Source organism: Narcine bancroftii, chromosome 6 (assembly GCF_036971445.1).
Source record: "Narcine bancroftii isolate sNarBan1 chromosome 6, sNarBan1.hap1, whole genome shotgun sequence".
Classification (NCBI taxonomy): domain Eukaryota; kingdom Metazoa; phylum Chordata; class Chondrichthyes; order Torpediniformes; family Narcinidae; genus Narcine; species Narcine bancroftii.
The window spans coordinates 124,892,920-125,136,712 of record NC_091474.1 but is presented as its reverse complement, the minus strand read 5'-3'; the positions used below and the strand labels follow the sequence as shown (position 1 = coordinate 125,136,712).

Sequence of the window (243,793 nt, the reverse complement as noted above, 5' to 3'; positions counted from 1 at the left end):
GAGTCAATCCGAAGAGCGCACCTCGCTCTAAATGGCAGACCCAACTTGGCTTTGAGTGAACTCACCCGTCCATCGTGGGGGGGGGGGGGGGGGGGGGGGAACCGTGCAACTTAACAAGCATAATTACTTCTGGATAAATCGATACATTTTTGTAAAAACTCGGCCAAAGCCTGGCTGGAGGAAGTTATTGTGGACGGCGAGGGCTTGCACCCACGGAGAGGCGGGAGGGATGGGATTGGGGGGGGGGGGGGGGGGGGGTAGGAAGATTTGGCGGGACTTGCGCCAGCTAGAGGCTTTAGTGCGGAGGGTGCAGTTGAAAGAGAGAGAGAGAGAGGATCAAGCAAGCAGGCATTCAGTGACCAATGAACTCTGCACTGCCGCCCCACTTCAATTCAACTCCGGTCAGACAAGACACCAATTTCCTGGGATTTTGAAACAAACCAAGTTGAGAGCCGCCGGTGCATTCTGTAGAAGTTACACGGCTAACACTCCAAAAGGAGGAGTGGAACTTCCAGGCGGCGAGATGAACGCACTGCCTGCTGACAGTTAACTCCGGGAGTTGACCGGGTCTTCAAGACAGAGGAGAGTCTCAGCCAACGTGATAAACCGAGGGGTAACAACGACCAGAGCAGTCGCGTTGATCCACCAAAAAGACATTACTGCAATGAACAAACTAGGTTTCCGTAAGACCACCGTGGGACTGTTGATTATCTGCATATTCCTGGGAAGCGCCGAGGGGAATTTTGCGGATCACCACGTCCATTCCAGCTTCATTTACAGGCGTTTGCGGAACCACGAGAGGAGAGAGATCCAGAGGGAGATCCTGTCCATCCTGGGGCTTCCTCATCGTCCCAGGCCGTTCTCGGTGGGGAAACACGGCTCGTCGGCACCGCTCTTCATGCTGGATCTTTACAACGCGATATCCAACGAGCAAGAGACCGAACGGGGAGCGGCCAGGGCAGCGGTGCCGTACCGCACCGCACTCGCCACTCGGAGCCCATCTCTCGCCAGCCCGCACGACACCAACTTCCTCAACGACGCCGACATGGTCATGAGCTTCGTTAACCTAGGTAACCAGCTCCCTCCCGGTCTTGGCATAACCTTTAGAAGGGTTAGTGTGCGTTCCCACACCCGCGTTACACCTCACCTTTATAGTAACTTGAGTAGCGTTCGAAACATTGGCAATCGCCTCATAACTTCATAAACATCGTTAATTTTGTTGCTTGCCAGATATTTGGTCAAGTGTGTCAGCTGCAGTTCTAACCCTATCTTTCACAAAGCATGCTGTGCATTCAGCGATCCATTGCAAACCATTTGCCCATCAGAGGGAGAGAGAGGAACAATTAGATGCTGGAAGCCATAAGCAAACAAAGGGAAGGTGGAGAGCAGGTCAGACAGCATTCATGGAGAAAAAAAACAAGGTTCTGGATCGCTCACTTGGCCAGTCTGGCTCATATATTTGACGGCCAACCTGAGGACTCGCGCGAGTTAAATCTCTATTTCACCTCTCACTTTCTCCGGTCGTTTCCGACACGGTTTTAGTCAGGGTGTCCGGAATCGCTACTGATAGCATTACCAAGGCCTTCTGTCCGAGATTTTGAACAGGCGGGATCATCCCTGAAGATAGATGCAAAGGGTGTCAGGCCGGCACCTGCGCCAAAAGATTGGGATACAGAAGGCTGGTTACCAAGGAAAAGAGCGGTCTGGGGCATTATTTAAACTTTCTTTGCAACGACGCTTTTTGTTCTAGCTCACACAAAAAAGGGGTGAGCGACAAATGCAGTGTTCGTTTTGTTTCTGAAGTGCCATCTCTTGATAAAATCACACAATGGTCGTTATTAGTTTTAGAAAAGAATCGCGGTTACCCACGGTGCTAAATCTTCCAAGGCGAACGGCGAGATCCGGCGTAAAAGTTGAGAAGAAAATCCTGCTGGAGGTTGTCAGACTGAAGGAGAATCCTGCCCTATGGCAGGAAGTCTCTGCAAGTTGGTGTTTAATCACCAGTCGTAAATAGAGTCATTGTGTATATACTTAAGCAGGAACGTTTTGCCATAAAACCAAGTGGATCTGGTAGAAGCTGTGTTTCTTGTCAAAGCAGAACAGTGGTCAAAGTTCCTGAGCAGATGTCAATGGTTGAGAAAGGATGCATTACATATAAATAGAGGGTCACTGCTTACTTCAGGGTAAGTTGTGTGACTCAAGCAGCGTCAAATGTTCATTCCCGCATTTTTTTTTAATCAAAGATCGCCGCGTACTCGTTCAGCAGAAGGCGAAACGCCGACCGGATTATCGGAGAGAACGGTGCAGGACATCCAGAAACCCCGACCTAAAGTGGGTCTGGGAAACCGTTCGCGGTGCAGTTGCAGAATAACCCTCAGTGGAAATCCAGATAAATGCTCTACAGCCATTTAGATGTGTTTCAAGGGGCTCATTCACAGCCTTTCTTGCTGGAGTTTGGGAGGCAGAAGGCAGCAGAATCCTGCAGAAATGACTTGGGCGAGAAATGAACCGTGGGAACGTCGGAAGGGGCGTCTTGTCCAAACAACCCCCCTTAATTAGCGACTTCAGTCTCATTAACTTACTCCCATTTAACCGTAAGCGGCGAGCGCTACAGATACAGGGTGGTTCGGGGTCCGCAGGCACGACCAGTCGTTTCTTTATACCCACCCAGCTTAGTTCTTTTCGAAAACATAGTCTGGACTAAAGCGTGTTACGTAGGTTTAAGTGAAAACAGTTTGCAAGGTGTGGAATAAAGGCTCCCCTGGAGAATTCAAGGCCAGTTGCCTGCTTCAAGCGCTTCTAATTATTTCCCATGAATTGAGCTGTCAGCTAAGGCGGAGGCGATCTGAAGTGGTTTAATTTTGTTGGCGATTCCGTTCTCCCCTCCCCCGCAAGCTAAAAGTGACATTCTTTAGTGTCACTTCAGAGTTAACCTGATTCAACAAAGATAAATAGAGAGACAGCAGTGGCTTGTAAGATTTGATAATAACCCTTAGATATCAAAGCTTCTGCGCGATCTCACTGAGATCGCTGACAAGCCTATAGTTTCCTTGAGAGTTTTGAAATAGAACAACTTGCCCGGGTGACTTGAAAACTAAGCTTCCAAGTAACCAGGCAAACGGGATTGACTTCCAGTGTCTTGATAGCAGGGTTCAGAAATCTCATTCTCAGTGCGGTTAAACGGACCTTTGGGTGGCGTGTGGACATTCTTTGAAAATGTATCGAGTTGCATTGACTGCAGGCATAGTCAGGAAACACACCAATGTTTCTTTCAGTACATGCTAAAAAGGTAACTTGCAACAATTTCCAAACAGGTTCTGGAAATAGGTGTTGCCAAGTGACTTGGCAAAACCATTATTTGCGTGATTAAACTCAGTTTAAAGTCATTACTAACGCAGTGGGAAATGCATGCGGATTTTTACCTGGTGAAACAAGTCCTTTAGAGGAATGCATAGTCTGAACATTGGTTCTAAACCTCAGTGGTACTGAAAACTATTAACTGTAGTGGATTTCTCCTTAATTACCAGGAACAGACCTTGAAGTAAAGAGTTCTCTCTTATTTATTAACAGTTATTTTCAAAGTGTTTCTTGCAGTCGTTCTCAACCCTTTTCTTTCCACTCACATACCACTTTAAGTAATCCCTATGCCATCTGTACGTTGGGATGAGTAAGGGATTGCTTAAGGTGGTATATGAGTGGGAATCACTGCTCGAGACCCAATTGTTACTGAAATATTTTGCTTGAGAAAAATTGTCATTGGCCCATTTCCTTTGGAGTTATGAAACCCTGCACATAACGAGTCAATTAGGTACGATTAAAACAGTGGGTTTCAAACTTTTTCTTTCCACCCACATACCACCTGAAGCAATCCCTTACTCATCCCATAGGAATTACTTAAAGTGAGACGTGAGTAGAAAGAAAGAGGTCGAGAACCACTGAGTAGAGAATGTTATTCCACCAGGAATAACTTACTTGCTTACAACTAACTGGGTTTGAAAAGATCTGTGTGATTATGAAATGTATAACCTGGTGGTTGTGTGCTTGTGTTCCTAGGAGGTGCTGTTTTTCTTTTAAAGTGCAACTAAATGGGAAGATTTTTACTCATGTTTGAAGCCCATGCTGATTTTTATATGATTGGACTGATGGCAGGGTGATATCAGGGTAAGTGAAAGCTTGGGATAGGTAAAACAAAACATGGGATGGTCTCAATGCACCACGGTGAGTAGTTAACAGTCCTTTTTCCATTGGCATCCCATTTAATTGGCTGTGTCATGTCTCGGGATGGGAAACCATTTGTACAGTTTCCATTGGCCTCCTTTAACCGGGACACTGACTGCTTTTCCACTGAACACAACTCATCCCCAGGGATAGGAGAGACTACCTTCAACCAGAAACGGGTGACCGTCTGCTGTCCTTTTTCCACTGGTTTAATCAGCACACCGGCATTAGCTGATGCCGGGATATGAGGGGGTTGAGGCCATCAATCCCCGATGTGATTTGATGCCAGTGTGCTGACAGTTTTCTTTTTCCACTGGACCCGGTCCCAGTTAATTCCTGGGACAATGTCCCAGTGGAAAAAGGGCTAGCCATATTGATATTGGTTGGTGTGGTGAGACACTTCATTTCAGTATTTGAATCAGGCCCTCACTAAGCAATTGGGATGCTGCTTTAAATTTAGTTGCTGTTGGTTTTCCAAGCTCAAGAAACTTGGCACTGGATTGGAAGGCAACAGAGCTGAGTGCCTCATCTAGTGCCCATATGGAACAGAATTGTTTCTCCTGGGCCCATCATTTAAGAGTTTCACATAATTTTTTGACCTTGTGGGTCCAATATCCCATCACTCCCACAGGCCCCACAAGGAATTCCTTCCTTTCAGTCATGTTCCACAGGCTACCATCAGTGACCTGCCTCCCAAAGCCCTTATCTCAGCCTGGGTGATATCCTGGTCCTGTCAGTTCCTTTCCCAAGCCCTGCTCTGGAGTGAGTGGTAGGGAATACACTTAATGATCCCTGGCAATAGCTTTGTAAGACTAATTTCCTGTCCAGGCCACACCAAGCTGATGATTCTGACAGGGTATTGAATGGGTCTTGGAAGAAAGGACCTTAATGAGGCTCTTTTGGTTAAATTTGGCCAGATGAATGGGTTGGTGGGCTTAATGGCCACTGCAAATTGTTTTGAGTATGCAGGTGAGTAATGGAATAAGGGTGGAGAAAAGGTAAAGTGTGATTAATGTGGGACTGGTGTAAATGAATGGCTGGTGCTCAGTATGGAATCATTGGGCTGAAGGGCCTGTTTCCGGGCTGTATGATTTCCATGCCTCATCTTGTTGGATTTCCCCCTTGCTCGATCTCCTTCACGCAGTCTCTGACTCCCCCCTAAATATCGAGGCAGATGAAATCAAACTATTTTGGGTTTTACCAATTAATACACAAAGAGAAATTCAATATATGTTTCAGGAATTGTTTTCTCCCCTCATTGCTTAATACTGCTGCAGGCATTCAGAGATTCAGACCCCCAACAAACCTCACTCTTTTCTAATTAGAAGCCTTGCAACTGGGATAAATTATGTGATTGCCATAACACATTCCATTGGCAACCCACCATCCAGAGAACTAACATACCACATGTAAGACTTGAATACTTTATGAATCGATCACTTTAGTTGGGAAAAAGGGTATAAAAATTAGGAAGGTTGTGGGTGAGTTGGAGAATCTGGAAGTGCTGGTGAGAAGGTGAGGAAAATAAAAATGGGTTGAATATAAGGTTCATGGACTTGGTGGGCTCTTACCACACGGCATGTCTCAATATCAACATCCACAGTTGCTGGCCTGAGTTTAATGAAAGTCCTGGTCAAGTTTTGAGGGTACCTTGGCTGTAACTGGTGTGGGGAAAGGGTTTCCTCTGGGCAGCACACACTGTCCAATTTCCTCCCTGTCATTTCTAGATATTATTAATGATACAAACCATGAAGTCAGACGAGGATACCTGTGAGGGACACCCAACGGCACATTCTTCTGTCCATTGTTCTGGATGGAGCCCAATGCTTTTAATTTTAAACAGATTGTTTCCTCTGTAAAATTGACAGAGGAATTTAAGAAAAATACCCCTATTGGTATTCAGTCAATACCATAACATTGAGGCTATTGAATAAATATGTGAAAACTATCTGTTTAAAAATGTATGCTTTATGCAATATAGTTAGTCTTTTTACTGTGCTGGTTTGAATTTGGATCAATGTCAGTAGGAATAGAAATGAAAGACATGAATTAAGACATCCAAGAGTCTTTTTTTTTCCCAACTGACGTAGTACAGGCGGTCCCTGACTTATGACTGTAATGGGGACTGAAGAATCGGTCATATATCAAAATGGACACGTCGGAATTTTGCCCATGCATGTGGAGTACCGAAGTCTTAAAGCAAACTTTTTCATCAAATCTTTCTTTCCTCATTGATTTGACAAAAGCAACCTTAAGTTTCCTGAATTTATCGATCAACCTTGCCGAATCTTTCCACATTCCGGCCCATGCTTACGTTGTTAGTTGGTGGTGTTGGACTGGTTGCGGCCATCTTGATTCCTGTGTGAATGCGCGAGTCTTCATTTGGCGCCTGTGTGAATCTTCGGTGGGTTCATGCTTTGGAGTTCCGTTGGCGCACGTGTGAGATTTAAGTGCCCTGGACGATACTGAATTTGCACTCTTAACTCTCTGCATGTTCCAACCGAACTCCAGTGTATGAACCAACTGCACATGTGCCAACCAAAGACTCGAACACAAAGACTTAGCCCAAGCATCAAGATGGGCATGCCCATCCCTGGGATCCCGGAATGCTGACTAACAAGGTGCAACACACACACTTTACAGCAGCTGTGGAAAAGTAACAATGGACAATTAATAACGAACATGGGGAAAATAGCATGGGATCAAAATGCCCACACAAAATGAACTGGTACATATAATGATCAAGGAAAAATCACTATGATGCCCCACCACCCCTTGACTCAATGCAGACACGGCTCTATGCTACAAGGGACACTAATTAAATGCTCCCAACCCTTTTAACAGTGCACATCTTACCAACAGTTTCTCCAGCACCCTTCCACATTTCTAGGCCTGGAGTGAAGCAGGGTGGTTCCAAGCTGGCAAAGAGCAAAGAGAGAGAACAAAGAACACATGGCACCTTCATAGTGCTGGAGGGTCCAGCCCAGGTCATTAGCAGGATAAAATGGCGTGGTACCAGGAGGATTAATCCAGTGACAACATCCAATGCCCCAAGACCAGTCCAGGTAATTTACATGAGGCCAACAGCAAGGTTTGCACTAATTGGTGGGGTGGAACCAAACCTTGATTGGCAGCTGGTGTGTCCTCCGACTAGGTAGGGGGCAGCACTGTCACAGGACAGCCACACCCTTCCCAATACAAGCATCAAGACAAATTATTGTAAGAGTCATATAATACACAGCAAGAAGACAGGGCATGTCCTCCACTCGCAGAGAAAACAAGGGAAGAGAACACCAACAAAGATCCTGACCCATTATCCAGTTGATTGAAATTGTAGGATTCAATATTAAGTTCAGGAGGCTGCAATGCGCCCAGACCAGAGATGAGGCACTATTCTTCGAGCTTGAGCTAATGCCTCAGGTCAGAGTGGGAGAGAGAATTAAAGTAACAGGAAGCTTGAGGTCATCCCTGAAGACCGAAGCTTGGTGTTCTGCAGTGTGATCTCTGCGTTCGGCTTCTCCAGTTCACAGGACATGGCATTAAGAACACTGAACGCATCACCCCAGTGCAAGTAAATCATTGGGTCAGCTTTTAGATGGTGGCAGAGGAGAAGGTGAAAGAGCAAGCATTGCATCAGCTGTGATTGAAAGGGGTAGTGCTGTTATGGTTGACCAGGAGTTCTGAGGGGTCGACCCCTGGGAAATGCTGAAAGGGGAGGAGATGCACGAGATGGCAGGATCTCTTTGAGGCTGGAGGGAATTGTGGGGAATCTATGGAACGTGAAGCTACTGGCATTAAAAGGCAAGGACCAGGGGATCTTTATCCTTGTTCCAACCCAGAATTAGGCATGAGAGCAGAGTCATGGAAAATAAATGTGATACGGTAAGGGGTTTTTAAACGACAGTCGACATTTCAGAAGCAGGAAAACATTTCACAGACACCTGAATAGAAAGTCACATAATCGGAGAAAATAGGACCGAGATGGATTGCATAGTATAATGACTCTGTGACTAGGCTAGATGCTCTGGTCTCTGCATACCCCCAGCAGGCTCGCACAGTGCCTTGAGTCTGGTTCGAAATGTCGCAGAGCCCCAGCCGAGGGAAATATGCTGCCTTTTAGTGACCTGGTTCCTTGGAAGTTTCCACCGGGCTGGGTCAATCCCAGGCATTCAACAGGTGACAAGAACCTTCCCTCTACCCCTGCTGTAGGGCTGGAGGTTTCCTGTAAGTTAGCAGGTGCTGAATATTTGGAAGTCTCCTATTCTCTTGTGAATCTCAAATGGTGCATTGTCAGCCCCACCCCTGGAGACTTCTCCTGCAGTGTTCCACTCTTCAATGAGGTTGCTCCTCATTTGTTCCCTCCTCCTTCAATGTTCCACAAAGGAGGGGAGGGTCTCCTCCTAACAGATGACCAAAGGTTGGAGAATGGCCATTGGATTTCACCAGTGTATGAGAGTGACTGTTGAAACACAAGCTCCCTCCCAAACCCATCAAGCTACATGGACACAAGGGGCCATCATACCTCAGAGAATTGAGAGTCTTTGAAAGTGGAAAGCAGTACTAGCATGCAGGGATCTGTGATACAGTACAGTGAGATATCCCACTGAGGAATGAGAATTGGTGAAGCTCTGACATTTGGTCAAGAAGCTGAGGCTATTGCTGATAACTCCACTTGCTGTTCCACACTCCACAGGTGCATCCAGGTGATCTTCTACACCACTAGCTCTGGTGAATGGTCCTCGACCTGAATTGTAGACTGTTCCTTTCTCCACAGGTGCTGCCTGACCTGCTGAGAATTCCCAGCATTTTGTTTCAGATTAGTGGGACTTTTGGTTTTTCTCCTTGACAGCACCTGTGGAGGACTGAGGAGCTGCGTCGGTAAAATCTCAAGTGAGACCACACTTAGAATATTTTGTTCAGTTCTATTCACCTCATGACAGGAATGATGTCGAAGCCATGGAGAGAGTGCAGAGGAGATTCATCAGGATGTTGCCTGGATTGGAAAATAAATCTTGAGGCAAGTTGAGAGGCATCTTAAAAACTGAGGCTTTTCTCTTTGGGTCAAAGAAGGAGGAGTTGTTACTTAATAGAAGTCTACAAGATTCTGAGAGGTATAGACAGCCGGCATCTTTTCCCCAGGGTGGGAGTAGCGAACACCAGAAGACATGTACAAAATAAAGGGAGGGAAGTTTAGGGAGTATTTCAAGCCATACACAACGAGCAACAATCGGCAATGAACCAGAGTTTCATTTCAAAACACAAATTTATTTCGTACTCTCAAACTGTAGTCTTAACTTTTAAACTATCCGTAAAACTAAATCTATCTCCAATATGTGCAGGTGTGTGTGTGTGTGTGTGTGTGTGTGTGTGTGTGTGTGTGTGTGTGTGTGTGTGTGTGTGTGTGTGTGTGTGTGTGTGTGTGTGTGTGTGTGTGTGTGTGTGTGTGTGTGTCCCAAACCGTTACAGTCCAGGCTAAAATCTAAAAAGTTACTTCAAAGTTCAGTCTTTTGAATTCAGGGTTGAAGTGTAGGCCTTTGAAATTTGATGCCCAGAATTAATGATGAACTGATGGAAGACTGGAGTTATGGCTGCTACAAGCCCCTTTCAGACTTGCATCCCAGTAAATCAGTGTCCCAGGATAGGAATGGGAGTTTGGCCTTTCGCACTAGACCACTCCTAACTGGGGCACTGAACACTTTCATACTTGCAAGGCTTTATCCCCAGCATTTGGTCTGTTCTACCTTTAATAGGAAGTGCCTGCAATTGCCAGTTTCACACTTGCCTGATCTCAATGCCGATGTCTGCATATGGTGGGGATTTTACTAAGGGTCGAGTCCAGCAATCTCTGACGTGAGATGACATCATCTGATGCTGGCGTTGAGCAGATTTTGCTTTCACACTTGGCACTTTAAAGGCTGATTGGCGTTCGATTCCTGGGATCACTGGCAAGTGTGAAAGGGGCTACAGACTCACAAATTCTCCTTGCGTTGCCTTTGAAGAAATGTCCATCCACATGAGCTGTGGTCATAACATTCCTGGTCCTTTTGTGGGCAAGACTTGAACTGGATGGTCTCCACGAACCTTCCAAGACTCTGGCACCAGTTTCTCCAGTGACCTTCACTGTTAGTCAGTCAAAATGAAGTACTTTGCTTCCCAAAAGACTCTCCTGGCACAGGTCAATCCACCAAAAAGGCCCAGTCATTCACAGAGCATGCTTTGCTCTGAATTACACAAAAATGGCTGCCCATAAGAGCTGGTTCAAAAAGCTGTTTTCTCTTCATCAGTCAGACTAGTTCTCCCCTGCAATATCACAATGTCTTGCAAATGTATCAAATTCTGGAACAGGCTGTGACAAACCTTCCCTCAGTTCTTCCAATGTATAGAATTATTGCTGGGCTGTGACTTGTGTTGTGCTTGTTTGAAATGTTAAATGTTAACTGTGACCATTCAGTCCCTCCTGTCTACACTATCCCTTACAGTGATAATCCTATTTTACTACAATGGGAGCTTGTAATAAGAGATAAGAGTTAAGTTCTTTACATAGAAAGTTGTAGGTGTCTGGAATGCTTTCTTAGGGGTGGTAGTGAAAGCTGAAACATTAGGGGCATTTAAGAGACTCTTGGACAGGCCCATGGATGACAGAAAGATAGAGGGTAACGGGGTAGGAAGGGTTTAATTTTTTTTGGTAGGAATATATAAGTTGACACAACATAGAAGGCCGAAGGACCTGTACTGTGCTGTAATGTTCAATGTGCTATGCTCAATTTTCTAACTAGATGGATCATGGGGTATATTTTCGGAGAGGAGTTTTGCAGTGTTCTGCATCATTGCAACTTTCCCAGGACAGGAAGCACAGAGACTCAGGAGACTGGAATCCAGATCTAAACCAACCCACTGGAGGAACGCGATGGGTCAAGTGGCATCAGTGGGGGGGGGGGGGGGGGGGGGGGCGAAGAGAACATTTGAGGTTTCAAACCAAAGCCCTTTATTGAGTCTGGACAAATATAGTAGAGAAGGCATTGTGGAGGACTGGGTGGAACAGGGACCCCATGAATCGGGTGACGGGGCTTGACTTATAATGGTGCAGGTGAACATACTGGTCTGAAAATGGCAGAGCAACATTGTGCAGTACCATGGGGGTTGAGTATGTAAGATTCTGGTGGGGGTTAAGGAAGGCAGCTTGTGCTATCCTGGTCTGTACTGCAACATTCACCACCAGAATGGAGGGAGACAAATCCCTGCAATTTTTTTTTTAAAAGTACCTCATTTGTAAAGTATTGCAGATTGCAAGAACAAAATTCGGAATATAACTTTAAACCTGCGGAAAAGATAGAACAAGCAGTACTTTGACTAAAAATTAATTTGCAAATAATATTTACATGTATAATTTATGAGGGAGTATGGATTTATAACTGGGTTAGGTGAAGGGAGTTGAAAGAAGCTTGTCTGCAGCCCACACATCATCAGAACAGTTGTTCGGAATCACCTGTATTCTACATACGATGTAACTATATCAAGGTCCTTCAATTTGCAATTGACCCTCCTCCATATTTTATTATTTTTTTTCTATTCTTTGGCTTGGCTTCGCGGACGAAGATTTATGGAGGGGGTAAAAAGTCCACGTCAGCTGCAGGCTCGTTTGTGGCTGACAAGTCCGATGCGGGACAGGCAGACACGATTGCAGCGGTTGCAGGGGAAAATTGGTTGGTTGGGGTTGGGTGTTGGGTTTTTCCTCCTTTGTCTTTTGTCAGTGAGGTGGGCTCTGCGGTCTTCTTCAAAGGAGGTTGCTGCCCGCCAAACTGTGAGGCGCCAAGATGCACGGTTTGAGGCGTTATCAGCCCACTGGCGGTGGTCAATGTGGCAGGCACCAAGAGATTTCTTTAGGCAGTCCTTGTACCTTTTCTTTGGTGCACCTCTGTCACGGTGGCCAGTGGAGAGCTCGCCATATAACACGATCTTGGGAAGGCGATGGTCCTCCATTCTGGAGACGTGGCCCATCCAGCGCAGCTGGATCTTCAGCAGCGTGGACTCGATGCTGTCGACCTCTGCCATCTCGAGTACTTCGACGTTAGGGATGTAAGCGCTCCAATGGATGTTGAGGATGGAGCGGAGACAACGCTGGTGGAAGCGTTCTAGGAGCCGTAGGTGGTGCCGGTAGAGGACCCATGATTCGGAGCCGAACAGGAGTGTGGGTATGACAACGGCTCTGTATACGCTTATCTTTGTGAGGTTTTTCAGTTGGTTGTTTTTCCAGACTCTTTTGTGTAGTCTTCCAAAGGCGCTATTTGCCTTGGCGAGTCTGTTGTCTATCTCATTGTCGATCCTTGCATCTGATGAAATGGTGCAGCCGAGATAGGTAAACTGGTTGACCGTTTTGAGTTTTGTGTGCCCGATGGAGATGTGGGGGGGCTGGTAGTCATGGTGGGGAGCTGGCTGATGGAGGACCTCAGTTTTCTTCAGGCTGACTTCCAGGCCAAACATTTTGGCAGTTTCCGCAAAGCAGGACGTCAAGCGCTGAAGAGCTGGCTCTGAATGGGCAACTAAAGCGGCATCGTCTGCAAAGAGCAGTTCACGGACAAGTTTCTCTTGTGTCTTGGTGTGAGCTTGCAGGCGCCTCAGATTGAAGAGACTGCCATCCGTGCGGTACCGGATGTAAACAGCGTCTTCATTGTTGGGGTCTTTCATGGCTTGGTTCAGCATCATGCTGAAGAAGATTGAAAAGAGGGTTGGTGCGAGAACACAGCCTTGCTTCACGCCATTGTTAATGGAGAAGGGTTCAGAGAGCTCATTGCTGTATCTGACCCGACCTTGTTGGTTTTCGTGCAGTTGGATAATCATGTTGAGGAACCTTGGGGGACATCCGATGCGCTCTAGTATTTGCCAAAGCCCTTTCCTGCTCACGGTGTCGAAGGCTTTGGTGAGGTCAACAAAGGTGATGTAGAGTCCTTTTATTAACAATACCATTAAAGTCAGATGTTAAACTTTGTTTAGGCATTTGAAGAAAATATTTAAAAAATACACGTTAAACATTCAAACCAGTGCCTACCATTTTCAACTTTGTAAGTACAGTCCAGATATTGCCAGCGTTTTAAAATCAAACTATTACAGTACTTCTCAACTAATGCTACAAAATAAAAGAGAAGCACAAGAACTATAAATGCTGGTATCTTGAGTGAACAAAGAGAAGGTGGAGGGACTCAACAGTTCAAGTGGCATCCATGGAAGGAAATGGTCAGTCAACCTTTTATTTCCAGGTGGTTTCGAGAAAATAAAGATTGTCAAAAGGATAAGACTGGTGTCCAAAAGGTTGATGAATGGCATGAAACTTTTGAAGGAGGATGCAGAGATGGGGAGGAAAATAAGTATGCAGTGGAATCTTTGGAGCACAAATCCCAGGCAACTAAGTCAGAAGTACTACCATATTTTCACTCATATAACACACACACACACACATGCATATACCGCGTGGGTATATTCTAAATTCCGACTGACAAAAACAATTTGCATTTAATTGGGACATCAGACACATTCCCTTAGTCCCAGTGTTTGTCACAGTTCATCTCCCGCAATTAACACCAAATCAACTTCCCCCAGAGGTGTTAATCGGCCATTATATAGATGATTATGCTCCTGCAACACATTAACAAGCTTTGGAGAGGAATCAATTACATAGATCAAAGAGAGGCTTCAGAGTTAAGCAGGATTTTAATTCTGCCTTTCTTTAAAAAACACTTTATCTTGTTAATCTCCTCCCTTAGGGGACCGGTCTGGGCAATTAACATTATAAGGTGCTGTGCCCCAGAATATCCTGTTTCTCAGAATGCCATGGCACTCAGGCCAAAGAGATATTTCCAAATCAAAATTTAGATTTTTGGCATTATGTATGTACCCAGTTCCCATGCTCACTTTAAATTGTGCACGTTCTTTCATGCACAGAAGATATTATCACCCTATATAGCTATCACCTGCATTCAAACTAGCCTAATCAGTATAAAAGGCCCTTGCATTTAGTGCTACCTATGAGATCTAGAGTGCCAGTTGTTTTCACAGAGTGAGGAGTCAAATGCAAATCTTACACCACTAATTTCAAACTGAAAGTTGTTACCAGAGCAGAAGAAACTGGGAACAGAGCGACAGCAAGAGAGTTGAAGGCTGGTGAATCATCCATTCGCAAATGGAGGGAATAGAAAGATGCGATTGAGAGGACGAATCCACAAAAATGCACATGTTGTGGTCTAAAAGCTACATGGCCCCAGTAAGAGACTGACTTGAAGGAGAGGGTTTAGTGATAGAGAACAAAATCATACTGTATTTACAGTCATCACTCAGATTATTAGCACATGGAAGGAGCATCCTGGATTTCAAGGTGTGGTTTCCTTGTATATTAAAATTTATGAAGCAAAATGGATTGTCAGTAATAACTAGAATAACTGTACGTCAGTGGCTTCCAGAAGATTGGGTACAATAAACCATTGATTTTCACAATTGAATAGGCAACCATACACAGTGGCATTGAAAGAGAGAGAGAGCGGTGCAGATGAAACACTTAGGGCAAAATAGCAGACACCTTCTCCTACATTCCAAATGTTGTGTTCCAGCAATACCATAATTTTACGCATATAAAGCGCACATTATATCAGTTTTTTTTTACAAACCAAATTACCCACTGCATGTTATATGCATGTGCAGATGATGAAGACTAACACAGACAAATGTGTGGTTATCGTTACTGTCTGTCAATAATTGTTGCTGTCTCAGGAGTTTGTGTATTCTCCCTGTGTCTGAGTGGGTTTCCTCCAGGTGCTCTGGTTTCCTCCAACCCTCCCAAGAATGTAGGTTAATTGGTGTATTTTTAGTTGCTATATGTTGTTTTTTTTATTTTAACACATTGTCCAGTGAAATATATGAACTTAAAATCACACCTGCGCATGTCATTAAATGGATGAAGTCCCAATGGCCTTTGAACTGTGGCTGCATCTGGAACAAAAACTGTGGCCATAACCATGACTGGGCATGAAAGGTTATGCTTTACTATAGTCCGTTGGCTGACCTGCAAATGGTGCTAAATTGAAGCCAATTATTATATTTAAGGCCTCTTACTTGTGCACTTTATTGATATTCTTTGCTCTCTCTATATTGTACCGTCAGTTTGTATGCATTTGTTATCTGCTTACAGTTCTTTTGATTACATGTTCACGCTGTGTGCAATTAATTTTTGCACTACCATTTAGTGGTAATTCTGCTGTGCCCGCAGGACAAAGGAATCTCAAAGTTGTATGTGATATCATGTATATTCTCTGACAATACATCTGAAATCTAAAGGAGTAGCATTGCCGCAAGGAAAAAATGCCCAATACTGTGATTGTGCCCTGTAACAAGAAAGATTGGATGGACTCCAATGTTATGGAACTGTGGGTGGAAATGTGTTACAGGCCTAGGCCAGGCATTTTTTTTTCTGCAAATAAATTGTTACTCATATTCAGCACAAAGAATCGTAAATTCTGTTAGCGCCCACATTGCAGTAATTCCAGGTGGGTTGACGTGCAAGCTGCAGCTGCTCGATATTTCCATGAATCATCTATTCAAGACATGAATCAGATCAGAAAGGGAGGAATGGATGCAGAACGGCGCTTGTGAATTCAACCCAGCCAGACGGCTGAAAAGAGCAACCTATATTGAAGTTTGAGATTGGGTTACCAGAGCGTGAGATAACCCTACACCAAAAACTATCCTCTGTGCATTCAGTAAAGCCAGCGTAGTATGCATTGATGATGGTAACTCCACCACTGATGACGAAAGCTGTGACAACAATGACGTGTACAGTAACAGAAGAACGTTTGCAGGCTGTCCTAAAGTATTTTAACCAAGAGAGTGAACCATCTGACTTTGAAGGATTCGAAGGGGTTATGGATGATGAAGACTAACGCAGACAAATGTGTGGTTATCGTTACTGTCTGTCAATAATTGTTGCTGTCTCAGGAGTTTGTGTATTCTCCCTGTGTCTGAGTGGGTTTCCTCCAACCCTCCCAAGAATGTAGGTTAATTGGTGTATTTTTAGTTGCTATATGTTGTTTTTTTTTAAATTTTAACACATTGTCCAGCTTTTTAACTTGTCATTTAAGATGTTATATGGTCATTTTAAATTAAAGCGATTATATGAAAGAAAAATGAATTTAGAACCAGTGGCTGGTCAATTAAGTTCACTTTTTATTGCAAACTAATTCTTGCATAGTCTGTGGGTACCCATGCAGTGGGTAATTTGGTTTGTAAAAAAAAACCTGATATAATGTGCACTTTATATGCATAAAATTATGGTATTGCTGGAACACAACATTTGGAATGTAGGCGAAGGTGTCTGCTATTTTGCCCTAAGTGTTTCATCTGCACTGCTCTCTCTCTTTCAATCCCACTGTGTATGGTTGCCTATTCAATCATCTTTGTTGGTTGTAAAGGTAGCACAAGGCAAGAGCTGGATTTCTGAGAGGTGAGAAGCTGAACTGGAAGGGGCAAGAGTGTGAGGTATTGGAATTCTAGTTCTGCATTGATCAGTGAGGGCAGTGAATGGTGAGTGTTGTACAGATAGGAGAACTGGTTAGCCACCAGGGAGAGGCTGACCCTGGATGAATTGCTTGGATCTCTGTTGTGGGAAGACGGACATCACTATTGGCAGGTAGAAGTAGGTGGTGTGAAATATGTAATTTAATTTGGAAGTTTTTACAAATATGCTGGTTTGCACTGAGGCTGTGTCCACCCAGAAATTCTGGGATTCATGGCAGAGACCAAAGGCAGTGGCTCCAAGGGTTGGAAGAAGTTTCTGGTTCTCCACTTCTGGCCGTGTGATTTATTGCTGGTGTTTTGATTTCACTCTGAGATCTCCAACTCCAGCCAGGACCCTGATCCAACTGCTGGTCATGCCCTTCCCTTTCCCAAAAGCTGAGGAACTGAAGCTGAAACCTTCCCTTACCTTGACGACGATTGTGAGGGGGGGGGGGGGTTGAATTGTCATAATCATCTCCTTACTCTGTACATAATGGACAACCAAATGTAGTTGCCACTGTGCTGTTGCTTGGCAACTTTGCAGACTGAGAGAGCGAAGCAAAGACCTCCATCATGGTCTTCACAGGAGAGAAATGTAGGGGACGAAGACTGCCCAGAACCCTTCAATATTCCCACCGGAGGTATCACCTCCTGCCTGGAGTTTTGTCAGGCTGTGGTTTCTCATCAATTGGGACAGTGCCTGCTTGGGGTAGTTTCACTTTTTTTGAAGGCCATGGATTGGTTGAGTTGATGTGAAACTGGTGAAAGGACAAAAAGCAGAGGGTGGAGGAGTTGACAGAGGTCATTAGAAGGAATCCAAGTGCTGAAGGAAATAGCCCAGGAAATAGTGGATGCGTTGGTGATAATGTTTCAAACCTCTTTAGATACTGGATTAGTTCCTGAGGATTTTTGAGGATGTAACCACGAGAGTGATGGGGGGATTCAGTGGATGTGGGGTATTTGATAAGGTTCCTCACAGAAGACTAGTGTACAAACTTAAAGAGCACGGTTTAGGAGGTATGGCATTAAGGTGGAGAGAGAATTGGTTGAGGGACAGGAAGCAAAGAATAAGAATAAATGGGTTCTTTTCAGAATGGCAGCCAGTGACTAGTGGGGCACTGCAGGGCTCAGTGCTGGGGTCACAGTTGTTTACGATATATATCAACGACTTAGATGTGGGAATAGATAGCAATATCTCAAAATGTACAGACGATATGAAGTTGGGTGGTACGGTTGGCTGTGTTGAGGACACTAGGAGGGTGGAGAGTGATTTGGACAAGTTAGTTGAGTGGGCCAAGGTTATCCACTTTGGAGGTAAGAACAGGAAAGAGAACTATTATCTAAATGGTATCTGTTTAGGAAAAGGGGTGATGCAGCGAGACTTGGGTGTTGCTGTGCATCAGTCGTTGAAAGTGGGTGTGCAGGTGCAGCAGGCAGTGAGGAGGGCGAATGGTATGTTGGCGTTCATTGCAAGAGGATTTGAGTACAGGAGTAGGGAGATCCTGCTGTAGCTGTACAGGGCCTTGGTGAGACCACACCTGGAGTACTGCATGCAGTTCTGGTCGCCTTATCTGAGGAAGGACATCCTCACCATGAGGGGGTGCAGAGAAGATTCACTAGAATGATACCAGGGATGGAAGGACTTGCATATGAAGAAAGGTTGGATAGACTAGGCTTGTATTCTCTGGAATTTAGAAGATTGAGGGGGGGGGGGGGGGGTGGAAAGTTATAGAAACATATAAAATTCTTAAAGGATTAGACAGACTAGACACAGGAAGGTTTTTTCCAATGCTAGGAATAACCAAAACCAGGGGCCATAGTTTTTTTTTAGGAAACACAGCAATATAAACAGAGATGAATGGTGGAAATCACAGAAAAATGGGAAGTTCACTCAGGTAGGGCAGGGAGGATGTGTAGAAACCAAATGCTCCAATTGGTGTAAGATTGAAGAAGACCATACCAGGATTCTGTATGATATGAAAGCATAACTAGTAGTGTGTGGTGTGCATGGTTTGATGGGTGCTGTAGTCTGTCATGGGGAATCTCTGAAACTCACTCTCTCAAAGGGTTGTGAAGGTTGGATCATTGAGGGTATTTAAAGAGGAGGTAGACATTTTTTTGAAAAATTAGGGGATTGAGGGTTATGAGCAGCAGGTATAGAAGAGGAGTTGAGGCCTGCAGCAGATCGGCCATGATCGTAGTGAATGAAGGGGTAAGTTAGAGGGGCCCTCGCTTCCTCCCGCTCCAATCTTCTTCTCTACTTGTGCTCCATATGTCGACAATGTGTTCTCCAGAATCAACAGCTTCAAAATGTATAAAGGGTTAAATGAAGACAGCCGCACATACTGGGTGACCTCAATGTCTAGCCTAGGAATGCAGTTCCCGACAACCTGAGGTTCCACCCAGGATCCGCCCTGTGCAGTCCGTGACCTGCCCCTGTGGCGAGGTTGGATCCCAGGGTGGGGCTGCAGCACAAGGAATGGCTCCAGTGGGGGTGGGGGGGGGGGGCGGGTTTACAAGAACCAGCCACTCGGATCACACAGGCAGGGTGAAATTGACCATACTCGCTGATTATGGTCAATCCTTCCCTTTAACAGATTTAATGCTCAATGGCACAGTTCTTGTATGTATTTGAAATCAGCAAACTCACCAATCATAGTTCTAAATAGGAGAAGGAAAGACAGCAATTGGTGTTTAATTTCTAACATATTTTCATCAATTGGCAGGTCTCCTTTATTTCGACAGCAGGTGACTGAGTCAGTGAAATGGGGAGGCATCAACTGCTGAGATTAGATGCATGGATGGCTGGGCTGAGCCAAATGCTTTCAGTATGGGCCTTCAGAACTCAATGGGCCCCCATTTTTTGTGTAAATCCTGCACAGCAGATCAGATAAAACAATCCTGGGCTTGGCTGCTGTTCCACTCTAACCTCACTGACATTAGCTAGGGGAGCAGAAAGGACTGTCCTTGTGGTCTCAAGCACCTTAAGGGAGGAGGAGTACATGTACAGCAGCCCCTGGTCCCCGTCGTTCTCCAGAAAATCCTGTACCTGCATGCTTGTCAATACCTTCTAGATGGGAGGATAGAAAACAATCAACATATGATGCTACACAGTTCGTGCAGCTCTATTACAGCACCAGTGGCTTGAAATCCAAAGCTGTTTGCACGCTCTCCCTGTGTCTATGTGGAATTCCTCCGGTCACTCTGGTTTCATCCCACCTTTCAAAAATGTATGGCAGTTGTAGATTGATTAGGGTGCTTGGGGATATGGGTTTATTGGCTAGAAGGGCCTGTTATGCTGAGTGTCCAAATTCTCAATTTCATCTAAAGAAAGTAAAGCTACATTTAAAATAAAAATCTCCAGTTAATGCTCTGACTGAAGAATTCCAATATTTGGAAGTTTTGTTAAAAATATTTTTATGGTATTAATTTAAGCCACAGAATTATCTTACTTTTTCATTTATCGTTGGCGACCATTTTAGAAGGCGCATTGGTCATTCCAATGTGGCAGTCGGCTTATTTACTGCATTGTAATTTGCCCTGCTTTTGCACCGATTATTGCAAGTCCTTGTACGTTTTTAAAAAAAATGGTTCTGATCTTTTTGTGCAGGCATCATGCATTGAAACCCTCAGTACTTAGTTGTCAAAGTATGAATGAAATAAGACTTCCACAAGCAGATAAGACAGGTAAAGGAGAATAATAGTGAATCGGGGAGTATGTTTAATGCTGAAATATAAGCTAAGATAAAGAGGAAGGTAATAATCCATTCAAGCCTTGTCATCGAAATTTAGGATACCATCTATACTGCTTGGTTAGATTAAGACCGCAGAGCCCACCTCACTGACATAAGACAAAGGAGGAAAAACCCAACACTCAACCCCAACCCACCAATTTTCCCTTGCAACCGTGCCTGCCTGTCCCGCATCGGACTTGTCAGCCACCAACGAGCCTGCAGCTGACGTGGACATTACCCCTCCATAAATCTTCGTCCGCGAAGCCAAGCCAAAGAAAAAACTGACTCTTGTGAACTCCATTTTCTATTTATTAAACCAACATCCATCAGGGTATCTTTCGTGTCGATCTGTTCGGAAAAATAATATTGAAGTTTAAAAAAAATTCACCATGAGTAAACGTTTATTGCGGTTACATTTACTTTTGGTTAACATCACAGAAACTAAGCAATGGTGACCTTCCCTGACTGCTTGATCTGGGTTATTCTTATCAGATGACCATCTGACCTGCTGGTAATTGCACTTAATTATTTCCTGTTGTAAATTAAAGAGAATGGAGCATGGGGGTTGGGGCTGCAGCAACAGAAGAGGTGTGTTTTTTTTCAAGAGTTTATGTTATCAAATCCCACAGGTGGTAGTTCTTGACAATGTCAGTATCAAATTTCTCAAACAGCAACAAATACTTTGCAGTCCTTGCAAAGAGCTCATAGCAATTCCACGGCAAACATTTTTTTCTTTGTGGTATTCAAGAAAAAAAACCTGACTAAATAGTAACAGATGTGGTGGTAATTTAGTAATGATGGGAAATATATGCACTGGTCTAATCATCAATCCTAACAAAAGGCTAAGTTGAGCTCTATTCATTCTTAGTAATATTTGATAGGGGCAATCATCATATTCTGTATGTAATCTAGGGGAGAAGGGAGGGGGGAGTAAAGAAGGTGAACTATACACGAGACCAAGAGGCTAAAATGGGATCAGCAATGTGAATGCCTTGTTTAGATGAACTATAACCTGAAGTGGTGAGCTGTGCGCGCATATCCAGTCATTCCTAATGTCAGTAGAAGCAGCTACCTGTGGAGAAGGAATACTAGCTGAGGACAAGGCATCTGAAGAGCTTCTCAGTACCTTTGGTCCAACCTTGGTAAGGACCTGGTGATACTTTCGCAGGTTGCCCAAGGTCTCAAGGGCAATTTAGAAATTCTAAAGTGTGCTGAATAAGCTCAAAGGAATGCTTGTACAAATCTTCAAAAGAACAAGGATTGTTTGCTTGCATGCGTCCAGAGGTGATTTGTACAAAGAGTGGAGTGCATAGTTTTCTCCTTATTAATGAATCCTGAAATGAGAGACGGGAATCAGTAGTGAGCCATCACTAAGAGATTTTAAGCTGCAGATCAAATCAAGTCTTCCTTTGCTTTGTGTTATGAAAGGGTGTTTGTTCGCTCTAAGTGTGGCAGTGAGACGTGCAGATTACGAAGATTCCAGGTTCAGTTCTGGTCTGTGCTGAAGTTTCTGATCCAGCTGAGACTCTCCTTTGCACCATTTCCAGTGCTCCCGGAAACACTAACATTCCTGTCACAGCTCCTCAGGGACCTGAACTCTGGAATTCCCTCTCCAAACTTCTCCACCTTCTGCATTTCACTTTTAATGAAATGTATCACTTTTACCAAGCACTGGGGCTCTTTGTGTGGCTCAGTGTTCATTTCTATTTGATATTGCTCCCATGAAGGGCCTTGGGTCATTTTCCAGCTTTTAAAGGAACTGTATAAATACACAGTGTAATTTTTGTTGTTATTGCTGGTGGTGGAAATTTGTTTCCAGTGTAAGATTTGAATAAGCTTTGATGCTCCATCATAGCATGGGGTTAAGTTATTCAACCAGCAATCCAGTTTAAGGCTGGTGATCTGGCGGCAGTTCAAATCCCACCTGGGGAGATGGAGAATTTAAATCCAATTAATTGAAAAACAAAGCTTGTCACCAAAGTGGTAAGAACAAAACTACGAAACATCTCTCTGTTTCTACACATGCTTCCTCTATGCTCCAAAATCCAGCATCTGCAGTCTTCCTGTGTTTCTATAATCCTTGGAAATCTTCTGAATTTGGACTCCCTTAGGATTTTTAGGCTGCAGGCATTCAATGAAATTTGCCGTTACACGGGACAGTCTAAAAAGGAAAGTGCAGGAATATGTAGTCCATTCCTGCACTGCAATTTATCCTCAAGGACCCCTATTACTTTTCGGGGGAAGCCTGCAGTCTAAATCTCACCACAAAACTCACCTCATGAATTCAACGACCAGCTGATGGCTCAGGCCATGTTGCTTCACGTAAAAGCACCGGGACTAACGCGCACAGGAACTTAAGGGGCACAGTGTAAACGAACTCAAAGGTGAGTAACTATGTTAATTTATGTTAAATTTTTCACAGATTTTTTCCATCATTGCTGTCTAAAAAATACTCCTGATAAACTGCACGATGAGTCTCATGTATGGGTTTTAGACGGCAATGTCGGGAAAATTGCAGAAAAAAATTAACATAATTACTGCCTGTGTGGCTGCTCACACTGGGCACCTTTTTAGACTACAAGTACCTAAGTGCAACAGTCCTGGTGGTTGGACGAGCAGTCGAGTGGATGACCGTCTCAATTAATTTTTTTCCGGTACAACTTACAGTGCAAGCTTTCTCCAAAAAAGTTGTAGGAGTCCTGCAGGATAAATTGCAGTGCAGGAATTGACTCAAAATTTCCACACATTCCTCTTCAGACTGCCCGTTTGATAGGCTCTATCAATAACCACAGACTCATAGGCTGCAGGGACAATAGGCTTTTAATGCACACAAGACTTTGGCTGGCCCAGATCCAGGTAGAGGACTGCCGGACAGGGGAATGTAACGCGACCTTTATGGCCAGAGCAAAAGGGGGGGAGACTTAAAGGATGAGTCATTAGTGGGCAGGCCAGCCTCATAAGTACAGTAACTGGTAGGGGCTATACAATGGAGAAAACATATCAGTACACCCATGTAGTGGCAAAATTCCTTGATTGATCCATTACATGCCTGCATTCTAAAGACCATAATGGGCTCATGGAGTTGTTCCATTAGGCACTTTTACACAGCCACTGAACAGCAGAAAATTTCAGGAAATTTCCTGCTCCCGTGGAAGTGTTGAGACAGAATTTTTAATGTAAATTCCATCCCATCATTTTTCCACCAAGACCTCTGCACATTTTTTTACGGAGAGGCTGCAGTGCAAATTGATCACAGGCACTCCGTAAGAAACCAGACTAATGAATACGATGTTCACCCTCCAACAAAATCCGCAACCCAAGAGGGCTGTGTAAAAGTGTCCCTTTGTAAACGAACACATCGGAACTCCCCGGAGCTAAGTCTGCTAATTTTTAAAATGGAATAATTCCACTGTTTCAGTGTAAAAATGGCAATTGTTGATGAGATGAGGTTCAATCCATAAACAGAGGTTGTCATTTTTGTTCAAAGTCCTCGTTTGTACAGTTCAGTTGGTAAAAGTAATAGCTGATAGTTTCCCACAGAATGTTAAAGGAGAGGAGCTCCCCATGGTTTGATCACAGAACCCCTTGCATTAGCAAGGATAAAAATGATAAAGAAGGTCATCATCTAACACAGTGGGTCTCAACCTTTTTTTTCCACTCACATCCCACTTTAAGTAATCCCTACACCATAGGTGCTCTATGATTAGTAAGGGATTGCTTAAGGTGGTATGTGGGTGGGAAGAAAAAGTATGAAAACCTCTGTTTTAATCATACATAATTGACTCGTTATGTGCACGATTTCAGAACTCGAAAGGAAATGGGCCAATGACAATTTTTCTCAAGCAAAATATTTCAGTAACAATTGGGTCTAGGGCAGTGATTCTCAACCTTCTCTTCCCACTCACATATCCCCTTAAGCAATCTCTTATTAATCACAGAGCACCGAAGGCAGAGGGATTACTTAAAGTGGGATGTGAGTGGAAAGAAAAAGGTTGAGAACCGCAAATGTGTATGTTGATGTTTTAACGATACTTTATCCTCTTATAGTTGCAATCTGAATACTAATCTTCCATTGAAGCTTAAGAAGAATGAAATGTGTTACCCAAAACATGGGGATTCCAGGAATAGAGCATTTATTGTACCATGATTAAGTCACTTTGGGTGACAAGGATAATTAATAATGGGTCTGTTATATATATTGTACACAAAACTAAAATAGTAAACAATTTAATTAAAAAATACATTACATACATAAAATGGATAGATCATAGATCTTCAGACTAATCCCAGTGCAAAAATTGACTGTCAATAATGAAGACAGATAGATCATAGCAAATAAATACAAGACAAGGCCATTCAGCCCTTCAATCTACCCCAGCATTCAATCGCATCATGGCTGATCATGTGACTCCAGTAACGTATTCCTGTTTTCTCTCCAGATACCTTGATCTCTTTATCAATGTCTAACAGATGTACACCAATCATTTCAGATAGGTGTCCTCAGATGGAAAATGGCCCTAAGGTATCTATTCCAGTCCTGTATCATTCACTGGATGTGAAACTGCACATTTGTTCTGGAAGTACGGTCATCAAAATTGAATCTAGGTTAAATATAACATAAGAAGAAAACTAATGGGACCACACTGTGCCCTAGTGTCCACACTAACGTTAAACTAGACTCTGGGAGCAAAAGTAGAATGATAGTGAGATCCAGGGTGACTGAGGGTTAAAGTTATGACAGAGATGACAAGAAAATTCTTCATGTGGAGGATAGTGAATTTTTGGAATCCTCTCCTCCAGAGGGATCTGGAGATTTGATCAAAGAGTAAATTCGAGTCAGACATCAATAAGTCTCTGGCTTCTATGGCAGTCGGGGTCTAACGAGTTGGTGGAGAAAAATTGTGGCAAAAATAGAAGATTAACCATGGTCAAAGGACCCATACAGGCTGCAGGCTGCTGGATTGGCTCAGTTGAATCAAGTATCGGAACCAGGATTCAAAAGGTTGCTGAGGGTGAAAGGTTCCTGAGAAGATTCGGGAATGGAAGGCTTCCTGATCGCATGACAGGTTTGGATCTGGAGCTTGTGTTGAAGAAGGCTTTAACTGGAGTTTGTGTGGCTGCAGACATTGCGGTAGGACTGGAGGTGAATCCACGGACACTTGGTGTCTCTGAAGGAACTTTCTTTTGCTTCTGAAGCAAGCAAGGCTACTGGCCACCATTATCTCAACCTTCTACAGGATCACCATCGAGAGTGTCCTGGCTGGCTGCATTACAAGTTGTTATGGTTGCTGTAAAGGTCAATCCACAGGACCATAAGAGTTCTCCCCGATCAATGTCATTGTCTGGAGGGCACTCAAAATCACTGAGGACCCCTTCAATCCTGCACACAGCATCTTTCAGCTGCTCCCATCGGGGAAGAGATACAGGAGGATCAGAGCCAGCACCACCAGGCTGAGGAACAGCTTCTTCCCACAGGCAGTGAGAATGTTGAATGACCAAAGGAACTGCTCACACCGGCCATCCAAGACTCTCACATTTACGAAACAACATTTATTTGTTTGAATATCTGAATACTTGTCCTGCATATGTATTTTTGTCTGATTGTGAGTCTGCGTGTTTTGCACCAACGATTGGAGGACGCTGTTTCATCGGGTTGTACTTTTGCAATCGGATGACAATAAACTCGACTTCTCTTTCTGGTATTTTTTGGGGTGGCGGACAATGTTCGTGGTAACACTTTGTGTATGGCAGAGAAAAGTTGAAGTTTTTCATGTATATTCCATTTTAATCTATTATTACATGACAAAAAAAAGGAACTTTGAACCTTGATATTGTTCAAGAAAGTTTCGGGCATGAGGGGTCAACTCTTCTACAAATCTAAACAGTGGACCGACGTACTTTGGGCTTGCTGCCAACCTGCAGTTCATGCCCCAAGTAAGTTGTGTTTGCATTAAGGGCCAGTCCAATTTCTAAACTTTAACTTTTGCGAATACAATAGCCGAGGACTTTGTAAACTCAATTGCGACTAACCTTGTCTTTAAGCACAAATTGTCAGCCTGAAAATTTACGCATAATGCTTGGAGCATCCACTTAGGTGAATGCTTGCCACGAAAAACAAGATTCTTATCCCGAACAGTTATTATGTTTTTGCCCTTGTATAAAGAAAGACCATGAATCAAACTTTTAAAAAATTTTGGTACTTTCCAGAATAATTTAGTGATTTCTGTGTGCTTAAAGAGGATAATTGATTTGGTAAAAAAAAAACATGATCTATGTTTTATATTTAGCCCAGGAGTTCACAACAATGTGGTGTGCAGTTTTGGTCACTGACCCTACAGGAAAGATATCAATAAGTTTGAAAGGATGCAGAGAAGATGTACTAGGATGTTGCCAGGACTTGAGGAACTGAGTTACAGTGAAAGCCTAAACAAGCGAGGACTTTATTCCCTGGAACGTAGAAGAAAGAAGGAAGATTTGATATAGGTATACAAAATTAAGAGGGGCATAGACAGAATAAATGCAAGTAGACTTTTTGCACTGAGGGTAGGCGAGAACATTGGTTAAGGGTGAAAAGCGAAAAGTTTAAGGGGAATATTAGATAGAACTTGATGCAGAGAGTAGTGGAAGTGTGGAACTGGTGAATGTGTACTCAATTTCAAAATTTGGCGAGCTACATGGATGAGAGGGCTATGGAGGGCTATAAACTAGGTGCAGGTCAGTGGGACGAGGCAGAATAAGTTTGGCACAGACTAGAAGGGCCTGTTTCTTTGCTGTGGTGTTCTATGTTCCAAGGGTCAGTACACAGGGTGACACAGTGCAACAACTGGCAGGGACGCTGCCTCACAGCACCCGGTTCAATCCTGACTTTGGGGAGGGAGGCGGTGATTGCACCTTCACCCTTGTATCATGTTGGTTTTCCCCTGAATACTAATCTTCAGTTTCCTGCCCCATTCCCAAACATGTGCAGGTTGGTCAGTGAATTGGCCACTTAGTGTGAGGGTGAGTGATGGAGTCCAGAGATTTGAGAAGGTGTGAAGAAATGGATGAATGTAGGGTTATTGCATAGGGCAGTTGCTGGTGAGCATGGACTTGGTGGCCTGAAGGCTTGTTATTGGGCTGCATCTCTATGACTATAATGTGAGCTTTAGAAATTGGAGTCCCATCGTGTGACCTTGACGTAATTAAGCAAAAATTGTAGAGAGCACATGAGCACCTTTTCAATGTATGCTGTTGAGTGATGAATCCCTGTGGTCGGGCCATAGATTCTGAAAATGACTTTTATAGATGAATGCTTTCATATGTTGGAATGTACTACAGTGCAGATCATCAGCCAGTGTGGTGTTCTCTACCTGGTATCTGCTTCTGATTGCTGGAGGTTGTTAAAGTCAGAAGGATGAAGGGAACATGAGGGGGAAACTTCTTCACACAGAGTGGTGTGAGTGTGGAATGAGCTGCCAGCTGAGGTGCTGAATGCGGGCTCAATTTTAACATTTAGGAAGAATTTGGATCGGTTCATGGATGGGAGAGGTATGGAGGGCTATGGTCTGGGTACAGGTCAGTGGGACTAGGCAGAAAAATGGTCTGTGCTGTAGTATCTTTTGGTTCTATGATGTCGGCTGGTTTTAAATTGCCTCTTGCTGTCCGTTCATCATGTTGAAAAAGTAGGGCTTTAAAGTGTGTTCAAGAGCTTTCTTTTGACTGTTGAAACTTTTATCCAGCCAAAAAACTAAAGTAAGATGGCCTCCAGGGAGAGTTGAAAAGGTGAGGAGAATAAACTCAGCAACTCAGGAAGGGGGAAACAGTGGAATTTATTGATAAATGTGACCCTAGCTGCCCAGGACAGGCCACTGTAAAATCTTTACTTCTCTACCCATCTCCTCCTCTCTAGTGCCTATCCCAATTAAGAATTTGTCATTTCATGAAATTCTCCTTCTGTGACTGAATGCTTTTTTTCATAACTCTCCAGCAAATTGTTTTGAGGTGCCACACGCCATTCTGGGCTGGAAACGCTAGTGGAAATGGATTTTATAATAACATTTTATAATGCTCATCTGCATTATGGAAAAAAGTACAACATTTAAAAATAATTTGATCCAAATAAACCATACCTGAAAGGCTTTGCATTGTATAAAATGAAGAATTTTCTTGGGACTGTAGCATGTGCACTACTGCAAAGAGTGGAAAGAACGACACACACCCAAGAAGTCGAAGACTGATTTATTTCACTGGCAGCTTTGTTTATATTCTCTTCCCACTGCTGACGACAGGAGTGATGTCACAGCAGTACAGATCTCGGATTGGTCAGCGTTCTTGCCGTTGCTCATTGCTTTCAGCTGTGCGGATGGCATCTGGGACGAAGGCCCCCGCAGGGCCTGTGCAGTCGGTGCATTCATTAGCCATCTTGTGTACCGGGTCATATCCCGGGTAGCGGGCAGCTACAGAATCAACCTCATGGATCAAGCTAAAAGTATTTGGATTGTGCTTGCTTCTTGATGCCTGGGCAATATCTGGACAATGAATTTATGAGCACTGAAATAATTTTGCAGGAATTCATAGTAACATGTCCCTGCAGTAATTACCCATTTAGCTTCTGTCATTTGACTGCAAAATTGAAATTTTGGTGTTGATTTTGGAACTGTATGATTGACAACATTAACTTGTCAAAAAAGATGATCATGATTATCTTGGAGGTTTCAGAAATAGCAGCTTTAAACTTGCAGTTTAATCTTATGACAGGTGCATCAGTGCTGGTTTGCACACTTTAACTTGCTCTAAGAGTAGTGTAGCATCTGGAATCTCAACAAATAATCCGATTCACAGTGATCCTTAATGAAATGGAGTTGGAGATCAAAAAAATAGCTGATTGTTCTCACTCACAGAAGGGAAGAATTATTCATTTTGAGATGAGAGAAAATAAAGGACAAAAAGAAAATAATTACATTTGATATTTTTGAAGTCTCAAGTTGATGATCACATCAGGAATAAAGCTAATTTAGATTATCCCTTTTCTTAGGGCAAGAGGTTAAACATGTTGGTAACTATCATGGCCAAATGGATTCATGACCTGACTTTGTATGTTGAGTGTGAAAAATGTAATATGCTCAGGTGTTGTGAGACTAAGATGATGCCATCTACAAGGGGATGTAAATTGACTGGAAGGTTCCAGAGCTTCTGACCTACCTATGCTGAATTGCTCTTCAACAGGTCTGCATTAGGTACCAAGGAGGTGATTAGTGGGAAGGGATGAGTGGGCGAGGGAGTCAGGAAGGCAGCGGTACCTGTAGAAGGTGGAGAGGGGATCATGTTGTAGGTGTCCATGTCCATTTATGGCCTGTTGGTGTTGGTCTACTCTCCTCCTTTCCCACCTTTGTATTCAGGTGGTCTGCCTGCTCTTTACTCATACCTTGACAAAGGGCTCAGGGCTGAAACATAGGTAACATATCTTCGCCTCCAATGAATGCTCTGTAACCTGCTGAGTTTCTCCAGCACTTCTGTGTATTTAACAGGATGCTGTCTGGATTGGAGAACATGTCATATGCAGCAAAGTTGACAAATCTAGGAGCAATTAAGGATGAGAGGTGACTTAATAGAGGCACATAATGCTCTTTTTACACTGAAAAGCCGCGTTATTACCGGATACACGACCCATCCCTGGAAGCTGGTTTGACTGTTCACACAGAACTGTAAAAAGCCAGCTCCATGATTCTAATAAGCTCCACCACTGGGACTACCTACCTTGGCGGATCAAAGCCGGGTAAGTCTAGACCCCACCTCCAAACACCTTCGATGCTTTCACACAGCGCTTGAAAGGGAAGTAAAACCCAGCTTTCAAGTGCTGTGTTAAAAGGTGCTTATGAGCGGCTTAGATGACGTGGTCAGCCAGCGTCTTTTTTTACCGGGGTGACAGCAGCAAATACCAGAGGTCACCTGCTTAAGATGAGTGGAGGAAAGTTAAGGGGAGATGTCAGAGTAAATTTTTTACAGAGTAGTGTGTGCCTGGAATACATGGCCAGGAGGGGTGGTGAAGGCATGTACAATAGGGACAGTTTAAAAATACTCTCAGTCAGCAGACGGATGTAAGAAAAATTGAGGGTTCTGGATGGGAGGTACGGTTGGTTTAGATTGTTGAGCAGGTTTATATAGGTTAGCACAATATTGTGGGCCGAGGTTCTATTTTATACAGGTATGGATAAAAGTCACAACCAAGTCATTGCAAAGTTGGAGACTCTGCCAGCTTCAATTCCAAAGAAACTTTCATGACTAACATTGATTGTGAGTGCTCTGTTGTTGAGTTTGGGATTTATGCATCAGATGAATGGGGCAGCTCATTATTTTCAAGGATGTGAATGTATGTTGTTCACTTACAAATTAGGCTCGTCGTTTAAAGCAATCCATTCAATGGGCTGTTGACAATTGTCACAATTGTCGTAAAATGTAAAGCTTGCTCTCAAAAGCCATGGAATGCATGAACGTGCTGGAGAAACTCAGCAGCTCACGCAGCATCCATAGGGAGTAAAGGGTAACTAACGTTTCAGGCCTGGGCCCTTCAGCTGGGCCTTTTCTGTGAATGCTACATGGCCTGCTGAGTTTCTCCAGCTTGTTAGTGTATTGCTCACCACCTCAGCATCTGCGGACTTTCTTCATAAATCCCATTATAGAGAAAGAAACCAACTTGCCCATTTGTCCTGGGAGTGCACCTCATGAACAATGTATCAGGCTTGAGGTTTCTCTGTGCGTCAGGAGTATTTTTGATGATTGTAAGTGCCAATATGAAATTGGTCATCAGCCAGGTAATGTCCGGTGTGGTGTGGCTTGACATTCCCTCCTTGTATAGGCCTTGGGCAATGATTAAACACTTGACAACAATTCTATTTTCTAGAGTCCTTGTGTTTCTAGAGTCCAGTGTTCTCTGCCCCAGTAAACAGGATTGATTCCTTTCAGCACTGAAGACCACTTCTTCAGTGTTAGAAAGTGAGAAATTTAATGGCTTCAAACTGGCGTTACATCGCTGAAGCAGAAATTCCATGTTTGGGGATAAGATCGTAGGTGGGCTCTGCCAATTTCAATGGCATTTCCACTGCTATCACTGGCAAGCTGTTTCCTCATTGGTACCAGGGACTGATACAAAATTGGCAATGACTTCTTGCCATCATACCCTGAAAAGGCTTGTATACCTCAAGCATGAATGGCTGTCTGGCCAACAATCTGACCATTTCCCCTTTAGTTTGCTGCAAACACATGAGTTATTAAATCTGAAATTTGAGGTTGGTCTGTGGTGTGAGCATTTGTCCTTTTGTATGCTATCATGAGAATAACATTTTATTTAGAAAGAACAAAACTACTAGTGGTACACCGACAGAATTCGTAATTTTCAGATAATAGAATATTATCATTAAGAAATTGCACTAATTTCAGATTCGTGCAAAACAAAGATCCATTCCATCTAAAAGGGTCTCTGGACGGGGTGGGGGGGGTGCAGGATGGGGGGTGGAGGTTGCAGTGGACCGGCAATGGCTGTTGGGAGATGTCGGGAACTGGTGGCTGTCCACATCGAAGAAGTCAACTCAGGCTCCCGGGACAGGAGTAGGGACCTTGGGCTCCCTACAGGAGCGGGGACCTTGGGCTCCAGGCACGCCTGACTGATAGGAGCACTGAGACACGGCACTGGACAGGGGTGATTTGCGATGGGTCACGTTTGGCACCAGGCGCGAGCTTTGGTGTGGAGACGACATCCAGGGGAAAAAATGTTTTGTTTTGGGAGGTCTTGGTTTCCAGAATTTCAGATAAAAGATTATGTATCTGTATCTCAATCAGTTCGAATATTTTAAAACAAGTGTTAGTCCATGGAGTAGCTGGTGCAGTTGACAACATGCTGTGATACTCAGCTACCAAAACAAAGGCATACAATCTTATAAATTTTCATCTGCTGAAGGCATTTTCCACAGTGCTGGCTGGGTGGGTTTCACAACTTCAGTGAAAAGTGTGCAGGCTTTTCTCTGACATGCTCAGGGACTTGTAAGCATTTTCCCCCTTTTTTTTGCTACTTGAAACACTATTCACAGGAAAACACTTATTTCAAAGTCATACAACAGCCGGTGTGGTGTGGCTTTGACTGTTTCTGTGCATGCTCTTCATAGAGGGGAGCGATTGAGTATGTTTCAAGCTTCCGGTGGGAAAAATGAATGCAGAAAAAAGGCGATTTTCAATTAAAGGATACCATGATAATTGGGATCATGTTAACTCGAGTGAGCTGAGGTTGATTTTCTGATAATGTACAGCTTCCATTTACAGATTTATAGACCCCAGCTGAAAGGAAATTATGGAATCTATTGAGATCTGTCATGTGGTAATGCTACAACTATTTCCACAATGTCTGCAATACTATTCTGTACCACATCTGGGAATACTGTGGTGCTTTGTGGATGTTGATTAAAGTCAGTTATCCTACATGTCGGTTACTATAATTGACCCTGTTGGTCGTTTACAGTAGTCCTGATGAGGCACTCCAAGGAATTATATTTGATCTGCTTTGCAGTGCACTGTTTCCTAGTATAATACCAATCTTCTTTGAGTGCAGAGGGAATGGTGACAACACAGGAAATAGCTTTCCGTTGCCGATGCCAGAATAAACAATGTTTATTCCTTTAAAACAACTGCAATATTAGAGTAAGGAGAGCAATTAGAAAGGTAATGTGCCACATTCCCTGGCAAACAGCAGGAGAGGGGGAATAAAGTAACAGGAATCAAGCACCACATTTTAAAAGGTGAACTTCCCCCTTGTATGTTGGAAGGATACCTGTCCCTGCAATCACTTGAAATCTGAAAAAAAAACTTACCACGTGACTCCTTTCCTGCTCTGTGTTGAATGAACACTCACTGACCTAACCCAAAGCAGAAATCAAAGATATTGTGTGGTCATTCTCTTGTTCTTCCCAAGCAGGCCCTAAGGGCCAAAGTCAAATCATTGTGTCGAGAAAAACATAGAAATAGCATCAGTATTTGAAGTGGTTGATGGGAGAGCAGGAGGGGTGTTGTCCAGAGCTGGCATTGGTAAGCCAGAAATTTGTGGTTTCTGTTCAAGAATACACTGAGGTGCGAGATAATAGTCTGGTAACTCTTCAATAATGGTGTCCAAAGGCAGTACCACAGCTCTTATGACAGCTATTGCAGAAGCTATTATAGCTATTACAAGCTATAATCATCAATGGAGAAACACTACCTCAGTGTGATCCTATCACTGGCCACATTTTCCCCTCCCCACTCCTTTCTGCAGGGATCAGTCTCTCAGAGACTCCCTGATCTGCTCAACCCAGCCCAGCAATTCATCCACCTCCTTAGGTACATCCCGATGTAACTACAGCAAGTGCAAACCTAGTCCCTCCATCTCCTCCCTCACCTCTATCAGGGCCACAAAAGAGACCTTGCAGGTGAGGCACAGGTTCACATGCACCACCATGCAGCTTCTGCATTCAGTGTGGCCTTTTCCACATTGGTGAGACCAAATGCAAAGCAGGTGACCCCTTTCACCAGACAACTGTGTTGTACTCAGCTTGAACTCCCTGCAGCCAACCATTTCAATTTCCTTCACCATTCCCACACAGGTATGTCTGTCCTTGACTTCATCCCTTGTCAGGGTGAGGCTAAACATAAACAAGGCACAACACATGATGTTCCTCCTGGACAGCCTTAAACCTTATGGCATGAACGTCAATTATATTTTTCAATGTTAGGTAGCCCACCCACCTTCCCCCATCTTGTTCTCCTTTCCACCTCTTCTTTACCTATTGTTGTTCTTACTTTTCTGTCTATTTTCCCCTTGCCAATGGTCTCTCTCACTTTCTACCTCTCCACCTCTCACACCTTTTGACCAATACCCTCTCACGTCTTAGCCCCTCCCCAACTCCGTTTCCCCTTTGTCTAAGTAATAGCAGCTCCTTTTTACCTGCACCTCAATAAAAGGTTCCAACCTGAAACATTGACCGAGTGTTTCTACCCATGGATTTTGCCTGACCCACTGAGTCCCTCCAGCAACTTAGCACGTATATCATGTTTGTTACTTTAGCTTGCTGATTGATCCTATCACCGTTGGATCTAACAGTCCCCAAGATTCATGCCACACCTTGGGTCCTTGTGCATCTGGAGTCTGTTATGTCCCATTCCATTTTGCTTGATCCCCCTGATATTTCTGATGTAACCAAATAGCAGGCAGTCATTCTGAATGCAAGTGTAGGGGAAATCTCCTGTTGACATAATAGTTGAAGAAGGACGTTAAAATTTTCATTTCCTACATGAAGAATCTTATAACCATATAACCACTTACAGCACAGAACAGGCCAGTTCGGCCCTACTAGTCCATGCCTTAACAAATCCCCACCCTCCTAGTCCCACTGACCAGCGCCCGGTCCATACCCCTCCAGTCCTCTCCTATCCATGTAACTATCTAGTCTTTCCTTAAATGTAACCAATGATCCCGCCTCGACCACGTCTGTCGGAAGCTCATTCCACATCCCCACCACCCTTTGCGTAAAGAAATTTCCCCTCATGTTCCCCTTATAATTTTCCCCCTTCAATCTTAAACCATGCCCTCTAGTTTGAATCTCCCCCACTCTTAATTGAAAAAGCCTATCCACGTTTACTCTGTCCCTTTTAAAATCTTAAACACCTCTATCAAGTCCCCTCTCAATCTTCTACGCTCCAGAGAAAAAAGCCCCAGTCTGCACAACCTTTCCCTTTAACTCTTGTTGCTACTCCTACCACCTGAATATTTATGCCTGAGAAAATAACTTCCCCGTGGAAGAAATTCATTATCTATTGTCTGTGCTAAACTGATAGAAGAGGGCAGGCTGTTGGCTCTGGTGACATTTCAACATTCAGTCCCATTGTCTTCAAGGAGCTGACTTGGCTAAAATATTTGATGCATGATCAGGAAAGAAATTTAAAAATAGAATTAAAAACAATAAAAGGGAAAAAACAAACATGCGAGAAAATTGAAATATTACACAATAAAAAATTGGCCATGTGGCTGCCCCTTAAGGAATTCTGTGGTATTTATCCTTTTACCACACAAGATCCCGCAGCATGATCTCGTCTCAGATTAAAGACAAACCATTCTGTTGGCCATCTGTATTCATTCAAAATAATATCAATGTTTTTGTGCAAAGACAAAAGGAACCCTGACACTACCCCATTCAGATGAGAATTATTCATATAGTCATAAAATCTGCCTTCTTCTTAAAATTGTACTTTGCAGATAAAGGCAGAAGTGTTCAGAGACAAAGAAAATATGCAAACACTCACATGTACATTTTTGGAAAGCTTGAAAATGTACAGAGGATGTGCTTTATCTTAATTAATAGTCCATTCATAAGAAAGTGATAAAGGATGTTCCATTGCTAACTCTCCAATCTTCTGATATGTTTACAATTCCAATTGCAACGCTATGCCTTGTTACTTATATTTGTTGATCAATGTGGTTATTAGACAGGGTAATGCAAAATGTATCAGTAAAAACTATGTTGCCTCCCAGGTGCCGGGGTCAGGGACATCTCTGATCAAGTTCACAGCATTCTGGAAGGGGAGGGTGAGCAGCCAGATGTCGTGGTCCACGTTGGTACCAATGACAGAGATAAGGTAGGGATGAGGTCCTGAAGAGGGAATATAAAGAGTTAGGAAGGAAGATTAAAAGAAAAAGGACTTCAAATATGGTAATCTCAGATGGCTGCCTGAGCCACGTGCCAGAGAGCGTAGGAATAGGAAGCTATAGTTGATGAATGCGTGGCCAGGCATTCAGATTTGTGGATCATTGGGATCACTTCTGAGGAAAGTCTTACCTGTACAAAAGGGATGGGCTGAACCTGAGCTGGAGGGGAACCAATATCCTGGTGGGCAGGTTTGCTTGAGATATTGAGGAGGGTTTAAACTAGTTTGGTAGGGGAGTGGGAACCAGAATATGAGGGTAGAGAATAGGGCAGAAAGTGGAAAGGATGATGCAGTGTGTTGTGAGTTTCTGATGAAGGACAGGCAGGGGAGGAAGCATAAATGGAGTCAGTTGGAGGGCTTGAAATGTGTCTATTTCAATGCAAGGAGTATTAGGAATAAAGGAGATGAACTTAGGGCATGGATCAGTACGTGGAATTACAATGTGGTGGCTGTTACAGAGACTTCATTGTTGGAAGAACAGATTTGGATGATCCAGGAACTGGGGTTTAGGTGTTTTAAAAGGAATAAAATGGGAGGTAAGTGGGGGTTGGGGGTGGTATAGTATCACTGGCCAGGAATAGCATCATAGCTGTAGAAAGGGAGGACTCTGTAGTGGGGGTGTCTATTGAGTCAGTGTGGGTCGAAGTCAGAAATTGGAAAGGAGCAATCACTGTATTGGGAGTAGTCCATGGCCCCCAAATAGCCTTCAGTACAATGAGGAACAGATAAGTAGGCAGAAATTATAATGTGGTTGTTATGGGAGTCTTCAACTTACAAATATTGACTGGCTGCAAGAGGGATAAATGGGGCAGGTGTGTCCAAGAAGGATTCTTGACACAATATATAGACCAGCCGATGAAAGGAGAGGCCATACTGGATCTAGTACTGGGTAATGAACCTGATCAGGTGGTGGACCTCTTGGTGGGGAAGCATTTCAGTGAGAGTAGCCACAGCTCCCTGCGCTTGAGCAGGATACAAGCAGACAAAATGCTAAAGTGTTTAATTGGGGTGGGGCTAATTATGATGGGATGAAGTGGGAACTAGGGAGAGTAAATTGGGAACTGATGTTCACAGGAGAAAGGACATATTAAGGTAACGGATGCTTTGGGACTACTTGTGCTGGGTTCTGGATAGGTTTGTCCCACTGAGACAGGGAAAAGATGGTAGGAAAAGGGAACAGGGGGTGACCAAACAGGTGAGGTAGCTAGTTAAGAGGAAGAAGGAGCATACATTAGATTTAGGAAGCAAAAAAAACAGGAAGGGCTCATGAGAATAATATGGCAGCCAGGAAGAAACTTAAAAAAAGACCGACGAGATCTCAAAGGGGGCATGAGTTGGACATGGCAAGTGGGAATAAGGAGAACCCCAAGGCATTCTATGCATATGTGAAGAACAGAAGGATGATGACCGTGAAGGTAGGGCCACTTAAGGATAAAGGAGACAACATGTGGCTGGTGGCAGAGGTGGGGGAATCCTAAATGAATACTTTGCTTCAGTATTCTCCAGAGAAAAGGATCTTGGTCAATGTGAGGAAAGAATAGAACAAGCTTATGTGCTGGATCATGTTGAGATTAGGAAAGATGTACTGGATCTTCTTAAAAACATTAGGATTGAGGTGGAACAGTTGGCATAGTGGTTAGCACAACGCCTTTACAGTGCCAGCGATCGGGACTGGGGTTCGAATACCGCACTGTCTGTAAGGAGTTTGTACCTTCTCCCCGTGCCTACGGTGTTTTGCCCTGGGGTTCCAGTTTCCTCCCACCATTCAAAAGCGTATCAGGACTGTAGGTCACTCATGTGTAATTAGGTGGCATGGGCTCGTGTACTGAAATGGCTGTTACTTGCTGTATGTCTAAACATTTAAATTTACAATTTATATCTTCTTTCTTTGGCTTGGCTTCGCGGACGAAGATTTATGGAGGGGGTAAAAAGTCCACGTCAGCTGCAGGCTTGTTTGTGGCTGACCAGTCCGATGCGGGACAGGCAGACACGATTGCAGCGGTTGCAAGGGAAAATTGGTTGGTTGGGGTTGGGTGTTGGGTTTTTCCTCCTTTGCCTTTTGTCAGTGAGGTGGGCTCTGCGGTCTTCTTCAAAGGAGGCTGCTGCCCGCCAAACTGTGAGGCGCCAAGATGCACGGTTTGAGGCGTTATCAGCCCACTGGCGGTGGTCAATGTGGCAGGCACCAAGAGATTTCTTTAGGCAGTCCTTGTACCTTTTCTTTGGTGCACCTCTGTCACGGTGGCCAGTGGAGAGCTCGCCATATAATACGATCTTGGGAAGGCGATGGTCCTCCATTCTGGAGACGTGACCCATCCAGCGCAGCTGGATCTTCAGCAGCGTGGACTCGATGCTGTCGACCTCTGCCATCTCGAGTACCTCGACGTTAGGGGTGTGAGCGCTCCAATGGATGTTGAGGATGGAGCGGAGACAACGCTGGTGGAAGCGTTCTAGGAGCCGTAGGTGGTGCCGGTAGAGGACCCATGATTCGGAGCCGAACAGGAGTGTGGGTATGACAACGGCTCTGTATACGCTTATCTTTGTGAGGTTTTTCAGTTGGTTGTTTTTCCAGACTCTTTTGTGTAGTCTTCCAAAGGCGCTATTTGCCTTGGCGAGTCTGTTGTCTATCTCATTGTCGATCCTTGCATCTGATGAAATGGTGCAGCCGAGATAGGTAAACTGGTTGACCGTTTTGAGTTTTGTGTGCCCGATGGAGATGTGGGGGGGCTGGTAGTCATGGTGGGGAGCTGGCTGATGGAGGACCTCAGTTTTCTTCAGGCTGACTTCCAGGCCAAACATTTTGGCAGTTTCCGCAAAGCAGGACGTCAAGCGCTGAAGAGCTGGCTCTGAATGGGCAACTAAAGCGGCATCATCTGCAAAGAGTAGTTCACGGACAAGTTTCTCTTGTGTCTTGGTGTGAGCTTGCAGGCGCCTCAGATTGAAGAGACTGCCATCCGTGCGGTACCGGATGTAAACAGCGTCTTCATTGTTGGGGTCTTTCATGGCTTGGTTCAGCATCATGCTGAAGAAGATTGAAAAGAGGGTTGGTGCGAGAACACAGCCTTGCTTCACGCCATTGTTAATGGAGAAGGGTTCAGAGAGCTCATTGCTGTATCTGACCCGACCTTGTTGGTTTTCGTGCAGTTGGATAATCATGTTGAGGAACTTTGGGGGACATCCGATGCGCTCTAGTATTTGCCAAAGCCCTTTCCTGCTCACGGTGTCGAAGGCTTTGGTGAGGTCAACAAAGGTGATGTAGAGTCCTTTGTTTTGTTCTCTACACTTTTCTTGGAGCTGTCTGAGGGCAAAGACCATGTCAGTGGTTCCTCTGTTAGCGCGAAAGCCGCACTGTGATTCTGGGAGAATATTCTCAGCGACACTAGGTATTATTCTATTTAGTAGAATCCTAGCGAAGATTTTGCCTGCAATGGAGAGCAACGTGATTCCCCTGTAGTTTGAGCAGTCTGATTTCTCGCCTTTGTTTTTGTACAGGGTGATGATGGTGGCATCACGAAGATCCTGCAGAATGCTATGGGATGGGAGGAAGAGTTAGCTGGGGCATTGAATATGATCTTTGCATCCTCCTTGGCCACAGGGGAGCTGCTGGAGGATTGGAGAATGGCAAATGTGGTCCCTTTGTTTAACAAAGGTTATAGGGAGAATTCTGGGAATTCTGAACCAGTGATCTTACATCAATGGTGTGCAACCTATTGGAGGGGATTCTTAAGGACAGGATTTAAGATCATTTGGAGAAATACAGTCTTCTCACGATAGTCATCATGGTTTTGTGAGGGGAAGGTCATGCCTCATGAGCCTAATTGAGTTTTTTGAGCATTTAACAAAAGAACTTGATGAAGGTGGGGCAGTAGATAGGGTCTATATGGATTTTTGTAAGGCATTTGACAAGGTTCCCCATGAGAGACTCGTTCAGAATGTCATCAGGCATGGGAACTGCAGAGCCTTGGCTGTGAGAATTAAAAACAGGCTTGGCTACAGAAAGCGGAGAGTAGCAGTGGAAGGAAAGTATTCTGCCTGGAGGTCAGTGACTAGTGGAGTTCTGCTGGGACCTCACCCTTTGTGATTTTTATAAATGACCGAGATGAAGAAGCAGATGGGTGGGTCAGTAAGTTTGTGGATGATACAAAGATTGGAGGAGTTGTGGATGGAGCTGAAGGTTGTCGTAGGATGCCAAAGTATATAGACAGGATGCAGAGTTGGAAGGAAAAGTGGCAGATGCAGTTTAATCCGGATAATTGTGAGTTGATGCATTTTGAAAGGTCAAATCTGAAGGCTGAGTACAGAGTTAATTGTCAGGTATGTAACAGTGTGGATTAACAGAGGAACCTTGGGGTCCAAATCCATATATCTCTGCCCAGATTGATAGGATATTAAGACGGTCTGTGGGATGTTGGGCTTCATTAATATGGGGATTGAGTTCAAGAGTCGAGAGGTCATGTTGCAACTCTACAAATATCTGGTGAGACCAGACTTGCAATATTGTGCTCAGTTCTGGTCACCTCATTACACGGAGGATGTGGAAGGTATGGAGAGGGTGCAGAGGTGATTTACCAGGCTGTTGCCTGGATTGGAAAATACATCTTATCAGGCATGGTTAACAGAGTTAGGATGTTTCTCTGGAGCAAAGAAGGATGAGACGTGACTTTAGAGAGGTGTACAAGATTCTGAGAGGTCAGGTAGATAACCAGGGACCTTTTTCCCAAAGCAGGAGTATCAAACATCAGAGGACATCTGTACAAAGTGAAGGGAGGAAATTTTAGGCAAGACATCAGGGTAATTTTCTTTTATACAGAAAATTGTGGGTTCCTGGAATGCCTTGTGGTAGTGGATGCTGAAACATTAGGAGCATTTAATAGACTTGTAGACAGTTCGGCAGGCAGTAACCTCCTTTGAAGAAGACCGCAGAGCCCACCTCACTGACAAAAGACAAAGGAGGAAAAACCCAACACCCAACCCCAACCCACCAATTTTCCCTTGCAACCGCTGCAACCGTGTCTGCTTGTCCCGCATCGGACTTGTCAGCCACAAACGAGCCTGCAGCTGACGTGGACATTACCCCTCCATAAATCTTCATCTGCGAAGCCAAGCCAGAGAGAGAGAGAGAGAGAGAGAGAGAGAGAGAGACAGGCACGTAGTTCAAAGGAAAATAGAGGATATGAAGGGTTTAGTATTTTTTTGTGTAGGAATATGTAGGTCGGCACAACATCGAGGGCCTGCACTCTGCACTATACTGTAATGTTCTAATTTTGTTGATTAAACCAGGGTAGGACTTACAGGAATAGGAAGAGCCTAGGGTAGGTTGTAGAAGAAGACTCTTAGAGGTACAGAGGTGTAGTTTCATGAAATGGAAGTACCACAGGTGGATGGGGTGGTGAAGAAGGGGTTTGGCACCATTGCTTTTGCCATGAGTACAGGAGCAGAGATGCCAAGGTACAACTGCACAAGATGTTGGGGAGACTGCACTTCAAGTGTCATGTGCAGATTTGGTTACCCAGCTTCAGGGAAGGTATCATTAAAGTGCAAAAAAACAGAGAAAAGATTCAAAATAATATTACTGGGATTGAAGGGCTTGAATGATGAGGAGAGGCTGGACAGGTTGGCACTTTTCTCCTTGGTACTTAAGTTGAAGGTTTACAAAATGATAAGGGACATTGGTTCGATGATTAGTCATGGCCCTTTTTTCCAGGGTGGGGGAATCTAAAATGAAAAAGCATACATTTAAAGTTAAATGGGAGAGAGTCAGTTCCTCACAACATTGGGAGTGTGCATGCAGCAGAATAGAAGCACAAAGTTGGAACGGACTGCATTGAAAGTATGATAAACAGGGTTAATCCCACTCCTCAATCATTGCACCTGTTCTTAGGAGTTAGTGAATTTAGCTGCTAATGTGTTTTAAAATTGGGGGATTGCAAATGCCGGGGAATATCATTACACCGCTCACAAACAAGTCATTGAGATGAGCACTGCACCAGAACGAAGGTTTATTGCAGCAAGGATTTTCCTATGCCATTGTATGAACTGTGCATTGAGAGCTGAAGCTTGTGTAGTCTGGCAGTAGCAAGAATAAAAATCAAATTTTCAAAGATGCCATATCATCAGCCCACGTACTGACATGACTGGGAATCCAGCCAGTAATCCAAGTGGTGTCACGATATTATCTGTGAGAGCCATAGTCTGGTGAACGTATAACAGAATACATTTTGTCAGTATATTCTTTTTATTCAGGCACCTGTCTGCTTTTTACTTATACCTTGAAGAATGAAGGGCTCAGGCCCAAAATGTTGGTTATATAGCTTTACCTCCGATGGATGCTGTGGGACCTGCTGACTTCCTCTGGTAATTCTGTGTATTTACTAGAATCACAGACTCTGCAGACTTTCTTGTTTCACTCTGTCAGTGTATTTAGATGTTTTAAATTCTAGTTTGCCTCATTTGTCACATTTCCGCTCCTTTTCTGGCTTTGTCTCCAAAGTATTTCAACCTTTTTTTGTGCTTTAATTTTCCATCATTACAAGTCAGCACCCTTTCATCAAATACGAACACAACATCCTGTTTTTCTTTATTCCGGTTTCAATTGCTCCTTTCCAAAGGAAAGGGCATCTTGAATTGAGTTGCATTGTTTATCTTCACATGTACTGAAATGCAGTGAAAACCTTTGTTCTGCTTACCATCAAACTGTAATTAAGTGCAGCAGCTAGCAATAAAATAAAACAAAAGTGCTGGGTATAGTGTTACATTATCATTAAGAGATTTACCAGGATATCTTACACCTCAAAAGATGCACAAAAATAAACCAGAATTTTCGGAAAGGTATTTTAGGTGTAGGTGTTGGTACCTTTTTACATTCCACCTGGTTATGCATGAAATTAAGACCATTTTGGATAGAATTAGGGGCAGTGCTGACAAAAATTGTGCGGGTGAACTTCCCTCTAGACCCAGAATTGTTTCTTCTGGGGAATTTGGCAGTTATAAAAGTTAACTTCTCCAGAAGTAAATCTAAATTTATTAAAATTGCATTGTCAATAGCCAGGATTCTCTACTTCACATTGATCATCGGAACATGGAAGTGTAAAGTTGTATTCCCCTTGAGAAGATACTTTTAGTCTTAGGAATATGTACAGTATGTTCGTCGACATTTGGCAACCTTATTTAATGGCTTAAATGTCCAGATACTATAGTTTATTTTGATATTTGTCAATTAGTATACTCTTTATTAGAAATTTAATACTTTTAAAATGATGTAAAACCTTGCTCCTGTTGCTTTTTCTTTTCTTTCTTTTTATCTCTCTCCATTCCCTTCTGTCTGTCCACTTTTCTTTTCAATCTGGGGAGAGGGCACTGGGACAAGAGGGACTCTCCTTTTAATTTTTTTTCAGACCTTATGAATGTTTTTCTATGTTATTATATTAATTGAGTCCTATATTCTGTATTTTATCTTAAAACAAATAAAATTTTAAAAAGAGATTTACCAGGATGCTGTCCAGATTGGACAGTATGAGCTGTAGGGTTGCACAGTCAAGCCATCAGAGCCTGAGGGGAGATCAGATGGAAGTTTATAAAGTTATGAGAGCTATAGATAAGGTAGACAATAAGATTTTTTTAACTGAGGATACATGTATATAAAGTGAGGGGAGGAAGATTCAACGGAGATGTGTGGGGCAAGCTTATTAAGACAGGTGCTTGAATGGGCTGTTGGGAGACCAGATACAACCGTGTTTACAAGGCTTTCCCAGATAGATATGTGAATATGCATTTAAAAAAAGGGATATGTGTCATGGGCTGCACGGTTAGCGTAACAGTTAGTGCAATGCTGTACAGAGCCAGTGACCGGGATTTGAATCCTGTGCTGTCTGCAAGGTGTTTGCAGGTTCTCCCAGTGTCTGTGTGGGGTTTCCCTGGGTGCTCCAGTTTCCTCTCTCCTTTCAAAATGTACCAGGGGTTGTAGGTCAATTGGGTGTAATTGGGCAGCACAGACTCAAGGGTCGAAATATATGTCTAAATGTAATTTTTTTTTAATTTAAATTTTAAAATAAAAAAAATAACATTTAAGGAGCAGAGTTTTAGTATAATTTGGTATCATGTTTGGCATAGATCATAGCGTCTGTTCCTGAGCTGTTCTATGTTCTCTTTTCACATCCAAGACAAAGATGGTGTCAAAGATCCAGACAAAGGGGGTTACATTGATGCAAGAGGGGCCATCTCTGCCCCTGTGCCCAGGTCATTAAGCCCCAGATGCATTAGCCACCATTCACTCCAGGAGTACATTCTCAGCAGCTTTTAGCTGAAATGGGACAAGAGACAGTATGCAGTATGTCTTCTTTCTTTGGCTTGTCTTCGCGGACGAAGATCTATGGAGGGGTAATGTCCACGTCAGCTGCAGGCTCGTTTGTGGCTGACAAGTCCGATGCGGGACAGGCAGACACGGTTGCAGCGGTTGCAAGGGAAAATTGGTTGGTTGGGGTTGGGTGTTGGGTTTTTCCTCCTTTGTCTTTTGTCAGTGAGGTGGGCTCTGTGGTCTTCTTCAAAGGAGGTTGCTGCCCGCTGAACTGTGAGGTGCCAAGATGCACGGTTTGAGGCGATATCAGCCCACTGGCGGTGATCAATGTGGCAGGCACCAAGAGATTTCTTTAGGCAGTCCTTGTACCTCTTCTTTGGTGCACCTCTGTCTCGGTGGCCAGTGGAGAGCTCGCCATAGAACACGATCTTGGGAAGGCGATGGTCCTCCATTCTGGAGACGTGACCTACCCAGCGCAGTTTGATCTTCAGCAGCATGGATTCGATGCTGTCAGCCTCTGCCATCTCGAGTACTTCGATGTTGGAGATGAAGTCGCTCCAATGAATGTTGAGGATGGAGAGGAGACAACGCTGGTGGAACCAACTTAAAAACCTCACAAAGATTAGCATATACAGAGCCGTTGTCATACCCACACTCCTGTTCGGTTCCAAAATCATGTAGTATGTAGCTACCTAGCTACATACTTCTTCTAGCATCCTGTAGTTCTCTGCAGAATGGGCTGCATGTGAACTGAAGGCCAAAGACACAAGGATGATATTCAGGATCAGGCACTTATGCAGCCACTGACACATCAGGGTTGGTCGTGATGGCTGAGTTGCGGCTCTATGGCTCAATGCAAGAGGAGGGGCTTCACAGGGTGGTTCAGGATCAAGAGGGCATGGCTGTGCCCTCACTTAAGCCTTTCAAAAAGCAGCCATACAAAGCCATTCCATGCTATGTCCATTTCAGCCAAACAGTGTAACTTCCGTTCGCTGACTTCAATACGCATCACCCACCCACATGCCTGTGTTACACTCTAAGTCAGTCGTCATGCCACACTTTTTTTGGTCAAATATCATTCATCTCATTTCACTGGTTCCTGGTGCATCCACCAATGGGCCTTCATTTATGTTTCCTGGTTTACCTTTCGATTCAGGTATCCTCTTGCTACTTTCCTCCACAGAGAATAACCTTGGATTTTCCAACTTTGGCTCAGGATCCGAGACCTTGGAGTGAACTCTCTTTTGCATCCACTCCAAGACGTTAATGACACAAGATATGGAAGGGTCATCAATGACAGTTCACCCTCTAGCCTATCCCTATCCCCTTGATGTCTCTCTGTGTTACACGTCCACCCTCTAGCCCATCCCTATCCCCTTGATGTCTCTCTGTGTCATATGTCCACCCTCTAGCCCGTCACTGTCCCCTTGATGTCTCTCTGTGTCACACATCCACCCTCTAGCCCGACCCTGTCCTCTTGATGTCTCTCTGTGTCACACGTCCACCCTCTAGCCTGTCCCTATCGCCTTGATGTCTCTCTGTGTCACACGTCCACCTTCTAGCCCATCCCTATCCCTTTGATGTCTCTCTGTCTCATATGACCATCCTCTAGTCCATCTCTGTCCCCTTGATGTCTCTCTGTGTCACATGTCCACCCTCTTTTCTTCTTTGGCTTGGCTTCGCGGACGAAGATTTATGGAGGGGGTAAAAAGTCCACGTCAGCTGCAGGCTCGTTTGTGGCTGACAAGTCCGATGCGGGACAGGCAGACACGATTGCAGCGGTTGCAAGGGAAAATTGGTTGGTTGGGGTTGGGTGTTGGGTTTTTCCTCCTTTGTCTTTTGTCAGTGAGGTGGGCTCTGCGGTCTTCTTCAAAGGAGGTTGCTGCCCGCCAAACTGTGAGGCGCCAAGATGCACGGTTTGAGGCGATATCAGCCCACTGGCGGTGGTCAATGTGGCAGGCACCAAGAGATTTCTTTAGGCAGTCCTTGTACCTTTTCTTTGGTGCACCTCTGTCACGGTGGCCAGTGGAGAGCTCGCCATATAACACGATCTTGGGAAGGCGATGGTCCTCCATTCTGGAGACGTGACTCATCCAGCGCAGCTGGATCTTCAGCAGCGTGGACTCGATGCTGTCGACCTCTGCCATCTCGAGTACTTCGACGTTAGGGGTGTAAGCGCTCCAATGGATGTTGAGGATGGAGCGGAGACAACGCTGGTGGAAGCGTTCTAGGAGCCGTAGGTGGTGCCGGTAGAGGACCCATGATTCGGAGCCGAACAGGAGTGTGGGTATGACAACGGCTCTGTATACGCTTATCTTTGTGAGGTTTTTCAGTTGGTTGTTTTTGCAGACTCTTTTGTGTAGTCTTCCAAAGGCGCTATTTGCCTTGGCGAGTCTGTTGTCTATCTCATTGTCGATCCTTGCATCTGATGAAATGGTGCAGCCGAGATAGGTAAACTGGTTGACCGTTTTGAGTTTTGTGTGCCCGATGGAGACGTGTGGGGGCTGGTAGTCATGGTGGGGAGCTGGCTGATGGAGGACCTCAGTTTTCTTCAGGCTGACTTCCAGGCCAAACATTTTGGCAGTTTCCGCAAAGCAGGACATCAAGCGCTGAAGAGCTGGCTCTGTATGGGCAACTAAAGCGGCATCATCTGCAAAGAGTAGTTCACGGACAAGTTTCTCTTGTGTCTTGGTGTGAGCTTGCAGGCGCCTCAGATTGAAGAGACTGCCATCCGTGCGGTACCGGATGTAAACAGCGTCTTCATTGTTGGGGTCTTTCATGGCTTGGTTCAGCATCATGCTGAAGAAGATTGAAAAGAGGGTTGGTGCGAGAACACAGCCTTGCTTCACGCCATTGTTAATGGAGAAGGGTTCAGAGAGCTCATTGCTGTATCTGACCCGACCTTGTTGGTTTTCGTGCAGTTGGATAATCATGTTGAGGAACTTTGGGGGACATCCGATGCGCTCTAGTATTTGCCAAAGCCCTTTCCTGCTCACGGTGTCGAAGGCTTTGGTGAGGTCAACAAAGGTGATGTAGAGTCCTTTGTTTTGTTCTCTGCACTTTTCTTGGAGCTGTCTGAGGGCAAAGACCATGTCAGTGGTTCCTCTGTTTGCGCGAAAGCCGCACTGTGATTCTGGGAGAATATTCTCGGCGACACTAGGTATTATTCTATTTAGTAGAATCCTAGCGAAGATTTTGCCTGCAATGGAGAGCAACGTGTCCCCTTGATGTCTCTCTGTGTCACACGTCCACCCTCTAGCCTGTCCTTATCGCCTTGATGTCTCTCTGTACTTGTCACTGTTCACCGTGGTTCTGTGCATGGAGTTATCTACACATATGAAAATTGTACGCAGCGCCCCCAGGTCTATGTGAGTCATGAGCGGGATCTCGTACAGACCTCCGTGGAACATTCAACTGTCTCCAATGGCAATCAGCATGAAAAGTCCTGTTTCCAACTATCCTTTTAAATTCTTCAGGACATGTAACTGTGCTTCCTTTAAATTCTGTTTACACACTGACTTAAAACTCACTGGGTTTTCTATAACAAACTTGCATTAAACTTACCTGGTGAATTGAAAAAAAATCTATATGTTGAAGTGTAAAATCTAAAAGCACTAACAGTAATAAAGCCTGTTGGGATACTGATCCAATATCAGCAAACTCCGACACACATTGAATTATCCGATTTTACTGGAGGTGAGGATGGATCTATATGGGGTGATGAAGATGTGGCAAATCTGGGCTCTTTTGCTTGCAGCCAGTATTCCAACAGGATAAGCACAAGTGAGGATCAACCTAGTTTTCTCTGCTGCAGTTGCTGCTAAAAAGAATTTTTTGCTTGCAGATTCCACTGACAGGTGAGACTAGAACTAAGGGGCGTAGCCTCGGGATTTGAGGGAGTAGATGTAACATGGAGATGAGGATGAGCTGCTCCTCCCAGAATCTGTGGAGTTCTCTGCCCAAGGAGACTGCTTCTGTAAATGTACTTAAGACACAGGTGGATCTTTGCAAAGTGGAGCAATTACGAGTTATGGGAAAAAGGCAGTAGGTGGAGCTGAGTCCACAGCCCGATTTGCCATGATCTTATTGAATGGCAGAGCAGGTTGGATGGGCTGAATGGCCTACTCATTTGCCTATTTCTTATGATCTGGAACGTTTTTGCTTTCTCCTTTTCTCCTTGATTTATCTGCTTGAGCTTGGGTCAATGGAATTGAAATTGAATTCAGAATTGTTGGAATTCCAATGAGATTGCTTTTCCATTACTTCAGTGCTATTGACATGGAACATTTGACAAAATCGCCAGCAGAAGGAAAACAGAATAATCCAATGCAGTCTTGACTTCAGAAAGGGTCACCATGAATGTGACCTATTTTCCCCTCCTTCTCCACCAGAGCCACAAAGCGAATAAGCCAAAAATAACTTGCATAGCCTAGATAACTATTACGCAAAACCCTCGCTGACCTTCTGCAACCAGCAAAGTCCCAGTTCTCTTTGACATTATAATCTTGTGCAAACCACCCTTTCTGCCTTGTTGCTGAAACCGTTCCATACCCAAAAGGGATACATTCCAAGGAGAGGACCATCCTTCACAAAAAAACTAAGGATACTCTAGTATCAAACCTGAAGAGAAAGCTTACAATTGTGAAAGGCAAGTCAATCAAAAGATCAGACACAATTTAAAACAACAACCAATGATTAAGAGATTAATAAGGTGTGAAATATCAGAGAACAATGTAATGCAGATGATAACAGTTTGGATATGATTTAAAATGACAAAATGGTACAGAGCAAGCTAGAAGTAGAAAGTGGTGGAAAAATTCAGCAGGTCAGGCTATATCTGCAAAGGGGAAACAGATAAAACTTCAGGTCTGGGGTCAGAGCTGAGATGGAAAGAAACAAGGTAGCCTTGGAGACAGAGAAGATAGGAGAGGGTGGTAGGAGGATTAAAAATAATATCTATAGTTCTTTTTACACTTGCATCCCAGTTAATCGGCCATTCAGTGTTCTGGTTAGGAATGGCATTTGTGCTGTTCGCCCATGGCCACTCTTAACCGGGACACTGCACACTTTCATACTCACCACGAGCCACCCCCGGAAATAGGAAGGGTCTGATTTGCATAATTTCCGTCCCAGAAATGAAATACTCACTTTCACGCGAGGCTAATTGGCATGCCACTGTCTGCAGATGCCGGGGGCATTCAGATGACTTTGCTTTCACTCTTGGCCCTTATCCAGCCAATTGGCTGTTAATTCCTGGGAAAAGAGGCAAGTGTGAAAGGGACTTTTGAAAGATAGAGTGGCAGTTAATGGGCAGAAACAATCAGAATATGCTTCTGGCCTGACTGGACTAGAATAAACAACATTCCAAAATCTATACAACATTAGCAACACATTACACAGATCAAAAAGCTTAAACTGAATGTAACTTCTCCCTATCTAACATCTTGTTTCACCTTCTCGCCCCTTTCACAGAACCTCCCATGGTTCTACCTATTGCCCTCCCTCATCTTCTCTGCTACCCAATGTAATATTGCCTTTTGACCATTTTGCTGAAGGGTCTTGGATCTCCAACATTAACTCTTTTTCTCTTTCACTTGATGCTGACTGAAGTGCTGAGATTTATGCCCCCTCCCCAAGCAGATTTCCAGCAGTTGCAGTTCTTTTTGATTTTTATTGGGAGTGTTAGTCTTATAAGAATGAGTCCCAGGATTTACTAATGGGAATCAAGACAGATGAATAATCTGTGCAACTAGAGGATGTTGTAACTTCCTGGAAATATCTGCAAACCATGAAGTGAAGGTGAGGGAAGATCTCAAGTGGAATTGAGCAAAGAGAGCTGTGGACTGTCGAGTTTGGATCCTTATGAATTTCATCTGGGTTCTAGAAGGAAGTGGCCTTTGAGATTGTTGATTCATTGATTTCAATTTTCCCAAACTCCCTTCATTCAGGGAAGCTTCCATTAGGTTGGTTAATAGCAAGAGTATTACCTTCGTTCAAACAGGGATGCAGACAGAAATCAGAAAACTACAACTAGTTATCTTGTTATTTGGAACATTTTAAAAGTTATTTGTAAAAAAAAAAGTTATAGAAGTAAAGTTCAAAAGAAAGAGGCAAAGTCAACATAGTGACACATAGGAGAGGGGAGATGCTGGAAACTAGAGCTATAAACAAACTGCTTGACAACCTTGACAGGTTGAGTAGCATCAATGGGAGACAAAGAGATAGTCGACATTTCTGGTCACAGCCACTCATCAACTCTCCATGAAGGGTTCCAACCCGAAATATTGACATATTTCTCCCTCCTGGTTGTTTCGAGTCAACATGGTTTTGTGAAAGTTGGATTGTCTGATCAATTTAATGAAGTTCTTGGAGGAACTACTGATATGATTATATATCCAGAAGAAATCTGACAGGACGCTTCAAAGGTTATTGGGGAAAATAAAATCAAACAACTCAGGAGGGGATACATTGCTATGGTAGGAAGATTGGCTATCTCTCAGGCAACAGAGGAGACATACTGTAATTGGATCTTTTTCTGTTTAGGAAGAGTTAAAGAGTTGTATGCTGTTGGGATTTATGCCAGTCACACACAACTTTCAATTACATGATTTGGATGATCGGACTGAAGATGTGGGCACAGATATGGATAGGTTAAGTAAGTGGGCAGAAACCTGGTAAATGGTGTATAATGCAGGAAATTGACCATTTTGGGCAGAAATGTTCTAAAAAAAAGCCTATTGACTAAATGGTGACAAGTTGAAAAGGATTGAGATGCAGAAGGATTCTAATTCCCAGTGGATAATTTCCAAAGGCTAGTGCTAAGATATAGCTAGTAATTAGGAATGGTAACAATTGATTATTGCCAAAGGAAATCAATGCAAAATCAATTGTAGCAAAAGTTTTAGCAAATAAATTGGCTAATTTTTTTACCAAAATTGGTGCATGTAGACCAGGCAGGATTTATTAAAAATAGATATTCAGCTGATAATATTACTAAATTACTTACAATAATTAATGCTTCAAGACAGCAACTTAATCAACCAATGATATCAGCATTAGATGCTGAGAAAGCTTTTGATTGGGTTGAGTGGAAATTTTTGTTTAAAGTGTTGGAGAGATTTAAATTTGGACCATCTTTTATTGGCTGGATTAAGGCATTATATATGAATCCTTCTGTGCGGGTGGTGACAAATGGTCACATTTCTCAAGTATTTACTTTGTACAGGTCAACTAGACAGGGTTGTTCATTGTCAATAGCCTTATTTGGGTTGGTTATAGAACCTTTAGCCCAGGCCATTAGACAAAATATAAATATTCAGGGTATTATGGTTGAGCAACGAGAGTACAAAATTAATCTATTCGCAAATGTTGTGTTGATATATTCATCTAAAGCTAAGAATTCTTTACAACCTTTACAGGATTTGTTAAAATTTTATGGATCAATGTCAGGGTATAAGGTAAATTAGGATAAAAGTGAGATATTACCTATATCTGATGAGAATTATTCAGATTATATGCAAATTACTAAATTGAAATGGTCAGATAAGATTAAGTATTTAGGTGTAATTATTGATAAGGAGTTTAAAGAATTTATATGGTTTAAATTATTTACCTTTGTTAAGTAAGATTAAGTCTGACTTAAATCGATGGAAGGATTTACCATTGACATTAATTGGTCAGGTAAATTGTATCAAAATGAATATATCCACGTATTCAGTATTTGTTTCAATCAATTCCGTGTCCTGTACCGGGGAAATTTTTTAAAGAATTAAATAAAATGATACATTTTTTTTATGGAAAGGTAAATTATCTCAAGTATCGATGCAAAAATTGACATGGACATATGATTTGGGAGGTCTTCAGTTACCACATTTTCAAAATTACTATCAAGCTATGCAGTTGAAATTTATTAGTAGATTGTTTGATATTGATCAGCCACCGATGTGGGCTTATGTGGAAATGGATCAGATACAGGAAAGATCAATACATCATTTTATATATAAATGGAATTTATTACTTTTACAAGCATATAAGTTACCCGTTTTGAGTCATTTGTTTAAAGTATGGAGTAACTGGAACCAATTTATAGGTTCGAAGGATGTATGTTCAATTAAGACTACGTTATATCAAAATCAGTTGATTCCTTTTTCTATGCATAGTCCTTATTTGAAGGAATGGGATTCAAAGGGTTTGATATTAATTGAAGATTGTTTTGAGGCAGGTTTATTTATTTCATTTGATAGGCTTAGAGAGAAGTTTGGGATATCACAAAATACATTATTTGCTTATTATCAAGTACGTGATTTTTTTAATGAACAGTTTTGGTCGAGAAATTATATTACCAACACAATCCAAGTTTGAAATATTACTTATAAATAGGGGAAAGAAAGGGTTTGTTTCTGAAATGTATTCGGTGTTTTAGATAAAAATGAAGAAGGTAGGCATATTGAGAATAAGGGATAAATGGGAACAGGAGTTATCTACTTCTATTTCTGAGGAAGAATGATCAGATTTATGTTTGCATAGTGGTACAAAATTAGTTATTGTGTGTTATAGTCTAGTTAATTATAATTTTCTGCATCAGTTATATTTAACTCCTGAAAAGTTAAAGAGGTATGACTTTACTGATTCTGATTTGTGTTTTCGGTGCGGAGATCAGATAGGTACTTTTGTTCATTCTGTGTGGAGTTGTGTAAAGATTAAACCTTTTTGGGAAAAGATTATAAAATTTTTGTGAGATTTTTTCTAAATAGATTTGTATGTGGATCCATGGTTGTGTTTATTAGGATCTATGAATCCATTAACAGCGTGTTTGGATAAATCTTGGTTGCATTTATCCATTGAGTTTGGCAGTGGCTAGGAAATGTATAGCGGTAACTTGGAAAAATGATGAGGTGTTGAGTATACAGAAATGGCAAAATGAAATTCAATCGTGCTTATGCTTAGAAAAAATTACATATAATTTGGGAAATAATTATTCTTTTTTCGAAAAATTGTGGACTCCATATTTGAAATTTAGATGTTAAGTAATGAAACAAAAATGTTTGTTTGGATTGTTGAATTGAAACCTAACCCACTCTGTTTGTCTGTTTAGAAATACTTGTAGCTCCGAGGGGGGGTGGGATATTGGGATGGAGGATGGGGGTATAGGGGGTAGACCTAGAGGGGTTCCTTTTTGTATTTTTGTGTTTGTATCTTGTAAAATTTCAAATAAACTTTAAAAAAAAAACGAAGCTGGGTCTCTGGTACTGAGCGGTAGTGGCTCTACCAGCTATAGTTTAGAGAAGAAAATAGGTACTTGATTTAGATGCCGAGGAGCCTTGAAAAAGTGGATGAGGAGAAGACAAGAGGACTGATAAGTCCAAAGTACTGGACGAGATATACCACAGATTGCTATGGGAAGGGAAGGACGAGATGGCAGGAGCGTTGCCAATGATCTTTGCATCCTCCTTGGCTGCTGGAGGATTGGAGAATGGCAAATATGATCCCCTTGCTTACAAAAAAGGTAATATAGAACATTCAGGGAATTATAGGCCAGTGAGCAAACTAATGGAGAGAATTCTTAAGGACAGACGAGCATTTAGAGAAGTACTCTCTTCTCGGGGATACATGGCTTTGTGAGGGAAAGGCTGTGCCTCATAAGCCTAATTCAGTATTTTGAGGAGGTAACAAAATAAATTGATGAAGGAGGGCAGTAGATATGGTGTATATGGATTTTAGTAAGGCATTTGAAAAGATCCCCATGGGGGACTCATTGAGAAAGTCATGAGGCATGGGATCCATGGAACGTTGACTGTGTGGATTCAGAATTGGCTTGCCTGTGGAAAGCTGAAAGATGGGAAGCATTCTGCCTAGAGTTCAGTGACTAGTGGAGTTCTGTAGGGTTCTGTTCTGGGACCCCTGCTCTTCGTGATTTTTATTAATGACTTGGATGAAAAAATAGAGGGATGGGTCAGTAACTTTGTGGATCATACATAGGTTAAAGGAGTTGTGGATGGAGCAGAAGGGTATCAAATGTTACAAGAGGATATAAGCAGGATGCAGAGTTGGCCAGAAAAGTGGCAGATGGAGTTCAATCTGGATAAGTGTGAGATGATGCAGTTTGAAAGGCAAACCAGAAGGCTGACTACAGGGTTCATGGTTGGTAACTTATGAGTGTGGATGAACAGAAGAACCTTGGGGTCCAAATTGATACAGGCCTCAAGGCTGCCACACAGGTTGATAGTATAGTTAAGATGGCCAAAGAGATGCTGGGATTCATTAATAGGGGGACTGAGAGCTATGGAGAGGGTGCAGAGGAGATTTACCAGGATGCTACCTAGATTGGAAAACAAGTGTTAGGAGACAAGATTAGCAGAGCTGATACTTTTCTCTTTGGAGCATAGAAGAATGAGAGGAGACTTAATACCGGTCTACAAGATTATGAGAGGCATAGGGTGGACCGATAGCATTTGTTTCCCAGGGCAGGAATAGCAAACACCAGAGGACATGAGTACAAAGTGAAGTCATGGAAGTTTAGGGGAGACATCAGGGGTAAGTATTTTTACACAGAGAGCTGTGGGTGCCTGAAATGCCTTGCCAGGGATGGTGGTGGAGGGTGAAACATTAGGGTCATTTAAGAGACTCATAGACAGGCACATGGATGGAAGAAAAATAGAAGGTTCTGGGGTAGGGAGGGTTTAGCACTTTTTTTTAGGAGGGGATATATGGGTTGGCACAACATCGAGGCCCAAGGGGTCTGTTCTGGGCTGCTCTATGTTCTAATGTCGTTATGGCTGTATATTGTACTTGAAAACATGATAATAAATTCTCATGGTCATGAGAAAGCAGTGTTGACTTCACAATCTGATCAGCCGTGATCTTATTAAATAACAGCAGTGACTGGGGACAAGTTGCACATTCCTGGTCCTAATTCATGCATTTCAGCAAGTTGCTAAGAAATCCCCATCTTATGAGAATTATGACAAAATTTTTGCAATTGCTTTTTACAGAACTTCTTTCTGAAGTGTATCTGACTGGGGAATAATAACAAATTTACAACATATCGGCTATTTCAAAATTTATATCTTGCACACTAACCTCGTCTTATATTGATAGGTGAAAAAAATATTTTTGGCATCTGAGCATGTATTGCAAAGACAAAGCAAAGCAGAATCACTCATTGTTTTACTTGGGCTAAGATGTATGGCAGATAAGGAGTGACCCCCCATGAATTACATTTACGGACGTGAGGAAACGCTTTCTCAGAATTTCAAGCCTTTCATTAATAGAATTTGCACGGAAACGGAAAGTGCTGCTTTCTTTCATTTCTATTTCAGCTGTCGGCATCTGCTGTTTATTTTTTGGCTCTGTATAAAGCTAACATCCTAGCAGATGTTAGCTTTAGGTTTAAAATTCTAGTCTTGTTCCAAGAAAATGCAGCCTCCTCAGTTTGTGGTGCTTCACTTGGGGTATTGTGTTGACAGGAATCTAAACTCCCAGAAAGCGAGGACCTCCACGAGACTTAGGATGCTTGTAATTAATAATAATCAAAGGAATTGTAGCCAAATTGATATAGACTGCTTCCTGAAGAAGCTACACCATAAGAAAACAGTGCAAATGTTTATTCCGCAGGTTATTTGAATAAAAAAAAAACTGTTTGGTTCACCGCATCATTTTGGGAATTATGATTGCTTTCTCCAACCCTTCTCAATTGGGAGTTGTGAGCTGGAGGTGAACAAAGAAGCAGGATAGCTGGCTTAAGGAGTTTAGAGTCAATTTAAAGAAAAGAATGCAATCAACTCAAAGTTTGATTTATGAATGTTATGGAATCTTTCTGGCAATGATGGAAAGCTCAGCACAGCACTGACTAAAGTGAACAATGCGGAAGGATTTTTCTCTTGTTTCTCTCAGATTGGAATTGACTCAGCAGAACTATGGTTTCACATTACACAGTGAGATCTGCATGGATGATTGGTATGGGAAGGACACTACTTCCAAGGGCTGATTAAATTTACTGAGGATATGAAATTAAATCAAATACTCACCAAGTCAGGCAGCATCTGTGGCAGGAGAAACTATGTTTCAGGTCGAGGACCTTAAATCAGAACTGAGAAAAGTTAGAAATCAAACATGATTAATGTTGATGAAGCAGGGGCATGGAGTTAAATTCTTCAATGTGGGGGAGAGGCTGAATGGCACCTAATGATGGCTGAGAGGGAATATCAAAGGTTTGCTACTTGCAGCTCATGTCTGAAGGAGAGCTACGAGTAGAGAGAAGGCAATCTGAGATTTTAAACAATTCTGCAGATTCTGGGGATAAATGTGCTGGAGAAACTCAGCAGGTCACACAACATCCATAGGAAGCAAAAGGTAACAAATGCTTCAGGCCTGGGCTTTTCGTACATACCCGACAAAGTCCCAGGCCTTAATTGCTGGTTCCCCTTTACTTTCTGCTGAGTTTCTCCAGCATGTTTATGTATTGCATGTCCAAAAAAAAGGATCAGGTCAGGCAGCGAGGAACATTGAGAGAGTGTTACAAGTTGTTGATCTTGCATCAGAACTGGTTGACAAAAGGCTCAAACCTGAAACATTTTTGGTTATACGTCTTTGCCTCCTGCAGGACTTGCTGAGTTTCTTCAGCACTTTTGTGTATTAACTAGGGATGGCTTCAGAATTGGTTTTTAATCCATTTAAAAGTTGGGACCTCAGTTTCCTTGGACACCTCTCACAGCCTGTTTCAACCCACTCCCAGGCCACAAGCACACAGAAGTGGGAGGTAATACTGCAGCGATGGCCACCCTGCCTGTCATCAACAAGATGGAAACCATCCCAACTACTACATTGCTTGCAGCAAGAAGTGTGGCTGACATCATTTCATGAGGTCATTAAGAAAGAGCGTTGGTGACAAGCTGGAAAATCTTCGTTTAAAACCAGTCACCGAATATTTAGAGGAGATTGAAAGAGCTGGTAGAGAATATTGGAAGCCTAGCATGTTTGAGTGAAGTTTACGTATTCAATGAATGTCTTAAAAGGTACAAAGTCATAAAAAAAAGGCTATGGATACTGTGCATAATACTTGAGCTGCAACCTTTCTTTATATGGAATCAACTCTGTCAGGATCAGGAACAAAATGAGTTGTGGCTCAAAGAGGTAAGTGGGATTCGTGCGCTCCTGCCCTCAGCTCTCTGACTGGCTGTGCATTGTCCTCTGCCTCGTCCCTCTTGTATGAAGGCTCCAGAAGGGGAAAAAACATACTGGGTCCATCACAAGCTCTGACCTCCCATCCATTGAATGCATACTGCATCACGAGGGCAGCTAATATCATAAAGGATCCCCATCACCCTGGTCACAACCTTTTCTTACTGCTACCTTTGGACAGAGGGGTCAGAAGCCTGAAGACCAGAGCCTTTAGGATCAAGAACAGCTTATTTCGAACAGCTATCAGGCACTTGAACTTCCTGTTGTTATACCAATCATGGACTGTTCCAACACCACACTATTGCAAAGACACTTTTTATTCATTCAGATATCTGTGACTTTTAACATTTTTATTTTTAAAAGAAAATTTAGATTGACAACACTGTAACAGGCTATTTCAGTCCATGAGCCCATGCTGCCCCAATTACATCCAATTCACCTGCAACCCCGGTACATTTTGAACAGTGGGAGTAAACCGGAGCCCCTGGGGAAACCCCACGCAGACACAGGGAGAACATACAAACTCCTTACAGACAGCTTGGGATTCAAACCCCATTCCCGTTCGCTGATGCTGTAACAGTGTTGTGCTAACTGCTACACCAACCATGTATTTATTATCTTTTAAGTTTACTATTGTAGTTCTTCTTTAGTTGTTTCTTGTGGTTGTTTTGTTTTACAAAGCACCTGTTCAGCTGCAGTGAGTAAGAATTTTGGTACATGTCTACAATGTACAATATATATGGCAATAAACTCATTTTCATTATCATCTGTGGAGGGAGAAATGAAGCTAATACTTCAGCTCGATGAGCTCCATTGAGAACATTTCAGGTTCCAAAATGTTAAATTTGTTTCTTTCTCCACAGATTGTGCCTAACCTGTTGACTATTTGTAGCACTTCCTACCTACGTACTTTTCAAAGACCTACCATCTGCAATTTATTTTAATCTTATAGTGGAAAAAAATGAAATTTCTTTGCGGTTGTAAAATTTAACCTTTTTTTAAAAATCCTGGCATCATGCCAAGGTTTTTAACTTGAGTGTCGAGCAGGGCTGCCAATGTTTTACACATCCAGTAGCTAGTCAAGTAAACTTCACATCATTTTTGATGGTTATCCATTTCACTCACTGTATGTTCTACTAAAGAAGCTTGATTACCTGACAGGCCTATTTCCTGTCAGTGCAGTTTCATGAATGAGTTCATGTTTCCTGAACTTAATCATGAAAAGATTGTGCCCTCTGGCTATTTAATTAGCACTGTTTACATCCTCTCAGACAGAGAGGCAAAGTTCCTGTGCAATGGAGTGTCCTGATAACTAAGTGATTGGTTTGGTCTTTAAAGGGAGAATGGTTCAACCCAGTACTGAACTGCAAAGGGCATCACAACCAGCCTCTTTGTAGTGCGACTGTTGCAGCCAAAAGTGTGAGAGTAGTGTTGGCATCATTTAGACACTCATCTAAAGCTATTGCAATATATTGGTACAGCCAAACTCTGGATTCTTCATTCTGATGACTTAGTCTGCCATTTGCGGGTCCTCTTTATCTCACAAAAGGATCGCAAATGTTGCAGTCTGCATCAATCGACTTTAATTTTCACCAACGATAAAATAAGAGTATATTTTAGGCCATTTATAAAGAAATATGAAAAAATGCACAAGGTTGGGTTGAGAATTATCTGATTCAATACTTACAAACTAAAAGGTGTTGGCATCTTCTTTTAAGAATGTCAGGTAAAAGTACAACACAGTCAAAAATTCTTCAATGGTAATCAGCTCCAACAATTTGTTATTAATATTAACAGTGAAATAGCCAAATCAGCCAGACATCAGAATCAGAATAGAACTTATCGCCATGAACCATTTATTGTTTTGTGGCAGCATCACATTCACATGAACCACCTTTCAACAATAAATAAAAATAGTACACTGAAAGTCAACGTGAGGCAGTACTCTGACAAGAAATCTGAGGAAATCCATGCTTTTCACAGTAAGATTCTTTGGATTTAAGAGGTGTCCGTCTTCCTAAAAAGTTTGCTTTTCAGGTAATTTTTGATTAAAGAGAGGAAGCCATATCCAGGAGATGGTCTTTTTATTGCTAATAACGTTCATTGCATGGAATTCCATGAAGTATTAAAACGTAATCTGATTTGACTATTTTACTGTTAATATTAATACCAAATTGTTGGAGCCGATTACTGTTGAAGAATTTTTGTCTGTGTTGTACTTTTACCTGACATTCTTAAAAGAAGATGCCAACAGCTTTTAGTTTGTAGGTATTGAATCAGATAATTCTCAATCCAACCTTGTGTCTACCTCCCTTGGGATCCCCATCCAGTTCCTAACATCCTCTGGGCATCACTGCTGTGGCTGTTCCACAAGTGACTGGCGAGTGAGCCATGGGCAGAGCAAACAAGGCCTCACTTAAGTCCGTTGTCACATATACGGAGGTGCGGTGATAAGATTTGTTTTGCGACAAATCCAACTCACTATCCCACGCACAGCACAGCAAGTAAAGACAGTAGAGAGTTACAGAGACAGATCAGTTAGTACAGATTGTCATTTTAGGAGACTGAGGTTCACTCGCCTCTCAGAGAACCCTGACAGTGTCAGAGACAAAAGCACACAGTTAAAGCATATTTGAATATTTGTTCGAAAACTGTGACTAAGAAATAAATTATTCACTTCACATTTTTTCCTGTAAATTATTTAAAAATGTTAATGCAGCATATGAATGATGTTTATTTTCATAATCATTGTACAATGTACATAACAACCGAATATCACATATAACGACCATATTCTACAAACCACCTGCTTAATGGTAATTCAGTGATAGGAATGATTTGTTGTGGAAAAAAGAGAAACCTCAAGATGGTCCCCTACTATCAAATTTTTGTAATATTTTAATTTAAAAAATTTAATGTAGAGATACAAGTACACGATCCTTTATCCGAAAGGCTTGGGGGACAGTGTGTTCCGAATTTCAGATTTTTCCAGATTTCGGAAAGCCCACCTGAATTGTGCTGCCGTATCTGCCTCCCCCAAGCGCTGGCCGCCCGGCCGCCTCTCTCCCCACTTACTGGATTTTGGAGCTTTCTGGATTTTAAATGTCTGGATAAAGGATCGTGTACCTGTACAGGACAGTGAAAGGCCCTTCAGGTCCACAAGTCCGTGCTGCTCAAATGTGACCAACTAACACTGTACATCTTTGGAACATGGGAGGAAACTAGAGCACACAAAGAAAACTTATGCAGTCACAGGGAGAACATACAAATGTATTGCAGACAGATTTGAACCCAACACTGTAAAAGGGTTCCACTAACCGCTACATTACGCAGGCCTCTCTTTATCCTGGTTCTGCATCTTCCAACCTCAGAAAGCTCTTCCCAAATGGCCAAGCACGGCTTCTCTTTTACACACATTCATGCTATACCTTTGTAAAGCATTGATTGGGCCGCGTTGGTTTGGAGTATTGTCTGCAGTTCTGCTCACCACACTATAGGATGGAGATGACTGAACTGAAGAGGGTGCAGAGGGGATTCTCCGGGATTGGACCATTTCGATGATGAATAGAGGTTGGTGAGAGGCTGGGTTTGTTTTCCCTCACAACAAATTTATGAGGTGCGGGAAATAGATAAGGCTCAAGATGGGGCGCAGGTTTAAAAGGAGAGAAAGAAAGTTTAGAAGGGATCAGAGGGGGAACTTTTAGCTGAAGTCTAGATGCATTGTCTGAAGAGGTGGTAGAGGCAGATACTCTCACAATATTTAAGCACGAATTACCAAGGCATAGAAGGCATGGAGCTCATGTGGGAAAATGTGGATAAGGGGGGGGCACATAGAGCGTAATGGTTAGTGAACATTTGTACGTTCTATCCATGTCTGCATGAATTAATCCCACCTTCCAAAAAAATATGGGGTTTTTAGGTTAATTGGTGTATTTGTGTGGCATGGGCTCATGGGATTGAAGGGCCTGTTACTGTGCTGTATCTCAAAAGAAAATGGGACCAGTATGATTGGGTACCACACTGGCATGGGGAGCAGGGCCTGTTTCTGTGCTGTACAACTCGATGAAATCTGTGCTGAATCTAACCTCTCTTATTATTTTCGAAGTGCCTTGTTGTCGCTTTAACAATGGCCTGTGGCAATTGCCCTGGTACTGCATGTCTGCCGCGATTACCCCAAGTTCTGGACCAGAGCTCACTGCTGTGTGTCTGAATAGGGAATCTAGTGCTGCTTGTTTGTATTGGAGCAACTCATTACACTGAAGCTTCAAACATTCCTATCCCTTCGGTGATAGTTTTCTCTGGGACAATCTCTAACTCATTTTGGAAGCGGCCAGATTATTTATTTTAAGGAATTAAAAGTCCCCCCCCTCTAAATAAATGAAATGCCGAGGTGGAGTGGTGAGATTGAGTGCTGGAGTGAGCTGAGAAGAATCAAAAAACCTCTGTCTGTAGAGACACTGGGGGAGAACTTAATTTTTCTGGATGACATCTGGTTTAAGCAACCTCATTTCTAAAAACAGGAATAAATCAGTCTGTGTTATTGAGAAACAGCAGTACAGCATATTCTGCCAGTGGGCGGGATGCTAATAAGTTCTGAGGTTGTTGGCAGTGTGTTTAGTTGGTTTCATTCAAGTTAGAAAACAAATGTGACCAACTAACACACTCTGCTCTGGCAAACATCTTCTCGACGCTGACGCGGATAACTTGCTGATCTGTGCGTGAGGCACTACAGACATTCAGGCTCTTCCCGAACTTGGTCATGCACCTCCAAATAAATCCCAACTCTTGGCATCTGAATGAAAACTTGGATTCCTGGATCCTCGCTTATTACACAAAACTTAGAAGAAGCGCGAAGTGGGAGTGAGCGCCACTGATCATCGAGCCTGCTAGTTGTAGTTGATATTTGGCTCTTTCTGAGTCCTTCTGATGTTCTATGCTTGTCTGAGAATGAGATTGATCTTTACCTCGAATGTACTTCATAGTTAACCATTCATAACCTTGTGTAGAGTATTCCAAAAACTCACAACCACCCCAGCCCCACCGAATTAAGCAATTTAAAACATTTTTGTTAGAGATTCAGCATGGTAACAGGCCCTTCTGGTCCACCAGCCCAGTTTCCCATTTACATCCATGTGACCACTTAACCTACTAACCCATTCGTGTTTGGAACGTGGGAGGAAAGTGGATCACCCAGAAGAAACCCGCCCAGGCAACAGAAAAACGCCTTGGAGACAGTGGCAGATTTGACCTGGGTTGTTGGTGCTGCAATAGCATCTCACTGACCACTGACCATCCCTCTTTTCATCCTGGTTCTAACTGACCATTCCATTCCTACACAAATCTCTCCAGCGAGAAGAAACACTCTCTCTCAGAAGCATATTTTCAGTCCAATAGCCTCTTATTCTCCTAAAACTCAGTTTGCTGCCTGTTTCTTTCTCAGTTACAACTTCAAAATGCATTGCAAAATCCCAGCAACATCATCCTGAAACATGCATTGAATTTTATTTTATTTCACAGGGGTAAGGATGAGGCTAGCAAGACAGGCATTTATTGTTCATTCCCAATATCTATGAATTGGGGAATTAGTTAAAAAATGAATCACATTCACACGTCTGGTGTCAAGTCAAGACCAATCTGCGGAAGGATAGCAGTGCTTCCTTTCTGAAAGACATTAGTGAACCAGATGTGCTGGTTCAAGTTCATCATTACTGATGCTAACATTGTATTCCAGGCTTATTTAATCTCTTCAATTTAGTATTGTGAGGTTCCATAGTGGGATTTAAACTCCAGTTGAATAATCCCAAGTTCAGTAACTTAACTTGTGCCAGGTCATAAATTAGTTGAATCCAACAAAATTTTTCTTTACAATTGTAAGAAAGCAGATTTCAACGTGGTGTGGTCTGAATTAGAAGATGGCTTTACAAATTTATGATTTGTACCCAAAAACCTATCAAGTTTCTTAGGACATCTTTTCCCGTTCTTCCGAATCCCTCTTCCACACATTGAAGGGGTAGACAGGCACCTTGTTCCATGGCCTTTCCGACTATGGCTTCAAAATTGAGTGCTTACTCAGCCTCCCTCCACTGCCTCTCAACTGAAATACATATCACTACATTGGAAAGATTGGTTTTATGTACTGCTTTTTGGGTTATTTATAATCCATCCCAAAATTGCACGACTTGAGTTGGGCGAAGTGTTGCTCATTGGGAGTGTTGAACCAAAAAAGTAAAACATTGTCTGTGGTATTATAGGGACCCAAAACTCTCTTATTTGCTCACAGATTCTCTAAATTGAGCTGTTTATTATCACCTGTGCAGAGATGCAATGAAACGGCATGTTTGGTGCAGTAGTTGAAGGCCTTCTCTTGGTCTAGGTTGACCAGGCAGGCATCCATCCCCCTGTCCTGCATGTAGGTGATGGTGTCCCTGAGCAGTGTGAGTCTGTTAGAGATCTTCCTGCCTGGAACCACGCAGGTCTGGTCAAGGTGGCTCACCTGTCCCAACTAGCTCCATGCTGTAACAGCACCAGTGATTGGGACTGGGGTTCAAATCCTGCGCTGCCTGTAAGGAGTTTGTGTGTGCTTTCTGTGTCTGCTTGAGTTTTCCCCGGGGTCTCCAGTTCCCTCCCACTGTTCAAAAAATGTACTGGAGGCTTGTAGGTCAATTGGGTATAATTGGTCAGGATGGATTTGTGGGCCTAAAGGGCCTGTTACCGTGCTACACGTCTAAATATTCTTTTAAAAAAGCATAGCCTCGACAGGCAGCTTGCAAAGACTCCACGGTCCATTTTGCATCCAGAAAAATAAAATCACAGGAAATATAAACAAGGTTAAACATGACATTTGCAGCATTTAACTCTAGCAGATTTCAGGTTTATTGTCAGAGCACATACATGATATTACTTGCAACCCTGATATGCTTTCTCCTGCGAGCAATGCTATTATGGCATATGTGACCCGGTTTGATTCCTGCGCTGCTTTGAAGGAGTTTCTACACTCTCCCCATGTCTGCGTGGGCCTGCTCTGGGCACTCTGGCTTCCTATCACCCCTCAAAAATGTATGGGGATTATGGGTACTTGGGCAGCATGGAAAGGACTGTTACTGTGCTGTATGTCTAAATTAAATTAAAAATGCCTTCAAATAAGATGTGGACGAGTATCAATCGAAGGGCAAAGTCTACATGGGAAAGCATGAACTGCTCCTGGTACAACGCAATGGGACCAAGGGAGTTTTGAGGAGTGTCATCGTTGGAGGTGTGAATGTAAGTGATAGTGAGGTGATTGACTTGACCACTGCAGGAGATCATGAGCCAGCTTTTATTTTCTCTTAAATGCATGTTTATGACAAGCAGAATTAATAATTTCTTCCCTGTAATTTATAAATTAGGCTTTGGTGATAAATATTTTTATGAATAAAGTGACGCAAAAAAAGTACACTGGAAAAGGATGAAAGGTGGAAATTTGGAAAACTTGCCAACACAAATATATTTGGAAATGTTAGTACAACACACAGGACATCTTATAAACACTGAAATGCTTAATTGCATGCATTTCGTGCAATTACATAAAGCCATTACCAAATGTAATTGGATGAATTGGTACAGTTAAATCGAGTTAAGTCTGCTTTGGGACAGGTGAGCCACCTTGACCAGACCTGCGTGGTTCCAGGCAGGAAGATCTCTAACAGACTCACACTGCTCAGGGACACCATCACCTACATGCAGGACAGGGGGATGGATGCCTGCCTGGTCAACCTAGACCAAGAGAAGGCCTTCAACCTGATTTTGCATATGTACATGATGGACGTACTCTTCAAAATGAGCTTTAGGGAGGTAATTCAGAATTAGATTAAACTTCTCTACACAGACATTTATAGTGCAGTCCAAATCAACAGGTGGAAGACATAGCTTCCTCATTAAGTCTGGAGTTAGGCAAGACTGCCCTCTGTCTCCACTATTATTTGTTGTATCGAGCCTTTTGCCGAAGCCATCAGGAAGGATGAGGGCATAAGAGGAGTGGCGTTGCCAGGCAGTGGAGGCACCCAGGTCAAGGCCTCCCTGTACGTGGGCAAGATAGCAGTCTTCTGTACAGATATAGAGACTGACCAGCATATGTGGGCAGTTTGAGTCTGCATTGGACGCCAGGGTCAACCAAAAGAAGAGCGAGGCAAGCTCTTCAGTAACTGACCTGACCAGTCCACCATCCCCTTTACAGACACATCGGACTACCTGAAGATACTGGGGATTTGGTTTGGAGGGGCTGAGGCGTGCAGTAAAAATTGGACAGTGGGCGTGGCGATCGCTCTCGATAACAGGGAAGAACTTGATCATTACGTGTGAGGTTCTCTTGGTGTTGCCGTACGTGGTGCAGGGTGGCCTATCCCCTGCACCTACACCCTGACAGTCACCAGAGCAGTGTTCTGATTAATTTGCAGCCCCAAAATGGACAAGATCAGAACGATTGCCATGTACAAGTCACCAAAAAACAGGCTAAGGGCATACCCAACGTAGCGCTCATCCTGATAACTACCTTCATGTGTGGCTGCATTAAGCTGTGCGTGGAACCAAAGAATAAAGGCACCAAGTGCTGCTACGTGCTGAGATTCCACCTGTCCCAGGTGTTGCGAAGGATAGGCCTGGCCCCGCTGCCCTGCAACGACCCAGCTAGCTGGACTATGCTGCACTAGCTATCCTTTGTGGAAAAAGTTCTTCCACAACAACACCTTCAACCACAAGTCTATTAGACAGAGGTCAGCGTGGAATGTCCTGCAGAAATTGAGAGGAGAATTCGATGGATCTGGTGGGATGGTTCCCGGAGCAGACTGTCCAGGTCATCTGGCAGAATGCCTCATCACCAAGGATCACTAACAAGCACCAGGACTTGGCCTGGCTGGCAGTGACAGGGGCCCTCCCAGTGAGATCCTTCCTGTATGACCAGAACCTCACCCTCAAAGCTCGCAGTCCTCAGGACGGCTGCGGTGGGGTGGAGACCATTGCCCACCTCTGCCGAATGCAGATTCACAAGGAGGGTGTGGAGAGGGATGCAGGGTGCTCTGTTACGGTTCATCCCTAGCGACAGCGTGACAGAGGACTCCCTGATTTACAGACTGTTCCTGTGCACCCACTCTTAGTCCCACATCTAGAACTGCTGGAAGACCATCAAATCAGTGAAGGGTGCCCTTTGATCAGCCTGAAACCTGGTGGTCTTTCAGCACTCTGAGATGTTGGTTTGGGAATGCTGCTGCCTGGCACATTCCAGACTGCAGGACGATGTGCTGAGGGATGCTCTGAGGCTTGGCGCAGCCAACATGAGAGCACCTTGGGGAAGGAGTACAGTTTAGAGATTCCCCCCCCATTACTGGGCTCTGAGAGGCTGACATTAAGGGGAAGCTCCTTAAACCAACAGAGAGGAGGGAGTAACAACAATGTACCACAGGGTTGGTGACTGAATAGTAAGGCAACAATGTTATACATGAAATGTACATCGATGAGACGACTGACAAAATGTAAAACGTTTCTGAATAGCCTTTCCTGTACTGTAAATAACTTACTCGATATGAGATAACTGATGCTATGTAAAAGTTTTTAAATATATTGCCCAATAAGATTGAAACTATGATTGTAAAGTCTTGAACAGTTTTTTTGTCCTGTATTATGAATTGTTTATTTTTTTGGGATGTGACCTGCAGCCTTGCCCACATCAGTCTTCTCTGGAGGTGCAGTGAGGAAATGTTGTGTGTACAGGATAGGTCACTAGTTAAGTGTTAAGTGGAGTCCGAGGAACTTGATGCTCTCTACTCTCTCCATTACTGAGCTTTTAACATGTACTGGAGGTTGGTTGTCTCTGGTCCTTCTGAAGTCCACGTTCACGTCCTGAAACTTGTCCCTGTTGAGATTCAGGTTATTATTCTCATGCCATATCAGGAGATTTTCTACCTCTTCTCTGCAGTGCAACTCATCGTTGTTGCTGATGAGGCTGACTACTGTCATGTCATCTGCAAACTTGATGTCTCTGTTAGAGCTGGAGCTGGCGAAGCAGATGTAGGCCACACAGTCCTGAGGTGCGGTAGTGCTCAGCGTGACAGTTCTCGACGATCTTCTGCCAACCCAGATAGACTGTGGTCTTTCCGATAGGAAATCCAGGATCCAGTTACAGAGAGGAGTGTTGAGACCCAGCAAGAACAACTTCTCCACCAGCATCTGTGGAATGATCATATTGAACATTGAGCTGAAGTTAATGAACAACAGCCTGGCATATGACCGTTATTCTCCAGGTGGGTCAAGACGGCGTGGAGGGACAAGGCTATAGCATCATTAGTGGTATTGTCTGTAGGCGAATTGAAATGGGTCCAGTATCTCTGGGAGGTGTACTTTGATGCATTCCATCACCAGACTCGAAGCAATTCATTATGGTAGAGGTCAGTGCCATAGGGCGGTAATTATTGAGGCCTGTTACTGTCACCATCTTTGGTACTGGGATGATGGTGGCTGTCTTGGAACCTGCAGGAATAATGGAAACTGCAGTGACGTGTTGAATATATCCATAAGAAACTCCGCCAGTTGGTCTCACAGACCTTCAGTAGCTGACGGTATGTTGTCTGGGTTCACCTGAATTGGGTCTCCTTACCTTGGCCACAGTTATGCAGTGGGTCTGTACATCAGGGGAACATGGAGCTTTCTTCAACATTAGTCTGCTCTTCTCATCAAACTGTGCGTAGAAGATGTTCAGTCTGTCTGGAAGGGACGCATTATTGTTGTAGAATGTGGGGTGAATTGATGGGAAATATTTAATTTTTAAAATTTAGACGTACAGCACAGTAACAGGCCCATCGGCCCATGTCGCCCAATTACACCCAATTGACTTACATTTTTGAAGTTTGGGAGGAAACCGGCACACCAGAAGGAAACCCATGCAGACACAGGGAGAACTCCTTACAGATAGTGCCAGAATCGAACCCTGGTTGCTGGCACGCACTGTAATAGCATTGCGCTAATCAGCACATGAACCATGCCACCCCAAATGCTGGGAGTAGTGTCGGGTTAGTGTAAATATGGTTGATTGGATTATTGGTGTGGGCATTACTGAAGGGTTTATTTCCATCCTCTATCTTTCTATGACACTTTGACTTTCGTAGCCAAGTGTGGCTGTCTGGTAGCTGGTTTGGCCTGGGAGTGTTGGCGTTGTCTGATTCTTTCTCTGTTGAACATGAAAGTCTGCAGATGCTGTGCTTGTAGAAAAAACACAAATGTTAGAGGACGTCAGCAGGTCTTACAGCGTCTGTGGGAGGTAAAGATATATAAATAATGTTTCAAGCCTTTCACTGGTTAAACTATTGAGAAAACGTGAGCTATACAGGGGTCAGAGCCAGCCTTTGTTAGGAAAATCCCTGCTGCCAGTTTATCTCAAAGCATTGTGGCCATGCAGAACAGGCTGCTTTGAATCAATGGATGGCTGACCAAAGTTTCCAATCCACAAACTACCTAGCAAGACATGAGCTCAGGCCTGTGAGAGCGGAGGCCTTTAGGTGTTAAACACCTCCTTTTTATTAGCTATTAACTATTTAAAACAAGTATTTGTCCATGGAGTTCCTGACAATACAAGATCAGACTGGTTCACTTGAAATTTAACTTTTCCCCAAAACTCATTATCCTTTGAAATGGGTGGCATTCACCCACTTACCATATCGCCGACTGGTCAATTCAGAAGAATTTTCGAGAAAGCCACAGCAGATTTCAGATTAACTGTCAAGAGTACATACATGGTATAATATACCATCTTGAGATTCTTTTCCTGTGGGTGAGGCAGGATTGCTACTTATTGGCAGTGCAAAAAAAACCGTACACAGCTCATACATGTAAATAAATAAAGAACTGTAATGAATGCAAACAAACCGACTGTGCAATCCAGAGAGAATTAAAAAATCAATAAAGTGCACAAGTAAGAATCCTTAAATGAGTCCCTGATTGAGGAGTCACATGATGGAGTAGTGGCCGGTAGGGGAATACCAGCCCTCACCAGAAAAGAAGAAAAAAAGTGAAGACAAAGTTCAATAAATAAGAAATAAAAAAATAAAGTTGTAGAGAAAAGAAAGAAAATGGCACCCAAAAAGGAAAAAGTAAAAACAACGGGAAAAAAAGAAGAAAAGACGCAGGAAAAGAAAGGAGAAGGCCTTACCTGCACGAAGAAACAGGGAACCGTGGTGGAGAATAGCACCTGATCTCCAAGGTTGGTGCCGACCGCTGGACAACAAAAATGGCTCTCTGAGCCAAACAAAAGTGCACAAACTAAGGAGAAGGAAAACACCAACGGGAGGGGGGCTCAGCTGAGGAGCGGGCAACCACAGCGCGACCAGCTGAGGGATGCCCGACACCAGTGCTCTCAGTTGGAAGGAGAGGAAAGCAGCAGGAGAAGGAGTGAAAGGAAAGAAGAGCAGCAGCAGGAGGCTCAGATGAGCAGCTCAGAAGAAGAGGACCAACAGCAAGAGGCCAAGCAAGAAGCCTGACAAAGTGAGACAAGCAACTTATCAGGAAAGTCAGAAGAGATACAGATACAAAGAAGAGAAGAAGACACAAACACAGGTGCAGACACAGAAGAAGAGGAAGAAGACCAAGATCTTCACAGAGAAATAGAAGGTAAAAGAGATGGACAGAATATAGATAAAGCTTTTTTTCAAGAACAAATTAGAGCATTAAAAGAATGGTTGTCATTAGAATTTAGTGCAATTAAAAGAAAAATGAAAAGAACAGAAGATAAAGTGCAAAGATGAGAGCAGGTCATGACAGAAATAGGGAAAAGAGTAGAAAATATGGAAGAATGATAAACGGCCATAGAAATGGAATACATAACCAAATTAAGAAGAAAATTGGAAGAAAGTGATAAAAAAAATTTAAAGAGACACAAAAGTTGTTAGCTCAGAAAATTGATATGTTGGAAAATTATAGTAAGCGAAACAATATAAAAATAGTGGGCCTAAAGGAAGATGAAGAATGCACAGACATGAAGGAATTTATAAAAGAATGGATCCTGAAGGACCTGGGAATGACAGAAATGCAGGAAGGAATGGAAATAGAAAAGGCACACAGAGCACTAGCTCTGAAACCACAGGCACATCAAAAACCAAGATCCATTTTAGTAACATTTTTGAGATTTACTGAAAAAAGAAAACAAAATAGATATAGTATTTGTGCAGGAAACGCATCTAACTGAAGTGGAACATAATAAATTAAAGAGAGACTGGGTAGGGCACATAGCGGCAGCATCATATAATTAAAAAACTAGAGGTGTAGCTATATTAATTATTAAAAATGTACCAATCAAAATAGAGGAGGAAATAATAGATCCAGCAAGGAGGTACGTAATGATAAAGTGTCAGATATATTCAGAATTTTGGAATTTGGTCAATATATATTCACCTAATGAAGAGGATCAACAGTTTATGCAAGATATTTTTTTGAAGATTGTAGATACACAAGGAAATATATTGATAGGAGGGGATTTTAACCTTAATTTGGATCCAATGTTGGATAAAACTGGACAAAAGACAAGCAAAAAGAATAAAGTGGCCAAATTTATGGTTAAATCAATGCAAGAAATGAAACTTATGGATATATGGAGGAGGCAGCACCCAAGAGAGAAGGAATACTCATATTATTCGAGTAGGCATAAAACATACTCAAGGATTGATATGTTTTTGTTGTCGGCCCATATTCAAGGAAGAGTTAGAAAAACTGAATATAAAGCTAGATTACTATCTGATCATTCACTCCTGTTATTAGCAATTGAACTGGAGGATATCCCATCATCAACATATTCTTTATTTTCTTTGGCTTGGCTTCGCGGACGAAGATTTATGGAGGGGTAAATGTCCACATCAGCTGCAGGCTCGTTTGTGGCTGACAAGTCTGATGCGGGACAGGCAGACACGGTTGCAGCGGTTGCAGGGGAAAACTGGCCGGTTGGGGCTGGGCGTTGGGTTTCTCCTCCTCTATCCCCCGTCAGCGAGGCGGGCCCCGTGGTCTTCTTCAAACTCCATGCTACTTAAAAGGCAGGAATTTAGAGAGTTTATTGAATGCCAAATTACAACATATTTTGAAATAAATACAGAATCAGTGAAAGACAAATTTATATTATGGGATGCAATGAAAGCCTTCATTAGAGGGCAGATAATGTTATGTAACTAAGATGAAAGAGGACTACAATAGAGAAATATAGCAGTTGGAAAGGGAGGTAGTAAGTACAGAATAAGAACTAGTAAAAAGGGATGATATAACAAAAAGAAGAGAATTGGCAGATAAAAAAAAATAAATTACGAAACATTGCAAACATATAAGGTGGAGAAGAACATAATGAAAACAAAGCAAAAGTATTATGAAGTAGGAGAAAAAACACAAAATATTAGCCTGGCAACTTAAAACAGAATAAGCTAAAAGAACTGTATTGGCATCAAGGAAAAAGGACAAATAAATTACATATAATCGAATAGAGATTAATGAGAACTTTAAGGAATTTTATGAACAATTATACCAAACTGAGAACGAGGGGAAAGATGATAAAATAGAAGAGTTTTTAGCTAAAATTGAACTGCCAAAATTGCAAGAAGAGGAACAAAACAAGCTGATAAAACCATTTGAAATAGAGGAAGTACAGGATATATTAAAAAAGCTGCCGAACAATAAAACGACTAGAGAGGATGGATTCCCAATAGAATTCTATAACACATTTAAAGAGTTATTAATTCCTTCTCTCCTGGAAGTAATGAACCAGATAGAAGAAACACAAAACTTGCAGGATTCATGTAAGACAGCAGTAATTACAGTAATACTAAAGATGGGGAAGGATCCACTAACACCAGCATCAAATAGACCAATATCTCTACTTAATTCAGATTATAAGGTAATAGCAAAATTATTACCAAACAGATTGGCCGATTGTGTACCAAAAATAGTAAAACAAGATCAAACTGGATTTATTAAGAAAAGGCGAACAGCGGATAATGTCTGTAAATTTATTAATCTAATTCATGCAGTTCAAGGAAATAAGAAGACAACAGTGGCTGTTGCTTTAGATGCAGAAAAAACCTTTGACAGGGTAGAATGGAATTATTTATTCAAAGTATTACAGATGTTCAATCTACCAGAAAAATATATTAATTGGATTAAAGCATTATATAATGGACCACTGGGGAAGATAACAGTAAATGGATATGTATCGAACCAATTTAAATTAAGTAGGTCAACTAGGCAGGGATGTCGATTATCTCCCTCACTGTTTGCTTTAGCAATACAACCATTGGCAGAACTGATTAAAAACAGAAAATAAAATAAAAAGGATAAAAATAAAGGAGAAGGAGTATAAAATCATTTTATTTGCAGAACATCATCGTATACTTAACAGAACCAGAAATATTAATAAAAGAATTACATAAGAAATTGAAGGAGTATGGATAAATATTGGGGTACAATATCAATGCAAATAAAAGTGAAGTGATTCTAATGAGTAATGCGGATTATACAGAATTTAAAAAAGAATCACCATTTGAATGGCAAACACAAGCAATCTGATCCCTAGGGATCAGGTTAGATAATAACTTAAGCCACTTGTACAAATTAAATTATCAGCCACTAATAAAGAAATTGCAAGAAGACTTAGAACATTGGAAAGAATTATCGCTAAGATTGATAGGGAGGGTAAATTGCATTAAAATGAATGTCTTCCCAAGGATACGACATTTATTTCAATCGTTACCAATTCCCTTGACAGAGAAATTCTTCAATGAACTAAAGAGAATAATACGGAAATACTTGTGGAAAGGGGGGAAACCGAGGATAGCATTAGATAAATTAACAGAGAGCTACAAACAAGGTGGTTTTCAGTTACCAAACTTAAAAATTTTTTAGAGTAGCACAGTTAAGGTATTTATCAGATTTTTACCAGACAAGGGAAAAACCAGACTGGACTAAGATAGAACTAGATAAAATAGGGGAGAAGGTACCAGAACATATACTTTATAAGTGGGATGAAAAGCTGGTACAATATAAAACTCACCAGTACTGCATCATCTACTTAATACATGGAAGAAGAATCACTTAGAAAGGAAATAAACGAATTACCAAATACCAAAATTACTATTGACGCAAAATCCGCTAATCCCTTTTACAATAGATAATCTTTCCTTTAGAGAATGGGAGAGAAAAGGAATCAAAAGAATAGAAAATTGTTTTTTGGGAAATAATTTATTAACATTTGAACAGTTGAAATACAAATATGGAATAACTCATGGTACACTGTTTGCATATCATCAACTGAAAGCTTATTTAAAGGATAAATTGGGAAACAGACAGAGATTACCAGAAGGAAGCAGCTTTGAATATGTGATTACAGATACAATGACAATTAAAAGATTTATAACGAACATGTACATTAAGCTGTAAGATAAGGAAAAGGATGAAACAACTATAAACCCAAACATAAGTGAGAAAAGGATTTAAAGATAAAGATAAAAAATGAAACATGGGAAAAGTTATGTTCTGGAACTATGGAAAAGTTATGTTCTGGAACTATGAAGAATATAATAAACACAAGGTTACACATGATACAGTATAATTGGTTACACAGATGATATATCACGCCCCAAATGTTAAAAAAAAATGGAATCCAAATTTATCAGATAGATGTTTTCGCTGTAAGAAGGAAATGGGAACAACAGTACATGCAACTTGGGCATGTGAGAAAGTGAAAATGTTTTGGGAAGATCTAAATCAGGTATTAAATAAAATAACAAAAAGCAACATACCAAAAAATCCAGAGATCTTTCTTCTAAGTAATAAGAAGTAAGGAATTAGGCCTCAAACTGGATGAAGTGCAAAAAAGATTTATTATGTTAGCCTTAGCAATGGCAAAAAAATGTATAATGTCAACTTGGAAAATGGAAGAGAGCATGAGAATACAGCAATGGTACTTGGAAATGAATAAATGTATTCCATTGGAAAAAATAACATATAATTTAAAAAATAAAGTCACATTATTTGAACAAATTTGGGAACCATACATGGAATATAACAGAGAGGGCTTACCTCAGACCTGAATCCCCCTAAAATGATAAGAAGACAAAACGACTTGATCCAGTGTGTAAAAGTAGATGACGCATTTATCTTGTTTATTTTTCATTGTGTGATGACATTGTATATGTTGAATATTTATTGGTTTTGGAGGCGGGGAGGGAAGGTAGGGGCGGAGAAAGGGAAAAAGGGAGAAAATGCCACTGTGAATATTTAATGAGAAACGTTTGTATATATTTTGGTTGATATGGTTCACAGTATGAAAAATAAAAAATTATAAAATAAATAAAAAAATGAGTCCCTGATTGAGTTGGTTGTTGAGGAGTTTGATGGTGGAGGGGTAGCAGCTGTTCCTGAATCTTGTGAGTCTTGTGGCACCGATACCTCTTTCCTGATGGGGCAGCGAGAACAGAGTGTGTGCTAGGTGGTGCTCTCCAATGGCAGAGTTCCCTTTAGATGTTCTTGATGGTAGGGAGGGTTTTGCCTGTATTATCCTGTGCTGTGTCCACTACCTTTTGGAGGTCTTTATGTTCAGAGGTATTGGTGTCCCCATATCAGACCATGATGCAGCCAGTCAGCACACTTTTTACCACACCTCTAGAAATTTGCCAGGATCTCTGGTGTCATATCAAACCTCCAAAAACTCCTCTTGGAGTATCCTTACTTCAAAAACTCGAGTATCAAGTTCCTTGGGGTGCACCTGGGGGAGAACCTCATCTTGTCCCTTAACACCATCTCCAGAGCCAAGAAAGCCCAGCAATGCCTCTCCTTCCTGCAAAGGTTGCGGAAAGTCCTTCCCCCATCTTCCATCCTCATTACATTCTACAGAGGATGTACTGAGATCATCCTGTGCAATTGCATCACCGTCTGATTTGGAAGCTGTACCACTCGGACTGCAAGACCCTACAGAGGATAGTGAAGTCAGCTGAAAAGATGATTGGGGAACCTCTTCCTAGCATCTACTACACTCGATGCAGACGGAAAGCAATAAATATTGTGAAAGGCTCCATACATCCCTTCTGCCATCTGGCAGGAGGTGCTGTAGCACTCGAGCCCTTACATCCAGAGTGGGAAACAGCTTTCTCGCACAAGTCATCGGGCTCCTGAACTCCCAGTACAGTGTACCGTGGACTTTTAGTGTATACATCTTAATACCTTAATATTTTAATGTGTTAACTGTTTCCCTAACTTATATTTATGTAAATATGCTCTGTGGTCCTGGAGAAATACTATCTCATCCTACTGTGCGAGCATGGTATGAACGATAGATAAACTTGACTTGAGGAAGTAGAGGCACTTTCTTCATGATGCCATTAGTGTGTTTGGTTCAGGAAAGATTCTCTGAGATAGTGACTCCCAAGAAGTTAAATTTGCTCACCCTCTCCACCTCTGATCCCCCAATGATCACTGGATCGGACACTTCTGGTTTTCCCTTCCTGAAGTCAACAACCTGCTCCTTGGTTTTGGTGACATTGAATGCGAGGTTGTTGTTTGTGCACCATTCAGCCAAGTTTTCAATCTTCCTCCTGTATGCTGATTCGTCACCTTCCTTTATACAACCCACAGTGGTACCTTGGAAAATTTGTAGATAGTGTTGTTGTCGAGCCGAGTCACACAATCATAGGTGTAAAGTGAGTAGAGCGTGGGCTAAGAACACAGCCCTGTGGTGCTCTGGTACTAATGGAGAATGTGGGGATGTTCTGATCAATCCTTGCTGATTGTGGCCTGGAGGGAGCAGTTTAACTGAGCCTCCATCAACATCAGAAGTATGATAACTCCAGCTTAGTGGTCAGCAATGAAGATGTAGGGAACGATAAATTTGCCCTGGTGGTCAGTGAAGATGAAGGGGTGATAACCTCACCCTGGTGGTTAGGATGTCACCATCCCTGGTGATCAGTGAAGGCAGAGGGAATTGTAGCTCTATCCTGTTGGGCAGTGAAGGAGGAATGAGAAGCCAACTGTGGTGGAGTATGATAACTCCCCACCTGTTAGTTAGTGAACACAGTTGAAGTAATAACTCATCCTTGGGGATGATGGAGGGAGGGATATCTCTGCTCAGATGGTCCATGACAACAGAAGAAGTGACAACCCTACCCTGGTGTTCAGTTAAAACAGAAAGAGTGATAAATCAACCCTATTGGTTGGTGAAGAATCAGGGAGTAATAACCACACTCTGGAAGTCAGTGAAGAAAGAGGGAGTGATAACTGTGTTGGTATTCACCAGTGAAGAGAGAGGATATGATATTTACAGCTTGCGATCAATGATGACAGAGGGAGTGATAACTTTGGCCTGGTGGACCGTAGAGACAGAGCAAGAGATAACACCACGCTGAGGTGGCCAGTCAATTAGAATCAGAATTTATTGTCATGAACACACGGGTGGCACGGTTGACGTAGTGGTCAATGCAACCCCATTAAAGTGTCATCGATCAGGAGTGGAGTACGAATCCTGCGATGTCTGTAAGAAGTTTGTTCATTCTCTCTGTGTCTGCGTGGGTTTTCCCTGGGGACTCCAGTTTCTTCCCTCCCTTCAAGATGTACCAGGGGTTGTAGGTCAATTGGCGGCAGGGGCTCATGGGTAAAAATGGCCTGTTACTGTGCTGTATGAATTTTAATTTAAATAAAGTCACAAAATTTGTTGTTTTGAGCCAGCATCACAGTGCAAACATTTATATAAACCACCTTACAAAATAATAAAAATAGTGCACGAAAAGTCAAAGTCAGGCAGTGTCTTTGGTTCATTGATCATTCAGGAATCTGATGGCAGTGGGGAAGAAGCTGTCCTTGTGCTGCTGAGTGCTCGTCTTCAGGCTCCTGTACCTTTTTTCTGATGGTAGCAGAGTGAAGAGGGCATGGCCTGGGTGGCGGGGTCCTTGAGGATGGAGGTTGCTTTCTCAATGGAGTAAAGATTGGCACCCGTGATGTGGCAGACCAAGTTAACAACCATCTGGATATTTTTCTTGGTCTGAGCATTGGCACCTCTGTACCAGACATAAAACACTGCATCACAGTAGAGGCCCTTTGACCCTCGATGTTGTGCTGATCCATATATCCCTTCCTAAAAAAAATTACTAAACCATCCCTACCCATAATCCTCTATTTTTCTTTATCCATTTGTCTGTCCAAGAGTCTCTTAAATGTCCCCAATATTTCAGCCTCCACCACCATCCCTAGCAATGAATTCCAGGCACCCACAAATCTCTGTGTAAAAAAAAAAAAAATACCCCTGATGTTTCCCCTAAACCTCCCTCCCTTAACCTTGTACCATATGTCTTCTGGTGTTTGCTGATCCTGCCCTGGGAAACAGGTGCTGGCTGTCCACCCTCTCATAATCTTGTGGACCTCTATCAAGTCTCCTCTCATCCTTCTACCCTCCAAAGAGAAAAGTCCCAGCTCTGCTAACTTTGCCTCATAAGACTAGTTTCCTAATCCAGGCAACATCCTGGTAAATCTCCTCTGCCCCCTCTCCATAGCTTCCACATCCTTCCTATAATGAGGTGAACGGAACTGAACACAATATTCTGTGTGGGCTTACCAAAGATTTGTAGAGTTGTAACATGACCTCTCCTGAATTCAACCCCCTTATTAATGAATCCCAGCATCCCACAGGCCTTCTTAACTATCCTGTCAACCCATGCGGTGACCTTAAGGGATGTATGGTCAGTGGAGAGAGAAGCAGAGATACTTCCACTATGGTGGTCAGTGAGGAGAGTGGGAATGATTAAACACACCCTACTGGAAAGTGAACACAGAGTGGGGATAGCAACCCCCTGGCTGTAACCAAAAACAGATGGAGTGTGAACTCTGCCCTGGTGGTCAGTGAAGAATAAAGAAGTGATAACCCAACCTTGATGGTTGATTAACACAGAGGGATGGAGAACTCCTCCCTGGAGGTCACTAAAGATGGAAGGATTGATAACTCCCTACTGGTGATCAATGAAAACTGAGGGAGAGATACCTCTGCCATGGTGGTGAATGAAAATTAAGGTTGTGATAATTCTGTTCTGGTTGTCAGTGAAGATGGATGCACCAATAATTCTTCCCTAGTTGATAATGAAGATAGATTGAGGGACAATTCCATCCTGGTGGTCAGTGGTATGAAAGCTTGGCCATGGTGGTCAGTAATGACAGAGGGAGTGAGAACTGTCCTGGTGGTTAATGAAGAGAAGAGGAGTGATAACCATACCCTTGTGGGTAGTGAAAACAGAGAGTGTGATAACTGCACTCTGTAGTGATCAGTGAATTAAAAGGGAGTGATAAACACACTCCGGTGGTCAGTGAAGACAGATGGAGTAATAACTCTGCCCTAGTCATCAGTGAAGCCACTGGGAATGATGTCCACCCAGGTAGTTGGCGAAGACAGGAGAGTGATAACCCTACCCCGATGGTCTAAGAAGGAAGAGATTGATAAACCCATCCTGGTGCTTAGTGAACAAGTGTAGATGGTATGAAAACTCTCGCCTGGTGGTCTGTGAAAACAGAAGGATCAATAAGTCCACCCTGATTGCCAGTGAAGACAAGGGAGTGATAACTCAGCTCTGATTATCAGTAAAGATACAGGGGAGGGTTAACTCCATCCCAGTTGTCAGTGAAGACAGAGGGAAGGATAACTCTGTCCCAGTGGACAGTGAAGACTAAGGGAGTGATAACTCCACACCCATGGTCAGTGAAGACTGAGGGAGTGACAACTCTATCCCAGTGGTCATTGAAGACTGATGGAATGATAACTCTGCCCTGGTGGTTGTTGGAAAGTGGAGCTCCTGGGTAAAACACACACAGACATGGGGAGAGCGTACAAACTCCTTACAGGTAGCACGGGATGTGAACCACCGTTCTGATTGCTGGCACCGTAAAGGCGTTGAGCTAACCGCTACACCAACCGTGTCGCCAACAAATATTTTGCTATGCATGGATGCAGCATGACCTGTTGAATTTCTCCAGTGTTTTTGCGAACTGCACTGAAAGAAATATAGGTTGGTGCTCAGTAAGAGTAGAAGCAAAAATATTATGGTCTCAGCAGGCTGGTGAGTGGCAAGTCTGGATGGAATGTGACACTGAGTCATTCTGTTCAATAACCATTGTGATATCTGACTCATATTGGTGAGCATTTTCTATCTCAAACTCAGTATATTCCCAATAATTGTTGCCTGTGATTGTTCAGAGATCTGGCAGTCTGGCATCTGGCTGACTCACGAGTCTGGATTGTGAGCTGGTGGTGGCCCACAGTCCCAGTGAGGTCAACAATGTGGGTTGTGGTTGTGGCCCGAGCCAGGGGTCTGGAATGCTTCTCATTAAAGTACTGTGAACATGCAAAATAAAAGTTCTGGCGTGAATGGTCCAGAAACTACTCGTCAAGCATCACTCAGGGCACCGGACCATCAAATGTCTATTAACCCGTGGTTTTTGTGCTTCAGGGAACAGAATACAAAGTGATTCAAGCCACTTGCCCAATTTATTTTGGCCAAGAATTCTTCACTGGGCAGTATATTGAGATAAAATATTTTACAGTTGAATGAAACCAGGAGTGCATTCCATTGACTGCTTCCAACTAAGTTATATCTGCAACCCTGCTTCATTTTCTGCTTTCTCTGTTTGGTTTTACTCAAGTCCCAAGTGCTGATGGTTTTATTTGGATTCTTGGTTGATGGGATTGCAGAGGCACATGTAACAAATTAAAACATTTTGAGAACTTGATGGATTTAAAAAGATACTCTTCTTCAATTACCTCTTGGTGATGATTTTAAAGGGCTTCTTGGAAGCAAAATATGTAAATAGTCAAGTACATATTGTGAAATGAGTCCAGAACTTTGGAAACATTGCATATTAGTCTGCAGGGATGACAGCTAGTGCAAGGCTTGCATTTAAATTGGAGTGCAATGAGCCAAAATTGCCGCAGGCACCAAATTGGGGCTCAAGTTTTGTTCCAACGTTGCTGCCCTTGCGGAACTGTAAACATCTGAAAACACACATAATACACGGAAGAGACAGCAAGTTGTACTCTGCCCTGGAATTTGTTCCAAAATTTCAGAGGTGATGTACAACACGCCGAGGCTACTATACTTTGCATTAGGTGCTATTAACTGGGGAATAACTGAGGCAACAGTTTCCTGCTTTACAAAAAACTAATATCACATTCATTCCTTGATGACGGGCTCAGGCCCGAAATGCTGGCAACATATCTTTGCCTCCTCTGGACACTGTGGGACTTGCTGAGTTTCTCCAGAAATGTTGTGTTTTTAATATCAAGTTCATTTTTAACTCACATTCTATGTTAAATTCAATGCCGGATGCGGTTGTAAAAAATTAATTTCAAAGTATTTCATGATTCCCACAGGCCATTTTGGCCCACATTACTCATTTACATCTAGTGGACCTAAAGGACCTAGAGGTGGGAGGGGACAGGAGTCCCAGGAGAAAACCACGCAGACACGGGGAGAATGTACAAACTCCTTACAGGCAGCGTGGGATTCAAACTCTGGTCCTGATCAATGGTGCTTTAAAGGTATTGCACTAACTGCTATGTCAACCGTGCCATCTGATTCTCTTTCCTGGTGAAGGGTCTTGGCCCAGGGCACCTACTAATGATTGCCTTCCAAAGATGCTGCTTGACCCATTGAGTTTTTCCAGCATTTTGTGTGTTGTTTTGGTTTTTCACCATCTGCAGTCTCCCATGTTTACTTCTGTTAATTCTTATTGGTTCTATTTAGACAGACACTAAAATGTAATGCACAGAAGGATATGGTCCTAACATTGGTAAATGGGATTAGTGTAGAGAGCCAAAGAAGCCAGCATGGATATGGCTGCTCTTGGTGATTTTTTATAAATGACCTGAATGAAGAGGTGTAAGAATGGGTCTGTAAGTTTGCGGATGATACAAAGTTTGGAGGAGTTGTGGATGGAGCTGAAGGTTGTTGAAGGGTACAAGAAAATATAGACAGGATGCAGAGTTGGGCAGATAGTGTCTGGAATAAGTTGCCAGGGATGGTGGTGGAGGCTGAAACATTAGGGGCATTTAAGAGACTGTTAGACAAGCACCTGGATGAAAGAAAAATAGAGGGTTATGAGGTAGGGAGGGTTTAGTACTTTTTCTTTGGGATATATGGGCCGGCATAACATCGAGGGCCAAAGGGCCTTATACTGTGCTGTAGTGTTCTATGTTATATGGTGGGCCAAAGGGTCTGTCTCTAAGCTGCATAACTCCTTGCATGATGTTTGCCTGTCTATTGGACAGCAGAACGCAACTAAACATTGGGAAGGAGGAACCATGATGTGTCTAGGCTCAGTGAGTTCCTAGTCTCTCATGTCTGCTGGATGTACAGACATACATGGAATGCAAAGAGCTCAAGAAATCAATGAGTGTGGCTTTAGTCAAGCCTTGAGAAATCAACAATGTGGGTTGCGGTTGTGGCCCAAGCCAGGGGTCTGGAATGCTTCTCATTATATTTTTTCAATCTACCAGGTAATTGAGTCATATGACTCAAGTTTTAAAGGGATGGGATAATTAAAGCAGCATTTGTTGGGTGCAATCACTATGGAAACCGTCGATTTTGACTTTCATTTTTTTATATTTTGCCACTGGCTCCACCCCCTTCCCAGGTTACTGGATAGAGTTATAAAGTGTTTGTTGGCTTGACAGATATGAATGTCTGCCTCATGGAATCATTGAGAGAGTGTGTGTGTGTGTGTGTGTGTGTGTGTGTGTGTGTGTGTGTGTATAAGAAGGCCTGCCTACTTCATGTCTGTAACATCTCTCACTCCAACCTACTTAGAAAAAGGCATGATGGTGGAAACATTACCAGAATGGTAACCAAGATCTAGGTATGTGAAATGAAATCCCACTGCAGCCCTAGGGGAATTGACATTCAGTTCACGAAATAAGGTTTGGGATGAAACTCACCACAGTAGGTGTGAAATACTGTGGTGGATTATTGTGAAAGCACCTTTGCTCTGCTAATAACCTTCAGGAAAACAAAACTACTGTCGCACCTAGTCTGTTCAAGCATGTCTCCAGATCTACAGCAATGTGGTTGATTCTTCAGCATTGTCTGAAATGCCTAATCTGTTAGGAATTGGCAGTAAACTCCCACAATCATGATGAATTAAACAATGACTGCTGCCTATATACTTGTTGTAAGTCCAAAGCTGACTGCACCTCATCAGCTTCCCATCTTCCTTTTAAACATAAACTCAAAAATCTGCTTCCTGCACCAAACCCTTTTCCTTAAAACACTTCCACTCAGCTGAGCACTTTTAATGCAGCAGATTCCTACAGGTATACAATAACACAAAAATTAACTTCTTTCTTTCACTGTTGCTTCCCCACTTCATTTAGGATGACATGGTTTGCATAGCAGTTAATACAACACTATTACAGAGCCTACAACATGAGTTTGAATCTGGTGCTGTCTGTATGAAATTGATAGGGTTGAGGACATTTTGGCGTCCGCAGTCCGGCGCTGGACATTTTGGTGCCTGCATTTTGGCACCTGCAGTTCGGCGCCGGACATTTTGGCGCCCGCAGTTTGGCGCCGGACATTTTGGTGCTGGACATTTTGGTGCTAACAGTTTAGTGGATTTCACTACAATTTATTCATTTAGTATACAAATCACATTTAGGTTCATGTGATTTATCAAGTGATCATCACGAATTAAGTGGTTATAGAATGGTATATAAACCCTCGTGCACACAGTTGATGGACTTATTTGTGTTTGAGTCGTCTCACAGTACACGACGGTAACTTAGTGTCTTGGATCATCACCATTTATTTTATATTTAGTCTGCTATTTCACCCTGCAATGGCTGGCATTTTAAATATAAAGGCAAAGAGAAATTCACTCATAATGGTTATCTTTATATTTTTGACAAGTGCAGTAAGACAGATGATTTGATTGTATTTTGGCAGTGTGTAAATGAGAATACTTGTAAAGGACGAATCCATACGAAAAATATTGAAGTGATTTGTGAACTCAATCAGTACAACCACTGAATTAGTCAAAGTAGCATCATGAAGCACTGTGCTCAAGAAATTTTAGAAGCTACTTCCACGATTCTTAATCAGTGTTTGGCAGATGTGTCGCAGGCAGTCCCAGGAGTTGTTCCTTGTCCTGATACCTTGAAAAGAAGGGAGCACAATAAAATGTATCAGGCACTTCCCAGTCCAACAAATTTGCTCAACCTAGAAATTTTGGATAGTTTTAAGATCGACTTGTCACAGAAGTGAACCATTTCTACTCAGAGATAGTGAGCCGTCTGAAAGCAGGATTTTGATTTTTGGTCGGAAAAAGTGGTGTGAAGAAATCCGTGCAAATTCTGATGTCTGGTATGCTGATGGAACTTTAAATCTGGCGCCACCATTGCTTTCAATAAAATTAATTAATTTGATTAAATTAATAATTTTATATTCATTGTTTTGGTTGGTGCCAAAATGTCCTAGGGCTACAAAAGTCTTGGGTTTTTTTTTGCAAATATGTCTGGCAGCCCAATGTCCATTGCCAAGCACCAAAATATCCGGCGCCAAACTGTGGACACCAAAATATCTGATCCAGAATTTGTACGTTCTCCCTGTCATTGTGTGGGGTTCTTCCAGGTGCTCTGGTTTCCTCCCATCCTCCAAAAACATTCAAGGTTGGTAGGTTAATTGGGCAAGCACAGGCTCATGGGCTGGAAGTGCCTGTAACCCTGCTATTAATAAAAAAGCTTTCTTTTTGCATCATGGTTTAGGAAGAATGTGGAGGAGATTAACAGGGATCTTGGCATGGACACTGTTCCAGAGAAGATGCGACAATTCTCCAAGCAGAGAGGATTAAGGGAATATCTAACAGATAATATCATTAAATGAGAAAACATTTGTATCAGTGGCAGAAGTCCTGGTAACAAGAGGACACAGAATTACGATAAATGGCAAAAGAAGGAGAGCGGGAGTAAGTGCTGTTCATGCCGTGTTATGATCTGGAACGGACTGCAGTAATAGTGCTCAGAAGAGAATCCAGCCGCAGAGTTGAAAGAGGAAGTGGGGTAGGCTGGGTAGTCAGAGAGAAAAAGGGCGATTAATTGGGATCCTTGTTAAAGAGCCATCAGATCTGATGGACAAATGGGTTCTTGCTGTGTTGTATCAGTCCACAATGTGATAAAAATAGTTAACTCAATGCAGTTTAAACAATTTATATTGAAACTTCAGTATATTAAAGTTTACAACTGTGTTGTGCTGAAGCATAGACTGTGGGTGTATTTTCTATGAGTCAGTGTTCATTTATGTTTTGTTTCTCTGTTCTTGGAAAATAGATATTTAAGCGTCTTGTTTTTTTCAGTTTGTAGTAAATATTTATTACAGTGGAAAATTTGGATCAAAAAAATGATACCCATCCAACACGTCCAAAGTGTTCTTTTTGTGGGGGTTTGGGTGTTGCTGGCAAGGCTAGCACTTAATGTCCATTTGTAATGATTCTCGATCAAATGCTGGTGAGCTTTCTCAACCCCTGCAGTCCTTCTGGTGAAGCTGCTGACTTGGTCTTGTTGGGGAGGCAATCTGAGGATTTGAATGGAATGGTGATGAATGAGTTCCAGGTCAGCTTGGTGTGTGACGTTTAGGTGATGAGGTTCCATTGCACCTTCCTGATGGGCCAAGGACATTGATTGGAAGGTGCTGCTGGAGCCCATCGCTCTTCTGGGGTGGTGCCCCAACACCCTAACTATGCTCTCTTCTCACTGTTACCTTCAAGCAGAACGTAGCAGCGAGTCTTGAAGTCTGGCACCTTGAAGTTCAAGAACAGTTTCTTTCCAACAGCTATCAGGGTCTTGAAGTTCTCTGTCCTAACCTCATCATCTCCCTACACCAAAGATCAGCCTTGATGGGGCAAATGATATAATTCTCCTCCTATCTCTTAAGATCAGTCACTGGTCCTCCCTCTCCTCTCTCAGTCCTGAAGCAGGGCTTTGACCTGACTCTTCATTTTTTCCCATTGTGTTCCTCCAGCAGTTTGTTTTTACACACGTGTACAAGGACAGGTTCAGCACTGAAGTCAGCTAGTTCATTGAGGCAGACAAGAGCTTGGGCCAAACACTTAACATTTACATATCCTTTATCTGGTCTAAGACATTGCCCTTTGACAGTAGAGGACCATGATGAGATTCTGGAAAATTGAGTCACTCTCAATGGAAGCTTCAGTGGTAAAATTCATCATTACCTCCAGGGAACCCATCTAAAGAAAAGGATGTTTGAAAATTATGACCTCACTGGCACAACGCTCATGGTGTACTGGGTATTAGAGATCCCTCCCTTTAATAAGCCTTTGAGACTTGGATTACCTACATGTACTGGAGGGATGGCGTGGCTGCAACTCATCCAAGCCTGCTAATCCTTTGGCAGGAAAAGCAAACCAATAGTAATGTCCTTTCATGCGTCAATATTCCAAGGATTAAGGCCATAATAACACTCAGTTGTCGCTTGTTGGACAGGCCCCACACTAGACTCCCGAACTAGATGTTTATTTTGAAGCTTTGAATAGATGGAGATTGTCAAGAGGAAACTCTTTTAAAAAGCACTTCTCTACTGACTAATGCAAGATTCATGGTACCCTTACTGTCATGTACACAAGTATAGTAAGTGTTTACTTTTGAATGCCCCTGAAGGTATATACAGAGATGGGCACCACTAGTCCCGTGCCCCAGCCATGAGAAAAAGAAAAGCAAAAGTGAGTCCATTCAGAGACATCGAGTGCGTGTGAATCCCGTCACTTCCTCTGATGCCACCGCTTCCTGCACTCCTGTAGCCTCTGTAGCCACACGGCCTCCCACCTGGTCCTGTGGTGAACCCAAGCTCCAGATGTCTAAGTCATGCTCCTCAGTCCCTAGTTCCAAACCCTGATATGATCAGGAAGCTGCCAGCTCCTAAGGCCTATCGGGTACATTCCTTGCCATGATCGCGGTCCTGATACCTGGTTCCCATGAGCCGGTCTCCAGCAGCCCGAGGCCTGTGTGAGTTCTGCAGCCTCAAAGCTCCTTGCTGGTCCGCTGCTGTGGCCTCCCACCCTGTCGGCTCCTCTCTCTAGAGCCCTGTGCTGATCCACTGCTGCCCCCTGCCTGGCCCCCACACCACTCAGACTGGATATGGTGCATCCTGAATGGCCCTGTTAAACTGGGGGCACATATAAAACTTGAATAAATGGTGGAAAGAGAGCAACATCTCACAAATCACTACACCAGCACCTTCTGCTCCATCTGTGGGAGAACTTTCAAGTTTTACTTTGGCTTCATCATTTACCTCAGAATTCATCAAATCAGAATGAAAAAAGAAATCATCCTTGACACCCTGGGATTGCAGGAGGAATAACTTCGCAAGATGCTAACTTCACAGCACTAATGCTAAAGTCTTAGAACATTGAACATTACAGCACAGTACAGGTGCTTCAGCCATGATATTGTGCTGATGAATGGAAACCTATACCACAACAATCCAAATATTTTCACCCAGACTCGCTTCCATAACCACATGTCCTTTCTAGCAACTAAAACAACTCCATTGCAAAATCTCTTCAAGGGGATGCCTACCCCGAAGAAGTTCTCCTCTCTTCGAAGGGAGATGGGTGAGTGTCTCTCTCGCTGCTCCCCATCTGCACTCCCTGCTGCTGCCAAGCTCTATGACCTTGTACTCTCTCAGACTCGCTTCCTTCCTGGAAACTAAAAATAAATTCCCTGTCCCATGTTGACATGTCTGTCCATGGTGTCATGAGACCACCTACAAACTGGAGGAACAATACCTCATATTCCATGAGGGGACCCTCTAACGAGACAACATTAACATGAACTTCTCCTATTTCTCTCCTCTCCTCCACCCCAGTCTCTCTCATGATCTATCTCTATATTTTCTTTCCTCCAGTTCTGCATTCACAGAGCTATCCTCTCCTCCAATCAATTCTCAGCTTTTTTCTCCTGTCTTTCTATTCATGTCCACCTGTGGCCTCTTGTCCCTTCTTCCCCTCTCTCCCTACCTTTTTATGCAGACACCTGCCTAGTTTTTGCTCATACCTTAATGAAGGGTTCAGGCCTGAAACGTTGGTTGTATATCTTTGCCTCCTCAGGACACTGTGGGACCTGCTGAGTTTCTCCAGCAACTTTGTACATTTACTACGATCACAGCATCTGCAGAGTTTTTTTTGTTTCAAATTAATTTTTCCATAACCCATAACCCTCAATTTTTCTGACATCCATGGTTTCTCCCTGAGTGAACAGTGAAGGTAGGAAAGTTCCATGTTAAAGCTTCAATTTCTGTTGGCAATGAAGGAAAATGGAGAAAGGATTCTGTACACGTGGGTTCATTTTCAGGCTTGCAGTTGGAATCACTAACCCTATTTTTCAACCATCATTTCCAGTTCCTTGTGGCAGAATCCTTAACTTTGATATTTTTACTGGCCTTAGATAAATTTGCACAGACCTCTTTTGTCTCAGTGCAAAGTAGCTTACAAGCACATAATGTATTTTAACAGGAGTGGGGCAACTAAGGTTAATATTGCTCTCTATATTTAAAAGAATTGAAGAATTAAATTCTTCTCAAACACACTGAAAGAGTATTGACTTTATTTTGTTTTGACATCTCAGTAATAACCAAAATTGGGATTCAAGTAATGGAGCATAGAGTAAAGGAAGTAAATCCAAATGATCTTTCTAATTTCTAAGACAAAATTCTGCTTGGTTCATCTGAGCATGTAACTATTGCTTCATTTATCCATTGAGAATTCTGAAGTTGCTACAGTTGCAGTCATTTGGTAATCAGAACCAGATCGAACCCAGCTGGCTTGATCTGTGCGGCAGCAGCTATACTTACTTCACCACTGTGTTGCCCCAGTTATGGAGCACCTAACATTGTTGGAATACCTTTGACTGGGGGCCATGATGAGGATGGCTGGAGCTTATGTTCACCGTTGGACCAGGAAGGAGGCCTTGTGGATACGGAAGAGGTCACGGGAGTGCAGGAAGTGACAGCGTCGGAGGAGGTGGCGGGATCCATAGATGTTCGATCTTTCTGAGGGTCTCTCTTTTGCTTCTTGTCTCAATCGTGGCTCTGAACGAGTGGCACCTCTTTATGTGGTTTTAGAGGGTGAACAGAGGGAAAAAAAACTTCTTTGTATTTCTTGTGCATGTAACAATTTAGTAAATCTTGATATTGAACCATGAAATGCAATGGTTCAAGAGACCAAATACTAATGCGAGCAACCCGCATTCCATGTAGTAACTAAAAAAGGTACCAGTGGTTTTCTTTCCACTCACATCCCATTTCTCCCAGAAATTCTCCCAGAATCACAGTGCGGCTTTCGCGCAAACAGAGGAACCACTGACATGGTCTTTGCCCTCAGACAGCTCCAAGAAAAGTGCAGAGAACAAAACAAAGGACTCTACATCACCTTTGTTGACCTCACCAAAGCCTTCGACACCGTGAGCAGGAAAGGGCTTTGGCAAATACTAGAGCGCATCGGATGTCCCCCAAAGTTCCTCAACATGATTATCCAACTGCACGAAAACCAACAAGGTCGGGTCAGATACAGCAATGAGCTCTCTGAACCCTTCTCCATTAACAATGGCGTGAAGCGAGGCTGTGTTCTGGCACCAACCCTCTTTTCAATCTTCTTCAGCATGATGCTGAACCAAGCCATGAAAGACCCCAACAATGAAGACGCTGTTTACATCCGGTACCGCACGGATGGCAGTCTCTTCAATCTGAGGCGCCTGCAAGCTCACACCAAGACACAAGAGAAACTTGTCCGTGAACTACTCTTTGCAGATGATGCCGCTTTAGTTGCCCATTCAGAGCCAGCTCTTCAGCGCTTGACGTCCTGCTTTGCGGAAACTGCCAAAATGTTTGGCCTGGAAGTCAGCCTGAAGAAAACTGAGGTCCTCCATCAGCCAGCTCCCCACCATGACTACCAGCCCCCCCACATCTCCATCGGGCACACAAAACTCAAAACGGTCAACCAGTTTACCTATCTCGGCTGCACCATTTCATCAGATGCAAGGATCGACAATGAGATAGACAACAGACTCGCCAAGGCAAATAGCGCCTTTGGAAGACTACACAAAAGAGTCTGGAAAAACAATCAACTGAAAAACCTCACAAAGATAAGCCTATACAGAGCCGTTGTCATACCCACACTCCTGTTCGGCTCCGAATCATGGGTCCTCTACCGGCACCACCTACGGCTCCTAGAACGCTTCCACCAGCGTTGTCTCCGCTCCATCCTCAACATCCATTGGAGCGCTTACACCCCTAACGTCGAAGTACTCGAGATGGCAGAGGTCGACAGCATCGAGTCCACGCTTATGAAGATCCAGCTGCGCTGGATGGGTCACGTCTCCAGAATGGAGGACCATCGCCTTCCCAAGATCGTATTATATGGCGAGCTCTCCACTGGCCACCGTGACAGAGGTGCACCAAAGAAAAGGTACAAGGACTGCCTAAAGAAATCTCTTGGTGCCTGCCACATTGACCACCGCCAGTGGGCTGATAACGCCTCAAACCGTGCATCTTGGCGCCTCACAGTTTGGCGGGCAGCAACCTCCTTTGAAGAAGACCGCAGAGCCCACCTCACTGACAAAAGGCAAAGGAGGAAAAACCCAACACCCAACCCCAACCAACCAATTTTCCCTTGCAACCGCTGCAATCGTGTCTGCCTGTCCCGCATCGGACTTGTCAGCCACAAACGAGCCTGCAGCTGACGTGGACTTTTTACCCTCTCCATAAATCTTCGTCCGCGAAGCCAAGCCAAAGAAGAACATCCCATTTTAAGTAATCCCTATGCCATTGGTGCTGTGTGATTAGTAAGGGATTGCTTAAGGTGGTATGTTTGAAAGTTTGAAAGACACTGTTTTAATTGTCCCTAATTGACTCGTTATGTGCACGGTTTCATAACTCCAAAGGAAATGGGCCAATGACAATTTTTCTCAAGCAAAATATTTCAGTAACAATTGGGTCTAGAGCAGTGATTCTCAACCTTCCCTTCCCACTCACATCCCACTTTAAGCAATCCCTTACTAATCACAGAGCACCGATGCCATAGGGATTACTTGAAGAGGTATGTGAGTGGAAAGAAAAAGGTTGAGAACCGCTGAGGTAGACTGGTGAAAGGTTTGTGAGTACTTTCGTAGTGAAACAATTTACTATATTTGTGGACAACTTTTTTTCTCTTTGATAGAAAGTTGAAATTTGTATACCTTTGAAAGCAGAGATCTTTAGCTAATTGGCAGGATTTTATTCTCATCAGGTAATGGCGAGTTGTGTTCTTTCATGGTCACTGATTCTTTTGACCTATGGTCTGTACTTACTGTGGTCTGCAGCTCATGTGTCGCACAGCATGTTTCATATTTTGGCTTTCCCGTTCTAATTAACAGAATTAGTGGAACTGTAGTAACTCCAGAATACTCGAGTGAACATTGACCCCGGTTTTGGAAAGAGAATGACATTTACTTTGTGGATGGATTGGAATGCTGTAAGGGTGAATTTTGTGAGGGAAGGATTCTCCACTTGCATTGTGTCACAGATTGCTGTTTGCTATTAAGACTGTGACAGATCTCAATATTCCTTAATCAAGACCGGATCAAATTAATCTTGGAATCATATATGGAAACAGAGCCTCCAGTCCCCTGAGTCTACATTGACCATCACATCAATTCCATTTTATTCCCATCGACTCTTCCCTGGATTCAAACAACACCTATACATTTGGAGCAATTCACAGCGAACAATTAACCTACCAGCCTGCGCAATTTATTTGGGACATGTGAGGAAACCGGAGCACCCAGAGGAAACCCACGCGATCCCAGCTAAAACATGCAAACTCCACACAGACAGCACCTGAGATCTGAATTGAACCTCGGTCGATCGAGTTGTGGGGCAGCAGCTTTTCCACTGCATTGTCCAAGTAGTGGAACTCCCTGTCTAACACTGTTAGAACACCTTTAACCATGTTGTTCAAGAAGGTAGCTCATACCATCTCATCAAGAGTGATTAGCAATGCCAATAACGCCCAATCCCACGAGGGAAAAAGAAGGTAGACCATGCCCATTGACCTGTAGCTATTAAAAGATAATGATGAAATAGATATAGTAAGAAGAAGCAATATTTTACAATCTTGCACTAATTCTTTTATGAAATCTCTTAAATAAATGATATGCAATTTATTAGCTAGTTAATTTAGGGGATTGTTGAATCCCAGCATTTCAATTTTAATGACATCACAATGATTAAGTTACAATGAAAATTTAATAGATCGGAAAGAAAAAGATTTAATTTAAACGAGTCATGAAATGTTTCCAAAGGATTTAGCAGTTTTCGCTGGTCATTTTATGCCGAAGCTGAAGGTACGAGAATGCAACGTTGAGACAGTAATATTTGTGATACACTCAACCTTGAGGTTCAGGATGCATCTTGTGTCTAATGGTCCCTTTGTGAGATTTTTCAGCCCAATGTACATGTGTTTGTCTTTAAGCTGAAGGTTGATTTAGAAAATATTCACCAGGAACGTTTATTTGCAGTCTCATAAACTTCAGTTTGAGATAAAGCTAGAGCCTTGTTTAAGGGTTGGCAACAAATCAGGAAAATACAAATTCTGATTTAATTGCTCGAAAGAATAGTGTACAGGACAAGTTATTTTATCTTGCGCAATGGGAAAGTGTGCACACACAACATCATCAGAATTTTCCCGGGTGTGCAGATTATTTATCTGCATTCTATCCTAAATTGTCAGTTTTGCATGTTTCGAATATATAAGTTGAATCATGTGCGCCAAACCTGTTTATGTTGAAGGAAACAAATACACATGAATATAATAAATGTTTATTCACAGTGGCTAAGCAACCGTTGAGTCAGTTTACAATCTATTGAAGCGATGATAATTTTTACCCATCTCCTGCAGTGTGATCTTCTTCAGGTCATCTCTAATATCTGCCTTTCACCATATTCAGCACACATTAATTTTGATGTTTCTGCACCATTACCTGCAAACCAAAGGCAAGCCATTTACAGAATTTATTATAGCCCTTGCTTATGTGCAAAACTTAAAGAACAATGGCTTTGAAATTATGCCACAGTACACCAACAGGTAAACAAGCACTTAATCTCCACATTCCTGACCGGGCCCTATAATATCCTCCCCCCATGCCTGGCAGTGGCCTGTAAACCTCCCTCCCCCATACTCAGCCGGGCCCTATATCCACCCCATACATGGCCGGACCCTGTAACCCCACCCGCCCCATACCTGGCTGGGCCTTGTAACACCACCCCATACCTGCCGTACCCTGTAGCCCCACCCCCATACCTGGCTGGGGCCTATAACAGCCCCCTCCAATGCTTGGCAGGGCCCTGTAAAACCCCCTCCATACTTGGCTGGGCCCTGTAACACTGAAATCTCTTTCTAAACACAATCCGCTGGAGGACCTCTGTGGGTCCAGCAGCACCAGTAGGCCAAAGCCTGGGGATGTCGAGAAGGCAGTGTAAAGAAGACAGAGAAGGAGAGCAGGGACAGGGATCCCATGTGGGATTGGTGAACCAGGTGGAGGTGAAACATGATGGTCATAGGTGGTAGATTGGTAGATGCCAGACAAAGGCGGGCGGGGGGTGTGGGGGGTGGAAGAGAGAGAGTGACAGTAGCAAATAGCAGAGGACATCTGTTTAAGGTGAGTGGAGGAAAGTTTAGGAGTGCTGAGGGGAAGTGAGAGGTACATTTTTTGAAAAATGTTTCCCCAAAATCTTCCTAATTTGGGACATTCCCAAAACATGTGGATTAGTGAGGCCTCTACAGTTTTACACCTTTCACACAATGGATCTACATAAAAATGAGATCATTTAAGTTTCAACATATGTACTCTGTGTCCCACTTTAAATTGTAATAAATCGTGTCTTGCACAAAATGATGAATCATTAATAAGAGTAGAATGCTAGCCCTCATCTGAAAAAAGTTATATTACGATCCTGTACCCAGTCATTTTTATCTTAAACATTGAGGTTAGTCTTAAATCCAATAAATTATTATAGACACATGATATTAACCAACTGTGAACAAACTGCAAATCAAAAAATATAACAAGAAAATTTGAGTCTGCGATTCGAGGAACATCTTGTAGCTTAGATTGGACAAAATGTCTAACTTGAAAATATCTAAAAAAATGTCACTGGAAAGCTTAAATTTAACTGACAATTGTTCAAAAGAAGCAAAATTCTTATGGATAAATAAATCTTTGTAACTTTTAATACCCGATCTGTATCATTCCTTAAAATCTGCATCTAGAACAGGAGGAAGACAAATAGTGGCTATCTACAATGGGACTGATTTTTCGCCAGGGAAAAACTATTATAACCAAAAAATTTCCTCAGTTGATACCATTTTCTTAGTCTTCCTCATTATCTGATTGTGAATCAGTTTAGAAAAATTAACAAGGAGCCTAAAAGTTCCAACAATGATGTTTTCCTAGAAAAATTAATTTCCATTTTTATGCAAGTCGGGCGACTAGTTAGTTGATCAAATCCTAATAGTAGAAGTAAGGTATGCATATTAATTGTCCAATAATAAAATCAAAAGTTTGGCAGTTTTTAAGACTAAAATAGGCCCATGGCCCTTGAATTGCCTTGTTTGGCTTTATTTGCGATCCAACTCGATCTTTGCATCTTGAGAGAAGGTTTTAGCTTCTAGTACGCTGAGAGCCAGATGAGGGATTTTAATGAAGTGCAAAATCATGGGCAGTGGCTACATGATGTAATGGCATATTTAAGTTCGGAAAAAATTAGGTATCATATCAAAGGTGAAAAGTTCCAGTTTGAAAAGATATGGGGTCCATTCATAGACGGGTTGGCAGTTTCAGGCAGTTGGGCTGTTCTAGCACTGCTCTGTCTGGCGTCTGGAGGTAGGGATCTGATCCAGTTTCATTGTTTTCTTTTATCTCTTTATTTTTTTTAATATATTTGTAACCTTGATTGGAAGGAGGGGTTAGATTAGTGTTAGTTTAGTTTTTAGGTTTTTCCTTGGTTTCGTAATATAAGTTGATTAATTAGAGTTGATCTATGATCGTCCTGGATGATAATATTAATATTAATAGATATTTTACCAAGTTATGAGCAGATTTTTTATAAAGTGATTCATGTGATTTTCATTTTTAATCTTAATAATATTAATTAACCATTAATAACAAAACAGGAAACTTAATTTCACCAGTTATATATTATGTATATATTTTGATATTTTGTTATGTCAATGCAACATGCATATGAGATTATTAAATTGAACTCAATAGAAATATTTTAAAAAGAAAGGTACTTTTTTTGTACAGAGTGGTGGGTGTCTGGAATATATTGCTGGGGTGGTGTTGGAGGCTGGTACAATAAAAACATTTAAAGTTCTCTTAAAAAGGCACATGGATCTAAAAGCAATAGGAGGTTATGGGTGTTAGGTATGGAAGGACTAAATTTTAACATTTAGACATACAGCATCGTAACAGGCCGTTTTGACCCATGAGGCTGTGCTGCCCAATTACACCTAATTGTCGTACCACACTATTATGTTTTGAAGGATGGGAGGAAACTGGAGGAAACCCACACAGACATTTAGATTATTGTGGAGTTGGTTTATGTAGGCTGGCACAATATTGTGGGCCGAGGGGCCTGCCCTGTGTAAAACAAAGCGATCCAGTGGAAGGAGCCATGCAGGATGGAGTGGGTGATGAGAAGGCAAAGGCTGCCAGAGCTGGAATCTGATAGGAAGAGCAAAATCTCTGTATATTTTATACAGGCTTCAGCAATCCTTGCTCAATGCTGTTTGCTTTCTGTCAAGTGGTGTGGATTCGTGTATGATTCACTTTATGGCAGGTCTGGACATTTTGAACTCTTCCCTCTCCCTGTGCACGGAAGGGGGACTGAGTTGTACACATAAATCAGAGTTGTCTTGCATATGACCATCTTTTTTGCAGATGTTGCCACTTCTGCAGGGATGTTCCAAGATCTTCAAATGAATTCCCAGTACTTCTCAGAATGTGTATTTGGAGAAGCAGACCAATGGAGAAATGCAAATCTTGACAAAATTGCCCAACCTCTATGATGAGAGGGAAATGTGGAGACCGTCACTATTTAATCAGCAGTTGTGGCTTCCCCCAAATAAGAAGTGAACACCTTTACCAGAGAAAGAAAAGGGAGAAAATTAGCAAGATCTTCAAGTTATCCTGATGAAGGGTGACTCTGAAAGGCCCAAAAGTAAATCTTTCAGATTAAGCTTAGAGATATAATTGTAGTTTTCTTGAGGGCACATTCCCACTGTGGAATCCTTGTGGGCAAGTCCCTCCTTCTCTCGGTGGGCTATCCAATCCAGCTTCAAACAAAAAAATGCTGTGCTAAGCTTTTAGCTCAGGGCTAGGAGCAAAACCTGCACACCTGCATGGACTCTGAGGCACCTTTGTAGTAAAGGAAAACAGTTTAATAATGAATGCTTTGAAGCCAGCTTGGTCTTGTAAGGGACTGCAATTTTCTTGACTGATGCAAGGTATCTTCATCAACAAAGTAGCCTTGTCATTTTCAGTTGAATGGCAGGGTTCCTTGGTGTAGCTTCAGAGTCTGTAATCAGCTTTATATGCCTTAATCATAAGAAAGTAAAATGGAAATGCATACATTGTTACCTGTGGTAGTGACCACATGAGAACAGCTGGTAAGAAATAACTCCCTTGGCTGTAAGTGTTGCAGAGAATTCTTTCTTAGTATGAAAATATTTATTTTAATCACTTTAGACAAAGATCTATAAACATCAAAAATACAAAAGCTCAAATGCTTTGTGTTTGATGTGAGTCAGGGCTTCTTTTCTATAGCTTCAGGTTTAATTGGAAAGAGCTGTAGTAAATTTTAAATTAACTTAAGGCATACAGCATGGTAACAGGCCCTTTCAGCCCGTGAGTCCATGCTGCCCAATTACACCCAATTAACCTATAGCACAGTACGTTTCGAATGGTGGGAGGAAACTGGAGCCCCCAGGGAAAAACCACGCAGACACGGGGAGAACGTACCAAATCCTTACAGACAATGTGCAATTTGAACCCAGGACCTGATCGCTGGCACTCTAACAGCGTTGCACTAACCATTATGCTCAATGTGCCACCCATGTAATAATATAAATGGTCAGATTTCTTTCAACAGCAATCGGCTTTATTATCATGCATTTGCAGACAGGAGTCTCTTTGTGGGCATATGACCCTTCCTTGAACAGCCTATTTTTTCAATATTTAGGGTCTGTGTTTGGTTAGAATATCTGATGTGACTAGATTCCATAACCACAAACTAGCTTGGATTTTGGAACCTTCAATTTTCTCTGGTCTCTCTCTCCTTCATCTCTATTGTGGGCAGTTCTGATCATTTGGGTATAGAATGGATGCCATTAAGTTGGAAAGGGTGCAGAAAGAACTCACAAGGATATTCTAAAGGCTGAAGGTCTTGAGTTCCAAGGAAAGTCTGGATAGGCTGGGAAGTAATAGTTGCAGAAGCAGGTACAATTATGATATTTCTGGTTGCTTCATTAAAGGAATGATGTAGATACTTTGGAGAGGGTTCAGAGGAAATTTAACAGGATGTGGCCTAGATTGGAGAGCATGTCATGTGAAGGAAGTTTGACAGAGTCAGGGCTTTACTCTTTGTAGTAAAGAGGATAAGATTTATTTAATAGAGTTGTAAAATATTATGAGGGACTTATATAATGTAGACAGTCCTGAGGCAGCAATAGCAAATTCAAGGGGATAACTGTTTAAGGTGAGTGGAGGAAAGTTTTTAGGGCAAAGTCAGATGAAAGGTCTTAACACTGAAAGTGGTGGGTGCCAGAAGTGGTGGTGGAGGCTGGTACAAAGGGACATTAAGAAGACAATTTAATGTAAAAAAAAATAGAGGATTATGGATGTGAGGTGGGGAAAAATTAGTTTGGAGCAGGTTCACCGGCTGGCACAACATCATGGGCTGAAGGGCATGTACTGCACTCCAATGGTTCTATTTTCATTCTGTGTTTAAAAGACATTTGAACAGATGTATGGATGGGAAAGGTTTAGAGGGATACAGGCCGAATGCAGGTAATCAGGACTAGCTCAGTTAGATGGCTTGGTTGGATGGGTGAGTTGGGCTGGTGGACCTGTTTATGTCCTGCACAACTCTATGCCTCCATATGAAGCCATAAATTCATTCTGACCTCAATTTTCTTATTAGTCAGTCCTACTTATTTAATTAACACATTTACTTCCCCTTAAATAATCACTGAACAAACCTGATCTTTGACATTTTTTGACATAAAACACAGTAACAGGCCATTTCGACCCACAAGTCCGTGCCGCCCAATTTATGCCCAATTAACCTACAACCCCTGGTACGTTTCGAATGAAGGGAGGAAACTGGAGCCCCCAGGGAAAACCCATGCAGACACAGGAAGAATGTACAAACTTCTTACAGACAGCATGGGATTCGAACCCTGGTCTTGATTGCTGGTGTTGTATTAGCATTGCACTAATCGCTTTTCCATCCGTGCCGCCCTATTGTGCCGATTTATTCTGGACGCAGAGAGAAGTGCCAAAATATTCAGCTTTTGGAGCTGAGAAAGTTAACCAGGCTGGCAATTTATGCAGAGTTGTGGAAGGAGAAAGCCTTTGCAGTGGATTTGAGCTTGAAAATGGGTAGTTGTAGATTAGTTATCCATTTGGACTTTAATTATTGCTTCCATTTGGATTTACTGAAACTAAAATTAGGTTGCATGCTCAGATATAAATGCACTAGCATGCCCATTTTCTGCCAATGCACTCCAAGGACTAAACTTTAACCTGTGCGACCCACTGCTTGGATTGTCCAACACATATATGTGCCACTCTCTGGTCATTATTCATGTTAATACATTGGTGTAGCAAACAAGGAAATTGTTTGTTAAAAAGTCTCACTTGAATGTGAGTTCAACTCAACATTTTTCCCAAGATACGAAACCTTCACCAACAGTGAGACTAATGCAGAGCTGAGTGTATAATCTACATCTACTAAGCTTTGGTTTTTATTATCTTCTTGATGATGCAGCCCCCTGAGTTTATTTGAATAAATGCAACATCCCCACGGACTCCATTTTGCTTCTCAATGGAGATGCTAATGCGCAGGGCAGGAGAAGACTGCAGAAAGTTGTGAACCAAGCCAGTGCCATCACGGGCACCAGTCGTCACTCTATCGAGGACATGTCTCATTTGAGGGGCTGTGTCAAGAAAGCAGCCTCTATCCTCATGGACCATCACCAGCGAGGCCATGCATTCTTCTCATTGCTATCATCAGGAAAGATGCACAGGACCTTGAAGACGAACACACTTGGAACAGAAACATCTTCTTCCCCTCTGCCATCAGATTTCTGAATGGACAAAAGAGCCACAGTCACGACCTCACCATCCTCTTCTTTTAAATTAATTCATTAAAAAAAAATTATTTGTAATTTATGGCAATTTCTGCACCTGTAATGCTGCCGCAAAACAATGAATTTCGTGACACATGTTCATGACGCTAAATTCTGGGACATGGTGCAATGCTAATGGCGACTCTTTGTCTGCCTTTACGACAGGCAACACTTGATGAATTTCATGAATATTACATTTTTTATATTATGATATGACAATAAAGGGAATCTTGAATCTTAATTGCTCTACTATAACAGCTCACCATGAAGTAGGAGCGTTGGGGCTATCAGGAGCCCAATTACCTCTTTAAGATGAAGAATAAGTGCGCCATCTCACAAAGTACCCACCCACCTCATTAGTCCCTTCCTGTCCCGTTTATGGAAGGGCCTGTGGTTCCGAATTCATCGGGTTTTACAGTACAGAAAGAGCCCTTTCAGCTCAATTCATCCAACTTTCCTGAGTTAGTCCCATTTGCCTGTTTGGCCTATATCCCTCTCAAAGTTCCCTCTTCTCTCTCTTCAGAGCACACTCAGTGGCAGAGTGGAAGTAAATCATCTTAAGATGTAGTTTTGAAAGTCCATTGCCTATCTAACATGCTGTCTGCACTAAAACAAAGCAGTTAATAAAGCAAATGTGATCTTGAAATTTTTAACAACAAAGGTTCACAGCCTAAAATATTTAATCAAGCTCTAACACTGTTTTCAACCTTAGAGAATTGTTTCCAATTTTCTGCAACTTATATTTGGGAAGATGTGAAGTTTCTGGAGAAAACACAGAAAGAATGAACTAAAATGTTTCCAGAAATAAGGGATTTGAATGACTGGAAGAACTAGAACTGTTTCTTCTGAGGACAAAGAAGGAACAGGTGGGGAAACATTAGAAAGTGTAAATAAGTACCAGATTCTCCTCTGCTGCCCTGCCAACTTTGCTCAAAGGCCAGTCTTCAGCAGAGGATAACTTTAGTGACATGAGGTTCTCAACCTTTTTCTTTCCACTCACATCCCATTTTAAGTAATCCCTATGCCATCAGTGCTCTGTGACTAGTAAGGGATTATTTAAGGTGGGATGTGAGTGGGAAAAGGAGCTTGAGAACCACTGTTCGAGACCCAATTGTTACTGAAATATTTTGTTTGAGAAAAATTGTCATTGGCCCATTCCCTTTGGAGTTATGAAACTGTACACATAACGAGTCAATTAGGGACGATTAAAACAATGGTTTCCAAACTTTTTCTTTCCACCCACAAACCACCTTAAGCAATCCCTTACTAATCACAGAGCAACTATGGCATAGGGATTACTTAAAGTGGGATGTGAGTGGAAAGAAAAAGATTGAGAACCACTGATTTAAGATGTGAAATGTTGGCAAAGTAGGGTCCGGAGTTACAGGGCATCAATAGAGTGCTTTGATTGATATTCCATGGAACAAACAGCTCTTCACACAAAGGTAACCCTTGGCTCTGACAGTCACATTCAGAGGTCATGAAAATGAAAATTACTTTCTATTTAAAAACAAATAAATCCTTTTGAAGATTACATTAAAATAATTGCATTCATAAGCAATTAATCACATGAATGAAATCTGTGTTACTGGCCTATCAAAAGATTAATTGGTGCAGATCCAGCAGGAAGGAGGATGGTGTTTATTGTTGAAAGTGGGTCTCTGTTGAGGTAACTGATGCTTGGTTGATGTTTGACACAACCTTGATACAGTGGGGTAGTGCATGGGCTGTGGAGCACAAAGTAAAAACTACCATTTGTAAGGACAGCAATAGATGAAATGGTGCAATCAGCTGAACTTGATAAGCTATCTGGTATATGGGGAGTATGGGCCTGATGATCTAGACGGTGCAGGAGGAGTATGGGCCTGTTGATGTAGAAGGTGCAGGGGGAGTATGGGCCTGATGATGTAGATGGTGCAGGGGGAGTATGGGCTTGATGATGTAGAAGGTGCAGGGGGAGTATGGGCCTGATGATGTAGATGGTGCAGGGGGAGTATGGGCCTGATGATGTAGATGGTGCAATGGGAGTATGAGCCTGATGATGTAGATGGTGCAGGGGGAGTATGGACCTGATGATGTATAAGGTGCAGGAGGAGTATGGGCCTGTTGATGTAGAAGGTGCAGGGGGAGTATGGGCCTGATGATGTAGATGGTGCAGGGGAGTATGGGCCTGATGATGTAGATGGTGCAGGGGGAGTATGGGCATACCTGGTATTGGACAGAGTGGTAACTCCTGCCAGAGAGCGTGAGCTTTTAGAGGTAGCAACTGGTCCATGGAGAATTGAATATAAATAGTTTTTGGTGCATGGAAATAGTAAATGGGAAAGTATTGTGAATTGTGTTGTGCTGACTGGACTGCAAATTGATAAAACAATTATTGCATTTTATGTGGAGAGATTAAACTGACTGTAAATCCACGTTGGCTTTCTCTAAGAGTCCACGTTTTCACTCAGGGCTCAGTTCCTCTGGCCTTTGATTTACTGACTTCAATAGATGATGGACAAAAATCATCGAATATTGAACAGTAGAGCACACAAGTAGACCCGCTGACCCACGTGGCTGTGCCAATCTTTTTTTTTAGATTTTTTATTTTTCACACCATAAATCACATTAGCCATGATATACACTTTTTCTTTTTCACACATATACAGTGACTTTTTCTCCTCCCCCCTCCCTCCTCCCAAGCCACCCCCCCACCCCCCCTCTCATCCATTTTAGGTATAGCTGTGCCAATCCTGATGTCCAAATTAAACTGAAACTCTGCTGCTTACACCTGATAGATATTTCTCCATCCCACTCCTATTCATGCATCTATCTAGAAGTGTGTTGGCTGCTATTACTGTATCTGCTCCCACCACCACTCCTGGCAGCCCTTTCTAGGCACCCACCACTCTGTGTGTCTGTAATTTCGGAATCTCTAATTTTTCTGAAAAAATGAAGCAAAATACCACCCTTTCCAATCTAGCCATCCGATTTCTGATTCCAAAGGGCTTGGAAAATTTATGTGCAATCCTTTCAGCTCCTTCCTTAAAGCTTTGGGATGGGGACTAGTTGTGATCTTTCAAGATTTGCTAGATTCGGGAGGATTGGAAAATTGCAAATGCCACACCACTCGAAGAAAGGAGGGACACAAAAGACAGGAGATGATAGGTCAGTCAGCCTGTTTTTGGTGATTGGCCAGATGTTAGAACCTAATATGAAGAATGAGATATCATGAAGTACTTGGAGGGATATGGTAAAATGGGTCAATGTCAGCATGGTTTCATGAAGGGGGAAATCTTGCTCAACAAACTGGTTGGAATTCTTTGAGGAAGTAACAGGAAGGACAAATAAAGGAGAGAGTGTGGATGTAGTTTTTTTGGATTTTCATAAGGCCTTTGGAATGAGGCTGTTAAGCAAGATGAGAGCTCATGGAACGTAGAGAAGATTGGCTGACTGGCAGGAGATGGAGAGTTGGGATAAAAGAGGCCTTTTCTAGTTGGCTGGCTGTGACTCACAGCGTTCTGCAGGGCTTGGTGCTGGGGCCGCTTATTTCCCGTTATCTATCAATGATTTGCATGATGGATGGATAGCTGTGGCCAAGTTTGCAGATCAGAGGAGGGGCAGGTTGTGTTGAAGAAGCACTGAGTTTGCAGAAGGACAGGTTAGGAGATTAGGCAAGGAAATGGCAGATGGAGTGCGGTGAAGAGAAGTGCACAGTCATGCACTTTGGTGAAAGGTATAAGGGCATAGACTATTTTCAAAATGGGCAACAAATTCAGAAATTGGAGGCTCACTTGAATGCAGCAGCAATCGTCAAGGATCCACACTGCCCAGCACGCACACAGCTGCTATCAGGAAAGAGGTGCCACAATTCTCCCACCACCAAGATCAGGAATGGTTGCTACCACTCCACCATCAGACTCCTCAACAACAAACTCAATCAGAAACTCATTTAAGGACTCTTACTTTTCTTTTCCCCTTTGTATTGCACAGTCAGTTCTTTAAGTTCTTTACGTGTTTTCCTGTGTGCGCTGAATAATTTTTTTGCACTCCCAATAAGTGGTAAATCTGCCTCGCCTGCAGAAAAAAGAATCTTAGGGTTGTATGTGATGTCATGTATGTCCTCTGACAAGAAATCTGAATCAGAGGTTCTTGGGAGTCTTTGTGCAAGGTTCCCTAAATATTAACTTGCATATAGAGTGAATAATAAGGAAGGCAAATGGAATGCTTGCAAGAGAGGGAGAAAATATAAAAGAGCAGGGATATGATGTTTTAAAAAAAATTATATATTTTTCACACTATGAACCATATTAATCAAAATACACACAAACATTTCCCTCTTGACTATACACAGTGACATTTTCTCCCGTTTTTTCCCCCTCCCTCCTTCCCACCCCCTCCAAACCCATTAAACATTCAACATATACAATACAATAAACCCATTAAACAATGTCATCACACAATGAAAATAAACAAGAAAATTGTGTCTTCTACTGTTACACACTGGGTCAGTTCATTTCGTCTTCTTCTCATTCTATCATTTTAGTGGGTGGAGGTCCATGGTAGCCCTTCTCTGTTGTGTTCCATGTACGGTTCCCAAATTTGTTTGAATACTGTGACGTTATTTTTTAAATTATATGTTATTTTTCCAATGGAATACGTTTATTCATTTCCATGTACCATTGCTGTATTCTCATGCTCTCTTCCATTTTCCAAGTTGACATTATACATTTTTTTTCCATTGCTAAGGCTATCATAATAAATCTTTTTTGCACTTCATCCAGTTTAAGGCCTAATTCTTTACTTCTTATATTACTTAGAAGAAAGATCTCTGGATTTTTTGGTATGTTGCTTTTTGTGATTTTATTTAATATCTAATTTAGATCTTCCCAAAATGTTTTCACTTTCTCACATGCCCAAATTGCATGTACTGTTGTTCCTGTTTCCTTCTTACAGCGAAAACATCTATCTGATAATGTTGGATCCCATTTATTTAACTTTTGGGGCGTGATAGCCTGTGTAACCAATTATATTGTATCATGCGTAACCTCGTATTTATTATATTTCTCATAGTTCCAGAGCATAGCTTTTCCCATATTTCATTTTTTAATCTTTATATTTAGATCTTGTTCCCAATTTTGTTTGGGTTTATAGCTTATTTAATCATTTTTTTTCTCTTGCAGCTTGATGTACATGTTTGTTATAAATCTTTTAATTATCATTGTGTCTGTAATCACATATTCAAAGCTGCTTCCTTCTGGTAATCTCAGTCTGCTTCCCAGTTTGACCTTTAAGTAGGTTTTCAGTTGTGGTATGCAAACATTGAGTTATTCCATATTTGTACTTCATTTGTTCAAATGATAATAAATTATTTCCCAAAAATCAATTTTATATTCTTTTAATTCCTTTTCTCTCCCATTCTCTAAAGGAAAGGTTATCAATTGTGAAAGGGATTAGTTGATTTTGCGTCAATAATAATTTTGGTAGTTGGTAATTTGTTTTTTTCCTTTCTACGTGAATCTTCTTCCAAATGTTGAATAAATGGTGCAGTACTGGTGAGCTTCTATATTGCACCAGTTTTTCATCCCACTTATATAGTATATGTTCTGGTACCTTCTCCCCTATTTTATTTAGCTCTTTCTTGGTCCAATCTGGTTTTTCCAGAATCTGATAGATATCTTAATTGTGCTGCTCTATAATCATTTTTAAAGTTTGGTAGCTGCAAACCACCTTGTTTGTACCATTCTGTTAATTTATCTAGCGCTATCCTTGGTTTCCCCCCTTTCCATAAGAATTTCCTTATTATTCTCTTTAGTTCATTGAAGAATTTCTCTGTTAAGGGAATTGGTAACGATGGAAATAGGTACTGATCCTTGGGAAGATATTCATTTTAATGCAATTTACCCTGTCTATCCGTGTTAGTGGTAAATCTTTCCAATGTTCTAAGTCATCTTGTAATTTCTTCATTAATGGCTAATAATTTGATTTGTATAGATGGCCTAAATTATTATCTCATCTAATACCTAGGTATTGGATTGCTTGTGTTTGCCATTTAAATGGTGATTCTTTTCTAAACTCTGTGTAATCCGCATTATTCATTGGCATCGCTTCACTTTTATTTGCGTTGATCTTGTACCCCGATATTTCTCCATATTCCTTCAATTTCTTATGTAATTCTTTTATTGATAATTCTGGTTCTGTTAAGTATACTATGATGTCATCTGCAAATAAACTGATTTTATATTCCTTCTCTTTTATTTTATTTTCTGTTTTTATCAGTTCTGCCAATGGTTATATTGCTAAAGTGAACAGTGAGGGAGATAGTGGACATCCCTGCCTAGTTGACCTGCTTAATTTAATTTGGATCGATATATATCCATTTACTGTCACCTTCGCCATTGGTCCCTTATAATATATTTCTCTGGTAGGTTGATCCTCTGTAATACTTTGAATAAATAATTCCATTCTACCCTGCCAAAGGCTTTTTCTGCATCTAAAGCAACAGCCACTGTTGGCATCTTATTTCCTTGTACTGCATGGATTAAGTTAATGAACTTACAGACATTGTCCGTTGTTTGTCTTTTCTTAATAAATCCAGTTTGATCTAGTTTTACTATTTTTGGTACACAGTCGGCCAATCTGCTTGCTAATAGTTTTGCTATTATCTTATAATCTGAGTTAGGTAGAGATATTGGTCTATATGATGCTGGTGTTAGTGGATCTTTCCCCGTCTTTGGTATTATTGAAATTATTGCTGTTTTACATGAATCTAGCAAGTTTTGTGTTTCTTCTATCTGGTTCATTTACTTCCAGGAGAGGAGGAATTAATAAGTCTTTAAATGTTTTATAGAATTCTATTGGGAGTCCGTCCTCTCCAGGCATTTTATTGTTCGGTAGCTTTTTTAATATATCCTTTACTTCCTCTATTTCAAATGGTTTTATCAATTTGTTTTGCTCCTCTTCTTGCAATTTTGGTAGTTCAATTTTATCTAAAAACTCATCTATTTTGTCTTCTTTCCCTTCATTCTCAGTTCGGTATAATTGCTCATAGAATTCTTTGAAGTTTTCATTGTTCTCTGTTGGATTATATGTAATTTATTTGTCCTTTTCCCTTGATGCCAATACCGTTTTTTTTTCTCCTAGCTCATAATACTTCTGCTTTATTTTCATTATGTTCTTCTCCACCTTATACGTTTGTAGTGCTTCGTATTTTATTTTTTTGTCCCCCCCTTTCTCTTCTTTTTGTTGTATCTTCCCTTGTTGCTAGTTCTTTTTCTGTACTTACTATTTCCCTTTCCAGCTGTTCTATTTTCCAATTGTAGTCCTTTTTCATCTTAGTTACATAACTTATTATCTGCCCTCTGATGAAGGCTTTCATTGTATCCCATAATATAAATTTGTCTTTCGCTGATTCCGTATTTATTTCAAAGTACATTTTAATTTGGCGCTCAATAAATTCTCTAAATTCCTGTCTTTTAAGTAGTATGGAGTTTAATCTCCATTTATATGTTCTTGATGGGATGTCCTCCAGTTCTATTGCTAATAACAGGGGTGAGTGATCAGATAACAATCTAGCTTTATATTCCATTTTCCTAACTACAACAGGAACAGGTCAATCTTTGAGTATGTTTTATGTCTACTTGAATAATATGAGTATTCCTTCTCCTTTGGGTGTTGACTCCTCCATATATCCAAAAGTTGCATTTCCTGCATTGATTTAACCATAAATTTGGCTACTTTGTTCTTTGTGCTAGTCATTTGTCCAGTTTTATCCATCTTTGAATCCACATTAAGGTTAAAATCCCCTCCTATCAATATATTCCCCTGCGTATCTACAATCTTCAAAAAAATATCTTGCATAAACTTTTGATCCTCTTTATTAGGTGCATATATATTGACCAAATTCCAGAGTTCTGAATATATCTGACACTTTATCATTACATATCTCCTGCTGGATCTATTATTTCCTCCTCTATTTTGATTGGTACATTTTTATTGATTAATATAGCTATACCTCTGGCTTTTGAATTATATGATACTGCCATTACGTGCCCTACCCAGTCTCTTCTTAATTTATTGTGTTCCACTTCAGTTAGATGCGTTTCCTGCACGAATGCTATATCTATTTTTCCTTTTTTCAGCCTCTTCCTTTTGATTTAGTTATGTATTCCGTTAATATTTATAGTCATATAGTTCAACATGGCCATCTCATACTCTGTTTACATCTAATTTCCGCTTCCTCACCACCACCTTTCCCCTTTTCCCCATTTTAATTTCTCAGTTTTCCTTTTTTGAACTCAATGTATGACAACACTTATAAAACATAAAATACTTCAACCACTCCCACATCTAAAATTCCCTTAACCCCAAGTATCCTCCCCCCCTCTGAGTTGCCCCTTGTCCCTTGCCAGGCAAACACATCTCCCCTCTCCTTTAGGACTATGAACCCATTCACAAGTGTCAACTGATTTTGCAGTGACTGTTATTCTCTCCCACCCAACCCCCTCCAGAAAAGACTTTTATCTTCACATTAAAACAAAGCTCCCCCTCTTTTCTTCTCTTTTTCTTTTTTTTAACCCCCTTTTCTTTTTTCCCCCCTTCTCCCTTACTTCCCTTTTCTTCCCTCCTTTAGTTCTTACTTATTTACATGTAGTTTGTCATCATTCTTTGTTCTTGTTACATCTCTCTTTCTGACATGCAGGCATTCTGCAAATTCTCGTGCTTTCTCTAGATCCGAGAACAGTCTGTTTTGCTGCCCCGGGATAACTATTTTAAGCACCGCTGGATATCTTAACATAAATTTATAGCCTTTTTTCCATAGGATCGATTTTGCTGTGTTAAACTCTGTCCTCTTCTTTAGGAGCTCAAAACTTATGTCTAGGTAGAAAAAAAATTTTTGACCTTTGCAATCCAGTGGTTTTTTGTCTTCTCTAATTTTATTCATTGCCTTCTCCAATATATTTTCTCTTGTAGTTTATCTCAGAAATTTTACTAAAACAGATCTTGGTTTTTGTTGTGACTATGGTTTTGGGGCTAATGTTCTGTGTGCCCTTTCTATTTCCATTCCTTGATGCATTTTTGGCATTCCCAGGACTTTTGGGATCCATTCTTTTATAAATTCTTTCATATCTTTGCCTTCTTCATCTTCCTTTAGGCCCACTATTTTTATATTGTTTCGCTTAATATAGTTTTCCATTAAATCCATCTTCTGAGCTAACAGCTCCTGTTTCTTTAACTTTTTTGTCACTTTCTTCCAATTTTCTTTTTAAGTCGTTCACTTCCATTTCTACCCCTATTACATGTTCTTCCACATTTTCTAATCCTTTCCCTATATTTGTTATGACCAGCTCTATTCTACTCAATTTTTCTTCTGTACTTTTCATTTTTCTTTTCAGTTCACTAAATTCTAGTGTCAACCATTCTTTTAATGCTTTCATTTGTTCTTGAAATTTTTTAAAATCCATGTAATGTCCATTTACTTTACCTTCTTTTCCTCTGTGCAGAGCTTGGTGTTCTTCTTCTTCTTCTTCTTCTGTGTCTGCTCTTGGGTTTGTGATTTCTACTTCTCTTCCTTGTATCTGTGTCTCTTCTGACTTTCTTGTTGAGCTGCTTGACTCAGTTTGTTGGGTTTTTTTTTCATGGCTTGTTGATGTTGGTCCTCTTTTTCTGGGCTGGTTATCTGTTGGGCCTCCTGCTTCTGTTTTTCTTTCTCATCCCTCCCTTTCCCGTTGCTTTCCTTTTCTTCCAGCTGGGAGCCCTGATGTCGGCCTCGTCTCAGCCTCGTCTCAGCTGTTTGTGCTGTGTAGGTTCACTCCACAGCTGGTCCCCCTCCCATCAGTGTTCTCCTTTTCCTTGTTGTGCACATTGCGCACCTCTGTTTGGCTCAGTGAGCCGTTTTTGCAGTCCTACGGTTGGGAAGTCGCGACCCTGCGGGGTCTCCACTAACCTTAGGGAGTGAGCTCCTTTGTCCACGACGGATCCCTGCTTCTTCATGCAGGTAAGTCCTTCTCCTTTCTCTTGCGACATCTTTCCTTCTTTTTTTCCCGTTGTTTTGGGTTTTTCTTTCTGAGGTGCCATTTTCTTTCTTTTTTACACACCTTTATCTTTTATTTGTTGTATTTTGTGTATCTGGGGCTTTGCTTTTCCTTCACTTTTTTTCTTCTTTTCTGGAGAGAGCTGGTATTTTCCTACTGGCCATTACTCCACTACTCCATTACGTGACTCCTCCGGATGTGATGTTGAGGTGTTATAAAACATGGTCAGATCACACTTGGAATATTGTGAGCAGTTTGGGGCTCCTTATCTAAGGAAAGATGTGTTGGCATTGGATAGGGCCCAGAAGAGATTTACACGGATGATTTCCCCGGACTGAAATGGTTTTCGTATGAGGAGCATTTGAAGGCTGTGGGATTGTACTCGTTGGAGTTTAGATGAAAGGGGATCTCATTGAAACATACTGAATTCCGAAAGACCTGGAGAGAGTGTATGTGGGAGAGAATGTTTCCTATGGTAGAGGAGTCTGGGACCAGAGGGCAAAGCCTCATAATACAAAAAAATGTCCCTTTAGACAAGGAGGAATTGCTTTACCCAGAGGGTGGGGGATTTTTGGAATTCATTGCCTGGATGGCTGTGGAGGTCATCAGTGGGGATATGTAAGATAGAGGCAGCTACATTTTTGATCAGTAAGGGAATCAAAGGTTATGGGAGAAGGCAGGAGAATGGAGATGAAGAACCATGATGGAAAGGGGGGACAGACTCTAATGGTGGGGGAGACTTTTATGGTCTAAGTCCTGGGAATATGTCACATTTTGGCACCACTGTTTATTTTTCTGCTATTCTTTACTTGCTGACATTAACCACAAAACATGTGGGGGGATATGGGCTCAAATACAGGCATCCTGGATGTATTGGATCATAGGGGGCCAGTTCTCTGACTCCATGAGAATTGTACAGTCCTGATTCATTATTCATTTTCCAGCAGTGTGATAATGGACATATGTTTCGTGTGATCACATCAGGTTTGATGGATTCACAGAGAAACGAGTCCAGACCCAGGTTAACCAAACAAAGGATGATCTTTATTGTACACATCGGGAAATAGTAATGGGGGATGACACACAATTATACTTGGTACTTTAAATAATGTAAAAGCAGTCACATCAGATAAAGGAATGTCCTATACCAGTGACTGCTTACTCTCTCTCTCTTCCCCCCCCCCCTCTCTCTCTCTCTCTCTCTCTCTCTCTCTCTCTCTCTCTCTCTCTCTCTCTCTCTCACATGTGCAGTAATATTCAGTAACTAGCACACTCTTACTAAACAGGGACTTCAACACGTCCTCCTGGTTCCCTGTTTCAAGGAGATATGTCTCAATGCTAAGTATTCCAACGGCCCCTCTCCCAGTGTAGTGCACACCTTACCAACATCTCCTTCAGCGATGTCTACAGATGGCGACCTGTCTTAGAACAGTGTTTGTAGTCAGTACCAAGGGGCAAAGAGGATGAGCAGCTGCACATGGTGGGCTTTTCAACTGCTGTAAACTGGGGAGTCCAGCCCAAGTTACCAGGAAGTGATTTAAAGGGGCCAATAGTCAGGTCTGCACTAATAGGTGGGCAGAGTCCAACCTTGATTGGAAGATGATGCGACATCCGACTAGGTTCCAGACGGAGAGGCCACATGACCCACCACAATCCACATTCCCACCAGGTCCAGACGGAGAGGCCACATGACCCACCACAATCCACATTCCCACCAGGCCCGGACGGAGAGGCTACATGTCCCACCACAATCCACATTCCCACCAGGGCCAGATGGAGAGGCCAGATGACCCACCACAATCACCTTCCCACCAGGTCCAGACAGAGAGGCCACAGGACCCACCACAATCCACGTTCCCACCAGGTCCAGACGGAGAGGCCACATGACCCACCACAATCCACATTCCCACCAGGACCAGACAGAGAGGCCACATGACCCACCACAATCCACATTCCCACCAGCTCCAGACAGAGATGTCAAGTAATCAACCACAATTCACATTATATCCAACACTTGGAAGTCACTCGACTCGCCCATCATATCCCTCCCAAACTTACCCCATCATGTCCCTCCTTCCCACGCACCCCATCATGTCCCTCCCTCCCTCACTTACCCCATCATGTCCCTCCCTCCCTCACTTACCCCATTATTCCCTTCCTCCCTCACTTGCCCCATTATGTCCCTCCCTCCCAAACCTACCCCCTCATGTCCCACCCTCACTTACCCCATCATGTCCCTCCCTCCCAAATTTACCCCATCAAGTCCCTGCCTTACTTACCCCATCATATCCCTCCCTCCCTCACTTACCCCATCATGTCCCTTCCACACCTACTCCTTCGTTTCTCTTTGGAGGAAAGCATTACTGAGAAAATTTTAATTACTGTGCTTAATTTTATCTCTTGACGGAAGAAATCGCACTTAATCCTTGATATGGCCTGCTGCAGGAAAAAATGCTGCGAAGGCTTGGAACTGTGAGGTTGATATATCTTTGAAAATACTGCTGTTGCTCATGCTTCACTGCGGTGCTTGTGGTGACATTGTAAGAACCGTGCCTTTAATCCGGAAAGTTTTATGCAGGTGACATTCAAGGAGTTTTAGGTAATATCATGGAATAGTCTAAAAGGATCTAGGTGGATCCCCTTGCATAAACCATGTTAGATTCAACATTGTTTTAAATTTTGGATCTTTTCAATTACTGAAAGTGTTCTCCTCCTTTCATTCTCATGTTGCTTACGCAGTCAGCCTCATTGAAACTGTGGGCAGCCCATATGTCTGTAACCACAGTCCTTCACATCTCACCATCTCAGCAATGCACTTCCAAGACATTGGGCATACATCTCAAGGCCACCATTCTCATCACCCTCTTTTCCTTTCAGAAATGAGAAGACTTGAAAGCACAAAAGGGTGTAGGTTTTAACCACTTTTTAAAGACAGATCACTGGTGTTTTCATTGAACAATGAGTAGCTACATCCTCTGAGTGTAACTGGATGATAGTGTGACAAACAGCACTGTAGTAGGCCAATTCGGCCCATGAGCCCGTGCTGCTCAATTTACGCCCACTTAACCTACACCTCTGATACATTTTGTGCTCATGGACTTATTTTACTCGATATTTCTCTCTCCTTTTTTTCAAGGGGAAGCATTAAACTGTTTCTTTTTAATGCCATAATATAAAGAAGGGAGTATTATTTTCCAATGGATAAGAGTGCCATTCACATTCAGATCCCGATCTTTCTTTCAAAAGTAGTTTGTGAAGTGTAATGGAGGTCAGTAAGAAAATCTGCAGGTCCAGGGTTCGGGTGCAGTACACAAAAGTCATGGAGAAACTCAGCAGGTTAGGAAGTATCCATATAATGCAGAAGCCAGACATTTTGGGCTTGAACCCTTCTTTTCTAGGCCTGAATCATCAACTGACTTTTGCTTCTGGATGCTGATGGCCTGCTGAGTTTCTCCAGCACTTTTGTATTGTGAAGCATGATGTGAAGGTGTTGGTCAGGAGATGAGCACCTTTGCCAGAGTGTGATTAGGTGATTAATTATATATGCCAATGAAATCAGTTTTATTCCATAGTGCATTCGTTTAGCAGTAAAGCTGATTAGACACAACCCAATGCTGGAATCTAAACTTCAAAAAACAACCACTCTGTGCAGTTAGCAATGTCACTGCTGGAGTAAATGATATTGTGGAAAAAAATGATCTGGCACGCTCACAAATCGTTTGGTCGGGAAGGATCCAGAAAAGATAGAGGCCAAAGTCATTATCACAAACTGATGCTACGACCTGTATTTGTTACAACCGTGAGGTACATCAGCTGTAAGTGAGCTTGGACCATTCAGGCCTTGAGGGTGCAATAGAAGTGCAAATTGTTTTACTTGCAGTGACTTGTGCCATGCCAAACACCCTTTTCCACAGAGGTTGCTCTTTTTGAAGGGTTATGTTGAAACTGTCTGGAAGATACTTGCACTGATCACAAACCACTAGAACATCGAACATAGCACATTGTGGCACAGTACAGGCCCTTCAGCCAACCTACGCCAAGCTCAAGTTTATCAGTACAGCTGGACGAAACAGTATTCTTTGGTCTTCGGTGAAAAACATGCAAACACCTATATAGATATTTACAAGCAATTTATATGCAGCACATATATAAAAGGAAAAAAAAATTATTAAATAAATAGTAGAATCTCAGAGGGATTGTATGAACAGTTCGTCAGCCATTCAGTGTTCTCACTGCCCATGGGAAGAATCTGTTCCTCAGCCTGGTGGTGCTGGCTCTGATCCTCCTGGATCTCTTTCCTGACGGGAGTAGCTGAAAGACGCTGAGTGCGGGATCATAGGGATCCTTAATGTTAATTGGGGTGGAGGAGGCTGGTGGGGGAGGGGGGTAAAAGGAGACCCCAGTGATGCTCTCTGCTGCTCTTAACGTCCTGTGGATTGACCTCTGATCCATTTCTCTGCAACAACTCTGCCACACTGTGATGTAGCCAGCCAGGACGCTCTCGATAGAGTTCCTATAGTAGGCTGACATAATGGCGGCCGATAGCCTTGCCTTCAGGAAGTGCAGTCACTAGTTAAGGAACGTGGTGCTCTCCATTCTCTCCACACAGAGTTGTTGATGTGTAGTGGAGGGTGGTCTCGTCGTCCACCTGAAGTCCGTATTCATCTCCTTTGTCTTGTCCATATTAAGTCTCAGGTTGTAAGTTTTGCAACATAACACGAGATTTTCTTCCACTTCTCTGTTGTGCGACTCATTGTTGATACTAATGTGCCCAACCACTGTTGTGTCATATGCAAAATTGATGACTCTGTTGGAGCTGGATCTGTCAATACAGTCGTGGGCCAGTAGCATGAACAGGAGAAGGCCAAGCATATAGCCCTGAGGTGTGCCAGTGCTCAGCGTGACAGTGCTCCACCTTCTGCTACCAACCCCGACAGACTGGGTCTCAGCAAGGACAGCTTCTCAACCAGCCTCTGGGGATTGATCATATTAAATGCCAAGCTGAAGTCAATGTACAGCAGCCTGGCGTATAATGTGTCATTCTCCAGATGGATCAGGATAGAGTGGAGGAACCACACCATAGCATCATCAGTGGAACAGTTCTGTCTGTAGGTGAATAGAAATAGGCTCAGCATTTCTGGAAGGTGTGCTTTGATGCCTGCTATCACCAGACACTCGAACCATTTCACTGAGTTGGAGGTCAGTACCACGTGGCAGTAGCTATTGAGGCCTGTCATTGTTACCCACGTGGGTATTGGGATGATGGTGACTATCTTGAAATCTGTGGGAATGACGGACTGCTGCAGTGAGGTGTTGAAGATGTCTGTAAGAACCTTCGTCAGTTGATCTACACAGTCCTTCAGTACCCGACCAGGTATGTTTTCTGGTCCGGCTGCCTTGTATGGGCCCACCTCAGATAGGGTTCTCCTCTCCTCGGCCACTCATCAGGGGACACGGAGCTTTCTTTGGCATCATCCTGTTCTTCTCATCAAACCCTCCATAGTAGATGGTTGGTCTGTTCTTAATTCGCAAGGTTGACTTCTGATCCATTATAGTCTTGATCCCTTGCCACATCTGCCTCATGTCACCAGTGTCGCACAGGTGTCTGTGAATTTTCTGTGTGTACCCTCCCATTACCTTCTGGATTGCACGGGTGAGTTCATTCCTGACTGATCTTAATGCCATCCTATCCCCTGTCCTGAAGGCAGCATCACAAGCTCTTTTTACATTTTAAAAAAATGTAGACACACACCATGGTAACAGGCCATTCCAGCCCATGAGTCCATGCTGCCCAATTAAACCCCCCGGTACATTTCGAATGGTGGGAGGAAACCGGAACACCCAGGGAAAACCCACGCAGACATGCAGAGAACATAGTAAGTGACCGCCTCCCTGAAACATCTCCAGTCTGTGGTCTCAAAGCAGTCTTGCAGTGCTGTTATGTTCCCCACCCACCCCCCCCACCCCGATGCCCCGCCAGGCATGACCTGATTTCTTTGCAAACTGATCTAGCTTGCTTTGCCAGTGGTCTGCACACCGGAGTTAGCAGGACAGATATGTGATCCGAATAAGCAAGGTTGGGGTGAGGGCCATCCTTGTTCGTATCAGGGACATTGGTGTGCACCCGATCCACGGTGTTCTCTTCTCTCGTGTCGAGGTTGATATGCTGTTGAAACCGTTTTCAGGCTAGCGTGATTGAAGTCACCAGCAACAATTATAGCAGCAACAAGGTGGGACATCTGGGCTTCACAGATAGCACCTTATAACTCCTTCATGGCTTTACCCTCATTTGCTGAAGGCAGAACCTAAACTGCAGCAATCACTGTGCCCAAAAATTCCCTGGGCAGGTTGAAGAGCCTTACAATAGAAACATTTGTGCACCAGTTCTCACTATAAATGCACGCTGTATGTAAACAAACCCACAATGATCTATCCTTCCCTACTTCATGCCCATAACCCTATATTTTTGTTACATTCAAGTGCTGATCTAAGAGTCTTTTGAAGGTCCCATCTCTGGCAGCGCATTCCAGAAACCCACCATTCCCTGTTTACAAAAAAAAACACTTCTAAAATCTCCCCAAAACTTCCCTTCCCTCACCTTAAACAGAAGGCTAGTGTCGCCACAGTAACAAGGTGCCGCTATCCACTGGACAAAACCCCTCATAACCTAATATAATCCTATTTATAATACTGCAGAATATTATTGTTTTCATGTTAGCTTTCTACGTTGGCATGCAAATTGCCCTCGTGTCTATCTAGTTTCTTTGCGAAGAATCTTACTGATTATCATTACAAGGTGTAACTTCTTGATCATTACCTCATTCTGTTTTAAAAAGGTATTTTCCTCAAATCTCCCTGCTACCTGTTGCTCCTTAACCTTTGAGAGTGCATTCCTGCACCATCTTCTAAGAGGAGTAGAACATTGAACATAGAACACTACACCACAGTACAGACCCTTCAGCCCACAAGGTTGTGCCAACCCATATATTCCTTTAAAGAATTACTAAACCTTCCCTACCTTGTAACCCTCTATTTTTCTTCCATTCATGTGCCTATCTACGAGTCTCTTAAATTCTCCCAAGGTTTCAGCCTCTATCACCATTCCTGGCCACCCACAACTCTCTGTGTAAAAATGACTTACCCCTGATGCCTCCCTTAAACTTCCTTCCCTTCACTTTGTACTCATCTCCTCTGATGTTTGCCATTCCTGCCCTGGGAAACAGGTGCTGACTGTCCACCCTATCTACCTCTCATAATCTTGTAGACCCCTATTAAGTCTTCTCTCATCCTTCTATGCTCCAAAATAAAGTCCCAGCTTTGCTAACCTTGCCTCATGAGACTTATTTTGAAATCCAGGTAACATCCTGGTAAATCTCCTCTGCTCCCTCTCCATAGCTTCCACAACCTTCCTGTAACGAGGTGATCAGAACAGAAATTGTTCACTTGCTGAACAAGGTTGAAGTTCCATTGCCATCAATGACACAAAAAGATATTGTTGAACTTAAGGAATGATGTTTTACAATTGGAAGTTGGTGTCAGAGGGAATAAGTGGCTGAGTTGAGACATCCATAGACTGAATGTACATTTCTAAAGGATGTGCCGGGAAGGACAAATATTCCATTGTTTCCAGTCTAAGCTTACAGTTGAAATCTCTCATCACGCAACCCATTCAAGTAAATATTTTCTCCAGGTTTGACATCTTCCTTTGAAAGTGACACAACCTTCACTGGATGCAATATTTCAGGAATTATTCATCTAAAATGCTAGAAATGTTCAAAATGACCTCGAGTTTTTGCACACTATTTATGAAGCTCTGGATTCAAATGCTTTACTGGTCCCTATGTCTATATGTCATGCCATTTTTGAGAATTTATACACGTATGCCATCTGTTCGACCTGTCCTTTGGACCTATATTCCTCAGTCTACACTTCCTTGATATTAAAGAATCAAAGGTACAGGTTTGTGCAGGTACCGAAATCACCTATAATGGTTTTATACTTTGTTTATAACTTTGCAAATAGTTGAATTCTGGGGATTTACTTTAAACGCCCCCCAGCACTGTGTCCTCAGCAGACTGAAAGGAACATAGAAGAGTATAAAAGAGGAAATGGTTAGAAAATAATGGAGAGAGAGATATCACGGAAACATGATAATATCGAGTCTGTGATGACCATCAATCAAACATTTGCATTTACTCCAGTTTGTATGCTCTTGCCAGTGACCTGGGTTCGAATCCTGCGCTGTCTGTAAATAATTTGTGTTTTCTCCCCATGACCTTTGTGGGTTCTCTCTGGGTGCTCCAGTTTCCTCCAAACCATACGGGGTTGCTAGATTAATTGGGTGGCATGGGTTTCTACCATGCTGTATCTTTAATTTTAAAATTCTCTCCAGCTTTAATCTAAGCACTAAGGTAAACTCAGAGGCCATGACCTTGGGATGTGAGAGAAAATGTGAGCACAGCATGGTCACAGGGATGACATTCAAACTCCACACAGACTACTCTCAGGATTGAACCTGCATCTTAGTGGTGTGAAACAGTGGCTCTACCCTCTGCACTGCCGTGCTGTCCATATTGGTATTGGGTTCGAAGGCACACACAGATTCTGGAAACTGAAGCTAGACACAACCTGCTGGGGATGCTCAGCAGGCCAAGCGGCATCAGTGGGAGAGCAAGAATAGTTGATATTTCAAGCCAGAGTTCTTCATCCAGAATCCCATGTTGTCTGTTTGAACATTCTCCCCCATGTCTGCATGGGTTTCTTCCCACTGTTTAAAATGTACCGGGGTTTATAGGTCAATTGGATGGAGTTGGGTAGCATAGGCTCAAGGGGCAAAAGGCCTGTAATTATGCTGTATATTTAAATATATAAATTAAAATCAGACTCCTGATGAAGGGTTCTGGCCCAAAATATCGACTATTCTTTCTCTCCCACTGATGCTGCTCGACCAGCTGAGATCCCCCAGTAGAGCAGTTAGCTTGGTGGTGGGCCTGACTGCACCTGTCGACATTGTTGATAAATGTCACGCACTCATTCAGTGCTGCCCACTGGACTAATTAAATGCACTTATTTCAAAATACATCACGCAAAGACCAATGTTTCCGTACACACGCAATTACCTTTAATTTTAAACAAATGGAATGGAAAGGGGACGGCATATTCTTAGCTTATGGCACAGCAAGTTTCTTCACAGTTTGGAGTAGTGCACTGAATTTATTTTTACTGTAAGATCTTCTGTGGATATTTGAAAGCAAAAAGAAAATATATAATTTTACAGCTTGGAGGTGATCATTCGCTCTGTTTATTGATGTGTGCTACCAAGGAACAGTGTTGGTCCTGCACAATTGCTCATCAAAAGGAGGTGTAAGGCACACCTTCCATCTGATACCCTGCAGGTCACCCTTGGGCAAGGTGCGATACCTGTTTAGCCTCCCAATCAGGGTCACGTGAAGCCAGGGATTGCAGATGGTAGATGGTTTTTAAAAGCAGATGCTGCAAATTGGAATTTATGGTTGTAAAACTAAAAACGTTGGGCAGATGAATCTGCCGATCAATGGCCATGGTGAACCATCTGGTATGGCCACTGCAACTGAAGAAGGCAACGGGAAACCACTTCAGTACTTTTTCCCTTGTATAATCATGAGCTCAACATTGACTACGGTCTCAGCTCAAAGATGGAGCCTTCAATGAAGGAGAAGAGGCAACAATTACAATTCGGAGGGTCAGAGATTATGACGGATGGAGTGACATGCTCGCCCACGCCGCACAGCAAGGCACCTGAACGATGATGAGGACTAATGAACACCATCCCACCCCCTTTCCCCACTCTTGCACTGCTACAAATTTTGATTGTACTTTAAAAAGTGGTGAAAAACAAGAAAAGCCTGGAATCTGTTTCTTTTCATTGTTGGGCTATCTGTCTTCCAATGAGAAATGTGGTGAGGATTCAGGATATTACTCTTCAAAGATCATTTTTTTTTGTAATGGGAGCAAAAGTAATGGGAGAAAGAGAAAGCTTTACTTCGAGCAAAATAGCAATATAAATTAGAACTGATATCAACTGTCCTTATTTTTTTTTTCTTATTCCTTATCTTAGTTGAAAGGGACAAGTATTTTTCTCACCAGCGAAGGCACTACAAGGAATTCCGATTTGATCTCACACAGATTCCTGAAGGAGAGGCGGTAACGGCAGCAGAATTCCGCATTTACAAAGACCGAAGCAACAGTAGATATGAAAATGACACCTTCAGGATTACTATATATCAAGTTATTAAAGAATATACTAAAAGGTAGTGTATTTAAATAAGTACAGACATACCATGAAAGTCACATCACCTACGTATTTTGTTACACTGTTGGAAAAGTCTGCACAGAGATAATGCTGGAGAGTGGGGCTTAATTCATAAAAGGGGAGAAATCGTGTGTAAAGGATGGATTGTACCGCACAGAAACCTGTCCCTTCATCCCACCTTGCCCTTGACATTTGTGATGGCTATTTACACAAATCCCATTTGGCCTATATCTCTTATATATTGGAGACTGTATGAAAATGTTCAATATTTAATGTTGTACATGATAAATTCCTTTACATGCTCAAAAATTAAGGATGCATAACATCATATGTTGAAGATTTTTTAATTTATTTTTTTTATCCAATAATGGTTTGAAACAAGGAGAATAATTTCCTTTCCAGGTACCTGTCCAAACACCTCTTAATCCTTGTAATTGCATCAGCCTCCACCATCTTCTCTGGCAGCTTTTTCCAGATATTCACTATGCTCTGAGTGAAAAGATGTCCCCCTCAGATCTCTTAAATTTCTTTCCTTTCACCTTAAACTCATATCCTCATGCTACCTATACCCCTGAGTATTTTATGAAGTTCAATAAAGTCACCCCTCAACCTCCTGCATTCCAGTGAGAACAAACCCAGCCTATCCATTTTTTCCCAGTGGTTCGAGCTCTGGCCTCATAAACCAGGGGTCACGAGCTTGTTCCTAATTGGGGCCTTATTTCTGTGAGGGGTGCTTGACAAAGTGGTGTCTCTCTTTTTTACAGTAAACAAGGAATTTCATGTATGTTACATTCTAAATGTCATATTATGTGACAATAATGGAACCTTTACTGCCACAGCCCTCCATTTCAAGCAATATCTTAATGAATCACTTCAGCAATCTTTTTGGCCGCCACATCCTTTCCATAGCGCAATGAGCACAATTGCACACAATTCCCTGAGTGCTTTGATGCTACGCACAGTATCGTCTTTAGAAAATGAGAAAGACTTCTGATTTACATATGTTTCACATTCTTTAACTATAAATGCAAGTTTAGCTCATTCAATTAAATAATTTATTAATAATAGTTTGAGAAGGATCATATCTTTAATCAAAATTTGAGTTTAAGAATGGGCTTCTGAATAATTATTATTTACAGATGAAAGGTTAGTGGGGATTGTTGAAAAATATCTTGCGCTTTGTAAAATGGTAAAGCGTTTTTTGGCAATTGAGGTAAACACTATGCCTTGAAATGCTGAAAATATGGCACTGTAGAAAAACATCTCTTATAATTTAGTAACTGCAAGCTAAAGAAAACAGAAGAGAATCAAACAAAATGTAGGTTACTTGAAGCTTGAAGATGTATAACAATTGTTGATCTTACAATTTATTTTTTATCTTAAATAGTTTGATATAATTTGATATTTACAAACAGATTAAAAAACACCTAAGTATTATTGGGCAAATTGAATATATATGAATGGAGATTGCAGTGTTTTTCCAGACAGTTCACCAAAGTTAGGTATTAAATTCTTATACTGAATGGAGCTTATTAGTTCAGGTTAACTTTGCAAAGTGATGGATAAGCGAGGAATAGAATATAAGAGCAGGGCTGTGATGTTGAGGCTTTATGAGGCATTGGTGAGGCCTCACTTGGAGCATTGTGATCAGTTTTGGGCTCCTCATTTAAGAAAAGATGTGCTGAAGTTGGGGAGGGTTCAAAGGAGGTTCACTGGGATGATTCCAGGAATGAACGGGTTATCATATGAGGAATGTTCAATAGCTCTTGGTCTGTATTCATTGGAGTTTAGAAGAATGAGGGGAGATTTCATTGAAATTTGAAAGGCACAAACAGAATAGATGTAGAAAGGTTGTTTCTCATTTTCCCATGGTGGGAGAGTCTAGGACAAGAGGGCACAACTTCGGGATTGAAGTGCATCTGCTTAGAGCAGAAATGCATAGGAATTTCTTCAGCCAGAGGGTGGTCAAACTGTGGAATTTGTGGCATAGGTGCTTGTGGAGGTCAGGTCATTGAGTGTACTTAAGGCAGAAACTGATAGATTCTTGATTAGCCAGGGCATCAAAAGCTATGGGGAGAAGGCCAGGTAGTGGGGCAGAGTGGGAGAATGGATCAGCTCATGAATAAACGGTGGGGCAGACTGATGGGTTGAATAGTTTATTTCTGCTCCTATGTCTTATGGTCTTATAAACATGTAGTTTATCATGTGTATTCATAGCCAGAAAAGAGCGGGCCCTTGAAAAATTGCCCCATATCCTTTATCGATAAAATCACAGTCATAGGACCAAATGAGTCCCCTTTGACCCACCATGCCAATGCCAAACGTCATAGGAAACCACAGCTACACTATTTCTATCCTGGTGATTCAGGGGCTTTGCGTAGATAAATGTAGTGAGAGTGTTTTCCTCCACCATACTTTCAGGCATATAGAGGCTTTATCCCCTAGATCCATTCCCAATGTGCCATTATTGTGAGATACTCTGGTGGACATCGTACAGATGCCACATTAATAAGATAATGTTTCCTTCTGTAACTCTGTGCCCTGTGCTGCGTTTGTAACTGCTGTACTATGTTTGGGCTGACCAGCTGAACTGCTTGCCAAACAAACTTTCTTGCCCTACCTCAGGAGAAGTGACAAAAAATGTGAATTGGCCCCCAAAAAATTCGAAGCAATTGTTCTATTTATGCCCAGATTCTGTCTGGAATTGAGACTGAATGAGCAGGAGAGAGCCACTGTGCGACCAGCAGAGTTCCTGGCTGCCAAGCTGTAATGTCATTTGCCCATCAATTTATACCTGACACCACTGCACATCAAAATAACAATGTAAAAACCATCTCACACATGCACACGCACTAGCACTGGAGAGGGTGAGGAGATTCACCAGTATTTACCTGGGGCAGTGTGTTTCAGTTATGAGGAGGATCTGGGGAGGCTCAATTATTTATTTTTTTGCTGAGCAGAAAGAAGATGGATAGGGAGGGTGAGGTCTTTCAGAGGTGTACAACATTATCACGTGCATAGATAAGAAGAATGAGTTTATTACCATACAAAAAAGTACAGAGTGCACATGCACCAAAATTCTTACTTGTTGCAGTTGAACAGGTAGATAAGGTAGATGATAGAAAACTTCAAGCTTACTGTTAGGTATTGAAAATGTGGCGATAGAGTAAAATCAAAGACCTTGCACTGAGCCCATTAATAACTCCAAAGATTGGGAATGTTTATTTTACACTGAAAGGAACCCATCACGAGACATGTTTAATTAATTATCAGCTATCTTGCAGTTCAAAGAACACACTGGCTATTCATCAGAGATTTCCCATTTCAGATACCAGAGAGCATGAGTTGCAATTTATTAGGTGCTGGAATCTTTTCATCTGACCATTTCTGGAGTGGCAGGTCAAGGTTCTTGTAATGATATGATTGTAACATCTTCACTGTACCCAGGAGAGGTGAGAAATGACCTCAGCATTTCAGACTTGCTGAGTTAAGGAAATTGAAGTGAGGGGGTGATCAGGGACTGATATAATTATAAACAGCGTGTGCTTGTGGTGGGGCCTTATCTTCAGGGGAAGCTTGGCAGCTGGTTTGTCAGTTCATCACGCCACAGTGTGGGCACTATAGCATTTTGAAAGCTGTCCGTTTAATGTATTTTCAAGGAGAATTTTTCTTGAGAACCGGGGCACTGTCTGGTTTGCTTTTCCATTTTACTACAGGTTGTAAATTGCTTTGGGAACAGACGACCCTTTAGCATCCTCTTCAGAGTGTTGCGTGCCGCTGTTGAGGAACGAGGAGTGGATGGGGGAGCCTTGTGTAAAGGTTCAGGAAGTGACCCAGGAATATTGTAAAGGCAATGGAAGTTGGATCTGATGATGGAATGGTTTAAGTTTAAGCTTCTTGATATACTTGGTATCGGGTCTTCTCCCTTTCATGTTTTTGTAAAATAAATGTGACCATGCATCAAAATTTCTGCAATGGGTTTGAATGGATATTATTGGATATGCGGTTCTTTGAAATTTGTCTCCAAACTAAAGCATAATCTCCCTTTACACATGATGCTAAATACTCCATACGATAACCTGAAGTGTATTGTCTCAGGAGGTAGTTACTCTTCAATCAACAGCTTCATAACAGATTAGCTGGTGACAGTTAAAATAACTGCAAATGCTGGAAATCGGAAATAAAAACAGAACATTTTAGAAACACTTAGCAGATCAGTGGTGAGAGGAACAATGAACTTTTCAGGGCTGAGACAGTATTGGAACCGGGAAAGAGAAAGAAAATTTGAGCTCCAGGGAGCAGAGAAGGTGGCTGAGTGAAAGGTACTGAAAGTAAATGCTGGAATGCAGGAAGGTTAGCGGTGTGGTAGATAGTCTAGAGAGTTGACAGAAGTTACACATGGATGTTGACAGGATACAGAGGTGAGCTGAGAAGTGGCAGATGGTGTTTAACCCAAAAAAAGTGGTTAATTTTGCTCAGTCAAATTTGAAGTCAGTGTTAAGATTTAAACTCTGAGTAGTTTGAATGAACTGATAAATCTTGGGATCTGTATCTGTATCTGTAGGACACTCAAACCTGCTGCACAGGTCAATAGTGTTATTAAGAAGGTATATGGTGCATTTGCCTTCATTAACCATGGGATTGAGTTCAAGTGTCATGAGGTATTGTTTCAGTGACCCCTCATGGAATATTGTGTTCAGCTGGGCACCTCAATACAGGGAGGATGTGGATTCTACAGAGACGGTGCAGAGGACATTTAAAAAAATTATGTTTGGTTTGGAAACTATGCCTTATGAAGAAAGGGTGAGTAAAAATGGTCTTTTCTCCTTGGAGTGGCGAAGGATTGGTGGGGGCCTGGGGTGACCTGATCAAGGTGTAGAAGATGATGAGAGGCATTGATGGGTGGTCAGAGCCTTTTTCACAGGGCGGAAATGACTAACATAGGGGACAAGTTTTTAGGTGTGCGCGAGTGTACAGGGGGAATATAAGAGGGAAGCTTTTCCACACAGAGTGGCAGGTGGGTGAAATGTGCTGCCAGCAATGGTGGTGGAGGCAGGTACAAAAGGATCTTTCAAGAGAATATTAGATAGGTGCATGGAACTGAGAAGAGGGAGGATTATGAAGTAGGGAGCTGTAAGAAAAGGCACAATGCTGGAGAAACTCAGCAGGTTAAACAGTGTAAACGGTCATAAACCTTGAGTGCTGCAGAGATTACAGATGGGGAGCAATGAGTGAGAATCCCACAGAACTCTCTTTGCTCTCCAAAGGAGTACCTCTTCAGGGTAGGCATCCCTCCAAGAGAATTCGCAGAGTTTTGCAGTAGACAGCTGGAAGCAGAGGCTACTAGGTCAGCACAGCACTGTGCGCCGAAAGGATTTCTGTGTTCTTCGCTCTATCTCTCATTTGCTGAGACCAAATGCTTTAATGTAGCAGTTAAAATCAGATTAATCTTTGTGTAATGTATTGATAATACTGAGATTGTATGACATGCCCAGCAGACCAGACTAAGACAAACCTGCTTAGCTATACTTGCTTACTATTTTCTATTTTCTGCCGAAGAGTTTTGAATCTGAAGTTCTTGCCATGGATGCTGCCTAACCTGTGAGCGTTTCCAACATTTTCTGTGCTTATCTGGTAACGTAGACTTGAAAAGTAACTCATTGATTACCGATTGCTATGGGACTAACTGGGAATGTAAAATGTTTTAAGTCCGAGTTTTTAAATATTACCCATTGTTCTGCCCTTTTAACTCACTGCGAGCTGTTTCTCTGTCAATCAGGGATGCTGACCTTTTTCTGCTGGACAGTAAGAAGATTCGAGCATCAGAAGGGGGATGGCTTGTGTTCGACATCACAGCTACCAGCAACCACTGGGTGCTGAATCCGCAACATAACCTGGGCTTGCAACTTTGTGTGGAAATAATGGATGGTACGTGACGTGTTGCAGAAAAAAAGATGATGGTCATTATTAAAACTACCTGAGAGTACTCTGCGATGGTTTGTTTGTCAGTTCAGAGGCCTGTATTCAGCTGTACAATTTGTGATGGAGAGGCAGGAGAATTTAAAATTGTACCCAAAATTTCCAGGATGTCAGCAGAGAATTTGGCATGAATGCAATGGGCAGGAAATTAGTAATCGGCCAAAAGCAGCTTTCTAGAAAGAAACTAGTGACTTCTGGCCATCTATAATGTGGAGCGCCAGGAGTTCAATGTGCTTGCACATCCGCGTGCATGTCCAGGAGAGAGGGAAAGGATGGGAGGAGATGAAAGCCCTGAGTTTGGAAGGTATTAACAAAATCCTATGTCTGTTCAAAATTAGGCAGGTTGAATTGAGACACGGCTCCTCACTCCCTTGTGGTAAAGATTCACCAGTGACATTGATCAGCAAACATGCCCACTTCTGACATTGTGGTGTAAGGAAGGCTATGGCAAAGCAGCTGAAGATGATTGGGTTTAGGGCCCTGCCCCGAGGAACCCTTCCAGTGGATCATTGACCACTGAGAACCACAACCAATTTTATTTATGTGAGACACGACTCCATCCATTGGACTACTTTCCAATGGCATCAGTTTTACCAGTAAGGTTTTACCCGATGTTACATGTGGTCCAGTGATATTGTTTTCACCTCACTCTGAAATTCAGTTGGATTAAGGCTGTGATATGGAGCAAAGTGATGAAACCCAGAGAGAGAGAGAGAGAGAGAGAGAGAGAGAGAGAGAGAGAGAGAGAGAGAGAGAGGGATATCTGAATAAGTACTATTGATGAAACAGATAGTTTGCAGGTGATTGAGAGATTTGCCCAACTCTTTATGAACAGGATAACTTTCACTTTGACAGGTAGATAGATGCCAGTTTTGTACTGGACCAGCTGGTCTGGAGGTACATCAAGTTCTGCAGCACAGGTCTTCAGAACTAAAGCTGCTGTGTTGACTGGTCCCATAGCCTTTGCTATATTTGGTGCTCTCAGCCATTTCTTGATGTTGAATCTTCCAGGGACTGGTTATTGTTATGGTCTCAGGAGTGTGTCGTGGGGGATTGTCCGTGGTAGTCAATGTTTCAGCCTGTTCTCCAGCTCTCAGAGGGTCATATAGCTTGAAAGTAGGCCCTTCAGTCTGACTTGCCTATGCTGGCCAAAATGTCCCAGCCACACTAGCTGCATTTGGCCCATGTCCCTCTAAACCTATCAGAGCCACTCTCTGAAGGCCCTCTGAGGGAAAATAGGTGACCCTTCATTTGAAACAGTAAATTCCAATTCTGGATTCTCAAACCTCTTCACCTTCGGCTGCCGAGAATCCCTCAAGTTCTTCTATATTTCAATCATCTCCCAGCACATTTTGGAACTCTGGTGGATGTAGCCTGGCCTATCCAACCTTATCTCACAAACCATGCGTCAGACCAGGAAATTTTCTCTGAACTCTTTCTAATATATTACATTTATATCTTAATCATAGACTTTTAGTCAAACACTGCAAAAATATGGCCCTTCAGCCCAATTTTCCCAGGCCAACCAAAATGTCCCAGCCACACTATTAACACAAAATTTGCTTTATTCTGTCACAAAACAGACAGATTTGTCATCAAATGAAATTGCCCGGAACCTGTTACAGTTAGAGAAAGTGAAGCAAAAGAGAGTTCCACCCATGCTCCCAGTTATCAAGTGCCCATGGATTAGTCTCCAGCGCTCCCGCAGCCTCTCCAGCCACACATACTTCAGTCCAAACCTTCGGCGACCCGAGCCCCAGATCCGAACCTCCGACGTGATCAGGAAGCCTTCAGAAACCCTCAGCCCCCTCTTGCATCCCGGTTCCGATACCTGGTACCCCTTCAACCAGACTCAAACCAGTCTCCAGCAGTTCGCAGCCTGGTGTGAGTTGTTTGTCCGCAGTTGCCAGCAGCGTGGAGCCTGCATGGATTTCTTGCATCCAGTCACCACCAGCTAGCTGCTTGTGTGTTATTCTGCCACCATGATCACAATCCCATAGGATTGTCTCTGCTGCTTCTCCTTCTCAAATGGGGTTGTTCTTCCTGTTTTCTAGTGCTCTGTACAGTCCTCTTTTCCCCTAGTCTGTAACCTTTTGAGGCCACTGCAAAAACATAGGGGCTGCCATCCTGGCTCCAGACCCCATGGTTGCAAGGTTTTAAAATAAACTACTGTCGTCTCCTTTAACACGATGATTGAAACCAGTACAAAGCCATGGGTGGTGAAACTGGTTGATAGAAACCTGTGGAGGAGTGCTTTGCCTCCTCTTCTCACTCTACATGGGTCTGCCCCAGTGCTGCTGGAACAGCAGCTCAGACAGCATCACCATTATTGATCACAGCTCCAAATACATCTTCCCCTCTCCACCTTTTGCAGGGACCAATCCTTCATTTACTCATCCCTTCCCACTAATTTCCCCCTTTGACCCTAGGAAGTGCCACACATGCAGTCAGACCTCCTCCCTCACCACCATTCTGGGCCCCAAACCATTCTTCCAAGTGAAGCAACATTTCACGTAAATTTACAGGGGTGCATCCGGTGCTATTGCTGTGGTCTCCTCTGCATCGGAGAGACTGGGAGATAGTTTCTCTGAGCACGTTCGCTCAGTCCACAGCCATGGCAGGGATCTCCCAGTGGCCAACCATTTCAATTCAATATCCCGCTCCCTCACTGACATATCTGTCCACAGCCTCATGCACTGCCAGACTGAGGCCACCTGCAAATTGTACCCAATATTCCATCTGGGTACTTTCCATCCAGATGGCCTTAACATCGACTTTTCCAGATTCTGTTAGGCCACTCCTCCCTCCCTCTCTCTCTCTCTCAACCCTCATTCTCCTCTCTACCATCTCTCAACCCCCGTACTTGCACCTGCCTTCTTTTTGCTCATGGAGGCCTCAGAGCCGAAATGGTGGTTATATATCTTTATCTCTGCCACACAAAGAATGCTACGTGACTTGCTGAGTTCCTCCAGCATTTCTGTGTGTAAACTACAGTGACAGTGTCTGCAGATTTTCTTGTTTACCATCATTGATGTCCTTGGATCCTCTTCCCATTAGGAGCTGGATTGTCCACCAGACCCAAAACCTATGGTGCCAGGTTGATACATTCAGGATATGTTCACTGTCAATGTGAGCTTATTGTCCCATACATATGTACAATGTAGCGATGCACCAATATTTGTACACAGTTAAAATTAAATTACCCAAACATGTCTTGAAAGAACAAGGGATAATTAGTATCAAAGAATAGATGTGTAAATATTCATATGTGCACTTAGAGGGAAGAAAGCTATTTCAATGGTGCAGAAAGATCTGGTGAACCTGAGTTGTTCATGGTGAGGGTATTACAGGGAGGTTCAAGAGCCTGATAGCTGTTGGAATAAAACAGCGACATGGTTAACATAGTGGGTAGCACAGCGCCAGCAACCCAGGTTTGAATCCCGCACTGCCTGAAAGGAGCTTGAACGTTCTCCCAGCATCGACATGGTTTTCCCTGGAAGCCTTGATTTCCTCCCACCCTTCAAAACGTACAGGGATTGTAGGTTAATTGAGTGTAATTGGGTGGCATGGGTTTGTGGGCCAGAAGGGCTTGTTACAAGTTTCACAATATACAAGTGCAGAAGTAAGCCAATTGGTCCGTCAGATCCATTTAATCATGAGCTGATCCTTATCACTCAGCCCCACTCCCCAGCTTTCTCCCCGTAACCCTTGATGCCCTGACTAATCAAATGCCTATCAATTTCTGTCTTAAAAGCACCCAATGACCTAGCTTTCACTGCCGCCTGTGGCAACAGGTTCCAGAGACTCATGATCTTCTGACTAAAGAAATTCTCTGCATTTCTGTTTTAAATTGATGCCCTTTTATCTAGAAATCGTGGCCTCTTATCCTGGACTCCCCTACCATGGAATGCAGCTGTCACAACTACTTTGTCCAGGCCTTTCAGCATTTGAAATGTCTCGATGAGGATCCCCCTCATCCTTCTGAACTCCAACAAGTACAGTCCAAGAGCCAACAAACATTCCTCATATTCTAACCCTTTCATTCTTGGTATCTTTCTAGTAATTCTTCTCAGAACCCTCTCCAACACTAGCACATTCTTTCTCAAATAAGGTGTCCAGCACTGTACACAGTACTCCAAGTGAGGTCTCACCAGCATCTCAGAGTCTCAACATCATATCCCTGCCCTGGTATGCTATTCCTCTAGAAATGAATGCCAACATTGCATTTGCTTTCTTCACGGTGACACAACCTTTAGGGTATCCTCCATGAGGACTCCTAAATTCCTTTGCGCCTTGGAATTTTTAATTTCCTCCCAATCTAAATAATAATCTGCCCATCTATTTCTTGTACCAAAGTGTATGTGTAAGTGTACACTTACAACATTGTATTTCATCTGCTGTCTATTTGCCCATTCTCCTAATGTATCCAAGTCTCTCTGCAGCCTTTCTGTGTCCTCAGTGCTACCACTTCTACCACCTATTTTGGTGTCATCTGCAAATATAGCCACAAAGCATCTATTCCATTATCCAAATCATTTATATTCAATGTTAAAAGAAGCAGCCCCAACACTGATCCCTGCAGTTACAGGCAACCAACCCAAATAGGACCCCCTTATTCCCACTCTTTGTTTCCTGTCCATTAACCAATGCTCTACCCATACCTGTATCCTACCTGTAATTCCATGATCCTGTTAAACAGCTTCATATATGACACCTTGTCGAAGGCCTTTTGAAAGCTTAAGTACACAATATCTGCTGTTTCCCTCCTGTCTATCCTGCCTGTAAGTAGGTTTGTAGTAGGTTTATCAGGCATAATTTTCCTTTAAGGAAACCATGCTAACTTGGACCTATCTTGTGATGCTCTTTTGGGTACTCCGTAACCTCACCTTTGACAATTGATTCCAACATCTTCTCAACCACCGATGTCAGACTTATAGGGCTAGAGTTTCCTTTTTGTTGCCTCCTTCCCTTCTTAAACAGCAGTGTGACATTCACGATTCTCCAGTCCTCTGGAACCATGCCAGAATCCATCGATTCCTGGAATATCATTACCAATGCCTCCACAATCTCTACAGCAACCTCCTTCAGAACCCAAGGTTGCATTCCATCCAGTCCAGAAGACTCATTTAGACCATTTAGCTTCCCAAAAATCTTCTTTCTTGTGATCTTGACAGCACTCACTTCACTAGTTAGAGACCCTTGAGAGCCGGGTAGAACATGATCTAAAATATTCATTCATTTCCTCTGCCATCTCCTTGTCTCCCGTAACAATCTCTCCAGTATCATTTTCTAATGGCCCCATGTCTACTCTTGTCTCCCTTTTGCTCTTTATGTACTTTAAAAAGCTTTTTAGAATCCTCTTTGATATTATGGATCACTGGAGACTTCCTCCACTCCATCGCGTACGAGCCGGGGGTGGGGGAGGCAGGGCAGGAGAGAAACCACTCTACCCCCCCCAAAAAAAATACAGGCAAATCAATGGGGAAAATTCGGGCAAAGTCAGGGAGACGGAGACCTGAATGATTCAAGTCTGTGTCTCCCCAGCTTTGGCCGATCTTGTCTTCCCTCTTTCCCTCACAGCTACAGCCTTAGTCAGCAGTGTCCTGCCCCGTGTTCCATTGCCTGACTGGACTTTATTCCTTTGCCCATGCACAAGTGCCGGCTAGCGCATGTGCAATGGATTTGAGTACCGGGGCTGGCAGGCACATGTGCAGTGGGCCCACAGATGGGGGAGTGTTTTGAGTAGCTAATGCGCAGGTGCATAGTTCTGGCGTGAATGGCAGTGGCCGCAGTGTTTCAGTCAACATGACCAACCTGCAGAATCTCATCGAGGCCGAGCCCAGGACCCAGATGCCCATCCTCGTGCACCGGCTCACCACGACTGCCTGTACCTTTCTGCTCAGGCTGGGGCCCCCACTCAACAAGGTTGACATTTCTGGACACAGTGCTGGGCCTGCAGGCTGAGATGGAAGGGGCTGGAGGTAGCAGAGGAGAAGGTCATGGACGGAGCATAACAGCACCCTCCCTGCCTGTTCAGCACCCCCGCCTGTTCAGCAACCCACCCCCCCCCCACTCAGCCTGTTCAGTACCTCCCACCCCCGGCTCAGCCCATTCAGCATGCTGGCAGCTATTTGGCAGAGAAGCCAGCAACCTGTATCCGGGCCTGGAGGTGAGATGCGAGGCAGCTTGGGTACAGTGTGGGCCCCATGTAAAATTTTGGGCAAATCAACCCCTCTGCCTCCCATATACGGGATCGTTGTCTGGCGAGAGCGTGCAAAATCATTGAGGACCCCTTCCACCTAGCATATAACATCTATCAGCTGCTCCTGTCGGGGAAGGGATACAGGAGTATCAGAGCCAATATCACCAGGCTAAGGAACAGCTTCTTCACACGGACAGTGGGAATGTTGAATGACCAAAGGAACTGCTCACACTAACCATCGAGCCTTTCATTTGCACAAAACATACAGTATTTAATGTTTACTGATAAAATTCTTGTCCTGTGTATGTGCTCTGTCTGTATGTGAGTTATGTCTGGTTGTATGTCTGCATGTTTTTGCACCGAGGACCAGAGTACGCTAATTTGTCAGGTTGTACTTGTACAATCAGATGACAATAAATGACTTTACATTCAGAAATATATGTGGGTGAGACTTCTAGTAATGTTCTCATGTGGGCAAAACATAGAATCATAAAAATGAATACACTTAAAAAGATCAACTAAAAACTTAGTAAAAAATCAAAACTAAAATATTTTTTAAAGGAAGTTGCCTTGACTTTTCTTTCCTCTCCATGTGCCCCTCAATCATTATTTAAGTCAATGATATCATTTGGATGGGCATCTCAGTCAGATGGAGGTCTGTTGATGGACTCTGTGGGGGGCGGGGGGGCCTATTGGCCCAGTAAACAACAGTGCTGGAGAGACTTGGCAGGTCACACAGCATCCAGAGGAAGTAAAAAGACAGTTTACGTTTTGGGCCTGAGCCCTTTGTCAGGAGTGCCAAAAATCATGTAGACACTGGAAGAAAAACGTGGGGGAGAGAGTGGCGGGCAGGGGAGGAGCACAGGCTGACATTTAAGGGGTAATAGGTGGATACAAGTGGGAGAATGGAAGGGAAAGAAGCCAAGAAATGATAGCGGGAGAGGGCAGTGGGCTGAGAAGGGTAGCCTCCTTGACTTCAGTATCTGCAGATACTCTTGTTTACCTCTGGTGACAACAGATGTTAAGTTCAGTGTTCCAATACACAAACATGATCCTGAACGCTGTCATTTAAACAGGTGGCTCTGATTATAGCATTTACCAGCAAATGATTTGATTCCTTTTACTGCCATTGAATAATAATGATACATGAAATTCATTAACTTTTGCCTACTGTAAGGCAAACAAGGAGTCGCCATTAACATTGCCCAACACATCTAATATTTAAATAAAGACAAGAGAGTCCTTTCACAGACACTAAGTGTCTCTGGATTCACCTCCAGTGTTCCTGCAGCCTCTGCAGCCACACAAACTCCTGTTCAAAGCATTGGCAACCCGAGATCCAGATCCATACCTCCAACATGATCAGGGAATGTTCAACCCCCAAGGCCCTTCAGGAGCCCTTCTTGCCCTCAGCACCCTCTTGAATCCTGTCTCTGATACCTAGTTCCCATGAACCAGTCTCATCAATCCACAGCCTGTGTGAGTCCTTCGACTGCAAGTCGCCAACAGCCCACAGCCTGTGTGGGTCCTTCAGCCCCTCGCTAGTCTGCTGCCATGGTCAGCCCTCCTGTAGGGTTGTCTCCCAGGGTTCTCCTTCTCAACTGGAGCTGTTATCCCCATTTCTCGTACTCTATGCTAGTCCACTGCTTCCCTGGAATCTGCAACACCTTGTAAAATGGGGATGCAAGCTAGCACAGATGCCACTATCTTAGAGCACAGACCTCTGTGGTTACAGGATACTTAAAAACACTGTTGGCTCCTCTAATAGGCTGCTTAAACATCATAGCAAAACTGAGCTACAAAGAGTCTCTAGTCAACCTGAAGCAGTTATCAGCCAGGTCGTCAAATACCTGGATGCATCTAAGTACATTAATTTAATCAAAACACATTATTTACACCCTGTACACATTCAGCTGATTAACAAAATCTGCAGATGCTGGAACCTTAAGAAAACAATACATGGAGAGAAATAGTCAATCTGATCTCAATGAAGGGCCCCAACCTGAATTGTTGACATTGGTAACTCCACACTTGCAATGTTGCACACATTTCTGGCTGCTCAGTGAAAGGAAATATATCATTAAGCTTGAACAGATTCATGTTGGGATTGATAGGCTTTATGATGTTTCTTTTTATTTTAATAAAGAAACTCAGGTTATTTTAAAACAACTATACTTTATTAGCTAAAGTACACAAGGTTGTGTTTAGGCATCCATCTTGAATCCAACCCAAGCTGCCACACTAGTCCCTGATTCCCTCTAGTGGTCAGGAGGATCACTAGCTCTCTATCACCATATCCCCTTTCCTTAAGATGCTCTGTCTATCCACATTACACAGTAATACAGTATTCATTTCAATTTAAAGTTCAACACAAATGTAAGCACAACATCAGCAGCACAAACTTTTTAAGTGTGCAGTTCGTTTTCTTTTTGAGATTTTGTCAGTCAAGTGCCTTGATAACACGTGTGGATCTTCTTAACATAGGTGCTTGTGTTGGCTCTGGTGGCCCACTACTGTCTAGCCCTTGTGGTGCTTCCTTTGTTTCTGTGCAGGCTGGATCTTCTGCATTTGTCTGTTCCTGCAGTGAACCTTGTGTTTTCAGCAGGCTTTTTCGATTCCTTCTCAGTATTTATCCATCCTCTGTTGTGACTGTAGGATCTTGGATTTACTTCCTCTAGAACAGGATTGGATTGAAAGGTCGCAAATGTAGTTCTGCTGTTTAAGAAAGGAGGGAGGCAGAAAAAAGGAAATAATAAGTCTATTAGTCTGACATCGATAGTTGGAAAGTTATTGAAGTTGATCCTCAAGGACGAGGTTATGAAATACCCTAAGGTGCATGACATGATAGATCCAAGCCAGCATGGTTTTATGAAGGGAAGATCCTGCCTGACCAAACTATTGGAATTGTTTGAGGAAATCTCAAGTAGGATGGACAAGGGAGAGGCTGTGGATGTTGTGTATGTGGATTTTCAAAAGGCTTTCAATCATATAAGAGGCTGCTTAATAAGATGAGAGCACATGGAATTACAGGAAGGATATTAGATTGAGTGGAGCATTGGCTGATAGGCAGAAAGCAAAGGGTGGCCTTAAAGGGATCCTGTTTGGGTTGGTTGCCGGTTACTAGTGGTGTTCCGCAATGGTTGGTGTTGGGGTCACTTCTTTTTACAATATATATTGATGATTTAGATTATGGATTGAATGGTTTTTGTGGTGAAGTTTGCAGATGACACCAAGATAGGTGGTGGAGTAGGAAGTGTTGAAGAAACTGAAAGGTTGCAGAGAGCTGGACAGCTTAGGAGAGTGGGCAAAGAAATGGCAGATGAGATACATTGTTGAGAAATGTGTGGATTACATTTTGGAAGAGGAAATTAACAAGGAGATTATTATTTGGATGTGGAGAAAATTCAAAATTTGGAAGTGCAAAGGGATTTGGGGGTCCTTGTGCAGGATAACCTAAAGGTTAACCACCAGGTTGGATCGACAGGAAAGAAAGCATTCGTTTCAAGAGGAATAGTGTTTAAGAGTAAAGAGGTGTTGATGAAGCTCTATGGGGCACTGGGGAGAGCTAATTTGGTGTACTGTGTGCAGTTTTGGGCCCCTTATCTTAGAAAAGATAGAATGATGTTTGAGATTACAGAGAAGATTTACCAGGGTGATTCCTGGAATGCAATGGCTAACGTGTGAGGAACGTTTAGTGGCTCTTAGACTGTATTCACTAGAGTATACAAGAATGAGGGGGGGATCGTATAGAAACATTTTAAATGCTGAAAGGATTGGACAGAGTAGATGTGAATAAAATGTTTCCCTTGGTAAGTGAATCCAGGACAAAAGGGCACAGTCTTAGAATTAGAAGGTACCCATTTAAAACTGAGATGAGGAAAAATTTCTTTAGACAAAAGGTCATGGATTTGTGGAATTCATTGTCACATACAGCTGTGGAGGCATGATCATTGGGGTAGTTTAAGGGGGAGATTGATAGGTATCTATCAATTAGTCAGGGAGTCAACGGATTTGGGGAAAAGGCTGGAACTTGGAACTACATGTGAGACTAGTTTAGCTCAGGGTGGATTTGCGGAGCAGACTCGATGAGCCGAATTGCCTACTTCTGTTCCTTTATCTTCTGATCTATTCTTTTTGTCCCAAGTGCTGGAATCCCTGAGTCTCACTGTGTCATGTTGTACCAGTAGCCCTAAGCTTCTTGCTGACTTGTCATAGTTTGCCTTTTGTCTCCATTGCAGATGCTTTTGTTTCCATTTGACATCTTCGCCATCTCAGTTATTGTTTGGGTCTGCAGAGTAGGGATGTGTGTTATGTAGTTTACGTTCCATTAGAAGCTCAGCAGGTGACATGCCATGTTCAAGTGGTGAAACACTATAACTCAGAAGAGCCAGATATGGATCTGACCCACTGTCTAGTGCTTTCTTGAGCAACTATTTAACCATGTGAACTCCTTTCTCTGCTTTACCATTTGGCTGTGGATGCAGCGGACTTGAACTCACATGTTGAAAATCATACTCTTCTGCAAAGTTTTAGTCCATTGTCCCTGTAGACAATTTGAAAAATTCCATGTCTTGCAAAGATCAATTTCATACATTGGATCACACAGGCAGCAGGCATGTTAGGAAGCAGTGCAATCTTGGTATAGTTTGATAAATAGTCAATAGCCAAGAAGTAATTATCTTGATCAGTTCCAACTTTCTGCCATGGTTCTGCTTGTACGTCAGTTATTATCATGGGTTCCTTTTCCTGCTTTGCGCAATGTCTCAAACAGGTCTTACTGTTGGAAACCATGTCAGTATTTATATCTGGCCAATAAACAGCAGCTCTGGCCCTCCTCTTGCATTTTTCCATTCCAAGGTCCCCCTCATGCACCTCTTTCAGCATCTCGTTGCAGTGATTGAGGAATGACAATTCTGCTCCGTGTGTAGAAGTCCATTGACCACACACACCTCAGCTCTGATGTTGTAGTATGACTGACATTCACCTCTAGGCCATCCTTCGTTCAGATTCTTGATGACCTTCTGTAGAACTGTGTCCTTTTCTGTTTCAGCTGTGACCTGCTTGGATTTCATATCCGATATGGGAAGATATTCAGTGATCAGTTTCATGTGGATATTCACATCTGTCTCTGTGGAATTCTCATTATGTGCTTCACTCTGCATTGTTGCCCCAGATAACACATCAGCTAGCACAATAGGTTTCCTGGTGTTTACACCCTTTTAACTAGGCTTAAATATTTACATGCTTTGTTATCAAGCAGTAATTCATGTCCATCTAGGACTACTGTGAACCTAAGGTGGTGCTCTTAATCTTCAACTTTCACCTTGAGTTTACATGTACCTTTTGTGTCAATGCTCTGTCCATTGTAGGCTTTAAGATGTACAGGATTTCCATGGATGTATGGTTTTATCTTCCTTGTCCTGATGTTGCACTTACAGATCTGTGTCCAGCTTGAAAGGAATATTTGTTCCATTTGTCTGTAATGACTGTCCACTTGTCCTGCTTGAATCTGTTCACGCTTGGCTGTTCAGTGTCTGTTGGTTTATAATTTTCCTGCATTACCATGCCAATGAAGAGTGTATCACTGAGAGCAGTTTCTTCTATAGGGTGTACAATTTTACTTCTGTTTTGCTTCCCTTTGGAAAAACATTGCTTTCCATTGTGATTCTGTCCTTTGCACTTGTTACACTTTTCCATAGGTGGGACATTGTTTTGATGCATGTTAAGTGCCACCTCATTTACAATTGAATTCCTCTCCAACTTTTTGTTGTTTCCTATATTTCATTATTTGTTTGTGTGTGTCCCAACACTGTGGCTACAACTGTGCCTTCATTTTCACTGGCTTTTGCATTCTCACTGAACTTTTTCATGTGCTGCAGAGCTGAATCACTCTGTCTCTTGCAGCAGCTTCTCTCTCACTTTCTTATCAATAATCCTGAACTCAATTTGATCACAGATCATTGAATCTTGCAGTGATCCAAAATTTCATGTTCTTGCTTTTAATTTCGTCCATTAAAAAAAGTATCAAAGCTGCGTGCATGAGCAAAACATACCTCTTGAACCTTTCATTTTTATTTGGTGAACAATGTTCATCAGATGTCTCAATAACCTTGTCGAACTTACTCTAGACTTCTGCCTTGGCAAAAAAAATGTGTTTAAAACCTCTAGCGTTTGAGGTCCCACCATGGTAAGTAGCAGTGTGATCCTCCATGCACCAGGTTTGCTATTGAGTCCAGTAGCTTGCAGGTACAGCCTGAAATTTTGTTTGAACAACCTCCACTCATGGCCAACATTTCCAGTCCAATTTACAGCATCACGATTTTTACACTCTCCATATCTCTGCTGATAATGACTGATACACACTCTGCACATTCCTGGTGTTTCTTCCACTCCTGGTGTATTTTATACCCCTGGTGCCATGTGACGTTTCTTTTTATTGTAATAAACTTTTAAATTAACTAAATTTTATTAGCAAAAATACACAAGACCATGTTGAGGCATCCTGAATCCAGCCGAACTCCAACAAACTAGTATCCAACTCCCTCTAGTGGTCAGGAGGATCACGAGCACTCTTTCACTGCAGGTTTGAATGATAAGGAGAGGCTGAATAGGCTGGGTCTTTCTTCCTTGAGAATAGAAGCCTAAAGAGTGACCTTATGGAGATTTATAAAACTAAGAGGGACAGGAGTGGACTGGCACCGTATTTTCTTTTCCAGGGAAGGGAATCTAAAACTAGAGAGCATAGATATAAGATTTAAGACAGACCTGAGAACCACCTTCATCACACAGACTGTGGTGGGCATGAGCTGTCAGAGGAAATACTAGAAGCAGGGGAAATTGTAATGTTCAAAATGCACTTGGACAGGTACATTGTTAGGAAAAATTTAAAGAGATATGAACTGAATGCAGGTATTTTTCTGGTGACTCGCTTGGTCAGTTTGGACAAGTTGGGCCGAAAGGCCTGATTCCATGATTTAGAAATCTATGACCCTAATCTGCATGACATCTGAAACAGAGGCAGTGAGCACCTTCCTTGGCCCTGAGTGGACAACTTTTGATGGATCATCAGTCCGTCATTATTTTTATTAATTCTAGTTAAATTTCAAATGGCTTCAGCAATAGGTCAACACAATGTCGAGGGCTGAAGGGTCTGTACTGAGCTGCAATGTTCTATGTTCTGTGTATATAGGGCTGAAAGGGTCTGTTTTTATATTGGCTTCACCAGTTCCTATGTAATAAAGTGGAAGAAAACACAGATGCTGGAATCTTGAGCAAACTGAGAGAAGCTGGAGAAACTTCATTTCTGCAGTATCCCATGACCCTGACTATTTCCCAACCCATCCTCCTTAACAACTCAATCTCGATTCAGAACCCTGACCTGAAATTCTGACTGTTCCTTTCTCTCTCCATGGGTGCTGCCTGACCTGCTTAGTCTCTCCAGTATGTCTTTCCTTTTTCATATAATGGATACCCACCCAGTTTTAGTGGCAGTGGAATTAGTGAGGTGTTTTTGTGGATTGCCTCTGGAGTCTTTCACAAACATGCTCCTTGTCACACACAACCCCTCTTCCCAGCAAGCCTCTAATCCTGAACCAGACTGTGCGGTACAGTAATGGCTACACCTTGGCCAGAATGGAGAACTTCTCTTGTCAACTTTAAAGTGTGTATTACTCCCTCTGTGTTGACACTGATTCTACCCCCTCCTGCTGCCTAAGGTTTCGTGACTTTGCTTCCTCTAGACCAGCTATTCTCAAGCTTTTTTTGGCTATGGCCCCCTTAGGACTTTGCTCGGCTTATGGGCCCCCTTCTCTGTGAAGTAGTCAACTATGCTTCTTCCATGCATCTCTCCTACCTGCCACATTAAAAAAAATCATTAAAACATGATTTCAATCTGTGACCCCCTCCCCCACCCAAATGTTCTTTGGCCTTCAGGGGTGGGGGAGGTACATATGTCCCCTATTGAGAATGGCTGCTCTTGACTCCGCCACAGTGACATTTAATTTTAATTTAAAATTAATTAACTATACAGCTTTCTGGCCCATGAAACCAGTGCCACCCAATCACATCCAATTAACCTATGAATCCCGTATGTCTGGAATATGGGAGGAAACTGGAGCACCAGGAGAAAACTCACACAGAACTCGAGGAAAACATACAAACTCCTGAAGAACAGTGCTGTAATAGCATTACGTTAACTGCTATGCTCAGCATGTCACCCATATTCCGCGACAGATGGCTGACCAGCCTCCTCATTCTCCCCACTCTGACAGATGTGAGGCCAGTGAGCAGCCTCCTCATTCTCCCCACATTGACAGATGTGAGGCCAGTGAGAGCTTTTCTGCACTTGCTCTGTGTCACCCTGACCCCGTTACACATCACTGAATTGGTGCTGGTTCCCAATTGAGCAGCAACTCCATCTGAAACTTGTCATCATTGTTTTGAAGTCCTTCTGTGACCTTCCCCTTCCCTGACTCTGGAATTTCTTCCTGAACAAACCAGCATGAACAGCGAGAAGGAATATATAATGCTCACCCTCTCCAGCCTGTTTCACTGTTTAATGAGATGGGAGGTGATCTGACTGTAATATCATTCCCCACTGCTGTGTTAGTTCTTCACCACCTTACTTACCAAATATCCCATACCCTGCTTTAAAAACATTCAAAGACTTTACTTCCATCAGCCTTTGAAGGAGCAAGTTCTAAAGACATAGTCAAGTTCAAGTGTACCTGTCACATTTGTGGCCCGAAATGTGAAGTTAATAAAACATCGAACACGTTTTATCATGTAAACTTCTCAGAATCTTTATTTTCCTGTTTCTTTTGTTCTCCTGCTTGTGCTCTTATCTCCCTCTCATACCACGTGACTTCCAGTACATCTCATACATATTCATTATCATGACATCCCTCCTTTAATCAGAAATAAACTTTACCTTCACTTACCAATATCCCTCGGAAACATACAAACATCGTAACTAATGGTAATACCATAACTCAACTACATAAAATTTACTTCCTACAGCACTCATACATGCACTTTATGATATAAGATTAAAATACTGTCCCAAAGTTCTTATTAAAACTATGGCACAAAGTCTTCGTATCGTTTGGGCACTTTCCGGTTTCGTTTCGGCCTGCCTGCGATATTGTTGTCGCTTCTCGGTTGTTCACTCTCAGCGTCGGAAATACTGCTCGCCACGGCTTCGGGTGTTTCTGGCGCTCTAGTCACTTCATCAGGAGTGCTGGTAACTGCCTCTGGAACATCATCAGGTCTCTCAGTTTCAGCATCTCGTATTGGCTTTTCAACCTCTTCGCTCGATGAATCTCTGGACTGGTACCTTTTTACACCTGATACATTTCTCATACAGGACTCCAGTCGGAGACTTGACTGTCACCATACTGCCACTTCTGGATACGACAGTATAGGGTTGATGGTAATAAGGTGTGTCTAGCTTACCACCAGTTTCATGCCTCACTAGAACATTATCTCCTGGCATGATGTCTGAATACTTGGCTCCACGTTTCGAATCTGTGTACAGCTTTGCTGCACCTTTCTTTTCAGCATCGTGGTCCCTCATCTCCTGGTCGTCTCGGATTTCCATTATTTCTGGCATTTTTGTGCGGATTTTTCTCCCAAAAAATGCTTCTGCAGGACTTTTTCCAGTGGTTGCATGAAGCGTTGCTCGATAGACAGCCACATAAGATAGCAATGCTTCTCGCCAATTTTGTCCTTCTGCGTGTGCAATCCTCAATCGTTTTTCAATGGACTGATTTTGTCTCTCTACTTCTCCGTTGGCTTGCAGCCATTTCGGAGTTACTTTATGATGGTGGATACCTGTGGTCCTCATGTATTCCGCAAATGTCTCTGAAATGAATTGTGGACCATTGTCAGAGTATAATGTAACAGATAATCCATATCTTGCGAATATCTCTACTAATGCTTGTATTGTTTTTTCAGTGGTTGTGGACTTCAACACCACGTACTCATAGTATCTGCTGTAGTAATCTATCACTACCATAATTAATTCACCCGTCGATAAAGGTCCAAGAAAATCAACAGCTATGTCGATCCATGGCCCTGTCGGGAGTTGCGTACTCCGGATCAGTTCTGGCGGATTACTCCTACTTGTGATTTGACATCCGTGACAAGTTTTAACAAATTTCTCTGCGTCTTTATCACAACCTGGCCACCATACCTTGGTCCTGAAGTTTTGCTTGGTACCAACAATACCTAGGTGTCCTTCATGCGCTAAGGATATGATCTTCGGTCTCAATCTTTGTGGTATCACCAATCTGCAACCTCTTAATACACACTGTCCGATGCAACAAAGTTCATCTCTAATGGGAATGTAAGCCTTGTGAGTACACTTGTCCCATTGTCTACTCTGTATGCATTCTCTTACTTCCATGAGTTCTGGATCACGTTCGGATTCTCTCTTGACTTCCTTCGTAGTCACAGCTTTTGGTGTCGACTGAATAGCTACGAAGCGTACAAAGCTCTCTGTTTCTGTTCCCAATTCTGACTTGGATTGTGGACCACCATCCTTCACCAATCTGGACAGCGGATCTGCAATGTTTGTTTTCCCTGCAATGTGGATTACTTTATATTTGTAGGGTTGTAGTCTGAGTACCCATCTCTCCATTCTGGCACATGGTTTGGATCTAGGTGCATAGATCACCTCTAATGGCTTATGATCTGTGATGAGTTCAAATTCAATGCCGTATAAATATGCATGGAACCTCTCACAGGCCCAAACAAGTCCGAGTGCTTCTTTCTCTGTCTGAGAGTATCTTCTTTCCACATCTGATAACGATCTGCTGGCATAGGCAATGATTCTTGGTCCTCCATCATGCATCTGGACTAACACGGCTCCTAAACCAACCGGGCTGGCATCCGCTATGACTTTGGTTGATGCCGCCGGATCGAAATATCCAAGAGTTTTTGCATCTGTCAGGCTTTGCTTCAGCGCTGTGAATGCTTTCTTCTGCTCAGATCCAAAATGAAATGGTACACCTTTCCTGGTTAGTTTCCTTAGTGGTTCTGCCACTGTAGCGAAATCAGGAATGAACTTTGCACAAAAATTGACCAATCCCAGGAAACTCCTCACCTCTGTTGCGTTCTGAGGTGCACGTGCCTCTGCAATAGCTTTCACCTTGGCCTCTGCAGGGTTTAGTCCTTCCCGTGTAAGTCTGTGTCCTATGAAGTCCATTTCTGACACACCGAACTGGCACTTGTTTCCATTCACGGTAAGGCCTGCCTCCTGTAGTCTAGATAGTACACGCCTCAACCGTTTGTCATGCCCTTCCTTCGTTGGTGCATGGACTATGATGTCGTCAGAAATGTTGGCAACTCCAGGAATGCCTTGAATCACTCGATGGATTTCATACTGGTAGATCTCCGAAGCTACATTAATTCCAAATGATAGTCTCTTGTAACGATACAATCCACAGTGAGTCACAAATGTTGTTACATCTCGGGAACCTGGATCCAGCTCTAATTGAAGATAGCCCCATTTCAGATCAATTTTTGAGAATACCTTGCTGGTAGTTAGTTCTTGAAGTATTTCCTCCACCGTTGGTATAGGGTGTCATTCTCTAATTATAGCTTCATTGGCCATTCTCATGTCAAGACATAGTCTTATGTCTCCCTTTGGTTTGGGCACAATCACTACGGGACTGACCCATTGTGTCGAATGTTCCACCGGTTCAATAATGTCTTGTTCGATCAATTCTTTAATTTTGGCTTCGACTTTCCTACGAAGTCCAAACGGAGTTCGGCGCATTGGTTGTGCCTTGGGTTTGACCGTTTTGTCTACCGCTAGCTTCAATTGTCGACCTTTCAGCTTTCCTACTCCTTGCAAGACTGCGGGGAATTCTTGCTTCATATCCTCGTATGACTGAATTGAATTGACACAAGCTCCAATATGAAGTATTGTCAGGTCTTGCACTGTGCTTCTACTCAGCAATGGTTCTCCCCTCTCTTCTATGACCATAAACTCTGCTTCGGTGTACTTATCTCCAGCTTCAACAGTTGCAGTAAAACATCCAATGGTCTGCAATGGCTTGGTTGCTGTGTATGGATACAGTTTCTTGGAACACTTCTTTGAGGTACAGATGATCTTTTTCCTTTTCAACTTCTCCCATAAATGTCGATCAATCACATTACTGTCATTGCCTGAGTCTACAATGACCTGCACTGTCACTCCACCAATGATCACTGGGATCTTCTCATGACGTACATCATTCAACGTAAATTGGTAACAACTCTGTCCCTCCTGGGTATCATAATCGTCACCGTCTATCTGGCGAATGGTATCTTTCTTTCCAGGATACTTTCCTTTCCCCCAGGCTTTGCCTTTGGAAGTTGTACTCTTCCTCTTCTGGTCTGCATTAGACTTGCTTTTGCACTTCTTTGCAAAGTGGTCCTTACCTCCACACTTTCTGCAAACTTTGCCTTTGGCCGGGCAATATGGGTTTTTTCCAAAGTGACCTCGGTTTCCATATCGATAGCACTCCACGTCCTGTGTCGACGTATATCTTGGCTGGTTATGGCGATGTGAGAGCCTCTTAATTTGCTGGCTTGAGTTGTCTTTCAGGGACATGGTATGAAATTGCCCTTCAACAGCCTCTAGTGCAGCAGCAATGGCTAAAGCATCGGTGAGTTCCAACTCACTCCCTCTTTCCAGTAGACGTCTTCTGAGTTTATCTGATCTGCAGTGCTGTACAACTTGATCCAATAATTGTCCAAATCAGCTGGCATGTAATTGCATCCAACAGCTAGCTGGCGTAGTCTCGTCACGTACTGAGCATTGTCTGGCCATCTTCTTGTCTCGTTCTCCGAAACAAATGGCGTTGAAATGTAGCATTCGGTGTCACTACATAGTGTGCATTTAATGCATCTACCGCTTTCCGGTACTCATCCTTTCTTCCAGTATTCAAAAGTGTCTTAAATGTTTCCCGAACTGCCAGTGAAAAGAAGTAACGCCCTCCTCTGCGCTTTTTGTTCAACCGTACCGGTATCTAGAAATAGGCCACGACTGTCGGCGTAGGATTCAAATTCTTCCAGCCATGCCTTCCACTTCACACTTACAGTGCTTGCATCACCCGTTGGGTCAAAATGAGCAATTCCACTATGTGTAAGAAAGTCACCGTCTGCCCCAGCCATGAGGAAATATTCCAGCCCCAAATGTACTGTCAAAGAGAAAATTCTTATCACCTTGAAGTTCACTTTAATCCTCTATAATCTTCTTTAGTCTTTAATTTTCTTCAAGCTTCTTTCATCCTCGTCGCCAATGTCACATTTGTGGCTCGAAATGTGAAGTTAATAAAACATCGAACACAAGTTTTATTATGTAAACTTCTCAGAGTCTTTATTTTCCAGTTTCCTTTGTTCTCCTGCTTGTGCTCTTATCTCCCTCTCATACCACGTGACTTCCGGTACATCTCATACATATTCATTATCATGACAGTACCGAGGATGCAGTGATAACATTTGTTTTATGAGCAGGCCAGTGAGACATCTCATGGAATGAAAAGGAGGGAAGTCCTGGCAAAGGCTGCAATATGGGTAACGATAATAGTTGGCCAGGAGATAACTTTCTGGAACATGTGTTTAAGTGGTAAAAATAAACTTAAGGAGCTATAAATAAAATTGCATTAAAATCCTGCACAGCCGTGTACACAGCATCCAAAACAAGTGGAGGAAGTGATTTACAGAGCAGAACCAGATGTAGTAGGAAGAACTGAATCATGATTACACAAAAAACACAGCTAAAAATAACAAGTTGCAATGGCCCAAGAATCCTATTAGTGTTGAACAACATTCCTGGGTGCGATGTCATGGAATATTGCCTCAAGTGTGTCAGGGAAGCCTGTGATCTTACAGTATGTCCCGAGGCATGCTGGTGCCTTTGAGTGTGCCCAGGGCACCCTCCCAGGCCTAAGCTACAGGCCCGCTGCTGTTAAACCGGCTAGGGATCAGGGCACTACAGCAGTCACCGCTTCAGTTTCCAAGTGCAGGCATGTGATTTGTGAATGGTGGGAGCCCCGACGGTCTCAGCCTAAAGGTTGGAACTGCTGCATACATTCATGAAAGGTGCAGCTCCTCAATCCGGGTTGTTGTAGTCTGACGGTTAGAGCACCTTCTCAGGATGATCCTAGGAATGTTTTTCATATTTCCTCCTGGGCTGCCATGATTTCCACTTCCACCTTGAGGCCAACCTCTAGGTCCAATGTACATGGGAGGCAGATGGTATGAGCACTCACCACTGCCCAGCTACTCTAGGGCAGTTAACTACCCCTATTTTATTAGCCCCTACCTTGGCAATAAGCAAGGTGGAGCTTTAGGCTTGCTGTATCTTTAAAACACGACACTAACAAGTGTCAAGCTTCCCAGGTTGCTGTGATTAAAAGGTCATTTGCCAACTGATACAGGTGCAATGCCCCGATTTATATTGAGTTGAAGGTGGACTGTGAGGGAGTTGTTGCCTTGGTGGAGGAAGGAAAATGAACAAATCGAGTTTATTATGTTGAATGAAAGGAGTCAGTTGTGGAAAGTGTGGGATTCTGTGGACCACCTAATAGGAATTCTGGGAAAAGTGGGGGCACTGATGACTTGAATGAGAACTTTAAACTTTTTTCTACCCAACCATTTCCCATATCATGACTTGCCCGAGTAGTGCAGTCATACTGTAGTTTCAACAAAGAAAAGTTTACTGACATTTCTCTCCATGAATGCTGCCTGACACACTGAGTCTCCAGCTTTTCATTGTTTCATCATGTGGCGCAGAAGCAGACTCTTTGCCCCATCATATCCATCTTGGCCAACTATGCCAATCCCACCCACCAGCATGTGGTCTGCAGTTTTCTCTGCCTTGCTGACTCAAATAGTTGGTCCAGATACAATGCAGGGGTCATGGAAGCAGTCTCCACCACCCCCTCAAGTGGAGAATTTCAGATTTCGATCAGCCTCCAATCCATTCCAACCCTCTTTCCCTTCACTCCAAACTCATGCTGTCTTGCTTCAGTCTGTGCTCTTAGGAAGAGGTTTCCAGCTGTTTGAATACCCCCTGCCTTGTGCTCCCCCCCCACCCCATTTTGAGTCAGATATCCCAGAAAATTCCAAATTTGGAGCATTGTTTGTATGTAGTTTTGGTCACCTAACCACAATGAGATAGAAAGAGTGCAGAGAAGATTTACTAGGATGTTGCCAAGACTTTAGGAACTGAGTTACAAGGAAAAGTTAAACCAGTTAGGACTTTATTCCCTGGAGTGTTGAAAAATTAGGGGAGATTTAATAGAGGGATTTAAAATTACGATGGGGATAGACAGAGTAAATGTAGACAGGCTTTTTCCACTGAGCATTGGTGAGATACAAACCAGAGGACCTGGATTAAGAGTGAAAGGGGCAAAGTTTAGTGGGAACATGAAGGGAAACTTCTTCACACAGAGAGCGGTAGGAGTGTGGAATGAGCTGCCAGCTGAGGTGCTGAATGCAGGCTCAGTTTTAATATTTAAGAAGAATTTGGACAGGTACATGGATGGGAGAGGCATAGAGGGCCATGGACTGGGTGGAGGTCAGTGAGACTAGGCAGAAAAAAATGGTTCAGCACAGACTACAAGGGCCAAAGGGGCCTGTTTCAGTGCTGTAATGTTCTATGGTTCTAAGTGAATGAGAGAGGAAGAGATTATGGAAGGAGAGATCAGAACAGGAAGAAATTGTAGGGAGGAGTGATCATGGGGAAATAAATTGTCGGTTGGAGAACTTATAAGGAGGAAGACATCACCATAAGACATAGGAGCAGAATTAGGCCCTTTCTCCTCCCCCCATCATTCCATCATGGCTAATCTACGTTCGTTTTCAACTTCAGTCTCTTGCCTTCTCCCAGATCCCTTGTTTTCCTGCCTAATGAAGAGGTTGATAAGGTTAAAGTGATGCAAGGAGGCATGAAGTCAATGGTGGGGCAAGGATGAAGGTGTTGGATGCTCCCTGGTGGGGCATAAGGTTGCAGATGAACAACATTGCAAAAGCAAAGGCCTCCTGAAGGGAAACTCTTTTAAGTCTAAGTGACTGCCGAAACCCACAACACAGGATCTCGTTACCCTGTTGAGCTCCCTCTAGATGTACCAAGGAACCTCCATCACTTTTGTAGCAAGTTCACTTTACATTAACAAAAGATAAAACAATCTGCTGGGGGAACTCAGCAGGTCAAGCTTCATCAGTAGATGATAAAGAACGGTCAATGTTTTGGTCAGGACTGAAAGTGCAGAGGGGAGACAGCCAGTGTAATGAGGACAGATTTGGTGGGGGGGTGGGGGGCGGAGTGATGGTTACACAGGAGCCAGCTGGGGATTGGTGAATCAGGGAGGTGTGAAGAATGACAGATAGGTGGGGAGTTTGAGGGGGTTGAGTTGGGAGACAGAGGAGGTTGATTAGCAGGTGCTGGACAAAGGGAAGGAGAAGCAAGAGAAAATAAGAGTGGGTCAGCTGGAGGAAAATGTGTCATCTAGGGTGAAGCTGATGGAGGGTGAACAGAAACAAAGCCTGCCAGTGCTAGAATCTGATGAGAAAAGAAGGTAATGATGGTGAAATAATAGAAAATGTTAGGAGAGAGGTGAAGGCCAGATTGGACCAGATGGTAATGAAGGTGAAGTGATCTTGTGGGTCAAATGTGGGTAGAAGAGGGCAGAACTGGGGAAGGGGATGAGAATGTGTGTGTGTGTGTGTGTGTGTGTGTGTGTGTGTGTGTGTGTGTGTGTGTGTGTGTGTGTGTGTGTGTGTGTGTGTGTGTGTGTTGTGTGAATAAGTGGACAAAAATCGGGGATGGGGTAAGAACATGTGGAGTTGTCAAGAAGGCTCAAAGTGACTGGACTTCCTGAGAAGATTAAGCGGTCAAGGCTACCGAAAAACCATTATGTCAACCTTCTACATGAGCTCTATTGAGAGCTTCCTAGCTGGCTGTATCACAGGGTGGTATGGTTGGTGCAGAGAAATGGATCAGAGGTCAATCCACAAGACTATAAGAGTGGCAGAGAGGATCAATGGAGTTTCCCTTCCCCCAATGACGTGATCTACCAGCATCGTTGTTTGAAGAGGGTGCGCAAAGTCATTGAGGACCTTTTCTACCCTGCACACAGCATCATTCAGCAACTCCCATCGGGGAAGAGATACAGGAATATCAGAGCCACTCCACCATGCTGAGAAACAGCTTCTTCCCATGGGCAGGGAGAATGGTGAACTGCTCACACTAACGATCCAAGACTCATGTATTAATGAAATAATATTTATTTATTTGTATATACAGTGGTTCTCAATCTTTTTCTTTCCACTCACATACCACTTTAAGCAATCCCTATGCCATCTGTGCTCTGTGATTACTAAGGGATTGATTAAGGTAATATGTGAGTGGAAATGGAAGGTTGAGAATCACTGCTCTGGACCCAACTGTTAACAAAATATTGAAAAAAATTGTCATTGGCCCACTTCCTTTGGAGTTATGAAACCGTGCACATAACGAGTCAATTGGGTACAATTAAGAGTGGTTTTCGACATTTTCACTCACATTCCTGTTAAGTAATCCCTTGCTAATCACAGAGCACCTATGGCATAGGGATTACTTAATGTGTTATGTGAGTGGAAAGAAAAAGGTTGAGAACCACTGGGATATATGAATAGTTGTCCTGGGTGTGTATTGTTTGAATGTGTGTCATGTCTGGTTGTGTATCTGCATGTTTTGCACTGAGGACTGGAGAACACTGCTTCATTAGATTGCACTTGTACAACCAGATGACAATGAACTTGACTTGACTTGAAAAAGAAGCGGCTCCAACACTGACCACTGCATAACGCCACTGGCAACCAGTAGCCAACCAGGATAAGATCCTTTTATTCCCTCTCTCTGTTTCCTGCCAATCAGCTAAAGCTTTAGCCATGCTATTATCTTCCCTGTAATTTCATGGGTTCTCGTCTTGTAAAGCAGCCTTATGTGCAGTACCTTGAAGTCATTCTTAAATGGACAATTAATTAATAATCATTTTAACATTATACATCAAACAAAATATTCTGCCAGGTTGCTGCCAAGATATTTTTGTGTTTCTAATTTTATACATCAGATTGGCGTAATGCATAATTGTTCCTATTGGACTTATGGGCAATCTCCAGGAATGGGAATCTTGCGTATCCCAGGAACTGCCTGTACAGTGCTCTCTAGAAAGGGTTTCCGTTTCAAAGAGACCTATTACAAAGTCAATTCACCAGAAGGTTTGTGCAGGCAGTGGGGATGAATGAATCATTTGTGACCTTACCTTTCACTTTTTTTTGATGTTTGCAAAACACTTGGGACAAGCAATTCCAACTTCTACTGGGCCTCCCAGGGGCTACCGAATGAAGCCAAGGATTAATTTACAGCAGGCCTGTGAGTGTATATGGAACACAGAAGAACCCAGAGAGAATGTTATTTCTATTCACTATTCATAACAAGGTTCCATATACATTCAGCAAGACTTCCTCCCTCAGCTAAAGCAGTGAATGTGACAATGTGAGAATATTTAGGCCTTTTTAAAAATACAGAAAAAATAGGTCCAATATTACTGGGAGGATTTGGTGTGGGATAACAGTCATAAAATCATTGCCCTTCAACCTACTGAATTCATCCTCACCATCATTCCTATATAAATCCTATTTTATCTTCTCAACATTCTCAGGTTCTACCACTCAAATACACAAGGATCAATTTACATGGCAAATGAACCTACCTTCAAGATTCAAGATTCAATTTATTGCCATTTAATAAAACAGTGTCATATTACATGAAATTGCTTTTGTTTGCTGTAAGGCAGACAAATTTGCCATCGGCAGAAATTGCCTGAAGCACCACTAACAGTCAGAGAAAGAGAAACAAAAGAGGATTCCCCCAGAGTCACAGAGTGTCTGTGAATTTGTTTCCAGAGCTCCCACAGCCCCTGAAGCCATGCAGAGTCCAGTCCGAACCTTCGGCAACCCGAACTCCAGGTCCCAACTTCTGATAAAATTAGGAACCCTTCAGCACACTCTTGCATTCTGGATCCGATACCTAGTGCCCCTTCAGCTAGTTTTGAGGCAGACTCCAGCAGTCTGCAGCCTTGACCACAGTCTCCAGCCTTGACCACAGTCTCCAGCAGCCCACAGCCTTCATTGGTTCCTCACCTCGAATTGGTAACAGCCCGCTGTCCTTGTGGGTACCTTTAGCTGCATAAACCCTCGCTCTCCCATGCTTTTCCTTCTCGGACAGAAGGGGGACGTGGTCTCCCTATTTTCTGGTGCCCTGCACCAGTCCTCTGCTTCCTTGGAGTTTGCAACCCCTCATGGCTGCTGGTGATCATAGGCTCCGGCATCTTGGCTGCAGACCCTGAGGTAATGGGGTTTTAAAGAAAACTACCATTGGCTCCTTTAATGGGCCATTCAAAGCTTGTACGGAGCTGAAGGCAGTTGGACTGGGCAGTTGGACCCTGCGGGAGTGCTGATTTTCAGCTCTCTGCCGGTCCTCACCATTATAGAAAATCCAGCAGCGCTGCCATTTAAAAAAAAGCATCATATCTTTATATCTTTAGGATATATGATTAAACCAGAGTATCCAGGGCAAAAGAATGGAATCACAGGGAAAGCATACAAACTCCAAACAGACAGCACCTGAGATCAGAATTGAACCTGGCTCTCTAGAGCTCTGAGGCTTTAAATTCCATTTGCTACTCCACTGTGATATGTGGAGCAAAGCAATTTTGCATTCACATTTCATGCCTGCTGGCTTTGGGACTGGATAGAAGGGAGTGTAAACTGGGAAAAGCTTGGGGTGGGTGATCGCAGATGGTTGGAGTCAGGACATGGGAGGCTGGCATAGGATTAGGTGGATGAGATACTAGGTGGGAGACTGCTTGATTAGAGATTGTAGATAGTTGGATGATATGGGGATGGAGAGGCAGACTTGGGGGAGTGGTACAGGAGATTGAGGGGAGTCTGGTGAGATGAGGTGGCAATCTGTTGGGAAGGGTGAGGTTCTGAAAATTGGAGATTGCACAGCAGGAGGGATTGGATATGCTGTAGGGTTGGAGATAGGCAAGTTGGATTGAGATTGGAGAGGATATTATAGAGGGAGGTGACATCATATCATGTCTGAAAATAGGAAGTAGCCTCAAGGGTGGTATGGGGATGGTGGTGGTTAGTTCAGACTACCAAAAGCATGGGCACAGGTCAGCATGGACATTGAGGAATATTCCTGTTCTTCGGGATCCACAGGTAGCCACTGCCAGATCTCTTGCTGCACCATGTTCCCCATCTCCTGAAAGCTGGTTAGCTCCAACCCAGATTTTTTTTAAAATTTAGTCGTAAAGCACAATTTGGTCCACTAGCCTGTGCCATTCAATTCACCTACAGCCACCTTTGAACAGAGGGAGGAAACTGGAGCCCCAGACTTCATTCTCATCATCCTTCTGTTCTTCAGATGCGTATAGAATGTCTTGGGGTTCTCCTTAATCCTACATGCCAAGGCCTTCTCATGCACTCTCCCAAGTCCTTTCTTAAGCTCCGTCCTGGCTACCATATACTTCTCATGATCCCTCCCTGTTTCCTGCTTCCTATTTCTAATATATACTTCCTCTTGAATAGTTGCCTCACCTGTTTCATCAACCATGGTTCCCTTTTCCTACCATCTTTTCCTTGTCCCAGTGGGACAAACCCATCCTGAACCCTCCCTGACCTTACACCTTGTACCTCTGAAGAGGAGATAATAGTCAAACATATAAAAAATACTGTATAATGGCTGTGAAAATGACTGATGGTGTTCTTGATAATATGCCAAAATATTCCTGGGAAATTGCTGTGTTTAATCTAAAGGCATTTTAATGATTGAAATATCCAGGAAAAATCATTGGGCAATATCCTGAAGTAAAATTACTAATTGTAAGACTGTATCGTATACTGTGGCTTTAAGATGTGTGCATTGCTTCTGAGCTAAGAATTCTCATTCGTGCAGGAGTTAACTTCGATTTAGAGATTGGTGTCACAATCCGAAATGTGGTAGGTGGATTTTTTAACTTTAGTCCAGGGTTCAAATCACAGTAGAGGTTGAATTTTGACCCTGGTGATCACACCGTCGCTGTGAATTTGCCAGCGATCCTGGACGGTGGACAGCCTCATCTGTGAAAGTGTCGGAACTGACCACTGACCTCAGCTTCTCAGCTACTGCACCTTACAACAGAGTGAACTGTGGTGTTCAGTCAGTAGTAGACCACGAAAGCTAGATATTCAGCTTGAAGTTCAATGGGACTGAATCTCTTCAACTCAATTAGAGGGCATATATTTAATGTAAGAGAGGAAAGAATTAAAGGGGATCTCTAGAGCACATTTTTTCACTCAGAGGATATATGGAATGAGCTGCTGGAGGCAGTAGTAGAGGTGGTTTATGTTAGAATGTTTAAAAGACGTTTGGGGATGTTTGTGGATAGGGAAGATTTAGAACAGTGGTTCTCAACCTTTTTCTTTCTATTCACATACCACTTCAAGTATTTCCTATGCCATAGGTGCTCTGTGATTAGTAAGGTATTGCTTAAGGTGGGATGTGGGTGGAAAGGAAAAGTTTGGAAACCCCTGTTTTAATCGTCGCTAATTGACTCATTATGTGCATGGTTTCATAGCTCCAAAGGAAATGGGCCATTGACAATATTTTTTTTTAAACTTTATTTAAGATTTTCAAATTACATAAAAACTACATAAAAATAATAATAAACTAAACTAAACTAAAACAATATAAACCCACCCCACCCTCCCTCCTACCCTCAGCACGCCCCACAAGGGGAGCAAAAAAAGAAAACATGTATCAACCAACTACAAACATATCTATATAATGTCTTAAGATATTTTTAAACCCATACATTCCAAATAAGGTGACCACATTTGAACAAAAAAAAAGTTATCATGCAAATTATGTTATTTTTTTCCATCTAAGTACAAGATCTCAATTCATTGTGCCAACGATTCATATTTACTTCAATTTTTCTCAAGCAAAATATTTCAGTAACAATTGAGTCTAGAGCAGTGATTCTCAACTTTCCCTTCCCACTCACATACCACCTTATGCAATCTCTTACTAATCACAGAGCACTGATGGCATAGGGATTACTTCAAGTGGGATGTGAGTGGAAAGAAAAAGGTTGAGAACCTCTGATTTAGAGGAAGGTGGGCCAAACACAAGCAGAAAGGTACAAGCTCAAGTAGGCACCTTGGTCAGCATGGATGAGTTAGGCTGAAGGTTATCAGAGATAAGCCCTTTCTCTTAAGAGTGAAGAAAAATAAAAGGTGACAGTAGAGGTCTCCACAATTAGAAAAGGCATCGATTGGTTGGAGAGTCAGCACCTGTTTCCTGGTGCAACAGTAGCATACACCAGGTAGCATCTGTTTAATGTGAGGGGAGGAAAAGATGAGGGAAAAATGTCAGCAAATAGCAGTTGATTGGGCAATCAAGTGCAACAGTTGAAGCCAGAGGAGGTTTTGATTGAGTAATCAAGGTCAGGAGACGCAAACATCACTATAAAACTGAGGGACTGTGTGGTGGAGTGGACATTGAGGGAGCGGTCATTGTTGGAGTGGACTGAGTTAGAGTGGAAAGGCTTTGGTTCAAGGGGCTTTATTGTGATGGTGGTGCAGGAGTTGAAGTAAGAAAAGGCCACCCTATTTGAGGATTCAGCAGGGAGGCACAAGTAAGGCCAGGTTTTAGATATAAATTTCCTCCAGTCATAGACAGTGGGTATAGCACCTAAGGCAGGGGAAGGCTCCTCTTGCACAATGTGGGTCATCAGGGAAGCCAGCAGTTTCCTTGATGACTTCATCTGTGAGAAGGGCATCCAATTGCAGCCCCTGACAAGCCGAGTTAAGGAAATGGAGCTGGAGTTGGATGAATTTCGGAGAGGAGTGACAGGGACACTATCACATTTAGGAGGCAGGAGGAGGTGAGCTGTAGTGTTAGGAATATTCCATAGTTAGGGGGACAGATAAGAGGTTCTGTGGAAGAGATTGAGTATCCCAGATGGTATGTTGTCTCCCAGGTGCTAGGGTCTGAGATATCTCAGTTTGAGTTAATGGCATTCTCAGGAGGGAGGGCGAACAACCAGATAAGGACCAAAGAAGTGGGTAAGAAGAGTGAGGAGGTCCTGTAAGGAGAGTTCAGGGAGTTAGGCATTAGGTTGAGGGACAGGATCTCCAGGGTTGTGACCTCAGGATTGCTACCCGTGCCACATGCTAATGAGGTTAAAAATAGGAGGATAATGCAGCTTAACATGTGGCTAAAGACATGGTGCATGAGGGAGGGCTTCAGGTTACTAGAACCTTCTCTTCCAGAGAAGGTGGGGTCTGTTCCAATGGAATGATTTGCATCTGAACTGGAGGGGGACTAATTTCCTTGTGGGAAGGTTTGCTAGTGCTGTTATGGTGGACTAAACTAGATTTGTAGGGGGATGGGAACCAGAGTGCCAGAGCAGATAGAGGAGTGGAGGAGGGAAAGAATGACGTGAAAATTGAATGTAATGTTAGAAGTCAACGGGTTGAATGTGGTGGAAATGTTCTCAGGTGCATCTATTTCAATGCAAGGAGTTTTGTAGGAAAGGCAGATGAGCTCAGAGCATGGATTGGCATGTGGAATTATGACATTGTGCCTATTAGTGAAACTTGGTTGCAGGAGGGTCAGGACTGGCCGCTCAATATTCCAAGCTTCCGTTGCTTTTAATGTGATAGAACGGGGAGGAGGGGAGGTGGTGAAAGGGGGAGGAGTGGCATTGCTTGTCAGGAAAAATATCACAGCTGTGCTCAGGCTGGACAGACCAGAAGGCCCATTTACTGAGGCTATATGGGTGGAGCTGAGGAACGGGAAAGGTATGGTCATGCCCAATAGTCAACGAGAATTGGAGGAGAAATTCTTTAGGTTATGTTTAACCAATGTTATAGAGTTTTTCGAAGAGATTACCAGGAAATTTGATGAAGGAAAGGCTATGGATGTTGTCTACATGGACTTTAATCAGGCTTTTGACATGGACCCACATGGGAGGTTAGTTAGGAATGTTCAGACATTTGGTATTCTTGGTGAGGTAATAAATTGGATTTGACATTTGGTAGGCAGGAGAAGCCAGAGAGTAGTGATTGCTTCTCAGAGTGGAGGCCTGTGACTAGTGGTGTGCCTCAGGGATCGGTGCTGGGGCTATTGTTGTTTGCCATTTTTGCCAATGATCTATATGCTGATGTGGTAAATTGGATCAGCAAGTTTGCAGGTAACACTAAGATTGGAGGTGTTGTGGACAGCGAAAAAGGTTTTTTGTAGCTTACAGAGGATTCTGGACCGGCTGGAAAACTGGGCTGAGAAAATGTCAGATGGAATTTAATACAGAAAAATGTAAGGTGTTGCATTTTGGAAGGACAAAGCAAAAAAGGGCATACACAGTAAATGGTAGGCACTGAGGAGTGCAGTAGAACAGAGGGATCTGGGAATGCAGATACATAGTTCTGAAAGTAGGATCACAAATGGATAGGGTTGTAAAGAGAGCTTTTGACATGTTGGCCTTCATAAATCAAAGCATTAAGTATAGGAGTTGGAATGTTATGCTAAAGTTGTCTTAGAGGAGAAATTGGGAGTATTGTGTGCAATTTTGGTTACCTAACTACATGAAAGTTATCAATAAAATAGAAAGAGTGCAGAGAAGATTGACTAGGATGTTGCTGGACTTCAGGGACTGAGTTACAGGGAAAGGTTAAACAGGTTAGGACTTTATTTCCTGGAGCTTAGAAGAATGAGGGGAGATTTGATAGAGGTATTTAAAATTATGAGGGGGGTAGATAGAGTAAAGATAGGCAAGCTTTTTTCACTGAGGATAGGTGAGATAGAAACCAGAGGATATGGGTTAAAAGTGAAAGGGGAAAAGTTTAAGGGAAAGGTAAGGAGAACTTCTCCACTTAGAGAGTGGTGGGAGTGTGGAACAAGTTGCCAGCTGAAGTAGTGAATGCAGTCTTAACATTTATGAAGAATTTGGACAGGAACTTGGATAGGAGAGGCATGAAGGACTATGGACTTGGTGCATATTAGTGGGACTAAGCAAAAAAATGGTTTTGAACAGACTAGAAGGGCTGAAAGGGCTTATTTCTGTGCTATAATGTTCTATGGGTATGTTTTTTTTACACAGACAGTAGTGGGTGCATGGAATGCATTGCCAGGATTGGCAGTGGAGGCTGGGACAATAGGGACATTCAAGAGACTCTTATGCACATGGATGCAAGAAAAATAGAGGCTTATGGGTGTGAGTTAGGGAAAGTTTAGATCATTAAGTAGGTTTATATGCAATAGGTCTGTGAAACATTGTGGATCTATACTGGACTGTTGTGCTCTAAATTCCACACTTTAACGTTCTGACTCGATGTCCATGCCAACCATCAATTACCCACCTGCACATACCTCCTGGATTGGGGATATAAATTACCAAAGTTCCCATGATCTAATGATTCCATACATAGTGGATACATAGATGTGGTTGAAACTATATCCTATGTCTTAAGTGTCCCAAAGAGACTCACTATTGGAAACGTGTCCAAGGAGCAATAGCTATGGGTCTGTTCCCCACTAAGATTGTTCAGGTGTGGGTGGGGAGAAAGGGCAGAGGGAAAAAACAGGTAGGAGAAAGGAAATCTTTAAAACATCGGGCAATTTTCCTGCAGTTGTGCTTATGAGCCAACCTTTAAAGCTCAACCATTTTCATGAATGGTTATTGGATTCATGTTCCATTAAAGATTAAGCTCCGACTGAACCCAACAAAAAGACCTTTTAATGGATGAAAATACATGTCTGCAGTTTTCCTTTTAAATGTGCATTAGGTCATCTGTTGATTTTGGACCGAGTAACATTCAGTGAAACTAATCTAATTTATTTTTCAGAGTCAATGCTTCTAAAAATTCTAATTACAAAGTGTCTACTGTAAATTTGCAAAGATACTTCAGCAATGCAATTTGTGTGTGTGTGTGTGTGTGTGTGTGTGTGCGCGTGTGTGTGTGTGTGCGTGCGTGTGTGTGCGTGCGTGTGTGTGTGTGCGTGTGTGTGTGTGCGCGTGTGTGTGTGTGTGTGCGTGTGTGTGCGTGTGCGTGCGTGTGCGTGTGTGTGTGTGTGTGTGTGTGTGTGTGTGTGTGCGCACGCGCGCTTTTGTTTGAACAGTAGTTAGGTGCAGACTAGAATGATGCCAGCTGCACATATTCATTCAGATACTCACATATTTCTGGCAGAGCCACACTCCTTTTCATTGGGAACATCTTAAACTCATTTAAAGCAAAACACCTGAACAAACATGTTGTAAAAGTTGTAGAAGTGGGCCATTTCAAGGTATGACATTGGGCTGGAATTTTTAATTTCTTTTTTACAGCAAAGCAGGCTGCCAGAGGGAGGAAGTTCCATTTGAATTAATACATTTGTAACAGTGTAAGTAGAATGGAAACGGCTGAAACCACAAATAAAACTGCTCCATTCACAGATGCCTGGGCAGAACTTTGCCAAGCAAAATGCAGATTTTTTTGGCGTTTAGCTGCCTTAAGCACTCCCTTTAAAAATACCTTAATAGATTTCTTGTCTAAGGCTACTTTATATGAATCAATCCATGTTATTTCATTCGTCGAGAAGAAAATGAATTTCATTGCATATTTGGGAGGCAGATGCTTTCACTGCGACTGTTCAGAAATGTTCCATATTGCAAAAGTGTTCTGGGCAAATTGCTCGACAGGAAATTGTTTGTGTCATAAAGTAAACTGTTTGATCTTGAAATGCCAACAAGAGAGGAAAAAAAAGGGGATAAAAGGGGGTGGGGAAATTTCAGGAGCTTATTTCAGGCTCAGCCGTTGACTCTAGTTTGGAAGTGAGCAGCTGAATCGTTTCATATGACAGACTCTCATTTTTCACTGAAAAATGAGCCTCACATTTTGCAAAACAAACTGTTTATTTTACCAACATAAATATCTGCATAGAATCGGTATTCTTGTCAGTAAAATATTAGTTATCACAGCTACTCATAGAAAAATCAAATGGAAAAGCTTTCATTCTCCTAATGCTAAACCAAGCATCATGATGTAGAAGTTCTGGTGAAGGACACAGGCTGACTCTGGGCTCACCATCTGGGCTCAGTGTCCTCTGAACCCTACACCTGGTCCACAGGTGTTCATGGCACCCCATCACCTCTTTCTCCTCCCCCATTTTCCTATCACTCATCTGTGCTCCATGGGCAACTTTCAATGGCCAATAAAGCTACCGAGCTGCATATCCTTGGGGTGTGAGAGGAAACTGGAGCACCCAGAGGAATCCCAAGAGATTATAGGGAGTGCGTGCAAACTCTGCGCATAATGTGTCAGTGGCAAGGGTTGACCCCGTGTCTCTGGAGCTGCAAATGTTTATCTCTATCGGCCTCCACACCCACTCCCATCAAGAACTCACTGGAAACTTGCAGGATTATAATGGTGAGTGAGGAAAAATACATCCATGGAGTTAATTGTTTTAAATGTGAAGAACCTTTATGGAATGTGTGGTCATATTTAGCAATTTCATGTACAAAAGGCCCTGCAAGGAACATTGCAATAGAGTTTACTCTGAAGATTTGCCTGCATTCAAGTGGTACCCTTGGATTCCTTTCAGGTCGGACCATTAATATCAGATCCGCAGGCCTCATAGGGAGACATGGACCACAGTCCAAGCAACCATTCATGGTGGCCTTTTTTAAAGCCAGTGAGGTGCTACTTCGATCGGTGAGGGCTGCCAACAGCAAGCGCAAAAATCAAAATCGAAACAAGTCCACTGGCTCTCAAGATTCTTCAAGATTATCCAGTCATGGAGGTATGAAAATCTAAACTTGCACCTGATATTAAGGACCTAATTTCCTCCGTCCGCCTCAGGTTCCTTGGGAAGCCCCTTACAGGGGCAACACTATTATTATTAGCAGTTTAGTTTGATTCCCCGTAAGGAGTTTGTATACTCTCCCTGGGTCTTCTTGGGTTCCCTCCGAGTGCTCCAGCTTCCTTCCACCATCTAAAGACGTTTGGAGTTAAATTGATCACATAGGTGCAATTGGGTGGTGCTGGCCTGTGGGCTGGAAGGGCCAGTCGTGTGCTGTGTCTCTAAATTACATTTCACCACATACTACATAACACCCACTAACCATGCTTCACGAGCTTTCCAAGAGGTTCCCACACTTTCTTAACACTCCGATCTATTGGAAGGAGGGCTATTTTTGAATGTTCGTTTAGCTTTTGTTCTTCACTTAGTTTAATTATTTCCATTATCCCAGTTGCTTGTAAATGGAAATTTAAAGGAAGAATTCTCTATCATCCACTGAAACTGCCTGGGCCTCCTTTCTGTAACTTGTGACCCAAGTGAGCACAATTAAACCTGCTCCCCATTACTTATTACAGGATGTTATGTCTAGTGTGATGCAGAATTCATGCAGATGGCTTTGATCTTCTACAAATCTTTTCCTTCAATGTATCTGTCATTCCTAATGTCTCAGCGTTCACTGTGGATACTTTAATTTGTGTTGATTTGATTAAAACCATGATGCGGGCACACTGTCATTCATTGATGCTTTTTTTAAAAAAAGGGTCCCAATCAGTAGTCCTTTGCCAGAGGGTTTGGAAAACATAATTAAAGAGTTAGATGACAGGAATGACTTCTTACTTCCTGCCTCCAAGAGTGTGCGTTTGTGGCTGGGGTTTGCCTGCATTTTATGCAAGCACAGCTTTGGGACACAGCTGGTTATTAGAACATTCTGCTTGGAGTGGTAAACTGGATCCTGCAGGCACTGAGAGCTAAACTCTTGGAGAGCTTAAAAATACGATTCTGAAACACTCAGCAAGCAAGAGAAACTCTTTCTGTCAAATTTAGTAAACACAATAATGAAATCTGTTCACTAATCCTCCACTCTACCCTTCCAAAAACATATTAAGTGTGTTTGTTGTGGGTTCTAAAACAGAAGAAAACTGCCAAAGGAAAATGAAACTCTGCACTTTGCTGTTTATATATTTCAGGGTTCAAAAAGCTCCTTCGGCAAATGCAACCTTTGAAAGCTGCCAAGGAGATTGAGAAGCTAAGCTCAATTCTCTGTGCAGTTCATGCAATAGTCAATGTTCCATTTTGTTTTTCTTTCTGCTTTTCCAAATCATAATGACATCTGTTTCCAGATATTGAGTATGGTTATGTTTGACAGAGTGTAAAACTTATTTTGAATGTCTTAAATACTGTATTTAAGACTCAATTGAAACAGAATGACAAAAATGTCATTCTTAATTGTGATAATTAAAAGCACATTTAAAGACTGACAAACACATACTATAGACGAGAGATGTGTTGAAATGTCCAGTTTTCCTATCACATGCTGTCCATGCAAGTTACCTGCAGAAAATATGTTGCCACCACTCAATGTCTTAACGAACCAGAGGCATTTTATTCGAACACACTTTTGAAAACTCATTTTAAATCTGGAAGTGTCGGGTGGCCTTGGGTAAGTCCCATGAGGGTTAGGATTTGGTCTCTGGGCTGTGCCAAAGTGGTGGCATGCTGCCAGGCTGTCGCTGCTCTTAACTGGACCATGGCAACCTGGAGTTGGGGAACAGACCCCCAGGGTTCACAGACCTGGTGCTAGAGATGCTTCTGCTTTGTTTTTGGATTTTTAATTTAAATTAAATTTAGACATACAGCACAGTAACAGACCATTTCGCCCCACGAGTCCATGTTGGCCAATTTACACCCAATTAACCTACAACTCCCGGTACATTTCAAACGGTGGAAGGAAACCAGAGCCCCGGGGAAAATCAATGCAGACATGGACAGAATGTACCAACTCCTTACAGACAGGGTGAGATTCAAACCCCGATCCCGATCACTGGTGATGTAAAGGCGTTGCTCGAACTGCTACGCCAACTGTGCCAGTTGAAATGTTGCTTAGACTCAGCTGCAAAGTTCAAGAATGACATGGTCTGCCAATGCAGGAATGATCGGCTAAACCCATCATCCATGTTGTCCCTCTGTAAGTCATAGAATCACTAGCTTCTGACAAGGAATTAAAATGCCACTTAACGTGTTTTTTTTTAAATTGCCTAATTCAGCAATCTTTCACTACCTGACATGCTGATTGAATACAATTATTTACAAACTTTTCAGAGCAATTTGATTTGTTCACTTTCACCCTGTTAATTTTGTCATAATTTTAGACAGCTTTTCATGAATATATCTCAGATATCTTTATGCATCTGGCCTCGAGATATAAGGTGGCATTATCAATGTTAAGAAAATTGAGAATACCCTTGTATGGATGAAGATATCTTAAAATGTTTAAGACTTTTGTTCCTAGACAATATCAATCATGGTATAATTTAGCAAATGGGAGACATTCACTGCGAGTGCCTGAGCTGTTTCTTCAGTCCCATGGGTCAGGGGACAGTTTGTGTGACCCTTGTTGTCTAAAGGCAGTTAGATTAGAGCTAAGGAACATCAACCTTCCAGCTTGAAGTCTGTTGGGGCAATTCAAGAAAGGACAGAGGGAAGTGCTTTTCATGCTTGATAGAAATTGGAAGGGGATGTTGATAATTTATTGTGAAAGAGATGATATTGTACAAATTTGATGCAGCATTTAAAGGAATTGACTCGGATGAGGAACAGACCAGGACAAGATGTACATTTCCCATCTTGATCTTCAGAAAGCCTTTAATAGAACGATCATACAAGGTTATTTCACAACATGAGATAAGGGAATTTGAAAGGCAGATAGATTATTGGTTCCAAACCTAGAGCTAAAATGTTGTGGTGATGGCAATGGTTCATTCTGGAGGTATATTGCTGGCAATGTCTACCTCTCATTAGTAACGTGCAGAAGATGGCTGGGAGCATGGTGAGCATGTTTGCAGAAGGCAGCAGATTCTGTTAGAATTATAGGATCATAGATCATTACAGCTCCGAAACAAGCCTTCCGGTCCTTCTAATCTGTGCTGAACTATTATCACTAAGTCTATACCCCTCCATACTCTTCCCATCCATTCTGAGCAAATTGTTCTTAAATCTAATTGAGCCCGTGTTTACCGGTCCTGCTGGCAGCTCATTGCATACTCCCACCACTCTCTGTGTGAAGAAGTTCCCCCTAGACTTTTCCCCTTTCACTCTTAACCCATGTTCTCTGGTTTGTATCTCACCTACCCTCAGTGGAAAAAATCTACCTACATTTACTCTGTCTATCCCCCTCATAATTTTGTGTACCTCTATCAAATCTCCTCTCATTCTCCTACACTCCAGGGGAAAAACATCCTAACCTGTCTGCTGAAGTCCTGGCAACATCCTGGTAAATCATCTCTGCACTCTTGGGATGGATGGACCACACCGTGGCAAACAATGATGCATTCCGATAGCAGATCAGTCATGTCCGCCAGTGGGGACAACAAGGAATGTTAGTCTTCTAATGCAGGAGCATAATGAATGAGGGTTGGATTATTAAAAAAAACTGGGTGATGCCGGAGATTGAAATATAAAGAGAAAATGCTGGAAACACTCAGCATGCAAGACAGAGTCTGTGGAAAGAGAAACAGCTAACCTTTCAGATCTGGGATTTGTCATCGGAAGGGGAACATAGAGGAGGAATAAAAGAGGAAAGAAAGTGAACAGAAACTGATGAGGCCCCAATGAAACATAAATAAACAGCCCTCTGAGAGGCCCTGTCAGCTTTCTGCTTGTATTGTAAGATTCAAAGAATATCAGAGTCGGCATATCTAGATTTTAAGTCGGAAAGTATTAAACATTTGTATCACAGTGGATACACAGGCAGATTGTCAACGCTGCCATTATATCTGGATAGACTGGTGGCTGACATACTCCTCTCACCCAACAGATTACAGCGGTGAACAAAAACAAGCCTGCAAGAAGCATGAACTCTACGTCAGTTTCCGAGACTTGGGATGGCAGGTAACACATTTCTTTTACCCCCTTCTGCTTCTGTATTGCACTTTGGACTATTGTCTTAAACGGACAATGCGATCTGGCCCCTTCTGAGGTTGGAGCAGGCCTCATAGACCACATGAAAATTGGTGGTGTGATTAGCGAGGAAGTTACCAAAGGATGCAGCGGGGTAAGATCAGTTGGAAAAGTTGTCAGAGAAATCAGAGTTTAATCTGCATGAATGAGGTGCATTTTGTGAGGTTAACTGCAGGAGGAAAGCATAGATTAAATGGCAAGGCCTTTGGGAGGAATGGGTGCACAAAGGGGTCCTGGGGTGATTCACTGCTCCTTGAAAGTGGATAGGCTGTTCAGTTCAAGTTTATTTATCATCCAATTGTACAAGTACTACTCGATGAGAACTGTGTTCTCTGGTTCACAGTGTAAAACACTGCAAAAGCACACATACAGACAAAATATACATGTAGACAAATGATACATATGCACAATATGTATGTACATATATTAAAATAAATAAATTGTTAAATAAATAAAATGTTTTAAAGAAAGTGTACACCTGCTTTCCATAGGGCATTGAGTGTAAATGATGGGAAGTCTTATTGCAGATATCTCAAACTTTAGTTACTCCACATTTGGAGTATTGTATGCCATTCTGATCTGCACACCAAAGGAAGGATATGGGGGCTTTGGAGACAATTCAGAAGAGGTTCATCAGGAGGTAACCTGGTTTGGAGAGTATTCACTATAAGTAGACAGGTCTTGGGTACTTCTCTCTGTATCGTCAGAAACTATGGGAGGGATTGACAAGGTGGAGAGTCTTTTTCTCACAATGGAAATTCTATTGCCTTGAGGTGAGAGGGAGACATTCCATTTGCTTGAGATGAAAGGCAGAAATTTTGGAAGATGTATGGGCGCAAAGTTTTTATATAGAGAGTGATAGGTGCCTGGAACAACAGGTGCCTAGGGATCTGGAGGTGGCAAGTAAAATGGGAATTGTTAAGAGGAATTTTGATGGACACATGAATAGGTAGAGAATGATGGGGTGTAGAATGCATGCAGGTAGATGGGATTTATTAAATTGGTATCCTGTCTTGTTGCCATCATGATAGCTAAAGGGTCTGTTCCTGGCCTGGACTGGGTTTCCCTTTCCACTATGACCGACCTCACAGAATTGACCAATCGTCACCCAGCCAATATATTGGGTCGGCTTGATTTTGGGATTTTACCCCAAAGGGAAGATGGTACCTTATCTGACAATTGTCTTTCATCTTGTTATGTTGAGTGACTGAACTAAATCGGAGAGATGAATGATGCACCAGACTCCTCCCTCGCTATTCCTGATGACCTCAGTAAGTACACCTCTGCCTCAGTGTTACAGTGCTCAGGGTCACTGGGGTAGAACTTGACCCCACAAACTCAAGAAGTGAGAACAGCACCACTGAGTCACTGGTGCTACACCTACACCTGACAGCCCAGATTACCCCAAAATCTAAAAACTCTGTACTGAGACCAAATTATGCTGAACATTGAACATTGCTCCAAAAATGCACTTTGACTTTCAAATCTATCTTATTCGGTCAAGTAAAAAGAGCAATTATAGCACAAAAAGGAATGTTTCCAGCATTTTGAAATAAAAATAATGCAACTTTCCTGGACTGTGTTCCAGGACTGGATTATAGCACCAGAAGGATATGCTGCGTTCTACTGTGATGGAGAGTGTTCATTTCCACTCAACGCTCACATGAATGCAACAAACCACGCAATTGTCCAAACACTGGTAAGTGATTCAGTTTTGATTCCAGACTAGGGTTTTGTAGATCTACCAGTGCCATGTTACGGGATCCATTTACTGGTGGATAAATGTATGCTTCTGCTGCAGACATGTTGTCAGAAACCATGGGATCTGTCCTAATAGGTGAGGCAAAGCCATGGCATTGGATTGGACACCCATTGCACACAATGCTGGCAGTTGAGCACTATTCCAGTAAAGAGACTTAAAGCTAGGCACTCTGTAAAACAGGTGGGTGGTTGAATGTGGGCTTGATTTTGACATTTAAGCTACATGGATGGGTCAATGGGGCAAGGCAGATTAATAGTTCAGCACAGACTGGATCCGCCAAAGGGCCTGTTTCTGTGCTGTAGTGTTCGATGGTTGATGTCACATGCTTTGTGTCACCATCTGTGATGAATTTGTAGCCCAGGTACCTTGAATTAACTTATCTACATCTTCTTTGGTTGAATTATTACTATTTCTGGGAAATTAAAATTGGGATTGAACTAATCTTGACCTTGTGTACATTGTGAAACAAATCATTCTTGAGAGTGATTATGGTGTAGAAAAAGCAACACAGTCAGTTGGTTGAAACTGTGGTAATGAATGGATTAAATTGTAGTTAAGGGACTGCAGTAGAATGTAGTGAAACAGCTGTGATCATCTCATTATTTAAGCGACATTGACACAAGGAAAATCAACATATATTCAATTCATCCATCCCCCCGTCTTGGTTTGAGAGCAGGACTGAAATTGCTCCTTTTGATAATTTGACAAGAAAAACGTGGCAGCATGGTTGGCATAGTGGTTCCAGCGCCAGCGATTGGGACCTGGGTTCAAATCCCACGCTGTCTGTAAGGAGTTGGTCGGTTCTCCCCGTGTCTGCATGGGTCTCCCCCAGGGGCCCCGGTTTCCTCCCACTCTTTGAAATGTACCGGGGGTTGTAGGTTAATTGAGTATAAATTTGAAGGCATGGGCTCAAGGGCCAAATTGGCCTGTCAACGTGCTGTATGTCTAAAAGTAAAAAAAAAGATTATATTCAAATGTCTAAAAGAATTCTTGTCTTGTCCATACATGGATCTTTTCTCTGAGACTGTGAACAGATGGAAAGGGTCCTCTTGTCTTCAGTTTTGGGGACCAACAGTTGACTGTGATTATGTGATACTATATGACTCAAATATTGATTTGTCGCTGACAACTATTGAAGGACAAATGGAGGCACAACAGGAAATCAGGTGTCGTTTCTTGGATACAAACATCAATCTTGGGATGTCAGAGAGATAGAAATTGCCCAGGTCTTAATTACATGTTGAATGGCTCATCCTGCTAAATGGACTGTAAATTTTGACAGTGGTTTCTTAGATTGTGCCTCCACCCCATGGTCTCGAATGCCCATTGAGCATCCAATAATATTTGCATTTCTCTGGATACTGCTGTTGTAAACATGGTTGCTTGGGGCCCACACTGTGGGGCAGCTAGTGAAGTCACTGCCTCACCACGTGAGAGACGGGAGTTTCATCCTGACGTGTGTGGAGTTTGCATATTCTCTCCAGCTCCGCTGCCTCCAGTTTTTTTTTTCTCTCTCCCTCTCTCCATCTCAAAGGTGTGTGGGTGGGTCAGTTAATCGCCCTGGTAAGCTGTCCCTGGTGCGTAGGTGAGCGGTAGAATCGGGAAAGAGTGGGGAGTCTAGTAAAAGGGATTGACGTTGGGTTGGTGAAGTCGGGAGAGTTGGTGACAGACGTGGGCTTTGTTGGCTGAAGAGGCCTGTTTATGCGCTGCATTTCTGTTTGGCTCTAAGTGTGTACATTGATTCAAGGATTTTGTTTTTATTTGCAGGTTCACTTGATGTTCCCCGACAACGTCCCCAAACCTTGCTGTGCGCCAACCAAGCTAAATGCAATTTCTGTCCTGTACTTTGATGACAGTTCAAATGTCATACTAAAGAAATACAGAAACATGGTGGTAAGATCATGTGGCTGCCACTAACATAAATTCAAGTGGAATGAGGATCCAATTAAAAATTCAATCCTGAAACCAAGTGACTCCACGTTGGGTTAAAAGGGGCTTCATGTACAGTATTATGTATATAATTCTCTTTGTGCTTATAATTTATTTCTTTCAATTTAACTACTTTACTACAAGAAAATAAAATGGATGTCCTCAGTCCTTCCTGGTAGTGAACACAATATTTATTCAGTAGAGTTGAAAACTGGTACAATTTTAGACAAAGCTTTTCTCTATGATACAAACATTGCAAAGGTGGTAAATGGTTTATTAACTTATCTGATTTCCTGCTAGATATATTTTTTATTAAACAGAGGCATTTTAAAATATCTTACATCATCTCTTTCTTAATCTGTACAATGGAAGGTATTAAAGAATAAAAAGTTGCTTAACTCCCTACCTATTCCCTATGTACTAGAAATCTACAGACTTGCTGGCCATTATATGAAGTCTATTACAATTCCTTTGGAGGGTGTAATTTTCAAAAACATTCCAATTAATTACTAGCGTTTATTCCGTTCAGCGGCTCAAAATATTTGCACACTTCTTTGCTCACTGCAAAAAATGATCGTAATTGTAGGGAACTGGCTCTGCCCTATTGGGATTTAGGGTCAACAATTCAACCCTTGAGAGTTTCATCCAAGGTGCAGTATTCAAGAATTTGGTTATGCCACACCAAGAGATTTTCCAGACTTTAGGACAGTGGTTCCCAACCTTTTTCTTCCCACTCACATCCCACTTTAAGTAATCCCTATGCCATCAGTGCTCTGTGATTAGTAAGGGATTGCTTAAGGTGGGATGTGAGTGGGAAGGGAAGGTTGAGAACCACTGTTTTAGACCCAATTGTTATTGAAATATTTTGCTTGAGAAAAATTGTCATTGGCCCATTTCCCTTTGGAGTTACGAAACCGTGCACATGAAGAGTCAATTAGGTGCGATTAAAACAGTGGTTTTCAAACTTTTTCTTTCCACCCACAAACCACCTTAAGCAATCCCTTACTAAACACAGAGCACTGATGGCATAGGGATTATTTGAAGTGGAAAGAAAAAGGTTGAGAACCATTGCTCTAAAAGGTTTGTCTCAGTTAATACTCCAAACACACTATTAATTCAGAAACACAAGAATTGCAGATTTCAATGTTCACTTTTTAAGTTAATTTAGTATGGGATCAGACCCACTCAAGTACACCAATTAACCAACAAACCTCAGACATTTTTGGAGGGTGGGAGAAAACTGGAGCACCAGACACGGGAGAAATGACAGTGCTAGATTCAAACTCGGGTCACCGATGCAGTAAGAATGTTGTGCCAACTGCTGTGCTAACCACATTGGATTCTTGAGTGAAGAAAGAGAAGAGAAGCTGGAGAAACTCAGCAGGTCAGGCAGCATCCATGGATAGAAATGATAAATCAATATTTCTGGGTGAGACCCCTTTCTAAGACTAAAATAGCAAGGGGGTGATATCAGGTCCGGGGCAAAGAACAATGGGGAAGAAACTAGGGAGAAGTTAAAAGGTGATATTGGTGGGAGAGATGGAGAGGCGGGTAGAGGGAGGGATCACCGGGAGGAGGCAGGTTAGAGAGTAGTTGTTAAAGTGACAGAAACAGTGAAACCAGGTTGGGCAGGAAATTGAAAAAAATCTGTGTTCATGTCATTGGGTTTAAGGCTGTCCAGGAGGAACATGATGTACTCTTCTTCAGGTTTATTCATCCTGGCAAGGATTGAGGCTGAGGACAGAAATATCTGCAACCAATGGTTAGCAACCAAGCATTGCATCTTGGGACCACAGACAGCATGCGATGAAATAGGTCACCCAATCTGGGGTTGGTCTCACTGGTGTAGAGGCGGCCTCATCAGGCCCACCGAATGCAGTAGATCATGTTCGACGGTGTACATGTAAAGTTCTGCCTCACCTGGAAGGTCTGTTTGTGGCCCTGGTTGGAGGTGATTGGGAGCTGTAGGGATAAAGTTCACCCCTAAGGGGGTGGTAGGGTAGATGGGGAGGAAAGAGTGGGCCACGTTGCCTCGGAGAGACTGATCGCTGTGAATAACAGATAAGGGTGAAAGGGAAAGAAATGTCTGGTGTTGTGGGGTGGAAGGGGAGGTTGGGTGGTCACATTGAGGTTGACTGGTATCGGTGGATAATGACTTTAAATTAACTTTTTTAAAAATGATGTTACCTAATAGAATAATAATGTTTCCCAAAAATCTGGTGAGTTTAAAGGGAGTGCAGGAACTGGGGCCTCGGTGAGCTCAAGGACATAAGAAAGCTGAAGTAGGCCTCTTAGCCCATCAAGCCTGCCCTGCCATTCAGCTGATCTCTGTCGACCCCAACTCCTCATTTCTCATTGCCCTCAATTCCACAATCTTTAAGGACCATGGGACAGGTGAATTTATAGAGATAATGGGACACAACATCCCAGAGTTTTAAAGGGACAATGGAACTGAGGTGCTGGCTTGATTAAGGGAATGTGGAAACCAGGTGCTGAACTATTGGAATAATTGATCAAACAGATGGTGGATTATTGGAGTTTTACTGTACACTGATCTGGACAAACCACAAAAATTAACCTTCTATCATCAAGAAGTTATCCTTCAGCAATAGTCTGATTACAAAGGCGAGAGATTAATATTTCAGGCATGCAGAGCCTAGTCACGTTACATCAGGAATACTCTGTTTAATCTTGCCCAGATTAAACAGAAGAACTATTAACCTTGGAGGCAATGCAACTCAGATTCACCAGAACTAAATTCTTGAATGATTCTCCAGAATCATTCAAGACTAGGTTTCTTAACAGTGTAGAAGAATAGAGGTTCCTTTGGGCCCAAATCCATAAGGCTCTCGAGGTTGCCGCAAAGGCTGATAGGATAGTTAAGAAGGTTTACAGTATGCTGGCCTTCATTAATTGGGGAATTGAGTTCAAGAGCTGTGAGGTAGCATCACAGCCCTATAAAAGTTCTGAGAGCACACTTAAAATACCGTGTTCAGTTCTTGTCGCCTCATTACAGGAAGGGTGTGGAAGCTTTGGATAGGGTTCAGAAAAGATTTACAAGGGTGTTGCCGGGATTAACAACATCTGTTTAATATGAGGGGAGGAAAGTTTAGCGGAGGTGTCAGGGGTATGTTTTTTACACAAAGGGGAATGGGTACCTGGAGTGCACTCCCAGGGGTGGTGGTGGAGGGTGGTACAATTGGAACCTTTAAAAGATTCAGGCACATGAATGCAAGAAAAATAGAGTTATGGTTGTGAGGTAGGGAAGGTGCATAACACTGAGTAGGTTTATGTAGGTTGGCACAACATCGTGTAATGGTCTATATTCTGAGACGTGCACTGATGCAACTTTTGTTAAGCAGGTGTGTTAAGAGATACAAATCAATATAATATTGAGGAACAGATGGGCAGTATAGGTGTGAAGAAGTGAACCAACCATGTCACCTCTTGGTGTGACAAATTCGGCCTTTGTTTTATTTGTGCTGCCTTTGGACATTTCCTCAGGGCTGATCAATTCATGATTACAAACCTGTCCAGAATTTTCGGGGAGTTACAACATGTTGTCATGTTCCTTTTTAAAAGTTATTCTTCAATCTGTTCTCAACATCATGTTAGACAGTACCTTCTTGGCCATTGGAATAAACTGCTTATTTGCCACATAGGTTGTGAATCAAAACTGCTGCTGTTAAAACCTTAAGTGAACAAAGAGAAGCTGGCAGCATCCGTGGAGAGAAACGGGCAGTCAGCGATACGGGTCAGAACTTTTTATTGAGACATATAAATGTTGACTGCCCATTTCCCTCCACGGATACTGCCTGACCCTTCAGCTTCTCTTAAATCTGTATCCTTGGGCTCAGCAGTCAGTGACAATGACTTTGACTTTCCCAGATTAAAAACCCTTCAAAATCTTCATTGATTCTCTCTTAGCCTCTGCCCTGAGTGTAATTCTAGCACTCCAATCCCTTCTCCTAACCCAGGGTTGGCCACCCACCTCCTCAATGAACTCAGTAAACTCTGCGAATGACATTTTGCTGCTACTCACCACCTTTGCCAGATCATTCATGGGAAATATATCTCCTTCCTCTTTGACATTTCAACCAGACTATCTGTTCTCATGATAATCCTGAAGGATTACATTCAACAAAAACTCTCAGATTATAGAGCTCTTCAGGAATATTTAAATTTTTTTAACCTGCCTTTGTAGGTAAAATATGGAAGTATTGTCCTTTGTATTAAGTTCCAGTATTTCAATCTGGCATGGCCTGAGTTTATTCTTTTGTTGCACCTTCCACAAGGGCTGTCGATTGGCTCAAGTACTTCTCTCAGATAAATGGTGAATTAACAGTATTTAGTGTCAGATGAACAGGTTCTAAATTACATTCTTCTGACCAAAGTTTATAATTGAAAGCTCTTAAAATGACTTGCTTAAACAGAAAATATAAAATTGATTTTCTGCTTCCAACATTAATTTTTCACACCATGTATGACTGATATTTATGCTGCTATGTGATCCCAGGATGCTTTGGGGCCAATGAGGAATGTTTAAAAGCTCTGCTGTTGGAATGATGGAAACGGGTCAGCTGAAGTGGGGACAGCAAGATCCCACAGACTGATAATGACTAGGTAATTGTTTTCATGGGAGTTGGTTGAGAGAAAACAAATGTCCCATTGGGAACAAAGGGAGCTACTTCATTGGTCTTCATTTCAGCTGTGCCATGGATGGTATTTCATCCAACATCGTGGCACATAAGTCGGCACACAGATTCTTCTGAGATGCACTTAAGCCTCCATATACTTTGACTCACCTATACAGACATCTTGAATATGTTATGTCCTTAAAGGAACACTTTTGCATTAGTTATGCTATCTTTTAATATTGAAGAACTTTTAAATCTTTAATATTTAGATTGCCTACTTTGGGATAATCCTGGGCCAAAATTGTCCTTGCACACAAAAAGGCTTTGGAACTCTGTTTTGTAAGAGAATCTTATACCAATATTGCATGTATGATATACAAGAATATATTTTCTGGAATAAAAGATGGATATGTGTTCACAGCTTTTCTGTGGAGACTGTTTTTAAGTGACTGTTAATTGTGAGGCCCTGAAAACCCAAGTTCCTCCCACTTCATCTCTCTACAGTCCTATGACAAACTGTTGAGGCCAAATAGTTGCCCCGGGGAGTGAAGTGGAGAAAACTCCTTATTGTTTTCACGTTGCGTTGTTATGGTCTATTGCTCTGCTCAAAATCGCACTTTAATTTTCACTTACACATCCTTGTGTCCATGACTGGCATGATCTGGAGGCAATTTAGGATAAACATAACCTCCATGATAGAACAAAGCAAGGGAACATCTGTGTCAAATCTTGTGGTCCTTCCTGAATTCCATTCAGTTTTCCTGGTACGATCAGGGCTGGATCTGCCTTGAAAAGTAAATAAAACCAGAAATCTGAAACAGAGGGCCCATTGGCCTGAAACATTGACTGGCTTCTCTCTTGCCACAGATGCTACCTGACTCACTGGGTTCCTTCAGCATTTTCTGCCTGAAGTTGTCTCGATGGAAGTTTTTTTGTTCACGTGGGATGACTTCAGACAATGGTGGGAAACTTGGATGAAGTCACAGTGTAAGGGGGTTAGATATTGTCCTCAGTTCACTAGAGTTTAAATTTAAATTTAGACATACAGCACGGTAACAGGTCCTTTCGGCCCACGGGCCCATGCCGCCCAATTACATTTCAAACAGATGGAGGAAGCCAGAGCCCCCAGAAGAAACCCACACAGACACGTACTCCTTAGAGATGGTGTGGGCTTCAAACCTGGTCTCGATCACTGGTGGTGTAATTCTTTTCTTTTCTTTCTTCTTTCTTTGGCTTGGCTTCACGGACAAAGATTTATGGAAGGGTATGTCCACGTCTGCTGCAGGCTCGTTGGTGACTGACAAGTCCGATGCGGGACAGGCAGGCACGGTTGCAGCGGTTGCAAGGGAAAATTGGTTGGTTGGGGTTGGGTGTTGGGTTTTTCCTCCTTTGTCTTTTGTCAGTGAGGTGGGCTCTGCAGTCTTCTTCAAAGGAGGTTGCTGCCTGCCGAACTGTGAGGCGCCAAGATGCACGGTTGGAGGCGATATCAGCCCACTGGCGGTGGTCAATGTGGCAGGCACCAAGAGATTTCTTTAAGCAGTCCTTGTACCTCTTCTTTGGTGCACCTCTGTCTCGGTGGCCAGTGGAGAGCTCGCCATGTAACACGATCTTGGGAAGGCGATGGTCCTCCATTCTGGAGACGTGACCCACCCAGTGCAGTTGGGTCTTCACCAGCATGGATTCGATGTTTGCGGACTCTGCCAGCTCGAGTACTTCGACGTTAGTGATGAAGTCACTCCAATGAATGTTGAGGATGGAGCAGAGACAGTGCTGATGGAAGCGTTCTAGGAGCCGTAGGTGATGCCGGTAAAGGACCCATGATTCAGAGCCGAACAGGAGCGTGGGTATGACAACGGCTCTGTACACACTGATCTTTGTGTGTTTCTTCAGATGGTTGTTTTTCCAGACTCTTGTGTAGTCTTCCAAAGGCGCTATTTGCCTTGGCGAGTCTGTTATCTATCTCGTTGTCGATCCTTGCATCAGATGAAATGGTGCAGCAAGGTAGGTAAACTGGTTGACCGTTTTGAGTTCTGTGTGCTTGATGGAGATGTGGGGGGGGGGAGGGCTGGTAGTCATGGTGGGGAGCTGGCTGATGGAGGACCTCAGTTTTCTTCAGGCTGAGCTAACCACAAGGCCAACTGTTTATGGGGATGGCGACGAGATGTAACAACTCTCCCAACCCATCCTGTAAAAAAAGCAGAAATAATTGTGAATCTTGGATGATGATCTCTTCCAAACACGATAAAGTCACAGAGTTCTAGAGCAAGGAAATAGACCTTTCGGCCCATCTTGTCCATGCTGATCAAACTACTCCCAAGCACCTTCATTCAGTTCACAGATTTCCATCCATTGCTTTCCATGTACCTGTCTAAATGTCACTCAAACATGGCAATTGTGCTCACTCCTGACCCTTTGGCAGTTCATTCCACATACCCAGCACATACTGTGTCAAGAAGATGCCCACACCCCCAGGTCCCTGTAAAATCATTTCCCTCTCATCAGTTGACCAGAATATTGACATTGTTCATCTTCCCCAATTTCTTCCATCTCAATAAAATGCATGAAAGTTTTGCTTCATTGAGTTGATTCAGTGGTTCTCAACCTTTTTCTTTCCACTCACATCCCATTTTAATTATTCCCTATGCCATAGGTGTTCTGTGATTAATAAGGGATTGCTTAAGGTGGTATGTGGGTGGAAAGAAAAAAATTTGAAAACCCCTGTTTTTATTGTACCTAATTGACTCATTATGTGCACGGTTTCATAACTCCAAAAGAATGGGCCAATGACAATTTTTGTCAAGCAAAATATTTCAGTTACAGTTGGGTCTAGAGCAATGATACTCAGCCTTCCCTTCTCACTCATATCCCATCTTAAGCAATCCCTTACTAATCACAGAGCACCGATGGCGTAGGGATTACTTAAAGTGGGATGTGAGTGGAAAGAAAAAGGTTGAGAACCACTGCAAATGGAACCTTGAAACTTGAGATCCTCAGACAGATTGTGTGTTGCTCCAGATTCTGGCATCTGCTGTTTGCTTGAGTGTCTCCAATTGTGTCCCACTTGTTGGTTGATCCTGCATTTGTGTCTATTTGGCTGGGACTGAACAAATGTTCCTGAGGGCCGTGGGTTGCACCGGTTTAATTCAGTGCAGGTTACTTTACGAGTCCTGTGTAATTTCTGAATGTATGATTGTTTCCTGCACTTTGAATATTGCCTAACCAGAAAGCCAGCATTCAGTTCATTTGATACCAGGATTAGCACTGAAGTTTCTCTTTAATTATGCACTCCTTTCCCCTTACTCACCTTTCTGAGCTCCTTCTCCCTTGAAATAGTAACTGCACTCACTTCCCTTCCCTGATACCTTATGACATCAGGTTCACTGCTCAGTGAAGACTGAGGCAAAATACTCATCTAGTTCCTCTGCCCTCTCCTTGTCTCCCATTATTATTTCTCCAGCGTCATTTTCTAGTTGTCCCATATCTACTATCACCTCTGTTTTATTCTTTACATACTTTAAGAAGCTTTTTGTATCCTCTTCCATATTATTTACTAGCTTCTCCGTGGATTGTCACCTTGTTGTGGTGGAGAAGCTTGTGTGGACCTGAGATCACCCGAGAGTGATGCCATCTGGAGCTATGCTCCTGGTAGGGCCACCCATGGTGGTAAGGTCAAGGGTAAGGACCCTGACAAAGAACAATCTAACCAAGTCCTCAACCGTGGAACGGGCGGATGAAGTTACTTTGAGCCCAATGGATGTGAAGGCGGAAGGCTGCAACAAATCCATTAGTTCCAGTCGTTGTGGTCATTGGAACTAATTGGTTAATTTGTGAAGTATCGTGAGCTTCTTGGAATGGAACATTAAGTACACATTAAACAAATACATGCACAGATGTCCGCTCTGTGGATCAATGGAATGAAGGCCATCATCTGTGAGCATGAGGGATACCCATGACGACGACCGACTAGCCTACTTTCATACTTCGTCTTTAATTCCCTTTACACTGCTAAAATACCGACACACCTGACTTTTGTTTCTCCTCATGACATCTCAAATTGAACTCAGTCATATTGTTCCTTTACTCTAAGCTCTCTAATCACCTCGGATGCATTGCACAACACCCAATCCAGCACAGCCAATCCTCTTGTTGCTCTCAAAAGCCATCTAGTAGTCTACCTACCAAATCTATCTCTTGAGATCCAGACCCAATCTAGTTTTACCCATCTACTTGTGTGTTAAAATCTCCCATGCTCTCTGTCATGCTTTTTTCTATTTGCTGTTGCAATTTGTTCTCCACATCCTGATTATTGGCCAGAGGTCTGTATATAACAGCCAACAGTAACCTTGCCATTTCTTAACTCAACCCACAATGATTCTATATCTTTTCATCCTATATCACCTTTTTCTAATGATTTAATGTTGTTCCTTACCAACAGAGCCTCACCGCCGCCTCTGCTTTCCTGTCTGTCCTTTTGATACACTGTGTATCCTTGGACATTCAGCTCCCAATGACATCTGTCCTTTAGCCACAACTTCATAATGATCACAACATCATACCAGCCAATTGGTAGGTACCAAAGTGCATGACCGTACACTTTCCAGCATTATATTTAATTTTCACTTCTCTGCCCATTCTCCAAATCTGTTGAAGTCCTTCATTAGACTCCGTGTTTTCTCCACACTATTTGCTCCTCCACCTACCTTTGTAACATCTGCAAACTCGGCCACAAAACTACTTTATTCCTTATGCTGCATGGATTTAAATACAAAACTTTTGCCCTTTATTTTTACCAGAGAACCATAGGACATTACAGCACAGAAACTGGCCCCTCTGGCCTTTCTAGTCTGTGCCAAACCATTTTTTTTTCCCTAGTCCCACTATCCTCCACCTAATCCGTGGCCCTCCATGCCTCTCCCATCCATGTACCTGTCCAAATTCTTCTTAAATGTGCCTTCATTCACCACTTCAGCTGGCACCTTGTTCCACACTCCCACCACTCTCTGTGAGAAGAAATTCCCTCTCATGTTCTCGCTAAACATTTCTCCTTTCACCCTTAACCCATGTCCTCTGGTTTGTATCAAACCTACCCTCAGTGCCTACCTACAATTACTCTGTCTATCCCCCTCATAATTTTAAATACCGCTTGTACAGCCAACCAACCACAATCAGACAGAGAGTTGTGATTAATAGGCTTTAATCACCTTAAAGCATCAGCACAGCTTGCATGTTGCTGGCCCAGTTCCAAGGAACAGAGGAAGGGCTTGGGTATAACCATTTTTATGGGGATATCTGGGAGGGAGGAGTCACAGGTTCAGGGGGCAGGCCAGCCCATACAGCACATACATACATGTTTACACATAGTTGTAGCACCACATTCAACCCTCCTTTTTAAATAAGGTCTGGCGGGGTGTTGTGGTTTAGTGTTTGTTGCAGTTCCAAAGTCCCTTATAGATTCGTCCTGTCCAGTGGTCTCACCTGTCACTGCAACCGTCGCAGGCTCTGCTGTGGCAGGTCGGTTGAAGTTTGGGGTGCGAAATCAGGCGCCAATAATGGGGCCTGTTGGTCAGGGTTACTGGGGGAGGGGATTGACCGGTCGGTCAAGGGGTCTCCTGCATATACCAGGTCCTGGATGTAGATGGTGTTCTGTCAACCATCCAAGTAGGCATATTGGGGGTTGGTGTGGAGAAGGTGGACCTTCTCAACCAGATGTGCCTTTGGAGCAGTGCGAGCCCAGGGTTCATCAGCCATGATGGTAATTTCCAGGGGAGGAAAAGAGCCTTTTATGTGGTGTTGCATTCGCGGCCATACAGGGAAGGGACCAAGTGGCATGGAGAATGTAGGGGAGAGTGTCTTGCCACCAGGAGGTGGGTAGTCCTTTTGATTTAAGGGCTAAGAGAACTGCCCTCCAAACAGTGGCATTTCCTCTCTCAACCTGCCCGTTCCCCTGGGGGTTATAGACCATGGTCCTGCTCATGACTATGCCTTTGTCAAACAGGCACTTGCGCATCTCCTCGCTCATAAAGGAGGACCCCTAGTCGCTATGGATATAGCAGGGGTATCTGAACAGAGCATAGATTCTGTGTAGCCCTTTTATGACCATGGCCATGGTCATATCTGGGCAGGGGATGGCAAAGGGGATGCAGGAATATTTGTCCACGATGTTCATAAATTACACATTCCTGTTGGTGGATGGGAGGGGTTAGCCTTAAAGCCAATGCTCAGCTGCTCGAAGAGGTGGGTGGCTTTGATAAGGTGAGTTTTGTCTAGCCGCTAGAACTGAGGTTTGCACTCGGCATAGATTGGGCAGTTGCATGTCAACTCCCTGATGTCTTCAACCCAGTAGGGGAGGTTGCGAGTTCTAATGAAGCGGTAGAGCCTGGTGATTCCGAGGTGGGAGAGGTTGTTGTGGATGGCTTGGAGGAGATCCAGCTGCGCGTTGGCGCATGTTCCTCTGGAAAAGGCATCAGGAGACTTGTTGTACTTCCTCGGCCGGTACAAGATCCTGTAGTTGCAGGTGGATAGCTCAATTCTCCCCCTCTAGATCTTGTCATTATTAATTTTTCCCTGCTGTTTGTTGTTAAACATAAAAGCAACTGCACGTTTATTAGTTAGCAGGGTGAACAGTTTTCCGGCCAGGTAGTGCCTCCAATAGCACACAGCTTCCACTATGGCTTGGGCCTCTTTCTCAATGGCTGAGCTTGGGGCTCTGGAGGGTTCTGGAAAAGAATGCCATGGGCCTGCCCGCCTGGTTGAGTGTGACAGTCAGGGGAAAGTCAGACGAAGGGGATGGATTCATGCACAGCGTGCATCGCCACCTTGGCAATGTTGCCCTTGATGTGTTTGAACACCAGTTGGGCTTCCACTGACAGGGGGAAAGTGGCCGATTTCACCTGGGCGCGGGGTTTGTCCACGCAATTGGGGACCTACTGGGCATAATAGGAAAAGAAGCCCAAGCACTTTTTCAAGGCCTTGAGGGTCTGGGGTAATGGGAGTTCTAACAGGGGGTTCATGCAGTCCGGGTCTGGCCCAATGTTGCCATTCTCCACCATGCAGCCCAGGATGGCCAGCCTTGAAGTGCTAAAGACGCACTTCTTTTGGTTATAGGTCAGGTTGAGACTTTTGGCCACTTGGAGAAACTTGTGGAGGTTGGCATCATGGTCCTGCTGATCATGGGCGCAGATGGTCACATTGTCCAGATAGGGGAATGTGGCCTTGAGTTCATAGTCATCGACTATGCGGTCCATTTCCCTCTGGAAAACAGAGACCCCGTTGGTGACTCTGAAAGGGACGCGGAGGAAGTCACAGGACTCCAGTATGAGAAGCAATCAACCATGATTACTCTCTGGCTCTTTCTGTCTGGCCATTGTTGAATCCAGTTCACTATTTCACCATGAATACTTGGTGCCTGAATCTCTTTGACTAACTTTCCATACGGGATCTTGTCAAAGGCCTTCATAAGTCCATGTAGACAACATCCACAGCCTTTGTCAACTTTCCTGGTAACCTCCTTGAAAAACTCTGTAAGACTGGTTAAACACAACCTACCACGCACAAAGCCATGTTCACTATCCCTAATCAAATTCTGGCTATCCAAATAATTGTACATCCAATCTGTGATCACAGGTATTGCATTGGTCTCTGGTCAGTTAAGTCTGTGGTCAGGGGGTAATGAATGGGTCTGTTGTCACAGTTAGTGGACACCTCTGTAATCATGCATGATGGGCTGTTGAGTCTGTAGTCACAGGTCAGTGTTGAGTCTGTGGTCACAGATAGTGGACGGGTTGTTGACACGATTAGTTGACAGATCTGTAGTCAAGAGTACTCAATAAGTTTGTGATAGCAGGTAGTGCACAAGTCAGTGATCACAAGAAGTGTCGAAATTGGTCTGTGGTCACAGAGTGTTTGATCTATGATCATGGACAGTGGTGGTATCTGTGCTCAAGAGGAGTGGATGGGTCTGTGGACCTGGGTACTGGAAAAGTCTGTGATCTCATGTAGTGGATGGGACTTTGATCAAGGGCAGTGGACATCAGGCCCCACAGCCTGCCCACCTGCCAAGAGAGACCTAGCCCTGTGGCCCATCTGCCCAGGGAGACCCAGATCTGCAGCCCACCTGCCAAGGGAGACCCAGCCCCATATCTTGCCCACCTAGAGAGACCCAGCCCCACTGCCCCCTCACTTGCCCAGGGAGACCAGGCTCCTCAGCCTGCCCACCTGTCCAGAGAGACCCAGCCCTACGTCCTGCCCATCTACCCAGGGAGACCCGACTCCGTGGCCCACCTGCCTGCCCAGGGAAGCCCAGCCCTGCATCCTGCCCACCCAGAAAGACCCAGACCCACTGCCTCTCAGCCTGCCCACCTGCCCAGAGAGGTCCAACCCCACATCCTGCATGCTCAGGGAGACCCGTTCTGGACCTGTGGTCACAGGAGGTGGACAGGTCTGTGATCTCAGACAGTGGGTGTGTCTCTAGTCATGGGTCATTATGATTCTGTGGTCATGGGTAGTAGATGGGTTTGGTTGGGTTTGTGGTCACTGTTAGTGGATGGACCTGTGATCATGCATAGTTAATGGATGGGTCTGTTGTCATGGGTAGTGGACAGGTTTGTGGTCATGGTTGGGTGTATGGCAGGTCTTGGTGCAGTGGTTTGTGGCTTGGATCATGAACAGAATGTGTCTGTGCCAAATTGCTAAATTATTTTTTCCTCTGCCAACTATCAGTTGAAAACTGGAACCCAATCCTCTTCCCACAGGATCGCCACTGATCCAAAACTTTGGTTTCTCTTTGTGGGCGCTGCTCAGTTCCCTGAGTCCTCCCAGAGTTTCTGATGTTGTTCCTGTTTAAATATGTTCTCAACCCAGATTGGTTTCTCCCAGTTCCAACACTCTCTAACTTCCTTCACTGTCCCTTACCTTTTGTCTGACATTGCTGATGTTACAAACACAGGATAAATCACATAATTTACAGTCTTTGACTGCTATTGCAAAGGAGAATGTTTTGCACATGGTGTGGCAACCAGAACTGAACAAAATCTTTACTCCCAGCATGACTCCTGTTATGGATTAATGCTCTGTGCTCTATTACTTTAACATGGTAAAGCTCAGAAGAGGCAAATTTTAAAATGGCACATCACCAAGTCATTCAAATAGTTGAACACTTGACTTCCACTTAAAAGGCTGTGTATTGTAGCTCCAGGCTGCCTCAATGCCTGTTGTGGGGATTGAGTCAGATTTTAAAACCACACAGAAGTGTTTGCTTGTGTGAGAAATAAAACTGACTGAGTCTATTTCTGCGGGCATCATTGATTGTTCTTGATAGCACACCCTGCTTTTCTTTCACACCATTGGTTATTACAGTGTAATTACAGATGGCTTTGGGGTATTTTAAAGATGTCTGCCTTTCTTTGAATATGCAGTGACTGGAAGCATTGGGAATTAAAGTGTTATTCACCAGAAGAAGGACATTCAGCCCACAAGGACCACGCCAGCATCCAGTACACCTCCCATCAGTCTCGTTCCTTCTCAACTTTCCTGCACAAAGGGACCATTTACAGAATTGACTTAACCAGCATGAGAATGTGAAATTCACAGGAAGAACATTTAAACTCAATTGTTATGGGCCCAGAGGACCCCAAAACCCAGCAGCAATATAAATTCACCAAGACAAATGGTTACTAAAACAAAAGTTAATTTTAATTTTCTTTAAACATAAAAATAGGATCAAACTTTAACTTATTACTAGTAACTTAACCCCCCTCTAATTCTGAGTGCACGTGTATGAAATGTGTACAGTTCAGTAAAGTTCTTTGATTCACAGTCCAATCTCACTCCTCACTCCACCAAGTTCACTGGTATTAGGCAATTCTTATACTGAGCACAGAATTGAACATTTATGAATTTTCACCAAGCTCTGGTGCTTAAAGGTAATTGGTTATTGTTCAGGAAGGTTCTTGTCAGTTTCAGAGAGAGATTAATTGCTTGTTGGACACACACAAACTGATTTCCTCTGATCAGCCACTTCAGTGTCTTGCTGAAGAAACTTGCCCCATCAAGGTTTTCCAAATGATAACCTCTTCTACTGAAGGTCACCACAGAGTTCCTTTTGTTTCCCTTATTTCAGGTGAAACACTCTAGCCAGCTATTTCCTCTTGTATGGACCACAAGGGTTTTCAACAGGCTGAACTCAGAACTCATAACCTCTCTCTCTCTCTCTCTCTCTCTCTCTCTCTCTCTCTCTATCTCTCTCTCTCTCTCTGCTTGCCAAACCACATGAACTTCTTAGAACAGCAAACTGAAACCAAATAGATTGCGGCACCAGACCCCAACTTCTGAGTCTGTTCATCTGTTGCTTTCAAAACAATAATTCATTACTTCACAGCAGGTCCAATTAACATTGAGCTCCCGGTTCTTCTATTTGCACCTCCTTCTGAAAACCTCTAGCAAAGCAGTTTTCATTGTCCCTACAAAAGGCCCTGGGCCCAGACTGTCTGCTTTGAGCAAAGCTCTGGCATTTTAAATGAGATCTGTTTTGTGAAGTGTTTGTGTTTGTTTGTGAGCCCCCCCCTCCCCCACAATCTATCTCCTCCAAAAACTTATCTATATAGAATATAAAATATGATATGATCTGACACACCACGCAATCAACACCCAGTGAGAATTCAACTCTACCCTTTGGAGCTATGTAGTAACTGTTATCAGTACCAACTGTTACACAACTGTGACTCAACACCACCACCCCCCCATCCCCCACCCCTCCACCTCACCCCAATCATTGGCCTGATTTAGAGCACCCTTATTGGAATAATGTTGACTGAATCATTCAGTTGGCAACATTGACCTGCATGTGCATTACTCTTCTCTCTTCTGTTCTGGTGATCTTGGTTCCAATCCCAGTTTTAAACGATGACAGAGAAATTTAAAAAGGCACATAGTTAAAATACAGAATGCTTTGACCCTCAGGGGTTCTTAATTTTATGCATTTAAGAAGATTTTTTTTAACATGACATTTTGATATTGAAACTTGACTCTCATTTAAATAAAAGGATCAGGTCAGTTTAAACTGCAGCCAACATTTAAATAAAAACTAAAATTTCACATTTAAATCTTGATTCTGCAGAAAAAAATAACATTGTAAAATCTTTTCAGTTCGTACTCTTTAATATACTTTTGGTGCAACTGATAGGTCCATATGCACCTTGTTTTCCTTGATGTTTGCCACTCACTTCAATTTGAGAATTAAAGAGGTTTGGAGATAGAATCCTGGTGATTGATAAACTAACAGCAGAATGGTATCAACCCCACACAAACCCATCTCCATCTACTGCGGACAGATGTCTGCAGCTGTTCACTTGTTTTGGAACTGAAACAACTCATTTCATTTGGAATTGCTTTTGTAATTACTTTGGGTTTCCAAATTTTGGTCAAAGTTCATTAGCCGGAAGTTGGAGCAGTGTAATGAATTGTTTGTTCTGAAGTAAGGAGGATTTACAGGCAGCCATGTCAGTGAGTCGCAAATGGTTCACACGTTAACGGAATTCTAATGCATACAGATGACAAGGATGTTCAAACAGGGCAAGATCCAGAGCTGATTTAATGCAGATGAAGTAAAGTAATGTATGTCAGGGGTAGAGGATGATTCTACAGTGCCACGTAGGTTGGAGAAATCTTCAGTAATCACTGGAGAGTAACAATTAACCTGAGCTCATTGAAACTTCCTGGGCAAAACAAAACTTATTTCAGAAAGGAAGGATTGATATGCAACTAATTCTGATGAAACATTTCCTGCGTGACCTTGCCATATGATGGGGTGGAGCATATTTCATTGTACAGGGATAGAGATGTCTGTCATTTCGATATTTTACCTTTGAGGACGCCTTATGATTGTGGACTTTTGCCAGAGGTGCTTCAGGCATTGAAACTGACAGGGAGTTCTTTGAAACTGTTATTCTAAATATTCCTCAGTGGTCTATCCTTGGGTCACCATACTCTTTTGTGGGCGGCACTTAACTCGAAGGGTGCTGAAACAGATACCATTGTGTTGGGAAAGGCACAGAGTGAGGCAGCCCCAAAGATTGAATGTTATTGCCCTGTGTGTATGAAATTGTGAATAGAATTATTGTTCCTTTTTGCCAAAACTTCCCATTTACTGCTGCAATCCAGCTTCCAAATTAAACAAAATATTCGCAAAACTTTTCGAAAAACTGAAGTGGGACTGAGAGAAACTGTGAGCTGTATTGATGGTATATCTTTTTCAGTGCAATTTGGTGTATCAGGACAATGATTTTGATTCATCTATGTTAGTTGATAGTCTTTTACCAACATAGACCTTTCAACCTTCTCACAACCTGCTGTTCACTTGTGGTTTTCTATGAATTTTTACCTTAGCAGAACCAGAGAGCGGTGACATTTTTGACATTGACCTGACTGCCATCAGATATGAATAACATTCCATTACCTGACCCTCTCCTCTCTTACTTTGGTGAACAAAAACTAGAATCTGTTTTTAAATTAGCACTACCAAATACAAAACCTCCATTTCCATTGAATTCCACTCCTGCCTTTTTTCATGCTTCTTCTAAGTGAATTCTGGGCATGCAATGTTGAATGCACCATCCAAAGAGTGTGAGGACCTCCTTCAGAGGAGCAGCTGCAGGACATTCAGCTGTCCTGCTGTTAAGTGCTATCTTGGCTGATCATGCTAAATTCAGTACCGTGTTCCTTCTTCCTCCCCATATCACCAGATCGCTTTACCTGCAAGGACGACGTCCAACTCTTTGAATGCATGTAATGATTTGGGCATCTCCTTGAGAGAAACCTCTCCCAAACTGAGTCCTGAATGACTGACCTTGTATCCTTAGCCTGTGACCATTCAATCTCCCCCTCAGGAGGGAAGCGAGGAACTTCCTTTCTGCATCTATTCTAACCAGACCCATCAGGATTTTATGTTTTAATGATGCCCCCTCTCATTCTACTAAGCACCGGTGAGCATAACTCCCAAGTTCTCACTGTCTGTCTGTCGCACCATTGCAGCAATCTGTCTGCTGAATCTTCGTTGCATTCCCTCTTAGCAAAGAGTCCAAAATAGCATGCAATACTTAAGGTGTGGTCTCACCAAGATCCAGAACAATTTCAGTCAGACCTCCCTGGAAAATCCCATCAGCCTTCTTAATGATCTGATGCTCTTGTGTATTTACTTTCAGCCACTGCTGTGAAAGGCCCCCAGCTCCTGCTGGATTTCCACTTTCCCAATCAATCACCATTTAGATAATAACCTGCCTTCCCATCTCTGCCATTGAGTTAATAAACGTACATTTATCAGACAGATCAGAGGGGGAGAGTGTGAGCAACTTTAAATTATTGGGAGTCAATATCTAGGAGGATCTCTTCTGGATGCAGATATGCCATAGACATGGAACAGACAAGTGTTAATTTTATTAACAGACTCCCAGCCACCACTAAACTGGCCAGTGGGAAAGCATCTCCATCTGTTATATCAGTCGGGTGGAGTATCTCTACAGTCATAGCCAATAGCAAGCAACTCCATACATGAGAAGCAGTCAGTATAATGCACTCTCCCCATTACATCATCGCATTCATCCCCCAACAAAAATTGACCAATTTTTAAGTGCTATCTTGGCTGATCATGCCAAATTCAGTACCGTGTTCCTTCTTCCTTCCCATATCAGGACAGCTAAAATCCTGACCAAAGCAAAAGCTGGAAAAGCAAACAGGTTAAAATTTCAGAGGTAAAGGGTGACAGCAGGATAATACAACACCGGAATTAATTGGAACACATATTGGACAAAAGGCTACAGAGATAACAGTAAGTAGCCTTGGTAATTATGTCTATGACTAGAAATGGTCATAACAGTCTCTGGGGAGGTTTAGAAATACAAGCAGATCTGTGCAAAGGCATTGGTGGGAGCTGTGCTTTATCTCCTAATGAAAGACTTCTCGCGGCAGTTATGGAAGGGAGTGGAGAGCGGGAGGGTATGTTCTCACATGGAGAGTATTGTTCCTTGGACAATGGATCAAGTAACTGATTTTTCTCATGGTGGGGAGGGCAGTGAGGGTGTCAGAATAGTGGAAGGGCTAGCAGACCGCAGACCAGGTGAGGCCAGGGCTCTAAGGGAAACGATGTCCTCTCTCCCATCAGGAAAAGCAACATGAGCATACTACGGGTTAGCATGAAGCAGTTGAACACACTCTACAAGCAGGTTGGATTTGCTGAATCTAATATGTTTTCTTAATAAGACTTCTCCAGGCTCAGATAGACAAGTCACCAAGGTCGATCCAATCTTCGATTTTCTTGGGAAAGTAAAATTACGTTGATGTGGACTTTCAGTGGTAGCTGTACAAAGCAGTGTGTGAATAGTGTGTAATGTCCCTGGCAGCACGTCTTGCCAGCGGCTGGTGGGGAAACCTTTCAACTTCAATACAAGAGTGATAGCCTTCCAGAATGTACCATTACCACGCTCCATTTGACCATTACCCTGCAGGTTATAGCTTGTAGTACGACTAGTAGCAATTCCCCTGTCAAGAATGTATTGCCTAAGCTGATCCTCTGTCACTATGAATGAAGTTAGGATAACCAAAAATACTGAAAATTATATCTAGACATTTAATAACAGTCTAGCAGAAACATTAGGATATGGTATAGTGAAGAGAAAATGAGAGAATTCATCAATGATGCTAAGGAAGAAGACATTCTTATTGTTTGAGGAGAGCGGTCCTTTAAAATCCATGCTGAGCCATTCAAAGGGTCTAGACGCCTTAATCAGCATAGAAGTGGGAGGCATGTAATAGCGTGCTTTACACTCCGAACAGACTAGACACTCACTAGTCAATGTTTTGATGTCTTCTCGTGAGTACAGCAAATTAAGGGACTTAACATAATGATAAAATCCAGGGAGCCCTGGTTGACATAATTCATCATGAAGGCCTTTAAAATGGTCCAGCTGCGGACTTGCACAGGTCATGCGAGGATCTGGGGGGGGGTCATTGATCTTAGAATATATCGTAATTATAAGTAGAAAGCTTAATTCGCCAATGAATGATTTTATCATTTTTTATTTTGCTCTTCAATTTAGTGTTAAACATGTAGGCAACAGATTTTTGATCAGTTTGATTTTGGCAGTACTGACAGCTATATGCACAGCTCTATCAGCTTGATTTAGGGTTGCTGCTAAAGCCCAATCGGACGTATCAGATTCCACTCACGGTTTTGGAAGAAAAGGTGTTAGATGAATCGTTGGCTCTCAAAGTCAACACAGCAGTCTCATGGCGGCGCCCCTGCTTATTAGCAATGGTTGTGCACTTCTTCTATCTCTTCAACTTACAGTGTGAGTTAAATGAGGACTCTCACTCCTAGCAGGCTCTGGCCCAATGTCCTCGCTTTCCACAGTTGGCACAATCAGCTCATTGCACTGGGCACTGTGAGCATATATGCAGCGCCAATCCGTAGAAGTAGCAACTTCTGTAGCGGCCTCTACTCTGCCGTTTAGTGGTGCTCAGTAATGGATCATCGCTGCGGGCAGGCTTCGGGGGTGTCGTTTCAGCACCTCTTTCCTTCTCAAGGGCTTTAGCGCTTTGTAGTGCAGCCCTAAGGGTCTTTGATTGTTGTAGAGCGGCATTAAAGGTTAGGCCTGGGATCTTCAGTAAGCATTGCCAGATGTACCCCTACTCCAATCTGCTTATGAATGCGTCCAACATTAAGGATTCTCGGTGGGCTTCGGACGTGACAGCAACACAGGCACAGGCTCTGGATAGCCCTTTTAATGTGAGCGTGAAAGCATCTTCGCTCTCTCCGGTTTGTTGTCTTTGAGTGTGAAGTTGATGTCTTGCAAACAAAGTATTTTGTGGCCTATCATAATAGGTTCTGAGGAGATTCAGTGCATTCTGGTACACGACTGTCTCCCTAACCACGGAGTAAGGTACTTCTCCGAGGAGAGCCACAAGATGGTCCATCTTCACAGTGTCTTGCACAACATTGTTTGCACACATGTATGCTTCAAAACACTGGAGCCAGTGGTGAAAAATTTCTCCAGCTCTGTTGGCATCTTGATCTATCTTGAGTCTTCCAGGTTTCAGGGAAGAATTCATGATTGAGAGTCTGTTAATAAAATTGATATTCTATAGACATGGACCAGACAAGTGTTGTACTAATACAGGGCTTTTATTAACAGACTCTTAGCTACCATTATACTGGCTAGTGGGAAAACATCTCCATCTGTTATACCAGTAATGTGGAAGCATCTCTACAGTATTAGCCAATAGCAAGCAACTCCATACATGAGAAGCACTCAGTATAATACACCCCCCATTACATCATCACAGATGCATCATATTAATACCATTGTGAAGAAAGCACGTCAGCTCCTCTACTTCCTCAGGTTTGATATGATACCAGAAACCCTGGCAAATTTCCACAGATGTGTGGTAGAAAGTGTGCTGATCGGTTGCATCACAGACTGATAGGGTCACCAATACCCCTGGCATAAAGCCCTCCAAAAGGTAGTCGACACAACCCAGGACACCACAGTCAAAACTCTCCCCCACCACCGAGAACATCTACATGGAACCCTGCCGTCGGAGAATAGCAACAATTATCAACCTACCACACAACTTTGGTCATTCCCGTTCGCATTGGTCTCATCAAGATAGAGATTTAGGTGTCACAGCGCTGGTACCACCAGGTTCAGGAATAGTTGCTATTCCTTCACTTTCAGACTCCTGAACAACAGATTCATTCAGAGATTTATTTAAGGACCCTTACGTCTCTCATTATTTATTATTCAATATTTACATTTCTGTATTTTACAGTCAGTCTATTTACATTTCTTTCTTTTGTATACATTTCTTTCTTATGTACAGTTTACAGTTACTAGTATTTTAGAAATTCTGCCTGGTCGCAGGAAAAAAAAATTCAGGGTCGTATGTAATGTGCTGTCTGCACTCTGACAATACATTTGAACTTTGAATTTTGAACTTTGAACTTTTCCCCACATTCTACTGCATCTGCCAAACATCTGCCCACTCACGCAACCTCCCCAGATCACTCACAAGCCACCCTGCACCCTCCCTCTAACTTCACTCACGAACAAAGCTTTGCATTGTCTGCAAGCGTGGGAAATGTTGCATTTGATTCCTTCATCTGAATTATTAATATAATTTGGAATAGTTGGATCAGCAGCTGTCCATTTGTCCATGGCACATGTATTCCTGGGCATTTTTACCTGTCTGCCAGTGCGTGACCCCACCCAAACTCATTTTTCAATTTTCCACATCTCAAAGTGGGGTGCTGTCAAAAACCTTGTGAAGATCCCAGCAAGTAACTTCCTCTGTTCTCCCCCATCCACTTTACTAATTACATCCTTGTGGTGAAACTACTATTGTATAAGCAAATGGCATGACCTTTTATGTTTGAACCTGCTCTCACTGGCCGGTTTGTGACTCCTCCCCTTTTACCCCCATAAAGGCTGTCATGCCACAACCCTTTCCCCAGTTTGTGTCCGGGTCAGAGTGAGACATCACACAAGGGATGCTGTCCATCTCTTGTTAATAAAAGCCTTCAGTACCAATAACTTCAATCTTGGGGTGTAATTGATCATGAATCAATCCTCAATACATTCCACTAGATTTGCCAAGCATGATCTCCCCTTCATAGAGCAATATTTTTAGTATTCCTGTCACTGTTTTCAAGTGGTCTGTTATTCATTCTTAACAATAGAGCAAAGCATTTCACCCTCACAAAGTCAAACTAACCCAATCTATAATTCCCTCTTTCAACTCCCCTTAAATCTGTAGGAAATGATCCGAGGTCCAAAGTACCTTGGAAATGATCAGCAAGGTATCCACTGCTCCAGGAATGGGCCACTTTCATATCTACTTTGGGATGCACACTCTGAGATCTCTAATGCTGGCAATTTCAGTTTGGAGCCATGTTTATAAGTTGGATTAAGGCAGTATATAAACAACCAGAAGTGTTGGAAACATTTTGATTTGGATTGACCTTCCATTTTTCCTTCCAATGTGGATAACCTCACATTTACCAACATTGTGCTCCATCTGCCAGGCCCTTGCCCACTCACTCAACCTAATAATATCTCTCGCAGACTCTCAGTATCTGCACAATTTGCTTTTCCACTCAATTTAGCATCACCAGCAAACTTAGAACAATACAATCTCTCCCCTCTTCCACATTGTTTATGCACCCCATTTATGACTGATTGCCAAGCAGAAAAACACCCCTGTGCTCCAACTCTCTGCTTTCTATTGGCTAACCAATCATCTATCCATGCTAATATATCACCCCAACTCCATTCATCCTTAACTCATGAATGTCTTTTATCCTGTTCTTTATCGAATGCCCTCTGGAAATCCAGGTAAACAAAATTCATCTCCTTCCCTCTATCTACTGTGCTCATTATATCCTCAATGAACTCCAGAGAACCATATAACATTACAGCACAGAAACAGGCCCATTTGGCCCTTCTAGTCTATGCCAAACCATTGTTCTTCTGGCCAGGTCCCACTGACCTGCACCCAGTCCATAGCCCTCCATACCTCTCCCATCCATGTACCTGTCCAAATTCTTCTTAAATGTTAAAATTGAGCCCGTATTCACCATTTTGACTGGCAGCTCATTCCACACTCCCACCACTCTCTGTGTGAAAAAGTTCCTTCTCATGTTCTCCCTGAACTTTTCCCATTTCACTCTTAACCCATATCCTTGGGTTTGTATCTCACCCACCCTCAGAGGGAAAAGCTTATGTATATTTAATCTATCACTCTCATAATTTTAAATACCTCTATTAAATCTCCCCTCATTCTTCTACACTCCCAGGAATAAAGTTGTATCCTGCTTAACACTAACTCAATTCCTGAAATCTGGGCAACATCCAAGTAAATCTTTTCTGCACTCATTCTATCTTATTGATATCCTTCCTAAACAAAACTGCATTCAATACTTCAAATTTGGCCTCACCAAAATTTTGTATCCTAAGCTTATAAAGCCTTCCTCACTGTCCACAATGCATCCAATCTTAGTGTCATCTGCAAACTTGCTGATCCAATATACTGCATTATCATCCAGATCATTGATAGACAAACAACAATGGTCCCAGCACCGATCCCTGAGGCACACCACTAGTCACAGGCCTCCAGAGTGAGAAGAACTCATCCACCACTCCTCTCTGGCTTCTCCCATCCAGCCATTGTCAAATACAGTTCTACGACAGACAGAACTGCTTGGATGTGCCTTGAATCTTAGAGTTTTGGATTGAATGGGCATTGTGGAGCATTTGAACCATTTCCCCTCTTTGGTTTGGAGTGATACTGAAAACAATATGGCAGCCAAGTTGGAAATACTGAGTGCAGGCTACTGACAGCAATCGGCCTCCATCAAACTGAGACTCAGCCATAGAAGGGTCCATGGCTTATATATAACCTGTGGTGATACAACCACTACACTGGCCACACTCCAACTAGCCTACTGCAGGGGGAAACCACTGTACCTGCAGGTAGGCAACTTGCCTGCTGTCAATCACCAGCCAATATAAAGAGAGCAGGAAGGTACAGAGACATGATGTGTACAAGTTTAAACTGATTAAAGCCTGTTGTACAGTCTGTGTCTGAAGTTTTTGCACAGCAGTGCTCAGATAACCCTAGAGCAGAATGTACTATGTCCACGCTGGCAGAGTTATTTGTTGAAAATCACAGCAATATTATTAACTGCTGCTGCCATGGAAACTAGTTCATTGACAGCAGCACGTCACAGCTGTCAGAAGCAGTAGGTTTACCTAGTTGGAGGCGCTGCTGCTTGTCCATTGGGGACTGTTGTGTGTGCTTGGTGCTCAAGCTCAGTGAACAGTTAGAGGCAGATGCATAAAATGGCTGCCATTGCCACCACTGCTGCCGGTGTCATCGTTGAGTCGTGATGTATCACAGACTTGTGGGTTTTAAATCTCAAATCGGAACTGAAGCGGCAGAACCTAGTATCATCAAAAGCATTCTCATTGCGAGGCTAACACAGGCAATAAAAGAAGTGGTGGCTTTGGTTGATGGGAATGAAGACCCTGTAAAACCGCTGTGGAAGACATCGACTAAATTTAAAGTCAGCAACTTGGAAATGGCTGAAGGTGTGTCACAAAATAGAGGTGAAGAGGATGAAGATGCAAAGGATGTGTAATTCCATCTGGAGAAAGAGACAAGTATTAAGGCAACATCTGACATGCAGGATGAAATACAACCAGGTGATTGCGTCAAATGTTGGAAGCAGGAGAAGCAAACAAAGTTCTTCCGGATCAAGCTCCAGAGTTTCCAACACTGCATCTTCATGTATAAAGGCTGAAATGGCTGCCACAGTTGGAAAATAGGGCACCTAGTGAGAAAATTGCTTTCCTAAAGGAAAATGGAGTATATTTTGGCAGTTGGTGTAAAGGACACATCAGCTGATCCTACAAGAAGAGACTCATTTGCAAGATGTGCGGTTTAAAGCCTCCCAGATGCTGCAAATCCTCCAAGGTAAGAAGGAAATGGAAAAAGAGCAGGAACAAATACTGGAAGCAACTGAAAACAAGGCTGTAGCCTTGGTTCAGACAAGTGGTCGTCCTGGGGCTGGTGAGGATAACTGCAAACTCTCAATAGTGTCTGTACAAGTCAAGGCCAGGAAGGGGAATGCAACAGTGCCTACTTATGCATTTCCTGACCCAGGGAGCACTGTATCATTTTGCACAGTGAGGCTAATGAACAAGCTTAATCTTCGGGGAAGAAGGTCAAGGATTCCATTGAGAACTACGGGTCAAGGGAAGGTAGTTGAAACCAACATTGTTTCTTTTAAAAAAAAATTATTTATAGATGCCATACCATCAATTTCATTGTCATACATGGCTTTTACAAGTTAAAAAGAAGATAGAAAAAAAGAAAAGAAAACAAGTCCCGGAACCCACCCAATTACCCCTAAAGATCCTAAGAAATAAAAGACCAAAGGCCCCTCCCAAAAATAATAGAATAAAACTTGAAATGAAAGAAGAAAAAAATGGAGTCGATATTAAAAAAAATTATGAAGATTACATAAACCAACACATTATAACATATCCAAATATGTAAATCTTATATTTTAAATATTAATCCTAATTAATCATATATCTATTAAGAATCTCATCATCCATTTTAAATTCCGTGTTAAATCAATTCTCTAAAATAAAATAAAACTTCAATGTAATCAATATAACTCCATTCATAAACATATATTTATTAATCAAACTCCTTTGATGGCATTAATGAATATAGCACCACCCACCTCTATCATACGAGATGTGGCTCATTGCCACAAACGAGGCCTCAAACAGCGGCCGACAGACTCCAGAACCTTTTACCTCCCAAATATTACATCTCTAGTTTACTAGTCCATTTCCCCATTCCAAATAATTCCTTCTCATTTACTCAGCCTATTAAAAGGCAAAGTTTCCACCAAATCTGATTTGATTACAGCCGTGGTCTGACAGCTTTTCAATTTCAATTGGACCTCTTTTATTTTAAATAAATTCCAAATGTTAAATTCCAATATCTCTAAAATTGATCCTAATTAATCATATATCCATTAAAAATCCCCCACCCATCATCCAATTTAAATTCCATGTTGAATCAATTCTCTACAGTAAAATAAAGCATTATTATAACTCCATTCATAGATATATAGATATATATATATATATATATATTATATATAATAGTAATATATATAATAGTAATAACTACAGGGGAATCACGTTGCTCTCCATTGCAGGCAAAATCTTCGCTAGGATTCTACTAAATAGAATAATACCTAGTGTCGCCGAGAATATTCTCCCAGAATCACAGTGCGGCTTTCGCGCAAACAGAGGAACCACTGACATGGTCTTTGCCCTCAGACAGCTCCAAGAAAAGTGCAGAGAACAAAACAAAGGACTCTACATCACCTTTGTTGACCTCACCAAAGCCTTCGACACCGTGAGCAGGAAAGGGCTTTGGCAAATACTAGAGCGCATCGGATGTCCCCCAAAGTTCCTCAACATGATTATCCAACTGCACGAAAACCAACAAGGTCGGGTCAGATACAGCAATGAGCTCTCTGAACCCTTCTCCATTAACAATGGCGTGAAGCAAGGCTGTGTTCTCGCACCAACCCTCTTTTCAATCTTCTTCAGCATGATGCTGAACCAAGCCATGAAAGACCCCAACAATGAAGACGCTGTTTACATCCGGTACCGCACGGATGGCAGTCTCTTCAATCTGAGGCGCCTGCAAGCTCACACCAAGACACAAGAGAAACTTGTCCATGAACTACTCTTTGCAGATGATGCCGCTTTAGTTGCCCATTCAGAGCCAGCTCTTCAGCGCTTGACGTCCTGCTTTGCGGAAACTGCCAAAATGTTTGGCCTGGAAGTCAGCCTGAAGAAAACTGAGGTCCTCCATCAGCCAGCTCCCCACCATGACTACCAGCCCCCCCACATCTCCATCGGGCACACAAAACTCAAAACGGTCAACCAGTTTACCTATCTCGGCTGCACCATTTCATCAGATGCAAGGATCGACAATGAGATAGACAACAGACTCGCCAAGGCAAATAGCGCCTTTGGAAGACTACACAAAAGAGTCTGGAAAAACAACCAACTGAAAAACCTCACAAAGATAAGCCTATACAGAGCCGTTGTCATACCCACACTCCTGTTCGGCTCCGAATCATGGGTCCTCTACCGGCACCACCTACGGCTCCTAGAACGCTTCCACCAGCGTTGTCTCCGCTCCATCCTCAACATCCATTGGAGCGCTCACACCCCTAACGTCGAGGTACTCGAGATGGCAGAGGTCGACAGCATCGAGTCCACGCTGCTGAAGATCCAGCTGCGCTGGATGGGTCACGTCTCCAGAATGGAGGACCATCGCCTTCCCAAGATCGTATTATATGGCGAGCTCTCCACTGGCCACCGTGACAGAGGTGCACCAAAGAAAAGGTACAAGGACTGCCTAAAGAAATCTCTTGGTGCCTGCCACATTGACCACCGCCAGTGGGCTGATAACGCCTCAAACCGTGCATCTTGGCGCATCACAGTTTGGCGGGCAGCAGCCTCCTTTGAAGAAGACCGCAGAGCCCACCTCACTGACAAAAGGCAAAGGAGGAAAAACCCAACACCCAACCCCAACCAACCAATTTTCCCTTGCAACCGCTGCAATCGTGTCTGCCTGTCCCGCATCGGACTGGTCAGCCACAAACGAGCCTGCAGCTGACGTGGACTTTTTACCCCCTCCATAAATCTTCGTCCGCGAAGCCAAGCCAAAGATATAATAGTAGGACTTCCCCCGCCCCCTCCCCCACCCTTATTGGTGCTATAGCACCACCTGGCTCTATTGGACGGGATGTAGCTCATTGCCACAAACGGGCCCATGAACAGCAGCCGATGGACTCCGGCACCCTTCACCTCCCAGGTGTTACATCAGAACAGAGTCTCTAATTTACTAGTTCATTGTCTCATTCCAAATAATTCCTTCTCACTGACTCAGCCTATTAGAAGGCAAAGTTTCCACAAAATCTGATGGCTGTTTGTAATCCATAAAAAATGTATTTTTGCCATCCAGATCCCTTTTCCCAAAGACTTCTTTTGACTTCATTGAACTGTCCCTTCTTAGTAATATCTGGGTAAAAGGAAACCTTTGAACCATGATATCAAGTAGACTTTTCTTTACTCTTAATTTTTTTGCTGCTAAAGCTGAAATCTTTTCCTTATCTCGATATTTTGAACACTTCATTATGATAGACCGAGGGTTCTCATTTGATTGCGGTCATGGTCTGAGGGCTATGTGTGCTTTTCCAATTTCAATTGGATCTTCAAATTGATTCACTCCCCCCAGAACCTTCGGTCTCCATCCTTGGAGAAACTGAATCATGTCAATACTTTTCTTCTCCTTTCTCCAAACCAACAATCTTAATGTTGTTTCTCCGACTAAAATTTTCCATCTTATCAATTTTTTCTGAATTTATCTTCCTCTCAACAATTTCTTCCAGACTCCAAATTTTTCAGCTTCTCCTTTACATATTTAATCTTTCAATAAACCATCATAATATACTGATTTTCCTAATCCTGTTGTTCTTGTGCTTGCATCATATTTGTTGATAATTGCTTGTATTTTTCATTCATATCGTTAACCTCAGATCTTAAATAATTTATTTCTTTCCACATCTTCTTGATATAACCCCACATTTCCTATCTGTTACAATTCACCATCAGTGTTCTTTTTATCCTTTTGTATAGCATTAGTTTCATATTTTACTTGTTTAACATCTTCTTAGACTGAAGCAACCTCTCCAAACCTTGTCTGTCCTTGCTCCACAACACTGAAATTCACCACTGAAATCAATCATTTCACTTGAACTTGACATTCTGACTTTGCTTAAAGAATCTGTTTTCCTTGGGCCAACAGCCATCTTCGCCAGCTGAGAGGCTGGTCACACTCGCTGCTGCTCCCAGCAACTCAACTCTCTGATAGGTCTTGGTCATCACTCCAGATCCAGGATTTCTCTGCCTCAAAGGTCTCTCTTCATTATCCAGGAACAACACCTTCATCCGCCCCAGCTGCAACAAACTCCTTTCTTCTGAGGCATTTTAAAAAGTAAGCGGACTGTTCTTATATTCTTCCTTCGTATTTTAATCTCTGTTTATTTCAATGAAATAATAATTTTCTTTTATTTTCCCGGGAGTTTTAGCATCCCATGTCCTATGTCCTCCACATCATGTGACCCCCCCCCCCCCCACCCTCACCAGCATTGTTTCAGGCTTAGAGGTCAATGGACTGGAATACAGCGATTTTTGTGATCTCCCAGGCACAGATACTCAGAAGATTATGCCTGTGCACAAAGGAAAGATCCCACATCAAAATGATGTTGATTGGTGGTCTCATTTGTGGAATGTTCATCTTCATGAAATTGGCTCTGAGATAGAGTTGGTGATTGGCTCAGATGGACCACTCTAGAAACCCTAGTGTGGGAGTTGGACCTTATGCTGTCAAACCCATGCTTGGTTGGATGATTAATGGACCACTAGAAGGAAGAGGTGAAACGTCCTGTCGTACTGGACAAAGATTTTCACATCTCTGATCTCATTCTTCGACATGTTCATGAAGAGGTGGGTCATGGTGGTCGCAACCAGGTGTTATCCAGACTATGCTAAAGATATTGGATTCCTGGTCCCATTATGTCAATTAGAAAAATTGTGTCAAAATGTGTTGTTTGTCAGCAAATAAATGCAACTCCTGGACAACAGCAGATGGCAGATTTGCCCCTGGACAGAGTCTCACCAGATAAATCTCCCTTCACATAAGTTGAAGTCTATTACTTTGGGCCTTTTGGAGTGACGCGTGGAAGGAGTGTGGTGAAATGCTATGGTGTTATTTTCACATGTTTACCTGTAAGAGCAATTCACAAGGAAGTGGCATCATCACTTGACACAGACTCATTCATCAATGTCTTTTAGCATTTCATAACCAGATGTGGTCAAGTGAAAGAACTATGATCTGATAATGGCACCAATTTTGTGGGAACTCATCGTGAGTTGAGGGAGGCAATTGAAAGCTGGAATCAGGGTCTTATCCATAATACACTGGTGGCTCACACTATGGAAGTGTATGGGAAAGATTAATTAGATCAGTGTGAAAGGTTCTCATTTCCACCCTAAATGTGAAAAATCTTGATAAGGAGCATCTCCACACAGTTTTATGTAAAGGTAAGACTATCCTCTACAATCATCCAATCACCAAAGCTTCTACAGATTCAAATGACCTTGAAGCATCCTTAACACTATGCTATTGATGCCACTAAGGCAGTTTCAGAAGGAAGACATACAGGCTCGTCACAGATGGAGGCAAGTTCAGTATATGCCGGACTTGTTCTAGAAAAGATGGATTAAAGAATGTCTTCCCAACTGCAGGGACGACAGAAATGGTCTAATATCAGAAGCAACTTCACACTAGGAGACATACATGATCATTGTGGATGATTCAGTGCCTCAAAACTCCTGTAAAACTAAATAAATATTGTTGAGACTATTCTGGACAAAATGGGATGAATATCATGTTTGGATCAAGACCAAAACCAGCTTTCTGAACAGATCCATCAACAAAATCTGCCTCCTACAGGAGACAGAGAAACTTTGACAAGCCCAGAACTGACTTTTTTTTTGTTGTTTTTTGGACCTTGCCCTTTGTCCACTACACACACTACAGACTTTATTGGTCCAGAGTAGTGGTAAAGATCACTCTTTTTTCAAGGCTATATGCTGGTAACCTCTGGCCTAATGAAGATTGAAGAAAGAAGATCAACATAATATTGGAAGATACTGTGTTTGATTGTTATTTATAAGTGCGTATTATTTGAGACATAATAATTAGGGGCCAGAATTGTAGGAGCCAAACGTTTGTGGTTTATTGCTGTTGGTTTGGCTGCAGGTGTCGGCAGTGTCCTGGGGTCTGGAGGCTACACGTGTTCTGTTTCTTCCAGTGCACACACTCTATTCACTTCAGGTGTTGGTGCATGGGTGGAGATTTTGTGGGGTTTGAGAGTTGTACGCCCACATGGACTGGTATTGTGGGATAGAGATGGGGAGGGTGAGTAGGGCTCTGACATTTTCTGTTGGCCATTACCATGGACATTATCACGATTATTATCACATCTCGTACAAGAACCACATCACGTTACGAGTCCTTTTGTGCTCATTAATAAACTGTTTAAAAAGCTCTGGACTTCGCTATGAATTTGTTCTAACACGTCACAGTTAAGAGCCTACTTAACTTCTGAGTGGCCTTTTCATGGATAGTAGTCATTACATTCCCCTTTCATCCTCCCCCCCACCTTCTCCCACCCCCACCACCCCCCTCCTCCACTGTTCCATAGCATCTGAAGCAATGGAAGCCTGGAATTTGAGCTCTAAGTCTAGTAAGTTAGTCAAATAGAATCTGCTTTTGCTGAATCCATGCTGTTTCTGCCTGATGGATCCATTTCACTCCAGATGCTTCCTTCTTTCTTCTTTAGTAATAGCTTCAAGCATTTTCCCAACTGGCCTACAGTCCCCTACCTTTTGACTACATCCTTTTTTGAATAGTGGCATGTAATTTTCCACCTTCCAATCCACCAGAGTCCAGAGAATTTTGGTAAATTATCATCAAAGCTTCGACTAAAAACTTCTGGGTTTTTTTTTTAGTACCGTGGGATGCATTCCATCAGGATCACGGGATTTATCTATCTTTAAACTGTCAGGTTTTCTGAGTAATACCTCTTTAGTGAAAGCTATTACATGCAGAAACTCACCTCCCATCACATCCATCACATCTGCCTTTGGCATATTCGACGTGTCCTCCACCGTGAATTCCAACACAAAGTAATTATTCAAAGCCTTAGTCATTTCCTCATTACCCAATATCAATTCCCCTTTCTCATAATCCAAGCGACCAACCTTCACTTTAAACACCCCTTTGCAATTTATATAATAATAAAAACTTTTACTGTCTGTTTTTATATTTTATGCTAATCTTTTCTTATAGTCTACCTTCTCCCTCTTTATTGCTCAATCGTGGTTTTTTGATGCTTTTTAAAGGTTTCCCAATCTTCTACTTTCCAACTGCTCTTGATGACTTTGTACGCATGAACTTTTAGTTTGATTCCTTCCTTTATTTCCTTCTTTATCTAAGGCTGGCTGTCCCAACCCTTAAATTTAGACATGCAGCATGGCAACAGACCATTTCGGCCCATGAGTCCATGCCACCCAATTTACACCCAATTAATTTACAACTCCCACTTCATTTCAAATGGGGGAAAGGAAACAGCCTCGGGGAAAACCCACATAGACAAGGGTAAAACGTACAAACTCCTTACAGATAACATGGGATTCAACCCCCGTCCCAATCGATGGCGCTGTAAAGGCGTTGTGCTAAATGCTTCGCCAACTGTGCTGCCCATTTTTAATTTTCTCCATCCCTCTCCAATCTGTTAAAATCACCTCCCTACTATTTAGTTTAAAGCCCTGTCCACAGTCCTGGTTATGTGATTCCCCAGGATCCAGGTCTCATCATGGTTCAGATAGAGCCCATCACTGTTGAACAGGTTTCTTCCTTCCCCAAAACTGGTGCTAATTTCCCATGAATTGAAACCTACTTCTCCCACACCAATCTTTAACTCTATAATCTTCTGGACCCTGTGCCAACTTGCATGTGACTCGGGTAGTAATCCAGAGATTACCACTTTGTGGTTTTTAATTTGGTCCCTTGCTCCTCAAATTCCCTCTTTCCTGGTTCTACCAACATTGTTGGAACCCCCTGGACCATAACAAGTGGATCTTTCCCCTCCCAGTGCAAACTCATCTGCAGGTCAGATAAGATGTCCTGAACCCAGGCACCAGGCAGGCAACAATCTTTGAAGCGCTCTATTTCTGTGAGGAGAACTGTGTCTATTCCCCTAACTATACTATCCCCAATTATCACAACCTATCTCTTCACCCCCAACCCCCCTCTTGAATGGCTTCCTGAACCACAGTGCAACAGTTCGGTTGCTCATCCTTCCGACAGTCACCACTCTTACGCACACCATGAGTAAGAATCTTGGAGTTGTGAGACAAGATCAAGAGCTGAGGCTCCTCCACCACTGTCTCTTGGATCCCACTACCTGCCTCACTCACAGTCACTCCCACTTGTCCCTGACTGCAGGCTGAATTTGAGGCAGATAGTCCAATGGGTGTGACCATCTCCTTAAAACAGTGTCCAGGTACCTCTCCCCCTCCCTGATGCGTTGAAGTGTTTGAAGCTCAGATCCCAGGTCATCAATTAGGAGTATGAATCTTTTGAGCAACCAACACTTACTGCAGATGTAGTAATCAGGAACCACAAGAATTGGAACCATGTGTCATTGACGACGGCAGACATGACATTATCTATTACTTCTCTTTTTAGACACACAGCACGGTAACAGGCCTTTTTGACTCATGAGTCCATGCTGCCCGATTGACCTACACCCCCAGTACATTTAGAATCGTGGTAGGAAACCGGAGGCACCCAGGGTAAACTCAAGCAGACACAGAGAGAATGTACAAACTCCTTGCAAACAGCGTGGGATTCAAACCCTGGTCCCAATCACTGGCGCTGTAAAGGTGTTGAGCTAACCTTTTCACCAACCGTGCCACCCCTACCCACTTATTTATTGTGTTAATTAATAGTCTTGATTCAATATCCAAATCACTGGCGCTGTAAAGGTGTTGAGCTAACTGTTTCACCAACCGTGCCACCCCTACTCACTTATTTATTGTGTTAATTAATAGCCTTGATTCAATATTCAAATTCAGCAAGCACTGGAAAGTAGTTGGTAAGCAAATGTGAGACCTGTTTGTGCCGGGCAACTGGCGGAGAGAAATAAATTAATTGTCAGATTCAGGAGTTTCCGGATACACTTTCTCATCTCTTAATAAATCTCAATTTAAAAATCAGTCCGATTTCATCAAATTTTACAAACATTTCCAGTGAAGAATCATTCCATGCAATTGCATTATCCTGGCAATCAAAGTTAGTTGGCATTCAAATACTGGTTCCAAAATGGTGTCATTCCTGGAGATAGTGAGAGGCACAGGAGAATGCAGAGGTTGGAATCTGGAGCAAAAAGAACGCTGCTGGAAGAACTCGACAGGTTATGGTCAGCGCAATGCTATTATATTGCCCGCAACCCAGAGTTGAATTTGGCGCTGTCTGTAAGGAGGTGGTATATGCCTGCCCTTCTCTGCTTGGGTTTCCTCCGGGAGCTCCGGTGACCTCCCACCCTTCTCAAACATAAAGGATTGTAGGTTAATTGGTGTGTGTGAGCTCCACAGGGTCGTGGGCCGGAAGGACCTGTCGCTGCATAGTATGTCTAAATTTTGCATTTTAAGTTTAAGTTTAGGTTAAGCAGCATCCATGGAAACAAATAAGATGCAACAATGTTTTGGGTTGGGAACCTACATCAGAAATGGTCTAACATGAGATTTTTTTTGCTCCTGGATTTAGTATCTGGGAAATCCTTCAGTCGATCAAACCCAAACAGCAAAGACCTTGAAAGTTGGCCTCCAATCCTATTTAATGATATGAGAGGTCTGGTAGTAATGAGTACAATCGGTTGGAAAGCCCAGCAATAGATTAAACTTACTTTATGATATATACTTAATTTGTGTCACGTCTCCAGAATGGAGGACCATCGCCTTCCCAAGATCGTGTTATATGGCGAGCTCTCCACTGGCCACCGTGACAGAGGTGCACCAAAGAAAAGGTACAAGGACTGCCTAAAGAAATCTCTTGGTGCCTGCCACATTGACCACCGCCAGTGGGCTGATATTGCCTCAAACCGTGCATCTTGGCGCCTCACAGTTCGGCGGGCAGCAACCTCCTTTGAAGAAGACCGCAGAACCCACCTCACTGACAAAAGGCAAAGGAGGAAAAACACCCAACCCCAACCAACCAATTTTCCCCTGCAACCGCTGCAACCGTGTCTGCCTGTCCCGCATCGGTCTTGTCAGCCACAAATGAGCCTGCAACTGACGTGGACATTTACCCCCTCCATAAATCTTCATCCGCAAAGCCAAGCCAAAGAAGATATACTTAATGATATGTTCTTAAGTCTACCTTTAATGGCAAGTGGAAACATTTAATTAGCACCAAATAGTTTTAAACCTTTCACTGATGATGACTTAGATTTTACAGTGTAGCGGCCTGCTACCTGGCCAGTGAAACGCACTCAAAATGGCAGACTAATGCGGCAAGTGGGGTGAGTCCGCTTACACTAACGGCCTTCACTGGCCAGGAGCCTGCACGATGGGAACCATGGCCAATCAAAGACCAGCTCGCCAGTGATGTCACGTCCACCCACAGTGGCCGGAATACCAGACCCAGTGATGGGAAGCTTGGCCTATAAAAGCATGGCTGGGGAAATCAATAAATCAGCCTCGACTTCCTTTCCACCCATGTGCGTGTCGTTCTTCTCTCGCTCTGCAGTGGTGCCTCACTACAACAGCATTCTTGCATCTGTATTTGAACTGAAAAAGACACAATGAAGAGCAAAACTTCAATGATCTCATTACAATACCCTGCTGACATTTGAATCCCAGAAGGAATGACATAGAATGATGCTTAAGAAGCTGCAGATTTCTAAAAAGAGTATTTTATTAATGAAAACAATGGAAATCTTTCCATTTGGATGGAACTACTGTCTAAATTCTATATTATCAACACATGTGGCTTAATTTCCTGGCACATACTCTCCACTCTCCATGTACTTTTGTGGGAATTCCAGCTCTATTTCCCATTTTTCTACAATTGTTCTCAGGTAACAGGCCTATACAGGTAGGCCTCAACCTACGACCATTTTCTGTCCTGACCCACCAGTCGTATCTCAAAATCGACATGTCAGAAATTCACTGTAGCTATTTTATCGTTCATCAAATACAACATGGCAACCATCAAGGCCAGCTCTCATGAGAGATTGGGCACCATTGCCACAGGCACTATTTTCGATATGTAGGCCCCTACTTTCACGCTAAAAGCATAATTTTTATTTTTACATATATTTTTTCTTTATTTTAAAAAAATGTGGGTCTGACATATGGATGGCTGTAAGTCGCATAGGTTGTAAGTCGGCGAGTACTGTACTGCAACGGGACTATCTTAATGGCACAGTAGGCCAGATCTGTTTAAGGGAGAGCTGGAGGGTTTGGGGTGGGGGAAGAATGGCGTAGCTGGCAGAGCTGCTGTCTCACACCTCGGGAGACCTGGGCTCAATACTGCCATTGCGACCTCGGGTGCTGCCTGAAGGAATATGCACGTCCTTCCCGTGACCTGTTAGGTCTGCTTTGTTCATGAATGAGTGAGACAAACACCAGGCTGAGTCGAAATCAGGGTTCTTTGTTCTTTATTACCGGATTGTAACACTTGCGACTAACCATGTTAGTCGGAGAATGCATTCTGCCGTTATCAGCAAAATGGTGATTTTTTATACCCTTGGATATGTGCTTAGAACATCATCATATCATTACTTGTCCAATGACTAAAACTGTTGCTATCCTTTCCCTGCTAGCTTCCTGCCTCTCAATCCATCAATGTCTCTCTTATCTTGTAAGTACAAGGATGCATTCACATCTTGTTACAGCCCTGCACATTCCCATCTCATGATGTTTTACCTAACAGGAGTACAAGGACACCTCCCCTTCTTGTTACAGCCCTGTACAGGGTAACTCCTTACACATTCCCATCTCATGATGTTTTACCTTACAGACCTCATGCATTTTTCTCCCACATCCCAAAAGACCACTGTAAGTTGCCCCTTTTGGGGAGGTGAGCAGAAGACTCTGGGGGGAGTTGATGACAATATGGAGAATAAAATGGGATTAGTGCAAATGTCAGTGGTTGCTGGTTGGCATGGATGTTGAGGTGAAGGGGCTGTTTCCAAATTTTATCTCTCTGATGGCATGGCACAGCTACTTGCCCCATGTTAATAGCAACAATGCCCCTTCAGTCCAGTTTAAAAAAAAATAATTTACATTTTATTTTTAATTTAAAAAATGGACATACAGCACAGTGACAGGCAATTTCGGTCCATGAGCCTGTACTGCCCAATTACACCCAATTGACCTACACTCCCAGTATGTTTTTGAACAGAGGGAGGAAACCGGAGACCCCAGGGAAAACTCACGCAGACACAGGGAGAACGTACCAATTCCTTACAGAGAGCGTGGAATTTGAACCAATGTCCCGATCACTCGTGCTGTAATAGTGTTACATCACAGGTGTTTTAACCATCAATGAATTGAGTAGATCAATAAATTGAGAAACAACAAGGGACATCTGACAGCTGTAGCAGGGCCTGTTACAAAACCAAATCCGGGAAAGTAGCTGATGACAAAGCTTCTCTCCCAGAGGAACTCAATGCCTTCTACACCTACTTTGATGAAGTAACAGCGGAGAACCTCCCCCACTTCTGCACCCCCATGTCCCCTGATTATCCAATCCTGTCTGCACCTGAGGATGACATGCATGTTGCCTTCAGGAGAGTGAATCCAAGGGAAGTAGCCGGCCCGGATGGAGAACATTATTAAAAATCTGTGCTGACCAACTTGCCAATGTATTCACGGATATCTTCAACTACTCACTCAGGCAGGGCATAGTACCCATCTGTTTCAAACAGGCATCAATCATACTGGTGCCCAAGAAAAGTGTAGTGACCTGCCTTAATGGCTATGATGAAGTGTTATGAAAGGCTGGTGATGAAGCAGATCAGCTCTTGTCTGAGCGATCAAACCAGCAACCACAAAGAAGGCATATCACACAGGGGTAAAGATGAACAATTACTTAATTAACAAAAAATCACCTTCAAACTTTAATTCAACCCGCCCCCCCCCCGCCTTTTATAACAATGCCCACTGGTTACTATGCAAATCTCTATAACAGTGTAAAACTAATAAATTCCCCAGCCTAAATATAACATATGTAATTAAAATCTAAGTTATATTTCCAACCAGCCCACAGAAAAACTTAGACACAAAACAAACACAAAACACGCAAGACTCACAAAACTTCAATCTCAACTGAAGCAAAGATCATAAACAAAATTCAGTTTGTTTGGTAAACTGAAGCCAGAAGATCTTTGAGAGAGAGGGAGAGAGGGAGAGAGAGCACAAAATTCGAAGTTGTCTTCTTGTGTTGCTTGCAGAGAGAGGAACCACTGGCTTGGTCCGGATCCTTTTGGCTGCCTTTGGAATGTTCATCCTTTTTGAAATCCCAACATTCTAAACTGTCCTCAAGACCATGACTCATGCTCTGGGCCTTCTTCCACTCCAGAGCACCACCCAGTGGTGGTTTATCGTCCAAGTCCAGAAATTTTTAAATCATTTTCTACACATGCCCAGTCAGTCTCCCACTCTCTCAGCAGTCCACCTTTACCTTGGCTCTCTAAGGCAAACTCACTTTTTAACATAAAACCACACAACACATAGGCCAATCCACAACACAGAATTCTTTAACAGCGGTAACATGCATACATTCTTGTTCGCCTATTGTAGCAACAGGTCTACAGTGGATGCCATCTCTCTGGCTCTACACAAAGCCCTGAAACACCTGGGCAGCAAAGATGCATTCATCAGGATGCTTTTTATTGACTACAGATCAGCAAACTCCAAGACCTGGAAGTTAACTCCCCACTGAGTAACTGGATCATGGATTTTGTTATGGACCGTGGACTGGACTTTTGGACTGTGGGCTGTCATCATAAAGGATGGAATTCTGCTGGGAACCCTGTGTGACTTGTGGTGCAGCTGGGTCGAGCTGTGCAGACAGAGAGAGAATGGAACGTTCAGAATGACAGTTGGAGCGGCAGTTTGTTTACATTTGTTATCTCTTTACAGTTTTTGTTCACATGTTTACACTGTTTACAGTTTTTTTTTGCACCACCAGTTAGTGATAAATCTGCCACGCCTGCAGGAAAAAGGTTCTCAGGGTTGTAACGTGATGTCATGTATATACCCTGACAATAAATCTGAATCTGGATCTGAGTAAGGGGAAGGGAGTGCATAGTTAAAGAGAAATACTTCAGTGCTTATCCTGGTATCAAATTAATTGAATGCTGCTTTTCTGGGTAGGCAATATTACTTATTTTCAAAGTGCAGGAAACAATCATACATTAGGACACACATGTCAAACTCTGGCCCGCGGGCCAAATTTGGCCCACGATATAATTATATTTGGCCTGCAAGATCATTTCAAAAATGTATTAGAGGTGGCCCACTGGTCGCCGTGCCAGTATAGCGCATGCACAGCTAATACTACAAATCCCAGAATGCATTGGCTTCAGCTCGCTAATCGCCCCCACCTCCTCTGTTTACGTTGCAGGGTCTCACCGTGGACTCTGGTTTTGGGGCCTGGCCGGTGTCAGAGGAAGCCAAGGCCGCTTCCCAGCGCCCGGAACCGGAGGCCTCGGGCCTGACCTCGCCAGGACCGTTGCCCACTCCCCCTCCCTGCCGCAGGCCGACCCATGACTCACGGTGACGGGGCCGCTGATCCGCCAAGATGCCACCCTGCAGCGAGAGCCGATGCCCCCGCACTGTCGTTGTCCAACCCGATCGCCCGCAAACCCCACCCTCCCGCACAAAGGCCTGAGTAAGGATTATGAACTTTAATCTCAGGATAAAACGATCTTCCAATAGTTTCATGTCACAGTGATAAATATATTACTGATTAAAAATGGTCCTGCACCTGGATACAAGCTCATTAGGCATAAAACTTGAAAAGTGTGTAAATCAAAGGATATCTGTACCAATGGAAAAAAGGCATGGCAAATAACCCTGCTAGAGTTCATGCCCACAATCAGTCACCCATTTGATTGTTTCAGGAATCATGTTATTCTCCCACATTCTCAATAGCCCTCAGATTTTACTATTCGACAGCACACTAGCAACATTTGACAAATCCTCTATCGAGAAATATTATTTATTGAATATTTTATTTCTCATTTGTTAATGCTTCTGGAAAGAGTTTATCCAAAACTATTATTAAACATTTATTTTAATAAGAAAAAGTTTAACATTACATATGTTGAAAGAAGAGAAAACATGCAGATGTTGTTGAAAATTTTCAATAAATATTTAGTTCAGCCCTCGACTTAGTCCAAGTTTTTAATTTTGGCCCTCCGTGAATTTGAGTTTGACACCCCTGCATTAGGACATCATCTCTCCCACACAGTGTTCTTGCTCAACCCAATTCAAGCAGAAGGGTGGAGAGCTCAAACACTGCAGATGCAGGAACCCCGAGCAAACAATGTGAGGCTGAAGAGACTCAGTGTGTCAGGCAGCATCCACAGGTAGGATTAGTTAACATTTCGGGATTGGGCCAATGATTTGACTACAGTGGGAGGGAAGGGTAGCAAGCATGAAGGTGTGGTTGGGTGGGGAGGGGGTTGGGTGGGCTGAGGGATTGCAGAGGGGCCAAGGTGATAGGAAGGTGGGAGAGGCAGGAGGGAAGGGGGCCTCTGGGATGGTGGGGGGAAAGGGTTGAGAGAAATATGAAGAGTAGAGATAAAGGACAGATGGAAACAGAGGAACTGGATTGAGGGCTGGGTGGGGGATGGTGTGGGAGTTACCTGATACTGGAAAATTCACTCTTCATACTGCTTGGCTTTTGGCTACTCAGGCAGAAGACAATATGTTGCTCCTCAAGTTTACATTTGACCTCACCTGGGATGAGACTGAAGGCAGGCATACTTCTGTGGGAATGGAGAGAGCTGGCAAACAGGAATTGCAATAGGCATGGAACGCAGAAGCTCGGCCAAGTGGTTGCCCATTCTGTGTTTGGTCTCAGCGATGGACAAGAAGGCCATGCAGAATAAGGAAGTTCCCCGCGCACTTTGGATAAATCCTTCCACCCGCCATTTGATAGCATGTTCCACCATTCACTGTTTGTGGGATGTTAACCAAACAAAGCAGCAGTGCTTGTGCAGTTTGATTTGAGCGCTGGTTGCAATGCCAGGAGAGCAAATTTTGAAAAGAGATATTGTATTGAAAGCCTGTTAGCGTCATATGGAGAGTGTGTATCATGAGTAGGATTGGGTGAACTTGGTTCATTAGTATTGTTAAATACATTTGTAGTTAAATTGCAGCAAAATCCAAAAGCTAGAGGACATGTGTTTAAGGTGGGGAGTAGGGTGCATGTTTAAAGAAGATGTCTGGACAAGTTTTTGCACAGAGGATGGTGGGTACGTGGAATAGACTGCCAGGAATAGCAGCAGAAAGAGGTACATTAGTAGCATTAAGAGGTAGGCACATGAAAATATTGGGAATAGAGGGATGTGTACAATGTGAAAGCAGCAGAGTTTTAGTTCATTCCAGGGGCCATGTTGAGCACAGACGTGTGGGCTGAAGGGCCCATTCACTGTGCTGTACTACACTCGGCTGTGTGGAGGCTGTGTAAAGTCAACTACTGTCAAAGGACAGTTTCTATCATGCAATTGGCAGGTCAATATTAAATTAAGGACGTCTAACAATGGCCTCCACTGAATCCTCATCATTCACAACTCTCATTCAATATCCGGTTTTTTGAAACAATTGTCTTCTGTCATGGTTAACCCTTTATGGCTATAGGGTTAATATTTTGTTCACAACAGTTGCAATGGCATCAGTTCAGTAACGTGGGAACAATTATCCTTTTGTCCACTCTTCCCTTTGCTGCCAAAGAATGTCAATAATATCTTGAGGTTAAGGCGCACCTTTTTCCATCTGTTCTGTCATTACTTTTACACAATAGTAAACTTGAACATCCACTAATTCTATATAAAGACACAAATTAAATCTGCATCCTGTAATAATGATCCTATTATAATGTAATTTACCTAAAGCCAAATGAGATCTCCAGCAGAACAACAATGTCACAAGCAATCCATTGTCAAATAAGAATCAATTGTTTTGAAGGTGCTATTTATCTCGAACCACACCTCGGTGCAATTTCATTTCTTTAAATTAGTTTCACGCACAGTACACACTTAAAAAATTACAAGCAACCATATGGTAGAACTCCTTTTGGGTCCTTAAAGAATAGCTGAATGCATATTGTGGAGAAGAGAATGTTCTCAGCAAGCTAAATTTACTTGAGTGAATTGTGCCAGTTTAAAGCTTTGCTTGTTCTGCCAACCTCCACTTTGCTCTCTGTCATCACCTAAGATTTACAGATAACAGGTCAAGTTACGTTTCTCCGCTGCAATGCATTTATGTCCTTAGATCTTTCCAAATAATAGAAATGGCCTTTTGCTTTTTATCAGATCGCGCTGAGATTTCTGATATGGTCACAGACAGTAGAGGTGCTTTCTGTGGATGGATGGCGACCCTCCAGTTAACAAAGTGCATCTTTCCTGGCCCCCATTGCCTTTCTGTTGAAAGCTGCTGCCACAAAATTCAAAGATCAGCATCACACACACACAAAAAAAAATCAGATAATTAGGGCGAGCTTGTGCCTTCTTTCAGAAAAAAAATAATGTGAGATGAATAGTTTTTTTCATTCATTAACCTTTCGTTCTTTCCATGAAAGAAAGACAGAGAACTAGAGATGGCTTGAATGTTAGTTGATTTCAATAGTTCTGTTCATATCACCACCCGGAAAAAAAATCCCAAATAGAAAGCCTTCAACTTTGTATTAAGGTGTAAAATTACTGGGTATAAAATCCAGTTATAATATACTTTTTTCATTGGTGAAAAGTTGTTTGATTTTGGAATGGCACAAACTGTATTCTCTCGCTCCTGTGGAATGCCACTTGAAATCAATTTGGAGTGGCCTCTCCAGGGCGCAAACTGGGGCAGAGTTGATATGGAGATCCTTCTGTTGCCCATGCAATGGGATCCCCCCCCACCCCTTCATGCTAATGACGGGTCCAAAGGAATGACAAAGGTCGATACTCTTTGGAGCCAGCAGGAGTTGCCGTGCCGGTGCTAGGTATAGCACTCAGCCGTCTTCGGGACTCCGATTTCAACAAGGCAGTGGAGGTTCAAAATCTCCCTCTCTTAGATGAGTTAACAAGCCCTATCTACCCAGAGCAACTGGTTCAAAGCACCAGTGGCCCGCCTTTGCCTGTTCGAGAACAGCTCTGCTGGGCATAAGAGGTATGCCATACGTCAAGACTGGGAGTTGGATTTGGTTGTCAGAGGCTGTTTGAGTTGCATGTCATGAGTCGGTGGGAGCTCGTCCTTCAGTTTACGACAGTCTTTAGAGCCTGAAATCAACTTAAGTAAGTGTTAAATGAGTGCACCTCATTGTGGCACATCAGGTATAGCATCTGCTGTCTGAGGGAGCAGAGTGATCTAGATACATGGGGGTTGCATTGCATCTGATGGGTCAGGGTTGATGATACCTCACCCTACCCAGCCAGTCTGCTGGGAAGTCATGAGACAGATTGTTCAGAGAAAATCCTTTGTTTTGGATATTGCACAGAACACGATCCCTTGGATAGAAAGAGAGTGGTGAAATGGAGTTGTCTTTCATGCTGCTTGTCAGGGAAGAAAATGTATCCAGCATTGGGCCAACAGCATTTGAAATCTTTTTACAAAATCTTTTCACCTTTTCAGTCTTCTGGGGCTTTATTTGCATTGAACTTTCACCAATACTTAGACATTGGTGGTTTGAATCTAAGAAACTTCATTTCCAGCAAATACCAGAGGAATGGAGGAAATTTTAGGGAAATGTCAGAGGTAAGTTTTTTTACACAGAGAGTGGCGGGTACCTGGGATGCCTTGCCAGGGGCGGTGGTGGAGATTGGTACAATAGGGACATTCAAAAGACTCTTGAATAGGCACATGGATGAAAGAAAAATAGAAATATGGATTGTGAGGGAAAGAAAAATTACATTAAGCTTTCTCAATCGGCACAACATTATGGTCTGAAGGGCATGTACTGTGCTCTAATGTTCTATGTTAAACTACCAGGGAAAAGCTGACTTAACACCAAAAAAGCATCGAAGTGACTAACGTAACTCCATAATTGGAATCAGAGTGGCCTCCTGCTTTCCATGAGGAAGACAAGAACCAATTAATGACTCCTACCCAGTTTTAAAGGTCAATTAAGTCCACTAACTTGGGCCTTCTCTGCTTACGTGGACTCTGTGAAGCTTCAAAAATAGCACAGCAGGCCTGCTTTTCCCAGAAATAATCATTTGTAGGTTGGTTCACAATTGCTACGTCAGGATTTTAGAACTTTCCTCTTGGCCTGGGCAGTAGCTTGTATGGAGATTCTCACAACTCGGAGTTGTTTATTCTCAGTTTTGCTCCTCCAGACTCCACCCCCTCCCACTTTTCACACAAGATGTCCCATTCTTATCTCAATCAAGGGTCGCGACTGGAAACATTGCCTGCCATTCTCTCTGAACGGATGCTGCCTGACTCGTTGAGTTCCTTCACCTTCCCTTTCTTCACCTTTAGTTTGACATGATGCAGACTGGGTGTTGACACAGCACAAACTAGCTTGGATCTATGCTGAAGTTCTCCTGACATCCAATACAAGCTTAATGGTTCCTTAATGGCAGATATCACTTCTGTAACTTTGTGCTCTTTCCTGGCTTGTTGCTGGCAGGGCCAGTGTTTAGCATCTGACCCCAGTTTCCTTTGGGAAAGCATTGTCAGGTCACCTTCTTGAGCCACAGTGATGGCTAATCCAAACCTAAATTCCATAGGTGAGGTATGAGTGATTTCAAGGCAGAGCTCGATCAAGGGCATTACAGTACCAGTGATCGGGACCGGTGTTCGAGACCTGTGCTGTCTGTGAGTAGTGGGTACATTCTCCCCATGTCTGTGTGGGTTTTCCCCGGGAGCTCCGGTTTCCTCCCACCATACCGCGGGTTGTAGGCTAAGTGAGTGTAACTGGCTGGCATGGGCTCGTGAGCCATAAGTGCCTGTTACCGTGCTGTATGTACATATTTTAAAAAAATTAAAAATTAAATTTAAAATAAATGTAAAATTGCAGCTTCAAGGAGCTCTTGTATAACTGATGTCAATGGGCAACAGGGTCAGAAAGTCCAATAGATGGAATCATACCATAACAGGTCACAAGACAACCTTGCAAGTTAAAGACAGCATCTTCTCCCTTCAGGACAGACTGAAAATCTTTGATGCACGGTTTGATGAGAACAACAGGTTGATGCTGAAGAACTTAACGTCGTCCTATTGACCTGGGACCCCACAGAGCCACAGCTGAAGTGAGGAGAATTCTAGCCAAAGTGAACCCACACAAGGCAACAGGACAAGACAACATACCTGACTGGCTACTGAAGGACTGTGTAGATCCATTGACAGAGGTTCTTACAGACATCTTCAACACCTCACAGCAGCAGTCCATCATTCCTGCAGGGTTCAAGACAGCCACCGTCATCCTGGTTCCAAGAGGGCAACATTAACAGACCTCAATGACTACTGCCCTGTAGTACTGACCTCCACCAGGTGCTTCGAGCGCCTGGTGATGGAACACATCTGAGAGACACTGGACCCATTTCAATTCATCTACAGATAGAACCATTCCACTAATGATGCTATTGCCTTGTTCTTCCAATCCATTTTGACCCACCTGGAGAACAACATCTCATTGACTTCAGCTCAACATTTAATAAATCATTCCCAAGGCTGATGGATAAGCTGTCCTCAGTTGGACTCAACACCCCTCTCTGTAATTGGATCCTGGACTTCCTAACGGAAAGACCACAGTCCATCTGGATCAGCAGCAGAACATCGAGCACCGTCATGCTGAGCACTGGTGCACCTCAGGGCTGTGTGCTTCGCCTGCTCCTGTTCTTGCTACTGACCCACGACTGCATCACCAGATCTAGCTCCGAAAGTGTCATCAAGTTTGCAGAAGACACGGCAGTCGTCTGCCTCATCAACAACAACGATGAGTCGCAATACAGAGAAGAGGTGGAAAATCTCGAGAATAACGACCTGAGTCTCAATGTGGACAAGATGAAGGAGATGATTGTGGACTTCAGGAGGAACAGGAATGACCACTTTCTACTACACATTAATAATTTGGTAGTGGAGTGGGTAGAAAGCATCAAGTTTCTTGGAGTCCACTTAACAAGTGATCTAGCCTGGGCACACAACATTTCACTTGTCAGGACAATGCAACAGCGACTGCATTTTCTGAGAAGACTGAAGTGGGCAAGGCTACCAACCACCATTATGTCAATTTTCTACAGGAGTTCTAACGAGAGTGTCCTGCCAGCTGCATCACAGTAAGGTATAGTCGCTGCAGGAAATTAAATTGGAGGTCAATCCACAGGACTGTAAAAGCAGCAGAGAGGATCACTGGCACCTCTCTTTGCCCCATCTACTGGAATTGTTATCTGAAGAGGGCGCGTAAAATCACTGAAGACCCCTTCACACAGCATCTTTCAGCTACTCCTGATAGGAAAGAAATACAGGAGTATCAGAGCCAGAACCACCAGACTGAGGAACATGAGCAGTGAGGATGCTGAACGCCTAAATGAACTGCTCACACTAACCATTCGATACTCTACTATTTATTAAGTAATATTTAAAAAATTTGGTGCTGTCAAAAAGGAGTTGGTAAGTTCTCGCCATGAGCTGCATTGGTTTCCCCTGGGTACTTTGGTTTCCTCCCACCCTTCAAACAGTTATGGGTTTTATAGGTTAATTGGTGCATTTGGGTAGCGTGAGAGGTAGAAGAGCAGATGTCTGTACAGATGTCTAAATTTAAAAATATCCTGAGGAATGGGGCACTGTTAACCAACATCTCAACTGGAGCAGGCCCATTAATTCTGGGGTTACCAAAGGTTGAGGTGAAATAATGCACTTGAATTCAGTGCACACAACAGCCACTGTGCAAACAAGGTGGAGAGCATAAGGCTCAGGACACTCGATGAGTGACTAATCAGGTTGGATACTTCTCCCTGGACGGTGCGGAGGGTTGTTGGAGTCACAACTATCCTCTCCACCAGATCTTGCATTCAACAGACCACTCTTGGCTAGTTCCACCAGCGCCAACATGACTCTGCTCCCAGAAACTCTCCATTCCACTTCCCTTGAAGGGATCACTCTCTGAGCAACCAGTCACTCCCCATCTCACAGCAGATTCACGAGTGTGGGATCCCACCCCTGACCTTTCATCCCTTCCCTTCCCGCCATTCGGTGCCCCGGGAGGGGAGGTTCTCACCTGAGTAAGTTCTGACCTGGCAGTGCGATCTTCTCTGTGCTGGAGTGACCGATACTTCATGCCGAGAAGGGGAAGATTGAAAGGGGACCTGCAGTGTAAATATTTTTACACACAGGGTAGTGGGGATGTAGAACAAGCTGCCAGAGAAGGTGGGTACAATTAAACATTTAAAAGACATTTGGACAGGCATACGGATGGGAAAGGTTTAGAGGATGCTGTCCAAAGGTAAGCAAATGGGATTAATCTTGGTCAGAGTGGATGCGCTGGACTAAATGGGCTATTACAGGTACTATTTATTATCATGTATTGAAACAGAATAGCAATGTTTTGTGAAATTGCCTTTATTCTGCTGTAAGGGAGTCCAAGATTCGCAGTTTGTATGGCCAAGTTCCCCTAACAATCAGAGAAAGAGAAGCAAAAGAAGATCCCCTCTGAGTCACTGAGTATCCCTGGATTCACCTCCAGAGACTCTGAGCCACAGAAGACTTCAGTTAAACCTCAAACACGATGAGGAAGCCTTCAGCTGCAGGGCCCTTCGGGAAACCTTCTTGCCTCAGCACCATGGAATCCCAGTTCTGATACCCCGGTTCTCATGAGCCAGTCTCCAATAACCTGAAATCTGTGTGGGTCCTTAAGTCGCCAGCAACACGCAGGCTGTGTAGCTTCCTCGCCTGCAAGTCGGCCACAGCTCACTGCCTGTGCGTGTTCTTTAGCTGCGGAGCCCCTTGCTGGTCCACCACCATAGTCACCTTCCTTAGGGACATCTCCTCTGCTTCTTTTTCTTCTCAATCTTGGTGGGGGGGGGGGTGTTCTCGCCATTACTGGGGCCCTGCATCAGTCCACTGCTCTCCCAGGGTCTGCAACCCCTTACAGTGGCTGCTGAACTCAGGTGCTGCCAACTTAGTCCTAGACCCCGTGGTTGCAGAATTTTAAATAAAGCACAATTGGCTTCTTTAATAGGTCATTTAATGCCTGAGCTATTGTCAGTAGGAATGGGTGGTAGAGTCCTTCAGGGGAGCACTATGTCTCCTCCCCATTCTCCCAGGGTCTGCACCAGCGGCAGTTCTGCTGTGACAGCAGCTCTGCAAATGCTGCTATTTTATGATCTTTTTTTTGTATAACCCCACAAAATCTGTGACATGTTGATGTTGTATTACTTTTAATTAATACTTGTACATGAAGGTGGTCACTTTATTCTAGCACCTCAGACAAAATGGAGCCTCCTGGCTCAGCAGGCCTGTAGGTTAGTGGAGCGCATCTGTGCTCTTAGATACAGGAGGGCGATCTGACTTGCAGGGACCCATGGGCTCTAGCTTGTTCTGTATCACCCTGCCGCAATGCCCTGGTAAACAGGGGTCTGATGTCCACGGAGCAGTTTGCAGGACCTCGCAGCTGGCTGGCAATGTGGTCACAGCTCCTCCTCTCCCTCCCCCTCACAGCCATTCCCCTCCCCAACGCCTTACTGACCACAGCCACTCAGTGTGCTTTGATCAATCAACCACAATTATATGTAAACACCACCCAATGAGTGGTAAAACTGTGAAAGATGCAGAGAGTCACATTGAGCTACAAATCCTTTGCCCATTTCCAAGCCCCCTTTCACATAGTGAGCATCTCAAAGGTGCATCAGTAGTGAGGACGTGCTGTTTGAGCCTCATGGACATGCATCCAGTGACCACCTGTCACTGGAGCCCAGCAGGACTCGAAGAAAGCTCCATTCACCATGAGAGATGGAAATTTCATAGCCATGGAATGCAGAGTGGACCATGTGTTTATTATCATATATATGAGTACAACGTACAGATGCACTGAAATTCTTATGTGCTGTATCCACACAGATGCATCAATACGAAAGCATAAATTAAATTATCATGACATAAATTAAATTACATATGCCATGAGACAGAAAAATAAATTATATAAAAACATATACACATAAATAGTCAAAAATAGTCAATAGTTCCTTATTTCCACCTATGTGACTTACAGCAGTCCCTCGTAAAGATGTGGTCAGTCGAGAACAACTGCATTTGTCAATGAAGCCTTAAAATACTCTTTCCCTGGTCATTGAAAGTTCAAGTTCAAAATCTCTGCATCCACTGACCTTGGAAAAGAGAGTGCTGAAGAGGGAGTGGTGAGCTTCAGCTGGCAACCCCCACAGTGCGGTGGGTAAGAGTGGATAGCAGAAATGAACAAGGATGGAAAGGCTGCTTCAAAACAGGAGCACAATTGAAAAGGTCCTGTCTGGCTGCATCCTTGTGTGGTGTGGTCGACACAACGCATCGGACCAGAAGACAATACAAAATGGCTGAGATGATCTCTGGGGTCTCCTTTTTCTCTATTGACGCTATTCACTGGGAACATTACTTAAACAGGGCTCAAAGAATTTGAGGATCCCTACCATCTATCACACAGTGACCTACTACAATCAGGAAGGAGGTACAGGAGCCCAAAATCATTAAGTCCCCTTCCACCCTGCGCACAGCATCTTCCAGCTGCTCTGTCGGGGAAGAAACACAGGAGGATCAGAGACAGCACCACCAAACTGAGGAATAGCTTCTTCCCACGGGCTGAACGACCAAAGGAACTGCTCACACTGACCATCCGAGACTCTCATTTGCACAAAACAATGTTTATTTATTTTCTAGATATAATACTTGTCCTACATATGTGTTGTTTGTCTGTATGTGTGTTGTGTCTGGTTGTGTGTCTACATGTTTTTGCACCGAGGACTGGACTGCGCTGTTTCATCAGGTCGCACTTGTACAATCAGGTGAAAATAAACTTGACCTGCTCCTCCCAGGCCATCACATGGCAGCATTGCCCGAGGTGGAAGGGAAGTTTTATTGATGATCCTGCCATTCTGTACTGGGGACACTTGGTGAACGAGCTCATCTTTTCCTCTGCTTCAAGTGTATGAGCAGATTCGACCCAGATAACAATAACTATTTCTGCTCCATTGAATTCGCTGCATGCGGTTTTCCACATCTTATTTCTGATTTTCTGACACAGTCAGTTCCCTTCAAATCCTGGGATAGGTAGATTCTTCCAATGCCTGTGTAAATGAACACAGGGGAATGTAATTTTCTGACGCATTTTAGAAATGGGCAAGGCCTTTTCTTCTCAGATTAATTTGCAATCCCTTAATAGGTCGCACAACAACAGAGGGACTGAATTAACTTAATAGTTTATAATTAGTTTCCCTACATTTTTTGCATTCTATTATTTTGACTCCCTGGATTTAAATAAACATGGGATTCGGGCCCCAGTTCTTTGATTGAGGGCAACAAGAAAAGTTAAAAGTTTCTTTGCAAATTTAACTTTCTGATTGAATTATTCGGTTTGAGAATCTGGTGGCAACTGCTTTATTAAGAAACAATAAATTAAAATGAAAAGCAAATGCTGACGCCAGAACTCTGAAACAGAAACAGAAAGAGGCTGGAAATACTCAGGATATCAGGCCGTATCTGTGAGAAGAGAAAGAGTGTTCCAGGTCTGGGAAACGTCAACAGAAGTGACGACGGGTTCCGGACCTGAAACAAGGATTGTTTCTCTTTGTCCACAGACATTGTCTGATCTGCTGGATGCCCCCACCTCTCCCCCTCCCTCCCCCAGCAATTTCTGTTTTTCTATTCCTTTCTCCTTTCTTCCTACCTCTGAAAACTTTCCAAGTTTGTTTTTTTTTAACAGGAAAATCAAATCACTGTTGCATTGGCAAGATTCTAGAGGCGAAGGACCTGTGCTGTGCTGTAGTGTTCCAAGTGCCTGCTTAGGCCTTCCATCTTTTCTGGCTTCTATCTTCCACGACATGAATTTGGCCAGTGTTCTGTTAGCCTCCCAGATTCTCACCCGCAAACTGATTTCATTCACTTGTCGACTTTGTGTACAGTTGATCTTTCTGGTCACCAGTTTTAGTCTTTCAGAAACATCCCCTCTCTCCTCATCCTCTGGTACAGTGACATGTTGGCACTGTTTCTCTCTCTGCAGATGCTTCTTGGCCTATGGAGTATTTCTTGTAGTTTTGGCTATTTTTTAGTGTTCCTATATCCTGCCGCCTTTAATGAACAATATAATTGTTGTATGATTCACTGATCATGCCAAATTGGAACTCAGTCTGAGGAGGTAAAAATAATTCCTCATGTTCGTGTGAAGCTGCCTTGATTTGTGGATCAGATTTTTAGATACTTATCATGTAATTAGAACTATATAGAGCTGTTCTCTGTTATAACCTGGGTTTAGATACAGTATGTATTTCCAGAGGTAATCAAGCTTTGAAATAATTTGGGAGCGTTGTTTTTGGCGAGATGAATGAGGAAGAGGTTTTGTTGTGTTCTGGAATTTGACTTGGAACTTAATGCTTATGACCACCGTGAATCAGGTTGTCGAGTTCAAGTACTCAATCATTAGACTTCAACTCTTAAAAAGTCATCTGACACTGCAGACTTACACCTTGGATTTGATTTCAGGAGTTTGTATTTCAGCTGTTTCCTTGATCTGGTGCAGAAAGATTTGCAATCCATTCTACACCAACTGCGCAGGCTTTGAATGCCTTAATTTCAAGCTGAGGCCCTGTTCCTTGAAGTAAAACCTTTGATTCCCTTGACCACAGCATCCTGTTGAATTAGTGAGATGTTTTCGGTTTGAGAAGTGAACCAGTAAATAGAGTTTCAGCAATATTTACCATAATGAGCATAAAATGTGTTTCTCATTGCTACATTTCACAGGGAACTCTTTGTATGCCTTCCCATGAGGCTAAGGTTTATAACCAGTGCTACTTATTAATGTGCATCTTAGTACAGGTAGAAGACATGGGACAGGACATTTTCTCTATAATTTGTACAAACTCAGAAACGTTAACTGCTTCTATTTTGGCAAAGACCCCTCCCTCCTGCCTACTTCCAACCCACCTAGCCCCACTCTCCGCAGATGTCTCTACCCCCATCACCATTCACTGCATCCAAAGGCTGAACTTGTTCATGGTAACCAGTTGTTCTGGTTTACGATATTCCATATCAAGGTCTGAAAATGAAGAATGAGACTGTGGCACACGGGGACGAAAGACAGAGGCTGGGCCATAATGGGGCCTGATCTCTGGACCTGTAATTTGAGCTGGGTCTGCTGCATTAGCAATGAGCCTCGAGATGATGATCGAGGAGGGAGGGATGGAAGAGAACACAACAGGGTTGGGAGTGCGCAGTCTTGAATTGCAAGCTACCATTACAGTGAATCTCTGCAGTGGAGTTACCACTGAATTGGAGTGGTGTCATCAAGACACATAGAGCACATCAGACACCATTTGGTCTTTACTGCACACTTACATCCTGCAAATGACAGATGCCAGCCAGCAAATACATTGGTCTCGCAATGAGTTTGTGTCAGATGGCAGGAATTTATAAGGTTGACAATTCTTGAATGTAGAAAATCAGAATGTAGATGGGAAAATGTATCAACTGAAGCAAACGTTGATAGATTAAGGCTTTGGGATAATCTTACAATCTTACCGAAATGTACCAGGGGTCTAGGTCAATTTGGTATTATGGCGGCATGGACACGTGGGCTGAAATGGCCTGTTACCGTGCTGTATGTCTACATTTAAAAAAAAATTAAAAAACTTGCAGGACACAAAGCATAAACCATTGCACTGAAATTACCAAGAGAATATACAGTAAAATCCCCATTATTCGGAATTCAAGCAACCGGCAAAAAAAAAGTCACAGAATATTGGTAAAAAATCCAAAAGTTTAAAATGAGCTTCCCCAGCAGTTAGTTTGCCAATCACACAACTCACAATCTCAAGCAACCAGAAAATTCACTCATTGACATATAGGTGCCATATACCAGGGATTTTACTGTATTTTCATAGAATATGATTGTTGCTGCTCTTCTTGAATTGTCCAGTCCTTCTGGTTGAAGCTGAGTATTTTATGCCAAGTTGTGTGCCAATATTGCCTTAAAGGTGTCGCCCCTTTAACGATTGTATCATGTGACCAGCTGCTCTTTGGGATGCCATGATATTGAAGAGCTATTGAATAAACTACTGAAATCTTGGTTGAGTTCATCATGTCCCAAGTTTACCAGTCAGCATACACTGCAATATGCTTTGTTTAAAATTATAAACCCTCTGTGCCAACATATTAGACCATAAGACCATATGATGTGGAAGAAGAATTAAGGGATTTGGACCATCGAGTCTGCTCCATCATTCATATCGTGGCTGGCATATTTTTCCTCTCAACCCCATTCTCCTGTCTTTTCCCAATAACCTGTGCCCCCCCTCACTCATCAAGAACCTAATAACTTCTGCTTCAAATCTACCCAATGATTAGGCCTCCACATCCATTCGTAGTGACGAATTCCATAGATTCACAACTCTCTGGCTGAAGGAATTTCTCCTCATCTCTGTCCTTTTATCCCAAGGCTATAACTTCAGGTCTCAGACTCTCCCACTCCTGCAAACGTTCTTCTCCATGTCCACTCCATCCAGCCTTTTCCAATATTCGTCATGTTTCAATGAGATTCCTTTGCATCCTTTTAAAGTACAGCAGGTCCAATCCCAGATCCATCAAACATGTTGGCCCTCTCAACCCCGGGATGATTCTTTTAAACTTCCTCTGGATCTTCTCCAATATCAGCACAGCCTTCCTGAGATATGGTCCCAAAAGTCCTCACAAGACTCCAAATGTGATATGAGTAATGCTTTATAACACCTCAGTGTTACACCTTTCCTTCTATTTTCTTGTCCTCTCGAAATAAATCCGAACATTGCATTTGTTTTCCCCCACTGACTCTACTGGCAGATTAACCATGAGGGGATCCTGCAAATTAACTTTGAAGTCCATTTTGACCTCTGCTTTCTGAATTCTCTCCCCATTCAGAAAACAGTCTATGCCTTTTTTCCTTCTGCGAAAGCGCTGGACCATGCACTTCTCTACACTGTATTCCATCTGTCACTTGTTTGCCCTTTCTCTCACCTGCCCAAGTCCGTCTACAGACTCCCTAGTTCCTCAATACTCCCTAACCTTCCACCTATCTTTGTATCATCTGCAAATGTGGCCACAAAGCCATAATTTCTATCATTCCAATCATTAACATGTAATATGAAAAGTCACAGAACACCACTGGTCACTGACAGCCAACCAGAAAAGGCTCCTTTCACTCTCCCTCTTCGTCTTCTGCCAGCCAGCCAACCTTCTATCCATTCCAGTACCTTTGCTGTCTACCACAGATTCTGACCTTGTTTAGTACTTTTTTCTTGCTCGATGGGAACTGCGAACTATGCTATTATTTATATAACTTTTCAATGTCATTTATTGCATAATGTTCTGGTTGTTTTTTTTCTACGAAGTACCTGTTTGGCAGCAGCAAGTAACAATTCTAGTGCATGAGAATTTTGTACACTGTGTACAACAATAAACATTGTCATCATTATCAGGATCAGGAAGACTTGACCTTGGTTCTTCCCTCTCCTGGGATCCTGCAGGTCTGAGCACCTCCACACCATCACACAAAGCAGTCTTTACTTCATGTAAATGGCCAAGGTTCTGTAGGTAGAGAAGGCTCCCATCAGGAAAGAGGTATAGGTGCCACAAGACTCATGCCACTAGGTTCAGGAACAGCTGCTACCCCTCTACCACCAGACTCCTCAACAACAAACTTAATCAGGGATCCATTTAAGGACTCTTATTTGTGCACTTTATTGATTTTTTAATTATCTCTGTTCACATTCATTAACTGTTTACTTATCTTTATTTGTTTACGTGTATAAAGTGTATACTTTTTTTTGAATGTACTACCAATAAGTGAGCTCTCTGAACCCTTCTCCATTAACAATGGCGTGAAGCAAGGCTGTGTTCTCGCACCAACCCTCTTTTCAATCTTCTTCAGCATGATGCTGAACCAAGCCATGAAAGACCTCAACAATGAAGACGCTGTTTACATCCGGTACCGCACGGATGGCAGACTCTTCAATCTGAGGCGCCTGCAAGCTCACACCAAGACACAAGAGAAACTTGTCCGTGAACTACTCTTTGCAGACGATGCCACTTTAGTTGCCCATTCAGAGCCAGCTCTTCAGCGCTTGACGTCCTGCTTTGCGGAAACTGCCAAAATGTTTGGCCTGGAAGTCAGCCTGAAGAAAACTGAAGTCCTCCATCAGCCAGCTCCCCACCATGACTACTAGGCCCCCCACATCTCCATCGGGCACACAAAACTCAAAACGGTCAACCAGTTTACCTATCTCGGCTGCACCATTTCATCAGATGCAAGGATCGACAACGAGATAGACAACAGACTCGCCAAGGCAAATAGCGCCTTTGGAAGACTACACAAAAGAGTCTGGAAAAACAACCAACCGAAAAACCTCACAAAGATAAGCGTATACAGATCCGTTGTCATACCCACACTCCTGTTCCGCTCCGAATCATGGGTCCTCTACCGGCATCACCTACGGCTCCTAGAACGCTTCCACCAGCGTTGTCTCCGCTCCATCCTTAACATTCATTGGAGCGCTTTCATCCCTAACGTCGAAGTACTCGAGATGGCAGAGGTCGACAGCATCGAGTCCACACTGCTGAAGATCCAGCTGTGCTGGGTGGGTCACGTCTCCAGAATGGAGGACCATCGCCTTCCCAAGATCGTGTTATATGGCGAGCTCTCCACTGGCCACCGTGACAGAGGTGCACCAAAGAAAAGGTACAAGGACTGCCTAAAGAAATCTCTTGGTGCCTGCCACATTGACCACCGCCAGTGGGCTGATATCGCCTCAAACCGTGCATCTTGGCGCCTCACAGTTTGGCGGGCAGCAACCTCCTTTGAAGAAGACCGCAGAGCCCACCTCACTGACAAAAGGCAAAGGAGGAAAAACCCAACACCCAACCCCAACCCACCAATTTTCCCCTGCAACCGCTGCAACCGTGTCTGCCTGTCCCGCATCGGACTTGTCAGCCACAAACGAGCCTGCAGCTGACGTGGACATTTACCCCCTTCATAAATCTTCGTCTGCGAAGCCAAGCCAAAGAAAATAAAGGCCACTGTTTGATCTGCTGTGTTCCTCCAGCATTGTGCTTTTACTTCAGCATGTTTCAGTCTCCAGAACCGCATCTACTACTACAGCTGCAGGATAAGCCAGCTCAGTACTAATTCTGGGCAGGTTCCTAGTGTCTGGTTTTATACCCTCTTACAAAAGAAACAACTGCGCATTTACTTAACATTTTTGTTGTTTTTAAATTTAAACAGGCCATTTCGGCCTATGAGACCGTGCCACCAAATTTACACCCAATTCACCCTGGTACATTTTGAACAGTGGGAGAAAACCGGAGCCCCTGGGGAAAACCCACGCAGACACGGGGAGAACATGAAAACTCCTTCCAGACAGCGCGGGATTTGAACCCTGTCCCGATCGCTGGTGCTGTAAAGGTGTTGCACTAACTGCTACACCAACCTTATGTCTCTTGCTACAGTATACCTCAGGCCCTATCTGTTGTTTTGGACCTTGGTCTTGAACTGTCTCAGCAATATCCTGTGTCAGTGCAGCATTCGTGTCCTCTATTGTTTGAAATGGTTCTCTATGTCTCTTTCAATTAGTTTCATCTACCTGTTAACGCTCAACTAATTCTTTCAGAAGACCGTTCCATATTCACTCGAAATCCAAAGTGTGCTTTGTTGGGTTGGTACCTGCTGTACAATGCGATGATTAGCCACCTTCAGTTTCATGGTCAAACTGAAAGAGCATTGGAAGATCTGCAACTTCCTTCAGAACATAGGCCTTTCAGCTGCTCCAACAAAGGCAGGATGATTTGAAGGATATAATGAAAACTGGTGGTCCACTGCCATACACAGCTCCTCAGATATGCCACACATGGTAAAGATCCATCTCTCCTCATCAGTTATACTGTGTCTCAGTTGCCCCCACCTCCTTGATGAGATATAAAACATTACAGAACAGTTCAGGCTTTTCTGCCGAAGATGTTGTGCCAACCTATATACACTTAACAAAATAAAAACTAAACCCTCCCTACTAGATAACTCTCTATTTTCCTTTAATTTATGTGCCTGTCTAATAGTCTCTTAAATGCCCCTATTGATCCAGCATCCACCATCACCCTTAGCAAGGCATTCCAGACACCCACAACTCTCTGTTTAAAAAACCTACCCCTGATGCCTCCCCTCTCTTCACTTTGTTCACACGTCCTCTGGTGTTTGCTACTCCTGCCCTGGGAAAAAGTTGCAGACTGTCTACCTTATCCATGCCTCTCATAATCTTGCAGACCTCTATTAAGTCACCTCTCATCCTTCCTTGCTCTGCTAACCTTGCCTCATAAGACATATTTTCCAATCCAAGCAACATCCCGGTAAATCTCCTCTGCACCCTCTCCATAGCTTCCACATCCTTCATTGTGTGAGGTGACCAGAACTGAACACAACATTCCAAGTGTGGTCTAATCAGAGTTTTATAGAACTGCAACATTATCTCATGACTCCTGAACTCAACCCCTGATTAATGAAACCCAGCATCCCATAGACCTTCTTAATCCTATCAACTTTTGCAGCAACATTTAGAGATGTATGGAATTAGATCCCAAGGTCCCCCTGCTCTTCCACACTGTTAAGTATTCTCCCATTAACCATGTACTCTGCCTTCAAGTTTAAACTATCAAAATGCATTGCCTCACACTTATCTGGATTCAACCCCATCTGCCACTTCTCCGTCCAACTCTGCATCTTGTCAATATCTTGTTGTAACCCAGGACAACTTTCAACATAATCCACAACATCTCCAAACTTTGTATCATCTGCAAACTTACTCACTCATCCTTCTATTTTTTTGACCAGGGCATTTATAAAAAAAATCACACAGAACAGGGGGGGGGGGGGGGTCCCAGAACAGATTCCTGTGGAACTCCACTCATCACTGACCTCCAGGTAGAATACTCCATCAACTACTACTCTCTGCTTACTACAGTCAAGCCAATTCTGAATCCACACTGCCAAGATTCCGTGGATCACATGCTTCATGACTTTATGAATGAGTTTCCCATGGGGGACCTTGTCAAATACTTTACTAAAATCCATACACACCACATCTACTGCCCTACCTTCATCATATTTTGTTATCTCCTCAAAAAAATTTGGCTCATGAGGCATGACCTTCCCCTTTCAACACCATGGCAACTATCCCTGAGAAGACAGTACTTCTCTAATGCTTGCAAATACTGTCCTTGCAAATCCTCTCAAATAGTTTGCCCCCCATTAATGTAAGACTCGCTGGTCTATAATTCCCAGACTTCTCACTGTTATCTTTCTTAAACAAGCGGACCACATTTGCCATTCTCCAATCCTCCGGCACTCTCCTGTGGCCAAGGACAGATCATTGCCAACACTCCAGGAATCTTTTCCCTCCCTTCCCATAGCAACCTGGGGTATATCTTGTCCAATCCCAGAGATTTATCAATCCTAATATTCATAAGAAGATCCAGCACTTCCTCTTTTTTGATCTCAACATGGTCCAGCACACAGGCCTGTTTTATTCTGACCTCACCTTGACCAAGATCCTTTTCTCTGGTGAATACCGAAACAAAGCATTTATTTAGGACCTCCCCAATGTCCTCTCCCTCCAGGCAGATGTTTCCTCCTTATTCCTTAAGTGGCCCCACCTTCACTCTTATCATCCTTCTGTACTTCACGTATGCATAGAACGCCTTGGGGTTCTCCTTAATCCCACTTCTCAAGGCCTTCTCATGCCCCCTTCTAGCTCTCCTCAGTCCAGATCCTTCCAGGCTACTATGTAATTCTCATGAGCCCTTCCTGTTTCCTGCTTCCTAAATCTAATGTCTATTCCTTCTTCCTCTTAACAAACTGCCTCACCTGTTTGGTCAACATTTTCCTACCATCTTTTCCCTGCCTCAATATGACAAACCTATCCAGAATCCCACACAAGTGGTCCCTAAACCTTCCTAAATTTATTTCTGTGGTTTCTCCCATGAACATCTGTTCCTGATTTACTCTCCCTAGTTCCTGCCATGTCCCATCATAATTAGCCCTTCTCCAATTGAGCCCTTTACCATTTACTCTGCTTTTATCCTTGTCCACAGCTATGGGAAGTTGTCACTGCCGCTGGAGTGGACCAGGAGAGCTGGGAGCAGAGACACAGAGCTGCGCTACAGGGTCCTACTGCCTAGAGGCAATGCCAATGGTTCCATACAGCTGATGGTCCATTTTTTTAGCATCCTGCAACCACTGATGTCTGTGCCAGTGGTGGTGGCACCTGTGCTGGGCAGCATAGCATGGGGGTTTGCAGACTCCGGGGGAGCAGCTGACTGGCACAGGGCACCAGAAATAGTAGAATAACCTCCACTGAGAAGGGAAAACCTGGAAGAAGACCCTACAAGAAGGTCCAGGAAGGCATTGGTCCAGTGAAGTGCTCAGCGGCTATATGATCCACACAAGCTGTGGGCTATTGGCGTCTTGCGGTCGAAGGCCCCGCACAGGTTGCAGGTTGCTGGAGACTGACTGGCGGGAACCAGGTATTGGAACTGGGATTCGAGAGAGTGCTGAGGACAAAAGGGTTCTCAAATGGTGTCAGGCACTGACAGCTCCCTGATTGGTTTTGGATCTGGAAGCTCATGTTGCCAATGAATTGAACAGGAGTCTGTACGGCTGCAGAGGCTGCGGGGGCACTGGAGGTGAATCCATGGACACTCAGAGCTTCTGGAGGGACTCTCTTTTGCTTCACTTTCTCTCATTGTTGGGGTCCCCATGGTGACTCTTTGTTTGCTTTTATGTAGACAAAGGTTGACATGAACCATAGAATGCTACAGGACAGAAAAAGGCCCCTTTGGCCCTTCTGGTCCATGCTGAACTACTATTCTCCTTCGTCCCACAAACCTGCTCCCAAACCATTGCCCTCCATACCCCTCCGATCTATTTACCTGTCCAAATTCTTCTTAAAAATTAAAATTGAGCCCGCATTCACCACCTCAGCTGCCACCTCATTCTACACACCTACCACTCTCTGTGTGAAGAAGTTCCCCCTAAACTACTTCCCTTTCACCCTTAACCCATGTCCTCTGGTTTGTATCTTGCCTACCCTCAGTGGGAAAAGCCCACCTACTGTAACTCAGTCTAGGCAACGTCCTAGTAAATCCTCTCTGCACTATTTCCATCTTGTTGATGTCTTCCCTGTAGTTTGGTGACCAAAATATTTTGTATTGTTGCATGACAATTGATCCATTATTTTGGTCCCACAACAGAGTGGAATGTGTTGGACATTTCCATGGCTTGCTGGTAACTCAGGGAGTGCCATCCTCCTGTCCTGGAAAACTTTACCTTCAGTCATTAGCTTCACCAATTCACAAACCACCTGGCAATGGCTCAGGTTGACAGTGACAGTGCGTCACTGGCCAAAATCTAAGTGCTGAGTGATAATCTCACTCTATTGATCTTTGGCAAACTCCAAGTGGGTTGTGACGTGTTGGCCAGGCTACAATTTTGGAAAACTGATCCGACCCAGACCGATCTCTGTCAGTACGTATGCAAAATCATTTCAGGAACATGTCTCCCTCCGTCTCCTGAGTAATCCCTGCAGCTGTGACTGGAAAATCATCAACCATTCACTGTAATGGAAAAACCATTGCCTCCAGTGTTCATATGGGAACCTCCATGTGAAGCACATTTGTCAAATCAATTTCTGGACTCAATTTCAGCCAGCCCCTACTGAATAACAATGTTTGTTCTCTGCAGACAGCTACAATTAGAGGGAATTCTCATTGCTGATCATAATAACATGCTGCACCATTTATTTGCCTTATTACCTTCAAAGCTTCACCCCATTAGGACTAAGGCTGACTATGCTGTGCGCAATAGCGAAATAGCTGAAGTTTTGGTCCAAGTGGGTGAGGGATGGCCCTTATGAATATTTGCATAAAAAGATATCTTGACTCTGACTATAAAATCTTATTTCTTCCTGCGGTGGCCACTCATGTTACGGATGTAAGTCTAGTTCAATTTTTCTAAATTTAAATTTAGACATGCAGCACAGCACAAGCTCGTGTCACCCAATTATACCCAATTACCCTATAACCCCCAGTGCGTTTAAAATAGAGGGAGGAAATTGGACCCCCAGAGAAAACCGAAGCAGACATGGGGAGAACATACAAACTCCTTACAGACAGCGTGGGATTCAAACCCCGGATCCGATCGCTAGTGCTGTAACAGCGTTGAGCTAACTGCTATGCCAACCATGCCACCCTAAAGTTCTGCATCATTTTAAACACTGTGAGTCCTGTCTGCATTCTGTTACCAGGAAATCTCCTTCTCTATGCAGGTTTTGCATTGCCAACACTGTCCTGGTTTGTTGCTCTGCCTTCCGTTAGAAATAACATTTGTGTTCCTGAAGGGATTGCATGAATGACATAGTGTCGGTAACAGAAATTGCACCACTCAGATCGAGGTGATGGTCAATGCTCAGTAGTGGAGAGGGTCAAGAACTTCAAATTCCTGGGTGTCAACATCTCCAAGGATCTGTTCTGGACCCTCCGTGTTGATGCGACCTCGAAGAAGGCTCGCTAGTGGCTATACTTTGTGAGGTGTTTGAAAAGATTTGGTATATGACTGAAGACTCTCAAAAACTTTTACTTGGAGAGCATTCTGGCTGCTTGCATTACTGTCTGGCACAGAGGGGCCAACACTCAGGATAAGGAAAAAACTCCAGAGGGTTGTTAACTCAGCCTGTGACATCACAGGCACCAGACTTCACTCCATCGAGGACATCTACAAGAGGCGGTGTCTTAAAAATGCAGCCTCTATCCTCTAGGACTCCCACCACCCAGGTAAGAAGAGAGTTTGAGAATCACTGCTCTAGACCCAATTGTTACTGAAATATTTTGCTTGAGAAAAATTGTCATTGGCCCATTTCCTTTGGAGTTATGAAACCGTGCACATAACGAGTCAATTAGGGACAATTAAAACAGTGGCTTTCAAACTTTCAAACATACCACCTTAAGCAATCCCTTACTAATCACAGAGCACCTATGCCATAGGGTATACTTAAAGTGGGACTTGAGTGGAAAGAAAAAGGTTGAGAAACACTGGTCTAGATCAAGGTGCCACTGGTGAAAAATAAGAGGCGTTAACTTTACGACAGATACAAGGAGAAATCTTTCCCTTCCATGTGCCCTGAAAGTATGGAGCTTCCTTCCTTGAAGAGCAGTGGAGTGTTTGAATATTCAGTTACAAGAGAAAGAGGTTGTTAAGCACAGGGGTGAAAGATTATTGAGGGTGGGCTACGTCATGGTTATTATGAGAATAATTCAGGTCTTATTGAAGGCAAAGCAGGTTGAGTGGATGCACCTTACCCCTGTTCCTACTTCATAACTTCCAAAATTATGCTGCCTTGATGGTTTTTTTAATGCAACAGCATCACACTGATTCTTTCTCCCATGTCATGTGTGTGCACACTGAGTTAATTGCTCTCTGCTGATTCAGCAGGCTCTGAATATAAGCAGGCTTCCTACTTCTGTGTCGCATAGAATATTTTAAATAGAAATCTAGGGCTAGTTTGACCCACAGGGTTGTGCTGACCCAATAACCTACTCTAACAATTGCCTGGAATCCTTAATGCATAACCTTCCAATTTTCTCAGTTCATGTCCCTATCTAATAGTCTCTTAAAAAATCCCATTGCACCACTGTTGCTGGCAGAGCTTTCCATGCACCCACCACTCTGTGTGAAAAACATGTCTCTTACATCTACCCCTGTACACTCCTGAGCACCTTAAATCTATGACCCCCCCCTTCATGCTAGCCATTTTAACCCTGGGCAAAAGCCTCTGGAGAGAATACATCATTGGCTTTCTGGGGAGCTACAATGTTTTAAAGCCAATGCCCCTCCATAAAACTGCTCTCGTTCACTCTCACACTGCAGCCAGCAATGCTAATATGCCTTAGAACGAGAGAGCAACAGGCACTACACAGTGGGGAGCAGTGAGAGATGCTTTCGCAGAACTCCCTTCAAAGGGGAGAGGAGGAGAACTTCTTCTGGGCAGGCATCCCTCAAAGAGGCTTCGCAGAGGAATTTTCAAACCCATCTTTTGCCCCAAGAATTTTATCAGATAGGGTACTTCCATGTGACTAATGAATGATACACATGTTCAACTTGTACGCCTTTGCCCATCTGTGCTTGAACCATCATTTTGTCCTAGAAATGAGGAACAAATACAGCACTATCACACAGAAGCAAAGCCTTCAGCTCAACTGTTATTCTGCCCACACCCATTGTCCTTGACCAAACCATTACTCTTCCTACTCCCATTGACCTGAACCCAGACCATAGCCCTCCATGTCACTCCCATCCATGTACCAGATAAATCTTTTCTAAATTTTTCTCCTGTTTCCTGCTTAAATTGTGATGTTGGAAGGAGATCTCCTCAGTTTGACTCTTATGAGCTCTTGTGATTTCCTCACTGGGGTTTGGGCTGTGCAGGGGAGAGGTGGCCAGGCGAGTCGTTGACCTAAGTGTTCAGATCTGCCTACCAACCACCCCTTTCCACCCTTCCCACATGAATCCCATTATTTGTTTTCATCTTTCACTTTGCTGATTCAAAGATCCTTCATTTCAAAGTTTTTTTTTGAAGACTTTATTTAAAATTTTATAACATGAATACAATAGAGAATTACATTTAAAGAAAAATAAAAAAATTTAAAATAGTAAGATTACAATATTACATCATAAAACTACACAAAATAACCCACCCCCCGTTAATTGTAACACAATATTAGTAATCTAACTTAAAATTAGTCCAACCCTTCTCCCCCCCAAAAATAAAGAGTGAAGAGTTAATAAAATTAACAATATTATATATGGAAAAAAAAATACCCACTTACAAAAAAAGAGATAAAACTTAACCTAAAAAAAATTCTAACAACAAAAATTTTTTTTTATCAATACTAAAATATCATGCTTAAATATATATTTAAATCAAACTTAAATGCATATAATTAGCAAACGGAGTCCACTTTAACTTATAAAAAGACATCTTATCCTGAATTGAAAAAGATATCCTTTCCATAGTCAAACAAAATTTCATCTCCAAATACCACATCTAAAGTTAGTATATTTTTATCTTAGCCACAACTAAATCTAAATAGATAAAGGAAATCTGATAATCCTCTAATGCTAAATCAATTAATGATTGCATGTTCCCTAATAAAAATATATCGGGATCTAATACAAGATAGATATTATATAAAATGTTAAAAATAGATTGAATACCTTTCCAAAACTGTTGCAATCGATCACAAAGCCAAACAGTATGCAAAAAAGTATTGGCCGTCTGATCACATCGAAAACAAGAATCCAACTTACTAAGACCAAATTTTTTAAATTTCTCTGGCGTTAAATATAGCTGATGAATAAAATTATAATTAATCATCGCTAGTCTAGCGTTAATTAATTTCCGAATACTATTCTGACAAATTTCCATCCAAGCTTCTTCAGCTATTTTATATCCTAAATATTTTTCCCATTTCAACTTATCTTTATCCCAGTCTTTTTTACTATCAATTTCTTGTAAAATACAATACAAATCAGATATATATCCTCTTTTTGGTATTAAAAGTACATATTCTTCAAAACTAGATTCAGGTAATAAAATCATATGTCGACCACATAACTGTTTTACAAAAGATCTTAATTGATAATATACAAATATAGAATTTCCACTAATACCATATTTCCTTTGTAATTCGTCAAAGGAACAAAAACAACCCTCAGAAAAACAATCAGATAAATTTTTTATTCCCTTCTTTTCCCATTGTTTCAAAGTGGCATTGGAGACCGTAAAAGGAACAAGTTGATTATTATATAATGGCAATCTTCCAGAATATATATTTTTAAGTCCCAATTTTTAAGTTTACTTGTCCATAAATTCAATAAATGTTTCAATATTGGCACATCGTAAGTTCGTAGTAAATTTTTATTCCATCGAAACAAAAACTCATGAGGAAATTTTTCTAAAATAACTGCCATTTCTATCTTTACCCAACTAGGTGGGTCGTCCATATTCATTAATGCACTAAGAAATTTGAATTGAGCTGCTTCGTAATAATGCTGAAAATTCAGTAATCTTAAACCTCCAAATTGAAAATCCCACATCAATTTTCTCATTGCTACTCTTGGAAATTTTCCCTTCCATAAGAATTCTCTAATCGCTTTATATAAGTCCTTAAAATTTTTTTTTTTAAATATGGAATTGATTGAAACAGATATTGTATTCTAGGAAAAATATTCATTTTTATGGTATTAATCCTCCCTAGTAAACCCAAAGGTAGATCCCTCCACCTAATCAAATCTAATTTAATCCTTTTTATTAAAGGAAGATAATTAATTGAGTATAATTCTTGAAATTTCGTATTAACATTAATTCCTAAATATTTAATTTGTGTAGTCCACTTCAAATTTGTAATATTTTTATACACTGAATAATCATCTTTACAAATTGGCAAAATTTCACTTTTAGCCCAATTTACTTTATAACCAGATAATTGGCCATAAATTTCTAAACATTCTTGAATTGCAGGTTAAGAAATATCCGGATCCACCAAATATAATAAAACATCATCAGCAAATAAATTAATCTTGTATTCCTCATTCAGAACTCTCATACCTTTAACATTTTCATTTTGACGTATTAATTGTGCTAAAGGTTCAATAACTATAGCAAATAAAGCAGGTGACAACGGACATCCTTGTCTAGTAGATCTTGTCAAACTAAAAGATTCTGAAATTTGGCCATTAACAGCAATTCTAGCCTTCGGGCTATTATATAAAGCCTTTATCAATCCAATAAATGAAGAACCAAAACTAGATTTCTCAAGTACTTTGAACAGAAACTTCCATTCCACTCTATCAAAAGCCTTTTCTGCATCCAATGAAACCACTATTGGATAATTCAACTGAAATTTAGATTTATTTATCAAGGTTATTAACAGTAAAATATTATCTGATGCATACCTATTTTTTATAAATCCCGTTTGATCACCATGTATAATTTTAGTCAGGTATTGAGCTAATCTATTAGCCATAATTTTAGCTACAATTTTATAATCTACATTTAACAACGATATTGGTCTATAAGAAGAAACCTGTAAAGGGTCTTTATCTTTTTTTGGTATAACCGTAATTATTGCGTTAGAACAAGACTCAAGGTAATTGAAAAGTATTATAAGTTTGTTGTAATACATCCTTATAAATAGAAGATACATCACCATAAAAAACTTTATAAAACTCTATAGAAAACCCATCTTCACCAGGTGCCTTTCCATTCGGCATATCTCTTATTGCCATTTCTATTTCATCGTCTGTAAAAGGTTTATCTAACTCTTGTCTATCTTCTTGATTCAATTGTGGCAAGTTAATATTTTTCAAGAAAGAATCTATTGCGTCTCCAGTTACATCTTTACATTCTGAAGTATACAATTGTTTATAGAAATTACAAAATTCCTCATTAATCTCCTTTTGATTAAAAGTAATACCTGATTTCTTTCTAATCGCTGGTACAATCCTAGATAATTGTTCCTTTTTTAATTGCCATGACAAAACTTTATGAGCTTCCTCACCCCATTCATAAAACTTATGCTTAGTTCGATTCATTAAACATTCAAACCGATTATGTTTGTAATTCATTATATTTAAATTTTAAATTAGTTAACTGATTCTTTTGCATTTTGGTAGCATGTTTTTGAAATTCTTTTTCAGTAGCAGTTATCTTTTTCTCTAAGTCTTCAATCTCTTTAATTCTCTCCTTCTTTACTTTAGAGGCACAACTGATAATTTGGCCTCGCAAAAAAGCTTTCATTGCATCCCATAAAACAAAATGACTAGAAACAGAATTACAGTTAATACCAATAAAAATTTCAATTTGCTGTTTTAAAAAACTAATAAATTCTGGTTTTTGCAATAGCATAGTATTAAATCTCCATCTTGAAACTTTCTGAACATCTTGTGAACTCAAATATTCTAATAATAATAGTGAATGATCCAAAACCAATCTAGCCTTATACTTCACAGATGTAACCCTATCCTGCAAATATGCTGATATTAAAAAATAATCAATTCTAGAAAAAGAATTATGTCGCGAGGAATAAAAAGAAAAATCTTTCTCTGTAGGATTAACTCTTCGCCAAATATCAATTAAATTCAAATCTGCCATCATATTAGTCACTTGAATTGCCATCTTAGACTTCTTAATTACTCTTGGGTACTTATCCAATAAAGGCTCCAACACCACATTCAAATCTCCCCCAACATCACATTAGAGTTCGATTGTCCAAGTAATAAAGACATATCCACAACAAAAACTGTATCTTCAACATTAGGAGCATAAACATCAAGCAAAGTCCATGCCTCATTAAAGATTGTACAATTTAATTTTAATAATCTTCCACCATTTTTCTCTTCGTTCTGTAACTGGAATGGTAGATTTTTATGTACCAAAATTGCCACACCTTTTGCCTTAGAATTAAACGAAGAATAAAAAACTTGCCTAATCCATTCATGTTTGAGTTTAAAATGTTCCTTATCTGTTAAATGAGTTTCCTGTAAAAAAGCAACATCAACTTTTAATTTTTTAAAATAAGCAAGTACCTTCTTACGCTTAATAGGATTATTTAAACCCTGAACATAAAGAGAAGCAAACTTCAATTTAGACATTTCTTACACTCAATAAAACACAACAACAAAAAAACAAACAAAAAAAAGGAAAAAAAGAGAAAAAAAGGAATAAAAAAAAGAAACCCCGCAAAAAAAAGGAAAAAAAATGAAGAAAAAAAACCCTTAATTCCCCTTTGAAATTACAACCAGAGACACTAAAAAATAACAATTAAAAAAAATTATATATATAAAAAAAATAATTATTTTAAAAAAAATAAAAAAAGGCTTCACTCCCTAACCCAAAAATTAGAAAGAAAAAAAACAGGTCGGGGGTCACAATTACCTCCTCCTGTTTAAACCGCCTAATGCAGTAACTCCCCCAAAATATTGGGTGTGAGATAACTCACACGCAGCTGATGACTTCTGGGAATTAGTGCCCACCCAGTTCCCTCTCCCAACTCCCATCACTATTTAAAATCTTCTCAACAAAAAATTTAAAAAAAAAATTATTTTTTAATCAACTTTGCCATTGCGACCACCGTTTATTCCATTTCTTCTAGAAATCTGATTCCCATCTTGCACCTCTGCCCTCTTTGGAGACCGTGGAGGACTATGTCATTCCTGGAATTGCATAATTGGCAAAGACTGAGCAAAATCCATAGCTTCTTTAGGATTGTCAAAGAACTTTGGTTGATATCGATCCTGAAAAATCTTCAGTACCGCAGGGTATCTAAATGTTGCCTTATATCCTTTTTTCCACAGCAATTCTTTCACAGAATTAAATTCACGTCGTTGAAACATAATTTCCTGACTCAAATCCGGATAGAAGAAAACACGATTACTCTGAACCATCAAAGGAGATCTATTTTGCTGTGCATTTCTGATAGCCATACATAAAATAGTCTCTCTATCACAATAACTTAAACAGCGAACCAGAACAGGTCTTGGATTCTGTCCTGAAAAAGGTCTCCTTCTCAAAGCTCTATGAGCCCTTTCCAATATTAAACCTTCAGGAAACTTATCTTGTCCCAACACTTGTGGAATCCATTCAGTGAAAAATTTTCTTGGATCTGGCCCTTCTATACCTTCTGGCAAACCAACAATTTTCACATTATTCCGTCTGGATTGATTCTCCAAATAATCAACCTTTTTTTCTAGATTTTTATTCTGAATCTGTAATGTTTCAATTGTTTTATTCACATCTTGCAATTGATCTTGTACATCAGATAATCCTTGATCACACATCTCAAGTCTTTCAATAGTTTCGAATTTAAAAGCTCCATCTTCATTTCAAAGTAGAGTGCTTTCCAAATCCTTGCATTTTAGGAAGAGGACTTCCATAAACATCAACCCTGGCCTGTGGCAACGATCTGATTGGGACCCAAGGCTAAACTACAGATGTCCACCTTCAAACAATGTGGCTTTCTCTCGAACACCATCAAGTAAGCACTTACCCTCATATCCTCCATTACCCACAAGCATCCGTTCTCAGGATAAAGTCTCCCATGCCAGATCATTAGAGATGTCCTCCTTCAAACAACGTGGCTTTTCCCTCAACAACCATCACTCAGTCGTCATCCGCATATCTTTCAATACCTGCACGTCTGCCCTGGCCCCCCTCCTCCCCCATGTGCAATGAGGACAGATTTCCCCTTGACCTCACCAGACAGCATGCCCAAGATATCCTCCTCCGCTATTTCCTCTATCTATTATGTAATCCCACCACTAGGAACATATTCCCCTCTCCATCTTCCACAAGGACAGTTCCCTCTAAGACACCTCCCCACCAATTGTTCCCTTTGACACCTACCCCTGCGACTGCAGGAGATGCTCCACCTGCACCCACACCTCCCCTCACCACTATTCAGTGCCCCAAATAGTCCTTCCAAGTGAAGTAACACTTAACTTTGGATTCTTTAGGAGTCACCTACTGCATCTAGTGCTTCTGTTGTGATCTCCTCTACATCAGAGAGATGGCGCAGACTGGAAGATCGCTTTGTTCAGCACCTCGGCTCTGTCCGCCACAATAGCATTGATCACCCGGTGGCCACCCATTTCAATTTCCTGTCACATTCCCTTGCTGACATGACTGTCCATGCTCTCATGCACTGCAGACTGAGACCACTCGCAAATTGGAGGAACAACACCTCATCTTCCGACTGGGCACCCTCCAACAAGAAGGCATTAACATCAACTTCTCTGGTTTCCATTAAACCTCCTTCCCCAACCATTTCATCCCCCATATCCTTTCCTCTAGTTCTGCATCTCCCTCACTTTCTTTGTCTCCTTTCCCTGAGCCAAGATCAATTCTCACCTTTTCCCTTATCATGTTGGGCTGGACTCCTCCCTTTCCAGTCTTCCACTTTTCTTTCAGTCCTTATTGAGCCACTAGTTTGTTTTTAGCTTATACCTTGAAGAAGGGCTCAGGTCTGAAATATTGGTAATGTATTTTCACCTCCTATGTATGCTGAGAGACCGGGTGAGTTTTTAACTACAATCACAGTGTCTGCAGACTTCACTACAGCTGATTTATCACTGGTCTTGCATGGATGAGTCCTTGAATGATCTCATTTTAAGGTATCATGCACCCTGAACAGAGCATTACCATTTTCTGCTTTCCTTCCTTCTCAATGAATCTTTAAATAACCAAGGAACACAGGAGGCAAACCCTGGGTTTTCCCTGGCAGCTCCGGTTTCTTCCCGGACCGGGGGTGTAGGTCAATCAGGTGTAATTGGGTGACATGGGCTCGAAGGTCGAAAAGGCCTGTTACTGTGCTGTATGTCTAAATTTAGAACATCTGCAGATGCTGGTGTCTAGTGCAAAGTACAAAAGAGCTGGAGCGACTCAACAGGTCACGCAGCATCTATGGAAACAGTGCCAAGAGGTTTATGAGTTAGTTAAAGGCAAATACCAAGCATCTTTTGTCTGGTATTTTCCGGCATCAGAGCAAGAGGTGAATTGTTTATTTCAAGTGAGGTTAGGGAAAAGAGGATAATGCGGCTTAATACGTGGCTAAAGACAATGGTGCAGGAGGGAGGGCTTTAGGTTCCTGGATCATTGGGTTTCTTCCAAGGAGGGTGGGACCTGTTCCAATGGGATGGTTTGCATCTGAACTGAAGTGGAATTAATATCCTTGCGGGAAGGTTTGCTAGAGCTGTTCTGGTGGGTTTAAACTAGATTTGCAGGGGGATGGGAACCAGAGTGCCAGAGCAGATAGAGAGGAGGAGAGAAAAGATTATGTGAAATTTGCTTGTAACGTTAGATGTCAATGGGTTGTACATGGCGGAAATGTACTCAGGTGCATCTATTTCAATGCAGGAAGTATTGTAGGAAAGGCAGATGAGCTTAGAGCATGGATTGGCATGTGGAATTATGACATTGTGGCCATTAGTGAAACTTGGTTGCAGGAGGGGCAAGGCTGGCAGCTTAATGTTCCGGGCTTCCGTTACTTCAGATGCGATTGCTATTCAGGGAAAATATCTCAGCTGTACGTAGGCAGGACAGACCAGAGGGCTCATCTATTGAATCTATATGGTGGAGCTGAGGAAAGGGAAAGGTCTGGCCACATTCAAGGGGTTGTATTATAGATCGCTCAATAGTCAGTGAGAATTGGAGGAGTAAATCTGTAGAGAGATAGCAGACAGCTGCAGGAAACATAAGGTTCTGATAGTAGAAGATTTTAATTTTCCACATATTGACTGGGACTCCCATACTGTAAAAGGCTGATGGGTTTGAGTTTGTCAAATGTGTTCAGAATCTTTTTTCAAAATCAGTATATAGAGGTACCAACAGGAGAGAGAGAGAGTGCAATACTGGATCTCCTATTAGGGACAGGTGACAGGTGTAAGGGAACTTTGGGTCCAGTGATCATAACACCATAAGTTTCAAATTAATTGCGGAGAAGGATAGGTTTGGGCCTCAAGCTGAGATTCTAAATTGGAGCAAGGCCAATTTTGAGGAAATGAGAAAGAATCTAGAATGCATGGACTGGGATAAATTGTTTTTGGAAAAGGATGTGCGGGGTAAGTGGAGGACCTTCAAAGGTGAAATTTTGAGAGTACAGAGTTTGTATGTTTCTGTCAGGATCAAAGGGCATGTTAACTGGCACAGGGAACCTCAGTTTTCGAGGGATATTGGGGATCTGGTTCAGAAGGAGGGAGGTGTACAGCAGGTATAGGTGACATAGAGCAAATGAGGTACTTGAGGAGAAAAGAAAATGCAAATAAAACCTCAAGAAAGAAATCAGGAAGGATAAAAGAAGACATGAGGTTGCTTTGGCCGACAATGTGAAGGTATATTAAAAGCAGAAGGATAGTAATGGACAAAATTGGTCCCCTTAAAGATCAGAATGATCTGCTATGTATGGATCCAAAAGAGAAGATGGAGATCTTAAATGATTTTTCATTAGTATTCACTCAGGAAATGGGCACACAATCATGGGAAGTAAGGAAAACAAGCAGTGAGGCCATGGAACATATTATGTACAGATTAAAGAAGAGGAAGTGTTTTCTGTCTTAAAATGAATAAGGGTGGATAAATCCCCAGGGTCTGACAAGATATTCCCTCAGACCTTACCGAGGCTCATGTAGAAATTGTTGGGGCTCTGGCAGAAATATTTAAAATGTCCTTATCCATGGGTGAGGAGCTTGAGGATGCAGGGTAGCTCGTGTAATTCCATTGTTTAAAAGAGGCTGAAAAAGTATCCCTGCAGATTATAGGCCAGTGAGCATGACATCAACAGATGGTAAGTTATTGGAAGTTGTTCTAAGAGATCGAATATACAAATATTTGGATAGCCAGAAACTGATTAGGGATAGTCAACATGGCTTTGTGTGCTGTAGGTCATTTTTAAATCAATCTTATAGAAATATTTAGGAGGTTACCAGCAAAGTTGATGAAGGAAAGGGTGTGGATGTTGTCTTTGACAAGGTCCCACATGGGAGGTTAGCCAGGAAGGTTCAGACACTAGGTATTCATGGTGAAGTAGTGAACTGGATTTAACAATGGCTAGATGGGAGAAGCCAGAGAGTAATGGTGGATGATTGCTGCTCAGACTGGAGGCCTGTGACTCGTAGTGTGGCTCAAGGATTGGTGCTGGGACCATTGTTGTTTGTCATCTATATCAATGATCTGGGTGATAATGTGGCAAATTGGATCAGCAAGTTAGCAGATGACACAAAGATTGGAGAAAAGCGAGGGAGGTTTTCAAAGCTTGCAGAGGGATCTGGACCAGCTGGAAAAATAAGATGAAAAATGGCAGATGGAATTTAATGCAGACAAGTGTGAAGAGTTGCATTTTGGAAGGACAAACCAAAAAAGGACAGACACAGTGAATGGTAGGGCACTGAGGAATGCAGATGAGCAGAGGAATCTGGGAACACAGATACATAATTCCCTGAAAGTGGCATATTTGCCTTCATAAATCACTGATTTGAGTATAAGGGTTGGGATGTTATGGTAAAGTTGTGCAAGATATTGAAGAGGCCAATTTTGGTGTAGTGTGTCCAGTTTTGGTCACCTAACTACAGAGAAGACATCAATAAGATAGAAAGAGTGCAGAGACGATTTACTAGAATGTTGTCTGGACTTCAGGAACTGAGTTACAGGGAAAGGTTAAACAGATTAGAACTTTAGCCAATCTGTTTGCTCATAGTTTTGCTATTATCTGATTCCACCTGCATTGAATTCGCCCATCGTTATTGAATGAAGATCTACCGGGACCAATGCCTGAAGAGGGCGCACAAAATCAGTGAACCAGTACGGACTCGAAAGGCCAACATGGCTTGTTTCCGCTCCGTAAATGGTTATATGGTTATTCCTTAAATCATAGAAGAATGAGTGGAGATTTGATTGAAGTGTTTAAAATTTCAAGGGGTATAAACAAAATAAATGTATATGCTTTTTTCCGCTGTGATAGGTGAGATACAAACTAGAGACATGGGTTAAGAGTGATAGGGAAAAGGTTTGGGGGAACATAAGGGGGAACCTCTTCAAACACAGTGTGATGTAAGTGTGGAACAAGCTGCCAGCTGAAGTGGTGAATGCAGGCACATTTGAGAAGAATATGGACAGGTACATGGATGAGAGAGGTATGGAGGGCTATGGGTATAGGTCAGTGGGACAAGGCAGAAAAATTGATCAGCACAGAGTGCCAAGGGATGTGTTTCTATGCTGCAATGTTCTGTGGTTTTATGATTCCAAGTCCATTCCAATCCATGTCAACTGCTGTGGTTCATGGGCTAGCCTGGTGTTATGATTGAGCTGGAGAACTGCGCCAAACCAAGTCTTCCAAGTCCCACTGTCATGACAGTCATGTTTATGGCCTTTGGCTGTGACATTTGCAGCATGTTCCTTCTCCAGGCACACCCTCCCTCTTCCAGCTGACACAATATTGACCTCATCCACAGCACTGCTGCTCATGTCCTAACTGTGTACCTCAGTCGGCGATCCACTCCTGGCTGAACATTGACTCGATTTTAAAAGGGTTGTCATCGTTTTCAAATGTCCTCAGCTATCTCGATTGCTGCAACGTCTGCCAAGTGTGGAACTTACCAGAATATCCAAGCTCTACCGAAATGTCATTACTTGAGTTCTGTTTGTACCTAGGTCCCTTGTAAAACTCCCCTTTTAAAGGAGAAAAGAAGATCATTACAGCCTACAAAGCAAGGGTGAAACACAATAGATGGCTGCAATGCTTCACTATCCAATGAGCTGAACACCTTCTATGCTGGCTTTGAGAAGAAGAACCAAACAATGCCTACTAGAATCGTTAAAAAGGCTGAGGACCCTGTGATATCGGTCTCTGAGGGTGACGTCAGAACATCATTCAAGAGAGTGAACTTTCGCAAGGCGTAAGGCCCTGATGGCGTTACTAGCAGGGTACAGAAAATCTGTAGCAACCAACTAGCTGTTCACGGACATTTTCAATCTCTCATTGCTACAGTCAGAGGTTCCCACTTGCTTTAAAAGGGCATCAATCATTCTGGTCTGCCTCAACGACTATGGCCCAGTAGCACTAATTTCATCTGTGATGAAATGCTTTGAGAAATTGGTCATGGGCAGAAATAACATGTACATAAGTAAAGACCTGGAGATATCAAGTAGAATTATTTTTTCCCATAAGGTGATTGGAAATTGGAACGCACTGCATATGGCAGTGATGGAGACAGAGTTTACCATACTTTCAAGAAGCGTCGAGATGAATAACAAGGACACAGAAGCCTACAGACCAAGTGCAAATAAATGGGATTAGTTTGATGGGAACTTGATGATGAGCATGGACACTATGGACCCAAGGGGCAGTCTCAATCCTGGTTCAAATCTCAGTGAGGGCATGCACACATTCCCAGGCTAGGTGTCAGCACATCTTTAGTTTCCAATATACCCGGAATTTCACTGAGCTTTCCTTTGAAACTAGTTGTCGAGGATGGTCCTGAGCTTCCAAATCAGCAGTTGTGCTTGACCCTTGCCCTCCAGTGAGCTTCCACCTCTGGGGTCTCATTTTGTGGCCTGGTTACATGCAATACTACAGCAGTGCCAGCGACCCCAGGTTCAAATGCGCTGCTCTCTGTAAATAGTTTGTACGTTTGCCTGGTAACCTGTGTATGTTTGCCCCGGGTCCTCCAGTTTCCTCCCATCTTCCAAATTAGAAACATAGAAACATAGAAGATAGGAGCAGGAGTAGGTAATTCGGCCCTTCGAGCCTGCTCCGCCATTCAATGAGATCATGGCTGATCTTAAAGTTTAGTACCCCGTCCCCGCCTTCTCTCCGTAACCCCTAATTCCCTTATACTGAAGAAATATATCTAATTCCCTCTTAAATATATTCAATGAACCTGCCTCTACTGCCTTCTGTGGCAATAAATTCCACAGATTCACCACCCTCTGGGTAAAGAAATTCCTTCTCATCTCGGTCCTAAATGATTTGCCTATTATCCTCGAACCATGGCCCCGGGTTCTGAACTCCCCCACCATTGGAAACATCCCTTCCGCATCCATTCTGTCCAGTCCTGCCAGAATTTTATGTCTCTATGAGATCCCCTCTCAATCTTTTAAATTCCAGCGAGTACAATCCAAAATTGCGCAATCTTTCCTCATAAGTTATTCCTGCCATTCCAGGTATCAGCCTGGTGAATCGCCTTTGCACTCCCTCCATTGCAAGAACATCCTTCCTCAGATAAGGCGACCAAAGTTGCACACAATACTCCAGGTGGGGTCTCACCAAGGCCCTATACAGCTGCAGTAATGTATCCTTATTCCTATACTCAAACTCTCTTGATATGAAGGCCAACATACCATTTGCCTTTTTAACCGCCTGCTGTACCTGCATGCTCGCCTTCAGTGACTGGTGCACAAGAACCCCTAGGTCTCTCTGCACTTCCCCATTTCCCAATCTATTGCCATTCAAATAGTAATCTGCCCTCCGGTTTGTATTACCAAAGTGGAT

At 42.7% G+C, this 243,793-nt stretch overlaps 1 protein-coding gene across 2 annotated transcripts; it reads left to right on the top strand.

Moving 5' to 3' along the window:
• The first annotated feature begins 325 nt into the window (after positions 1-325).
• Positions 326-172,406, top strand: bmp5 (bone morphogenetic protein 5). 2 transcript variants are annotated; one of them, XM_069885968.1, is made up of 7 exons: positions 326-1,070; positions 119,239-119,431; positions 125,213-125,361; positions 159,285-159,482; positions 163,516-163,589; positions 165,247-165,357; positions 167,188-172,406. In XM_069885968.1, the coding sequence occupies exons 1-7, from the start codon at positions 665-667 to the stop codon at positions 167,335-167,337; spliced, it is 1,281 nt and encodes a 426-aa protein (XP_069742069.1). In that variant the 5' UTR covers positions 326-664; the 3' UTR covers positions 167,338-172,406. The 2 variants fall into 2 exon arrangements, with proteins under 2 accessions (XP_069742069.1, XP_069742070.1); XM_069885969.1 differs by lacking the exon at positions 159,285-159,482.
• Positions 172,407-243,793: the final 71,387 nt, after the last annotated feature.

Excerpts from the sequence above, each read along its gene's own strand:
- bmp5 (XM_069885968.1), top strand. The coding sequence starts at position 665 with ATGAACAAACTAGGTTTCCGTAAGACCACCGTGGGACTGTTGATTATC. Across the intron at positions 159,483-163,515 it reads AAGATTATCCAGTCATGGAG|ATTACAGCGGTGAACAAAAA; the intron begins GTATGAAAATCT and ends CTCACCCAACAG. Across the intron at positions 165,358-167,187 it reads ACGCAATTGTCCAAACACTG|GTTCACTTGATGTTCCCCGA; the intron begins GTAAGTGATTCA and ends TTTTATTTGCAG.